Below are 288,358 nucleotides of genomic sequence, written 5' to 3' on the forward strand. Positions count from 1 at the left end.
GTGCATCTGTAAAAGTGAGAGAATGAAGAAACTCAAAATGTGAAAATGATTATAGAGAGGCAATGAACTGGATCATTTTAATATGGGGTGAGATGTGCAAAATTAGGGAATAGGATTGAGAACCTAAAAATGTTTTAAACATGCTTAGTATTTAAAGTCACAAATATTATATCTACATCTTATTTGTAAAATACAACATAAGAATAGTCCTTCATTAAATCAAGAGACTATATTTAGGCCAGCATTCAGTTTTCACCTGTGGCCAATTAGATATTTGCAGGAAGTCCAGAAGCAAAGTATGAAGTTATTTTATTTGCCTAATTTATAGCACACTTGAGTTGGATTTCCCCATTTGTCCTTGCAACAACTGATAGTTGTTATAGCTAGCTGCTGCTAGTAAAGTATTTAAATCGGTGGTAATCACATTTTGTGGCGCAGTACTAAAAGATCCCTTTCTGTATCATTCTTGCAGTTCATTATTAATGTTAGACTCTCTCGTGTCATCAGTATTAGCAGCACATTCAATGAATAATAAGCTTAAACTGATGCAACCAAGCTGTATAAATAGTCGTTTCTGTTTCACCTGAGACAGAGACACCGTATCTAATCTAGTAGAGTCCTAAAAAACAATCCTGGTAAGTAACTTGCTACTAATACATGTTTTTTTTTCTTTTTGGTTGTTCTCAGTGGTTTATCATAACTCTTTTTCACTGTCCCCCATAGTTTATGGGAAGACATAAAATGTTTTGTGATAGATTTCCCTTATTTGGTGTACTTGAACTATTTACTCAAGATTATACCAAGGATAAAATGATCTGTTCACCTATGTTTTATGCTTCCAAATGAGCTTGGAGTCTGTTTCTTGAGCAGTTGTTCCTTTATATGTCTTGATCATCAGTGCTGGAAATAAAGGACCGTTTGCACATATCTTAGGAGTGCAGAACTCCAGTGCAAAAAATATCATTTCTGGCTACCCATTTCATAATTATATATGCCTGAAAGTAGTACAAATCTCTGTAAATAGAGACTTGCATCCTTGGCAGACTAGTCCCATACAAGCCTGTTTGTATTTATTTGAGGCTTAAATACAGGAATTTACATATCTCTACTATTATGTATGACTTAATGGCTTTTCTTTGTCTATGGACTATGATACAATATGTCAGCATGTTGTAGGAGAAAAGATGGTAGAACATGCGAGTGCCATTTTGAGATACTGCTGCTACTCTCTAAAAATGATCTAGCAATCCAACAGTTCTCTCAACAAAATGCTATATGAAAGTAAAACAAATTTTTATAAACACCTTTTAGAGCAATTAACATAATTTGCATATAGATGGTAGTATGTGATAGGGAACTGCAATGGTGTAATATTGCTACAAATGGGCAGAACTTCAAAGAAAAAAATATTAAAATACTACCAAAAATATTTTTGATATGGTGGAGAATTTGGGCTGGGTGAATGTAAGGAGACATAAGAATGCAAGAGAATATACTTATTGTTTGGAAAGAACTTATAAGATTTGACTTTCAAAAGATTTGACCTCTCAGATCATTAGGATAGACTAGAGGTTTTACATCACGAACAGTGCAAATAATTGTTAATGGAGGCTTAGGCAACCCATGTGAGATACAAAAGGGAACAAGACAAGGATTTCCACTCTCTTTTGTTTATATTTGTCTTGGAAGTATTAAATAGAGAGGACTGAAGGAATTAAAAAAGACTTATAAACTAAAAGCATTTGCTGAAGATTAGATAGTGATGTTGGAAAGAGGAGCTGAGCATTTCATATTTAAACTTAGAGAGTTTGGTGCCTTAGCAGGGTTTAAAATATAAAAAACAAAGGTCTTAACTAAAAATATGAGCAAACAGGATGAAAAAGAAGAGATTAGTAAAACAGGATTTAGGGTTGAAAGAAAGGTGAAATACCTGGAAGATGTCTTGTCAGATAAAGATAGCAAGTTACTTCAAAATAATTATGTCAACACATGGGATAAAAAGGCTCTTTCAAGGTGGAATAAATTGCAGTTATCATTCTTGGGTAGAATTTCAGTGATTAAAATGAATGTTTTACAAAGAATGTTACTTTTATTTCAAACAATTCCAATGATGCTTTCTTTAAACAGTGGCAAAAGGACATACCAAACTTTATGTGGCAGGAGAAGCAGCCTCATATCAAACTGAAGATACTACAAGATGCGAAACAAAGGAAAGGATTAACCCTACCTGATCTGAAACTATATTTTGCAACCTGTTGTTTTGTTTGGTTGTAGGAATGGGTCACATTAAGAAATAAAAGACTGCTGGCTCTAGGACATGACTTGATGTTTGGATGGCACACTTGTTTATGGTATGATAAAGTTAAAATCAAAATCGACATGCTTCCAATATGGTGCTCAACAGTAGGCCCCCCAGGCTGAACAGCATCAACCATGCAACTGGGGAAGAGTGAAGAAGGACCCAAGGTGTTCAAGACAAGGATGACGTGAATGGGGGAAACCCTTATGGGACCTTATTTGCTGATGATGTGGTCCGTGATGAAAAGGGTTACCTGAGCTGCAAAGATCGTTATATAATCGGGAACATGGAATGTGAGAGGAATGTACACTGAAAAGCTGGAGACCATCAAGAGGGAAATGGAAAGGACAAGTGTAGATCTAGTGGGAGTAAGTGAACTGCACTGGATTGGATTGGATCTGGAGACTTTAGCTCGGATGACTACACCATTTATTACTCAGGGAATGCAACAGAAAGAAGAAAAGGCATTACTATCGTGGCCAAAAAAGGAATGGAAGTTGCATGGAGAGTCCTAAATACATCAGCGACAGACTCATGTCAGTCCACATCAGAGGGAAACATTTGAATGTGACTATTATCCAAGTCTATGCATAAACAGCTGATGCATTGGAACAAGACACTGAGGACTTCTACAGCCAAGTCCAGAATGCTATCAACCAAACTTCTAGAAAGGTCATCAATATATCATGGGTGATTTCAATGCCAAAGTTGGAGAAGGAGAAGAGGTAAGAGTAGTTGACAGACATGGTCTAGCAGAAAAAAGGAATGATGCTGGGGACCGCCTTGTGCAGTTCTGCAGGGAAACAAGCTTAGAATCACCAACACATTCTTCATCCAGCCTAAGCGGCGCCTTTATACCTGGACATCTCCAATTGGGCAGCATCGCAACCAGATAGACTTCATCCTCTGTCAGCAAAAATGGAGGGGATAATTTTTTGCTGTGAAAACGCTACCAGGTACAGATTGTGGGTCTGATCACCAACTCCTTATAGCTAAGGTCAAGGTCAGATTGTGTAAGATCAAACATCCTGCCATGCAAAAGAAGTTCGATGTCAGCAAGATCCCTGCACAGTATGCAGTTTGACGTGAGAAACAGGGTTGTTTCACTTAGACAGGAAGAAGGAGATCCAGATGAACTATAGGCAGAGATCAAAGGAACCATAATTGAAACTGCCCAAAAACATGTGCCATACAAGAAGCCAAAATGTGGTGGAAACTGGCTAACTGCAACCACCCTCCAGATTGCTGATAAGAGAAGAAAGGCTAAGGTTAAGGGCAGGTTAGATGAGCTGAGACAACTTAATGCTGATTTCCAAAGAGAAGCTACGAAAGATAAGAACAACTTCCTAAATACCCAATGCAAAAGCCTTGAAGAAAATCATATAAGGGCAACACCAGAGAATTATTTAAGTCTGTGAAACAGGTGAGGAAGCCCTTCTCTGCCCGTCAGGCAACCATCAAGTATTATAATGGGAAGGAGATCAGTGACCAGCAGGACATCAAGATAGAGAGAAAATGCAGAGGAATTATATGCTGCCAACAATGCTGATCACACAGAGGGATTTGAACTGGATCAAGAGGAACTAGAACCAGACCTGTTGGAAAGTGAAGTGGAGTGGGCCCTGAGGCAGCTGCCAAATAACAGATCACCTGGTATTGATAGAATTCCCGCTGAGCTGCTCACACCAGTCCCAAGAGCTGCACTAACAGCATTATGTCAGAAGATCTGTAGGACTTGCACATGGCCAAAGGAATGGAAAAGTTTTAATTCCACTACCAAAAAAAAGGCAACTCCAGAGACTGCGGCAACTATTGAACAATTACCCTAATCCCCCATGCCAGCAAGATACTTTTAAAGATCATACAGAAGCGCTTGGGCAACATCATTGAACGAGAACTTCCTGATGTCCAAGCTGGATTCTGCAAGGGCAGAGGAACCAGAGATCGCATTGCAAACCTGAGATGGATTATGGAAAAGGCAAGGGAGTACCAGAAGAAGCTCTACTTATGCTTCATTGACTACACCAAGGCTTTGATTGTGTTGAGCACAACAAGCTCTGGGAAGCATTGAGAGAGGTAGGAGTGCCTATACACCTGATCAAATTGATCAAATCGCTCTATGATAACCAAGAAGCCACAGTGCAAACCAGGTATGGAGACACAGACTGGTTCAAGATAAAAAATGGTACTAGACAAGGATGCATCCTCTCTCCTTTTCTCTTCAACCTCCATGCAGAAGTGATCATGAGTAAGCTGGACTTAAATATTGGGGTGAAAATTGGCGGAAGAACCATCAGCAACCTGAGGTATGCAGATAATGCAACCCTACTGGCTGAGAGTGAGAAGGATCTGAAACTGGTACTGAAATTAGAAGAAGAAAGCAAAAAGATGGGACTTCACCTAAACATCAAAAAGACCAAGATCATGACCACTGCCAACAAAGTCCATATTAAAATCAACAATGAAGAAATAGAAGTGGTTGACAGCTTCATTTTTCTTGGATTCCTCATCCACATTAATGGCGACTTGACAGCAGAGCTCAGGTGACGCTTAGCCCTTGGGCGCACAGCCATGGTGAGAATGGACCAACTATGGAAGTGCAAAGATATCTCAATCACCACCAAACAAAGACTGATAACAGCCATCGTGTTCCCAATCATGACATATGGTTGTGAGACATGGACACGAACAAAAACAGATAGAAGAAAAATTGATGCCTTTGAGCAGTGGTGTCGGAGAAGACTTTTACAAATCCCATGGACAGCTAGAGTCACCAACAAAGCTGTCTTGGAGCATGTTAACCCAGAGATGTCCCTGGAGGGCAAGATCACTAGACAGAGTGATGAGGGCAAATTCACTGGAAAAAGAGATGCTACTTGGAATGGTCAGTGGTAAATGGAAACGGGATAGGCCAATGACTCATCAGTTGGAAACCATTAAGAGGGACATGGGCATGAATATCAACCAATTGAAAGAAGTTATGGCAAACAGGGAAGCATGGAGGGGGCTGGATTACAGAGTATCCAAGAGTCGGACATCACTAAACAGATAAAGAAGAAGAAGAAAGTTGAAGTAAATAAAGATTTTAATAACCATTTATTGATATACTAGGCATGACATACTCAGAAAATGGACAAAAATTTAAACCTACATTATGCCCAGGAATACTGAAGTGGTTGTCACCACAAGAAGCACTATGTAGATGTGAAATGACTTTTGAAAAGAAATGGATGGTATATGGTGATACTCTTGACATTTCACAAGGGGAAGGTAAAATGACATCAAGAGAACTGTCAATAATTACTGTCAACAATTACTGACAAACTTCCATAGGTATATAGCTTCTACTGGCAATATGTAAATGGTAGTCAGTAGTAAAATACAGGAATAAATAGTTCTTTAGTTCTATATTGACATTTCTAGAATTTCTTCACACACAGATCTTCCATTGTAAACACTGTGTGAGGTAAGTGGGGCTGAGAGAGCTCCGGAAAGATGTGACTAGCCCAAGGTTGCCCAGCTGGCATGTGTGGGAGTGCATATGCTAATCTGAAGTGTAATGTTAGAGGGGCTTACTTACATAATGAGAAAATCACAGTTCTCTAAGGCCAAATTCCCACTGAAAATTTAATCTAGATACAACCAAGTTTCACAAGAATCGGCACCTTTTCATCTAGGTTCCAACATCCTCATGTTTCTAGTGAAGACATGTTTCTAGTGAAGACATCTAGGCCTGCCCCTTGGGGGGGGGGGGTGTGCCTGCTGTCAGGAGTGCAATTGTTAAGCTAGCAGCACCAAAATGTCAGAGTATATTTAGAAGACCCTCCTGATGATACCACCGAGGTTTGGAGAAGTTTGGTTCATGGGGGCCAAAGTTATGGACCCTCAAATGTGTAGCCTCCATCTCCTATTAGCTCCCATTGGAAACAATGGGGGATGGGGCATCCCCTTTGGGAGTCCATAGCTTTGGACCCCCTAGACCAAATTTCACAAAACCTGGGTGGTATCAGTAGGAGACTCTGCTGATGATACCACCCAGGTTTGGTGAAATTTGGTTCATGGGGGCCAAAGTTATGGACCCTCAAATGTGTAACCCCATCTCCTATTAGCTCCCATTGGAGTGTTTTTTTCAAAAAGTTGCAGAAATGAAGTGGTCTTTTTCTTGAGATGGTTATATGTGTGTCTACATCTGTTAACTGAGAACAAACTTTATGCATCTGAAGTGGACTGCAGTCTACAAAATTTATGCCACAAGGAATCTTAATCTCCAAGAGTCTTCTAGATTCTTTGTTCTTGTACAAGCTAAACAGCTGCTTGTGAGTTTTGCAAATACGAGAGGGAAAACAGTGAGGACTAATGGGAAACTATCCCCCACTGTTAGATATAGGATTATTTAAGAGTAAGGACTGTGAAGCAAAGCAACAATTTAATTAGAAGTGGTAGCATAAAGAAAATGGTGGTGTTTGCAGATCTTTCTCATATTTGCTATTCTATATTGTCATTGTTTTTTGCTGTTGCTCTTTTTGTTCGCCACCCTGAGCCCTTCGGGGGAGGGTGGGATATACATTAAATATGAAATGAAATGAAATATTTCCATTGTGCTAATGGGAACTGAGTATAGGGTTGCATGAAAGCAGAGTCCCACACTATTCACCTGTGTGTGTGTATTGATTATCAAAGATTGTGACTTGTTAGAGGATTGGGGAAGATTGCAGAAAGACTAGATTTAAGTCTGTGACCCACTAAAGAGGCCAGCATGTTGGGGTTGGATGTGGATACCAAGCATTCAAATCCAGTCAGTCTTATTGAAAGTCACTTCCTCTCATCTTGGTTGTTCTGGAAAAATGCTACTTTGAACACTTTCAGAAAAGAGTGTTGTGATGGATTTCCTGAGGATTAGTCACCACCCCACTTTTTTTTCCACTGTCACAATTTCCTGCCTATCCTACTGCACTGGTTTCCAGCAAGAATTAGGTTAGCAGAGATAGCACTGATACCATCTGACCCTGTGCATAAACCTCCTCGCTCAAGGTTAGATTGACAACTTAGGGATAATAAGGTAAATGGACAGGCATAAAGTAGATAGCTTTTTGAAATGAATGGGGACAAAGTTTATTCAGAAGAAAACACAGCTAACCTAAGCAAAAGTTGTGGGTTGCTTGCTTTCAGGCATAACTTTCCTAAGGAAAACATCCTTGCAGGAGGTTTTCAGATAGGTTTTATAACCTATTGGTAGAGCACCTGTTACAACTAAGTTACACACTGAGCTCAGCAAAAACTGCTGTAACACCTTAATTACTTTAACAGGGGAACTTGACCAAAAATGTCATATCTTATCAGATGTTTCATTCATATCCCCACTAACCTAACCCTTTTCTCACAGCTTCCAACCTCATAACTGTCAATCCTCAAAACCTAACTCTCCAAACCTCGCTTTGGACTAATTTAATCTGTCTTTGTCAACTAATGTTCCCTGCTTTCTCATTCTCCAACAACGTATGGTGTTTCCCAAGCTCCAGTGAGATGAGAGGTAGACAGGAATCTGAGGGAGGCAGCTGGTGGTGATGACTGTGGCAGCCTCAGGTGGCCTCCCTTTGTCCCAGTATATTACACAACATCCTGTACACAGAGAATGGATGGGAGCACAGCCCATTGACTGCTTTTTTTCCTCACAAAAAAACTCTTTGAAAAATAAACATTTCAAGATTGAGAAGAATTTATATAACTTTAATAGATTTGTTACAAAAATTGCTACAGGAGAAGTAGGGTTAGTAGGGATCTTTAAGTCACATATACAGCCGTAGAACCTCACATTGTAACCAGTTCACTGGCTAATGAATTAATTGTGTTTTCCAGGCTGTGACATATTGTTGCATGATGAGACTTTTCAATTCCATAAGGCAGAAGCAGTTTTTGAAGGCAAAATATCAGCTCTTGTGCATCTATTAATAGAACGACTGTTCGGAAAGGAGGAAGATAATCTGTGAAGAATAGTTAGCCAACAAACAAGATTATACTGGTCACATTTCTCATTCTCAATGTCTGATCAACTCATTGAGGGAATGGGAGAGTCCAAGCAATGGTTATTTAATTAATTTAGTCTTACCTCAACTTTCAAAATAACTGCTTGAGGGAGTGATCTATAGAGTTGCACAAAGCTGGTGCAGATTGCAAAAGCATTGGCTTTGAAGTTACAGTAACTGCAAATTACAGTGGGGTCTGAATTTTTTTCACTTTACATTTCACTGTAAACATAAAAAAAGAAGTCTTCAGAAAGCAGCTGCAGAGAGATGACTGTTTCCACCCTAGATCTTCAGAAAGGGATCCTGTTTTGTTTAAAAATGTCTTCTATATTTTTCTACTTATGGAGGATGTATTTAATTCAAGTGAACAGAGCTGGGAGTTGAGATTAAAATATGTCCACATACAAACCAGGCTATTAAGAATAGACCAACTGAAATATTGTTCCCTTTGTTTTATAAGAACAAAACTATTCTTAGTGGCATTGGAAAAGGCATATCATGAATCAGTCTGAGGCCATTTCTGCAATATAGGCCTCAATGCACATTTTTTTTCTACGTTCCCACTTGCATTTCAGTGAAAGGTAAGCCCTTGAGCCAATGTATTTTACTTCTTTAATTTTATACCTATTCTCTATTGACCTTAGAGTGGCATACATGGTTCTTCCTTGATCATATTCTCACAAAAACTCAGTGAAAGAAATTAAGATGAGAGGAGCAGAGTGGGTAGCTTCAAGTTACCTACTGAGATTCATTGGAGAGAGAGGCTTGGAGAGGGCCAAAGTCTGACAGCCCAGTTCTAGTGGGTGGGAACTGAATCAGCCTGTACATTTGCTGGGAGGTAGGAAGGCACTATGGAGCTCCACAACACCCAACCCAGAAAAGCCTGTTCCCCATTGAGCCTCACTGGCCTAAACCTGGCCACTGGCTTGGTTGGGGTGGGGCTGGGAGCATTCTTGTGGATGGAGCTGACTTTAGTCGCCTTCTGCTGGGCTTTTGAGCTGGGAATGCTCCCAATGTACCTTTTCGGTGGAGGACTTTCAGGTGGCTAGGGATTCTCGGTCTTGTGCTGCCTCCCACACCACCTGGAAGTCCCCTGTAGGCAGTGGAATGGCAGAGCCATTTCTGACTGCTGCAGTCTCTGGAATGGGCTCTGTTGATAGTATAAAGTAGTCCTGCTTAGCTAGTTAATGTTTGCTAACTACTTCCATTGCTCAGACTAATAACCAAAAAGCTTTTGACATTTCTTAATCTTGTCTTTCAGTTAGAGGTCAACATCCAAGATGGAGAATATTAAAAGTATATTTTCTGCTTAGAGGTACACTTACAACTCTTACATTTTTAATGCAGTATTATTGCATGCAATACTTACCTTAAGAAAAACAAAAACCAAGTGAACTATGTTCTAATTTTGGAAAATCACTGGTATGCTTTTGGAATGTCAATACTTCTATGTTGTAAGCGGTTGTAAGTATGTTTTTCTTTGCCATTTGACTTGCCCACATCTAGTTTAATATAAGGATCTTATATCAAGATAGAGATGCACAGAATGCAAAGGACTAGAGAACCTTATGCCCATTGAAATCCTCTGACTATTTCTTATCCTCACTAGTCACCTACTTTGTCACCCACATATACCAATAAATAGCCCTGAAAATTAAAGATTATTGGGCTGGGGGCATAAAATTACACTGTAAGTAGTAAAATTATGACCTCAGCTGTTGATTTCTTTTTCCTATCTTGTTTAAGAAAACACATGATTCAAGGCAGGGGCATGACATAATTAGTAATCTATGACACTCCTACATAGAATCAATAAGGAGTTTTAAAAACCACCTTCTCCCATAAACCTACCTGACCCTTCCGATAATCTTCTAAGGCTCTGTTTTAGGTAGCCCCACCATCTGACGCTAGATGGGTGGCATTTGAAAAAGGAGCTAATAAAAATCCGAGTTTTACAGATACACTTAGGCCCCTTCCATACATGCAGAATAATATGCTTTCAATCCACTTTCACAATTGTTTGCAAGTGGATTTTGGTATTCCGCACAGTAAAATCCAGCTGCAAAGTGGATTGAAAGTGGATTGAAAGTGCATTATTCTGTATGTGTGGAAGGGGCCTTAGAATCTAAGTGGCAGTTACCAATGAGGAGAGAGATCTTAGCTTCCCAGTGGGTAGCTAAATGCAAATGTTAAATTGGTGTGCAAGGGAACCTGTGCTGGCTGAGAATGGACTGAGAAATAAAATGTCTCATATTGTAATGGCCTTGTATAGATCCATGTGGACTATATTTGAAACACTGTGCATTGTTTTTGCCATCTCATCAAAAATATTGTACATATGGTAAAGATACAGAAATGGCAACGAAAATAATCAAGGGATTAGAACAATGGCTATACATAGGAATGTTAAAAGACCACACTAATTGGTCCAGAAGGATGCAATCCTGTAATGCGAAGTGAAAATATGCAGAACTGCAGCAGAAAAACAATTGGGAGACAGTTCACAGTTTTAATTCAAAGACCCTTGAATAGACACAGTTATGGAGCTTGGATGGCTAAAGAAGAAGTATCTTAGAGTGCAGCTGCTCTCTTGGGGATCTGTTAGTGAATTTTCTGCTCCTGATAAAGATATCTGTTTGCTTTCAATATGATCTTATATTTGTAAATTAAGTGACAAAAGTAACATGAACTTTTGTAAGTTTGATCTGGCAGCTGACAGAACCATGACAATCTTGTGACGTTCCAGATGCAGTCTGGTTCAGTTCATTCAGTTGCAGTCCAATAACCACAACATAAACCTAACATCATAGACTTTTGTAAGTCCTGTCTCTTGGGAAAGTGGGGAATATATATCATTCCTTGTAAAATAATAGGTGTTGAAAAAAGTCAAGGCATTCTGTCCTTTTATATTTGAAAATTATTTTTAATTAATGGTTCTTAATTTAAACAAATATTTAAAGTTGCCTAACAATAACAAAACAGCAAAGCTAACTGATTAAATAACTTCACATGCAGTTGAATGCTAGTATACACTGTATACATGAGAATATCCTATCACAACCTATTTATAACTAATTTTCCAGTTGGAGCTATCTTTGACTATTTCTTCATCAGCAGCCTGTGGCTCTTTCCACCTTTCTTCTGACCCACAAAACTGCTCAGATGCATGCAAAAAGACCTGATTTGAAAAATTCGAAACCCATAAAAGAGCAGAGGCATCTCTGGCACTAAAAATCCCATTTTGAATATGGAACCATTCATAGTTCATTACCCTGTTGGCACAGAGATCCGGTGAGGCAAAGGAGAGTGGAGTAAAATAATAGGAACTGCAATTAGCAGATGTTCAGTTCAGTGTATGACCTGGATTGACATCTTTCTGGATGTTTTGTGGAATGAAATGGTACATGATGGGAGTATGTGAAACTATGAAAAGCATGAATAGGTTTAAAAAGCAATAGACAAACTGCAGATATCAACAGGATATTTTAATATACATCTGATATTGTGAAGTACATACATAGTAAACTGCACTATCACAAAGCCTAAGCTACAAAACATAATCCACAGCTGCATGCCTTTAAAATAGTATTTCAAAGGAATGTTATTTAATCCTTTACTTATAAATCCTTGGCCTTGCCACTAGTTGTTTTTTGGGGGTGGGGATTGCTGGCATTTTCTGGAACAACCCTGTCATTTTGACAGAGCCTAGTTTGTCCTGAATTACCCCTCTGAAAGTAGAGCCACATGCTACAGTCCTGCTGCGCCCAGCACAGGGTGATAAAATATTTAATGGTACTAAATTTTTGAAACTATACTTAGTATACCATTTGCTGGTGAAGCATTGAGGATTTTTTTTAAAGAGTATGAAAAATTAGTGCACTATTTACTGAAAAAACTTAAGCAACTTATGAGAAGTAAAATCTAACTAATGGCCCAGAGGGAGGAACTAAAACAGCTTTGGGGAGCAGTGCAACCTTGTGCCAATGCATTTACTTCCTCTGCCAACTTAAAGGGTGACCCTGCCAGCATAGAAAGCAAACATGCCAGCATCCGGCTGCCCCTCAGCTCTGTGGCAGCAAAACCTGGAAATAAGAGCCGCTGTGTAGCAATGCTGGTGCCTGATTGCATGCCTACACAGGGATGGAGTGGGCCAAGGCATTTCAGGGGGTTAGTTGGCTTCTACTCAGGCTTTAGGGCCAGAAATGTTGGGCCTGTAATCTTATGCTACCCTACAGGATGGTGTAATTCCATTTAGCCCTATGAAGGGCTTTCAAGCGACCTGGGTGTGTGTGTGTGTGTGTGTGTGTGTGTGTGTGTGTGTGTGTGTGTGTGTGTGTGTGTGTGTTACTTAAGCTGCTTTCCCGCACCACCTGAAAGCCCTCTGGAGGCAGTGTGGTGGCATAACAGAGCACCATCCACGGCTGTCTTGGGCTTTGAATGGGACTATACATTATCTACTTTGAGACTGGGCACATAAATAAACTTTATATAGGTCTGCCCTGAGTCCCTGACCACCCTAGGCCAAGTAGAGGTGCACTGGGAGTTGAAGATTCTCAGACACATGAGGGTGTGGTTTCAAATAGGACTATATTGAGTGGACAGAGGGGACATAAATCTTCTCCCTTCTGCTGTTTTACTAACTTGAAACTGCACAAGGAAACTGCTATTTGCCCTACTGAAGTGATTGCATAGCCCCTTGGTATACACATACTCTAACAGTACATGTACGTTTTCCCAGGGATGATTCAGATTTCATCTAAAAGGCACTAGGCTGAGCATTAGAAAGACATGCAGGAAATAAATGTACCATGTAATTGGTTTGCCCACTTTGAAGCTAGGCCAATCTTTCCTGGCATTCAAGAGGGAATTCAGTCTTCAGAAGTATGCTAATTTTAAGATCATTCCCTCCCCCCTGACACCATGCCTCTGCCTCCCGCCAGTTAGCCCCATCTAAGTGGTATGCTATGTATGGACTTAGTCATGACTGCCTTAGGTCCTTGACAGTCTCCATTTTTATGTCTTCCTCCTGTTGGGAGGTACAGACTACATACAGATCGGCCATGGGCATTGAGTGGTAAAGAGATGATAATTAGATACAGTCATAAAGAACCACCTCTCAGAAATCTGACCAACAGTACCAACCTCACAATGAACACAGAGAAGGAACATCTGGGAAAGATGTAGGTGGTTTATGAGGAAAGAACACAGAGGAGGAGTTATGATGATCCTGTTCTAACTAATGGTAATCTAATTCCTCCATAGTTTTAATAAGAGAACTAGTGGAAAGCTGAGTAAGAGAACTAGTGGGAAGCGAAATCACTGCTTTTACTGAATAGCAATGGTCTTAGAATTACTTGGGGCTTCCTTGACTGCTGTGTAGCCAGGGAGTGAGGGGAGGATAAATTTCCCCCTCTGATCCTTTGTAGGCAGGGGAGGTGTTCCATTCACCTTGGCCATGGGTTGGGTGGCTAGTCAGGTACCTAGTGTTGGTGAATGGAGGGCAGGGAGTCCTGGATGACTGGGGTCAGCATGGTTTGCTCTGGCCTGCCCTTCTTTGTTCAGAAGAGTTGTTAGTGGAACATTGGCTCTGGGGTCCACCTATCCACCCTTCCATGGTTTAGGTGCTGCAGGTATTTTGTATGAGGGTTTTGTGCATGATTTGTCACAGCCTTTTGGGGGGTGGTTTGCGGCATGGATCCAAATTGGGGGAGGTTGAGCAAATGTACCTACATCTAGATATGACCCTGACGTCTGGGTGTGCTCCTTGGCAGGTAGGCTGGGATAAGGGGTTGTGTTATCAGCTGACACCTGGTCACCTGATTATGAATCCTGCTGTATGCTGCATCAGTTCTCCTATGATTGTACATAATGAAGACTGTGGCCATTTTATTGTCAATTTAACATTTCAGTGCTTCTGTGATTGTACATATTAAAAAATGTGGCCATTTAATTGTCAAGTTAATGTGGTGCCATGTTGTTCTTCTATCACCCTTGCTCCCTTCCTAGCCCCTTGGCTGTAAAGGGGTCATCTGAGTAGAAACTGTTACAGAAGGCAGAAATATTAAGCAAATCAAATGTATGTTTTGCTGAGGGAAAAGAGAATTCTGCCTCATCAACCTTTCAGCAGATCAACAAGCATGTGGGTAATGATGACTTCCAAAGGGCTTTTGACAGAGTTTCTCACTAAAGCAATCATAGAACAAGAGGACAAGTTCTCTAAGTAGTTTAAAAAGTGGTTATATTACAGGAAGTAAAAAAGACAGTTCTCGATCAATATCCTTAAATTAAGTTTATTTGGAACAGTCCAACAGTTAAGAAGACCTTTTGGTTAGGCTGAATAAAGTCTGTGCTTCTTTTCCTGAATGTTAGGCCCTTTCCCCACTTACCCTAAGCCCGCGCTACTCGAGGAGAGTAGCGCGGGGTCCCTCGGCACTCCCCACTGAGGGGGGCGGCGACAGCGCAGCCGCCCCGACGCTGCTGCTGTCGCGCCCCTCAGCGCGAGGCATTCCTGGCGCTCTTTCAAAGGGCGCCTTTTGATGACCCCGCGCAGAGCGCGGGGTCGTGGGGATGCCTGGGCGCGCGCCAGGGATGCCGCGCGCTGGGAATTGTGCGCAGCAATCCTCAGAAAAGGGTAAGTGGGGAAAGGGCCTTAGTCTCCATATAAGAATCCCTGTCTCAGAAGAAAGGGAAGTGTCTAAGGACAGAGGAAGCTGGAAGGAGAAAATGCATATTTACCATTTCCCTCAAGCTACTTGATAAAACACATACTATAGTAATGGGTACTCACAAATGCACGTGTTAGAAGCAAAGATTCAAGAATGATGATTTTAAAGTAAGTGAATCCTAAAATAACTTACATACTTAAGCATAGCTTTCTGCTCACATCAGTCAGGGCTGGATGAGCAGCTCTAAGAAGGCTTACAAGTACCCTGGATGAATGTATACTTCACACAGAATGCCTCCAACTTGACAGCACTTTTCAAACAAGTGCTGCCTCTGCATTAGCAAGACCCACAATATTCTCAGTAGAATGGTGTGTCAGAAATCAAGAGGGCTGATGGCTTTTTCCAGAAGGCCTTGGAGGCCAATTCTGCTTCCCCCAGAGGGCTGAATATATTGCATAACTTTTGCTGAGCACATTATTGATCTGGAAAGCTGCTATATTTAGCTAGTGCAAAAGGAAAGGAATTGTAACAGAACTGCCCTGTGGAGATTAAATGGGCATTCAAATGGACCGCACAGTTCTTTAGTTATGGGCGTAAGAAACAAATTTAGATTCCTGGCCTTTCTGAAACTTGGAAGATGCACTGCAGAGGCTTATTTCCACATGGTAGCATTTCACATTAGGTACTACTGTTTCCACCACTGTCCTGTCAGGGCTGCAGTTGGGACCATCTATGGAAATAACCTGCAAGCTGCAGCCTGGTATTTAAGGCATGCATTCACCAAATAAAACACAGAAAATTGCACTTGCCTTCTGAGAAGGCAAATGCGGAGGCGTAGCTAGGAAAAATGGAGCCCGAGCCCTAACCCTCCCCCACCACAACCAAACAACATTTTTTGCACCAGGTCAACTCAAAGTCATTATCACATTATAGCACATGCCCCAACACACACATCTGAACACACCCAGGGCTCCCTAGTTTAAACAACATTGAAAGTGATGCTATTTTTGAAGGGGGGAATCCACCCTGAAACAGAATCACTATTAATGTTGTTTAAACTAGAGAGCCCAGATTCTCCTTTTAAATCCACATTAAAGGGAGACTCTGGGCTCCCTAGTTTAAACAACATTGAAAGTGTTGCTGTTTCAGGGTAGATTCCCCACCCCCTATTCTGGGACTGCGCCCTAGAACTCAACATAACAGTAAGGGAACCAGAGCACCTGCTCCTGCCTGAACCCTAACCCTAACTTATTATTTTTATTTAATACTTTCAGTCTTAAATTGTTCCCAAAATTATAACAAAAAATAAATTAAATAAAAATAATAGGTTTGAGTTAGGGTTAAGGGAAGGACTCAGGCTTGCCTTAGCGTGAACTTGATTTCTAGAGCGCAGTCCAGGAAAAGGGCTATGGTCATTTTTTGGTTTCGGGTCTTTGTTACTATTTTCAGAACAATGTATGACTGAATAAATTAATTAAAAAGAAAAATTAGGGTTAGTGTTAAAGCAAGGGCAGGTGCTGAGGCTTGCCTCAGTCTATAAATGGGAGTAATTATTTCCTTCTTGGCTCTATTGCTTCAGCATAAAAACTGTTAAAAAAGAGGAACAGGAAGTTATATCTACTTAACTAATTAATCATCTTCTTCCTCTGAATGTTATGGCCTTTCATTGATGATGCTGGTGTGCTGGTCACTCACCTCAGTTGTTTTCAGGTCTCTTTCTGTCCCCCACTCTACCATGAATCTGTTTTGCTTCTAGGTTTTAATAAAAATATTTTGGACATTCACACTAACTCATTGCAAAGATTTTGTTGTAAGACTTTTTACGACCATTGATGGCTCATGCTGAAAAGGGCACACCAATGGAGACGCAGGCACTGAGAGATTCTTCTTCCCAGCCTCAACATACACCTTAGTTTCCTTTCCTTGGACAATTTCAAGAACTTAGTACTGTTGTGTGTTGGCCTCTGTATTTTGTCCAGACCAGCTCACGCCTCCATATTCTGTTTACATAAGCTATCAGTTCATTATTATTTTATGAAACTGGTCAATAGCTTGTATCTATCTAAACTGGACCAGTATTTTTCATGTTGTGGGACAAATGAAAGACAGATACAAAGTTCCAGAGAGGAACAGACTCTTAACACTGATCGGGCTTCCATCTCATCTGTCAGAACTGGGGTAGCTTGAATGTCTAGGAAAGTAAGTCATCACTAGCATTTGATTTATTGCACTGTCCCTGCGCATTTACTTCTCCATTATTTCAATGTGCTTTCAGAACAAGGCACCTGAGAAACAGCATAAAACATTTCCCTACTCCAAGAGTAGAATCAGAAATGCTCTATTCCTCTAATGCCTGTGTGGGATCCATAGACTTACCTGTATGACATTCATGGATCTTTTTACATCTATCTGTGAAACAGAGTTTTTGTTCTGGGGTTGGGAACCCTGGGGAGTGGGTAAAGTTTAGAAGGAACCAAAGTTTACAAAATTTCATAAAACAATGTAGACTGCTTGTATGAGCCAACAGGTCCTGACCTTCTCACAGCCCTGCAGGCCAGCTGACAGTGACAGGCAGCTCACAAGTTTTTCACAAGCATTGATCCAGCCTCCTCCACAGCAATCTTCTCACAAGCACTTTCACTTCAGCAAGAGAAGAAACGGAAGCAAGGAAAGCCAACTCCTTTATATAATGAAGTCCAAAGCCTTTTATTCGCAGTCATTTAAAATCACAAGAAACAAACCATCCTTCAAACAGTTCCAAACATCACAAACGATAAGGATTGGTTTCAGTATATTGACCAAAAAATGTGCCGAGTGAATCACTCGCAAAACAACTTGCTCCCTTTGCTTTCCCCCTGCTTTTATCTTGTCTTGACCTTCCTTAAACAGCACCAGCTGTTTTCACTCTAAGGAGATGGTCATTATCTCCTGCAGGCAGCATTCCGACTGGTGAAGCCATTTTGACTAAAATGCAACCCTTGCATACACTGCTGAAAATGAAAAATGAGAGCAATCCATGAATTGCCACTAGGGGGTGATGCTGAAACAAAAACCTAAAAGCCTGAAAATTCTGTTTTCTGAACAGAGCTACTGTTAATTCTCCTCAAAGCCAAAAATGCATGCCAGAAGTATGAAAGGAAAGTGTTAATTCCCCTGGCAAACTGTATCACATGTGGAATACATATGGATGGAAATATATTACTGCTTCTGAAAGTAACATTTGGGTTCAGACAGTGAATATAGTGTTCGTCCTGTTGACAATATATTGCTATTTTGACCATTTATCTGTTGTTTCTTATTACATAAGAACATAAGAACAAGCCAGCTGGATCAGACCAAAGTCCATCTAGTCCAGCTCTCTGCTACTCGCAGTGGCCCACCAGGTGCCTTTGGGAGCTCACATGTAGGATGAGAACGCAATGGCCTTCTGCGGCTGTTGCTCCCGATCACCTGGTCTGTTAAGGCATTTGCAATCTCAGATCAAAGAGGATCAAGATTGGTAGCCATAAATTGACTTCTCCTCCATAAATCTGTCCAAGCCCCTTTTTAGGCTATCCAGGTTAGTGGCCATCACTACCTCCTGTGGCAGCATATTCCAAACACCAATCACACGTTGCGTGAAAAAATGTTTCCTTTTATTAGTTCTAATTCTTCCCCCCAGCATTTTCAATGAATGCCCCCTGGTTCTAGTATTGTGAGAAAGAGAGAAAAATTTCTCTCTGTCAACATTTTCTACCCCATGCATAATTTTGTAGACTTCAATCATATCCCTCCTCAGCCGCCTCCTCTCCAAACTAAAGAGTCCCAAACGCTGCAGCCTCTCCTCATAGGGAAGGTGCTCCAGTCCCTCAATCATCCTTGTTGCCCTTCTCTGCACTTTTTCTATCTCCTCAATATCCTTTTTGAGATGCGGTGACCAGAACTGGACACAGTACTCCAAGTGCGGTTGCACCACTGCTTTATATAAGGGCATGACAATCTTTGCAGTTTTATTATCAATTCCTTTTCTAATGATCCCCAGCATAGAGGTTTTGCCTTTTTTTCACAGCTGCCATGCATTGAGTTGACATTCCCATGGAACTATCAACTAAGACGCCTAACTTCCTTTCCTGGTCTGTGACTGATAGCACTTGACCCCTGTAGCCGTCTTATGCTGTGAAGTTTTGGATTTTTTTTGCCCTATGTGCATCACTCTTACATTTTGCTACATTGAACTGCATTTGCGCATTTCTGAGCCCACTCACCCCATTGATCAATGTCCGCTTGGAGCTCTTCGCATGATCCTTTGTGGTTCTCACTGCACCCTACGTAATTTGGTATCATCTGCAAACTTGGCTACCACGCCACGCACCCCTACTTCCAGGTCATTTATGAATAAGTTAAAGAGCACTGGTCCCAAAAGCGGATCCTTGGGGACACCACTCCCGACATCTCTCCATTGTGAGAACTTCCCATTTACACCCACTCTTTGTTGCCTGTTTCTCCAACTAGTTTTTTTTTAATCCATAGGAGGACTTCCCCTCTTATTCCTTCATTGTATGAGTTTTCTCCAACAGTCTCTGGTGAGGAACATCGCCAACAGCCTTTTGGAAATCCAAGTCGAAAATGTCCACCGGTCCCCCCCTGTCCCAATGCCAGTTCACACCCTCAAAGAACTGTAGTAAAGTTTGTGGGCAGGATTTGCCTCTGCAAAAGCCATGCTGACTCCTTTCTCAGCGAGTCTTGCTTTTCTACATGTTTAATAATTTTATCTTTAATGAAGTAAATTCTACTAATTTACCAGGAACAGATGTCAAACTGACTGGCCTGTAATTTCCCGGGTCCCCCCTAGATCCTTTCTTAAAGATTGGTGTGACATTTGCCATCTTCCAGTCTTCAGGGATGGAGCCTGATTTCAGGGATAAGTTGCATATTAAAGTGGGAAGATCAACAGAACATGCTTGAGCTCTTTAAGAACTCTTGGGTGAATGCAATCTGGGCCCAGGGATTTGGTAACATTTAGTTTATCAATGGCTGCCAGAACTTCTTCCTTGTCTACCACTATCTTCGCTGGATTCAGCTTGGATTAAGCCTCCTAAGAAAAACGGTTCAGGTGCAGGAATGTTCCTCACCTCCTCTTGAGTGAAGACAGATGCAAAGAATTCATTCAGCTTCTCTGCAATCTCCCTGCCATCTTTTAGCACACCCTTTGTTCCTTTGATAAATGTCTTGGGCCTACCCGACTCCCTTACTGGCTTGGCTATAGCACGGTAGCGAAGAACTGTTTGTTGCTGGTCTTGATGTTCGCAGCCATGCGTTCCTCATAATCCTTTTTTGCCTCCCGCCCACAGCTAACTTGCTTCTCTTTTTGCCACCATTTGTGTTCCCTCTCTTATTCTTCATCAGTCAAACTGGACTTTCCATTTTTCTAAAAGACATTTTTCTTTTTTTTCTGATAATTTCCTCAACCTCTCTTATTGTCATGGTGGCTTTCTTTTGGACTGGGTGCTGCCTTTTTCTAACCTGGGGAACAAATTCCAGCTGAGCTTTTATTACTGGTTTTTTAAAAAACCCTCAAGCATCCTGGAGGGTTTTGACTTCCTTTTTTTTTCCTTTCAGCTTCCTGCGCACCTTCCCCCCCATTTTTTAGAAATTTTCCTTTCTGAAAGCGAATGTAACTACATTAGTGGTCTGCCACTTGTTAAGCATGCTGAGATGCTGAATCTGACAGCATTGTGGTCAGCTGTTCCCTGCTCGGCTCAACAATACCCCGGACTTCCTGCACCAGGTCCTGGGTCCCACATAGAATTAGATCTAGGATCACCTCTCCCCTGGTTGGTTCCACAACCATCTGCTCTAAGCCACAGTCATTTAGCATATCCAGGAATGCTCTCTCCTTACTATAACCTGAACATGCATTTTTCCAGTTTATATGGGGATAGTTAAAATCACCCATTACCACTACATTTTTGTTTTTGTTGGCCTCTCTAATTTCTTTTGCCATCTCAGAATCCTCTTGTGCACTTTGGTCAGGGGGACGATAATATATTCCTAATATTAAACTGTCCTTCACACCTGGTATTGATATCCACAGTGATTCTGTAGGGGAACCAGCTCCCCTTGCATTGTCTATTTTATGTGATACTATGCTCTCTTTGATGTAAAGGGCAACTCCACCCCCAATGCGCCCTGTCCTATCCTTCCTATTACTAACAGTAAAACAAGGGAAACAGCAAGCTACAGTCCCCCCTTAAGTAAACTTTAACCAAAGGTAAGCCTGCATGGGCTTGCCACTCCTCCCTCCCTCCCTCCCTCCCCTTGCATGCCACTCCTCCCCCTCCGCCTCCCTCCCCTTCCTTCCATGCCTAGCAGAAATACATAAGAATCACTGGCTGGCTGAGTCATCCTGTCTCCAATTTGTTGCTCTGGAAACAAATTAACAAAACAACAGAGTTCCAGGGAAGAGAGACTCAGTTGGAGCCAACTCAAGCAGCATTTCTGCTGGGCTTCAGGCTGTTCCCCCTGCCCCCCCCCCTCGAGTCTCCAACACACACAGCAATGCTAAGTAAAGCGGAGGGAGGTGTTCTCTAGTTTTAACTGTACGAGAGCTTAGGTTTAAGGGATTGGGGGATTCTCTAGTTTTAACTATACACAATCAAGTTAGTTAACTTTAAAGGGAAACAAAGGTGGCTAGCCACTTTTGAAGTTTATACCTTTAAAGTTTAAATCCTCCAAATGAGAATGCCGAATATCTATTCAACATTCTGAGCTATTTGGATCCGCTTTTATCAGCCCTGCTTGTGTTCGGGGCTGATAAAAGCCGGAAAAAGAAGAATTTAGCTTTTTTCAGTGTTTTTAAACATTTGGATATACTGAAGCCTATACAGATGATCAATTTCTGGTATTAGTTTAGTATTAAGTACAATATCAACATTTCACTGTCAAATTAATACTTATTGCTAGTTCAATACAATGTGAGAAAGACATTTCACTTTAAAGTCACATTATAATCTTTTTTTTTTTTTTGCATTTTCACCACCTCCTAAGAAAACAGGTGTGTGGGCCAAGCTGGGGTTTGCACCTGAATGGAGATTGAACAAATGGTGAATGGTATGAACCCTTATTAGTAAAATAACTTCAAATTAAACATATTGTACTTCACTTCTTAAAAATTACAGTTATTTAAGATTGAAATCCTTATTTTTGAATTTTTAAAGGAGATTCATGATATTAGAGAACTGGTTAAATCTAAAGGAAAAATAGTTTCCAACCATATTAGCTTTTCTGGTTCCAGAAGGAGGAAGAGTGCCCCTATTGACCCCTCTGTGCAGGAGATTATGGGAGCCATGTGGACAAAACAACCCATTGGATTGGGAACTGAACTGAAAAGAGGGATTGCGCATCTTTCCGGTTCCTTGACCAATGGAAAAGTTGGTAGGATCCAACCCATACCTTTTAATTTCCTTAAGAAATGGGAGAAAGATCTGTCCAGGACAAAGAGAAGAAACTGATTTGAATGAAATTCTCTCCTAATCTAACATCAACTGGTCTAAGAGAGTGTGCTTATCAAACTCCGCTTCAGTAGTACCTAATAAATTGAGTTGTTTATAGAAAAATTATTGTGTAAGAGCTTGCACCACTTTTTCACAAATATTTTGGGCTTGCCTTGTCATAAGAAACTTTTAGAAATAAATACTTCAGTTGATTAAAGACATATATGCATGAGGTAATCTAACTAAAATTAATTGATTGGGGTGTTTGAAATGAAAAAAATAATCTGTTTGTAATATTTGGGACAATAAGTTCTAAATGTTTGTTTGGTTTGATGCCTTCTCTGTTTTTTAAAAAATTAAAATGGTCATCTCTCAGTGTCAAAGCAGATTATGCGCATATATGGGAGAGCTTAGCTAACTTTTGTCTTTGTTCCTATACTATAGTCTAGTAGTGTGGCAACAGTGCCATCCTAAGCAGACTTACTTCATTCTAAGTGTATATCTCAATGGATCTAGAAGGGTATAATAACTGTGGTTTGGATGGTACTATAAGTCACATGAATGACTTCCATCCCATCTACGATTACCGTAGAACTCCATGTGCCAGGGATCTAAGGATCTGCAAACAAAACTTTCTTTGATCTCTTAAGGGACTACTGAAAAGCATTATTTTTATAAATTATTTTCATAATTAATTATTCAGATGCTTTACTCTTGCCAAATGGTTTTTCTGCTCCAGCATCTGTCTAAATAAGAAGTGATCACTTTCAGAGAAGTCTAACTCATTTAACAAATGGCACTGTTTTTTAGAGTATTGCTTAACCAGTATTTGCTAGAAGATAACAATATTCAGTTGGTTACTATGGTAATGGACATACTAGTTGCCATGGTGCCCAAGTACTTTTTTATCAATTTCCTTGGAGACAGCAACATGCAGGCAGTTTTGAAATGTAATCATATTGCACAGAAATGCATGATAGTCTAGACATGAACACTTTCCTGGGAGTTAGCCCCTCGAATAAAATGGAACTTATTTCACTGTAGACCTGCCTAAGCTCATCTCCTAAATAAATGCACCTTTTGCGTCAAGTGTGGGACACAATACAAAGGACGGACTAAAAAATAATACACAACTTTTTGTTTCTGAACTCTTCATTTACTCTGTTGCCAAATATATAATTTCTTCATGCAGTGAGCACATTCAATTCTTCCTCCCCATCAAAAGCTCTAGTTTGTCTTCTGTCATGCTTTGGCAACTTCTCATGGTTTCTTATCACATCTGAATCACCTTATTTCTGCTCAGACCATGTGTTTCAAAATTATTTACCTCTCTCTTTTTTTTTGGTAAACATAAAAAGAGAATGCAGGTAATCTGGGTGTGCTTCTTTGGTCATTTTGCCAGGTCAGCAGCAGTGAAATTTGCTAGAAGATTTAGGGTGGGCAGCAGAAATGTTGACAACTTTGTTAGGCTTCTTTTCTGTTGCAGTGGATCTGCCGGGGCAAAAAACCTTCAACAGACACCATTGTAATGTTTTGCTAAGATCCTTGATGCATCAGTCGTAGAAGATTCATAGAAGATTCAAAGAAAAACTAACGAAAGGTAGGTCATAAGAATGTATTATTTTTATCAACTGTAAAATGTGTCACGTCTGTATGTTGTAGCTTATTTTCCACAAAATAATGTAATCTTATTGAAATCAGTTATACCCCAGTTGAAATATACTAATTGTGCTTTTCTTTTTTAATTTTACTGATCACAGTGTTGTTGTTGTTGTTTATATATTGGAAACTGTTCTTAATGTTAATGTGTAGATTCTGTTAATAACCCTGGCTCTTGTTAGAAATGTTGGGATCTTCCTCATCTGATTTTTTTCCTGATAAAGTAATAGATATCAGTTGAATAACTTGGAGAGCAATTCTAAGCAAGTCTACTCAGAATAGTATTTAAGTCTATTTGATGGTGCTTACTTCTACTCAGAATAGTATTTAAGTCTATTTGATGGTGCTTACTTCCAGGAAAGCATTCCTAGAATTACAGTTTGTGTCACACGAGTGCATGCACACATACCCATGTGTTCTGTGTAGGGACACTGCTCTTGGATTAAATTCCTTTGGAAGAAAACCACAACCAAAAGGAAGCTTGTGGCAACTGAGACTGATAGATCTTTTGAAGGGATTATTAAATCCAGAAGCCTCCAGAAGCCAAATCTGCTAACCTCTTAAGGTTCCACAATACTCTTTATTTTATTTTATTTTTTGCAGAAAGAAATAAGCCTGGCTATTCCTGGTGATTTTGCATAAAAGAGCCCTGGAAACTGTCTCCATTGAACTGAGTTTTCATTCACAAAATCTTATACCTTGAACATTTTTGTTGGTTTCTAAGGACTTGTATTTGTGTTTGCAGTACTGTTTATTTGTAATATTCTATGTATAAAATATACAAGTAAAGCATAATCAGAAGCACAGAGGAATTCCCATAAGATGATCTGCCTTCCGAGAGTAAGAGTCAGCGAGAGAGAAAAACCCCATCTCAAAGCATTTATTTTAGCCAAGTTGCAGTTCAATCTATGTTTGTGTCTTGTCTCTTCTCCATCCAAACTGCTGTTGCATCTTTCTGTCATCCCCCCACTTCCATGTCTTCTTCCCTCAGCTGGGCAAGGAGAGCTTTCACGTCCTCCAAGCTCTGAATCCAGATATCAGGTAGCCATTTGCAGACTACCAACTCCCATTGAGGAAAGGTCCACAGCCGTAAAAGGTCATTCACATTCTTTTGTCACAGGACATAACTCCAGTCCCTTTAGGCCAAATTACTCATAGATGCCATGTTTTCCCCAAAATAAGACAGTGTCTTATATTAATTTTTGCTCCCCAAGATGCGCTATGTCTTATTTTCAGGGGATGTCTTATTTTTCCGCTTCACAGCTGCATGCTCTGGTGTTCTGTTTGACGGGCATGCTTCCAAACAAAAACTTTGCTACATCTTTATATTTAGCACTTCAGCAAAACCTCTACTATGTCTTATTCTCTGGGGATATCTTATTTTCGGGGAAACAGGGTAGTAAATGCACAACATTATTTGATTTTAACAAAGAGTGAAAGTATTCTGTATTCACAAGCCGGCATTTGCCTGAAACTAGCCTCATATGTAATAAGAACCGTTTTGTATTTGTTAAACATTGAAGCAAGGACTGGAGTCTTGTTAAAATGCAAGAGGACATACAGACTAGATCTAAGATGGGAAAGAAAGGTGGAATGGTATGTTGTATCCTAGCCATCAAGATTCAGGGCTGAACTGAAGGGCAGAAAAACAACTCCAGAAACAAAATATTTTATTTTTGGAGACACAGCTAAAGTGTAATATGCATAAGAAATTAACAAGCTACAAGCAATACAATGCACCAAATTTCTTGTTTTTCTATTTTATAGTCTAATAGCTAAGTTGACCAAATCTTAAGACTGGAACGATCTGTGAATGGGCAAGACAGATCTTTCACAAACCTGAAAGACTTCCTCGGTTTGCAGAAAAATGTGAAATACCACCCCCATGGGTGACATTTGAGGGGGACAGGGTTCTCCAAGTTATTTTTATTTTCCATAGATTGTGTGAGTGATGGGTTCACTGTGAGATAGTATAAAGCTGGAATTCACTTAATTCAGTGCAATATTTTAATTGGAATGGAGCAATAAAAATGATAGGTGAACATTGTACTTGTCATGGGTCAGCATTTATCAGTTGTTGCCTATGTTCATTATGCCTAGAACAGCTAAATGCAGTTTCTTAATTTTATTTTCGCACAGTTGTAAGATTGTATTGTCGAAGGCTTTCATGGCTGGAATCACTGAGGTGTTGTGAGGTTTCCGGGCTGTATGGCTGTGTTCCAGTAGCATTTCCTCCTGACGTTTCACCTGCATCTGTGGCTGGCACCTTCAGAGGATCTGATGGTAATAAAGCAAGTGGAGTATATATACCTGTGGACCCACCCTGGACATTCAACAGGTATATATACTCCACTTGCTTTACTACCATCAGGTCCTCTGAAGATGCCAGCCACAGATGCAGGCAAAACGTCAGGAGAAAATGCTACTGGAACATGGCCATACAGCCCGGAAAACCCACAACACCCCAGTTGTAAGACTGTCTGGAAAAGGCATTGTATTCTACAAGTCATAAATAGCAACATGAGTCCATGAGCTACATCCACTATGCGGTTATAGAAGAGCTTGAATAGGAGTACAGGGTGGAATTTGACTGCATTGCTTTATGTATAAAGAACCTGAAGCCAAGTATTCCAACTCATGTTGAACATTGTTTTCTATTACTAGCATGTGGTTTAAGATCGTAATTGTCTCTTCATTTTGGGTGATATTCCATTTCAGTCTTTGTTCAAAATCTTTTGCAAGATTACTTTGGATTGAATGTGATGCTCCTTCAGAGAATCCTAAAGGTGGAGTTTGGTTTTCATTTGGTGCATATTTTCATGGAATCCCACCCACTATGCAAAGGACATCTATACTAGCAAGTCTGGTAAGAGGATGACTTTTAAAAGAGGCATAATTATGGAAAATAATTGGACATTGTTATTATCTTTGAGCAAGATGAATTTTGGTTTCCTACACATGGCAGATAGTTACATGCAGTAACTTGTACGTATGAAGCGTATCGTGAATGTTTCCAACACAAGTATATCAATCCCAGCCAAATAAGTAGGATTAAGCTGGGCTACATATATATGGCAGAATTATTATTATTATTTATTAGATTTGATAACCCGCTCACCCCCAAAGGGCTCTGAATTGGTACTTGTGCTGAACATAGTGTCTTTTGTATATGATATTGCCAGCTTCACATGCCATAACGAACAAGATCCGGACCAATGGGTTCTGATTTGCTGTTTCAGTTTCATGCTTCTGGAATATATTATACCCTCCTATATGGATGGCTTTGAAATGAGGAGTTTGTTTAGTTTGGGTATGATCAGTGAAAGGAGAACTGTATCTACTTTATTTTGTACTAACTGGCAGAAGCAGGTTTAGAACTTAGGACAGAACTTAGGACAGAGGTTGTGAAAAGAAAGGACTGCAGAGTAAATCAATATGAACTGGATCTTATTTAGTGAGTAGAGAAAAGATCTTTGGAAGATGCACATACCAAAACAAATAAACTACCCCTCCCCAAACCTCTGCATACCATTAAAACAAAACAAGACACAGACAGAACTATTGTTTTTTATTATAAAGTTACACTATGAGAAACAAATCTGAATGTATATTGAAGCCTGTAATGGTACATGCCCAAAATGTACAGTACTATATATAAAAGTGCATTGTCACAACAGCTTAACAGTACATTTGCTCTCCCTTGTGGACTGTGCAATATTAATCTTCCTGTTCTTCGAGAATGGGAAGGAATGCAATGAGATTGCAGCCATTAGGAAAGCAGCAGAAAATGAAATGGGAATGCAACAGTACAAAAGAAAGGCTAAAGCTCCTCTAAAAATGTAAAGGCACTTTCACATGTACATACTACAGATGTACATTGACACAATTAGGTAAACAGTCAACAAGCAGGAAGCTACCAGCACTGCAATCTATCAAACTGACAGTCAAGGACAATACTGATTCAATTAGGTGCACAGGCATTTCCCCTTTACTAAACCTGTAGCTGTATCAGTCTTTCCCATTACATATCCATTCACTATACTTGAAATTGCTATAATAAAACCATCAAACTACACATTTTTAACTCTGGCAAATGCTCTAAGTGGGAAGCATTCACTGTTTCTAATGTTTTCTTCACTAAACAATTTCTAACATAAGCAATATGGAGGCCAGTAGGATTATTCAGTTGTACAAAATTCCTTATGCAATTTCAAGACATGGGTACCCATCTCCTTTATGCTGCACAATATACTACTAGGCTAGAATGAAATCTGACAAGGCTTTTTTTCCATCACTCATTTGTTTGCATTAATTTGGAAAAATAATTCCTAGCTTTCTATGAGTGAATGCAATGCTCAGAATGCTTACTGTTATAAAAAAAATATCTCATGATAGAGCATGGACCTTGGTTAAATCTCCAAGGTGCAGTTAAGAGAAATGTGACAAAGTTTCTTTACACTTTGGTGAACACAAGATTTTTCCTGCAGCAGACAAACCAATTGAGTTGGAAGTTTCTGTTTAGATGTAAATAATTTCATTTGGTTGCCAAATGGAATCTTTTTAATACCACCCAGTAGATTTAGTTTGAAATTCCAACAACCACTCACCTACGTATATGATACAAGTAAGAACTGCCTCCTGGAGACTAGCCAGGGAAGACTACAAAGAAGCATGGCTATGCAAACTAGTACACATTTTTATGAGAATGCACCTTTTGTGAAATTCTTTTACAGAATAATATTTATTAACTTACAACAATCTTGTGAGAAAGATTACGCTAAGAAATAATAGCTGATCCAACATCATCAAATAGTTTATGTCAACAGTGGGGATGTGAACTCCAAAGTTTCCCTGGCCCTAGTCAATATTTAGATGCTGCATCAACACTGGCTTAAATGACTTTGCCACACCAGGTTTCACAGGATTTTAGCCTTTCCATTGGCCTACCTATAAACAGCAATAGGAGAAACTGTGCAATCCAAAGGGGGATGGGGAGCAAAACTGCAGTGGAAGCAGTGGAGAGTTGTGTCAGCACCCATGCCACCAGTGCTGTGCAAAGTATCATGGACACTGGCACAGAAGGACTTACCTCAGCAGCTGACGGCTGCAGCACCCAAACCTGGTAGTTTGGACTTGCGCCAGTGGGCATCCACTACAACTGCCTCCGCCAGCATGGGGGCTGGGGGAATTCCAGGGGTTGAGCCGACTTTAGTGGCTTCCAAAGGACCTTTAGCTCAGGAACACTCACAATGCTGACAGCTGACTTATGCCACCAAAAATTGTAGCATGCATCAGTGTTGCCAATGGGATTTTTCAGGCAGCCAAGTTTTAAGAAACTTTTCCCTCCCTCCTGTGCCACCTGAAACTCCATTGGAGGGGCAGTTCTACCATCCCATCCGTTGCATTGGGCTGTAAATCAGTCCCAAATAATAACATTAGGCTCCAATGCTTTTGGAACGTTACATACTAATCAATCTGGTCACTAGACCTCAATTTATATGAAGGAACCAAATGAATACATTCAGTTAGAAGAACAGCAAGTCTCCTCATGTGACACATGCTATGAAAAAGGAAATTCCTTATTTATATTCTGTTCAGAGTGCATATATAGATGTCAGTTGAATCTCTCCACCCCTACTTTTTCGAAGTGTTTACACTCAAAATGTAATATTCATATGATATCCATTAAGTGGCTGATAGTAATATATAATACATTCTTCTGTTGAATGAAGGTGACCTTATAAAAACATTCACATCAATGATATGGCTTAGTGTTAATCTTTGCAAAATAGTGGTAAAGTAAATTCACATATAATGACACTGAAGATTCTTACTGTGAAACTCTATGCAACTTGAATGCTTTCCTTTGTATATAACACACAGATGAAGAAAGGTACTGACATCTTTTGGAAAAAGAAAAGAGGTACAGTAGCTTTTATTCAGATTGTAAAGTAGAAAACAACAGCTCGGCCTATGAACAACCTCTTGCTTTAACAGAAATAATTATTCCAGTTTAGAAATAAATTCATTTTAGTAAACAAACTCCAGAAACACATTTTTGCAATGTAGAATCTAGCAATTTCAAACTATGGGCATCACAATCTGAAACATTTTCATCCCAAGTCTGAAAAGCAATTAGTCCAAGGAATGTGCTGTTAAAAATAATGGTTCAGCTACAGCTTTCTATTTGCAGAAACAGTTGGTTCAGGATTGTAAACAAGTTTTGCAGTGAATTGTTTGAGACATATTGGTGACTGAAAAATCTAGCAGTATTGCAAAAAACTATGTGTAACCATTAGAAATTCTAGCAATAATCTTTAACTGATCTACAACAGTTATCTAGATCAGTGTCAGATGCAAATTCTAAAATTCCCTCTTATTCAGCCTGGGGCTATGAACACTGTCAACATCCTCACCCACTATTTAAAAGGAAGCATAATAATGATTCCATGTCCTCTAGTCACTTCCTATAGGTTACTCAACAGTTCCCAGGTGCCAGCCTTCTTCTTCATGTCAGAAACAGTAACACAAAAGTATACTAATCCATTAATGAATCTCGTTCAAGTAACCATTTATCAAGATTCCTTTAAGAAGTCTAAAAACTATAGTAGTAAATTATTGTACTATGTGGGATGCTGGCTGTGACCTGTGGTGTCTTCATTAGACAATGAGAAGTTCAAGTAAAAGTTTTAAAATGACAGCTGGAACTGTCCAGTTTAAAACTGGACCCATGTTAAATGTCCATGTTAATGTTGAGATGCTACATTAAAAACAAAACACTTTTCCCCATTACAAACATAAACCAGAAGTGTTATGGAACCACAAGACAGCTTCAAGCAATCCATCCTCTTGGTGGGTCACTCCATGCTTGCTATGTGAGCTGTTTCATCTTTACATGGTGCAGGACTTGTCTGCTGGGCCATGGGATGGAGAGGAAGGGCCTATGCTTGGGTTTGTTTTTGGAAGAACTATGGGTTTTGGCCTAAGCGCAGGTGGCTTCAGCTGGACTCCCATTCTGGGTGCCACCATGGGCTTGAATGTACTCATGGTGTCACTAGAAGAGCTAGTGCTACGTCGAATATGAGACTCAGTGCTTCTTAACATGACATTGTGAACTGGGCTCAATGATTCTGTTGAGGTGGTGCTCGAAGGGAAATTTTTCATTTGTTCCAAGGTATCTAGCACTACATCTGGTGCATGTTTTGCAGAACTCTGACGCTCCAGTTCTCGGAGTTCATTCAAAGCCGTGTTCATTGTTTCTTCAATATCCTGTTCAGAGGGAAAAGCAATTGCTGAAATTCAACAATGAACACCAAAGAAGGTACTGGGAATATGTCTTTATGTGTATCTATTTAGCAAACCAAGGATGATCAATATTATTTAATCATGTAAATACTGTAACACAGATGTACAGCATATGTATGAAACAATTTTTTATTGATTCGTTTTAAACCTTGTAACTGGTTAATTACACATAAGTTCATTGAAGGTTACTGAAGTCTTTTAATTTTGACATTTTGGTTGCTATCACATGGGGATAATTGTATTTTCAGAGGCATCTGCAACAAAAATGAAGCATCCACACTGGGTGATTCTAATGTTTTGTATCCCCATTCCCTTGTGCCCCTCATTCCAATCCTCTCTTGTGCCATCAGAGATCTTTTTTATTACCTTCTAAAAAAAAGGTAATGGGTACAGCATTAACTACAATATATCTACTACTGATTTTTTTTAAAAAAAGCTGTCAATATACTCATCCAGTGGTAACAGTGGTGGATGAGGAGTGGTGTATATGAAAGAATGGGAAATAGTAGCACATGTGGGTAGGAAGAGTTCAGAAGTTCGTGTCTTCTGATCCACATGGGGATTAATTTGCTTTGAATTTGATATTTCCAGAGCAGGTTGTGGAAAGCAGATTGTGGAAACACAGTAAGAAAAGTGGTAAAATGATGGAAGGGGAATGGGAGGAGAATGACATTTCATGGAGGCTCTGAAAACTTTACTGTGATTTGAGAGCCCGAGTTGAGTGTATCATTTATGTGGAAATAGTCTCTGTAAGGAAGCTTATTAAATGGTGAGTTACTAGTCATTCTTGAAATAAAGGCCATGTTTAATATTTCCTTTTTCATACCCTTTTATAGTAACACATCAAAAAGAAAATGCAGCCTCAAAACAGTTTAAAAACTGTGGCTTTAACTCATGACCTTATAATATTGACACCCCCCCCCCATTACCCACTAAACCAGTTCAAGCTTGCAACCCAAAACAGTTTGGAACAGACTCCATGATAAGGAGTGTTTCTGGTTTTACTTTTTCAGAGAACAAACTTACTGGTTTGAGATGGGACAGATACTATACAACAAACACTTCATTTCTAAAACTTTACCATGTGAGCTATAAAAAGCTTAAAGCCAAGGACAAAGCTTGAATAAAAGGTGCTGAGAAGAGAACACAATGAGGTAAATGGGGTCATAGATGCTGCGAACAAGAGAAACTCTGCTGGTTGAGAAAAGGCTGTATTGATGAAGCAGCTTGAAAAAAGGGGAGGAAGCTGGATCATGGCAGAGGGGTGGGGAGGCAGCTCCAGAAGGACAGCAGGAAAGCTTAAGGGGCAGAAGGGGGCAAAGAAGCAAGAGGACCAAGAGGTGCCTTATTATTTGAAAAATAGTTTTGCTAAAAAAGAACACCAAGGGTGGAAGCCATTTGGTCATAAAGAGATACAAATAGATTAAACAAGAACAATACCAGGTGTTTCCTGCTTGCTTGAAGCACAATTTCTATGCTTTAGTTCAAAGGCCTCTGGAGAGAATTAAAAAAAAATGTTTCCGTACAACTGCTATACCTTATGCTAGCATCTGTAGCTGAATATTCTGTGATCAATCATTTTTTTCCTATCAAGTCTCAGCTGACTTACGGCAACCCCATAGGGCTTTCAAGACAAAAGATGTCCATAGGTGGTTTGCCAGCCTCTGTATTGCGATCCTAGTATTCCTTGACAGTATCCCATCCACGTACTAACCAGAGCTGAACCGCTTAGCTTCTGAGATCTGATGAGTTTTGACTAGCCTGGGCTATCTAGGTCAGGTCAGTCATGGAGTAAGTAGCCTTGGTGCTGTTGTAAGGGATAGACTTTTTAAAAATAAATAAATAAATAAAGGACATAGGAAGCAGAGAAGGTCTATGGAAATTTTAAAATGTTAGGGAGAAGCTCCATAAAGGGTGAGTTGGTATAAAATGGGGACAGCGACAGATGTGCATTTCAGACTTTTAGAACAGCTAGGTTCTAAGGGTTTCAGAACAATGTTTGTGCAGCTATAAGAAGATATGTACACATGCTCACAGGCATACAAACAGGGCAAAGAGGGAATTAACGTTGCTCAACAGCAGTGTCATCACTGGTACTGTCAAATAGTAGCCATGAGACTTAGGCTGTTTCTGCACGGCTTCTTGAGCATAGTTGACACCGGCATAGTTGATGCTGGTGCACCCCCTAGGACTGTTTGCACGGTGCCCTGCAAATGGCCCTGGTACCCCAGTTGTCCACGGGGCCACGTTTGCATGGGCACACCGGCGCAGATCCCTCTTACCTTGTCTCCTGGCTGTCACTGCACTGGGGAGGCCAGTGGACATGCCCCCGTGGCGATGGCAACGCCTCCAGGGCCAAAGGCAAGGAGGCGTGTCCCTTGGCCTCTCCAGAGCAATAGCGGCTGGGGAACAAGGTAAGAGGGATCTGCGCCAGTGTGAGGAAACTGCCATATTCCACCTGGTGCCATTCGCTCGGCACCGAATGGAAGCCGGCATTTCCCAAAAGACTCACTCATTGAATGAGTCCGAAAAACGCCACGGGGGGGGGGGGGGGGAAGCCCCGCTGCTCTGCAGCAGCAGTAGCTGTGCAATCTTCTCCCCCACAACGGCATTTTTACCAGCCACACACCAGTCTAAATGGGCCATGCAGAAATGGCCTTACATAGCCACAGCCTTCGCAATGACAATAGACGCACAGTTGGAAATGAACTATATTTTGTCCTACTAGCAGTTTGCTGGGAAAATGCAACATCTCCACCAACAACAGTGTTCACTTAGGTCAAGCTTCTGAATTCTATGCAAAGTAGGAACCACAAGCGTAGCCTGATTACAATATTTGTTGTCCTAAATATGCATAATCTGAGAAGACTGTAACTGCTGACTTTGCAAATTACTATCCCAAACTTCCTAGCAAAGGAGGCTAGAATCTGCTACAAAACAGTTTCAGAAAAGATATTCACAAATAATGTACTAATCAAAGAATGTACACTTTGAAAGAATCTTTTTGCTACATGTTCTGTAATGGGACTATATTTTATGATGCTGATGGTACAAGCTTTGTCAATGTAAAAGTCCAAGTGCAGTTTTTGAGGACTGACTAACACACAATATTGAGGTCACAATGTTACTTTATTAGTTATCTTTGAAGACAAAAATAAGATTGGCAAGGGGTCTCTTTGTATATCTCTAATGTTGGAATTTTGACAGGGCAGAGCCTTTTCAGTAAAGATATCAAGATTCTGGAGTGGTTCTGAGGAGAGGTTGGTTTGCTCCTTCTTTGTTAACTTTTCAGAGGCAGACAGAACTTTTCAGAAGAAACTGTTATTACTGTGTATATTCTGTAGCTTCTATTATCTTCTGCAGACATATTAACTTGTATGCTGCAGTTGTTCCATCATTTCATTTGGATTTTAAATTGGTATGGTTTTAGTTGATTGTTCCCAGCTGCCTTAGGAAATGTACAAACTCAAAAGGTATGATGTAAGAAGAAGTAACAAAAAGAGAACACTTCTCATATAGGGTTACAATCTTAAAAAAGATATGCAAATTAAAAAGAACGAGGGAAGAGCTAAAGAAACATGGATGAAAGGTAGCACTGAATTTAAAAACAAGGATATGTGAAAGCAGATTGGTCTTGAGACCAATATTTGTGGTGGGGCTGTAGGCTCATGGAAGAGCATCTGCTTGTCATTCAGAAGGTCCTGGAGGTCGGAGGGCAGCGTGGGCGGGGCTGCGACGGCCAGCAGGCCGACAACGGGGACACGGTGAGTGGGACGGGGAAGGGGGAAGAGGCGGCTCCGTGCGGAGCCGCCTGCCGCCTGCCGGCCTGTCTGGAGGCCGCCCGCATGCTTCCATGCGAACGGCCTCCGCCTCCACGCCGGCGAGAATTCTGCCGGCGTGGAGGCGCCTCCACGGCCGTGCGGAAACAGCCAAGGAGAAACATGATCATATTTCCAACCAAGTTGAACAGATACAAATAGATACGAGTGTTTTTAGATGGGATCAAGGAAGATCAACTAAATGGCAGTAAAAATGATCATGCATAAGTAAAATAGGAGGATTAATAAGGGTTTCAGTGGTATCTTCCAACTCCTTCATCTGCCTCATATCCAAGCATCGTGCAAAACCACAGAGGACACCTGTGCCAATAATGTCACTGGTCTCAAGTACTCTCTTTGCCTTGCTGGGTCTGAATGACTTTCGGTATATCACAAGCTACAGCCATTACATGTGAATTAGCAAACTAAGCTCTCTCACAAAAAAAAAAACAGAATTGCAATCTATGGTTTAATTATTTAATTTAAAAATTTATACCCACCTTCCCACCCTCATTAGGGCACCCAAGATGCTAACAGATTGAAAACATAATAAAAGCAAAAATTTAAAATCAAAGCTAAATTACACACAAACCCCCCATAAAAGATAAGTTATACACCAAAAAACACAATTAAAGCATAGGGCAGGAAGGAGGGATTATTCAGGTAACGCCAGATGAAATTCACGTTGACCCTGGATTTCACAGGGTACACATAATGGGGAAAGGTTGTCTATAACTATTTTGAGCAAACAAAATAATTATGAACAAACATAATTTGCTGATTTATGTATAATGGCAAAATATGACTGATGCTAAGTGGAAGGTATCAATTGACTCTGAGCTCATGAAATGAAGGATGTGCATGACCTCAGGGATTATTTTTTTTGGTGGCATTTTACTTGAACTATGACAGAGAAAATCATGACAGAAAATCCTCTTTTAGTGTGGCAAGCTATCATAACCAGTCAATCTGGACACAGATAGATATTCTGGCTGCAAAAGTTAAGTTTACTTTGTTGGAACATAAAGTAATAGAAACAGCAATAGCACAAATGGGTCCCCCCAAAATGTGGCAGCCTTTTTAAGGACTGGATATTATCTACCATGGAATATATGTCACAAAAACTCATACTACCACCCTCTTAACACCAACAAAAGCAACCATGCCTAAATTAACAAACAAGGCCCACCTGAGCAATTGACTCTGGGTCCAGTGGTTTGTGGTCATTGAAAACTGGGTATTGGCCAGATGACGTCGATCTCCTAATTGGAGGGCTGTCGATTTTCTTCAGTGACTCATGCCTACTAATGTTGGTCAGACTGCCATGGCCAGGCCTTCGCCTCCTCTCTGGGCTGTCTGTATTGAGGCTGTGGTTTTGAATGACAGCTCGGGAAGTGCTGTGGCTTGCCATACTGGGAGAACCTAACTCCAGCAATGAATTAGCAAGGCTGTGTGGTGGATGAACTGGACAGTGCCCATCAGTGGTCCTGCCAGGACGTCTCCCAGGAAAAGGGAGTTCAGATTTCTTGCGTTGCCTACACAGAAACAGAGGAAAATCATGGGAAATGAAACTAATCTCTACAGAAAGAATTCCTGACATTACACGATCAAAACATTTGCTGATAGAGTGCAATAGTAAGAGAGTGTGAACTGTGAAGTCATTAGGTCCCACATTACCTTCACTTTAAAATCCACTAAGGTGGATTCCAAGCAGCATAATAATTATGGGTTACATCTGTCATTTTTGAATCTGGGTCTATTTTATTCTGTTTTTGTCCGTTGCTAAGGTGCCTATTTTCCATGAAGAAAACAATCCATTTTCTTTCTGCCCCATCGCACAAACCCGCTATCTTTTTGTTACAATGCAAACGTGCAGGCACGAACATCCCATTTTGTCTGCATTCTGATTCACTTTTCCATCACCACAGTCCCTCTTCTGCCCGCTCCCACCCTCTGTTAAGGAAACACTTCCAACTGGTGGGGAATCGACAGCAACCTCAGGAGCCCAAGCAGGACCTCCCCATCCTATTTCTCCAGTGTGGGGAAAAAGTTTAGCGCTTTAAAACCATGACACATGCAAACATGAAGCATACAAACCCACCCCTAAAGTTGTAATATACAAAATAATAAAATTTGTCCAAAAAGGGAGCAGAGCAATACGTCCCATCCATATCCAAAGATGTGCATCTGTCTAGCTACATGCTCTGAGCAAGCAAAAAAATAAAAGGCAAGAAAACATGGCCATTACTCACAATGGCCTCATTTGTTGTTAATCCGTTTCTGCACACATTTGGGTGAAATGGCTCTCACAGTTGCTGCCAAGGGGAAAAACATGCTTGGGGAATGTTTCTGAAATGGTGGGCTATCACACCAGATGGCAGCTCAGCAGAAACAAAACTGACATGATGTAAGGCGGGAGAATGGATGGAGGGGTGGGAAAAATAAAGTTGTTGGGCTCCTGTGCTGTTCCTTGGTAGCGGGTTCAACCTGGGATTGTTCAAAAACATTGCAATTTTGGCATTTTTTGCAAAAGTGGGTTGGCCAATTCCGCTTTGGGGCAGGGACCTGTGTTAAGTACTTCCCCAAACCGTGATATTTCCCTTCGTCAACCCGTTATATTTCTACCATGCAGAATCCACTTAAGTGATCTTGGGCAAGCCACTCAAAACCATTAAGTAATAAAACTGGAATCACTTACATGACTAAGACCACATTTGTGATAAACACTGAGAGTGTATACAATTGAGATACCATGCAGTGATGAAGTCAGTGCTAAGGAAACAGTCTTTCACTATTCAGTTAAATGTTTTTTAAATGTAGTAATCTACTTTGAATCTCAGCATGTAAAGTGGAGTACAAACAAAGAAAGTAAATACATTTACCTTCCTAGGTAGATATCAGAATGACGATCAGTTGGCGAATTCATATCTTTAGATGAAGACTTGTCCTCTGTGGCAGGCCCACTGCTGGCTTCACTATCTCCTTTTTGACTCAGTGTATCTGAGAACGTATCATCCCTGAGTGAAGAAAACACAACATTATGATTGACAAACCAATGTTCTTGAGATGAAAAGAATAATAAGAAGAATAACCCATGACTTTTTCCTTTTTTGCAACCCTTGAGCAGTCTCACTTTCACTACCAACTATTTTAATTATTCTTTTCATAGCCATTCACTGTTAAGGGATGTCTAGCATGAAACTGCCATTGGTGGTGGGGTGGGGAGAGGAGGGAGGAAGCACTCTACAAAGATGATTATCATCACAAATATCATAGTTCACAGTTTGGTTTCTAGTTTCAACTCTCTAAATGCCCCTGGGATTGCACTTTGTATTCCAAATGGCAACCCCAAAAAGTAATGCAATTTCAAATTAGATTAATAGCAGTGTGGATACCTTTAGTAGATAGAAATTTTATTTCCAAAAAATAAGCTCTATTTAAGTATAATGCTGAAAGGACTGTAGAACCAAAAAGTACTATTTCATAATGTCTTGCTCCAACTTCTGTGTGCCAGAGTTCTGTGTGCACAGGAGCTCCAGCATCCTTTCTTCAACAGGCCCAAGGATTTGGGTCTCTGTTTAGGGAGAGAAGTTCAGCTGTACCCCAAGCCCCGCCCCCTGCCTGCCAGTCCTTTATTTTATTTATTTACTGTCTCTCTCCTTGGGAAGGACATCGATCAGGGCGGCCAAGGCAGTTTCAGTACTATGATCATGCCTAAAATTCTATTTTGGCTGCAATGGCTTAACCTTTCCTTGGCTCACCCTGGTCTGGTATAATGAGGCATCCCCATGTCTCCTCAGTGTGTGTGTGCGAGAGGGGGTGTATCTCTCACACTCCGAAGCATCTGCCAACTGCCTGTGCCTTGAGATAAATTTTTCTCTCCACAGTCTCTAACTGACAGAATAGCTCTGACTGAGCAACCTTTTATTGTCAGAATAAGAATTTTGGTAATGTGAAGAGGATGTTTAAGAGTTAATATTTCTCTTTCAGTTTTCACCCATATATTTTTCCTAAAAAGCTGTCTAAATTGTCTTTAGCTTCTCTTCTTGGGTACTTGTCTGTTAGGCAGGGCAGTATCTCTGAAAGAAAACTAAAATAATCTGTTGTCTTTCTGTCACAAACTAAATAAAGAAAGGGCACCAAAAGCTTTTAAAGTTGAAACCAGAAATTGAAAGAGAGAAAGAGAGAGGGGGAGGGAGGTACAAAGGAAGCTGGTTTTAGAGATACTACTATGTACAAGATTTTATTCAGTAATTTTTTCAGTTGATAGAAATTATAGAAAAGACACTATCTTTGTGCCTTCCTGTCACTTTGACACTAGACAAAATAAACTTGTTACTTCAATATAGTTGTTACAAAATTCTGTTTGGCTATCTAGCCCTTTTTCTAAAAATCTTACTTTTTATCCTTAGGTAAGTACTACACACAGTTCTTTGGACATGAACACTAAGGCAAACTCTCCCTTAGAGTGTCTCTCTGACATGATGCCTATCATAGAATAATGGTTGCTCTCCTTGAGGAAGCTCCAAGCCTCTCTAACTCCCCTTCCCTCAGAAGCTTCATTGCGTCATATCTGACTGGGGTCTCCTCAGTCGAAAAAAATAACCAAGCCACCAGTATGATTAATCAATGTTACTGTGTTATGTTTAACTCCAGGAACTCTGGTATGGATTCCTTTACTGAACTCTGCCCTTCCTGGTACTTGATTCAGAGAAGCACAGCCCACTCTGAACTGGCCCTCCACATCCAAAGAACAGAGCTACCATTCACTGGCTCTCATAACAAAACTTTCTCTTTTTTTCTTTTTCCAAACTCTATCCTCAGGTTTTATAATGATCTCACAGACAAGCCTTCGGGCTCTGAACATTCCACTGACTCTATAATCCTAAGTGCTTGTATATGTTACATCTGGTCTCATAAAGGACTGTCTGGAGGTGTGCCTGTACTCCCCCAACACCCTCTCCTTGGGGGCAGGTCTACAATGATTGTATGGAGTATGGGCCAACAGTCTCCCTAGCTGGGCCCTCCGGCCCCTCCCCTCCCCTGAGGTTTGAAGAGACTGCTTTGCTGACTTGCCCTGGCCCAAGCCACTGCCAACCTCTTTCACTGACCTGTTTCCAGGTGCAGGCTATTATGCCTGAACTCAGCCTCCCTTCTCAGGCATGTACAGGATGTGCCAGGCTCTGAGGCTTCACCTGGAACATTCTTGAGCATGGTCTCACCCTTCCTGCTTTCTTCATGACCTTGGCCAGGCTGCCTAATGAGGTGGTGCCTAGCCAGACTCTCCTATGAAGTAGGTGAATGTGGGGGCAGGATTGGTGCCTCTGGACAAATAATTTATGAACAATGTGTACAGGTGATATGTAACATAGAATTTGATTCTAAAAATGAAAATTGTTTTGAGTTGAATATTATGAGGTGGAAGACTGGTATAATAATAATAATTGCTTTTTGCCTGCTCCTTCTTCCAGCTGCTGTGAGCAAAGCTCCTGCTTCGAGTTTCAGATAGATGGGGGAGAAAGAATGAGTGCATACACAACAGGAAATTATGGAATTCCCCCCTTTTTTTGCATTAACAAATTATCCCAGAATCTAATCCTTTGTATCACATGAAACTGCCTTATACTAAATGAAACCACTGGTCTACCAAGGTCAGTACTATGTACTCTTACAAGCAGATGCTCTTCATGATCCCAGGGTGGAAACCTTTTACATTACTTACCACTTGGTTCTTTTAAATTGCATGTGATCTTGAGACCTCCTTTAGGCAAAGCAGATGCTATGCCACCAAGCAATGAACCGATCCCTGCTATCCTTATTCCCACCACTAAACACCCCATTTCCACCCCCTTTTAGAATTCAGTGCAGAATCACAAGGATACACAATTGTAGAATGAATGGCCTGAAGAAGTTAATTCAGTTGGTAGAATATACTGGACTAGACCAGTCTGATTCAGTAACTTGGCATTTCAAAAGATTAATTATTGCTTACATATCCTGAACCACTATGTATTGGTGAGGTACAAGGCCATCAATCCCATTATGTCTTCCTTCCCACCAGTCATCGGAAGCTCGATGATATAAAAGTAGGGAGGCTCCTTTTTTGAAGGAGAGTTCTCGTACAGATCTTCCTAAGTAATCAAACTTGGCAATAGCTTCTATTGGTTCACATTCTGTGAAGAAAAGACAAACCCATAAAGATGTTAAAACCTGAAAAGTAGTTTTCAGCACTAAAGACCATGTAATATGAAAGGCTATTCAAAGCAAACTAAATACCCAGAAGTATTTATCAACAAGTCTGAGGAGATTTGTCAAACCTTCTCATACATTTCAAATATTTGTAATAATACAAAGCAAAATTCATGCTCAGTAGCATCTTAAAGAACAACCAGACTTTCAGCATCTAAGCTCTTGAGAAGCAAAGTTCCCTTTACCAGATGCTCCAAGCTTTGATGGCCGAAAGCTTATACCCTGGAAAATCTTAGTCTACTTAGATGCTACTGAATTTGAAACTGAATTTGAGACTCTTTACAGTTGAAAAAAGTGGGGTATAAATCCAAACACCACTTCTTGTTATTTCTTTTGGAAACAGATAACTGTTCACTTTATAGAACTACTTTGAAATAAATTTTAAAATGTTGAAGATGTATGTATCATGCAGTTACTGAGACAATTTAATGAAAAGTCAATTTAAAGAGAAAGCTACTGTGGTGTGGTGGTTAAGAGCAGGTACACTCTAATCTGGGTAACCAGGTTTGATCCCCCATTCTGCCACTTGAGCTGTGGAGGCTTATCTGGTGAACTAGATTAGCTTGTACACTCCAACACACACCAGCTGGGTGACCTTGGGTTAGTCAAAGTTCTTTGGAGCTCTCTCAGCCCCACCTATCTCACAGGGTGTTTGTTGTGAGGCGGGAAGGGAAAGGAGATTGTAAGCCCCTTTGAGTCTCCTTGCAGGAGGGAAAAGGGGGTTATAAATCTAAATTTCAAGCCCTTGGAATGATGGGATAGTAAGTTTCTAGTATGTGTAAAGAGGCATCACAATTAAATTGTTACAAAGTAATTTGTTAATAATACTAGACTATGTAATTGTGGCTTCAAATACTCAAAGCCAGTAAGAAAATTCTACTTGTGCACTGCTCAGTGTTACAGGCAGAAACATTAAAGCAATGGCTGGACATGTTCTGCGAAAGAGAGTTCTATTTGGTTTGCTGAGAAATGGGGGCCCTCTGCCTAAAGTAGCTATTTTTCCTTCCTGTGTGCGTGCTTAGCAAAAAGAATGTAGTTGCAGATGGGGATTGAACCAGGTTCTTTGGGCTCACTGCTGTGCATTCATTTCAAGGCTTCTACTGACCAGATCACTATATAGCACAGGGGTGGGCAATTATTTTTTCCATGGGGCCGCATAAGAAACAGAAAATATTGTGGAGGGCCGGGCCAAAAGGCTGAACTCAATTCTGCATAATAGGGGCTGATAAGTGACAGACAGGTGCACAGATCAACTTGGAATCAGTGGCAACAGTTCTGCATACAACACTACTTGGCACAAAGAATCACAGGCTTAACCTACCTGCATAGTTGTCCACTGTGACAATCAAGCAAGTGGGGAAACTTAAGTCCCTTGACCTACTTTTTTCATCGACTGGTGCTTTTGAAAGCCCCGCAGAAGCAGGCAGCCAAGGCAACCGGCTTCTGCGGGGCTTTCAAAGGCGCCTCGCTCCCCAGCAAGGCAGGGGGACGAGGCGCTTTTGAAAGCCCTGCAGAAGCAGGCAGCCAAGGCAACCGTGCTGCTCACGTTAACCCTTCCCCTGGGAGGGGATCGCCCCAGAAGCCACTGCGCAAGGGGGGGAAGGGAGAGGGTTAACGTGAGCAGCACGGTTCTAAGCAGGTCCTCTTAGGGCTTAGGCCAAGGCCAAGTCTGTCATAAGGGCCAGTCAGGGTCATCCGGCGGGCCAGATGTGGCCCCCGGGCCGTATAATGCCCAGGTCTGATATAGCAGGATTGGGAGATGAAGTTATGAACCCTCCTCCCTTGCTATATTATGTGGGCAGATGATGGTAGACTGCAGGCTGTGTGTGTGTGTGTGTGTGTGTGTGAGAGAGAGAGAGAGAGAGAGAGAGAGAGACTGTGTTATCATGTGCCACTTGGCTGCTTTCCTGTCTGCCTTTCATGAAGTCACTGTGGCCATGCTGTGACTGATGGTCTCTGGTGCAATTGATATGGATGCTGCTCAGTTGCTATTCTCTCTACAACTTTATTTGAGGTCTTATTTACCCATGACTTCAATGCAGAGTGGACATAGGATACCAACTGGTGGTGCTGGTGCCAGCAATAGGCCAGAATTGGGGTGGCCACCTTAATTTTAGCCATGAAGCAATTTGCATTTCCTGTCAACGCTGACACTCCTACCAAAGTGGCACAATATTGAATTGTGAATTCTACTACTTTGATGGATGAAATGAAATTAAATCATGCACGAAAATGAAACTGCTTTTCATTCCGTGGACAAGAGAAAGCCATCATTATACACATTACAAACTTCTATTTAACATTTATGAAGAGTGAACAGTGCTCAATATATTGCATGGAGTACAGACACATCAGACATGTTGATTCATCCAGGAGCCATAACACACAAAATAAAGAGGCTTTCACATGCCTCTTCCTAGCTAGATAAGGAATAGTCCATACAAATGGTATTACTCTTGCAGTTCCCCAGCTTTATTTAATACCAACAGCAGAACACATGCAGTTCTTTGAAGAAAGCTGGAATCAGGAAGAGTGACTGAAGTCAGCTATCTGCTTGCTATTTTTGTCCTTGTGGAATAGCTGACCAGAGTGATTCAGGTTATATGTAGCCTTATGCACCTTCCTGGGAGGAAAGGCAGCATGGTACAGTCCAATCTCCTCAGATCTCTGAAGCTAAGCAGGATCAGAACATGGAAGAGAGACCTCCAAGGAAAACTGCAGGAAAGGCAATGATAAACCACCTCTGCTTTGAAAGCCTCTTGCTGGGTTGACATAAGTATGTTGTGACCTGATGGCATTTGACACATAAACATAGCTTTCTGTACATTTATGAAAAGGTAGGTGGGTTGAGGCACTCCTACAGTCTAACCAGTTTCCAGAGACAGCAAGGCTAATCTTTAACAGATGCCTACCCAGTTCTGTCCAAAATATTGCGTCTCGAGATCATGCCAATACCTTCAGATCTTTAAGCCACAGTAATGAAAATACTTATGGAAGAAAGACGTTTGGGCCACTTTAAAAGTTTGGATTCCAAAATGGTAGCCCATTGCAGTGTTCTATGGAAGCTTAAGAATGGCTTTATTGAAGCATGAACTTCAAACAGAAGACCCTACATAATTTGAATCAAGGGCATTGTGCAGCAAGACCAAGATGCCTGCAGTTGAGCGTGGGGCTAATCTTGGCAAGAAGCTGATCTGCAGTAACAATGATGAAAAAGAGGCTTTGGATTGTTGTTTTTTATAACCATGGGAAAAATTACTCAAGTTTAGAATCTTGAAGAACAAAGTTTAAGATGGCGTTTAGAACATCAGATTGCACCAAAAAACATTATGTACTGGAGGCAGAAATTTTTCACTGGGCCTTCCTGTCACAACCAGGAAAGAAGCAAGGAAACAGCTGGGTAACGACAGACTGGTCCATGTTAAAAATAAAAAATATATACAAGACATTTGAATCAAGGATATTATGTCAGATGTTCTTCATTTAACGTGAGCTGTAATGAATAAAACAGCATTTCCTCTGTGAATCACCAAAAACAGGTCATACCATCCTCACTGGTGTGTGGCTCTGTACTGCCATCCAGGTCCACTTCTTCTAAGGTACCATGTTCACTATACGGACTATCACTGCAGATACAAAACATTTCAGTTAATACTTTGTGGACAGATATATGACTCATTTAAAGCATCCAGTGGATATCGCATCAAATTACTGCTGCTCATATAATCACAGTATTTTCAGTTAAGAAAATGCACTTTGCACCACTGTCAGCCATTAAAAATGAATGTAACAAAAAATTATATCTCAGCATATAAGAATACCATGTTATGTTTTTCTTCTGGTTGCTCTCAAATGTTACTTTTAACCAAGATATGTGCAAATCAGGCTTGTTGGCAGTTTAGAAGAAAAACCCAGAAGTCAGAAGAAGGCAACATTATTCCTTAATTTTTTAAAAATAAATCAAAAGTTGTATCAGAAGGAATTGCTTGGAAATAGATGGATCTGTCTGTGAGTATCTGTCCCTGGCTGAGAAGCACAGTCAGGTATTCTGCACTTCTTTTTAATTATATCCTATATTTTAACCACAGGTGAGATCACTCATCAACTTGCTACCTTCCCTCCTCCCCCCACCTGGTCTGTTCAGATGCTCCTTCCTATCAAGCAAAGCATCTTAGTGTACCCAAAGAGCGCAGCTACTTCAAAGTCTACTACATACACTGTCTGAGGGAATTTTTCAGCCCTATGGAAAGTGCTTCACTAGCTGTTTTAACCCATCTCTTGAATCTGGAGCAATATTAGATGTAAGGCTGAACAGCACACATTTCTGAACTCCAGCAGAGAAATGAGTAGGAGAGATCTGGGGTGCAGTTCTATTTAAATTGCCAGTAAGGCCTAAACAGAGAATTACTACATTTATCTATGCTGGGGGCAAGAGGGAAACAGCTTCTGCTACAGAAAAAGAACTTAGGTCTCATCTGTGGCTTTCATTTGGGGTGCCCCATATCCCTCCTCATAATTTGCAAACTAGCCCAGTTCTTCACAATTTTGGACCAATTTTGTCAGCAAATCTATACAAACTTTTTTTCCCACATAACTATGTCATTGGTGCTGAACAATTTGCCCATTTGTGTAAAGCTTCAAAGGCAGTAGAGTTGTATAAAAAGTTCTTTGCAATTGCTAAAATTGAGGCACAGCAAGTTTTTTGACTGATTCAAAACAGAATTTTAGATGTGAGTGTTCATGTTATTCATGCCACACCCCTCGGCCTGGGGGTCTGTGAGACCCAAGTTCGTATTGGGCAAGGGTCCTTCTTCTAGATCTCAGATAGTGCCATTCCAGGTACTTTCCCAGCCACACAAATGGTAGGCCTGGCTGGTCCTGGTGATGGGTACCACAAGCTAGAATTCTCTTCTGTGGCCCTCCAGGCCCTTGGGATTAAATCCTCTTTCCCCTTTCTACAGGCTCTGCCCCATCCCAGCCTTCTCAGCTGCAAACACCTCTGGCTTAGCATTGGGAGGGGCAATCCCATTCTGACTCTGTGGTGCCACCTGGGGATTCCTCACCCCACAACTGACTGCCACAATGGGCCAATTGGAACTGGCAGGGAGCTGGGCCAATGCCATGGTCTGCTGGAAAGGCTGCCTGACACCTTTGGAGGCTGTGACCTGCTGTAAGGTCTTCTAGCTGCCACCTGGCTCATCCTTCTGCCAGCGGATGGCAGCTGACCAACTGCCCTGGGAGGTCCGTGGCGGGGGGGGGGGGGAGAGAAGGGAGAGGAGGCTCCATCTCCAGACAATTCATACATAAATTGTTGAGCTGATGATGGTAGACAACTTAAAGAACATCCTCCATCTTACCAGTAGTTATCTCCTGCCATACATTTTTCATAAACTGGGCCATCAAGCTCTTTAGCATCTGGAAAAATGGTCTCATGATGAATGATGATTGTTTTGATTATTTCATTCACGTGAGCTTGACATGACACCTGTTCTTGTATGTCTGGAACAGGCATCAACGTTGGGCCAAAACAAATCGCCAGGTTGTAAGGATCCATCATATTTTCATCACTGTACTGTGAAAGGCTGTTTTTGCCCATAAAAAAAGAGGCAAAAGAAAAGGGGTTGGTTTTTGCATGGCTTTCTGAAACAGATATATTACACTCACCACTTTTTATTGCTTTGACAGGAAGATACTTACTGATTCAGGAAGGCAAAGAGATACCTCAGCACTATAAGGACAGATCTGGGCAAAGTGAGGAGAAGTTTACGTATGTGAAGAGCCCTCTCATAGAGATTTTCTATTCCTATAAAGTAAAAGGAAATAATACAAGTGTTATTACCTTTGTGATCATGAAGAATTGGACTGTATGAGGTGTGAAGCTGAACCATTTTAAAAATTCTCTGACAATATTATTTACATTATTATGCTCCAATTGATAAGGATTTTTTACTAATAATTTGATAGAAAACATAAAATAAATATGAAAAATAGTACTGTGAGTGGAACTGTACTCGTGGAATGGCATTTCCCAAGCTTCTCTTTCTTGAAATAGCCCCCTGGAGCCCCTGAAACACTATCTCTGGTGGAGCGGGGTTGCCCATGAACAGTGCTCACTATGATATGGTGATCAGCGATGAAAGTGATATTAGCAAAAATTATCTTCTTGTCCTTGAGCCAGCAAATATATATATATATTTAGAAGTTCAGTTTTCCCTTTGCCTATATTTGGGAGTGCACAGTCTATATGGGGGAAAGAAAATCTGTTCCAAATGATATGAAAATATTAAGATTCTAGGGAACCTTTATCTCTAGTTCAGGAGATACAAAGGTTTTCACCTCATTCACAACCAGGTTAAGGCTAAGGAAACTGCTTTTAAGTTAGCTGAAATTGAAATGAGTAACACTATACTCTGTTCCATAGATATGATAGTTCAGTCAGTTGAGGTGCATTGGCTGAGAAAACTGTATGCCTCTGGATTAGAATGCAGTCGCCAGATGCTGCCTTTGTCAAAACCATTATTTTGTGCAATACTGAACATGGTACTATTGATACAAGAGCGTTTATGCCAAAATATATTTTTACTTTCAAATGGATGAGGGGAGAAGGGTAGGTAGGCATTAGGACCTACAACAAAGAAGATATAACAGGCTTTTTTCTGTGGAATATACAATCTACTATAGTCTTTATGTGGAACAGACTATAGACTAGCAGAACACAAGTTTCAGTCTCCAACACAGACCTAGCCACTGTGATCCATGCAACGGTCACCTCCAGGTTAGACTATTGTAACTCGCTCTACGCGGCCCTTCCCTTGTGTTTGATCCGGAAACTGAAACTGGTCCAGCATGCGGCGGCTCGCTTGCTCACAGGGGGCGCCTTCCGAGATCATGTTCAGCCTGTGCTGCGCCACCTGCATTGGCTACCAGTTGAGTTCCAAATCATCTTCAAGGTGTGGGTGTTGACCTTTAAGGCCTTACCCGGCCTGGGACCCTCGTACCTTCAGGACCACATTACCCCATATGTCCCAATTCGGCCTCTACGTTTAGCAGAGGCCAATCTACTGGAGGTCCCCGGCCCCTCAATGATGTGGCTGGCCTCCACTCGGGCCAGGGCCTTTACGGCTCTGGCCCCAGCCTGGTGGAACACTCTTCCTCCAGCTGCCTGGGCCCTGCGGGATCTCGGCGATTTCCGCAGGGCCTGTAAAACTGAGTTGTTCCACCAGGCCTTTGGAGAGACCAGCCGCTGAGTGTGCCCCCTTTATTCCTTCCTTTTCTGCTATATAGGGGTCCTTAACATCATTGGGACCCATTGTCTTCCCCCCCTCTCCTCTGGGAGGGTTTTAGGTTTTAAGTAAGGGTTTCGTGGGGTGCCTGTACTAATTATTATTATTATTATTATTATTATTATTATTATTATTATTATTATTTATTGGGTTTATAAACCACCCTCCCCCGAAGGGCTCAGGGCAGTGTACAATATGTAAATAGAGCACAATCAGATTAAAATACAATAAATATACATAAGTTACGATGGCTCTAATAAAAATAAACCCTACCCCATTAAAATACAACTTATAATTTAATATAATATTAATATTAATATCAACTATCAACTAAGATGGCGCCTACTATCAATTCCCTCTAAAACCATACATCGGAAGGGAAGGGCGGTAGGGCCACATGATGTTATTGCAGCAGAGGAGGAAGGAGAAAAGGTGGGCCCCCTATCAACGGCTAGACTCCCCAAAGGCCTGGTGGAACAGTTCGGTCTTACAGGCCCTGCGGAACTCAGCAAGGTCCCGCAGGGCCCGGACAGTTGATGGAAGAGCGTTCCACCAGGCGGGGGCCAGAGCTGTGAAGGTTCTGGCCCGGGTAGAGGCTAGCCGTATCATGGAGGGGCCAGGGATCACCAGCAAGTTGGCCTCTGCTGATCGCAGAGACCGATTTGGGACATATGGGGTAAGCCGGTCCCGCAGGTACGGAGGTCCCAAGCCACGCAAGGCCTTAAAGGTTAGCACCAACACCTTGAAAATGATTCGGTATTCAATGGGTAACCAGTGCAAGCGGCGAAGTACAGCTGTAATGTGTTCTCTTATGGCACCCCCTGCAAGCACACGAGCCGCTGCGTTCTGGACCATTTTCAATCTCCGAATCAGGCGCAAGGGAAGGCCCGCGTAGAGCGAGTTGCAATAATCTAGCCTGAAGGTGACCGTTGCATGGACCACTGTGGCCAAGTCGGTTTGGGAGAGGAAGGGGGCCAGCCACCGGGCCTGGCGAAGATGGTAAAACGCGACCTGGGTAATATGGGCCACCTGGGTCTCCATTGAAAGAGACGAATCTAGGTGGACCCCCAGGTCGCGGACGGAGGGGGTTGGTGCCAATATAGCCCCCTCTCACTCCGGCGGCTGAAAATCCCCCCCCCATGCCTCATGGAAATAACTGCTGTTTTAAATGGGATTTTATAGTGATGGAGCGTAGATATTAATTATAATTTTGATTCGCTCCTCTAGTCTAGCTAGTATATTATGATGTTTTATGTATGATGTTTTTATGTTGTACACCGCCCAGAGCCCCTTCAGGATGGGGCGTTATATTAAGTTAAATAAATAAATAAATAATAATAATAACAACAATAAGTGTGTTTGCTCAAAGTGGACAATAATTTGAATCCGAATCAATCCTACTTGAATCCTATGTGATTTTGCCATCAAGTCACAGCTGACTTATGGCAACCCTGTAGGATTTTCAAGGGAAGAGATGTTTGGAGGTGTTTTGGCATTGTTTACCTCTGCATTGGCTGAGAGAATTCTGAGAGAACTGTGACTCACTCAGTCACCTTGCAGGCGGAGTGGAGGAGTGGTGAATTGAACCTGGTTCTTAACCATTACATCACGCTGGCTCAAACCCTACCGGTCTTGAAAATGCCATGTCTGGCCCTTTATTTTAAGAATGGAAAGAAAACATATCTAGGAAAACATAGGACTTCGTAAGACTGTTTTGACACATGATGTTAATGCATTGTTTAGTTGTATTAAAATAAAAATAATTCAATTATGTGAATTACTCTAAGTAGTATATTTGAATACAACACTTTTTCTTATTAAGAAGAAGATGGAGGATAAATATACTACAAAATATACTGCACAGGCAAACAGAGTTATATAAATATATATAATTATATAAATTGATCTATGGAGCAATGAAGGGACCTAGCAACTTGTCTGAGGGTTACTGGATATCCATATATATATATGTATATGTAAGAAGAAGAAGAAGAAGAAGAAGAAGAAGAAGAAGAAGAAGAAGAAGAAGAAGAAGAAGAAGAGGAGGAGGAGGAGGAGGAGGAGGAGGAGGAGGAGGCGGAGGAGGAGTTTGGATTTATATCCCCCCTTTCTCTCCTATAGGAGACTCAAAGGGGCTTACAATCTCCTTACCTTTCCCCCGCTCACAACAAACACCCTGTGATGTGGGTGGGGCTGAGAGAGCTCCGAAAAGCTGTGACTAGCTCAAGGTCCCCCAGCTGGCGTGTGTGGGAGTGCACAGGCTAATCTGAATTCCCCAGATAAGCCTCCACAACTCAAGCGGCAGAGCTGGGAATCAAACCCCGTTCCTCTAGTTTAGAGTGCACCTGCTCTTAGCCACTACACCACTTTGTTAATCATCTTAAGAAAATCTGAGATTATCTGCTTTTAGGGGGCAGATACTACATTTATCAAAATGGAGTTTGAGAAACTGTAAGAACAAATGTAACTTACGGATGCAAGAAATAAGATCATTAAATCTTTCCTTAGGAAAGACAGGGTTCTCCAGTCCCCGGAAATACAACTTCAGTACTCCAGCAACTGAGTTAATGTCATGGTTACTTTGGTCATCTGCCAAAGGATTTTCACCTGCAAAAATAAATCAAGTTAAACACTCAGAAGCTTTCAAGCAGAACAGCATTTTGCTACATAGGAGTCTGAGCAGTGGTAAATAAATAATGACTGGTTTCGTAAGTCCCATCTGTGATTAAAATGAATGAAGATGACTAAAATACTCCTTTCCTTTTATTATAAATTCTATCAAAGCCTTAAGTAACAAGTTCAGAAGCAATATATTGGGACAGACATTTAAAGGTAGTCCTTCTGAAATAGTTTAGTAAACCTTGACAGACATTTTCACTCAAGGCACATCCTAAAACAAATAGAAATTTCTTCAAGCTGTATGTCCTCCTTTGAGCTAAAATAGTAATTAAAAGAGATTTTAAGAATATTTGCGCTTCAGTGTATTTCAATTACAAAGATTAGATACCAAATGCCAAACCTCAGTAGGGAATTTCATGAGTTTAAAGATTAATTGTGTGTGCTTAAAAAGACATGGGTGGTAGGACAACACTCTTAGCTACACTCTGTCTCATCAAAAGATAAAAGGAAATGTATATATTCATCTGCCACTAACTGGACCTTTGCTGCAGAATGCTCTGCTAAGATCACAGTGCCAAATTTAGTGGAACAGAGCATAGGACCAAGTGGAGCATTCTACAGCAAAGAAGGTCCAGTTAGTGGCAGATGAATATACAAATTTTCTTTTATCTTTCGGTGGGTCAGAGTATAGTAAATTGATAAATAAAAGAAAATCTAAACTTAAATGGTTGCAGGTGATACTAGTTTAATAACTTCAACAAATCATCAGATCTTTGCAGAGTTAGGGCTAACCAATAGAGATTAAAAGATACCCATGATTATTTTATAAAAAGAATGTAAAAGCAATCACTGGGCTGTGTGTTTGTGCATGATGAATTTGGTTGGGGGAGGTGTCCCAATTCTTTCCTCATGAGTCGTTTGTGCAATACAACCTGAAGACGTTTTGCCCCACAAAAAAAAAAAAGAACCAACCTCCAGTGCCTATGGAGATGAGGAGAAATTTAGATAAAGGAAAATGGCTTAGGGAAAAGTATTAACCATCCTAGTATCATTCACTCCTCTGGCTGCTTTCAAACAAAGACAAAGTGGAAATTTGATCATGGATCTTTTCTAGTTTGGCATGTCTCTTGAAATGCATCAGCTGAAATAGGGATTCCAAAACACTTTACAATGTTTGAGATGAAACTATTCAAATTAAAAACAGGGGTACAATTTTTCATTTACTTACTTGCCTGAGGTAAACAGCAATTACCAGAAGCAGACAAGAGACTGAGTGTTAGGTGAGTGTGTCCCACACTACCAAGAACAGCACAGGCTTTTTGTGTTGTTCCTTTCAGACCTTGGGAAGGGAGAGCAACCAGAACACTGAGACACTTTCTAGGCAGGGTCAGGAAAGAACTGCTAACAGCAGCTAGAAAGAAAGGAACTGAAGGGGAAGAGGGCAGGAATCAGGGTGAGGAAGAGACAGAGATTTAAAAGAATAATCTGCAGCGATGAACTAAATTCTTGACATGTATTCTCTAATTTATTATTTCTTTCTAAAAATGGGTGTGAAGCTCTCGCATGAGGGAGGGTGCAAACTATTTAAAAAATCTTAGTGGGAACAGACCTTTGGCCAATTAGAGTTTATCCTGAAACGGAGTAGTCAAGCATAATTAATCCTTGCAGCTGCATATAGTATTAACTCATACTGTAAATGGAGACATGTATCTAGGAGCCAAGGTGGCAAAGATGAGTATGTGAGACCTCATGGGAGGAGAACTGAGTTGTATGCATATTGCCATAATAAAGGCAGGTGGATAGGGAAGAAGTGGTGTGAGAATTAGATGCGCCTACAATCCTAGCAGTGAAAGTTTTAGGACCTGGAGAGCGCAGGAATACCTTGTATGTTTAGATTGACTAAGATTGGAGTAACTCTTTATAGAGCTGGACTGATAAAAGTTACTATGGAAGTTTCTAGCTGTTCTAATATAACAGTTAAAACGTAATGATAAGTAGGTTTCCAATAAATGTTTATTATAAACACAACTAATATGCAAAATAATCTACTACAATGGAGGTTCAATTAAGAAGTGGCATAGCCAGGGGGCATGGGGTGGTAGTGGAGCCCAGATGCCACATCCTAGGGGCACACAGCAAGGCAGCACTTCCCCTTGCAACTGTGTCCCAGCCAGAACTCTGGGGCATTCAGGTAATGGTACAGTTGAATGCCAGCGAGTGGGGCTTGTCCCATACCCAATATCCATGCAAAGATCAGGAGTGGGACCAGCTGGGTATATCCTGTCCCCCATCTCTATGTAGAGGTCAGGAATAGGGCCAGTCTACTTATCTTGCCCCTTATCCCCACCTGAAGGTCAGGAGCAGTAGGGGTCCATTTGAGCCTGGCCTTAGCACAGGTGCTATCGAGCCTCTGGCTTTATATTGTTGGCTCCAGCTCCAAGCTCCACCTCTGGCCTGGTGAAGCTTGGGGGCAGAGCCAACAGTGGCATAGCTGTCAATCAACAGCACCCATGCTCAGACTGAGCCTGGCCTCAGTCAAGTTTGGATTGAGCTATAAGTGGCAGACTGGAGTTTATAGGCTGGAGCCTGCAGCTTACAACTTGATCCAAGCCTGGCCTCAGTTTTGCTCAAACAAGTCCTTGCTGTTCCTGACCTCCAGGTGGGGATCAGGGGGTGGGCGAGCAGGATGGCCTCACTCCAGATCTCCACATGGAGCCAAGGATGAGCCTGGCTGACCCTGCTCCCACACCCCAGATGGAGCTTTTGGGTGGGGTGAGCCCCACTTGATGGGTGCTCAGCTGTGCACCAGTTGGAACTTAGGGGTTGGGGGTGCAGCTGTGGTGGGGGAATGCAGTGCCTGGTGTAAACCCTGGGTGCCATTGTGCACTTCTGCTGAACTGGACAGCAGGGCAGATGGAGGACCTAAGCTAGACTCCAAGAGCCGTTTTCCCTTTACTTTTCCTCCCTGACCATGACATAAGCCTCAGCCTGGAATGAAAGACATGTTGTCCTGCACAAAGGTATAATGGCCAGGAGAAAAATGTTTCATTCCTACCAGTCCTTATTCAATATTTTATTGTGGTAAGTTTCCTTAATTCTAGATGATATGTACAAGAGCCTCCAGTAAATAGGAAGTGATTTAAACATTTGAAAAACGTGTCATACTATTGACCCATTGATTATACCGTCTCAGAAAATAGACAAGAAACAGAGGGCTAAATTAAGTCATCTTTCCACAGAATTCCCTGTAAAGCTAGTAGTTTAAAGTCCTGGGAGGAATGTATTGTGCTGTATATATTAGAATAAGATATCTGAATAGGATCATATTTCACTCAAGAGTGGAAAGAAGGGTTGCCAACCTCCCGGTGACAGAGATCAGTTCATGTGGAGAAAATCACCACTTTAGAAGATGGACTCTATGGCATTTTACCCCACTGAAATCCTTCCTCTCCCCAACTTCTGCTGTTCTCAGGCTCCACCCCCAAAATCTCCAGGTTTCCTAACCCACAGGTGGCAACTCTACTGGAAAGCCACTGCGTGCTACCATCATATTGAAAAAAGTGTTGCGTAACACAGCCCAATGGGAATCTCTACATCATGGCCTCAACTGGCTTCTGATGCATCTAAATGATGTAAGCTTCAGGCACCCATGATTAGGGAATCGCATGTCAATCATGTCAGAATGACAGGTGGTTGATGCTGTCAGCATAAGGATAAGTACACAAAATATTTTCCTTCTTCCTTTACTTTTAGTTCTCTACAGAACTGTCCAATTGGCCTCCCAAAGAGATGTCCTCGTATTAAGACACAGCTATATGATGATTTGATTAAGTTTCCAAGAACATAAAGTGCTTCTATCTATTAAAAATGTTAGAATGTTAGGATATCAGTATACTAATATGGAAAAAATGTAATTAAATATAAATATGTTTGAAAGAAAATATAATTACCTCTCTCAAATGAATTTTTAATATCATTGACTTCCACCTGGGAGCCAGATACTCTGAAAATGCCCTGATGCTGAAGACCTAAAACCCCCCCAAAGGAATAAGGACAGACATAAATTAGACGCTAAGACTGTCTTAAATGGAGAAAAATAATTGATATAAGAATAATTATAAGTTATGAACAATCTTAATGAAAATAACTAGGATTGTGTTAAATGTTATTTTGGAACTAAACTCACCATACAGATTGATAAACCGAATACAGCTTTCTACTATGAGAGGAATTACTTTTCCAGAATCCTGGGGAGGGGGAGGAAAAAAAATTACCAAGAATTTTCTACTGCTACTAAGAGAGTTCTAAATCACACCTACCGGGTGAACTGTTCTAATTAAAGATCAATATCCTTGCAGTATTAAACCCATAACGATTTGAAGTCAATGAAGTTTTGACACAAACTGACAATCAGTAAAGGTGCCTTTCCTGTGGGCATATCTAACCCAGAAAATGGACCACATCCCTTGCGGAAGAGCACGTCCATCAGTCAACTCAAGGAAGATATATATGAGTTTTCCAAAGCAAATAAACATACAACTCTCAAAATTAAATATCATATGTATGTAAAATATATAAACTGCATTCACTGCTGACAGGGAAGGATGCAAAATGGCTAAAGGGGAACTACTGATGGCATTAAGAAATCCAGCACTTAAAACAGACACACAACTGATGAATTTGTACTCAAATTATTTGATTCTGCCTGCCAACATTCTCACATTTTCAGCACATGTCACAAAAGTCACCATTTAGGATTGCTGACCAGGTTACAGGAAACAATTACAAACAAAAAAATCAGTTGTAGGTGTTTCAGTGGCCCTTTTCAATGAAATAATATTATTTCTAAGAATAATTTTCTTACAGATGCTCCCCTATCTTACCTGCCATAGGGAAATCATCTGGGGAGAGTCACTTTGAGGCAGGTAAGTGGCAGGAAAGAGACAAAAGTTAAGCAGAAACTCCTCCTGCCAGTTCTGTCTTGTGGATTTCAGCCTCTGGCCTCTGGGGTGGTTGAAGCAAAGCAGGTTAAGCCAAAATCCAGCTAAGACTGAGGTCCTGTGGGTGGGTCAGGGTGGTGAGGGGGAGGGGTTTTAATTGCCGTTGCTTGAGGAGGTCCCGTTACCAGTGGCCTCCTCTGTTCGTAACCTGGGGGTCCACCTGGATTCGTCTCTATTCATGGAGACCCAGGTGGCCCGTACAACCCAGGTGGTGTTTTTTCAACTACGCCAAGTGCGGTGACTGGCCCCTTACCTTTCTCAGATAGATCTGGCCACGGTGATCCATGCTACGGTCACCTCCAGGCTAGATTATTGCAACTTGCTCTACGGGGGCCTACCCTTGCAGCTGATCTGGAGGTTGAAGTTGGTCCAGCATGCAGCGGCGTGGCTTCTCACAGGTAGCTCTATATGGGACCATATCTCTCCTGTGCTGCACCGGCTGCACTGGCTCCCAATGGAGTACCGGATCACCTTCAAGGTGTTGGTGTTAACCTTCAAGGCTCTCCATGGCCTGGGGCCCTCATACCTTAGGGACCGTCTTTCCCTCTATGTCCCTATCTGGTCTCTGTGCTCTGCAGAGGCCAATTTACTGGTGGTCCCTGGCCCCTATATAATATGGCTGGCCTCCACCTGAGCCAGCGCCTTCAGTGCTCTGACCCCCGTCTGGTGGAACTCACTACCATTTTCTGTTAGGGCCCTTTGGGGCCTTGGGGAGTTCCGCAGGGTCTGCAAATGGCTTTGTTCCACTGGGTTTTTGGTGGTGGGGAGGGGGGTCAGCCATAGAAAGGTTGTCACTCCTGTTGAATACACTCTAGAATACCATCTCAACCATCCCCCATGACATGTACTGTATGATCTGTACTGTATGATCAGTGTTATCTGATTATTAAATTATCCATGTTAAATCAGTATTTTGAGATTTTAAATGTTGATTTTAAGATCTATGTTATTTAACTGTGTATTATTGGTTTTAAATACGTTGTACACCACCCAAAGCCCTTTGGGGGCAGTCGGTCTATTCAATTTAAATTATCAATAAATAAATAATTTATAATTAGCTGTCAGAAGCACCAAACTACCAGTTGTGTATTGCTTGGCCCTGATAGAGTTCTCCATTTGGCTGCTCCCACTAAGTCAGTGGTGGCGAACCTTTGGCACTCCAGATGTTATGGACTACAATTCCCATCAGCCCCAATTGGCCATGCTGGCAGGTGCTGATGGGAATTGTAGTCCATAACATCTGGAGTGCCAAAGGTTCGCCACCACGGCACTAAGTCTTCCACATGAAATTCTGAAGAGAAATCCCTGTGTTGTGTTGATGCAGTGGGGAAAAGCAATCGTTCTCCCTTTTCATAGCCACTGCCTGCTAATCTTTGTTCCTATGCTCAGATTTGAACTTTAGTGCATGGAGACCAGAAATTTTCAACTTTAGTGCTTTAGAAACTAGTCAAATCCCCTGATCTTATAAGAACAAAGTAACATAATTTGGGGAAGCTCTGCACACTGGGGGTCCTTGTAAATGGAACATGAGCAGCAGCTGTGACATGCTGTTCTCACTTTGTGAATGAAAACACATCTAATTATAAGGAGAAAACAAAAGGCCATACAAAACCAGTGAAGTACTTTCATATCAGTAGGATGGTACCTGATGTCTTGTGTGGGAGTTCCTTCGTCCTCGGCTATAAGAGTTTTTAGAAATAGAGAAAATTAGACAGAGACAGTAAATACAAGTCACAAAATAATAGAGCACCTTCTACAAAGCAATAATTAATGAAAAGTACATTGAGTGCACTGATTCATAATAATGTAAAAAAGGGAAAAATGTGATTCATAATAATATAAAAATGTGTATAATATCCTGCAAACACAGCAGTATATCTTTACATAGTATAAATGTCTTAAGTATCTTATATTTGTTTTCTAAAAGCCATGTCTTTAAAAAAATTGGACTTAAAACATAACTGTCAAGTTCCACTCTTGGTTCAACTGCTGGTTTTAAAATACTGAACAGCATTTTAAACATTCACAAGTACACCTACCAGCAATATAAATCAGCAAATTAAAGACAGCAGGATTCTGCTCATTTGCAGGCAGACTGGGAAGCACAGGGGCTCTGGGCCCAGGGTCTGGTTGGCTCTTGTTCAAATATCTGTTTTGTTCCACTGATACGTAAGTTCATGCAAGTGTGTCCGTGAGATTCTGCCAAGCAGCAGCCCCCAATCCACTCTCCACACAGTTCCTGAGGGTTTATCAACCCTCAGAAATAAAAGGAAGACAGGAAAGATCCCTTTTTGCACTAAAGACAGTATCTAACCCATTGTATTTACCTGACATTTCAGGTGTGCATTTCCCAGTTTGAAAGCTTTATTATATTTGAAGATTCCTATATGCAAAAGTTTTTCAGATCTTACCTTGTGGTCATGTATTCTGCTCTGTGACCTAGAAGAGATTAATAATGGAAAAATTATTTGAGAACTAATAGCAGAGGCGTTCTTCCCATTGGGCAAAGTGGGCAGCTGCCCAGGGCGCTACCTTGTGGTGGGCGAAAAAATTGCAGGTTCATTTGTGGGGGATTTTGTTTTTATAGTGTTTTTTCCATTTTTGGCCTGCAGGAGGTGCAGATTTTAGGCTAGCAGCACCAAAATTTCAGGGATTTTTTAGGAGATTTCCTGATAATATGACCCAGGTTTGGTGAGTTTTGGTTTAGGGAGTCCAAAGTTATGGACTCCCAAAAGGAGTGCCCCCATCCCCCATTGTTTCCAATGGGAGCTAATAGGAGATGGGGGCTACACCTTCAAGGATCCATAACTTTTGACCCCCTGAACCAAACTTCACCAAACCTGGGTGGTATCATCAGTAGGATCTCACGAAGATACTCTGAAATTTTGGTGCTGCTATCTTAATAATTGCACCCCTGACAATAGGCACCCCTAAATTTCCCCAGATTCTCTTTTTTAAATCCACTCCCTTCCTGCCAAGGCTTGTTTTTTTTTTTTTTTTTTTTTTTTTTTTCAATGCCTAATAAAGGTTGTTGTTGTTGTTGTTGTTACATCCCACCCCTTCGGCATGGATTTAAAGGGAGGAATCTGAGGTCCCCAGTTTTAACATTAGAAAGGGATGCTGTTTCAGGGTGGGGCTGGAGAATCCAGTTTGTAATAGCATCATTTTTTTCAATATGTTGTTTGAATTCAGGGACCCCAGATTCTCCCTTTAAGGTGGATTTAAAAGGAGAATCTGGGCTCCCTAGTTTAAACACAATTGAAAATGATGCTGTTTGGGGGTGGATTCCAGCATCATTTGTTTAAACTAGGGAGTCCAGATTCTCCTTTTAAATCCACCGTAAAGGGAGAATCTGTGGTCCCCAGTTTAAACAACATTGAAAGTGATGCTGTTTCCCCCAATTGGGGGGACTGGATACAACACCATAAAATGTTTTCATAGCAGTAATAAAACATTTTGAAAGCATTTTGAATTTTTTTAAAAAAATATTTCTGCTGTGTGGCATGGCCCATTGCTGCGTTCAGATTTGTGAGTTGGGGCATGTTCTATATTGTGATGGTGACTTTGAAACGACCTGGTGGAAAAAAACATTGTTTAGTCATGGTGGGGGAGGTGGCCGCCCATGGGGGGGGCGGCATCAAACTCAGGTTTTGCCCAAGGCTCTAGTTTGCCTAGGTACGCCTCTGACTAATAGAACGAAATGTAAATACCGTACCTTTGCATAAGCTGTCCAGCTCACCTTCAGTCCTCAACCATTTCCAATGTCAATGTCAGCATTTGCATCACATAACTTCTGATTGCACAAAAACTCAATTCAAAATGAAACCACAGCAAATGCTTATCAGCCCTTTTCCTACTAGTAGTTCACATGAAAACAGGAATTCAATTCTAAATGTATTTGGATTGGAAGTTGATTTAGATTCACATTTCAACCTTCCTGAGTTGCGTTTAGGAAATTTTTTAAGTCCTAGAAATGATCCAGAAAGCCCTTTCTTGGGTTTCCATTCAGTTACCTTCAGATGGCAGAGGCAATTGAAGCAGGGCCTCTGAGGAAGACCATAGTGTGTGTGTAGATTCATATAGGAGAAGGCAGTCTTTAAGGTATATAGGTCCACAGCCACACTGGGCTTTAAAAGCCAATACCAACATGTTGAATTCAGCCTGGAAGCAATCTGGAAGCCAGTGTAGGTGGAATAAGACTGGAGTGACCACCAGTTCCCATTAATACTCTGGCCACTGCATTCTGCACCAACTATAGCTTTCCAGACAGCCTTCAAGGGAGCCCCACATAAAACACACTGAAGTCATCTAATCTATATGTCACTAGTGGATATACAACAGTAGCAAAATCTTTCCTTCCCAGGAAGGACTGCAGCTGGCTCACAAGCCAAAGTTGCTGAGAGGCACCCCTGACCACTACTGCTTCTGTCTGTTTATCTAACAGGAGGCGCAGGTCCAGGAACCCCTCCTCCCCCAAGTTATGAACCTGCCTTTTAAAGGAGTGCAACCACAACCAGAACAGGGGATTGCTGGGTTAGACTTTCTTCCAAATAGCAGCATCTCCACTTTATTAGTTTGTTAAGTTTCAGTTTATTAGCCTGCATCCACTGCAAAAGTATCTCTAGGTACCTCTTTACAGTTCCACAGACTCCCAGGGATTTTCTAGTCATGCGAAATACAGCTGAGTGTCATCTGTGTATTGGTGGTAGGTCAGCCCAAATTCCTGGATAACATCTTCCATCAGCTTTATCCAGATGTTGAAAAGCATATGGAACTTGATGGAACATTGGGAACACCATGGGCCAAAAACCCAAGGGGCAGAACAGCCAGGAGAGAAAGGAGTTTCTCTTTTCCAGGGGAACCTGAGTCGCTGACTGCTTCTTTGAAGGTAACACTGTATTATAGTCCCTGGCTGCCACTATACTGCCCCCCTCCTTTGGATTGGGCTGCCTGGCTGTTTCAGTCCCATGTGCAGCCCTGAACCAAACTGGAACAGATCTAAGCAATCCGCTTCATTCAGGAATCTCTGAAATTGGCCAGCCACTATTCATTCAAACACCTTGCTCAGGAATCCAACACTTGAGTCTGGACAGTAGTTATTTCAATTAGCTATTCATAGTTAAAATAAATAGTGGGTTGCCATGACCAGCTGGCATTTTATCAGTGGTCCATAGATTTTTTTTTAAATACAGTGTTTACCCAGTATGGCTGCAGTTATAAAAGAACTATTTAAATAGGTGCCACATAAGCAAGTATAACATTTATGTAATACTAGCGAGGGCCGACCACGGGTTGCTGTGGCAATTGTCCTTCTCATCACAGTCCGCAACCCACACAGATGTCCATGCAGGTCCAATGATCCCCAGCATAGCCTTTTGGGAGCAGCAGTGGCATAATGGCTAAGAGCAGGTGCACTCTGATCTGGAGGAACCGGGTTTGATTCCCAGCTCTGCAGCTTGAGTTGTGGAGGCTTATCTGGAGAATTCAGATTAGCCTGTGCACTCCCACACACACCAGCTGTGTGACCTTGGGATAGTCACAGATTTTCGGAGCTCTCTCAGCCCCACCCACCTCACAGGGTGAGGGGTGAAGGGCAAGGAGGTTGTAAGCCCCTTTGAGTCTCCTACAGGAGAGAAAGGGGGAATATAAATCCAAACTCCTCCTCCTCCTCCTTCTTCTTCGGTGGTCAAATGGAATCCCTCTTTCCCATTTCAATTCACATTATTATATGATGCTGTCTTGGTTTTTAGTATAAGGTAACCCTTTCCATTCCACAACGGAACTGTCCAGAGTGCGAATCCCGCTGTCCATGAGGCTGGTTGACACGCAAAGTCCTGGCTTGGGTAAGGCAGAACTGGGGCAAGGAGGCTATCCCAGTCAGGCAACAGAGGCAGGGTGGTGAGGCGCTCAGATCGAGGCCAGCTCCCTGGGTTTTTAAAGGGCCACGTGCAAAAGAAGTGGAGCCAGTAGTGTAGGTTCATCCCCACCCGGTGGATTTTCTTAGAAGAAAAAGGCAAACTCGGAGGATTTTCAATCCTCCCACATGTGAAATGGCATGTGGGATCTGAAAGTTTGCACACTGGTTATTCCTGATAAAAAGGATTTACAGGAGTGTTCATTTATACCCCACATTTCTTCCCAGTGCAGACCCAAAAGCAGTTTGCATAATTCTTTGCTCTGTTTTTTCCTTACACAGCCCTGTGAGGTAGGTTAATTTGACAGGGTAAGGAGCCCAACAACTCAGTAGCTGTGAAGCAGTGCCTCTTGATAGAGGAGCCAGCATTATCCACCCCTCTGAGGAAGGTTGTGGTGATTAAGGCTGATGTTGATTGATGGGAGTTTGTGAAAAAAGCTTTTTGGGAAAATTAAAGATGCCAAACTACAGGGAAGGCTCTGTAGGTTGTCAAAGAAATGGGGGAAGGAGTATAACAAAGCCCATGGAGAGAAAGCCTCAAATCCAATGGTGCCTTAAAGACCAAGATTTCCAGAGTATAAGCTTTGAGAGTCGTGCCGCCTTCTTTGCCCCTGGGGCCTTGCCCTTGAGCCCCTGCCCCTTGAAACCCCCACCCATGGGCTAGAAACTCGATACTTCCCTATGTCACTGCCAGCACCCTGCACTCCTACACTTGTTAACAGGCAAATGGTTCTTTCTCCCACCCTGGACATTTCACAGGTATATATACTCCACTTGCTTTACTACCATGAGATCCTCTGAAGATGCCAGCCATAGATGCAGGTGAAACGTCAGGAGAAAATGCTACTAGAACACAGCCATGCAACCCGGAAACCACACAACACCCCAATCATGTCACTTTGCTCAACTTGAACTTGAAGAATTTGCATTTATGTGGAAAACTACTAATGGTGCTTTCAGAAATGAATCCAGATTTTGTTTCACAATAACATATAAATATTCCTATAAACCCTATAGAGGAATAAACATAAGATATATTTGTGCAACAGATAAGATATATAATTGCATGGATATAAAATTCTGCAGGCTGAAGATCTTTTAAACTCATTTCTGCAAGGCAGTAACAGCATTATTATTAATCCCTCTGAAAAGTCGAGAGAAATATTTTCTGTGATTCATAACAACATAGGAAATCCTGCTGTTACAAGGATTGCAGTTTGAAATGCAAGACACGTTTCCTCAGTAATAAAATGAACTAACTGGTAACATCATGCTGCTGCATAGCAGGTTTGCTAATGTATTCTGTTCATTATGAGGCCCTATTTCAGCCTACAGGGAAGCAGCTAATAAGAACTACAGCAGAAGATGTAAGGTAAATGCTATTAAGAAAGAAAGATACCATGATTCCTAGCAAAGTTTCACACAAAAAATGGGTCATATATGTCCTGGCACAGTGGGATGGCTAATTCTACAAAAGCAACTTCTCTATATATTCTTTTCTACTTTGTCCTACCTACTCAATTTTTGTTTTTAATTTCAATAATTACAAGTACTTGTTATTTCAAAAGAAATTTTGTGGTAATCCAGTAAATTATCACAGTTGCTTGGTTCAGACAATCCTTCAAAATTATGATCTGGAGGATTTCTAAACAAATCAGCCATGGGTTCATGCACTGTATTGTCAAAGGCTTTCACGGCTGGAATCACTGGGTGCTGTGTGGTTTCTGGGCTATATGGCTGTGTTCTAGCAGCATTCTCTCCTGACGTTTCGCCTGCATCTGTGGCTGCCATCTTCAGAGGATCTGATAGTAGGAAAGCAAGTAGGAGTATATATACCTGTTGGAGTATCCAGGGTGGGGGAAAGAACCATTGTCTGTTAATAGTAAAGGGTGCAATCTAGCTTGCACACAGCACCCCAGGTTCATGCACTTCTTCTCCCTTCTGGCTTTCTTGTGCATACTTTCCTTTTCTTCTATGGAAAAAGCAACTATGCCAATTATGGTTTATAAATAGCCCTTCTAAAACAGAAGTAGCTTGGAGTGGGGAGAGTAAGTGCTAGTCACAGTTTGCTTATATGGACCCCATGGCATCATCAAGGAAACTGACAGGAAAGATACACAAGAGATAAGGTAATACACAAGCCCACAGAACTGTTGCTCATTGCATCTGAACTGAACCTGTATCCAGAATTCTGTTAAGAAGTCTCTGACTCCTATTCTGGTTGAAGAAACTGCTGCAGCCCTACCTATTTCCCACTGACATACAAAACCTAAACCTAAAATTCTGAAGGACGAAAAGTAAAAATTAAGAGTTCCATATCTATATTCCTATATACACATTCAACAGAAGTGCAGTAAAAACTGATGCTGTTTAAAGGAAGATTCACTACAGACTGTATCAAAGCAGATGCAAAGGAAAGGTTGGGCCTTGAATGAATTTTGAATTTTGGTTGAATTCTGGATCAAGTAAGTTTAAGGTTTGGGTATTAACCTTTAAAGCCTTGAGCTGTCAGGGACCTTCTTATCTGTGAGACCACATGTCTCAATATCTCCCACAGAGGGCTTTACTCATCTCCAGAAGTAACTTCCTGGAAGTTCCTGGCCTCAATCAGGGCCAGAGCTTTTTCGGCCCTGGCCCCAGCCTGGTGGAACTCTCTGTTTGAGACCAGGTCTCTAGGGCAAGGGTTGGTAATCTTTACCACCCAAAGAGCCATTTGGACCCATTTTCCACAGCCCCAAAGATCTATCAAGCCAGAGAGGTGGCTCCACACGGAGATGCCTCCAGTTCCTCCCCTCCACTCAGCTTTCCTTCCAGTGGTGCGAGGCGGAGGTGCCGGGCAGGGAAACTCCCTGTGCCCGACGGAGCAGGCAGCTGCCTGCTCCGTGGGGCAGAGGGGGATGGCATCCACAGCCTCCCAGGTGCTGATGCCTCTCACGCTGTGGGAGGCAGTGGCACCCGGCAGGAAAACCCCTCTGTCTAATGGAGCAGGCAGCCGCTTGTTGTGAGCCTCCCTGATAAAAGTCCAGAATAAAGTATTTAGATAGATGTCATATCTACAAACCAGTCTTACAAACCAATCAAGGCACAAAAATACACTTTGTAGCAGGGGCACTCATTCTGTGAGTCATGGGAGTCATATTTGCAATTAGCATCAACTAAAACAGCCACAGTTATTTCCCTGCCCATCATGAGGACTCCACTCTAGGGAGGCTCACAAGTTTTCCATTCCTCCAGCAATACCAGAGTCAAGGTGGGAACCAACTGCCAGCCACAGTCCCCATGGGGCAAGGGCCTTTCCCACTTTCCTGAAACATAACGCAGGCATCACATTGGGGAATGCTTCTCATAGTGGCCATGTCATAGGGTTACATATGGGTATAGAACCAGAGAGGATCACTGGGCTAGAGCCTTTCTATAAATCCATGTCACAAGTGTAAGAATCCCTTTATTTGTATAAACTTTTTAGATGTGCATCATTACATTGCATCAAGACCACAATTTCTACACTGCAAATTAGCATCAACTAAAAGAGCCAAAAATTAGCATCAACTAAAAGAGCCACTAGATTAGAGAAGAAGAAGAAGAAAAGTTTGGATTTATACCACACTTTTCTCTCCTGTAAGGAGACTCAAGGTGGCTTACAAACTCCTTTCCTTTCCTCTCCCCACAACAGACACCTTGTGAGGTAGATGGAGCTGAGAGAGTTCCAAAGAACTGAGACCAGCCCAAGGTCACCCAGCAGGTTGTTAGGAAGAATCCAAGGATCACACAAGAATACCAAGAAAATGAACTGTCTATATAGTTTCTACTTTGAATCACTCACCTTCTCCAAGCGTTCGCTGCAGTAAATCATGTTTTGCTTGAAGCTTCGTGATGAGATTGCTTCCCTCCAGGTACTCTCTAAACTTCTACAGAGACAGAGATCACTGCATTTGATGTCTGAATATTTGCTCCTTTAAAATCTAAAAAGTTTGAAAAACTAACTTTAGGTATTTGGATGTCATCATATGGCCTGGTAAGCATCCAACATACCATGAAATAGAACTGCTCAGTCTCCTGCTGGTTAGCTCTTCTCTTTGCGATGCTAGGCTTGCTCAAATAAGTCTCGGAAACTGTTGACTTCACAGACTCAGTTGAGCGACTATGCTGAAAGCATTCAGAAACATCATAGTCCTCAATGGTAACCATATCCTGTATAGTCTGTAAAGTAGCTTCAGTTGTCTTCTTAACCTGAAGTTAACAAGTGAATATAATGTTATTGAAAAGAAGGCAGTTTAATGTACTCTGAATGGCTAAAAAGGGAAGCTGTTAAAAGTGTCATTCTAAGCACAGTAACACCTTTCTAAGTCCACTGAAGTCAGTGGGCTTATTGGGGTGTAAATCACTGCTTGGAATATTTATTTATTTATTTATTTTTCAAATTTATATACCACCCTTTGCCCGAAGGGCTCTGGGAAGTGAACAAAAAATAAATAAACAGCAGACAAATAGAGCACAAAATAAAATAAAATAATAAATAAATAATAGGCTCCATGAGTCATAAAATCACTAAAACCCAATAAATACAACAATACATACAAACTTCCCGGCATCCGACATTAACATTTTCAGTAAAAAACCTTCCCCAAAGAGGGGGAAGAATGGTGGGTTACATAGATGTTAAAAGTCCCAGGATGTAAGCAGGACAGGAAGGGGGCGCACCAATCAGTGGCTGCCCCCCCCCAAAAAGCCCGGTGGAACAACTCGGTCTTACAGGCCCTGCGGAACTCACCAAGATCCCGCAGGGCCCAGACAGATGGAGGAAGAGTGTTCCACCAGGCAGGGGCCAGGGCTGTAAAGGCCCTGGCCCAAGTGGAGGCCAGCCGCATCATTGAGGGGCCGGGGACCACCAGCAGATTGGCCTCTGCCGAACGCAGAGGCCATGTAGGGACATATGGGGTAAGGCGGTCCTGAAGGTACAAAGGCCCCAGGCCGCGTAAGGCCTTAAAGGTTAGCACCCATACCTTGTGAATGAATAGCAGTGCTAATGTACTCTATTAAAGTCTTTGATATGCAATCCTTGATACAATTGTGGCATATCAAAATCACAAACCACACTGTAAAAATACAACACTTTCGTAACAGCTCCCTTGTTTCTAGACATAAAAATAAAACAAGACAACACAAAAGAACCCAACTTAATTATATGACTGATCTAGGCATGGAATAGTTACACTGATAAAAAAATCCCAGTTGTCAGCCCCCAGGAACCAAGTGTAGGCACACAGTAAAGCACAAGTGTAGGCACACAGATGAAGGTAGAGGGTTTTTTAAATTATTATTATGAAGGATTAATATCCCCCAAGTCCCACAGCATGGACCTGCATTTTTGTAAAGATATCCTCCCTTCCAAAAATACTATGAAACTGTATCCAACAGACCAATTCAATCCAATTTTAACTCTGTGTGAGACACTGAGACAATATTTGACATCATGAAATAGCATGGTTTTCCTCCCAACATAAGCAGAGGCAAGTCTTACCTCCTCGTTTTCAATTTTCAGTGTGGCCAGTCGTGACTGTAACTGTTGATACCTAAGCATGAGTTCCCCTTGTACTGGCTGCTGGACATTGACCTGATTAACCTAATGGAACATTAAAATAAGAGTGGTTAAATGCTAACTACTGTTCAGCAAATAAAATGAGCAGTACAGTAATTGCTAAGACATGACAGCAAATTTACTGAAGCTTGACTAACTCATTACAATGAAGAATTCAGCTAAATGAATAGTTGAACAGGCACTATTCAACAAAGATTACATACATACATACATACATACATACATACATACATACATACATACATACATATAAAGATTAAACTTTACATGCATGCATCCATTATAGAACATAAACTGTGCTGTTGGAAGTTAGTCTCAATTTTTATCAAGCAATGCTCAAGCTAATCAAGTTTAATTATCATTGCATCCTGTATATATCTATATCTAATTAATAATGATTCTATGGTACACATCAGTTTCACATTCTGAAAAGTTGTCTAGCATCTGTTTCCAACTGGTACCTCCCTGTACTAGTGAATGTATCCACTGCTGTAACAAAAGGGCACCAAATAGCATAATAATAGTCTAAAATAAACTTTTTTGCTGTCCTTGTTTCTATGCTGAAACTTGTTTGGCCAAAGTACAGAAGGTTCACTAGTGTGGTGGCAAAATTCAATATGCAGTAATGAAGGGTCCTTTGGCATGGGATTTGTTTAGAGCAGCTGGCAAATTAAGTTCTACACAAAATGTTCTCTGACTAGTATTCTTTGGAGGAGCTTGTTTGCTGATCTGCTGTTTGTATATGAATAATACTGGCTCTCATTTTACCCTAACTAGACTCTTTGTTCAAGTGCACAAAAGCTAGACACAAACAAAAAGGAAATCACAGTTCGCAACAGAGGAAATTGCTCATCTAGCCACCAACAAAAATTTGTTTGGATTTTTGTCTATCTATAAAGAGTCACCAGCTACTGACCTCATCACCCATATGGGGCTGGAACTCAAATCTCATTGGAGGGCAAAAAGCTGTAGGATACATCTCCATAAATCTCTGCTTGTCACTTCGTGGCTCCAAATTGTCAACAGCATTCTCAATGATGTCCAGACCCTCATGTCGAGAGGTTTCAAGGTTATATTCTGCAGAGAGGTATGTTCTTAAGACTCTGTTCAAGCTTGCATGATATCCAAGATCACAACACTGACAGAGTATGAAAAAGGTGAAAAAAGGTGAAAAAAGAGACATTTCAATATCTTTACTCTTTTAAAAGTTTTTTTAAAGCTGTCATCAATAATGTTTTATTTTTTTAATATTCAACAGGTTTTACAAATATTAAACAAAATTTCTGGAGAAAAGCTTCAGAATCAAAACAGCAGTTACATATTCATGTTATCCCAATTCTACCAGATAAAGATAGTTTCAGGAGGGTAGCTGTGTTCGCCTGAAGTAGAACAGGTAGGTTTGAGACCTGTAGCACCTTACAGACCAACCGGATTTTTTGAGTATACACTTTAGAGAGTTAAAGCTGAGGAAAGCAGCAGACATAGTAAAATTACAATTCTGTAATCAATACCTTGAAAAATTCTGATATTGCCAGATGAATCACACATTATAAATGTGATAAAAGTAATATTAACTATCTTAAAAACATATCCTAAAACATATCAGTACTAAAGTAATAACATTTTAAACCTAGAACATATAATTCTTAGAGACTTCACACTAGAAATTGCAATGCAGTTCTGCGAAACAAAACATTAGCCTTTACACTGAAACCCAATTTACACTGCAAACTACACAGCCTCTCAAAATATGCCTTATCATGAATTTGACATTATTATGCCTGTTATTTCCTTTTGTGCATATGCAGAAATATCTTGCACTTAACAAATCATCCTGACTGGAATGGTTAAAAAGCTACAACAACAAGAAAGCAGGTCAGTCCTGCTGTTTCTTTTCATGAATGTTAATTCTAAGAGAACTCTGGTTAATTTATTCTAAATAGTAGAAGGCACATTAGGCAGTGACTACTTTTACAAGATAGTCTAATTATTACATCCATAGGATAAAGATATATCTATAAGACAAAGAATGCCATCATGTGTCAGCAATGCCTTTCTCTTTACCTTAGGCAAATATAACAGTTTCTGCTCAATAACAAACAAACCACCATCTTATATTTAGAATTGGGACAACATCTTTTGGAGACAAGGGCCTGGATAATTATATTTAAATTTTGGACTCGCCTATGCTTCAATCAGGAGATTGGAATTCTCACCTATTTATTGTTACCCGAGCTCCAATCCTTGGCTTGGTTGATGCTTATTGAACCTAAAATACTTTTTTAGGTCTCTCCTGTGAAGCTCTTACAATGCTCTCAGCGAATGAAATTATACAAACCCAGTGGTAGGATTCAGATAATTTAACAACCGGTTGTTTACAAATACCATTTTAACAACCGTTTCTGCCAAAGTGGTGTGAACCTGCTGAATTCCACCACTGTACAAACCCCAAAGAGACGGTTAATAGATCAAGAATACCAGACGTTGATTGGTGAAGCCAGAAAGTTCTGCTCTCCTTTGCACTTTAGAATTCTCCCTGAAATTGTATGGCTGGTTGTATGGCTAAGTATTTATTCCAACTAATTGAGCCTTGCCAGCAACAGGCTTTTACCCACTTTAGATGCAATATGCTCACTTCTGCCATACTACAAGGTCAGCAGTTAAAAATCCAATTTCAGGACAGAACCTGTGCATGCAATTTGAATGAAGCTGAGACCGTTGGTTACACCTTGTTTTATTGTCCTAGTTTTGTATCTTTAAGAACTAACTTACTTCTACTGGTTCTAGACAGGAAACCATATCATTCGGATCTGGAAAAAATGGTTCAGCTGCTAAATAATGATAACTATAACGTAACTCTGACAACATCCAAATTCCTGTTATATGTAATTAAGAAGTATGGATAATCCTCTATGAGCTGAGGATGAGTCTGGGCATTAGTATTTTTTGTCTTGTTTCCTGATCTATAACTGAGTGATATAACTTTATAATTAATGCCTAATAAAGGTTGACTGGTTGACTGAAAACAAATACCTTTATTGGCATAACAATTATATAAAAAAATAAGAATAAAATACAAAAGTAGTACACTACACTAATTCAGGTTCCATCATACAGCAACATATGCTAAACACTCAGCCACTTGCATTGTTATTTCAGGGTTCTTATCTGACAGGAGAAATTTGATTTTTCTTTCATCTGACCAGTGCATTTCTTGTAACAATGGCAAAATAAAACAATAAAAATTATGAACATTAAAAGCACATTATTCAGAAACTAGAGAGCAAACACTTTAATCTTCCAGGGCATTCTGTTGATGCTACTCTAAGGGGACTATTTACCGTATATACTCGTGTATAAGTCGACCCGCATATATGTCGAGGCACCTAATTTTACCACAAAAAACTGGGAAAACTTATTGACTTGCGTATAAGTCGAGGGAGGGAAATGCAGCAGCTACTGGTAAATTTTAAAAATAAAAATAGATAGCAATAAAAGTACAGGAATTGTAGGTTAAATGTTTTTGAATATTTATTGCAAAGAAAAACAGTAAACTAGCTCTGTAAGTGGAAAAGAGGGTCAACAAGAACAATATGGTCTCAACAATAACAGAAACCTTAGCTTAATCAGCAACACATGAACACATGTGTTAAACACATGAGTTAAAACACATGAGTTAAAATCCTTCAAAACTGGATTTTTGGTCAGGGGAGGAATGTTTATGTTAGCAGTACCAACATTTCAGAGTATCTTTAGGAGACCCTCCTGATGATTCCACCCAGGTTTGGTGAAGTTTGGTTAGGGTCCAAAGTTATGGACCCTCAAAAGGGTAGCCCCATCTACTATTAGCTTCCATTGGAAACAATGTGGGATGGGAGCACCCACTCTGGGGGTCCATAACTTTGGACCCCCTAAACCAAACATCACCAAACCTGGCTGGTATCAGCAAGATATTATCCTGATGATACCACCCAGGTTTGGTGAACTTTGGTTCAAGGGGTCCAAAGTTATGTACCCTCAAAATGTAGCCCCATCTACTATCAACTCACATTGGAAACAATGGGGGATGGGGCACCCCCTTTGGGGGATCATAACTTTGGACCCCCTGAACCAAACTTTATCAAACTTGGGTGGTATCATCAGGAGAATCCCTTGAAAAATCTCTGAAATTATGGTGCCTCTAGCCTAAAAACTACACCCCCTGGAGGCTGACAAAATAAAAACCCTAAAATATTTTTTAAAATACACCTCACTCGCATATAAGTCGAGGGGGGCTTTTTCAACTCAAATAATGTGCTGAAAAATTCGACTTATATGCGATATATACGGTATATCCTGAAAGGTACTAAGAGTCACACTTCCTTCCCTAAAAGGTCTGCAACATTCAGAGGAAGTTCAAAGAGTTTAAAACCCTCAGGAAACTGCTCAGTTAGTATTTATCCATACTATCTCCTTGCCATGCCAGAACAACAAATTCATTCAGCATAGTTGCTAATATCTCAGCATATCTCATCCCTTATATTTGTACCCTAGTTCAGCTGTCACCTCTATACTTTTGCTCTGCACTAGACCTATTTTATTTTAAACCTACTTTGCTTATCTGTCAACAGATGGGAAAAGTCTGAGAGGGCTGATTACTCTTTTGATGAGGTATTGTTTTATAGCCATCCCTCTTTGTAAGATCTGCCCCCCTTTTGCAGCTACAGACACAGCTGTCCACCTGGAATTATTTAGATATTTACGGGTCTGTATCACCCCCAAATAAATTTCAATGACAACAATGTGGTTTTCATTCTGCATTAAACTAAATTACTTACTACAGTAGTTTTTTTTTTCTTGTCACTTTTAGCCCAGGATTACAAGAAGAAGAAGACTTGGTTTTTATAATCCACTGGAAGGAGTCTTAAAGTGGCTTACGATCACCTTCCCTTTCCCTCCTCACAACACATACCTTGTGAAATAGGTAGGTCTGAGAGAGTTCTGAGAGAACAGTGATGAGCTCAAGATGACCCAGCAGGCTTCATGTGGAGTGTGAAATAGAACCCATTTCTACAGATTAGAGTCTGCCAGTCTTAACCGCTACACTGTGCTTGTTCTTGAGTAATTTTGGTCCTTCTAATTACTGAATGGTAGAAAAGCTGTGACACAGAAGGCTATGTGGTGACTTAGTTACCTCACATGGTCTATCCCAGGCAGCATTTCTTAAAGCAAATAAAGAATAGTTATGTTCTGACAAAAGACAGAACCCAGATTACTGGATTTAAGAAAGCACAATCAAATGTGTTCCCATTTCTATCTTTTAGTTTACATTGCTTCTTTACCAGCACCTAGTACCATAGCTGCAGATTAAAATGGAAAGGTGTATTGGGAGCACTGAAGCAATTACCAAAGGCAAAAAATATTTAAGAGACCCTTTGCATAAACCAAGTCTGAGGGTCAGTGGACTCCCCTCCTGGAAAAGAATGAGAAATTGCCTGGAGGAACCAAATGAAATCACCCTGCAGCAGCTCTGTTTTGTATTTGGTTGTTCAGACATAAGAATCTGTAACCATCATCTCGCAGGTCAACCTTTTTATGAAGCTCCTTATGCCACTGGTGTCTTAACTTCCCTTCTACTGTGGTACATTTTTAGACCCAGTAAATTATATTATAGTTAGCCAACTGCAGTGTCTTACTAGCATCCAATTACACCATGGGAAATGTACTTTTCCATCTAATATTGAGTACTGCCTTTATAAAAAGTGTTACTGTTGTATCACTGGATTCCCTAATTTGTTGACAGACACTAAATAATGACCCTGTACAGTAAATGAAGAAAATACCTAATGGATGCACTTCAAATGACAGTGGCAACTGCACAATTCTCAGCATTTATTTTGCATATTCAAAGCTCTATCTTTGACAATTCTAACTAAAATCAAATCAATTAATACGGCTGTATTTACTTTTACCTGTGACTATGCAGACTGCTATTAGTCAACATGGGTAGACTAGCTGAACTGTTATTCTGAGGGGGCTACTTTTATCCTGAAAGGTACTAAAAGCCATATTTCCTCCTCTTGAAGCTCTGTGCTTTTATTAAGTGCTGTCTCATGGTGACCCTAGAAATCAATATCCTCTAACATGTCCTACTGTTAACAGCCTTGCTCAGGTCTTGCAAACTTTATAGAGTCAATCCATCTCATGCTGGGTCTTCCTCTTTTCCTTCTGCCTTCAACCTTTCCTAGCAGTATTACCTTTTCCAGTGACTCTTGTCTTTTCATAACGTTATCTAAGTACGTCAGCCTCAGATTAGTCACTTTAGCTTCTAGGAACAGTTAAGACTTGATTTGATCTAGAATCCATTTATTTGAAGGTCCTCATTCTTTGATGGTTGAAGAATGTTCTCAGAACATATTTTCAGCTTTGACTCAGATATAAACTATTTTGGGAGAAAAGTATTTCTTATACTCAGGTCAGTAAGTGCAATTATAAAAAGGATGACCATGCTACTGAAGTCGACATCATTGTACTTTTAAAAATATCACATTAATATCTTGTATAGTAAAGCTAGATTTCAAAATGAATAACAACAAAGCTAATCACAATACAACTACACAAACATTACTTACATCAATTAAATCTGAAAGGTCATGAATATAATACTTGAATACAGAAGCATTTGTTGCTTCAAGAGTTAGTAGATACTCATTCCTGGCTTTAATAGATTTCAGCTTGTTTTCATAATATTTTGCTTGACGCTGAGGAAAAAAAGTAGTGTCAATATGGCAAATACACTTTAATTATTTCATACAATTATAAAAAGATGACGGTATTTCAGAAATTAATGGCAGAAATCACTATACACTGAGTACCTATAACTGCTGTTATTTTTCAATATATCCTTGTATATTACTTTCACATATCTTATATACATATTCAAAAATTAAGGAATCCCAGGTTCATTCTGCATTAAAATGAAACACAATACAAAAACTTCAAAACTTCTCTTATACAACTAATTTCTGTAACATACTTTCATAAAATGCTTCTTACTTTTTCCCTCATTTTTCCAGTTTTTTTCACAGAACTCCGCCTTTGATGTCTTTCCTCAAGCCGAATATGGAAAACAGGATCTCCTGACCTTCCGGTTTGTTTTTCTTCTTGCTTCTCAGCCTCCTTTAGTTTACTTTCTGCACTGATGCTCTCTGTATGATACATGTGGTATGTTTTCATGACCTAGGGCAGTCACAGAAAATGGGATGAAGAAAAAAAATTACCCATTCCCAGAATACCATGATATATTTCATTTTATTGCCTGCCCTCTTTCTAAGGCTCAGGGCAAGTTACAGTATTTTTTTTAAAAAAAACCCTCTCCAAATGCCTTAAAATATGCACAAGGCCAAATGCTGGAGAAGCTTTAAGCGACTGGAATTTGAAGCACTGCTTGAGAATGCTTCTCTATGCATCATCACTATGCCATGTTAAATGGAAAGAGACATTGACACTATGAGTGGATAAAAGTCCAGTTGGCACAGGCAGATTTTGTACTACTTAAATTGAAATGACAATGTCAAGACTGAGAAACGTCTGTGACCCAGGGGATGCTGCTGTTGGTGCTAGAGTGACGCACAGAGATTTGCTGATTTCTTTTTCTTTAGTATCTGAAGGAAACTCTTGTCCCCAAATAACCCCAAAGTTGTGCTATGATCTTTAGGGCATTTAGTAGCAGCATATGGCAACTGCATCAAATTGTCAGAAGCTCATGCTGCACTCATAATATGGGCAGGCACTGAATCCTTGGAAGCTGTTTCAGCAGATGGCATAAAACCCATACAGTGGAGAGGACTGCATTAGGTAGAAGAGTGCTTAGTGTCCTACATAGCTAAAAGGGGTGCTCACTAAACATGGAGAGTTCCTATGTGCTTCTTTGGTGAACTTCAAGCAGTGTGCAAGAATCAAACATGATCCTATGCCAGATAAATTGTGGCCTTTAGGAAAAGACATCTTATACTTACAGGTAGCTTTAAAAAATTCTGTGTCATACACATGCAAGAGAAAAAGAAACCAAACTCAAGTGTAAGATATAAATTCAAGCTAAAAATTGTAAGGTAGAAAAAACTCTTCTTGTAACACAGTTATTAATCATAATCAATCAATCTTCCACCAATTGGCCATGATGGCAGGGGCTGATGGGAATTGTAGTCCATAAACATCTGGAGTGCTATAGGTTCGCCACCACTGCCCTAGAGGGTGTGCCTTCTGATAAGTACATGGGTCTGCCTTTTTGTTGGCCCCCAGCATTGGGTAGGTGCTCAGGAGTCCTGCCACATGGCTGCCCTGCTGTGACCACTCTGTTAATCATGTTCTCTCTATGGGTTGTGCCAAGTTTTGGCCAGGTGTAAATTTAAGTCTGTGGGAATGGGTATCCCTGGGCTCAGAGGGATCAGAATCTGGCCCCTTTTGACATGGCGCAGGGGATTTCGGTGGTGCTGCATCCCTGCTACAACTGTTCCACTGTCCCTGTGCCACCCCCCACACTGCCTTCCATCATTATTGCCCTGTGCCTCCACAGCACTTTCAGGGCTCCCTTGGGGAATGCACTGTTAATTACCATGTTCTGTACTAGGTTTGGGGTACTACAACACCTCATATCTAAGTGCAGTCCTGAAAAAAAAATTCTTGGGAGTAAGTTCAACTAAATGGATGAGTATGATTCTGAGTAGACCTGCTTTTTAACATTTCTGCAAAATGAAGTAAACTACAGTACTCAGTTTTTCATTTTCAATTAACTAGTAATAAAGTAATTGAATCCCCTTCCCAAATAAGCATATATTGAAAACAGAGACAAAGCAAAGAGGTCTTCAAAACATTTGTTTCCCATACGTTTTGTTGGCTTTTAATATTCTAGAGAAGGACCTGGATTTTGGAGATATTTTCCATTTCATTTGCATGTCTTAGAGTATTCAGCTTTTGAACTGCACATGCTGAAAAATCACTTTGTAGTCTGTCTCAAAGACTATAATTTTGAGCATCAGAGAGTGGTGGACTTTCAACTGCTAAAAGTACCCTTGAGCAAAATGAATTATTTTTCAAAATCATAAAGGCTTTTTGTGTTCCAAGATCTTCTCAATAGGGGAGAGTGTTTTAGATTCCAGCTACTACTACTTCTTTGGCCCATTTTTAAATTCAGAAATGCATGGCATTTATTATTTATCTATTTCAAGACCTTAACTAAAACATTTTCTGGTCAATGGTATGACATCCAAAATCCAGTAATGAATGTGCTGTTAGCAAGCTCCTGGTCTTGATGTGTATTCACCGATATTGAGTGAATAGTTGATTTGGATTTATTTATTTATTTGCATTTTTATAGTCCGCCTTTTTTACTGGAACTCAAGATGGATTATACAATACAATAATAAACAATGAAACAGGATAAATATGGGTTGCAGAACAAGAAATCTGAAAAACAGAATTGAAGCAAACATAGGTGTTAACATGACATACAAAATGATCCAAGATTACACAGTAGGATCCACTTTACAGCAAATTGTACACAGCAGTATAGATCACAGTCCCTAACAATTTGTCCAAGTAACTTTGTGAATCATTCTGTACAATGATACTGCCTACATGCAAAAGCCTTCTTGAGTTTTGCATAATTTGTAGAAAGCCAGGAGCATGGGAGCTTTCCTGACCTCCTCAGGCAGGCCATTTCAAAATGTGGTGGAACACAATGGAGCAGTCATAAGTACAGACAGTGGACGATTTTGGCTATTTTCAGGTTGGTACCTACAGAAGGCTCTGTTCACACAGGGGGAGAGATGTCCCGCAGATATAAGGGACCAAGATTTTTAAGGGCTTTGTATGTGATAGCTAATACCTTAAACTCAGCCCGGTAATTGATGGATAGCCAGTGGAGTGACTGCAGAATGGGAGGAATATGCATGTTCCACCTAGTTCTCAATATTAGCTAAGCTGTGCCATTCTGTACCAGCTGGAGTTTCCAAATTGATTTTGAGAGGAGTGTATAACTTGAACTCTCATTCTATCAATATAAATGAGTGTGATTTAGAAGAAGAAGAAGAGTTTGGATTTATATCCCCCCTTTCTCTCCTGTAGGAGACTCAAAGGGGATTTCAATCTCCTCGCCCTTCCCCCCTCACAACAAACACCCTGTGAGGTAGGTGGGGCTGAGAGAGCTCCGAGAAGCTGTGGATAGCCCAAGGTCACCCAGCTGGCATGTGTGGGAGTGTACAGGCTAATCTGAATTCCCCACATAAGCCTCCACAGCTCAGGCGGCAGAGCGGAGAATCAAACCCGGTTCCTCCAGATTACATACACGAGCTCTTAACCTCCTACGCCACTGCTGCTCCTTTCATTCATTTAATGCTGCCCTGCAAGAGAACATCATTTTGACAACATGGCTGAGAAAATAAATTCCAAGAAGTATGGCTGAATACGCTGAACTACACAGGTATTAAAACGAATACATTAGCTTCCTCACATCTAAACCGATATTCATTGAAACACATACACACGCAATCTTATCTGCACGCATTTTGCTAATTTAATCTATCCTAACCTATAATTGTCTACGCAATGGAATGTCGTGACAACAAACCCTCCATCAGTTTGAGAACAGGACTCACAAAGTGAACCCTGCTTGTCCATTGATGGGTGACATTCCATCCACTCCCCTGCCCGCCTTCCCCTGACCCAGGAGCAAGCCCAGCGCTGCTCTGATGGCCTGCCAACACCCTCCTGGTTACCATCACCCCAACAGCCCAGTTTGGCCAGCAGAACAGTGACACTATGGTGCTTGCTGCATCACCGGCCTGTTAACAGCCTCTCGGTTAACCTCCACCCCAAGTTTCACCTTTCCATCCTCCCCTACCCCATGTCTCACTTTTCACCCCTACTCACCCCAAGATTCCCCATTCAACCCTCCCCATTCCACTCCCCCCACCCAAGTCCCACCTTTCAACCCTCCCCCACTCCACGCCACTACTTTCTACCCTCCCCCAAGCCTCACTTTCCACCACCCTAAACCACACATTTCAACCCTTCCCCCACCCAAGCTCCACCTTTCAACCCTTCCCTCACCCAAGCCCCACCTTTCAACCTTCCCCCACCACAAGCCACTCCTTTCCACCCTCCCACCACTCCAAGGCTCACCCTTCCACCCTTTTTCCACCCCAAGCCACAGACTCAAGACCAGGTAGGTAGGAAGTGTCACGTAGTGAGGGGGGGGTATTGGTACAGTCCCAATTAAGCCTACTGTGGGGAAAATGCTTGCCTACTCCCCCCCTTTGCTAGGACCCATTGCATCTCCCCCTGAAATGGGTTTTGCTGCTAGTATGATATAATTCCACCAGCTCTCCTAGTAATTTAGTGATCTAATTAGTACATTATTTGATGTACCTTCAATTAAATAATCTTAAATGTTGCAGTGTTTAGTATTTCAGTCACTTAAAAATAATCTCTAATAGTAAAGCAGCACACATATGAAAAATTTCTCTCCTTGTCTGACTGTAGCAGATTAAAGACTTTAATCCTCTTCTTCCAAAGATAACTCCACAACTCTACGACATACTTCAATGCCAGACAAGATGCAGCAAGATTGATTTTTAAATGGGCCCTCTGAAAACTGTTTATTTCAATGCAGGGAAGGTGCACAACGCAAAGAGTGCAACATTGCAACAACAGTACTCATCTTTCTTTTACCTAAAATACACTGATAAATTTCAGTAGCTATTGACCTGTTGAAGAAGTACCATGTAGCTACATAAGTGCTAAAGCACTGCATTTAAAAATATTTTCAAATGAAGGCAGAAAACAGTTTTTCATTTCAGTATTACCGGTACATTATTACCAAATTGTCACAGGAAATATATTTTCCTATTGAAAGATAACAGAAGTTAAAAATGCTTATGCAACTCAAACTATTTTTAAACAGACACCACCTGTAAAGCATTGGAAAGATATCTGTGCTCTGGCATTTCAGATCTTAAGAAAGAGGCCACTATGGAATTCAAGACCAGAGCTTAGTGCATAAACTTTAGTACTCCTTGCATTTTGCCTGAAAAGCTATATGGAATCACTACAGACTCCGGTGCTCACAGTTTTAGTGCTCTTTGTCTCTCACATTCTAGGCAAGCTTACGTATCCACTTTCAAGCCAGTCCCATCCAGAATGGGTTGCAGTAGCATTAACAAAAGGACACATATTCTCCTCTCCTGTCTACTGAATGAATATTACAAATTATACAAAATGAACACAAATGTGAGATTGATATGCTAGGTCAGTAGTGACAAACCTATGGAACGAGTGCCAGAGGTGGCACTCAGAGCCCTCTCTGTGGGTACGCGCACACATAGTTTGTCATATGGCGGGGTGGAAAATCACCCCATCCCCCCCACACACAAATCTTGCCTGGCCTGGGCTGCTGGGCACAATGCCTCGTGGCAAGCAGAGAGGACTTGGCTGGCTGGCCTGGTGCCTGTGCTCCAGGTGGCTGCTGCCTGAGGGGGGGCAGAGGAGGCAGAGATGCTAGAGAGGCACAGATTGGTGCATGCTGGACTTGCTGGAGGGTACAGCAGGCTGGCCTCTGCTCAAGCAGGTGGGGTGGAGGCAGAGGGGTGGGGTGGAGGTGCTGGAGCAGCACAGGGAGGGCAGAGCGGCGGGTGCACACAGGACTAAAACCTCAGTATTCAGGTTAAATTGCCGTGTTGGCACTTTAAAATAAATAAGTGGGTTTTGGGTTGCAATTTGGGCACTTGGTCTTGAAAAGGTTTGCTATCACTGTGCTAGGTTATATAATATATTTCATGCTGATAAAGTAGTAAAATAGACAGGCTTTATAAGAAAGAAAGCACTGCATACATACATTTCAATGTCCTTTTTTCAGTGCAGGTCAAAAATAATATCAAAATATTCCCACAGCTGAAAAATTTCCAAAAATGTCCTTCCTATTCCCTATATACACTTCATTAACTGTTAATTTTGCATGTTTTAATGAATGAATAAATAATACAAAAAGTCAACAAATTCTCAAATATAAAAAGGACCAGTCAGAGAATTGAAGGATCATACAAGAAGAAGAAGAAGAAGAAGAGTTTAGATTTATATCCCCCCTTTCTCTCCTGCAGGAGACTCAAAGGGGCTTACAATCTCCTTGCCCTTCCCCCCTCACAACAAACACCCTGTGAGGTAGGTGGGGCTGAGAGAGCTCCGAGAAGCTGTGACTAGCCCAAGGTCACCCAGCTGGCGTGTGTGGGAGTGCACAGGCTAATCTGAATTCCCCAGAGAAGCCTCCACAGCTCAGGCGGCAGAGCTGGGAATCAAACCCGGTTCCTCCAGTTGTTATTCACATTTATAATGCCTAAAACAAGCCATCTTGTGTCAGAACTCATAACACAGTTTCTTCTGCTTCCAGTCAGGTCAATAAAATAATCCTACTGACTAGACACAATTTAAAAAACAAACAAAACCTAGCTCATGAAAGCCATGATGCTTGTCTATATTGATGTAAGCACATAAGGACAAGACCTATAATAGGCTACGTAGGGGTAGAGCAAAGGGAAAACGAGCCTGGGTCATGCGTGTGCATTGGAGGGGAACTGTGAAGAAGTTGCTCTGGTTACAGTATCAGGCAGACTCACACTAGCATGACAAGGGCCTGTGATTTCCGGATAGGAAACTAAAAGGCTTTGATTAAACTACACAGAGGAAGCGAGAGACCAAATGGTTGGGGATCAGAGAAGCTGATTTACAGCATGGCCAGGAAATGCAGTTTACCTAAGAACCAAAGAGAGGGAACAAAAGATATTCTGATCCAGGCCGGGCAGGAGAAAGCAACTCTGGATCCCAGGTCTGAAACAAAACCAGCCTGGAACGACGCTAGAGCTGAGAAATCTATGTATTAGAAACATTTCTTATTTTGAGATCAGGGCCCTGTGGGACCTAAATAGTTTCTGCAGGACCTGTAAGACGGAGCTGTCCTCCGGGCTTTCCCTGCTGGCCAGCTGGGTCAGTAGTTACATCATTCATTGGCCTCCTGGGGCGGGGATGGGGTACAAAGCTGAATCGCCATCTGGTGTCTGAGTGGTTTAGTTAGTTGTTTTAAACTGTTTTACGGTTTTAATCTACTTATTGGAATTTTAATATATTATCTTGAATTGTGGCCGCCCAGAGCCCTTCGGGGAATGGACGGGGCAAAAACAAACAAACAAACAAACAATTAAACCCCCCAACAATTGCTGAAAATGATCAGAAACTTTTATAAGATTCTGAAAAGTTTAAAAAAAACTTCTGAGATTAAAGCAACAGTTTTAATGAACAGGGTCACCAATCTAAAACACAATATTACAATATAACATGTTGACTCAATTTAAAATATATATAAATGCATAAAAATAGATTTTCAATGAGCAATTCTTGCAACCAAATACAAATCCAGTACACTTACTGTATATAGCTCATTAAGAACCCTCATTAAATCATCATGAAGCTGGAAAGCGATTTCTTTGCTCTGTAATTAAAAAGAAATTATTAGCAAGAGTCACTTAAAACTAGAAAAAGAGGAAATTTTAGCAGCCTCTATATCCCTATGTAATAGGGAGAGAAATAATTTATGGAACAGTACTGTTATCTTTTGTGGATTTGGAATTTGGGAATTTCACTAATTTGTAGTCAGCCTGTGGTCTGAGCAAATGATGCAGTGTCCAGCATTACTTTTCACAAGAAATATGATTGCCTTTCTACCTGGAGGCAGTAGTACTCCCCCAGTTTTGTGGATTTTGTCATTAGGAGTGGTGAAGGTGAAGGTGAAGAAGGCATATTGGGGCCATATGGCCCCAGAGGCAAAAAAAAACCCTCTGGGCGACCCCCGCGAAGAGTTCCACTTACTCATGAGTCAGGCTCCAGCCCCTCTTCCTGGCCCAGCAGCTGAAGTGCGATTTTCTCTCATGCTCAGCTGTTGGATCGGGAAGAGGGGCTGGAGCCTGACTCATGAGTAAGTGCTTACTCACAAGTAAGAGCCTGGGCCAACCCCTCGCCCAGCAGACAGGCGTCACTGTCTCTGCTGCCACAGCTGCTGGACCAAGAAGAGAGGCTGGACCCCGACTCACAAGTAAGCAGGGCTTACATATGAGTAAATGCTTATTTTTAAAAGCGCTTACTTGTGCGTAAGAGCTCCCCTAGCCCCTCTTCCAGGCCCAACAGCCACAGCGCGAGAGAAATTTGTGCAGGCACAGTGGCTGCTGGACTGGAAGGAATCTGGTCACGTGGGGGGCCGATTTTGCGCCCCCATGTGACCAGATTAGTTGTACCCAGGGACATGTTGTACTCCGGACAAATATGACACTGGTTTGGATTTATATCCTTCCTTTCTCTCCTGCAAGGAGATTCAAACAAACACCCTGTGAGATGGGTGGGTCTGAGAGAGCTCTGAAGAACTGTGACTAGTCCAAGGTCACCCAGCTGGCATGTATTGGAGTGCACAAGCTAATCTGGTTCCCCAGATAAACCTCCAGATAAACAGAGCAGGGAATCAAATACAGTTCTCCAGATTAGAGTGCACCTGCTCTTAACCACCACACCACACTGTCTCTCTTGTGAGCTTGTGAACTGTATATTTCAATGATATAATTATATTTATCATTACCACAGAATCGTTTTTGTTTTTCCTTATGGAGGAGAAATAAATGCTTGCAAATTAGCCAAAAGAACACTTATTCTAGCACTAAATTGGGTTTGTTGATTTCACTCTTGTCTATACATCCTTTTAAGTTACAATTAATGTGAGAATCAGTTTCCATATGGTCTGTACTGTTGGTCCAAAAGTAGATTATTTTCATTACTTGCTTTTATGTTATTTAATTTTAAGAACACACATAAATCAGCCCAGTAGACTTAGTTTATTCCACATAAAGACTATATAGAAAGAATATATGAAAGCAATGTGATGCTATTTGGGGTAAAAGTAACTGGACAGAGAACAGCAGGGATGAAGTGTGAACAAAGAAAGAAAACAGGCAAATACTGTCTCAATAAACACTAAAAGAACAGTCAAGAATTAGTGGATATTTACAGAAGGGCATGAAACTGAATGAAAGCTGTGGACAATACTAAGACAGTTAATGTTCCACAAACTATCCACCATTTGTATAACAGAAACTCTGACATATTGGGGTTTATTATTTATTTTCTATTTCTTTATTCTTTTACATTTAAACTGCCTTTCTCTCCTCTAATGGGAAATCCAACATCATTCTCCCTCCCATTTTCTTTTTCCTCTCTACAAATAACTCCCCAAGTATGTAGATAAGGGTAAGAGTGGCTTAAGATCACCCAGAAAACTTCCATGGAAATTTGAACCTGGTTTTTCCAGATCCTAGTCTGATCTTTAACCACTACATGACACGGGTTCTCTCCACACAGGTTGCCAGCTCTGGGATAGAAAATTCCTGGAGATTTGAAGATGGAGTTAGGAAGAGTGGAGAGAAACTCAGCAGGGATTAGATGTCATGACATAGAGAAACTGCTATTTTCTCCAAAGGAATTACTCTTTATAGTCTGGAGATCACTTGCAGTTCGGGGAGAGCTCCAGGCTCCACTTGGAAGTTGGCAATCCTACAAGATTTAGAATTACTATGGAAGAAAAGGCTTTTAAAAAATGGATCAGACATCCATCTTGTTGATATATATAACTTGGGATGGTTTCTACATTTTTTTTTACAAAACTGAAAGGTCCTAGATGCTAGTAGTACAACTGCAGTATCATTTAGAGATAGCATGTAATATCAGAAAAGTATAGTTCCACTAGATGAAGTTTGTATTCACTGAATCCTGTCGGAAAATTGCAACTGGCACTCCACTTCTAATACATTCAAAGCTGGTTTGCTATTACCTGGTTTGGTATAGCAACCCTGGTATTCCCTGGTCTCCAATCCAAATACTGACCAGGGCCAACCCTGATTTGCTTCTGAGATCTGACAAGATTGGGCTGGTCTGGGCTGCATAATGCAGCACATTATATTACAGGGATGTTCTTAAAGACTCTACCTCTGAAGAATGAAGAAATAAGTTTTTTTCTTTCATAAATGTGTAATGTACCCTAACTCATTTGGCATGTAGTGTATTTCAGAAAAACTTGGCAAGATAGAATACTTCCCTGCACTTATATATTATAAAAGGTCTTAAATTACATGCCTTTTTGTTCTGTACTTATATAGTTCAACAATGAATTTTGAGCTCTAACAGGGAAAGCACTGATAAAATCTCTTTCGAATACATGAAACAATAATCTTACTTAAATTATGGATGACTTGGTATTAAACTAGTTACATTCTCCCTAAGAGTTTACATTGGTTTAGAAAGATTTCATAGGCCATAATAACAGATCTTCCCACAACATTAGTTAGTATGCTTCATTAAAGCAATGGAAAATTTGAACACATAGTACAAGTTTTGCTCATGAAAAATACTTTGGGTAAAAGTTTGTTAATATGGTAAACGTTAAGAAAATTAAATGCTTCCATTAATTAAATGCTACCAATTACTTGTTGTTGATGTTAACCAAAAGTAAAAGTATTTGGAGGGAGCAGAATGTAATGAAAGCTATTTTGTGAACACCACTTTGAGAAGCCAAAAAGATTAACCATGGCATGCCAATTGTTTTCTGCTAGAACAAAGCCTAAAAGCTATAATTTGTCTTATACTGTACCTTATTTACTCTATTAACTTCCACTGTGCATGTAGCATTTCAAATCTCTGTATTAACAGATGACTGTACTCAAAGAATCAGTATGTCCCTTCCACACTTTCCCTGGGTTTTTGTCAAAATGCATACATTGTTCCTTGGGCTGATTCTGTAAACCCTTTTTCTGTTCCATTCTTTTCTACTGCAAATATCATACTACCTTCTTTCCTTCCCTGAACTTTCTGCACAGGTTTCCCTTGAAACTTCCAGGCATCTGAGAACACTGTACAAACTATCAGAATTCACTAACTGACACTTTCATGGTTAGAATGTTTATTAATATTCTATGACGCAGCAGGAGTTCAGCCATTACCAGAGTGTTAGTGGAGAAGGAGAAGCATGTAAAGCAGTGCAAAGGACTGGGAGGGGAGAGAGACTAAGCTGGCTGGGTGTGGGCAGAAGGAAGAGGTACAGGGCAAAGCTGTGCTCACTGACAACTCTGCCTGGTCTGGCTGCGAAGCAAAATTAAATTTGTGCTAGAAGTGGTCTCACTTGCCACAGGGAGAACAGAAAGCAAAAGTTGGGTTTGAAGAAATATGTCCATACAAGAAATCTTGCAGCAATGCACATCTGCCCACACTGCGCAGCAGATACTTTGTGCGTAATCGGCCAGTCAGTAAGATGAATGCCACATTATCACTGGGAGTTGGATGGCAGAAGCAAGACAGGGGATGCTGTGTCAGAACTATGAAGGCACATGATTGGTTGCTCACAGATTTTGTGCTGGTACATGTTAATGACATCAGAGGCTACTGACCAGTCAGCAGCCACCTCCTACCATCTTTGCCTCCTACCAACAAATACATGCAGCATCCTCTCTGTCAGCAACAGCCACACTGCCTCAGCAGTGCTGAGGAGTAATCTAGACATCAGATACTCCAAATACATGTTACATCATCAAAGCCATTAGGCATAGCAAAAAGGAAAATGGGAATCCAGGTAACTGACATAAAAAAGGCTTTTGTTAAAGACACTATCAGCCCCATCCAGAGCCTGCCTTTCTATGTTTTTGTGAGCTTTCAAAATATCTTCAGATTTTCACAAATCTCTGCTTGGCATTCACATCAAAAAGCCAACGACAGTGGTTTTTTTGTTAACTGGATGCTATTGACACAAAACGCTTTACAGTGTTTTTGGATAAAAGTAAAGTCTGCTCTGTGGACCTCGATTCAAGAGAAGAAACAGATTTAATCCAATTAAATCTTTCTTTCCATCTCTTTTTAAAGCAATGTTCATCACCAATCTAGAGTTAAAAGTGTAACTGCAGTAAACATCTTAATTGAAAGGAGAGCTTATTCTAATTAAATTAAACTGTGAAAGAATTATATAGCTATTCTATCTCCCTCATCAACCAAATAGTTTTGCTATTCTGAATTGTCAGTGCTATTCTGCAGTGCAGAAAATTTTGCTATTCTGCAGTGCAGAAAAATGTACCAATTTTCATTGAATACATATTCCAAATGCCACTAGAACGAACCATAAAAATGCAGCATTTATAGTGTGATTAACTGTATATGAATATTTGTAGCTGAATAGACAGCACTGTGGGGTTTTTTTTACAGTTGAGTCTCTGACAGCTGGGCAGAGGAAAGCCCAGTGGAAATGCCCAATCAGCTTTTGTTATGTACTAAAATGGAAGACCAAAAATATCTTTAAAACTAGGTTACAGCTGAATGACTGATGGGCATGCTGTCATCTAAAAATACTTATTTGGTTCACACTGAAATCAGAATATAAAAGGCAATAAAACAATTCAATACTGTGAGGCACGCAGGCTTGTGATAGAGTACACAGGGATTCCTTTGACCTTATAAAAAATTTCTAAGAAACATAATTTACAAGTAACTATTATAGCTCCTAAACACATCACAGAAATAAAGTTTCTACTGCAGACTAAAAACCTCTTATATTTTATTTCTGCTCCCCTTGATTTTGTATACATATGGCTACATATAAACACACACACACGCACACATATATATGAACACACACGCACTTATAGATGCAGTAAAACACAGAATTTAGAATCTGGGCACTGGATCTAAATCCCAGAGCAGCTCATCTATTTTATTCTGACCTCTAAGTGCAGCAAGAGTCACAGATTCTACTGAAACACATTTCAGATTACAATGTCCTGTGCCAAAGAGTTTGATGTAGAGCCGTGGTGGCGAACCTTTGGCACTCCAGATATTATGGACCACAATTCCCATCAGCCCCTGCCAGCATGGCCAATTGTAGGGGCTGATGGGAATTGTAGTCTGTAACATCTGGAGTGCCAAAGGTTTGCCACCACTGATGTAGAGGAAGAAAAAGAGGAACAGAAGAAAAAGAGGCACAGTCTCTAATAGACTCACCGGGTAGCATATTGAGGGTCATTAGAACGGAGCTGCCTTTCTAGTGCAGGCACATCAGTGTAGTGTCAAAACTCAATTGAAAGAGGTTTTCAAAGGTAAATGAACATAAGATGTCAAACAACAGGGGCAATCCATCTATATATATAAAAATCTATCAGTGCGTTTTTCTGCTGACAGGTAATCTCCCAAACTACTGGACCGATTGCTTTGAAATTTTCACATCGGCCTTTATTCAAGAGACAGATGCTGCCAGGTTTCTATACTGTTTCCACACCTCCTGTTGTGTACATGTCACAACTGTGCCAGTTATTGTGTACAAGCCACACCTGTGACAGTTGGAACCACACTTCTGTTCCGCGAACAGCCAGCCATTTTGCTGGCCGGGCACAAAAGGCAACACCTTCTGGATAACAAGGGAACTGCAAATCTCATGCCTTCCTTTGAAAACTTCTCAACTGCCTTATGGGAGTGAAAGGGATGGGGAAGGCCATCTTCGGCACATAGGCTCCACCCAACTCCTTAAAGCTGTGGGAGGAAGGGGAAGGTGAGGGGGAAAGGGTCCAGGGGTTTGCTGGACTCAAACGCTTCTGAAATTTGGAACAACAACCGTAGGTTCTCATGCCTCCCAGCTGCTTCTTCCGGCTAGATAATTTGCCTGCAAGTGGGAAGGGGAGTGAAAGGGACAGGACCAGGCCCACCTTAAACCCTGAAGTGCAGGTGAGGAAGTTGGGAATCTGCTAGGGGAGGGACCGGCCGGGTTGCCATGCAAGGGAACTGGAGAGAGCGAGGGGCCCATTGCCCTCCCCTTCCTTGCAATCATTGTGCAATGACACATGTTCGAACCGTTCGATTCCCCTTTTCTTTCTTTTCCACTTCACCAAACTGAGCCACGCAACGCATGGCCGGGCCCGCTAGTATTGTATATTTTTCTTTAATTTAAAATGTTCACCAGCATATTCTGTTGATATTCAGTAATAACAGCTTTTTGCATAAGAAATATCTACAGGCAGCCTACTTGAAGATGGACATAAATGTGTTTACATACTTTTAAAAATTCAAACAAAAAGCCTCATGCTCTTCTAGTTAGTGGTATGCGCAAGAGTGCTGGATCCAGCAAATTGGTTTCACCAAAATGAAGAGCTTCCACTGGCAAAAAGAGACCTTTTACCAGAAGAAAGCTCCTTCCTCAACGTAAGAAAATAACTGGATCCATACAAAAATAGTGAGAAAGAGATTAATACTGTAATCGGAATATAATAGTTCCTGGTCATTCTGAGTTCACCAATTCTATTCTCATATACCAAAAAAAAAAAAAAAAAAAGGACGGGGGGAGGCATACTTGCTGAATTCAGCATATGTTGACCCATAATCCAGTCTGATCTATTAGGTATGGTTTTATTCAAAAATACAAATGCAATATGATGAAGCTAGTTTAACAGCTTTTGAATGAAAACCACCTATGTAGCCTTTATGAAGCACCTTAACATTTTACAGATACAGAATACTAACATTTTACAGATACAAATACAGAAACTATGCAGAAACTGATATAGAAACACAATTAAAACAATACTTCAAAGAAAATCAACAACAATAAAGAATATGTTAGTATCAAGTGAAACTCAGTTTAACCAATCTGGATTTTACACCTTTTTCTCAGAAAATAAAATTAAGCTATTGGCAACTAAATAGCACAGAATGGAGAATTTTCTCAATTCTCCACCATAAATAAAATTACAATTGTTTAATAATGTTATTCTTCTACTCTTGGAGGTTATGTTTCACTTTTTTTTCCTGTTGAAGGTAGCACAATATACAGGGCACTAAAGAGTGTTTCATTTACCCGTTCTTTATTTAGAAGAGTGAAGCTCTTAAAATCCCTATCACAAAAGCACTTTCCTCCTACATTTACAGTAAGAAATGTCACAAGGGACTCAGCAATAATGCTGAATTAGGATATGTTATTACATTATCAAGTCTCCTACAGAATATTCATTTAACATTTATGCCTTTTAGCTACTTTCATCTTAATATGAAGTCTGAGAAATCTTGACATAGTACCTTCTTGAACATCCTGGTGGAATCTTCACTTATTTGCATAAAACGCATGATGACATTATTCAGGTAGATATCACTCAAAGTTGCATGGTCTTTACTTTCCCGTCTCACTTGGTTGAGCAGTAAATACCAACAATTTACTGGTGACAGCAGATTCTGGTCCTTCCTAGTAAACATGGATATTTTTCCATTTAATGATTTCCTGACACTCTTTTAATTATCCTTAGTGCTAACAATCAGGATGGTAAAAAATAACAATAATAGATACATTTTCAATATGTGTTTATGTGTGAAGTGGGTATTTTACTGGTTAACATGTTCTAAACGAAAATGTAATGAATATTTCAGATTAATTATCATGGAGTTTGAGTATGTGACATTCAGCATGTTGCTATTAATAATACCCCCAAGATAAACATGCTGTATTTTTAAATAATATATAACAATTCACATTGTTGTACTCTCCATTGTTAACAGGATTCATATCGCCCCAGAAGTCAACAATGGAGAATAAGGACCTAGCCAGATGGCAAGCCCTAGAATTTCCCGTTTAGTGTTGTAGCCCAGAACTGGAAAGATAGGAAGTACCTCAGGAAGGCAGGGCATCCAAATACTCATGAAGGGAAGAAAGCTGTATAGACTGGAAAGGCAAATGTAGGCACAAAGCAAAGCAACAAGCAGGTGTATGATGTGTCATATTTCTGCTTTCTGCACTTCCATTACATAGTGTCATTTCCTTCATGTGAAAGCCCCTTGGAAGAAACAGTATGGCAGCCACACATTCACTTCTTAAATGCTTCTTACAAAGTTTAAGACTCTGCACTTTCTCCTTAGCAACATGAACTATTAAAGTTAGCCAAAATGTCCTATCTGAATATTTCAGAAGAGTTGAAACAAAGTCTACCATCAGCCTAAAATAATCTGGAAAAAACCTGAAGTTAAGGCATTGCAGAAGAATCCACTTTTCTTGAATAATGGGTCTGCTTGAACTTTAGAAGTTACTTATAGATATCTCCTAAACGTGTTGGACTCTTAAGCAGGAAAAAAGAAGTTCAAACCATTACAGCAGCTCACAGATTAATGGTATGTTTGTTTATTGAGACCAGTTTTTAAAAGGCCACAGAAGTTAACTGAAAATGCTGTATGCTGAGCCCTGTTCAATAAGTATTTGACTGTCTTAAAACAAAGTGGATTATAAATGGCAGACATCTTTTGTTGGTTCTACAATATGATTTTTGTTAAAGTTGTGACTCATAAGCCACCTTAAGGCAGGATATAAATATTTAAATAAATAAATAAATAAGATTCCTTTCTAGTGTCCCAACCAGCTAAGTAGCGATATGGAACATAAATTAAATACAGACACTTGCATTAAGCAATTCTTTTTGTAATGAGACTATGACAAACTTGTGGTTTTTAACGATGTCTGTATTGAAAAAAGAAGGGCTTCTGTTACGTCTTGCATTATACATTTTTAATATTTTGCAGACCTAAACTTCTATACAAAATAGCTTTTTAAAACAAAACATAAAGGCAATTAGAAATTTTAACTTACTTGTATTGCTGATGGTCCTTGGTACTTCTTGTTTTTGCCATGAACCTTTCCGCCAATTTTTCTAGATTGCGAGAATATTCAGTCTCTATTTCAGCTTTTTTACGGAAGAAATCCTGCAGGTCTTGAAGAAGCTGCACCCTCATCTCAGTCGTCTGCTCCAGACATTTCTGTTGGTCTATCAGCTGTGCTCGAATCTCTGTGAAGAAGAAACACACAACATGGCAAATCGACAGAGATGGTAAACATAACTATTTCTGTACACAAAAGACCTCAGAAAACATTTAGAATGTTCAGCCAGTTCACAGTGTGGCAACCTATATTACCCGGCAATAAACAAAAGGAAGGAGCTTAGGGGTTAGTGCATTGGCTTGGCACATGGAAGATAGCCTCATGGGTCAACAGTGGAGATAAAAATATATAGCAAATAAAATTAACAGTAATAACATGGTTATCCTGCTGAGCAGAGGCAGAATGAGGGGAAACTACGCCCGGGGTGTGCACACCCTACACCCCTGCCGCTTCGCCCTCCACCTCACCCCAGAATGCCACCGGCATAGCCACACCTCCGCCCGGGGCGTCGCGCCCCGCCCCGCCCTGTGGGTGTTAAGGCACTGCTGCTGAGACATGTTAGGACAAAGAGGAAGTGGAGGGACTTTCGAACATCTGAGAACAAAGGAACAGTCACAGGAAGAAGTGGCTTCACGGTGCTTAAGCCTTCTAGCTCAACGTCCTCAACCATGCTTGAAACCCAGCAACCATCAGTTTCACCTTTTAGATTGCCAAAGCCTTTGGAACAAAGGAGGAGATAGCTCAGAAGAAATTTTCAGGTTAGACAGTAGAGCACATGGTTGCAAATGCAGCATAAATCATTCCCCTGACAGCAGTGATGAGGTAGAACAGGATAGATGCATTCCACCTGGCTTGGAATGCCAGGACAGCCTAATTAGCAACAGATGGCTTATCTCTCCCAGTGAGATATGTGTCTATATAAGTCGCTAGCAAAGCAGGGCGATCAAGGGAGGAACTTGTTGCCATCCCTTAAGTATTAGCTTTTGTATCTGTGCTATACTTTGGACACTTGGTAAGCTTTGGATCGGACCTGACTCACAGATTGGTCTACCCTTTCTTACATTGACACCTAGATCTCTTAAGGAACTGTCCTTGACCTTGGATTGCCCTACTGACCACATTTCTTGCCTCCAGCTCTTGTTATCTGCTTGCTCCAGGACAAACAGGAAGAAGCTAGAGGTCTAAAATAAAAAAAGAGGCTTAGACTGATCGAGCTGATGCAAAGGCCTAATTAGATATTAGATATGTCCTTGTCTTTGCAATGTCTAACATAAACTTTATGTCAAAGCCAGTGGCGTAACGCCAAGGGGGATGCGTGACACATCAAGCGCGCACTGGTGCAGGGGCGTGGCAGGGGTGTGGCAGGAGTGCAGGGCGTACGCATGCTCCGGGCACAGTTCCTTCTCGCTACGGCTCTGGTCATAGCTTTACACAAATTGTTAAAAGGCAGTGGGGGTGATGCATACAATACTGTCATGTCATGCTTGTTTCTGTTAGATGTTATCAGAAACAAAGAGAGAAGAAACACAGAGGACTGCATCTTATAATATCTAGTTTGGTCCTAAAGTGAATGAAACATGCTCAGTGCTTGGTGGACTAGCTATTTTATCTAGAATAGAAAGAGGTATAAAAAGTACATTTGATATTGTGGAATATAGTTTCCTGCCAGTTGGCACATTCACACATTGACATCTGTAACTTTTATTTACTGTAATGCTGGAGTACTAAATGCTTCTCAGATTATGAGACCACCTAAAATAAAAACTGCTTGGAATGCTGTTGTCATAAAACATAACACAAATTTAACACAACAGGAAACAATTCCCAGTCAAAAGCTATGTTTCCAAGTACTGAACATTTATATCCCCCTTGCATTAAAAATATCAGTCCAGCAATAACACTGAAAAAATGATAATTTTGCATCGTATGTTCATAATACTGAAAAGTTAGGAAAAAATACAAGGATTTGTCTATAGCAAATAGTTACTTATACTGCTGAGTTTCAGAAACTGTTAGTCTAAAACAGCAAGAAGGAAAAATGGTTTGGGCTATTTTATCAAGTAGGCCAAGGGTCACCAATCTTTTCTTCAATGAGTAACAAAAAATATCCTGAGATTCCCCCTCCTCACCCCAGCATGTTACTACATTTCATTCTTTCCAAGAAATGGAATGTGGGCAAGGAAAAGAACTAGAAAAGAAACTTTCAGCTGAGCAGCACAGAGAAAAATCCTACGAAATTAAAGCTTTTTAAAGAAGAGAAGCCAAGAGGAAATCTCATTGTTGGTCTTTTAGGGAATATATTTTACCAACGCTGTCTAGCCAGCGTGGTGTAGAGCAGGTGGATTCTAATCTGGAGAACCGGGTCTGATTCCCCACTCCTCCACCTGAGTGACAGAGGCTTATCTGGTGAGCCAGATGTGTTTCTGCACTGCTACATTCCTGCTGGGTGACCTTGAGCTAGTCTCAGTTCTTTGGAACTCTCTCAGCCCCACCTACCTCACAAGGTGTCTGTTGCGGGGAAAGGAAGGGAAAGGAGCTTGTAAGCCACATTGAGTCTCCTTACAGTAGAGAAAGGTGAGATATAAATCCAAACTCCTCCTCCTCCTCTTCTTCTAGAAAATATCTACATTCTATACAGCCTGTCAGATCCTCAATATCCTCACTAATGTCAGCTGGACTGTTTGAACAAGAGACCCAGGACATGAAGGCCTGACTCAGTTCAGCATGGTGAGCCAGCACGGAGACCCAGAATGATGTAGTGGTTAAGAATGGTGGACTTCAATCTGAAGAACTGTGTTTGATTCCCCTCTCTTCCATATGAGTGATAGACTCTAACCTGGACAACCAGATTAGATTCCCTACTCCTTCACACGCAGCCTGCTGGGTGACTTGGCTAGTCACAGTTCTCTCAGAACTCTCTCAGCTTCACCTACCTCACAAGGTGCCCGTTTGGGGGGAGGGAGAGAAGGTGATTATAAGCTGCTTTGAGACTCTTTTTGGTACAGAAAAATGGGGTATGAAAACCAATTCTTCGGCTGCAGGGCCTGAAAGACCGAGATGGTTAAGGCAAGCAAGGGTTCCATCTTAGCTGGCCTCCCTACACCCACCTATCCTTACCCTTGCATAAGTTTCCTCCCCTTTTTCCTTGCCCCGAGCATCATCCTTTGTTCATTTTTCCTCCCTTTTTTTCTTCCCCCTCTTTGAGTGGAACACTATTACTGTTACAATGTTAAGGGCACCTTGTGGATGTCTAATAAGAAATTAAGTATATTAAGTATATTTAATATATGTAGTATATAGTATATATGTGGTATATGGTTAAATTTGCCACAGTTTTGTTGTGAGCCACTCTGAGCTTGACCTTGATCAGGAAAGAATGGGATACACATTAAAAAAAAGTTTAGTGCCTGCTAGTACAATAAGAATCACTCAAGAAATGAAACTGTTTCAAATGATGGTTAAGAATATTATGAACTCCACAAGGCTCCTATCAACCAGAAGGCTTTTCAAACACTGGACAACTCCAAGTGAAATAAAACAAAAACAAATGCCCAGTTAGAATTTTTGGATTGGACCCAATGACCTGTGGATGTAATGACTTTATGGCAGTGATGGCGAACCCTTTTGAGACCGAGTGTCCAAATTGCAACCCAAAGCCCACTTATTTATTACAAAGTGCCAACACAGCAATTTAACCTGAATACTGAGGTTTTCATTAAAAAAAAACGGTTGGCTCTGAGGCATGCGTTACTCAGGAGTAAACTTGGTGAAGCAACCATGCAACTCTTCGAATGGGTGAATCACGACCCTAGGAGGATTTACTCAGAAGCAAGCCCCATTGCCAGCAACCAAGCTTACTCCCAGGTAAAAGCTTTAGTTCTTCCCATGAAAATCAGTGGGGGTTAACAGCGCTTAACAGGGCTACCTACTTCTTCCCCAAAACTAGGTCTTAGGTTTAATGCTAATAATCTCCCTGAAATAAGTACACTATTATCACACTGGAGGCCTGGCAAGGGAAGGGGTGGGGGCTGGGGGAGAGGGAAGTAAAACTTTCGCTTTCCGAAACCTAATAACCTCCCCCACCACCACCACAAAATAGAAGTAAAAAGGCAGTCAAGGAAGGAATCCTAAGCAAGAATGCTGTGCACGGGGTAGGATAATGTCAGGAAAGCTAAATTGGCAAGCAGCCATCTGATCTGCAGTTTTTCCTTCATATGTCATCACAGCATATGTCATCACAGCATATGTCAACACAGTACTCCAAGTGTGGTCGCACCATGGCTTTATATAAGGGCATGACAATCCTTGCAGTTTTATTATCAACTCTTTTCCTAATTATCCCCAGCATAGAGTTTGCCTTTTTCACAGCTGCCATGCATTGAGTTGACATGGAACTATCAACTAAGACGCCCAAATCCCTTTCCTGGTCTGTGACTGATAGCACTGACCCTTGTAGCGTGTATGTGAAGTTTGGATTTTTTGCCCTTATGTGCATCACTTTGCATTTTGCTACATTGAACTACATTTGCCATTTCTTAGCCCACTCACCTAATTTATCAAGGTCCGCTTGGAGCTCTTCGCAATCCTTTGTGGTTCTCACCACCCTACGTAATTTGGTATCATCTGCAAACTTGGCCACCACGCTACCAACCCCTACTTCTATGTCATTTATGAATAAGTTAAAGAGCACTGGTCCCAATACGGATCCTTGGGGGACAACTCCAGGCACTCCCTAAGCATTCTCCTCCATATTGTGAGAACTTCCCATTTATACCCACCCTTTGTTTCCTGTTCCTCAACCAGTTTTTAATCCATAGGAGGACTTCCCCTCTTATTCCTTCATTGCTGAGTTTTCTCAACAGTTTCTGGTGAGGAACTTCGTCAAAAGCCTTTTGGAAATCCGAGTATACAATGTCCATTGATTCCCCCTTATCCACATGCCTGTTTACACCCTCAAACAACTCTAGTAAGTTTGTAAGACAGGACTTGCTTCGGCAAAAGCCATTCTGACTCTTCCTCAGCAGGTCTTGCTTTTCTACATGTTTAATAATTTTTAATAATTTTTAATAATTTTTAATAATGTTTAATAATTTTATCTTTAATGATAGATTCTATCATTACCAGGAACCAGGAATTTACCAGGAACAGATGTCAAACTGACTGGCCTGTAATTTCCTGGATCCCCCCTAGACCCTTTCTTAAAGATTGGTGTGACATTGGCCATCTTCCAGTCTTCAGGGATGGAGGCAGATTTCAGGGATAAGTTGCATATTAAAGTGAGAACATCACCAATTTCATGCTTGAGCTCTTTAAGAACTCTTGGATGAATGCAATCTGGGCCAGGGGATTTGGTAGCTTTTAGTTTATTAATGGCTGCCAGAACTTCTTCCTTGTCTACCACTATCTTCGCTAGTTCCTCGGATTCACCTCCTAAGAAGCTTGGTTCAGGTGCAGGAATTTTCCTCACCTCCTCTTGGGTGAAGACAGATGCAAAGAATTCATTCAGCTTCTCTGCAATCTCCCTGTCATCTTTTAGCACACCTTTTGTTCCTTCGTCATCTAATGGGCCTACCACTTCCCTAGCTGGCTTCCTGCTTTTGATGTACTTGAAGAACTGTTTGTTGCTGGTCTTGATGTTCGCAGCCATGCGTTCCTCATAATCCCTTTTTGCCTCCCTTACAGTTAACTGTGTTTTTAAATAACCTCCAAGAATCTTCGACAGTTTTGACTCTCTTGATTTTCCCTTTCAGCTTCCTGCGCACTATCCCCCTCATCTTTGAGAAATTTCCCTTTCTGAAGGCAAATGTGGCTACATTAGTAGTTGTCACTTGTTTGCATGCAGAGATACTGAATCTGACAGCATTGTGGTCGCTGTTCCCTATTGGCTCAACAACACTGACTTCCCGCACCAGGTCCTGGGTCCCACATAGAATTAGATCTAGGATCACCTCTCCCCTGGTTGGTTCTACAACCATCTGCTCTAAGCCACAGTCATTTAGCATATATCCAGGAATGGGTGCTCTCCTTACTCTTACCTGAACATGCATTTTTCCAGTTTATATGGGGATAGTTAAAATCACCCATTACCACTACATTTTTGCTTTTGTTAGCCCCTCTAATTTCTTTTTCCATCTCAGAATCCTCTTGTGCACTTTGGTCCAGGGGATGATAATATATTCCCTAATGTTAACTATAAGCTTTCACCCCTGGTATTGATATATCCACAGCGCTTCTCTGTAGATCTTAGATCAGCTCCCCTGCATTGTCAAACATTTTATGTGCCACTATGCTCTCGTTGATATACAGGGCTGGCCCACTTCCACCCCACAATAAGCCCTATCCATTCCGTAGAGCTCTGTAACCTGGGATAACAGCATCCCACTGGTTCTCCTCATTCCACCATGTCTCTGTGATGCTCCACTATATCAATGTCCTCCTGCAAAACTCTGTACTCCAGCTCCCCATTTTAGGTCAAAGGCGGCTACTGTTAGCATAGAGACACTTGTATACTCTGTCTCTGTCCCTAACCTGGGATTTACGTGTTTTGCCCTCTAGCCTTTTGTAAACACTATCACTTGTCACATTGCTATGCTCCTCGCTTATATGTGGTTGATTTAGAAAAACCTCCCTCTCTGTCTGCATCCCCATGGACACTGTATTCTGAACCAAAGTCACCTCAGCTCCTGTCGGCTTTCCCCCAAGGATCAGTTTAAAAGCTGTTCTGCCACCTTTTTAATGTTGAGCGCCAGCAGCTTGGTTCCTCTTTGGTTAAGATGAAGCCCATCTCTTTTGTACAGGCCTGCCTTTTGCCAAAAGGTTCCCCAGTTCCTGACAAATCTAAAACCCTCTGCCTTACACCACCTTCTCATCCACGCATTGAGACCCTGTATCTCCGCTTGCCTAGCTCGCCCTGCGCGTGGAACAGATAGCATTTCGGAGAATGCCACCTTGGGGGTCCTGGATTTTAACCTTTTTCCTAGCAGCCTAAATTTAGCTTCCAGAACCTCCCAGCTACATTTCCCAATGTCATTGGTGCCAATGTGGACCACAACTGCTGATTCCACCCCAGCACTGTCTAACAGCCTATCTAGACGAAGCGTGACATTCGCAACCTCCGCACCAGGCAAGCAAGTCACCATGCGGTCATCACGCCTCTCACAAACCCAACTCTCTATATTCCTAATAATTGAATCACCAACTACAAGGAGCCCCCCACCTCCCCGAGGGGTATCCTCAGCGCGAGAGGATATCTGATCACCAGCTAAGGAAGGGGTCCCATCCAAGGGAGCATCTTCCACCACCTCAGACTGGCACCCTTCGTCCCCCAGACTCTCATTCTCCATGACATCTTAAGAGATGTCACCTTGGGAGTGGGACCCGGCTGTTAGATCCCTGAAAGCCTCGTCTGTCGCCCTCTCCGCCTCTCTCAGCTTCTCCAAGTCTGCCACCTTGGCTTCAAGAGAACGGACACATTTCCTGAGTTCCAGGAGCTCGTTGCAGCGAGGGCACACCCACGACTTCTGTCCTAGTGGCAGATAGTCATACATTTGACACTCAGTGCAAAACCCTGGAAAGCCTCCACCCCCCTGCTGGCTTCCTGCCTTCACATCTAATTTTGTTTAGATATTCAAATACTGGTTTTAATTAGTGCCTCCCTCTTAAGGTTTCTATACCTTCTACTATCCCTTAAAATATGTTCTTATTTAGTAAAACAACTGCGCGCCGCTGGTTCCGGAGACTAACTGAAAAGATTTAAAAATTTGAAAAGCCCCACCTCTCAGCAGCCCCACCAATCAGCAGCCTCAGCAGCCCCACCTCTCAGCAGCCCCACCAATCAGCAGCCTCAGCAGCACTCAGCAGCCCCCACCACAGAATGAGATTAATCATAGAGTTGGAAGAGAGGCCATCACAGGGGCCATCAAGTCCAACTCCCTGCCATGCAGGAATACACAATCAAAGCACTCCTGACAAATGGCCACTCAGCTGCTGTTTAAAACCTCCAAAGAAGCAGACTTTATCGCTCTCCCAGGCAGTCAATTCTACTGTTGAACATCCCTTAATGTGAGGAAGTTCTTCCTAATGTTTAGGTGGAATGTCTTTTCCTGTACCTTGAATCCACTATTCCTTGTCCCAGTCTATTGGGTAGCAGAAAACAAGCTTGCTCCTTCTTCAACATGATATGTCGAGTGAAATAGCTGGCTCTAGCCAACCATATAAAATAGAAATCAGAGGAAGAAATCTGCACTGGAAGAGGAAAGCAGGAAGCATGTAAGCCTGCAAATGACATGAATGCACAGGTCTATCTTAGCCTTCTAAAAGAAGCTTTATAACAGCTATGAGTTTACATATGACCATTTCTCACTCAATGAATGCAACTCAAGTAATGAATCTTGATGAGTGACTAGTCGTAAGGAATGTAACTCAAATTCTACAGAATTTTCATATCACCTGCTATCACCCAAAATATAGTATTTGTCAAAGGAGACAATGGATACATTGAACATTAAGTCATGCATATAAAAAACTGCCTGCCAGTAGTTTCATGCACCTTTTGTAGGATGTTATATGGCTTTGTTTTCTGAATAAATTCTATTCTATGCTCTGTCAAGATTTCTTGCAGGCAGTTCCTTCTACACAGACTCTCCAGGCAGTTCCTTTAGAAGCCTGGTTGCTCTGGAGATGCTGAAGAAATTGTTTATAACTTTCAATGGACCTGGAGGAAGACATTCCTGTGGGAGTATCAAGATCTGTTCTGAGAGGGACTTGCTGAAGCAGTAATTCTTATATTCCCTTTGCTTTATTTTCCATGTATCTCAAAGATGCTGTCCCAGTATCTTAACAGAATAGACACAGCATTTTAATCTAGGATGAAAGACAACAGGAGGCTGAATAAGAAGTTTGTTAAACATTACTTTGGCAGTTTTTCTGTCCTTACAAGTTTGTGTGTATGCGTGCCTTTAAACTGATGATATCACAAAACCAAAACTCTATTACTAAGGATAAACAACAAGCCTCTGCTGATTATTCTGGAGCTCATGATCTAGAATTATGTGCATCTATAACAAAACAATTATATTTTTATCAACAAGTCTGCAAGCCCTGTGAGTATTCTCATCCTTTAATATGTTAAGAGCAAAAGAAACCTGCTGTCGCAGGAATGTTTACACAATAATTACAGAGCGCTGAGGCAAAGAGCTAGTCCCCCTGATCCATTCTGCATGTGGACAGACTAGAACAAACCAAAACACAAGAAAGGGGGCAATCACAGGCATCACAGACTTTGTGATAAGAAAGGGGGCAATCACAGACTCCGATCCCAATTTTCTGTGCTGTTCGAATGATCTTTCAAAATCATATGACGTGGGCTTCGTCAACTACCTGCTGCATAAGTTGTAGCATAACCAAATGCGAGTCTAGGCTGGTGCACCTTTTACCTCCAGTATCCTGATATTTCACAGATCTATGAAAAGTGCAAGTGTGTATGTGTAAAGATACTGATTAAGTTGTTAAATTAGATTGAATAATTCCATTGGTTTATGGAATGGGCAAAAGAAAAATATTAATTGGACAAAGATGTAGGGGTGAGCCCCGCGAACCCAGCAGAACCTCAGAAAGAGCGCATGGAATGCCTGTGCCATCTGTGTCCTTCTGGGCGCACACGCTCCCCCATCCCCCAGACCCCCGTGAGTCACAGGTCATGAACTACCTGACTCACGGTCACCAGGTGTCCCAGACAAAGGGACAAAGGGGCACTTGCCCCCAGGTATGGATTAGACCCAGACGCGAGCGTTTCCTCCCGCACGTAGGCAACCCCATGATGTCATGTATCATATGATATTCTCCCGCTCTCCCGCCTCCTGGAACGCCCCCATTGCCGCCCCTATTGTAAACCCTAATAAAAGGTGCCAGGGCCGAGCACACAACAGAGTTGCCGGATCCAAGGACCGCACTTCCTGCTGCTGGCTCTCTCCACCGGATGATATCACCGCGTCTCGCCTCTTCCTTGCGACCCCTGCGGGCCGACTTCACAAAGACTGTTACCATATGTGTTCACTTACATGCAGCCTTCAGTTAAATATAAATTAAAAAGGGGAAAGCAAATTGAATCCATATAAATCTGAAATAATAGTACCAGGCCTTCCCCGTAATTCAAAGGCAGTGGGGCAGATGCTGGGCTTGCCTCATTGTCTACTTCCAAAATTGCTGCTATGCCTAAACCAGCAGCCTCTGACTAGGAAGGAATGGTGTTCATCACCTTCATCTGGTGGCAAACCTTCAACCATTTCTCCTAGCAACTATCAATCAAGCCTTTGTAATAACTTCAGAAATTGGAATACGTTAAGAAGACTGATACTACCCTGTTTCCCCTAATATAAGACATCCCCGAAAAATAAGACATAGTAGAGGTTTTGCTGAAGTGCGATATATAAGGCATCCCCCGAAAGTAAGACATAGCAAAGTTTTTGTCTGGAAGCATGCCCAACGAACAGAACACAGAAAAATAAGACATCTCCTGAAAATAAGACATAGCGCATCTTTGGGAGCAAAAAAAGACACTGTCTTATATTCGAGGAAACACGGTACTCCTGAGGGCTTGCATGAGCCTTCTCAGTGGCTTTTTCACTATAAAAAAATCTCGGCTGTTTTATCATCTTCATAATGCATTTAGCGCTCCTGCAATTGAATTGTGCTGTTATCTGTATTTCTTACCTTGTTCACTTGTATTGTTGAAGGCTTTCACAGCCGGATTCAACTGGATGTTGTGGGTTTTCCGGGCTGTACGGCTGTGGTCTGGTAGATCTTGTTCCTAACGTTTTGCCTGAATCTGTGGCTGGCATCTTCTCTCTGTGATACACCTATGAAGATGCTGGCCACAGATGCAGGCGAAACGTTAGGAACAAGATCTACCAGACCATGGTCATACAGCCTGGAAAAACCACAACATCCACTTGTTCACTTGGTCTCTCTCTCTCTCTCTCTCTCTCTCTCTCTCTCTCTCTCTCTCTCACACACACACACACACACACACACACACACACACACACAGAACTACAAACAATTTTTGCCCATTTCTTTTATTCTGATATTATTAAAGCAGGCTGTTTGATCATAAAAGTGTTTCTAAAATAGACCAGTTAATCTCTGAACTTCTACAGCACTTTTTCCTTCTGCAGATAATGCAACTTAAAAAAAAAATTAGTGTGGATCTTTGCAGCACCACCAACCAACTAGTTCCCAGCACATACAACCTAACCCTGTTGTTTAGACTGTATTAAGATGCTGTTCACTAAGGCATGCTATGAGTGCCAGAAGACTCCATGCAGCTGCAAGAATCTTTGTTTTTTTGTTCTTGCCCATTTGTAATCACAGCTGATAGTCATTTGGCTGCCTGTACTCAAACAAATCTGAATGGATGGCACTCGGCCTGCTGACAAGTTGGTATGCCCAAAATATCCCAGTGGTAATGCTGAGTAACATTATGAAAACCATCTCTCCTGCAGAAACTGGCCATCTGTGCCAGCAATTAAGCACTGGCACTACATCTGTCCTTCATGTTGATCACAGTGTAATTTGTCTTCTGTGCTTCAGCTGGCAGGATCTGGGAACCTAAAGTCAAAATGAAAGGAAGGAAGACAGAGTAGCACCTACCCATAACTTGTTCATTGAGCTGTCTTTGCAGGCAAACATGGAGACTGCGTAGAGGCAGGCCAGCCATAGAATAACAACCTTTCCAGAAGATTCAAAACACTCAAGAGTGCTGCCCGCCCACCCCCCACCCCCGTTTTATTTGAACATCTCCGGCTCAAATGGGTATGTGAGAGAGGTGGGGAGAGTGATCCTCCTTCAATATGCTGATGACACTAAGCTCATTCTGTTGATGGGGAGGGGGCGGCCTCTGCCCCTATGGCTCTACTGCATTGTTTGGAGGTGGCAGCTGGTTGGTTGAAGCAGAGCAGGCTAAAACTTAATCCATCGAAGACGGAGGTCATCTGGCTGGGTTGTGGGGAGGGGATTGGGGATTTTCAGCCGCCGGTGTTGGAAGGGGTCTCTTTCGCACTGACCTCTTTGGCTCGCAACCTGAGTGTCCACCTGGATTTGTCTCTTTCAATGGAGACCCAGGTGGTGCATATTACTTGGGCTGCTTTTTTCCAACTTCACCAGGCCGGGCAGCTGACCCCCTACTTTTCCTAGGCTGACCTGGCCACAATGATCCATGCAGCGGTAACCTCCAGGTTAGACTATTGTAACTTGCTCTACACAGGCCTTCCCTTGTGGCTCATCCGGAAAATGAAGCTGGTTCAACATGTGGTGGCCCGTCTCCTCATGAGGACCTCTGTTAGAGATCACATCTCCACTGTGTTGTGCTGCCTGCATTGGCTCCCAGTGGAATTCCAGATTGTCTTCAAGGTGTTGGTGTTGACCTTTAAGGCCCTTCACGGCCTGGGGCTCTCATACCTTTGAGACTGCCTTACCCCATATGTTCCCTGCATTGGTCAGAGACGAACTTACTGGTGGTTCCCCACCTCTCCATGATATGGCTAGCCTTAACCCGGGCCACGGCATTTATGGCCCTGGCCCCTGTCTGGTGGAACACTTTTTCAGCTGTTAGGGCCCTGTGGAACCTTGGTAAGTTCCGCAGGGCTTGCAAAAGGGAGGTGTTCCACCAGGCCTTTGGGGAGACTGGCCGAGGATTGTTCACCCCCTCTTGATGCCCCCATCTGGTTATGCCATCTTTGACAACTTGTTGGTCCCCTCCCAGGAGTAGGACCGGACGCAGTCACATAAATATATATGGGGTATAGTTGCTACTGAGTTTTTAATGGATTTTAAGAAGAAGAAGAAGCAGATTTTATGCCGATACATCATGTCTTCCTAAGTTCCAGGCCGGAACTTGAAGCGGATTGAAGGCCAACACCAATCAGTGATCTGGTGGTTGTGATACAATGTGTTTGTTGTTTTTGTCAACAACAACAACAACAACGCCGCATCGCATGCTAGGGTCCCCGGGCATGCATCGACAAGTGGGCTACAAGTGGACCAACCGTCCAAAAGAAAGAAGTATAGTGCACAAGAAAATCGTGCCATCATGGCTTGTTACTACAACTCAGAGCCAGAAAAAAGAGGATACTTGAAGCGGATGTATGAACTGTGGAAACAACGCTACCCAGATTCGAATATCACTGAGCAAAGAGTGACAGATCAAAGGTAATTAATCATGCGGAATAAAGTGTTTACAGAGGTAGAACTAGAAGAATCCAGAAAAATTGTGAAAAGAAAGCAACTGTAACACCAGAAAAAAGAACAGTACATACTCCAGAAACAGCAGGAGAGATAATAGTAGAACTCAGTGATCAAGTCAATATGATAATATGGTTTGATGAACCCAACACTATCGTTGCTGTTTATTCTATTTCACGCTGGTGATGATTACTCTAGCTCTGTAATAGCTTGTTGTCAGCAATGCAACCAGTAGCAGGTCTCCTATGAGGTATGATACAGACAGCAGTGTTCCTAGTTGGGAATATTAATCTTCAGAAGTATACCAGAATCCTACTCTATTCATTCTATTCAAAGGGGTTTACTCCCTTTACTCCCAGTAAAGAGTTTGTAGGAAGACACTGTTAGTGTCTCCAGATCTGACTAGTAAAGAGAACCTTTCTACCCAAAACGCAAATGCATAAGAATACACTAACCCAATGCTAAATCTCCATCAGTAAAACATAGAGGTATAAAACTTCTGACAATTCGTGAAAGGAGATTTTAAGCACATGTCTAAGTAACTTGTGGAAACTTATGCCTGCAAATAGTTCAGCAAAACTGCAGTAAAGGTTAGCAAACCTACAGCTGCCAAAATGTAGCTGACACCTTGGTTTCAGTTGTGTGCTGCTTTAAGATGAATATCTTTATCCCCCAGCTGCTCTCCCCGGCACTCCTCTTGTGCTCTGAGAGTTCTAAAAGCAGAAAAGAAAATGACTTCAATAACTCTCCTTCAAATGACTCCTTCCTTTGTAGCACTGTTGGAAATACCATGCACTTAAAATTTTTCAACAAGAGCATTTTGGATGACAATCTTTTCCTCTTTCCCCAGCTGTGAGCCATAAATTTACTTACACTTATTCAGACAGATATTTAGCATATTTTACTACTGATTATTTTCTTTCTAACAGCTATATACTAGCAGTGCAATAATATGATGACTTACTACAGTCTATAACCACTGATTTTTATGGGCTTAGACTGGAGAAACTCTTCCTAGGATTTCACAGTAAATTTTGTAATTAAGAGTCACTTTCAAACAAAAATAAAATAAAAGACAACCAGATTTTGCCTTTAAAAGTCTTAATGACAAGGCAGTGATGCCAGGCATAAAATAAAAGATCAAATGAAGTTTTAAATTGGCAGTACAATACATTTTAGTATTTAAATATTATTTCAATCACTGACAATATTTTATACCTAGGAGCAATTCTGACTGAATACAATGGGACCTACTTCAGAGTAAACAGGACCTGATGGGATAAAATATTATTAAACAGACATGCTTTTCTCACATTAGTGGTTATCATCTGTGTCATGAGAAATGCTTCAATCAACCATCTAGGACAGAAAACTGAGATAGACCCAAAGAATCAGGGACCATTCACCATAGAACTTTGTTGGAAAGCTAGGCAGTAAACAAGTTATTCAGGAATAACCAATTTTTCCCTTTGAGAACAGGGAGGGATGTACAATGCATTGTACCTGCCTTGGTATTTTGCGGTCTTTTAAACTCCTAATCATGGTATATGGGAGAAGCAGCAAACATGGAGGGAGGTGGCAAATAAAGGCAGACTGAGAGCAATGTTAAACATCTTGGTTCTAGCATTCTCCCTAAGGTGTAGTTTAAGCTGGCAAGGACCCCACAGCGACCGCAGGACCTGCCGAGAAAAGCAAGGGGGGAACAAAGAGGGGCTTCTCATCTCCCGCCAGAGGCATATTTGGGGGGAGGAGGGCACGCAAGACAGGATTCCCTATCCTCCCCACCTCCCATCGAATCGGTGGAGAGCCCCCATTGCATGCAACATCTCTCCAGCCACGCAAAGTCACAACACCAACATCTCCACCCCCAAGGTCGGCACTCTGGCAATGATTGCTCTTTACTACTAGATCATAATCTTACCCTGCCCCTGGAAATCTTTGCTCTTGTGAAACTCTCTCAAGCAACCTGGCAACTTCCTGAACTCCTCTCTCCCAGCCGCCAGCAGTTTCTCCCACCTGCCCAGCTCAGCTGCTGCCTCATGATCTCTCTTCGACTTCCATCCCTTGGCCCTGCCCACATCTTCCTGCTCAGCTTCCTCTCTCTTTTCGGCCTCCCTCCAATGATGTAGATGAGGCTGAGGGACAGAGGATGAAGAGAGACAACAAGCTGAGGCAGCAGGTCAAGGCAACACAGGCAGGGAGGCAGCAGGCTGCCGGGGCAACGGCACCGATGATGGGCAATCAGCACACAGAACTTGGCTTTGGTGGGAGCTAGAGGGTGGCGTGGGGCAACGGCCCGATTTGACGCCCCCCCCCCCACATGACCAAATAATTTGCCATTACCAGTCCACCTCTGAGAGAATAAACACCTCTGGGAATAAACCCCTGGGGCGGGGGGGAATTCCTAGCCCAGGTTCTAGAACACAGCAACTTCAACTCCTGAACTGTGTATGCAGAACAGATTGAGGTGGCTGAGTGAGAAAGATGTTGTTAGAGAGGGACCAACATCTAACCAGGAGAGGAAAGTAAATTTTATGTGAGAGAAGAATTCCCATCCCTAGTTCTGAGATAGATTTACTTCAAAAGCTCTGAAGTGATCGTACAGATTGGGGAAGTCTAACAGTTAAAATGGAATTATGTGAATATTCCATTCCTTCTAGATTTTGGGCACCGGGATTTACACAAGAACCTCTGAGTGCAAGTCTGAATCAAAGCTCCATAACCACTATCCTATTTCCAAGAATTTAGAAATCCGTAACAAACTGAAATCTTATCAGTCAAATGCCATCTGAACTGTACTATTAAGAACATCTTAATATTTGTATATAAATCTGCTGCTTTCCATCTCACCAAATCTCTCCCCACCCTTATCCTATTCCTCTGAGGAGTTAATAAAATTCTTATATTTTATGGCTGAACTTTGAAAAGCCGAGTCTAGGATAACCTCTGAGATCAAACACAGGATCACCTTAGTTCCTTAAGCTGGTTCACTTACACATGTACTTTAGTGATGTATGGGGTGGGGCAATTAAATAACCCGCCTAGACGGTTATTTATAGTAAAGCTGACCAGTGAGAAGATCAGAAGAAACAGGCATCAGAAGAATTAGGGAACATTCCTGCCTTTGGGTATAGGGGAAGTGGGAGATATCCCCTCACAGCAGGACAGCAACTTTCTTCATTGTCCAACTTTCATACCCATGCATAGTAATGGGGAACACTATGAATTGATTTATCTTGGCTGCCAGTGACACATCCTTACACTTACAGCCCAATCCACAGGCTGACTTGTTGGGGGCAGGACCAGACGGCACAGGGAGGCAGTAAAAAGGAAAAAACCTAACTGCCTGGAAGGCCTCCATAGTCTGAAGCCCTAGCAGTGGCAGTCCTGGTTAGCAAAGCCAGGAGGACGTCGACTAAAGTTGGCTCTACCATGGGAATGCTCTGCCCCCCCCCCCCCCACATCCACTTGAACACTAGTGTTGCTCACTGGTGGTGTCCACCTCCAGGTTTTGCTGCCGTGGAGCTGTGGGGTGGCAGGATTTGTTCCCTCTGCCAGCGTAGGTTCCCCTTACACTGGCAGACGGGGCAAATGTGTCAGAGTAGCCCTCCGCCACTCCTAAAGGCTATTAGGCTCCCCTCATCTAGACTGGGCTGTTAATTTTTTTCTATCTCCTTCATGACTACCCTCCCCAGTCTCAATCTCCTTCTGAATTGTTGGTTGCAATCTCCCTTTTGGTTGATGATGGAGACAAGGAACAGCAAATCTTGAACCATTTTTGATTTCCCTAAGATTAAATTCCCCAGTAGTCATTATTTTTGTGTTCTTGATTTTCAGCTGTAATCCTGCTTTGACATTTTCTGCTTTAACATGCATCGGTAGTCTCTTTAAGTCTTCATTATTTTCTACCAGTAATGTGGAGTCATCTGTATATTTCCAAACTGTTAATGTCCCACACACTCCACCTTCATCAACTCTAGTTCAACTTTCCTTATGATATGTTCTGAATATAGATTAAATAGATAGATAAAATATATCCTTGTCTTACATCTTTCTCATTGGAAACCGATCTGTTTTTCCATATTCTGTCCTAACATTAGCTTCTTGTCTGGAGTACAAGTTGCTTATACTAGGGATAAAAATTCTGACAATCCAATCTTGACGCTTTGTGTGGGGAAAGGCTTAAGCACAACATTTAGAATCCATTAAAATGTTAAATTACTATCTGGTTTGATTTTGTTTTAACCTGGATACAATTCTATGCAAACATACACAAATCCCAGTAATTAAAGCGAAATCTGCTCATAAGAAAATCAGAATTAGAACCACATTTTACATTTTACAGTCTGAAGTTGACAAATCTGCACTTGCTTCTAGAATTATAAAATACCGCATATTTTGTCAGCCTTAATTGTTGTTTGAAAGACTGAGTTATTTCTGAGCTAGAATGTCAAGTTCTTAATTTCAATCTAAACTTGTAGGGCAAGTTTGAACAGTCCAAAAAAGAAGGAGCTGTTGAGAGAATGAATCACTTTGATTGCTGTTGGAAAGATTCTTAATTTGAGCTTCCCATTGCTAGAGGGTTTAAATTAGATTGAGGAGCCTGTTTAATTAACTTTAGCTTTAATTGTTACATAGAAAGGAGTGGATGACTCTCTTGGGGTTCCTGTTAATGTCAGATTTAGAAAAAGAAAGTTTTAGCATTCAAAATCTGAGATTTTGTGTCTTTGAAAGTGTAAAGTAGATTATCAGTTAGTTCTTTCTTCTACTTGTTCCACCAAATGCCTGGAACCAGGGACCTAAATAATAAGCATGCAAATATTCACGTTTAGCATTTAAAAGAAACGTGTGTTAAAAAGGAAAAAAACCCTCCATTTAATGCTGAAACAATGGAATGTGTAACAGGAATACACTTAACCATAACTGTCATATACCAATAATTCACAGGTTTAGTGGTATATTTGAAACTTCATTTTTCTTCAGAGAGCACTATTGGTCATTTGGTTCACAGGTGATCTCTCTTGAACAATCAAAATACTATGAACATCTGCCACAGGGATGTGTATTTAGATTCACAAACTTCAAGGGCTCTTCAGGCACACTGAGGCATCTGTCCACTTAAATATTCTCTAGATTGCACTCAAATTCTTTCAGGTACATCAAAATGAAAGGCATTTGTAATTCTGCATTTTAGTGGCAATGGTAAAATTATCATGATTAATGCCTCTAATCATTCTGGTGCTATATGTGACAAAGTTCTAGATATGCATCGCATGCTGAAGAATGAAAAATATGATGATGTAAACCAGTTCCTACTGGAACTGTATCAAATATTTTAACCTACCAACAACATTTAGAACAAGAATTCTATTCAACCTATATGCATAACATTGTAGAACTCTGGTTGGTTGGCTGAAAGAAAAATGAATACTGACCAACAATGCACATTTAGTAGGTAACATAAAGCTACAACAGAGGTTACATGGGGTACTAGGGAACAAAAACAGCATTTGGAGGCAGATAGCTCTAGTCATGTAATCACTATGCTGAAAGGCATCCCCACCAGCAGTCTTTGTTGCCCACCAAAACTTGGAGCAGTGACAAAAGGACAAAAAGGACAATGTTAGCTACATTGCTATGTCTATTCTGAGGAAAACCTTGAAGTAACATAGGGAAGCTCATGGGAATAGAGTTTCCAGCTATTCCTAGGGCTATTATTCTATGTCACTTCTTGGGAAAACCTGGAAATGACTTAGCAATACAGCCAGCATCACAGCCCCGAGTCCTGCCCAAGGCTTGGCAACCCTGCTAGATTGTGATACTACAGACTGTATATTTCTTATGTCTAGTCTTACTTGCTTCACTTGTTTGAGTAATCTGGAATTAGTGCACGTATGCCACTGTAATTACCAGAAACAATCCTAATTTTCATATATGTGCAAGTCCCTCTTTTGCATTTCAGAAAGAAATGCTGTTTTCAAATGTTCTTTTTGTCAGTTGTCATTCCACAAGTTTCAAATTTCTCTCCCTAGATACATAGAACTTACATCTGTGTGTAAGTGGATATATACAAAAGAGTTGTTAATAGCTGTTATCCTGCTTCTACTATGAGTGCATTTATGAACTCATACATAAGCACTAACAGCACAATTTGCCATTTCACATGATGGTGAGGATCAATCGACTTATCTAGTACATTTTTAGCTAACCCTTTCTCCAAATAGTTCAGAGCTGCATACATCATTCTCTTTTAATTTTAACCTTAACAAACAACCCTGAGAGGATGGTTAGGTTGAAAGAGAGTAAACTGCTCAGGTTCCCCAAAAAAGTTTATGGCAGATGTAGGGCATTTGAACCTGGGTATCCCACATACTGATTTACTATTCAAACTACCATATCAATAACTTAGTGTATTACAATTATGTTTTTCCTGTGTGTGTTTATATATGTGCGTATACACACACACACATAACTAAAGAAGAAATACTTTTGTTGCTTTTAATGGTTGAAGGATCGGATATTACAAAAATGATTTGCAGTATAACCACAGAAATACAGGTAACTGTTCTTCAAGGAGGTATATCAGAACTTCTTTTAGAAAATCAAAATACCATGGGTTACTAGCGAGAAAGAACAGCATTTGCCCTAAAAAGCAAACTAGACTATTTTGCCCTTCCCTATGTTGAGGTGGAAATGAGACCAAAACAAAATTATCATATTCCAATGCCTTTGAGAGCAATGTTCATTCACACTGACGCTGAATTAGTTCAACCATTTCAAGAAAGGTCAGCAATTGATATCTAGCCAGTCAATATTCAGAAGCAGTGATCAGTTCATTTCATTCTTGTTCTCATATTGCAGATGTATCTTGTTATGCAGGCCGTATTACTTGCAACTCATATTATTATAAATACTGCAACCTAACTGATTAAAAATCTCCTACAGAATGTCAAAAGTGATAATGAACCTCTGAAGATTTATGTCACCTGTGAGTAACATGAATTGAACACTTGACTGCATCTCCCATGTCAATATCACCAAGTATACAAGTAGTAAGAAGTGACGGAAGAGAAAGATTATCTAGTCTTCCTTAAATCTCTGAATGTCTCCAATCAGCCACTTTTTTCCAAAAGGTAGAAGTAACTGAATCAAGCCCAAAGCTTAGAAGGGTTTACAATGACTACACTGTTGAAAATTCAAATTTAAAAGTTTGATTAAGAAACCATCATAAGCAATATTATATGACTCCGTTTGTGTGTATGACCAGGATCTCAATGCAAAATACGTTTTTAAATGGTTGTAGAAGTTAGTTGTGAATAAAACATCTCCTAATGTCTATAAATCACACGTTTGTCATACACTGACTCTGCTCAGCTAAATATGAAGCCTTGCTCAAGAAGAAAAAGGAGAAGCAGAAGCAGAAGCAGAAGCAGCAGAAGGAAAGGCAACACACTGGGCAAAACGTTAGGAGCAAAAATACCAGACCATAGCCATACAGCCTGGAAAACCCACAACAGTTTACAATTGCTTTGAAAACCTTATGCCAGAACAAATGTTTATCTTTAAGATGCCATAAGATTTTTCTATAAAAGACTAAACATAGCCAACTGGAATTTATTTTAACATGATCTGGCAAACAATAAATATCCTGTGCAAATTAACCAACTAAATGAATTATCCTTAAATACTGTTGAAATAGCTTCCATTATGAAATATTGTAATGGTTATTTTGTCTGCCTAAATAATCCCTGAGTTGACAGCAAGGCAGATAATTAAGCCTCAGTTGACTTATTTTCTTATAGAGACCTCACAGAATTTTCATTCTCATTACTTTAAAACAGCAACCAAACACCATCTTAACAACTAATGTCAAGTGAGAAGAGCACCTTAGAATAAGCAATCATTTCAGCGTTTGGAACTGAAAGTACTTATAAACTTGTCATCACTCTTTTGAATTTCTTGAGATTTTCCATCTGCATTTTCAGTGGAATGATTTGTTCACAAAATGAAAGAAACCATGTCCTTCTTTCTCAAGCTATCATTCAACCTATGCTTAATCATTCCAAAGTACTCTGCAACATCTCAGGCACCCAGCCTGAGTATTTGCACTTGTTCTTCCCTTAACAGTGCAAAAGAGAACACAGGCAGGGAGCGGCTTACTTAGAATGCCACATTTTTATTTCCTTGCAGGCTGAAGTCCAGCTACTATAAATGTCCACCTGGATCACTCTAACAGCTGTTTCTTCTTGAGCAAGGGTTCAACCCCCCCCCATTTACATGTCTGGCTTGCTTGAACACCCACTGCCCCCCACAGGGTGGGGCTCCCCCCACCAGCCCCTGCCTGGAGAAGATGCTCCGTCCCCCGCCCCACCAGCTGAGCAGGCAGCCAGCAGTTCCGTCTGCCCTCCCCTCTGGAGAGGCCACAAGAGACTGCTATCCCTGGCTTCAGAGAGCGGGTTTTATAAGCACTGAGGGTGGGGGGTGGGGTTAAGGGGGCATGACCATGCCCCCACCCACTCCTGGGGACATGGCCATGCCTCCCCAAGCCCCAACCCCTGGCCTCAGTGTTTATAAAAGCAGCTCTCCGAGGCTGGGACAGCAGTCTCTTCTGGCTTTTCCAGAGGGGAGCACAGAAGGGACTGCCGCTGGGACCCCAGCTGGCAGGGAGGGGCAGGGGCAGGAAGAGCCTGGCATCAGAGAGCTGCTTTTATAAGCACTGAGTCCAGGGGGTGGGGGTCAGGGCACATCCCCATCCACCCCTGGGGGCATGGCCATGCCCCCACAAGCCCCACCCCCAGCCTCCCCAGAGGGGAGGGCAGGACTGCCAGCTGCCCGCTGGGGGCGGGAGACTGCCATCCCCAGCCTCGGAGAGCTACTTTTATAAACACTGAGGTCGGGGAGGTGTGGCCATGCCCCCAGGGACAGGTAGGGGTGTGGTCCCACCCCTGAGCCCCACTATCCGAACCCACCGCATAAAAATTCTATACCAACGTCACTGTAGCATATATTTAGAAGAACAGTGAAAGCCTACAGATTCCAATCACTTTTTTTTTCAATAAATCCTAAAAGGGCAATAAAAAACAGAAATAGGAACCGCCCAAGGTACATTTAATTCACCACAAAAGTTTGGGGTTATCATAATTAGTTGGCTGGAATGAATAAAGTCTTAAAAATATAGAATATGCTAGATAGATGTCTAAATTTTATAAATGGTATTAGAGGTCATTTATTAACCCTTATGGGTCTAAGAAATGCAGTTTTAAAGTAATGACTGTCTGACAATTCTAGCTTCAGACTTGCCCCAACCCTTTCTATTAAACTCTTCTTTATACAAAAGGTGATAGATTAGACCCTACTTAAATAACTGCTTTCATCTCCAACTGTGCTTAACATAGAAGTTATCCAATGATTCTGACTGAATGTCTAAGTTCTGAAGATGAAAGGATTAACAATGAAAGAGAAAATATCGTATATACTCGCGTATAAGCCGAGTTTTTCAGCCCTGTTTTAAGCCTGAAAAATGCCCCCTCGGCTTATACATGAGTCACCGGCTCTTCAGGCCTCTGCCGAGGCTGGGGGCGTGGCCAGGACGACCTCCCTGCGGCTGCACAAGCCGCTTGTTGCTGCCCTCCTGGGAGGGTGAAGGGGAACCCTGGCTGGCTGGGCTTCCTCAAACCCAGCCAGGAGGTGGAGGGAGCTCCTTATTTGGGCAGTGACTCCCCCTGATGTCATTGCCCAAATAAGGAGCTCCCTCCACCTCCCGGCTGGGTTTGAGGAAGCCCAGGCAACTGGGAGGTGGAGGGAGCTCCTTATTTGGGCAATGACATCAGGAAGAGTCACTGCCCAAATAAGGAGCTCCCTCTGCCCTGGCTTCCCACCCAGCAAGCTTATCACCTGCAGCGAGTCAATACGTTTTCCCAGGTTTTGGTAGTAAAATTAGGTGCCTCGGCTTATACACGAGTCGGCTTATACACAAGTATATACGGTAATGGCTTGATCAGTGGAGCACAAAGAACAGCAGCAGATAGTATGAGAGAACAGCAAAACCACTATTGTCACCTAAACCTACAACAACCAAAGCATGATTTACAATTTATGGAAGATGTGTGAAGAGTCCATTGGATACTTACCGTGAAGGGCTTTTCTACTGGAGGGAAGGGAAGACATCTTGCTTGAGATATGCTCGTCACCACTTGCAGGGAGGCAGGAACCAATCAGAATTCTTTTTGCCGCCCCTTCCTGTGTGGGTCTCCGCCTCTCTTTCCTCAGTATCCCGTCTGACACAGCAGTAGGAATGAGACCCACTCAAACATCCACTCAACATAGAACGGATCAACATAACAATTACAACATTGAACAAAACAATAACTACAGCATGGATTGGCTCCATCCTACCCTTATCCTATTTACATTAATGTTCAGAACGTATCATCAGAAAGAAATAGAGACCAGGGAGGGCCAAGATGTCTTCCCTTCCCTCCAGTAGAAAAGCCCTTCATGGTAAGTATCCAATGGACTCTTCTCCTGGGGGGGGGGGGGGGGACATCTTGCTTGGGACCTCCCCGAGCAGTGTCCCCAATTAGGGGACACTGGAAGGCGTTCGTGAAATGTGTCTCTTTAATCTCCGATGATCGTTTCCAGAACTCTCTTGCCGAAGGCCACTTCTGTGTCCGCAATTAAAGGAAGCTTATAGTGTCTTACGAAGGAGGAGATTGACGACCAGATTGCAGCTTTGCATATCTCCTCCACCGAAGCACGGTTTCTTAGTGCTGCGTTGGTTGCTGCACTCCTGATCGAGTGCGCGGACACTCCCGGTGGACTTGGTAGGCCATTGGCCTTGTAGGCCTCTATTATTGTTGCTTTCAAGGTTGAGCTGATGGCTGCCTTGGACATAGGGAGACCCACCTTGGGGGGGTTGAATGTTGATAAATAAGGTTTCCGACTTCCTGATTTGTTCAGATCTTATCAAGAAGGCTTTTAGCGCTCTTCTGACGTCCAGAGTATGCCATAAATGTTCTTTTGGATGCTCAGGATTTGGCATGAAGTTGGGTATCGTGATGTCTTGCCTCCTATGGAACGAAGAGTTCACTTTGGGAATGAACGCTGGGTCTGGTCTCAGGGTAACTCTGTCTTTGTGAAAAATGCACAACTTGGAATTAGTAGACAGGGCTTGAAGTTCCGAGACTCTCCTTGCTGACGTGATAGCGATTAGGAATAAAGTCTTCATTCTTACCCACTTTATGTTTGTGGTTTGGATCGGTTCAAATGGCTGCCTTGTGAGAGCCGTCAGCACTGTGTGTAATTTCCAGGATGGAAATCTATGTATTGTCGGAGGTTGGGATAACTTGACTCCCCGGAGGAAGGTCATGGTGTCTTTTTGTGTAGTGATGGGTGTGCCGTTTATGGATGGGCACACCGTTGCTATTGCCGCTAGTTGCCGTTTTAAGGTGGAGCTCCTAAGCCCAGGTTTCCAGGAATCCCAGGATATTCTGAATAGAGGGGTGTTCCGGGTCCACTGCGTGACATTTGCTCCATTTCACGAACGCCTTCCAAGATGAATTGTAGATGTTAATTGTGGATCGTTTACGTGCTGCTAAGATGGTGTTTGTTACCTTGGTGGAAAATCCTTTCCGGATCAAGCGTCTCCTCTCACAAGCCACGCGGTCAGTTGCAGCCATTCTGGGTCTGGGAAGCTGATCGGACCCTGTAGCAGAAGGTCGGGTTCTAGACACAAGTGCATTGGGGGAGCTATTTTCACTTCCTGAATCAATGAATACCAGGGTCTCCTGGGCCAATTTGGAGCTATCAGTATAGTCGTTGCTCTTTCTTGTTTTATTTTCCTTAGCACTCTGGGGATCAGTGGGAATGGAGGGAAGGCGTACATCAGCCCTGGTGGCCAGGGTGTTGCCAACGCGTCTGTGTCTATCGCTCTGTGGTTGAAGACCTGGTCATGAACAGTTCCACTTGGGTGTTGTTCGAAGATACGAATAGATCCACCTTTGGGAGTCCCAGGGTGTCTGTGATCTTCTGGAAAACTCAAGGATTGAGTTGCCACTCTCCTTCCTGGATTTGTTGCCTGCTCAACCAGTCTGCTTTTTTGTTTCTCTTCCCTTGGATGTGCTGTGATTCCAGGGACGGCACGTTCCTTTCTGCCCACTGGAGGATTTTTGCCGCCTCCAGGTGGAGTTGTTTTGACCTTGATCCTCCCTGATTGTTTATATACATTTTTGCCGTGACATTGTCTGTTCTGACTATCACGTGTTTGTCCCTGAGTCTCAACTGGAAGTGTTCCAGCGCGAAGAGTATGGCTCTTGTTTCTAGCAAGTTTATGGGCAACCTGGATTCCTGTGCTGACCAGGTCTTCTGTACAAACTGTCTGTCTAGGGTGGCCCCCCAACCCTTGAGGCAGGCGTCGGTGAACACCTGTGGTCTGGGTTCGTGAAGATACCTCTTCCCTTTGGTGAGGTTGCTTTGTTTCAGCCACCAGAGTAGACTGTTCTTGACCGCTGTAGGAAGAATTAGCTTTTTGTCTTTCTTCAGGATGATGTCTGTCTGGAATGGTCTCAGGAATAGTTGCAGAGGTCACGTGCGAAAGCATGCCCATTGGGACAAGTCTATCACCGATATGAACAGCCCTAGAAGACTTGCCAGTTGTAGTAGCGAGTGCTGGCGTGCTGCAATTACCTTTCTGGTGGCCTGTTTGATTTTTGATATTTTTTCCTGTGGGATGAATAGAGTGTCTGCTCTGGTGTCTATCGTGGTTCCTAAGTGATCTAATTGTGGCGCTGGCGTAAGGGAGCTTTTTTCTCTGTTTATGAGGAACCCGTGTTGTTGTAAGACCTGTTGTACTGTTCCTATGTCCTTGACTCCCTGTTGGAATGACCTGGATCGGACCAACAGGTCGTCTAGGTAGGGGTATATGTGTATTCCCTGTTGTCTGAGTAGAATGATGGGGGCTAGTAGGATCTTTGAGAACGTTCTCGGTGCGGTTGCTAGCCCAAATGGAAGGGTTCTGTACTGGAGGTGCCTTCCTCCCACCGCAAACCTGAGGAACCTTCTGTGGGACGGGTGGATCATGACATGCAGGTATGCTTCTTTCAGGTCTAGTGACGTGAGAAAGTCTCCGTGCTGTAGGGCAAGTGATATGGACCCCAGTGTTTCCATCTTGAATTTTGGTGTTTTTACAAATTTGTTGAGGTGCCTCAAATTCAACACTGCTCTGTAGTCCCCTGATTTTTTGGGGACCGTAAAGAAGTGTGAATATATCCCTAGTGATTTTTCCTGCATCGGAACAGTCTTTATAGCCTGGATCTGGATTAGGTGTTCTATCGCTTGTAGTGTTATTTTTGCCTTTTTTGGGTCCTTGGACAGTGGGGAGTGGACAAAGTGGGATTTTGGAATTGACCAAAGCTCTATTGTGTAGCCGTTTTGCACTGCTTGATGTACCCATTTGTCCACGTGTTCGCCCTGCCACTGATAGCCGAATTTTGCAAGGCGACCCCCCACTGGGGGGTCCAAGCAGTCATTGTTTGTTACGTTCTGGCTTGAAGTTCTTGCCTTGCTTGTTGAAGGGGCAAAAGCTAGATTTGTTCTGAAAGGAATCCTGGTTTTGAAAGCTGCCCTGACTGTTCCAGCTGGGACGTGTGCCTTCTCTGGAAACCCTAGGTAGCGTTCTATGGGAACGAAATGTTGCTTTTTGGTACATTTGATTTGTCTCTGGTTTGACAGATTTGGGCATGGCCTTCTTTTTGTCTTTGGTTTCTATGAGGACCTGGTCCAGCTCTTTCCCAAATATCGCTTCTCCAAAATAGGAGTAGGCTGCTACTACATGCTTTGATTGTGTATCTGCTTGCCATGGGCGTAGCCAGGCATTGCGTCTTGCTACCCTGTTGGAGGCCATTGTCCTAGCTGTTAAAGTGATGGCATCCATGGTTGCATCTGCTATAAAGGCGTTTGCTATCAGTACTCTCTCTACCCCTTCCCTCAGGGCCGTTTCTTCAGCTGGAAGCCTCTCTAAGATTCTTTTGAGCCATTCCATGGCTGCTCTGGACACTGTTGATGCAGGTGTTAAGGATTTAAGGATTGCCACTAACCAGTCATGAGACCTGCGCAAGGCAGCTTCTGACCTGCAGTCGAGAAGGTCTTTAATGGATCCCTCTCCTTCCTTAGTAACTAGTCCTCCCGTGTGTAGGTACGCTACTGGGGAGTCTACAGGAGGGCTCTTAAGCATCGAATGGAACGGAAGGGGTAATAGGTAGGTCTTTTTGAAGGTGGTGCTTCCTGCTGGCAGTGCTTTCCTGCCGGCAGGATTAAGCCATTCCTTTTTGATACGCTTAACGTAGTACTCAGGCACTGGAAAGAATTTTTCCTTTTCAGAATCTTTTGGAAAATAATTCTCTTTCCCTTTAGGGAATCCTTTAATGGTTTTGGAAGAGGGGCCCTCCCCCAAGGGGTCCACTGGGTCTTCTGCATCCTCTTTGTCCCTCAGGTCTAGGGCTGAGACCGTTTTATTTATTAACATGAGTAAGTCCTCATTCTTAAAAAATTTGTTAGATTGGTCAGATGCCTCTTCTGAGGAATCTTCACCTTCAGAAAACCTTTCCACTTCCTCCCCTTCTGCTTTGTCTGAGCCCTCATCTTCCTCTTCTGGGAATGCTATTGGGTTTCTATGGTACCCTGATCCATTTCCCCTGGTTAAATTGGGTTGGGAGGAAGTTTGGTGGCGTTGGGCATAATTTCCCCTTTGGGACAATGCTTGCTGTTCTCTAGCCGTTAATGCTTTTTCAATCTCAGCCCGCAATAGCTCCGCAAGGTCAGCAGGGGGAGCTGTTTGCCAGGTTGAGACAGCCAAATTGGCGGGAACTGCTAAGTCCCTGTGGGAGGGGCCCGGGTTGGGGGCTAACGAGCCGCCATTGCCCGTTTGGGGCACCATGCCATCCCCTCTCCCTATGTACAGACCGGGCCGGGTTCTTGCCTTGGTGCGCTGGTCGAGCCTGCCTCCTCCCGGTCCTCCGATTGTTCTGCACACCCTGCAAAGGCAGGAACAAATACTGAGGAAAGAGAGGCGGAGACCCACACAGGAAGGGGCGGCAAAAAGAATTCTGATTGGTTCCTGCCTCCCTGCAAGTGGTGACGAGCATATCTCAAGCAAGATGTCTTGCCCCCCCCCCCCCAGTAGAAGACAGGATTCTAACTAAGTTTGGGATCCTTCACCCTTCTGAAGAAAAACACACCAGGGAACACCACCAGTTGTAGCACAATGGTTACACTGCTGCTGTTTCAAAATCCAAAAAATGGCATCATCCCTAGGAGTGTAACTGGAGTGGCCCAAGGGCAATCCTAAGTGAAACAACTCCCACTAAAGATCTCAAAATATAAATCCCAAATATAAAAATATGCAATATAAAGCAATGTATTTTATTCTTATGACAGGAGGAAAAAAGCACAGAAATGGCGACCTGATAGCAGGTCCTAGATAAAAAAAAATATTGGTGCAAGAAGAGCACTTATCTTCTCAAGAATCAGTCCAAAACGCCGGAGACAGAGATTCAAACGCCAGAGATCCTTTCCTCCAAACTGAGACATTCCAGACAGATAAAGAAGGAAAGTATGGAGTATGTATCCCATGTCAACCCTAAGAATGGGCAACTGTGTACTGTTTTGCTTGTTCATTGTTCACCTTAATCAGGGACGTAGGTATAGATTTTTTATGGGGAGGGTTCCGGGTGGGGCCACGCCCCCCCGTCCCTGGGGCATGGCCACACCTCCCCAAGCCCCGCCCCAGCCTCAGTGCTTATAAAAGCAGCTCTCTAAGGCCGGGGATGGCAGACTCCCCGCCTCAGCCCTCCCCCACCAGCTGGGCTCCCAGCTGGCAGCCCCTTCTGCCATCCCCTCTGGACAGAGGCGCAGCTAGGGAAAATGAAGCTCAGTGCAAAATCTGAGTTTTGCAACCCCCCACCCCATGAGCCCTCCGGGGATAAGGCGGCCTATAAGTTTAATAAAATAAAAATAAATAAATGGGTGGCCGCTGTGATGCTGGAATTCACCCCCAAACAGCATCACTTTCAATGGTGTTTAAACTAGAGAGTCCAGATTCTTCTTTTAAATCCACCTTCATTTCATTTATTCAATTTATATACAGCCCTCCCACAAGGGGCTCAGGGCGGTTCACAACAATTAAATACATTAAAACATTAAAACAGCTAAAATATTCCACCCTCACAAAGTTAAAAGAACCATAATTTGTTGATGGTGTCAGAAAAATTTGTTTTTCCCCCTCCTCTTCCTTACGCCCACGGGAGGCCAGATGTTAATTTGTAGCAAAATTCGATGTTACCCCGGCTGGCCAAACGTCTGGTGGAACAGGTCCATTTTGCAGGGCCTGCAGAAACTCTGTGTATCCCGCAGAGCTCTGATCTCATCTGGCAGCCTTAAAGGGTGAATCTGGGGTCCCCAGTTAAAACAACATTGAAAGTGATGCTGTTTTGGGGTGCATTATCCCCCACCCTGAAACAGCATCACTTTCAATGTTTAAACTGGGGACACCAGATTCTCCCTTTAAATCCATGCTGAAGAGGGTGGATTTAAAAGGAAAATCTGGGGAAACTTGGGAGGTGCTTGCTGTCAGAGGTGCAATTGTTAAGCTAGCAGCACCAAAATTTCAGGGTATTTTTAGGAGACTCTCCTAATGATACCAACCAGGTCTGGTGAAGTCTGGTTCAGGGGGTCCAAAGTTATGGCCCCTCAAATGTGTAGCCCCATCTTCTATAGCTCCCTTTGAAAACAATGGGGATGGGGCACCCCCTTTGGGAGTCCATAGCTTTGGACCCCCTGGACCAAACTTCACCAAACCTGGGTGGCATCAGTAAGAGACTCTCCTTATGATACCACCCAGTTTTGGTGAAGTTTGGTTCAGGGGGTCCAAAGTTATGGACCCTCAAAGATGTAGCCCCTATCTTCTATTAGCTCCCATTGAAAACAATGGGGGATGGGGCACCCCCTTTGGGAGTCCATAACTTTGGACCCCCTGAACCAAACCACATCAAAAATGGGTAGTATCATCAGGAGACTCTCCCCAAAAATGTTGGTGCTGCTATCCTAAAAATTGCGCCCCCTACAGGCCAAAAACAAAAAAACCCTAAAAATAAAAAACACAAACGGAGGCGGAGCTTCAGACATGTAATGGGGGGGGGGGTTTTGAACCCGAGAAAACCCCCCTTACCTAAATCATTGACCTTAATGTGTTTCAGCATAAGACAGTCCCTGGGAGTGGGGTCTATGATTCCCACAAACTATATGCCACTGAAGTTGGACAATGAAATAAGATGACAGAAAGAAAGTTGATTTATTTGAAATGGTGTTGGAATGGAATTATACAGATACCGTGGACTTCCAAGATGACAAATAAGTAGTTTTTAGATCAAATCACGTCTGTGTCTAAAAATTAAAATGATCAAACTGAGGCTATCATGCTTTGGTCACACTATGAGAAGACAAGAGTCACTAGAAAGGATAATAATGCTAGCAAAGATTGAAGGAAGGCGGAAAAAAGAGGAAGACCCAACACAATATGGATTGATTCAAGCTATGGCCCTCAGTTTGCTAGACCTATGCAAGGCTGTTAAGGATAGTATGTTTTGGAGATCATTAATTCATAAGGTTGCCATAAGTCAGAAGTGACTTGACAGCACTTAACACAAACACACAAAAACCCTCCAAGACCGGATTTTATTTTATCTGTATTCTGATTACAGCAAGAGTTAAGACGACTGCCTCCTAACAACTCACAACCAGTTTGATATATCATGTAGTTGGGAAAAACAGAGTGGAGGAAAAGAGGAGATGGATAGCAAGATCTACTGTGAAAGTAACCATCAGCACTGTTGAGCATCCAAACAAACACAAGGTGTTCCATCCATTCTTACAGGCTGTCACTCTATATGTTGTTGTCTCTGTCCTGGTCTATACACGCTTATGGACTGTGTACTGTTCCCTGGGGAGTTACGAACCTTAATGATCAGCATTTTCCTCTCTTTTACTGCTGCAGTGCACTTATTGAGTTGTTCTGAGAAGTGGGAAATATGTTCTTGTGCTGCTTCCTCAATCTTTTTGAATCTAGAAGAAGAAGAGTTTGGATGTATAACCCGCTTTTCTCAACTGTAAAGAGTCTCAAAGCGGCTTACAAACTCCTTCCCTTCCTCTCCCCACAACAGAGACCTTGTAAGGTAGGTGGGGCTGGGAGAGTTCTGAGAGAACTGTGACTAGCCCAAGGTCACCCAGCAGGCTTCATGTGCAGGAGAAGGGAAACAAATCCTGTTCACCAGATCAGAGTTCGCTGCTCATGTAGAGGAGTGATGAATCAAATTTGGTTCTCCAGATTATAGACTGCTGCTCTTAACCGCTACACCATGCTGGCTCTCATTGTCACTGAAACACTTAAAAGGTACATTTTACCTTTTGATGGCTAATGCAAACTTTCTGCATAATGTGACTTGAACTGACCATTGTTGTTCCCCATTTAGGGACATTTCACACACTAAGGTGCCCCATCAGCTTTGGAGCTGGAGCTTTTTTGCAAGGCAGTCCCTGCTCTCTTACTAACCTTGCAGTCACTGATGCAACTGCCTCTTTACAGTGTCTGTGTGGTGTGTGGGAGCTTTATTCCTCTACTTCTGAGAAGCCCAGTGGAACCAACCAACAAACTGATGAAACTGACTGGTGAATGCATTAGAAATATTAGACCTGTCTTCTCTATATTGCTATGTAAGTTTATATGTCAGTTAGTCACCATTTATTTCAATACAAAATAAGATTCAGTTTACCCATCAAAAGTCAGTTGTTCTCAGGCTGCAAGTACTACCAGGAGATGAAACCTCCCTATGTGCAAGAAGTCATTCTAGCAAATGCTGACAGTGGTGGTTTAACTTCTGGTGCTACTAATGCTTCAAGGACCCATGCCCAATGCTTCACTGTTGCTGAAGGAGATAATCCTCTTTATTTCTTCATTTCCCTTGCTTTCTTTAAAAACAGCGTACCAAGCCACACCTGACAGGACTTCTTGGACATTCATGAAACTGACTGCTACTTCGATTAGCCCAGAAAATGGCAACCAGGAATTATGATCACATTCACACAAGAAGGGATGTCATAAAAATTTGGAAACAGGTCAGCAGGCTTGCTGTACCACTTTTAGAAGAGGTCTGGAATAGAAAGTTGTTTCTACCAGATTCATGTTTGGATGGGGAAGTTGGGTGTGTAGCTGGCAGCAAAGGAGGTTGTTGAGCCCGCAAAGCATGTCTCTTGTGGCATCTGCCTCAAATCACCTCATTAGGCAGTCAGCCCCAGTTGTTGTGGGGTCCTCAGTGGCTATACAGTTATAAACTGCACTCTGAGGTGTTTATGCACTGGATGGGTGACGAGTTTAAATGATTCTGCTCTGCTGTTAATTTGGCAGTTGCTTCTTGACTCCACTGTATCAACGGTAGTGGCCACAGGGAAGCAGAAGACCTGCCCAAATACATTTGTCCTCAGCTCCAGAGTGAATTTATGAGCTATGGTTTTCATAAGGTCATGTAAAAATGAAGATAGTGCTGCACAGTATCAGGACAACCATTTGTAATACTGGCTGAGTAGTGTCTGGCAGCCTGGCAGTGTAGTTGTCCAGTAAAAGAAACAGAAGTGATTACTTATGAAACAGCAGAAGAAAATGGTGTGACCCACTGAGATGAATGAGAATTCTATTTCTTGTCTAAAGGGACTTCAATAAAAAAGGATTAGGCATGATAGAGGAAAGAAGGAAGAAACCAAAAACAAAGATCCATCTTTCAAAATTGATTCTTTCACCTAAATCTATTTCAATTTTTTTCTATTCTGTGTTTTCAACAGAAAGTTCTGGAGATGGCCTACAACTTTAGACTAAAAACAATCACTAAACCAAAAGAATAATGCGGCTGCATAAAACTAATATCAAAAAACATCAAGAAACCCTGCATAAAGAACAATGCAGTAATATAACCTGAATATATTAACTGTGTCCAGGTGGTGCTTCTTTAAGAAAGCCACAGATGACTCACCAACCAACACTTGTTAACAATTCTACATTCCTGAAAACACAGATCTAGCAGCATCTTTGAGTTGTGAACCTTGATGGGAGAAGGAGTCCAATTCTTTCCAGGGCAGGTTTAGTGCCCCTCCCTGCTTAGCCATACTATTTATCAACAGCAACTCACTTTGGACTGAGTTTCAGTTCATAGGCACTAAGGATTTTTAATTGTGCAGCATGCCTAACAAGAAGAGTCCAAGGAGTATCAAGGTGAGAAAAGTGGACTGCTCAAACTCATTATACATTCTAAGCTATTTTTGAGGGGTCTGTAGGTATATTATAAAATACACATTGTATATTTTTAATGTGAGATTTATGTTTGCAGCACAAGCCATATTGTTTATTAGGATGGTTTTCAGTCTCAAACTCAAGAAAGCATAGGAATGTGATGCAACACAAGCTACAATGATAAGGAAGCTTTGTGCCTTGAAGAAAAATCCTTGAAAGCGGACATCTTATCACGAAAACCACTTCAGAGTCTTGTTTACTATTGGACTAATTATACTTGATTCTCGGAGTCTTGTTTATAATGAGATTACAATATTAAGAGAAGTCTTAAACGGAGAGGTGCTTTTCTTCCTGTGTTTTGAGTTCTATTGTTATTTGAATACTTAATATAGTGGTGATTATTGTTTTTAATTGCACTGTGATACTTTGTTATAAATTTCATCTTTTTGTATGCAGCAGAGGGTGAATGCAGTAGTGGGATTCAAATAATTTAACAACCGGTTCTGAAAGGACTCAGTGGTGGGATTACAACCAGTTCTCCGAACTAGACAAAAAATTAGCTACTGGTTCTACCGAACTGGTGTGAATAGGCTGAATCCCACCACTGGGTGAATTGTATTTGTATTTCATTGTACTTGCCACTCCCGGGTTTGGTGTTATCTTCTCTTAAAAAGCAACACAAAATATAAAAGTAGATTTGCACAGTTACGTTTTGAATGAAAGAGGTGAAAGGGTATTTATGCTTATACTGTTATCATTCTGTAATTATAATGGACAGAGTTCAGCCACAGTTATTCACTATACATCATGTTTGTGTAAGTGGTGAAATACAACATTGTTGAACTTTTGATGAAAATCTGTCAGACAGAGTCTTGTCCTCAAATCACAGAGGCAGACTTCCACAGGGATATCTATGGTGGGGCAGCCAGGGCATGTGCCCTATGCACCAAGAAGTGGGGCTACCTTGGCTGCCTGGCCCCTCCCAAGAACTCAACTCAACCTGAGCAGGTCCAGTTTTAAACTTCAGGCAGGCTGCACCTCCAAAGTCCATGTGAATATCAGAGGCAGAGCTCATAATTCAACACTGGTCTCTGCCTGGTTAAGTCCAGCTTTAAACTGTGGGCTCCACCTTCCAAGTCCATGTGAACTTTGGAGACAGAGCCTGCAGTTGAATGCTGGGCTTGACTTGGCCAGGTCCAGTGTTGAACTGTGGGTCTCTGAAGTCGATGTGACTTTGGAGGCAGAGCTACAAGTATAAAACTGGACCCGGCCAGGCTGTAGAAGAGGGAGAAGGGTTTTCAGTGCTTGCTCTAGGCCCTTTTTAAAACATAGATATACCCCTGTATCTTTCTGAAGGTCTTGCATATGGAAGTTGGAAAGGATGCTGATTTGCTGATACTCTACTTAAGGCTTCTTTCATACTTTATATCTGAAATATGCACAAAGTACAACCCTAATAATGGAACTGTAAACTAACTGTACAAAAAGACATGATATATTTGCATGAAAAGTGATTTATGTCATGCAGTTTAAGTGCTTTTACTGATCTATAAACATCTTTAACAAATCTAATACAAGCACATTCACATTTTTGGTTGTTTTAAAAAAGACACTAAATCATTTTTGTCTAAAGTGTTCTGTAGTCAGGGCAGAACTGTGTCATAAGGAAAGAAAACAACTGCTGCCCATGTTTCCTGCCGTCTAAAAAGCACCTGCATGCTTTTGAGAGGTGCATTGTCTACACTTTAAAAAGCTAATGTGTCTGGAAGCTAAGCAGCTGTCTACCTGCATACTCAGCAGTTAAGATGGTAGTGGTAATGGGAGTGAAATTATTTCACAGGACATACTAAGAGCCTTTTGTGAAAGGAAAGAACACTCATTTATAAAAACAGGAAGCCAAACAGAACCCCACAGTTAGGAGCCTCCACCATAACACATACTTCCTCCTTATTGAAATCTGAACAGACATCATAGATACAACAAATCCTCCTCAAATATTTCAAGAATTAATGCAGTAAAAAAAGTAGACTTAACTGTCTGTATATTTTCAGGGAAGATTCTAGTATAGCAACAGGAATTCTGCATGCTGTTTAAATCCTATTATATCCCATCCTGAAAACGTACCAACCTCAGCTAGTATGACCTAACTTAATTTGAGGTAACACAGTTACTAATGGATTATTTTATGTTGTTTGTTTTTATTGCTTTTTTAAAAAGTTCTGAAAAACAACTGGTCTTTATTTCTCTTTCCCAAGTAAAAATAATTAGCATAATGTGTAATGAGGAAAATGATACAATCCTAAACAAATCCACATTTAAAAGCCTGATAGTTAAACTGTACACATAGCTGAAGGTATGAAAAATGAATCTTTTAGACTGAGACTTTTCAGGCAGCTTTAGTCTGAACCACTATGGTAGGAAGACCTCAGTGAATACACAGTGTTGTGCATCTCATTTGACAATCACATACTTGATGCCTGTCTGATATGCCTGAATCAGCTAAAAATCCCAAATCTGCCAAAGGGGCTGCTCTCATTCCTTCCAATCACTGCTACTACCCTTGCATATATTTATGTTATAAAACATAACAGCTATAATAAATGGAAACAGCAGAACAACCTATTCTTTGAAAACAGATCTAGGCTAACAATTTTTTTAAAATCAACCTATCATTCCCTGCTAATAAGAGAATCCAGCTTGTTAACTATATGCATATGCAACTCACATGAGACAGACAGCAATGATTGGATTCACCACTAAGATTTGTGGCAATTCAATTCCCTTCCCTCAAATTTCTTGCTAGCTCTGTAGGGTTTTCTACAATCAGTACAGTTATACAAATAACATTCTTTTTTTTACATTTTCTATTTAATACATTGGGAATTTTAACATTTCAATTCAGTCTTGACAGTATGCACACATTTTTCTACTCTTTTAATTATATTTGTGTAATTATATATATTTTTGTATTAATTATATCTATGTAATTATATTTAAACCCATCAATTATAACTGTGAAATAATATTTAAACCTATCAAAATAGCCACACAACTGTAGGAGTGTTTCTGAGGTCAGCTGTACTTAAATATATATAACTAAAAATAAAAATAAAACTCTGTAGAAGCGATAGTTGCTGGCAGTAGTTTATATTTTGTGAATAATTTGGTATTAATAAAAATCAGATTTATAATACCATATGGAGTATAATTTCACTAGCATCTTGCATAAATCAATGGACACTGCATTAAGTTTTAATTAGATATCCAGCAGAATCCTAAACACCATCACTCCAGTTTAAGACTGACTACCTACCTACCTACCTACCTACCTACCTACCTACCTACCTACCTACCTACCTACCTACCTACCTACCTACCTACCTACCTACCTACCTACCTACCTACCTACCTACCTACCTCTGATATTTATTGAGAACTCAGGGAGAATGATGTCTCTCAGTGCCTTTCAATACTATCAACGATAATATTCTACTGAGCTGTCTCTCAGCATTAAAAATAAGAAATACTATGTTACTTTGATGGATTCCACACAGCGTAAATATAATATCCTGAGGACATTTAAAAAGCGTTTGGGGGAAGAACTTTGTACAGCTCTCTTCCCCATAATGACTTCAGCTCATTTTATTCTTCTCAACTCGGGTTTTTTCAAAAAATCGCTAAGAAGAGAGTTTGGATTTATACCCCCCTTTCTCTCCTGTAAGGAGACTCAAAGGGGCTTACAATCTCCTTTTCCTCCCCCACCCCACAACAAACACTATGGCGGCAGCAGAATGAAGGATGGAGAGTCCAGCCAGAGCAGTGTGCTCCTGAACTTGGCACTCCCGCAAAGGAATGACTTGCTGTTCTTGGGCAGTGGCAGCAGGTTTGGCTTGCAGAAGAACCGGAGAAACAAACAATGAAGAGCCTGAATAAGCCTGTTGGAGAAACTTTTATCCTACAGTCACAACCTGCTGACCAGGAGGATGCCAAGTATGGCTTTCATCTACCATGCATCTGTGTGAGTACATCCAATGTCATCCCCACACACACACTTGCTTGTATCTCTGTGGCTGCTGGGTGAGCAGAAAAAGGAACTGAGCAACAGTGGCAAGTGGGGGACAGGATGGGTGAGCAGGCGAGCAATGGTGATGGTGGGTGAAGGGGGGGTTAATAGACATACGAGACTATTTTCACCTGTGGAAGCATACTACTTCCGCTGAAGTACAACTGACCACACTTGGTTCTTTTAGTGGGAAAGGGTATAGATGAGGATGAACAAGTTGAAACTTTATCCTGATGGGACAAAGGTGGTCTGGGTTAATAGAAAAGCAGACCAGGGACTCAAAATCTCTCTAGTTTTGGATGGGTTATACCAGTGGTAGTATTCTAATGATTTAACCACCAGTTCGGGCCCCCCGCCACGTTCCCCCGCGCTGCCCACTTACCTGACTGCTGTGCCCCCCCTTTCAATGTTGGGTCGAGAGGAGCAGAGGTGGGATCCAACCAGTTCTCACCACTTCTCTAGAAGTGGTTACTAATTTTTTCTAAGTGCTGAGAAGGGGTTACTAAAGCAACCTCCCACCACCATCGGAACCTGTTATTAAATTTTTTGGATCCCACCACTGGAGGGGAGGGGAGGGGAGGGGAGGGAGCGACTGTCCTTTGGTCTGCATGCTGCCAGGCTGGCTGCCAGGCCACCAAAGAAGCTGGGCTTCTTTCACCAAGTGGGCCCTTGCCTGGGAGCCAGCGGAGTGGGCTGCACGCCTGGGAACTGGTGGAGAGGGCTGCATGCCTGGTATCCACTGTGCTGCCTGGGGGGGCCTTTCTTCAGCATTGGCCAGGAGGCCCAGGGGACGGCAGCCGTCAGAGGCCACAGGCCTCTGGGCCATGCGCCTTTGGGGGAGGCCTGCTTGCGCCTGGCTGTTACAGGGCTCTAAAAGCCCCCTCACTCCCCCTCCTCTGGGGTGGTGGGATTCATTCAGCTGGTTCGCCAAACTACACAAAAAATTAGCTACCCGTTCTGCTGAACTGGTGCAAACCAGTTGAATCCCACCACTGTGTTATGCTCCCCTTGACAAGTCAAGTGTTTGGGAGTGCCTCTTGATACAATGGTCACTTTACAAAATAACATTGCTGCTGTGGCTTGGAGTGCTTTTGCCCAATTTTGGCTGGTGGCCAACTGCATCCATTTTTAGCTCAGTCTGTTTAAGCCACAGTGATTCACACCTGGCCCCTTCACAGTTGATCTTCAAGAGGCAGTTGAAGAAAGCTTTATTTAGAACTGCATTTAACTGATTTAGTTTTTATTTATTGACAGTTCTTATTGGAATTTTAAATTGTGACATTTCATGTACATTTATAATTAATTCTTGTTTATATGTATTGTTCTTATTGTGTTTTATCATTGTTTAATTTATACAGTAGTTCAGAACCTTTATTAGGCTTAAATACCAAAAGACAAAAATCACAACAGAGAAAGGCAAACACATCAAAACAATATAGGTTAGATATCTCTTACCATCTGGACCTGCAATAGAAACTGGACTGTGCACCCCGAACCAAAGGATCATTACTATTAAATAGTTTTAAGATGCTTACTTTTGGAGAACAGTTACGTATATACCGTAATAATAAAGCATCCCTAAGAAGCTTATATTTTGGGCAGCTGAATAAAATATGTTTGAGTATTTCAATAAGAGTTGGACAATATGGATGCACTCTACCAAACCGGCCCTGTAGTAGAGGTAGGGAAAAAACATTACATCTGGCCCTGGTAAGTGCCCATCGATGCTTAGGATCAGAAAGCTGCAGTAAATACATAGCTATCTTGCCAACCTCTGGTGTGATACCAAAGTATAAAGGGGAGCTTGTTGTTCCTGCTTGGCTCAGTAAATGTTGCTGCTCTTGATCAAAGAATCTTGTTTTAATTACCTTTAATATTTTTGAGGCTTGAGCATAACAAGGGCCTCCAGTGATAAACCAAGAGAAGTAAGGTTGCCAATGATTGTCCTCCATCATTCAGAGACTTGTAGATCTGGTAAGGTTCTGTGGATTAGACTACTGGACTCAGTCAGTACAAAAACATAGACTTACCCAGAACTTAAAGGTAAATAGCCATGCCCTAGTTATTAAAAGGTGCAAGCCAGCCTTTAAGCATATTTATATTGTAAGCCACCTTGAGTTCTGCAGCTAAATAAATAAAAATAATACTCCATTTTTCTCCACTTAAGTCATTCTTCTTGCTCAATTTTATCCACACAACAATCCTATTATGAAAATTAAGCTGAGTTTGTGACTGGCCCAAGATCATCCAGTGAGCTTCTATGGCAGAATGGGGATGTGAACCTGGACCTCCTGGATCCTAGTCTAATACTCTATTTTATTATACTTATACCCTACCCATCCCTGGCCACAGGCAGCCTTGGGGCTGCTTACATTCATTTAACACCATACATAAATTCAGCATTAAAATAAATCAGTCAGTTCCCTTCCTAAACCAGACCCCTTCCTGTCCTCAATGGCGATAAGTACCCTTCTATTAAACAAAAGTAATTAATAATCAACCAGATCCTAGCCTGATACCAACCACTACACCACATTGGCACTCTTAAAAAGTTGCAATACGCATTCTGAAAAGCAAGTGCATGTTTCAATTTCAGTGAAGACAAAATTCAGATCATCATGTAGTCCTGTAATATCATGAAGGAACAAACTTACGGGTGTTACAGACACGTTAAGCTGCACTGTGTTAAAGAAGAAAACTCAGCTTTAATAATATTTATTTCTCTATAAATTTATTTCTCTATAAATCCCCCTCCATCAACAGGTGAATCAGCAAATGAAAAACCTGCATCACTGAAAGTTCCTCATCTGTAGAGCAGTTTAACTAGATTACAACTGAAGTTTTAATACAGATTTTTTTAAAACAAAAACATTCAAAACCAAAAATCAGGGAAAAAATTACCAAGAATTCTAATGTTAAGTTTGGTCCTCTTTTACTAAAACATACTTTAAAATTAGTTTTTTTAAATCTTCGAGATACATCTCAGCCTTTCTATAAACTGCTCATAGCTAAAGGACATTTAAAAAATAGTACATTACCTTGTAGAAATTAAATATTCATATGCACAGCTAATAGATTTTCACTTGGGAGCTACATATATAGTCTCGATCTAAGGTGAAATTGTGTTTTATACTATGTAACTATTGCTAGGATAACAGCCTAATCATTTTCTCAGCCTAACCCATTCTCTTAACCCATTCTCCATATGCTGCCTGTGAATAATTCAAACGTAATGCCAGATGCTGTTTTAAGGAAGTGCCCTTTAAAACATTCACTCCACCACTAAAAGACACATCACCATTAATTACACTGAGACATTTTCAGAAACTGAAAACAAACATACATACTGATCTGCATTTTATGGAATATTATATTCAACCACTTCCCAATTCCTTAGTTACTGTATATACTTGTGTATAAGTCGACCCGAATAGAAGTCAAGGCACCTAATTTTACCACAAAAAAGTATTGTTAGTATATTTGCTTAATAAATTACATAGTTGGCTTGATCATATACCTCATATACTCGTGTATAAGTCTACTTTTTAATCACATTTTTTGTGCTGAAAAATGCCCCCCTCGACTTATACGCGAGGCACAGGGGAGGTTGGAGATCTGAGTTCGATGAGAGCACATCTATTCATAGATCTAATATTTTGTCAATAACATTAATCTTAAAATGATATTTTAGCTAAGAAGACCATGTTCCTTTCATCTCATTTAATATACACTGATATTTCTATCCAGTTTTAACCAGATTTTGTTTTAGGTCATTATTATATTATATTATATTAAAGCAAAAAATGTATTATTTCCTACTTTGTTAACTTTTGCTACCAAAACATTTTTTGCTAACTTGAAACTCTAGTAACATAAAACCATCAGCAAGATGTTAGTATTTTATTCATCTAAGGCCTAAACTGCCCCTGGCTTATTGTTTCAACATGGCACATATATGCAAAGAACACAGAAGAAGTTGCTTTATAGTCTATCCAGATTAGCACTGTCCGCTTTGATTGGCAATATACCTCCAGAGTTTCAAGAAGGGACCAGTCTTTTCCAGCAGTTTTTGCAGACTCTAACATGAAATGCCATAGGACTGAACCTGGACTTTTTGCATAGAAAACATGTTTCCAGTAAGAGATGCTTACCTCTCTACAGTACCTCCTAACCAGAGAGTTTACCGTTCCCTTGGTCAGGCTCTGATACTGGAAGTGAGCCAAAGTGGAAAATAAGCACTCAACAAAGGGTGCTGAACACCAAAAAAAGGGTACAGCTTTTCCCAATCTGTATACTTGGACTCTTCTGGTTTTGTGGAATTTAAAGGCATGGTGTCACTATCACATGTTATTTCAGCAACCAATATTAGTAAAGTTAGATGCTAAATATAGTTTATATTTAACAGTTGTATTTTTGTGAATTTTTCAAGAACAGCAAATCACCACACTACCTTTAAACCTGTGATCCAATTCTGAATGGCTCTTAAGCATTTGTAAAAGTTTCACCGCTACCTTCATGTCCCACTGAAAATAAGCATGTGCTAGAAATTATCAAAGCTTCATAGTACCAGACTCAAGATGCAATATAAATAATTCTAATGAAATGAAGACAGGGCAATCAGTATCAGGATGATTTCATAGTAGTATGCTACACTAAATATACATTACAATAACTGAGTCAGCAAATGGTTATTCTATCACCACACGATTTGCAGCCACTGTAATGAGTCACTGTAAATAATTCATTAAATTCTCAAAATATTTCTATGAGTAAAGGTAGAATTTTACAATTATAAATAATCTCACAATTAGCAGAACAAAATAGCACATTTTCAATGCATAATATACACAGTTGTGTCTGCAATGTCCCTTCTCTGTCATACACCTAAAATGGAACTATTCTAAGAATGTCTTCACCAACAGTTAATATCAGTATAGTGGAAAAGGTTAAAGGCAGCCAGACCCTAAATTAAATGGCCTACAGAGTCTCCCCCATCCCGCTCTGTACCCTATAATTGTCCCTTTTACTTTGCTCTGCATATACAGTCTCCCATCTGACCTACCAACCCAAATCAGAAAAATGGCCGTTGTGCTGCTGGCAGGTGTCAGCTAAGGCATGGTCAGGGAGTCCCAGGGTCAAAGCAGGTAACAGGCAAAGGCGTAGTCAGACAATCCAGAGTCAAGCAAGTCCAGGAACAGGCAAGCAGCCTAGGCACGGAGGTACACAGGGTTTATATAGGATGCCCTTACAAAGAAGGCCAGATTCTGCAAAGGCTCAGTCCTCCCCTGGTGTTGCTGTCTCTAGCTCACAAAGCCTTTTGCCATAATGAGCTGCAATGCAGACTCTTTTCCTTTTACTGCTGAGCTGCTGTCTCAGCCTTTGTCTTCTTCATGGTTCATCACTTAGCCCAGGGGTAGGGAACCTGCGGCTCTCCAGATGTTCAGGAACTACAATTCCCATCAGCCCCTACCAGCATGGCCAATTGGCCATGCTGACAGAGGCTGATGGGAACTGTAGTTCCTGAACATCTGGAGAGCCGCAGGTTCCCTACCCCTGACTTAGCCCATCTGGGGCTGCTCCCAGCTGCACTGTATCTGGTTGAGCCCAAGCAGGCATGATAGGGCTTGGCTCTTGGCTGGTAGGGAAGGGCTTGGGGCTGGCTCTATTGCTTGCATCTCCTTGCGAGAAACCAGTTCTGACCTTACGGTATCTTCAGGGTCTATGTCAGAGTCCTCATCATTCGGGGACTAGCTAATGACACCCATGCTAGGAGCAAGCATAGTTGTCCACAAGAAAGAACTTGCAGCACTGACAGGCAAACCCAGCACCTGTCTGTGTGGTATGCCTTAGGAGTCACTTGTCTACATTTTGAAAACATGGTTTCAAATGCATATTTTTGGTCATTAAAGGGAACGTCCACATTCAGTAGCAGTAGATCTCTGAATGCTAAATGGCATCATCATGAGAAGGGCTATTCTCTTACGCCCCATTTGTTGGTCTTCCAGAAGAACTGGTTGGCCACTGTGTGAAACAGAATGCTGGACTGGATATGCCACCAGTCTGACCCAGCAGGGTTTTATGTTCTTAGGAGCATGAAGTCTTGAAGTCTTCCAAAGCTTATGGTCATAATGTTAAATCATGGCTGTTTGTTATACAGTGTGTATGCTCTACTCACTACTAACTAGTCATTGGTATGAAAAATAAGACCTGCTTTGAAGAACACTTCTAATAGATGATGCTTCAAAGGGTGGGGATAATGCTATGAACCTTCTTTTAGTTTAACCAACATGCAGAACAAATGAAACAAATTTAATCATGGAGATGTCCTGAATTGCAAACATATAGTCCAGGCAACTGCTTAAGGCAAAGCATACAGCACATTTCCTGAATAGATTTTCCTCTGTCTCTTCAGATTACAAGACCAATATCATTTCATTGTTATTATCAACTCATTACTTGATGCCATGGTGATTCACCAGCAGCTCAATCCAAGTTGTGGGATTGCCTCATTAAATTCTTCTCTCCCTTCCATTAACACTTTATAAGTTTCATGGGATTTTGATGCATTATATCCTTTCCTGATATGGTTAAAGTTTTCTTTTCCTTAAACAGCTTATTTTAATGATTGCTTACACCCTTTTATTTGAAGTGATAAAAATAGTTTGCTGTAAGAGGGAAAACCATTAATGCATGTAAAAGAACACTGCTCCGTGCCTCTGGACATAAATTCATAGTACATGCATGATCTTATTAGCCATAAAAACACATTGGTATGTGTTTTGATACTTCTATGGCTCATAATGTATTATGAGTCCCAGAATGATGTTGCATCAGGCCTCCAGAGGAAATATATCAGACACGTCTACTGCAAGACAAAAGATATTAAGCCACCAGCTCAGAGACACAGTTCAAAAACAACTGCTGTGATACAGAAATTTCTTGCTGTGTTTCAGTTAGCATATTTCTCCCACCTAAAATAATAAAGATGATTACAAAAGTGTAAGAATACATCTACGCATCCTTCATGTTATGAACAAATCCATAGAAGTTGACTGAGGATGTAGAATTCCAACTACTTCAAGTTCCTTGCCTGCAGACAACTAGAGTCACAAATAGGACAACCCTTTCTTTCTCATTATCTGCTTTATTAAACACACGGGTTTTGTCATTCCAGATGGGAGCAAAATTCAGAACCACTGCATGATGAGAAAATTCTAAACCTCATTTTGAGAAAAGAAGTCTAATTTTCAGCAATTTCACTATTTTATCATAAAATTATATTGCTGTTTCAATCTAGACATGTTTCAAGAAATAAGATCTCATTCTTATGAAGAAAACCATATGTAAGGGAAGCAGAATTACTGGGCAAGGGAAGAGAAACTGGTTTCCATATATATACTGTTCAAAGCTTAGCCATAGAATAAGCCACAGTGTAGATGTGGTTCATAATCCCCTTTACCCACAAAGTTCTAATGGGTTAAATATGTTTCCTTTGATATACTGTGGCATGTTGGAAGCAAAAGTAAATGAGTGAAAATCATTGACAATGTTTTAGAGCTTGGAAGGAAATAGTATAATCACAGAAGTTAAGCTCTTATTTTCTACAAATAGTTTGGTGAGAATGAACAGAAGTCTTTCAATAAATATCCTTGTAAAGAAAAATGAGCAATGCCAGGCTGTGAAGGCTTAAAGCATGCCATAAGTCCAGTAAATTTAAGAGAGAAATAGAACATTAATCCAGTGACTTATAATGCTACAGAACTGCAGGAAACCAGATGTGGCAGTGCTTAGAGACAGCAAAAGCTCTTACAAGTTAAGCCCCAGAATTTGCTCAGAACAAAAGGTCAGTGCCTGCACTTTCTAATACAAATATAATTGCAAGATTGGGACCCTTCCCTTCTCACATGGAACCCTGGTGCAGTCAAGTTATATAGCAATATATGGCGCTTGTGCCAGAGGTGTAGTGCGCACTCTGTGTTTTCTGTAGCTGGACCAGTGTGCCTGGTGAGCACTCTGTGTTTTCCACCTGCCCCCCTCCACGGCGTCTACCTTCCCGCCCCCCGCCCCCACACACACTTACTTTACTTCAGCCTGGAAAAGCGGCCTGTTCCCTTCAGGCTGAAAACGGCCTGGTGGGAACTATACTTCCCATGAGACCTTGGGCTCGCAAGGTCTCCTGGGAAACGTCCAGGCCGTTTTCAGCCTGAAGGGAACAGGCCGCTTCTCCAGCCTGCACTATTTTAATAAGGTAAGTGTGGGGGCGGGGACGCCGTGGGGGGCGGGGGAATGGGGTGCTGCGAGGAGGCGCGATTTTCTGCCCCCCAGGCATGTGCCCGGTGCAACGCGTGCACCCTGGCCCCCTGGTAGCTCCGCCTCTGACTTGTGCCAAATGTTGGATGTGATTATGTCAGTTTCATGAGCCCTCCAACCAGCTCAATGTTTCCAACTCAGAATTCTCTGGGGAGGAGTCAAGGTTGGTAGTTGAGAAGAATCAGAGGGACCAGGGAGGGACCAGCACTGCAGAAGCATTGATGATCTGTGCCATCAGATCGAAAGGGCACCCTGCCAGAGCCTGCAAGAGAAATCTCACCACCATCCTCAAGGTAGCCACTACCCCTCTGCTGGTCAGGGCTCAAACCTGAGCCTGAAGGACTCCCATTTCAAAGAAGCAATGGCAATAGAAAGCTCAGGTGGAAGTGGCACAGAGAAAACAAAGTGTCAGATTGGCTGCATATCACCCAATGTAGGACTAGAGCGGTGTGCCTGAGGAACTACTTCCTTGCAGCAACCTGACCAATACTCAAAACAGATTCAAGATCTCCAGCAACTGCCAACAGTGTAGTTGAGGTTCCAGCCTATTTGAACTTTGCCAGTGGTGGTGAACCTATGGCACAGGTGCCAGAGGTGGTACTCAGAGCCCTCTCTGTGAGCACATGCACACAGAGTTTGTCATGTGGGGGGGAAATCGCTTCCCCCCATACATCTAGGCTGGCCTGGGCCGCTGGACTTGATGTGCGTGCACCTCAGAGGCAGAGGCAGCAGAGATGCTAGAGAGGTGCAGAGCGGCGCATGTGAGACTTGCTGGAGGCTACAGCAGGCTGGCCCCTGCTCGAGGGGGTTATTCAGGTTAAATTGCCGCGTTGGCACTTTGCGAAAAATAAGTGGGTTTTGGGTTGTAATTTGGGCACGCGGTCTCGAAAAGGTTCGCCATCACTGAACGATGCCCTGAAAGAGCAGAGTTCCTGAATCAACCAGCTCCTGAGGGACAAGCCTTGGGTTAACAGCTCCAGATCCCAGTCTGGCCAACCCCAGGACCCAGTACAACTCTGAGGAAACTTGACTGGGCCTGAGTGCAGAGCGCAGAACAGTCAGATGTTGTATACCTGAAAATTCCTGGAAGAATTCAAGGCTCCAACTCACCTGGAGAACCCAGGATCCATCAGACGCTACACCCTAGCTCCGTGGTGGCGAACCTATGGCACTCCAGATGTTCATGGACTACAATTCCCATCAGCCCCTGCCAGCATGGCCAATTGGCCATACTGTCAGGGGCTGATGGGAATTGTAGTCCATGAACATCTGGAGTGCCATAGGTTCGCCACACTCCTTGGTGCCTAATTTCAATAAACAAGCTGTAGGCAGCTACTTTACCAAAACATGTGTCTGTTGGTTTCTGTTCTGCACTGAGCTCCCCACTAATCACCTCCTTAGCACAGCAACTCATACACACTGAAATATAAGCTGTATGAATAAAAGAGTAAACAAAGGATGTGGCTCCTGTATTTTCCAAAACATTTGTCCAATTTTTCTTGACATATACACATGTACATAGGCGCAAACTTTGGAGGGCTTAGGGGATTGAGCCTCCCCCGGGTTTGGCTGATGGGGGTTGAGATTCCCCCAAGATGACCAGTGCCAAGCCATACTGACATAATCACATGATTATGTCATGTTACAGTTACAGTGGCAGCTGAGACTGCCCCACCTTCCTGCTGTATCCATAAGCAAAACTAGCAACATTCCCATTCCGCAGGAAATAAAACCCTCCAGATCTGCTTTGGTTTCACCCCAGAGGAAACCAGGAAAATGCTATTTTGGACTGTGGGGCATAGCTGGTTTAGCTGTGGAGAGAAGTGTACCTTACGCATCACGGGAATAAACAGCTTTGGAACGATCCAACAGTCTTTGTTATTTCCAGTCCCGAAGATCTGACATGAAGAACCTTCTAACGGGTATGAAGGAAGGGTATCTGGAGTGATCTAGAAGTAATGCAGTGACAGTGGCTGCATTTTGGAGAGAGTTGATTTGTTGATGTGTGGGATGAGGATTATACCTGGTGATCAGATAAGAACAGCACAAGCTTTGGCCTTTGCCGAAGGAGTCTGTGCTGCCTTTCCTATTCGGTATGCCTGATTTTACTACTACCCTTCCTTCCAGGCAATGTGACATATATAGGTCTCTCTTTTTCTTTTTTATTCTCACAACAACATTGTGAGATAAGTTAGGCTAAGAAAGAGAAAGTGATTGATCCAAGATACCCAATGGGTTTCATGATAGGTGGAGTTCCAAACCCTGATCTCTGTAGAGTTTTCGCAAGGGGTCTGTAAGTCCATCTGTGCTCTAAGCATTGTCACTTTGATCTTTTGTTATTATGGACGGATGCAAGAGATAATGTTCCTTACCAATACAGATTCTCAACTTGGCACTCCGGGGGAAGGATAGAATTGTTTCTGATTTTGCTCAATTTTCAGCTTTCAGATTTAAAAAAAAGTTTTCCAAAGAGCCATATTGTCAAAAAAATTAATTTACTTCCCCAATCTCAAAAGGAGAGTCAATGAATTCCCTAATATTGAAATAAAAGATTGCAAACAGGAATAACACAAAGGCCAATTACACATGGTGAAGTACTGGTGACTTTAAAGTGAATTGCCTGGGAAGTCTTTGTTTTGGCGCATGTTTGGCATTATTACCCATCACCCTGTTTGCAGTAAGACAGGCAATAGATTGATATAATAACAGAAAAAGGCAAACTATTAAAGAAAAGTCTTGAATACAGCATCTGTGTACTTTGCTCGAACTCTGGTTGTCTTTTATGGCAGGAAGTGAGGGGGGAGTAATGGCGGCATGCAAACTGCAAAAGGACAATGTGAACTGCCGTTTACTAAGTTCCCCAGGTTCACAATTGTCCATTTCCTGATGTGTTGTAAGCCCAAGCATCAAGACCGACAGAGTTTTCCTTGTATGGTATGGAATCACTGATTGCTTGTATATAAAATTATGAGGCTGCAGACATCCCAGTTTGTTGATCAAATGCAGCGGTAAATTGAGTGTTTGGACTGATTGACCAGTCTTATTATTTTCACATTTTTAGCACTAGTATTTATCCATTTATCAATATGGTTATTTAATTTTTTTAAGATCTAAAGATATGAAGGAGCAGGGAGGTCACGGGCAACAGAAATGATAAGGCAGAGCAAGAAGCGGGACGTAGTCGGGAACAGGAAGGAGGGCAAGGAAGAAGCATGCAAAGCAGCATGAGAGAGTGGGCGGGGGGGGGGGGGAAGTCTAGGCAGGCTGGTTGTGGGTATAGGGAAGAGGTCTGGGGCAAATCTGTGCCCACTGGCAAATCTGTCCCGCTATTGCAGCAAAGCAAAATTAAAATTGTGCTATAAATGGATTTGCTTGCCACGGAAAGAGTGGAAAGAGAAAGCAGGGCTTGAGGAAATACATCTGTACAAGAAATCTTGCCATGGTGGACATTTGCCCCCATCACACAGCAAACACCTTGCATGTAATCAGCCAAAGACAAATTACAAGGACATTTTCATGCTTTCCTAGACAGATTTAAGGACTTACAAAATCTGAAACCCTGCTTCATCTTTCTTGTAAATCCATTGATATAATGGTTATTGTCCAGTTCTCAAACCCCTGGTGCTGTGGAAATGCAATAACTGAATGATAGGATTTGGGCATAAAAATGATCCATAGATCCCAATCTACAAGAGTTCTGGAGGCAATTTCCAGAAATAAAATATCCTAACTGAAGAAAAACAATGTAGGACTTGTCTCAACTTTCATCATAACATACTGCTGTGAATCATTGTATTCTCTAACAAAATTTGTGAAGTCGAAGCAATCATGCAAATCAACACCTGACAGCTAATTCATACAGCCTTGGGGCTGATTCAGCCGAAGCCGGGCTCAGGGCGGCTAACAATAGTGTCTCAAATATATTAGGTACAAATCTAATAAAAACACAATAAAATCATCAACAGCTAAAAAATCACTAGTATCCAGCACAAAAATACATGATGGTTTTCTGTTTGATATGGGGCTAGCTCAGCAGGGTTTTCCAGCAATTTCCATTTCATTTTGAAATGGTCAGGTGGTATCTATTGGAAAAAGGACAATTCCTCATATTATGGCCTGGGTGCTGTCTCTCTGAAGCGATTAGAAAGCCCATCTGCATGAACAAGATGGACTTTGGGGGAGGGGAATGCAGATCAGAGGTCTTTTTAAAATGTCCTTTTGCCTTGTGTGCAGCCCAGAGAGAACATTTGTTAGGAATGTGTACTCTGTACATGTTCAGGCTCTTCATCTAGTTGTTAACTAAACTGGTGCGGTAGTTGTAACATCTTAACAACTGGATTGTACTTAAATATGGCAGTCTGTATAGGGAAATAGGAAGGAAAGGTGGGATATGTATGGCAGGAGAGCATGGTTGTAGGAGCAGAAGGTGTATTAGGGGATTAGGAGAACATTTGATTATATTGTAATTTTGTTTAAGTAAATGAAGAAATAGCTTGTGTTGTTAATTAAAGGTTAAAGTTGTATTTCAGCTATCTGAAGATCATTTCTTGAAACCAAATGTGTTTTACAAGTTGTACCTAAAGAACAGACAATAACTATGCACAGGAATTAAGTAATTTCCCATAAACTGATTTATGTGCTTTTAATAATAATTTGTTCTGGATGACTGAGTTTTTAAGGTAGAGTTTTAAAGCTGTGTGATAAGCAAGGTATATAAAATCTTAGGTGGTATAATTGTGGGTTTTCTGTGAGGTCATGATTATGGGCACTGTTCTGAATTGCCTCAAATGTGCTTGTATAATTTACAGGATATGAGTTTGAGATAAGAAGATAGCTACTACTCTAAACTCTGTACATTGCCCCTCCCTAAATCCTCCATGGCCCCATCTCCATAAATACTGGCAATGGAGACGAAGAGAAGAGTTTGGATTTATATCCCCTTTTTCTCTCCTGTAAGGAGACTCAGAGAGGCTTATAATCTCATTTCCCTCCCTCTCGCACCCCTACAACAAACACCTTGTGAGATGGTTGGGGCTGAGAGAGCTTGGAAGAACTGTGACTAGCCCAAGGTCACCCAGCTTGCATGTGTTGGGGTGCACAAGCTAATCTGGTTCACCAGATAAGCCTCCACACCTCAAGTGGCAGAGCAGGGAATCAAACCCAGTTCTCCAGATTAGAGTGCACCTGATCTTAACCACGCTGGCTCTTCCTGTGATGTCACTGATTCCTCCACAGACCTAGCCCCCCCCCCCCAAAATTGGAAAGTCTACATACCTGCACATTTACCCCTAAACAGTGTTATTTGTCCTATTTTCAAGGACTTTACTATATCTACAGGAAGGAGTGAATTATTTATTTTACTTCTCCGTGTGCTCCTCATCATCTATGGAAAAGGGCACATTCTTCTTACTGCACAGCATGTTAATAGGCACTTTCTGATTCCTTGAAAGAAGTGCCTAGCACTAGAGTAATGTGAGGTGTATTTTAAAAAATATTTTAGGGTTTTTATTTTGTCGGCTGTCAGGGGGCGCAGTTTTTAGGCTAGCAGCACCAAAATTTCAGGCTATCATCAGGTGACACCCCTGATGATACCAGCCAAGTTTGGAGAAGTTTGGTTCAGGGGGTCCAAAGTTATGGACCTTCAAAGGGGGTGCCCCATTCCCCATTGTTTCCAATGGGAGTTAATAGTAGATGGGTCCATATCTTTGGACCCCCTGAACCAAAATTCACTAAACCTAAGTGGTATCATCAAGAGAGTCTCCTGCTGACATCACCCCATTTTGGTGAAGGTTGGCTCAGGGGGTTCAAAGTTATGGACTCCCAAAAGGGGTGCCCCATCCCTCAGTGTTTCCAATAGGAGCTAATAGAAGATGGGGCTACATCTTTGAAGGTCCATAACTTTGGACCCCCTGAACCAAACTTCACCAAAACGGGGTGGTATCATCAGGAGAGTCTCCTAAAGATACCCTGAAAGTTTAGTGCTGCTAGCTTAACAATTGCACCCCTGACAGCAGGAAAATTGACCCCCCCCAGATTCTCCTTTTGAATCCAACCCCTTCGGCATGGATTTAAAGGGAGAATCTGAGGTCCCCAGATTAAACCTTGAAAGTGATGCTGTTTCAGGGTGGTGGATAATCCACCCCAAAACAGCATCACTTTCAATGTTGTTTTAACTGGGGACCCCAGATTCTCCCTTTAAGATGGATTTAAAAGGAGAATCTGGGCTCCCTAATTTAAACACCATTGAAAGTGATGCTGTTTGGGGGGTGGATTTCAGCATCACAGTAGCCACCCATGGGGGCACCCCACAAACCTCAGGTTTTGCATCAGGCTCCATTTTCCTTAGTTACCGCTCTGCCTGGAGGGGAGAGAGAAGGGACTGCCAGCTACCAGCTGGGAGCCCAGCTGGTGGGGGGGCAGGCAGGGCAGGGGAGGGGAGTCTGCCATCTCTGGCCTCCGGGAGATGCTTTTATAAGCACTGAGGTCAGGGATGGGGCTTGGGGAGGTGTGGCCACGCTCCCAGGGGTGGGTGGGGGCGTTGCCTTGCCCCTGAAACCCCCCCTTAAAATCTATACCTACGTCACTAGATGTAAGGCTGATATTTGTTGTTGCCTATGTAAGTTGTATATAAGTTGATATTTATTATGTTGCCTATACTTTGGAAAGCACATTTTGCTAGTGAAAACAATTTTTGTTATATAAAATAAATGTTCATGCTGTTGCTGATATAAATACTTATGTACATCAACTTCTGAAAACTATCAGATATCAAGCCTCAGCAGTTTTTGTTATTATTCTTAGGTATAGACTGTCTTGCCTTTTTTTTCTCTCATTGATATTTTTACTGTGACAAAAAAGCACATAAGCACTTAAGGAAACACCACACTTTAATCAGTAAAAGCCATTTAGAGTTATTTGTTGTTAAAACTGTTTTTGAACACCTGCTACTATTCTTTCAAGTTAGATACTCTGAAAAAATATGGAAAGTTGCAAAACAGTCATCATATGCAGAGATGTTGTGGTCTTTGCCACAATCAGTAGTAGTGCTTCTGGTGTGCTGATTCCAGGATTAGTTTGTTGGTGGGGAAAACACTAATTGACTTAAATGGGCTCATTTAAATATGTCTAAGTAGTGGTTAAAGTGTCAGACTAGGATCTGGGAAACCCAGGTTCGAATCTCTATTGGGTCATAGACCCAGGTGACCTTGGGACAGTCACATACTCTCAGCCTCAACCCTGACAAATATTTGGATGGGAGATCTCTAAGGAGTACCCGCGGCATGACATAGAGGCAAGTAATACAAAACCACCTCATAATGTATCTTGCCTTGAAAACCTATGGGGTTTCCATAAGCCAGCTGTGACTTGATGGCAAAACCAAATACAGCAAAGGTACAATTAAAAAATGAACAGTTCAAGAAAAAAAAGAAGGGAATTGATCAAATATGCTCTCCGAGTAGCATGTAGCTGCATTGTTATAAAGATAAAAGCCCCCATGGCTGCCTTAGGTTAGTGTGATATGAAGGGGGAAAGACATACAAATATGGCAAATACAGACATCTTCAGAAATGGAGCCAAATAGCATAACTTGTATGAACTACAAGTTCATACATGCAAGCAGTAAAGATTTGAAGACATAGTTATTAAAAAAAAACCTTCAAAACTGGTCAAAAGCAAGCAATTGTGTAGAAGACTTTAAAATAATATATAATTATAATAATGCAGGCAGCAAAATGAAAAAATGACAATGTTCTCTTACAATTCTTTTGGTATCACATTGCATCCATTAGTAATTGCTGAATTAAGCTTTTAACAGCAACAGTCGTCATATCCATTCATACTGCTGACCTCTGCTTTTCTGAATGAATTATGAATGGGAATAGAAATATGTGGCTTCTACAAAGCTTCCCTTCCAACACAGGAAATCCTGTATGGTTAGACAAAATATGTGTCACACACCGGGATTTCATTTTACTCCTCTTTAAATGCCAACATTAGCAGACTGTCACAGGAAATCATTCCTTATATTCAGTTGTTCCAGGACAAGACTTCTTTGGACACAAGGTCAACATGAATACATCACTGCCTCCTTATCACTGCAAAGCAGCTAAGAGGATGTAGACACAATATAGCGTCATGTTGCTGAATACTCCTTTTCATAGAATTTAAGCTTATTCAGCATTCATTTAGGGAATTCTTATGATTTGAATAAATCCAGGCACATCCAAAAGCATCTTTAAAATCCAGTGATTAATGATATACATAAGTCAAAACTGAATGAGAAACTTTTTCAGAGCACAGAAACAGAAATGATGACATGTAGCCATTATAGTGTCAAAGATAGAAAGCCAATTTCAGACTCTAAAACAAACAGAAAAAACTCCATCTTCACAAAGCCAAAAATTTGAACAGTTTTGTAGCAGCTATTATTTATTCACTCTGCAACAGCAACAGTCTCAAAAATTTTGAGAAATCTTTTTTCCCCTCCTATCTGGATAAATTAAACTGACACACAAACTCTGGTATAACTCTGTCCACCCCTCTTGCACAAAAAGCCTTTTGTTTTAGTACCAAAAATGTTTTTTTTAAAGCTGCTAGATAACACAGTGAGATATATCCACTAGAAGCTTTGTTTTATGAATCGTTACTTCAATTAGCAAAGTATGAACCTTATACAAATAAAATCCAAGTTGCTACCCGAAGACATATGCCCAGTGGAAATGGGTGGCTTTGTAATGGCAACCTTGATCTAGGAAACGTTTAACTGAAAATTAGCACTGAAGGACTCATAAAACAGGCATATCCAATCTTCCTTACTCCGGATGATGGCGAGTCACTCTGAAAGACTTTGAAATCCCTGGGGCATGACATGGATGAAAGCAAGAGGCTCCAAGCATGTGGCTGTTTAATCAACTGATGACTACAGCATAACTGATAACTTGTTAACCTTGGATCAGTCACAGTTTCCTATTCCAACCTACCTCACAGTATCAATAAGGAATAAAACTGGGGAGAGGGCACAATAATATGGACTCTGCTCTGAGGTCCTTGCAAAAAAATGGAACAAAATTGGAATAAATATGAATTAACTATCACAGACCAAAAAAGCCCAACTTCGATCACATCACTTATAGCACATTTTCCAGCTAATTCAGCTCCCTATTACAATTGTAAATGGTAAATTTTGAGCAATCAAGACATGATGAATTGAATGATGTTCAGCATTAACTAGCCCTCTGTGAACTAATCAGTACACATCCCAACTTTAGATGGTATCATATTGAACTATACTGGTAATTTTACATATAGGCAAACTATTCAAAATTGTTGCTTTTGTCTTTTTTTAAAGCGTTATAAGTTCCTTGAGCCCTAACAATAGTATTTTTCACTGAATGCAACAAAATATATACATAATGAGTTGCAAAGACTTGCATGTTAAATTTAGAAATACTACATGGCTAATGATCCAAATAAATTATTTCATATGTACAGTCATAAGTTTTCCTTTAATGAAAAAAAACAGATGCACATTTTGTTTAAACCTTTTTTTAAAAATAAACAACACCCATATCCTAACCAGACATATCCCAGGGTAGCAGTCATGAAAAACAGCCACTGTACTGTTAGTCAGAAAGTATTGTTCATCTTAAGAGAAACTCTGTATTTACAAGTAACAGTAACATCTTAAGCATGGATTTGTAAAAGCAATTTTTCTCACCCACAAAGTCTTTTACAATGTGGGCTTCACAGCAAATAGGTTTATTCCATTTTCAAGCACAGGGAAAAAACTTTTTGTTTCTAGGTTTTGTGTTACCTGAATAGCAACTTTGGTGGCAGACTGATCGGGACAATTGAAGTGACCATCTGTGACTATCTAATAATCCTGGAGGTTCTACAATAAATTTAAATTCAATGGTGCCACGTCCTTTCCTGCTGAGACCTTCAGACCTCTTTGAAAATTTAAAGAAAACACATATATTCACGGCTTGAAAGAAAGACCTTATCAAGCTTGACCCGAAATTCAAACAATAGGAAGAATTACTGCAACAGCATAGCAGATGTTAGCCTTTGCTAACTTTCATCTTCCAACAGATTTGTACCCAAATTTCTAGACTCATTCTGTTTGTTTCCTCACATATAAAAGGAAATCTGATTATAATTTTACATAAAGTATTGCATCATATTATTTCTTATTTGGGGCAATGCGTCCATTTGTTACATTTTTGCTATGAATATTCTTCAAATATATCTGAATATCTTTACCCTGCTTCTCTGGAGGTTCAAAGCAGCTTATGAAAAATACAAAACACAAAGATATAAACAAATCTCTCTATAAGCAGGGGATTCACAAGGATTTGTGGATTGTGGGTGGTGGTGGATCTCATTTCCTTGGAAGTCCCTTACAACCTAACACCTTTCCTGTTTCCTTTTTGTCATCCTACCAGTCAACTCACCTTTTTTTGCTCCTGCAGGTTTTCAGCTTTCTCTCCTTCATTTCTTCTAGCAGCCTCCATCCATTGCAAGCTGCATGTGTTAGCCAATCAGTCCAGTTGTGCAGAAGGGAACCCACAAGGTCTTTCAGGGGGCATCTTACTTTCCTCTCTATTGTCTTCTCCCCTTTCAATCCTCTTTTACTCCTCCCCCATATTCTCACTTTTCCATTGTTCTTTCTCTGCTTCCCATGTACCAAAGAACCTATTTTTTATCTGCCTTTTTGGCTGTATTTATTTACGGCATTTGTACCTCATTTATACCCAACTTAGAATAACTGGTTTTCCTGTTATACACTATATTAGCTATGTAAGCCTATCAGTATCACATTTGTAAACAGAACATATTTTTACATCTCCTTGACTACTTTACTTATTTTATAAAGCTCCTTCATTGTTGTAACATCTCCCATATATATTGACTTTCACAGCTAGATGTGTTAACAGAACCATAAATATTCATATTATGCAACTGAGAGAATCAAGGCAGCTGACAGAAGGCTGTTGACATCCATTGACAGCAGCTGGAAAGGCATGGCCATGTGTTTACTTATGTAATAGGCCATGAAGCTGTGGGCAGTTTAAGCCTTATCTGTAACAATTTTATAGCATAGTTTTTGATGCACAGTGAAACACCATTGAGAGGATTTAAAAAGTAGGTCCCTTGATTTTACAAAGGTTTAAAAGATTAAAATGTCAAAGATTTTAGCAGGTTCACATTTTGTGAGTATTAGCTGGGCGGTTATGTGGGTTTCCAATTATTCGTATCGCTTATTTTAGTTCAACTACCTGTGTGGCTGAAGCTTTTAACTTTTTGCTTTGTTTGAACATTTCATTGAGCTCACAAAACCTAAAATACATGCCAAAGATTTCACTGCAGTAAGTTACACAGCTGCTCCAAAATGGGCAGCTCATGCTAGGGCCAATATTAATCTTTAAGATGTCACTTGACTTATGTTTTTTTTTCCTACTGACTTACCCAGTCATTATTGCTACATGCTTCTTTTATTAGATTTTTACCTACAAGGTTTGAGGCAGCATGCCCTAGGTCCCCCAGGGAATTTCATGGCAGAGTGAGGGATTTGAACTGGTTTCGTCTAGTTTATGTCTGACGCTGTAGCCATTACACCATAGTAATTCTAAGGTGTCATTTTTTTTCTGTGAAAACCCATTTTCTTGAATTACAGGATGGATGCTGAATAGAGTCAGTTTAGTGCACAATAAAAACACCCTTCAATAGTCACACAGCTGTCACAAGGCACACTTTTTTGAGACAAACTGACAAGAGTTCTGTGTTTAAATCAGAGGGTTCTCTCTGCCTGGGAATATTGTATAAAATCCTTTTGTTCTTCTCTAGTAATGTCAGTGACCAACTACGAATCCATTAAATGTATGGTGGGTTTATAAGATGGAAGCCCAACTGGTGAGTATAGTAATACACAAACACATTTTTCATTAAAATGTCACTGAAAGAAAACATAAGCAATATATGACAAGCAGCATGCTGTCATTGAACTCTTTATGTGTCATTTCTTAAGAGCCATCTTTGTTACTGCTGCAAACTTAGCTGATTTATCAGATGACTGCCATGTACTAATTGCAACCCTTTACGTTGAGCTGCAAGAGAGAAATAAATGAGTACGGTAGACTGATTTTTTTTTTAGTCTCTTAAGGCTTCTGCATGGGAGTATCTCTTTTATCTGAAGTGTTACAGTTAGGCATAGTTCTATCTGTTAGCTTCTATAAGTTGCATTCAACAGTGCAGAAGTTCATCTAACAAAATGTAATTTGTATCTTTATCTATATATATAAAAAGCTAACAGTGACTTTGTTAGTCATGCCCTAACGCCGAAACGGCTGGACCAGTGATTCCCAAAGTGGGCGCCACCGCCCCCTGGTAGGTGCTGCAGCGATCCAGGGGGCTGTGATGGCCACAGGTAGAAACATTAATACATATATCTTTCTGTTTAATTGCTATTAAAATTTAAAAAAAATTAATTTCCAGGAAGCTAAAGTAATATTTTTTTTTTTTCTGGAGAGAAGAGGCGGTAGGCCAAATAAGATTTGGGAACTACTGGGCTGGAACCGAGGATGCAGCCCCCCAAATTTTCCTACATGAGCTTATCCCTCCCTGTTGCGGGCAGGGGAATCCAGGACCTTCCAAATCGCCAAGAAGTCCATACACTGGAGGCCCAGGTAAAGCGTCTTTTTTCCCTGGCGCACTAGGAACCATGAAGCTGGCTGTGTTTAACTGTCACCCTTAGAATGTTCGTGCAGCATGTCTGTGGCCTGAGGGGTTGGTATGCCCTTACAATGTTCGCGCAGAAGGCCAGAGATGAGCATTGAAAACAGTAAACAGCGACAGAGCAGGTTAAAACTGAATCCATCGAAGACGGAGATCCTCTGGCTTGGCAGCCCATGGGGGGAGGACCTTCCAGCCGCTTCCATGGTGTGGGAAAGGGGTCACATTGGAGCGCCGACCCCCCTCCCGTTCATGGCGCAGCCTGGGGGTCCACCTGGATTTGTCTCTCTCAATGGAGACCCAGATGGCCCATACAACCCAGGCTGCCTTTTTCCATCTTCGTCAGGCCCTGCGACTGGCCTCCTTCCTCTCCCGAACGGATCTAGCCTCTGTGATCCATGCAACGGTCATCTCCAGATTAGACTATTGTAACTCGCTCTAGCTCACGGGCCTTCCACTTCGCGTTTGATGATCGAGGAGATTAAAACTGGTTCCAGCATGCAGCCTCTTGGCGCGGCTTGCCTAACAGGCAAGCGCCTCCTGGGAACACATCCAGCCTGTACTGCGAGGCAGCTGCACTTTGGCTTCCCATAGGAAGATTCGGATCATCTTCAAGGTGTTGAGTGTTGACCTTTAAGGCCATTAGAGTGGCCTGGGACGCTATAGTATCTTGAGACCGCATTACCCCATAAGTCCCACTGCAATGCGGCCTCTCCGATCGGCGAGGAGGCCAAGCTTACTGGCGGTCCCTAGCCCCTCGGTGATCACGGCACAGCCTCCACCACGGGCCCAGGACAGCTTTATGGCCTTGGCCCGGCCTGAGGTGGAGCAGCTCTCCCCACCCAGCTGTCCAAGCCCTCTTGGGACAGGGGAGTTCACTTGCAGGGGCCGCTGTAAGATGGAGCTGTTCCGCCGGGCCTTTGGAGGAACCAGCCGCTAATGGTGCCCCCCTGGCCCTTAACACCTGGGCCATTAACCATCTAATGAAATTCGCCATGCCTCCCTTTTTCGTGGGGAGGGAGGGACTTTATGTTATTGGATTGATGGACACCACCTCACACTTAAATTTAAATTCAAATTTTTGGATTTTTAAAATTGGACTAAGAATTGGAAATTTTTATCGCTGCTTTTATATGTTATCATTTTATATTGTATTTTATATGTTGTGCACCGCCCAGAGCCCTTCGGGGATGGGGCGGTATAAAAGTTTAATTAATTATTAATTAATTAATTAATTAATTAAGTAGGTAATACTGTTAGGTAATATGAGTGGAAGTGAAACACATACACACTTTGCCATGTGAGACGTAAGGTGGGGTTCCTCCCCTCACACGCAGGTAACTTTCACTCTCTGTGCCTCACCCACTGCTACCACACAACACACATACTCTCATCCACATCCAGCTCATCCTCACACACCTCACTCTGCCCTCCCCCACATCCAACCACCACTTACCCACTTCCTCACCCATATTCGCCCCAGCTCTCTTTTACTAAAAGCGAACCAACACTAATGGCTCCACTTCTTTTGCACATGGCCCTTTAAGAACCCAGGGAGCTGGCCTCAATCTGAACGCCTCACCACCCTGCCTCTGCTGCCTTACTGAAATAGCCTCCTTGTCCCAGTTCTGCCTTACCCAAGCCAGAACTGTGTGTGTCAACCAGCCTCATGGACAGCGGGATTCACACTCTGGACAGTTCTGTTGTGGAATGGAAAGGGTTACCTTATACTAAAAAAAAGACACCACCATATAACAATGTGAATTGAAAAGGGAAAGAGGGATTCCATTTGACCACCCCAAAAGCCTATGCTGCGGATCATTGGACCGCAGGGACATCTGTGTGGGTTGCGGACTGTGATGAGAAGGACAATTGCCACAGCAATGCGTGGCTGGGCCCCGCTAGTTTGTATATAAAAACCTATGTTTGGGGCTGAGGCAGAATAAATGGAGGAAGAGCCATCATTGCTTCTGATTCCTTTCTTTGTACATTGAATGGGGGCACTCAGGTTCAGGTACTTTTGAAGGCTAGAGGAGGCAGTCAGAGTAGCCTGCATGAGTGGGAGCACAAAGCTGATGCTTAAGCAGGCAAGCAGCTATTCACTTCAGAGGATGGTGGTCTTGGCTGTGCCTTTCTGGTCCTTTCAGAGAACAGCATGGTCAACAGGCATGGCAGGTAGCCCCAATGCCTGGCGGAGCCGGCAGGAAGAGGGGGTTAGCAGTATGGGCATGGGGGGGCATCAGTGTCTTTCTCCTTCCCTCCTGGCACAAGAGGCATGGTGGTAGGGCCATGTCCCCAGCCCCACAACAGCCGCAGCCCAAGGCAGGAGTCCTGCATTGCCTCCACCCAGTGGTGGGATTCAGAAGGTTCGCACCACTTTGGCAGAACCGGTTATTAAAATGGTTCTTGTAAACAACCAGCTGTTAAATTATTTGAATCCCACCACCGGAACCGATTCTTAAATTATTTGAATCCCACCACTGCCTCCACCCATCAGAAACACTTTCAGACTTCCTGTTTACTTGCAGGATGGAGAGGCTGGTGGCACCCTCTCAGGGAAGTCAGCACTGGTCAAGGGGAAGGTCAAGGGGAAGGGTAGTGTGAAGCGAACCATGGACCAGATTTTTCTATACAGACCCAGCACCTGCAGCTGGTGCCCAGCCTTTACCCCCCTTTCCATCTTTGAGAAGAGAACTTTTTCTCTCAACGGGGTGGGAGATACCTGGAGAGGACTTCTGGGTGCTTCCCTGTATGGTGAGTGGCACCCCGCCTGAGGGGCTAGCTCAGGGGTAGGGAACCTGCGGCTCTCCAGATGTTCAGGAACTACAATTCCCATCAGCCCCTACCAGCATGGCCAATTGGCCATGCTGAAAGAGGCTGATGGGAATTGCAGTTCCTGAACATCTGGAGAGCCGCAGGTTCCCTACCCCTGGGCTAGCTGGAGCACTTTGGCAGTGGGGACAGGCTAAGGAGAGAGCATTTTGCACTTCATTGGGTGCACAATTTCAGTGCTTGCCCTGGGTGCCATTTTCTTTATATAAACCCCGTGTGTAATATACCGTATATACTTGTGTATAAGTCGACCCGCATATAAGTCGAGGCACCTAATTTTACCACAAAAAACTGGGAAAACTTATTGACTCGCGCATAAGTCGAGGGTGGGAAATGCAGCATCAATTGAGGCATCAGTAGGTTAAATGTTTTTGAATATTTATTTCAAAGAAAAACAGTAAACTGGCTCTGTAAGTGGAAAAGAGGGTCAACAAGAACAATATGGTATCAACAATAACTTTAAAAGTACAAAAACCTTAGCTCAACCAGCAGCCAAGCTAAAACACAAGAGTTAAAATCCTTCAAAACTGGATTCCCCATCATCATCTGTATGTCCAAATGTAACCCAACTTAGATTTTAAGAGGGATATTATCAGAAATGAAAAATCTACTATTAGCTTCCATTGCAAAAAATGGGGGATGGGGCATCCCCTTTGGGGGTCAATAACTTTGAACTCCTGACCCAAACTTCACCAAACCTGGCTGGTATCATAAAGAGACTCTCCTGATGAGACCAGCCAGGTTTTGAGTGAAATGTTTGGTTCAGAGGGCCCAAAGTTATGGACCCTCAAAAGGGTAGCCCCATCTACTAATAGCTCCCATTGAAAACAATGGGGAATGGGGGCACCTACTTTGGGGGTCCATAACTTTGGACCCCCTGAACCAAACTTTACCAAACTTGGCTGGTATCATCAGGAGAGTCTTCTGAGGGTACCCTGAAATTTTGGTGCCTCTAGCATAAAAACTGCGCCCCTTGCTGTCCGGCAAAGTAAAAACACACACAAAAAATTAATGACCCGCATATAAGTCGAGGGGAGCTTTTTCAGCATTAAAAATGTGCTGAAAAATTTGACTTATACATGAGTATATACGGTATCTTAAGACTAGAGAATCTGTACATGGAATGGGCTAAAATATGTTATTTGTACAGAATCAACTTGAAATCTGATTTTAGAGGGAGTAGAATCTTGGGAAATACTGCTGAGTTGGTGCACGCTAGAGTTTGATAATGGATCACTAATCTTTAATCCTGCAAATTGTAAAAGGTTAAGTTTCTCTTTTACTGGACAAAACCAGAAAATGTCAAACTCCTGCAGCTCATCAAGCAGTATGTTTTTCTGTCCTTTCAAGTGGATAGTATCAATATTGCACAAACTGCAGAGCTTTTAGAGAAAGCTGCCACAAATTCAACACCATTGTACAGTGTTGTGTTACTAATTAAAGAGCAAGTTACCCAGCACTGCTTGAGGATAGCTAACATCTGCTCTGTGCAATGGAGAAACTTGCTTTGTGAGACATTTTTACTATTCAGTTAATTTTAATAATGTTAATGCGTCAGTGTATTCACACTAGGTCAAGAGGTTAAAGTAACTAAAATATTTGGTGAATGAGGCTTCTCTAAACCTTTAATTCCTTTAGGGACTGTGCAGCAGAATGCTAATAAGATAGCTCCCAAAGAGCTCAGGGAGGATCATTGATAGAATGTGGAATATACATCCTAAAGGCTAGAGGTTGCGAATGATTAAAGTAATGTGTGTAACACAGGATTTCATGATCATATTTTATATGCTGATAGTTGCACGAGTTTGCTCCCTCTTGTACTCTTATAAGATGGCTTCAAATACACATACATTACAGTGATAAAATAAGTAGTCTGTCCTCTATGTGTCATGAGCCAAAAGCTGTGAAATTACATACACGAATGTAATACCATACATTATACATTGGAAGCCTCCCTGAGCCTGCAACAGGAAGAGCGGCATATGAATACAGCTTGTCCTGGTCTCGGTTTATTTAGAACTGCAACAATGCAAAACTATCAACAAAAGTCAGCAGATTTCAATGGCACTCCTGACCATTACTTTTTTATGTAGACATCATTAAAGGCTTTACATTTGCTCAGATTACAACCACTTTCTAAATTATAGATGCAGGAATACTGAGATTAGTTCCCAATATCACTCCCAATTGTCTGGTTTCAGATTCAGTTGATTAACTGCATTCAGTCACTTCCAGTCACTGGCTTGTATTTGAAAAAAATGCCCCTAGTGCTTAGTGATATCTACAGCTAAGTCATCAGCATACATGACTCACTGCAGCAAACTTTTAGTTCAGGGGTAGGCAGAAGTCTATTCAGGAATGGCTATTCATTCTCCAAGCAATTAAATGTATCTCTGTGCGCCTCCTCCAGCACCACCGTAATCACTTTCTTATCCTTCTCTTTAACATCACCTTGTGTTCTTTCACATGAAGGAATAGGAGGCACATGCAGGCATCCGTGCTCTTGATAATTCTGCACGCAGCCTAGCTTTATATGCTTTGAGATAGAGATCTAAATCTTTGATCCTAGATTTTCCTTTAGGGCTATTTGAGTTTTAAAAGTGCTTTCTGAATAAATACATTTGTGTTGTCAAGTGGAAACACTGAGGTTGGGAGTATCTAGTCTCAAGGGTAATCAGTTTATCGGTGACAGATCTCAGAAGATGTGCAGAAGAAGTAAAATGTACCAAAGGGTTAGGAAAACCTATATAGAGCCTTCATTTCCAACAACTACATATATGATATCAAGAAATTATCTATCTATAAATCTATAATTAACTACATGCTTATTCTCATTCCACATACTACCTAATATTCGCTACAAACCTCATATTCACACATACACAAAGCCCTTTATGGCCATAGGGTAGAGTGCAATTCATGTTTGGCTTGTTGGTACACTTCCCAATAGTTCTTAATTGTTGCCCTGATCATTATGAATTTTCATTGCGCTTAAGCCTTTTAAAATGTTGGCCCATTGTGGGGCTAATGCCACTCTTTATCATAGAGAACTCAGCCATTGTAGATTCACTGGTGTTAGGATCTGTCAGCCTTCTGCAATAACCAGACTCTTGAATTCATAAACTGGTTTTTTGACAGGAACACAACAAACAGGATATAAGCAAGTCTTGTGGGAACTGAGTTCCACCATACAATCTCTGGTTAGTATCCCTTTTTCAAACCCCAACTAGCCCCTTCCCTCAGCATCCCAGTGGGGTGAAACATTCCCAAGCTGTGCAAAGCCTCCAAGGCCAAAACAGAAATAAGGCCCAGGTGCTGGCTGCCTTGAAGGATGATAAAAGTTGCTATATACCTAAAAATGAAACTGTCTAAGCACAGAACTACCAGCATAACAAGCTAAGGACTCCCATGATGCCACTTTCTTTCAGTACACCCCATTGTCTCATGGTACGAGCCAAGAAAAAACTGAAATCTTGACAGGATCTTGACATCTGGCTCCAAATTTTCTGTACTTTTAATTTGCCTGCACCCATCTTTATGAGGTAGAATGAGAACTTAAGTCTGCAAAAAATAACATTTTAAGTTACACTATGCTTGGAGAAAATGGTTAAAAAAAATCACTCTTCCTTCCAAATATTTAAAACTTTTACAGTTTTCATAGTTAGATGGAGATCTTGTACAACAGGTAAATTTTCTTTTCTTAGTTTCATACAGACACAACAAATCATACAGAATGTTTTTGTTCTTATTATAGGATGCTAAGAAGTGATTGTGTACGTGAAGGCTTGTGCAGCCACCCCCAAGCTTATAAAAGCAAAGATCCCAGCACGGAGACTTCCAGTTGCTTCTGTCCTCCCCAGAGCCGGCAGCTAGGAGGGGGCAGGCTTCAGGGGTGGGGCCGGGTTGGTCCCCGCCCCAGGCATAGAAGCAGGGAGCACCCACAGAACAGATGTCTCCAGTTCCATTTCCCCCCAGTACGCCTCTTCTCTCTGGTTAACACTTTCTCCTTCCCAGCTGCATTTGCTTTTTAGAAGCGACATAAAAAGTATATCAAGCATGTGTGAATCATTAGTTTTCCTGTTAAATAAGATATAAAGTTAATTACAAATGGTGTGATCACAAATCACTCTACTGAGAAAGCTCTTTGGGAACCTAAACAAAGGTTTCTTCCCTTTGCATGAGAAAACGCATGCGCATTCTGCTTTGAATGCTAGGGAGCTCACAATATCTCTTCTTGCATACTACGTTTTCAGAACATGCCCTTTTACTCTGTAAAGGAGAGAGCACCTCAGAATTAAATATGTTTCACTGAATCATGCCTCTCTCCTTGTTGCCATTTTTTCTTTAAGGAAGAATTCTTAAAACTCTTAAGAATTTTGGAAGATGAAAATTATGTTGCACAGATTTATTTTGTTTTGTGTTGCTAAAATACTAGCTTTCTAAACAGCTGCTATGAATACAGAACCTACGGAAAAGTAGGCACAGAAGATTCAAGTAAAGCTTAGTAATAATATAGTGGCTCAGTCATATAACAAAACCAAAGGAAATTATATAATTTCAAAGAGTCTGATGCATGGAAATTTAAAAATATCTTTTTTGGCTCAACAGTGGTGTATTCAACTAAGGGCAACTTTGGGACTCTCACTCAGAGCTGTAAGACAGGCAGCATGGGACAGTGGCTTTTGGATGAGAGACACCTACTTCAAATTCCCACTCAGCTACAAAATTCATTGACTGCATGTGGGCAAATGAGCACCTCTCACACTTCCCTACAATATATGTTTTTCCTGTATCCTGAGCGCTGAACCTAATAGGAAACACAAGAACCAGTTCAATGATGTGCAAGGAAAATAATAATAATAAAAAACTTGCCCCTGAAAAAGATAATTCTGTCCCTGATCTGAACAGTTAGCCATCACTGCTACAAACTATAACAATTATTTGTACTAGATCATAAAATAAATGGTTTATGACCTCCAGTTAGACAAAAAGTAGAAGAAAAAACAAAACAAAAACCCAGATACATGTAACATGTATCTAGAGGACCAGGTTGGACTGCTCAACCACATCAGCTCCCAATGCATCCATCTACCTCTGCACTTCCTTAGATAGCTTTGAAATGTAACAATATAATTAACATGTCAAAAGAATATTTTAACCACTGAGCTAAAATGAAATTTAATTGTTGAGGATTAGCAATATATATTAATGTAAATATTCACAGGATTTCTATGGAAAAGGCTGCACATTACCGTAAGAAGCCAGCTACCTCAGTGCTAGCTTCTCTGAGGATTATTAACTTCTCAAAGCATATCCCCACCTTGAAGTTCACATGGTGGCTTCATTTGTTCATTTTATATTGTTCATAGAAAATCTGATATATCAAGAAACCAAGTCCCTTAATGTTGAGGTGGGATCCAGCAGGTTCTCACCAGTTCCCAAGAGTGGGTTACTAATTATTTGTGTGTGCCAAGAGGGGGTTACTAATTGGATCCGCTTTTCTGTCTCCATGTCCTTGCCTCCCCCTCTCTTCTTCTTTCTCGTAGCCCGGAATTTGCCAGCTAGTAAGAGGACCCTTTAACTACTGTTGGGTCCAGGGGACTCTTTACTTGCTTGGTAGGCTATTTATTTTGGCACTGTGTCTGTTCATTTTATGATAAATTGTGATTTACCATGATGCTTGGCCACTTAAAAACTCTGTATTCCTGTATGTGAGAATGTTATGCTAATCTGTGTCTCTAATCCTGGATTAATTAATGTGAAATATTTGCAGAATATACAGTATGGATTGCGAATTCTAGTTCACAATGGATGATGTTCTGGTTTATTTTTTACCTTAAACAGAAGAAGAAGAAGAGTTTGGATTTATATCCCTTTCTCTCCTGCAGGAGAGACTCAAAGGATTTATATCCCTTTCTCTCCTGCAGGAGACTCAAAGGGGCTTACAATCTCCTTGCCGTTCCCCCCCTCACAACAAACACCCTGTGAGGTGGGTGGGGCTAAAAGCTGTGACTAGCCCAAGGTCACCCAGGAATAAAAAGGGAGTGTTAATGACTGGTTTTAGGTATTTATGGAGCTAAAGGATTACAAAGCATTTTGTATAAGTGAAAGGTTAAAGGTACTAACTACTAATGCTAACTCAATTTTTTAAAAAGGCATGACCTGTGTATCCTGGAATAGCCTTGATATCTAGCTCTTGAATATGCCTATGCAGTAGGAATGGTCCATGGGATCCATGTTTTAATGAATGTGTGTCTTAATCTAAAGTGCAAATTATTTTGAGTATTGAATGTATTAGCCCTTCAGAATATAGTTAACAGTGGTGATGGTGAATCTTCACTAAACTGTAGTGACCACTCATGATTTCACAGTTGGCATAAAGTCCTGTTGTTTCCTATGTGGCTGGTTAGCGAAGATAGAAAACGGGATAATTCTCCCTGTTGGGCTGTTTTAAAAACATGTTTTAGAAATATGGTAAAGTTCCTTGTTTAAGGAAAGTATCCTTCTTTTGATTTCTAGAAACAAAATTAAGTATTTGAAAGTATTAAGTATTTGACAGGCAGTCAATTAGAGGAGAAGTAGTTGTTTCTGTTGGCAGTAGACGATAGGACTTGCTATAATGAGTTTAAATTATGGACAGAAAGATACCAGCTGGAAATTAGGAACTTTTTTTTTACAGTAAGAGTTTTTTACAGTAACAGAGAAATTATTAATGCCCCGCCCCCGGAATGTCCAGCCACGCCCCCATCGTGCCCTGCCCAGCCCCACTGGTGCTATGCCACTGTTTGAATCCCACCACCATGGGAACCTTTTACTAAAATTTTTGGATCCCACCACTGCCTTAATGCAATTTCTTGTTTTCTCAAAAATTGGTTCAGGTTTCAGGCCTACTATGGGCAAGTTTAATTTGGGAAATAACTGAACTGTTGCTTGAAATTCAGCAAGCTGTGACCTGTAGAAACTCAGATAACAAACCCAGGTACAGCGGGTGAAGAGCTTCCAAGGACATAAGGACAAGAAGTCAGAACCACATTCTATCTAATTAACAAGATGAAATCATGGAAAAAGAACCTGTGAGGAGGGGTCTAGACTTAGCTGCAGATAGCTGCAGTCATGGCATCCTACTTCTGACCCCCTTGGTTATATGGCTAGTAAGTTGGTTACGCAGTCCATGTATCTGATTGTCAGGAAACATCAGGCCAACTCAGACCTCTGAACATACAGATGAGAACTTATGTTCTAGTTTTGTGCCTTAATTACAATTCATGGGCCCTGGACCCTGACTCTTTCTTGTCTTGTGTGAGTATTTCTGACCAGAAACTTAATTACTCCTGGAGAAGAGTGTACCCTGAATATCGAGAGACCTCAACTAGATTGGTAACATCTGGTATTTTGAACCAATGCTATTAATGTGTAATTACTCATTTTGAATTAGCTGTATTATTTTAATCCACACTGTTCACTGTTTCTTTTAGTCATATTCTTGCACAATTGTAAAAAATCACTTTAACTATAATTTTGTGGTGTTTTGTCTTCAGGAAGCTTCAATCTCTTTCAGTACCTTAGTTTGCATTGGTTCTGGCTACAAGTTTTCTTGTGAAACTTACTTTGGTCTACCTCACTTTGGTCTACCTTGCAGACTTTCTTGACTTTAATCTCAGGAGTAAAGTAAAGTAATTTCTCCTCCCGCTCCCTCCACTATGGTTGAGTGGGCCAGGTTCAGATGCTGGGCCGCTCCCTCCCTTCCCTTGCATGCCACCCCTCCCTCCCCCTCCCCCTCCCTTCCCCTTTCTTGATTTTAATCTCAGGGGAGTTGGAAACCTTCCCCATGGCTTCTGGCTGTTTGGGTAGATAAAGGGACTGGTGGTAGCTGCCTAGTCTGTGGAGTGTGGATTCACATCTCAGTGTTCTGTAATTTGTATGTTAACACCCATCCTGTGAAGTCCCTTGGACTAGGAGTTCTCAAAATGATATATTCCAGGCTGCATTGAGACATTTGTTTTGGTCCCAAAATGAGCACCACTTTCCAACTCCTTTCTCTTTTGCCACACTTAATCAAAACTGAATCTTTTCTGGTTTAGAAACATAATTTGCTGCATTCAAGTTAAGATACTAGATCATCAAAAAGCAAAGCCAAATCACAAAAAATGTAATTAATTCCAACGAAGACAGCATGTATTGATGCATGGCTGAAAGGAGAAAGGATGTGCAAGCCTGCAGACTTCTGTTCCGAGGTTCCTAACATTTTGACTGCATCTGTGGCTGGCATCTTCAGAGGTATATCACAAAGGGAAGTCTGTCACACACTGTGTCCAGTGAGAAGAGAATGTTTAGTGGTGTATATATTGTCCATGTCCCAGGGGGCTGAACAAATCAGTAGGTGTTTGGGTGGAACTTGCTATGCAAAGGTGTGGTTGATAGTATTGTGTTGTGGGTGGAATTTTTCAGTTCAGGGAGTGATTCATATTTGCATTCCCTGCAGAAGCAACAGTCTTAGTGAATGCAAACCCTGTGTCTGGATGGAGTCCATTGTCCATGAACCTAGCATGCCCTTGGCCTTTGATTCTGGTGTTTGTAATTACTGGTAGCCAAGTTTTGTTAATTCTCAGAGTCTCTTCCTTCTTGTTGAAGTTTTCCCTTCTAATTGGAAACATTCCCTTCTCACTGGACAAAGTGTGTAACAGACTTCCCTCTGTGATACACCTCTGAAGATGCCAGCCACAGATGCAGGTGAAATGTTAGAAACAAGATCCACCAGACCACGGCCACACAGCCCGGAAAACCCACCACAACCAGTTGCATTGTTGAAGCCCTCAACAATACAATATAGAGGTAGTTTGTACATTATGGCCACCACAGAGAAGCTGCTTTAAATAACTTTGCATGATAGTGGTTACCAAATGCAAACTATTTACATGAGGCAGTTTATCAGTAGATGGAGGAATTTTCCACATGCTACTGCAAACTTCAGTTTTGGAAGCCTGTACTGCACTTCTGAAAGCTGCCAAATCTGCACCTTGAAATGTAGCAGACAAAGAGCTTGTTATGTGGGAACAGCTGCCACATGGAGCAAGTTTAAAGTAACCTCCACATGACAGCTGCAATATGTAAATTGGTCCTAGAAATATAATCACAGGGTTCCTCTACACATGAATGAGACAAATATAACTAACTACTTCTAATCCACAGATAAGCAAACCTAGAGAAATAGTAGAAGGCAGCTTTTTTTCTTTATTCATTTCTCAATCAGAACTGTTCCACTAAATTACCTAACAGCCTAAACAATATGCAAAGTGTAGTTCCTCCCTTTGTCTTGCTGATTATCTTTATGTTGGCTTACAAGATACAAACCTTAAAACAAATGAAATTCCAATAGACTTCATTAATCTTTAGTCAGTAGATCATGTCCAAAGCTAATCTTATCCAAATATTTATCTTCTCAACATCAACATTTTCTAGATTTAAAAGGACTAATACCAAATATGTCACTTTATTTATTGAAACTAAATATTGTATGTTTGTCAAATATAATATGTTGCTCTGCCAAAAATCTTTATTTTCAGATTTACCAAGATAAGCAGAATTATACTGTATACTGTAGGATACTGTCAATATCAAATAGAGTTTCTTAAAATGGGTTGGATTCAGGCAATAATCTTGCAGTCCATTCCAATGAAAAGCTAGAATATGACTGCTGGCTTGTACACTTTGGCCTTGACAGTTTCACCCATACATACCTAACCCTGGATGAGACAGTGTGTCCTCATAAAGCACACACCCAGCTCAACTTGGACTAAATGAAGGTGAAAATGTTCATACATTTTCTTGCATTAATCTGCTTCTGCATACATCACTTCTGGGTTAGGAGTTCATTGTGTTGAACACTACACTTTTATTTCCTTTACTCCTACAAATCAAGCAATTCACTTGGGGACAATATCTAAGTGCTAGAATAAACAGTAGTTCAAATGCTCACCTGGTTAGAGAAGCATATTGATATGCTCTCACCATAAGCTGTGTACCTTTCATATCTGAGTTGGCAAGATAATGGAGGAGATTATAGGCTATCCAGTTGCTTTCTGTGGAACCCATCTGCATATATAACGAAAAGAATTGCTCTTGTTGGTTGAAGTTTACTGCAATTAATACTTATTTATATTTCTTACCAATTAATTGGTTTAACCAACTAACATGAGCTTTTATTGAAAAGGTCAGCTGTGCACCAGGTGACCTAAAACATGATAGTTTAAACTCTCCTCCTTACAAGGCTTGGTCTACATATTTATGCTCTACTTTCATCCCTAATTTGGGCCCATAGTAGCTGCAGCTTTGTTCTCCCGTCCTTTATTTTATCCTCACTCAACTATTCTGCGAGGGCTAAGAGAGAGTGCTAATGGGATCATCCCTCTGCCAGGTTAAGTGCCCTGGCGAAGGCGAATACACTAGTGCTGCCGTCCTGCCACTCCCTAGAGTAGATTCAGTATTTTCCTGGGAGTAAGCCTCAGCTGATTAACATGAGACATCTCTGAGTAGAGTAATTTAGAATTGCCTTCTTATTTTTCTAGGAATTTGGTTGGTAATATATCTATGCACATTGTTACCTCACATTACTTTCTTTCGTCATTTTCATGACCTGATGAACTTTTAAGTAATCTTAATAGCTGGTTAATATAATGCCATCTTATCATACTATTTACATTGTTGTCAAAATCGACAAAAAAGAGTGGTAATTTTGCCAGCTTATTTTTACTGCTTTCAAAGAATTGAACATTTTCATTCATTATACACTGCCTATGCAAAGTTTTAGCAAAACATATTTAAGATGTACATGTTTAAATAAATTCTTCCCTTATATTTAGAGCCCACGTTCAATCAAAGGAGTTGTATAGATGAAGAAAAATACTTATGACTATTCTTCATCATAGTTGTTCTTATAAGCTCTATCCTAATATTTATGAGTCTTCTTGTTACAACTGTGAAAATATGCACAGAAATACCATGTGTCTTTCTTCTTAAGCTTTAACTATTCTTGTTCTACCGCTTTTTACTACTTTTGAGCTCTTTTTAGGTTTTGGTGCAAGCTTGAGCAACAGCCACATGACAATACGTACCTGAGCAGTAGCTATGTCAGCAAATTATACAAGGAATTGCTGGAGTTAGGTCATTCCCTATTGTGTGTGAGGGGTACTGGTTTGGAACATCAACAAGAAAATCTAAGCATAACGGATCTTACAAAAGTGAGAACAGAAGTTAGACGGTATCTTCCCAAAATGTGGTTATTACTAGAGCCAGGAAATCTTCACACCAGCTTTCCTTCCTTTGATAATTTTTTACTTTTTTAAAAGAAAAAATTAAAAGCTGCTATGGTTGAGTGGGCCAGGTTCAGATGCTGGGCCGCTCCCTCCCTTCCCTTGCATGCCACCCCTCCCTCCCCCTCCCCCTCCCTTCCCCTTTCTTGATTTTAATCTCAGGGGAGTTGGAAACCTTCCCCATGGCTTCTGGCTGTTTGGGTAGATAAAGGGACTGGTGGTAGCTGCCTAGTCTGTGGAGTGTGGATTCACATCTCAGTGTTCTGTAATTTGTATGTTAACACCCATCCTGTGAAGTCCCTTGGACTAGGAGTTCTCAAAATGATATATTCCAGGCTGCATTGAGACATTTGTTTTGGTCCCAAAATGAGCACCACTTTCCAACTCCTTTCTCTTTTGCCACACTTAATCAAAACTGAATCTTTTCTGGTTTAGAAACATAATTTGCTGCATTCAAGTTAAGATACTAGATCATCAAAAAGCAAAGCCAAATCACAAAAAATGTAATTAATTCCAACGAAGACAGCATGTATTGATGCATGGCTGAAAGGAGAAAGGATGTGCAAGCCTGCAGACTTCTGTTCCGAGGTTCCTAACATTTTGACTGCATCTGTGGCTGGCATCTTCAGAGGTATATCACAAAGGGAAGTCTGTCACACACTGTGTCCAGTGAGAAGAGAATGTTTTAGTGGGGTATATATTGTCCATGTCCCAGGGTGGGGAACAAATCAGTAAGTGTTTGGGTGGAACTTGCTATGCAAAGGTGTGGTTGATAGTATTGTGTTGTGGGTGGAATTTTTCAGTTCAGGGAGTGATTCATATTTGCATTCCCTGCAGAAGCAACAGTCTTAGTGAATGCAAACCCTGTGTCTGGATGGAGTCCATTGTCCATGAACCTAGCATGCCCTTGGCCTTTGATTCTGGTGTTTGTAATTACTGGTAGCCAAGTTTTGTTAATTCTCAGAGTCTCTTCCTTCTTGTTGAAGTTTTCCCTTCTAATTGGAAACATTCCCTTCTCACTGGACAAAGTGTGTAACAGACTTCCCTCTGTGATACACCTCTGAAGATGCCAGCCACAGATGCAGGTGAAATGTTAGAAACAAGATCCACCAGACCACGGCCACACAGCCCGGAAAACCCACCACAACCAGTTGCATTGTTGAAGCCCTCAACAATACAATATAGAGGTAGTTTGTACATTATGGCCACCACAGAGAAGCTGCTTTAAATAACTTTGCATGATAGTGGTTACCAAATGCAAACTATTTACATGAGGCAGTTTATCAGTAGATGGAGGAATTTTCCACATGCTACTGCAAACTTCAGTTTTGGAAGCCTGTACTGCACTTCTGAAAGCTGCCAAATCTGCACCTTGAAATGTAGCAGACAAAGAGCTTGTTATGTGGGAACAGCTGCCACATGGAGCAAGTTTAAAGTAACCTCCACATGACAGCTGCAATATGTAAATTGGTCCTAGAAATATAATCACAGGGTTCCTCTACATGAATGAGACAAATATAACTAACTACTTCTAATCCACAGATAAGCAAACCTAGAGAAATAGTAGAAGGCAGCTTTTTTTCTTTATTCATTTCTCAATCAGAACTGTTCCACTAAATTACCTAACAGCCTAAACAATATGCAAAGTGTAGTTCCTCCCTTTGTCTTGCTGATTATCTTTATGTTGGCTTACAAGATACAAACCTTAAAACAAATGAAATTCCAATAGACTTCATTAATCTTTAGTCAGTAGATCATGTCCAAAGCTAATCTTATCCAAATATTTATCTTCTCAACATCAACATTTTCTAGATTTAAAAGGACTAATACCAAATATGTCACTTTATTTATTGAAACTAAATATTGTATGTTTGTCAAATATAATATGTTGCTCTGCCAAAAATCTTTATTTTCAGATTTACCAAGATAAGCAGAATTATACTGTATACTGTAGGATACTGTCAATATCAAATAGAGTTTCTTAAAATGGGTTGGATTCAGGCAATAATCTTGCAGTCCATTCCAATGAAAAGCTAGAATATGACTGCTGGCTTGTACACTTTGGCCTTGACAGTTTCACCCATACATACCTAACCCTGGATGAGACAGTGTGTCCTCATAAAGCACACACCCAGCTCAACTTGGACTAAATGAAGGTGAAAATGTTCATACATTTTCTTGCATTAATCTGCTTCTGCATACATCACTTCTGGGTTAGGAGTTCATTGTGTTGAACACTACACTTTTATTTCCTTTACTCCTACAAATCAAGCAATTCACTTGGGGACAATATCTAAGTGCTAGAATAAACAGTAGTTCAAATGCTCACCTGGTTAGAGAAGCATATTGATATGCTCTCACCATAAGCTGTGTACCTTTCATATCTGAGTTGGCAAGATAATGGAGGAGATTATAGGCTATCCAGTTGCTTTCTGTGGAACCCATCTGCATATATAACGAAAAGAATTGCTCTTGTTGGTTGAAGTTTACTGCAATTAATACTTATTTATATTTCTTACCAATTAATTGGTTTAACCAACTAACATGAGCTTTTATTGAAAAGGTCAGCTGTGCACCAGGTGACCTAAAACATGATAGTTTAAACTCTCCTCCTTACAAGGCTTGGTCTACATATTTATGCTCTACTTTCATCCCTAATTTGGGCCCATAGTAGCTGCAGCTTTGTTCTCCCGTCCTTTATTTTATCCTCACTCAACTATTCTGCGAGGGCTAAGAGAGAGTGCTAATGGGATCATCCCTCTGCCAGGTTAAGTGCCCTGGCGAAGGCGAATACACTAGTGCTGCCGTCCTGCCACTCCCTAGAGTAGATTCAGTATTTTCCTGGGAGTAAGCCTCAGCTGATTAACATGAGACATCTCTGAGTAGAGTAATTTAGAATTGCCTTCTTATTTTTCTAGGAATTTGGTTGGTAATATATCTATGCACATTGTTACCTCACATTACTTTCTTTGCGTCATTTTCATGACCTTGATGAACTTTAAGTAATCTTAATAGCTGGTTAATATAATGCCATCTTATCATACTATTTACATTGTTGTCAAAATCGAAAAAAGAGTGGTAATTTTGCCAGCTTATTTTTACTGCTTTCAAAGAATTGAACATTTTCATTCATTATACACTGCCTATGCAAAGTTTTAGCAAAACATATTTAAGATGTACATGTTTAAATAAATTCTTTCCTTCTGTTTATAGTTCACGTTCAATCCAAGGAAGTGTGTAGATAAAGAAAAAATCTTATGACTATTCTTCATCATAGTTGTTCTTATAAGCTCTATCCTAATATTTATGAGTCTTCTTGTTACAACTGTGAAAATATGCACAGAAATACCATGTGTCTTTCTTCTTAAGCTTTAACTATTCTTGTTCTACCGCTTTTTACTACTTTTGAGCTCTTTTTAGGTTTTGGTGCAAGCTTGAGCAACAGCCACATGACAATACGTACCTGAGCAGTAGCTATGTCAGCAAATTATACAAGGAATTGCTGGAGTTAGGTCATTCCCTATTGTGTGTGAGGGGTACTGGTTTGGAACATCAACAAGAAAATCTAAGCATAACGGATCTTACAAAAGTGAGAACAGAAGTTAGACGGTATCTTCCCAAAATGTGGTTATTACTAGAGCCAGGAAATCTTCACACCAGCTTTCCTTCCTTTGATAATTTTTTACTTTTTTAAAAGAAAAAATTAAAAGCTGCTATATTGTATGTTTCACACATGCTAAATAACACACTTTCAATCCGCTGTCAATGCACTTAATAGCAATTATTTGCGAGTGGATTTTGCCCTTCCACACAGTCAAATGCAAGAATGAACATCATTACGTCTCAAAACATTTACCAATGTCACTATTTTGTCAAAAGGCAAATTCCTGAACAATATGCTTAGCGGCCAAGGTGCCCTTTTAATAGTAACCCCAACACTTCAGACAATCACAACCTAAGACATTTTAAGTACTTTTAAGAAAAATTAAGCCAGCATACAAAGTAATTAAGAAATGTTTGAGGTTCTGCAACTAGCAGGCATAGAAAGGCATTTGCTGTCTCCTGCCACCACCAAGGAGTGTGTGTGCTATATGGGAATCAGCACAGTGGGCAGCATTGAACTGAAGAATGTATGATGACTGGCCAGCTGTTTTTCAGCACTGCTGATCTCCAGCTTCTAGAAATATAGTCAGGAGAAAAGATGGCTAGATGTACAAGTGTAGGATTAGGCTGCTGCTGGATCAGAACAGAAGGGTCCATAGAAGAATGGGTGGGGGGAGAAGGGATTTTTCTTTGGAGGAAAATCTAAGACTGAAGAAACTAAATAATTGGAAGGTGAATTAACTGAAAGGTAATCAGTCAGGGAAATTTGGAATTCAGGACTGTATTTGTCTTGTACCTGGGTTATTGGTCTTCATCTAGGGGTGGATGGGCCAGGCTAGCCAGATCTCATCCAATCTCAGAAGTTAAGATTGGTTGGTCCTGACTAGTACTTGCCCCCAAATGGCCCACATTTGGAAGTACGAGCAGTCTGTGGAAAACACCATAAAATGGGAATAAAGATGGATGTTCAATATTTGAATATTGAAACAAAAGTTTTAGCTCTGGTCAAGATCTGGAATGTTTTCCCAACATTTGTATGTTCAATGGGTTGCTAACTTTGGGCTGGGAAATTGCTGGAGATCTGTGTATGAAGCCTTGGGACAGCACAATTTGGACAGGGACGTGATCTCAGTGGGGCAAACTGCCCTTGAGTCCACCATTTTCTTCAGGGGAACTGATCTCTGTAGGCTGGAAATCAGTTGTAACTCCAGGAGACTTCCAGACTCCACAGTGAAGTTGCAAATCATATATATGCTTATGTATATATTTTCACAAAGAATCTACTTGCTAGCTAATTTTAAATATCAAAACAGTAGCAGGAGATGAATATCATCAGAACTACCAACAGCTACATTCATAAAGATGCAAACAATTAATCTGCTCAATTGAAAAATTATTAGAATAAATTAATTTCTAAATAGAGTTCACTAAAAGTAAAACAGTCACTCTGCAGAAGAAAGTTACTCCAAACATATTTTAAGACATTCATATGGCCTACTCAAGTTTAGATATGAAGTTTATTACATGTACTTTAAGCAGAAAGATTGTACAGCACGGAATATGACCCATGCCCAGTCACAGAAAGCAAAGAATATGTATCAACACATACTGTGACATGCAAACATCCATATTAGTAGGAAGATGGTCATGATTGTTTCCAAAAGTTTTTTGGAATTCAGGAGCAGCCAAGGTCAGAAGAATAAGATCAACTAATCAGGAGCCCAGAATGTAGTGAAGCCAGACAACAGGATCTAACACTTTAAATGTTATCTGCAATCTTATAAGGTATCTTCAGTCTGACACTCTAATTACTGAGGATGGTAACCTATAGGCAATATACATAAGGAAAGAATCTGTTGTTGTTTTTTTACTGCTGTCAAGAGATGGATTCTAAAAGATTAAAAGATGGATTTTAAAATCTTATGGAACTTGAAACACTCATCTAGTCATCCCCAACATGGTTTAGTTTAGGCCCATGGCACACTTTTTATCATTGTATGATATTGAGAGACTTCTCCCCACCCCAACACTTCATGGCACTGAAAACCAGTTTCCAATCACTGCCGATTGACATGAGAACTAAGTGTCACACACACACACCCGCACCCAAAACCAAGGAAGGATGGTACTTCTTCCGCCCCGGGGTTAATTAATCTGGAGTTTGAGATTTGCAGTGTTCTCCTTGGCAAGAGTGGGGCAGCGTGGAGGGAGTAAGAGAGGAAGAAAAGAGGCGACCGGCTTTCCCGAACCGCCCACCCCACCCATTTTTACCTTTCACTTGACTTTCATACTCGGCTACAATCTCTTTGTCCTTTTTGAATCTGCTTGGGGTGGTCATTCTCTTGAGGAGAGAGGCGACAGACTCCGGCGTCCGTTGCCGTCCAACACAGAGACCTTTCCTGGGACTTTGCCCACCGCGCCGGCTTTGCCTGCCAAGGTGGGCTTCAGACTAATCCCGGGGCCGGCACCATCTCGCCAAGGCTCCACCACCGAGAAAGGACGGGCGGGCAAACGGCTGCTGGAAGCCCAAGCGCCTCCTGGATTAAAACAGGGCGAGAGTCAAGGCAGGCGCCCGCAGTATCGCCTGCGTCGGATGAAGGGAAGCTGCTGCAGAAGGGAGGATCGGGCAAGGCTGCGTTCCGTCCAGCCCAGCCTCTGTTGGCTCCCGGGCAAGGCTGCGTTCCGGCAGCGTCCGCCTCCTCGTGGAGGGGGAAAGTGAAGCAAGCCGGCAGCCCGGCGAAGCCCCGCGTCAACCGGAGGAACAAAGTTCCCGCACCCTTCGCTTCGCTCAGCCTCACCCGCTTCCCTCTCCCGCCTGCTGTTTGCTTGCCTGCCTGCCTGGCAGGTGAAGCGCCTCCCGTTGCCTCCCTTTTGCCCAGCGGGTGGCAAAGCGGCGTCCGCCCGCGACCTCCAAAGCCGCTCAGGAAAGCGCGCAGGCAGAGACACGAACTCGCCAGCCCGGGAGCATCCAAGTGCCTCCCGAGTTCCCTCTCTCCTGGCGCCGAGCGATGTCTCCTGCGGCCAATGGGGGACGCCTCGCTTCCTCCGCCGCCCAATGGCAGCGCAGCAGGAGGGACTAGCAAGATAGGCTGCCGGTGGGCCTCCCGGGGTGAGTTGCGGTCCTTTGCCTGGACTCGCCCTGGGGAAGGGCCTACAATCGCGGATGGGTTTTGCAAGGCGCGAGTGCCTCTAGGAAGGTGTCAGTCGCACCCGGGGCCGGCTGCGAAGCGTCCCGCTCCCCTCCGCCCCCCGCCCCCCAGCATATGGTGAGCGAGCGGGGCTCTGCTAGGGAAAGGAGGCGAAGTGCGAGAAAGCCCTTGACCCCGGCGTGGAAAGTTAAACCAGATGCCGGCTGCAGGACATATGGCAGGAGGGGGAGAGGAAAGCAGGAGGGAAGTCTGCTTAGTTTGGGATTCACGTTCGTCTCACTATATACAGCCAATGCATTGTTTTCTGCTGAAACCGAGTTTCTCCAGCTGGCTCCACTGGACAGGAATAAAATGGAGGGGGGGGGGGGTCAAATGCTATTAATAATTAAGATTGAGGGTTTTATTTGAAATTGTGTTTCCTGTATGACCTGAAATTTAGGCTGGTTCCTTTCGGATGTGACCGCAATCTATACCAAGTGACCACACCCATCTTTGTGAAAGAGTCACATCCACTCTCGCCGGTAAAAGGGAACTCTGAAGGTTGGGGTTTATGCCAAGTAAAACCTTTCTCGAAAGCAAAGCGATGTGTATTGCTGTCTTGCAGCAATATGAAAATATGAAACAGAAAATTTTGTTAAAATCAAGGGCAAATAGAGCATATAATAATAGCAAGCTTTATCTTGGAATTAGAACACCTTCCACAAATAATGGAAGTGGATGGATTTTCCCCCAGAGTATCAAAGGTGATTACAAAGGAAGCAGTTCAGGGAGAGTGAATAAACAATCAAAGATTCACAGGTTTCAGCTGGCTGTAGTAGCCAGGGTTGCTCTTAGCCTCTATTTGGACTTTATTCTAAATAGATGGGGAGGGACACTTCACTATACTGGGCAGGGTGCAGGGTAACCTTCAATTGTCCCAGAATCTTGGTAGTTTTGAAAATCCATCATCACATTAAGAAAAACCAGGGTTGGATGGTGGAGGCAGCTGGGAAAGTTTTGTTTTGTTTGTTCAAAAAGAGGGGTTGTTATTTCTCTGGATTTTTTTGTACTGGACTCTGAAGGAAAGAACATTCTGGGATGTCAACTTCAGACGTAGATGGTGATCCAGTGTGGTGTTCAGTCATATGAATGTGGCTAGAACTTTTCAAACCGCTACTCAGTCATGCTGCTTCCAAGGTCATCTGGGACCTCTCATTTCTCCCTCAGCCTACATAGAGCGCAGGCTTGTTATGATTATGGGGTAAATAGGTATAGGAAAACTATGTAAGCCTTGAAGGACTTGCAAGGATAAAAATGTGATATGTGAATAAATCCTCTGATTAGAAGAGCTTGGTTCACATCCAGTAGCACCTGAGAGACCAGGGTGATTGTTGACGTTCAGATAAAAAAGTAGTATCTGATGAAGGGAGTTTTGACTCTTAAAACGGAACAGATTGGAGAGCCCCTCCCATGGCTCCTTCCACATGAAGCTGTTTATGAACATTGATATGTTTTATGATGAAGTTAGAGTAATGAATGAGGAACTGGGTGTTTATGTTAGCTTTGATTGTGGTACTGAAAAAAACGTCTCTTAAATGTTGTGATAAGCTGTAAGCTTTAGCTCAACAGTCAGCTAATTGGGGAAGAAGCTACAGCTGCCTTGTTTCTCTGTCTTGGAGAAAAGAAAAGGAAGATTATCTCTCCAGTAATAACTGCTTTATTTTACTATTCTATCAAAATAAATTAAAACCTTTCTAAAAATGGGCGGTAAAAAGTTTCAGCGAGACCAAGAAGAGGTAATCCTCCTTATGTTAAACAACTTAAAATTGGTGACCTTTTTGGGCCTAAGAACCTTGCAACACAGCAGAAAAGTTATCAGAAAGAATTTGCATTATCTGTAGAAAACCGCTTTTCTCTTTTGGATGAGGAAGTCTCCAGCTGTCATCCCATTCAGTTAATTAAGGACAGTAAGGGGACTAACGAAAGGGCGAGACTAAACAAACCTCTTCAAGCTGTCATTTGTAGTACTGCTGTTGAGGAAGTGTCCTAATGATTCCCTTGCTTTCTACTTTAAAGAGTAATGTGAATACAAGCTCCACATTTGTGGCCCCTTGTTGACTGAAATGGAGGTCTTGCTCAGCCTTTGCAACCTTATTGCAAGTACTGTGGAGGTTATAATTAAGGAACTCACCAACATCAATTTTAAATTGAATAGCATTGTAGCATCTACTTCAGAGGAATTAAGGCACCAACATGATTTTAAAACAACTCAGAAAACTGACACCAAAGTTTGATCCTTGATGGCAACAAAGTTTGCCTCAGGGTATTTAACTATTGAAATCTTTGTCCTTCCTGGAGCTCTGTAGGCTTGGCCAGACACCATCTTAGTGTTCTGTTGAAAAAGAACCCAAGCTACATAGATCCAGTATCTGTACAAAGACTTGATGATACCAATTACTCTTATGTGCCACAAAGACTTATGCTTTTATTTGAATCAGAAAACATCTCACAGCAACTTCTAAGGCAGACTCCAGCTCTAACAAGAAAAGGGTTTTATCCACGTGAGTTTAAAAAAATCTGAATACTGTTCCATTAATTGGGAGAAACATATTTGGTGAACATAATATGCTAACGAATATCAGAACTGAGCAACCCCAGCCTCTTAATCAACATCACGTAGGAGTAGAAGAACTAGGGGATATTCTAATGGATGTAGAATGGTGTTTTAGACTACAAGTGGTAGAGAATTCCGTAAACAACTGCAGGAATTGGACCAGATAACAATTATTGAAAGACTGGAATCATTTAAAGGAAGCCTCCTATCCAATATGAAGTGCACCACAAAGACATCTCCCTCTTGTGGCCAACCTTGGCTGGAAATGGAAGATCAAAAGGAAACCAGTGATATGAGAAATCTTATGAATTTTTCTACAGCTCCCTCATTGTCTACTGATTTATAAAATGAGGCTGATGGTTCCCAATTTGGAGTTTCCTCAGTACAGCCAGCACCTCCCCCAACGGCAAATTTATTGGAGGACCATATGGTCTCCTCATCGAACACGCCACTAGACCTTTTCAAATCTGTGCCCCATACTATTGATCTTGAACTTGCACTGTGGTAGGGTTTGCCAGAGAAATTTGAGGGCAAAATCTGGGCACAAGAGCTTGAGGAGTTTGTAGTGCTGGACCCTCCTTGTTTAACACCAGGTCCCAGAATTGAGCCTGACTCTAGCAGCATTGCAGCTCTAGAGGAAATGGATTCCTCAAGTATTATTAAAAGAGGTACTTATGAGGGCGCAGCAATTTTATCTAATGGTTGTGTGTTCCATGATGTCAACGGGACCCTTGAACAGTTAATGTGGTTGACTGACATCAGGGAAGTAGGGGTAGTTGCCTTACTCATCTCAGATTGTTATCTTGGAACATAGTGGGGTGGCAGAATAAAGCTGGTAACCCAGATTTTTTCCAATTTCTAAGAGGTTACAATATTATTTTATTACAGGAAACGTCACCAATGCCTATTCAGCTACCTGGGTACCTCTCCTGCTTACACGTCCACAAATCTAATGTTATGGGAAGATACCAAGCTGGGTTGGCCATTATGATTAACATTGGACTAAGCCTTTGCATAATTGAGATGCCTCCTTGTTATAAATTGCCCCAAGCTATCTTGATCAAGGGGAATTCTTTTAATTTGATATTAGTAAATGTGTATCTTCCTTCCGGTTCTACTGGAGATGACCTTCATTCACAATGTTCATGCCTTTTTAACTATCTTAAGAGTTTCAAATTACAACATCCTGGGGTAGTGATCATCCTTATGGGTGACCTCAATGCCAGGGTGAGTGGGAATGAACAGGAATTCTTTGTGTCCCTGGGTTTGGATGTGGAATTGCTTCCTGAGTTTCTCTATGCTCCAAGAAGTTCTTGTACTCAACTAATCAATCAGACTGGGAAAAAATTAATTACATTCTCCACTCATTTTAATTTATTAATCCTTAATTGGTTGCTTAGATTTTGTAGAGTTCACGTTTGCAACTCGAAAGTGAAGTAGTGTACTGGACTATGTCTTAATATCATCTAAATGCCGGGATTGGGTCAAAGACTTTCAGTTTATGTTTCAATATAAGAGTGACCACTTTCCCCTTTTCACTACAATTGTCCCTACCAACCAAATTGATCCCCCTCTTAATCTGACTGATGATGATATTCTTGAGAACACGCCTATGGTTTCTTGGGGTGACTCAACTGTGACTAGACTTAGGGATCTGTTGTATGGAAATAGTGTTCAAAAAATAAGGGGTTCCCTTTGTGTGGGAATACAGAGGGCTCCCAATCCCCAAATTGATTAAGTCAATTTTGGCTTTTGTGCAAAGTGCAGATTATTAAAGCAGTCTCTACGGGATCTATACAACACATATAGAGCATGTAATTGGGTAATTTACCCCCCAGTTTACTTTTTACTAGAAGATCAATTAGCCTTGCAAATTAAAACTAGTAGGATGGAAATTATTAATGGTCGTTGGAATTTACTTATAAAGGCAATTGGAAATAATGATTCCAGGAAGTTTTGGAAGTAAGTTTCTGGTGATCTCTGCCCCAATAAGATTAATATGGCCTGTATTTTGAGGTCCAAATGGTATCATTATTTCCTTGAGCTCTTTAGCAAAGGGTTAGATAGCATTGAGGCTTGTGATCAAGGGCTCCAGTTAAAAGGTAAAAATCGGGAAGAGGATATCTGGAGCCACCAGGAAACATCAAGCTTCCTTGGCCAAGACAGATCAGGTCAAGGAGTGGGGATTAGGAATTGATAAAACTCTTGGCAGTAGAGAGGAAGGATTTTTCTGGCTGGAACCATTGAAGAAGACAGAGCTCTTGCCTGAGTTCTGGAGGAGGCAGCCATTTTAACCATTTGCTCATCCAAAGAGCTGAAGGATATATTCCAGGTAATGGAGACTCTGTAGATAGCTGAAACATCCTAAGTAAGAGTCTACCCTATTCTAACAGGCAGTGCCATCTGGGATCATATCCAGCCTGTGTTGCACCAGCTGCACTGGCTCCCAGTAGAGTTCCGAATCATCTTCAAGGTGTTGGTGTTGACCTTTAAGGCCTTACGCAGCCTGGGACCTTCGTATCTCCGAGACCGCATCACCCCACATGTCCCTGTACGGCCTCTTCGTTCAGCGGAGGCCAACTTACTGGTGGTCCCTGGCCCCTCGATGATACGGCTGGCCTCCACGCGGGCCAGAGCCTTTACGGCTCTGGCCCCAGCCTGGTGGAATGCTCTTCCGCCAGCTGTCCAGGCCCTGCGTAAGACGGAGCTGTTCCGCCGGGCCTTTGGAGGAACCAGCCGTTGGTGGTGCCCCCCGCCCCCCGGCCTTTACATCTACGCCTCTTGCCATCTGGGGATTGGCTGCTCTTCCCTCCTGAAAGAGAGTTTGAAATGGAATTGTCGGACGCCATCCTCTAAATCAATTTACTATGCTTAGTTTTCTATTGTATCGCTGCTTTTAATAGTTTTAACAGTTTTAGTTGTTTACTTTGTACTTGTTAGTTACGATGTTGTACACCGCCCAGAGCCCCGCGGGGATGGGGCAGTATAGAAACTGAAAAAATAAATAAATAAAATAAATAAATAACAATTGATAGGGTGATAGAGGAACTGCATAGAACTCCACCATCTTGGACATGCTATCTTATGAAGGGGGTGCCAAGAGGGGGGAAGGCTGGCAATTGGCAAGCAGCTATTGCTCCAGGAGTGCATCAGGCTGTAAATCTTCCCCATGGTATCTAGGAAGCAGGAGACACAGAGGCAAAGCCTCAGAGTTGAAAAGAAGTTGGTGGACTCTGACATTCCCCCATGGGAGAATCCTTCGAAGGTCAGGTGGTTGCAGTGGTTACCCAAGAGAGAGAGACAGAAAGAGACAAACCCCTTCAGTAGGAGTTGGGAACCCCTGGGAGAGGGCTGGGTAGAGTAGAGCCCACAGGTCAAAGCAGGCCTATTCCATCTCAACCTGCAACAGGAGACAAACCCACAGCTTGATCTTACAAGCTGGTCACCATTTTCCTACAGTGTGTCTGAGAGCTAAAATACATGATTTGTGTTACCTGTCTGATGTGTAGTAGTATGTATAAATGAGGAAATCATCTTCAAATCTTTCCATTGGTGAAAACAGAGTGGGAGTGATGCTTGAAACCCTTCCTCCCCCTTGCAGCATTCCTGAACTGAGTAGAGCAACAGGACACTTGAGGTGAGTTCTCCTGATCATAAATGTGACTACAAGTGGGAGTAGGCACTTGTGACCTGACTTATGTCACAGATATTGTGTATTTTGATCTTCAGGAATCTCTCCTTTACATGTCAGCTTCAGAGCTACTGCAGCTTTTTCATCTGACCTACTGGTGTGTCAGCAGCATAACCAGCAAGACCTCTTTCCATATGTGGTCATAGGATAATGCATCTATTTGTATTTCATTGATGAATTGGAAACATCAGCTTTTCTAACTTTTTTAAAGCAACAGAGTTAAATTTTAGCTTCTGAATTACATTTGGATTCCAGGATAACTTGTCTGAATTAAATGAAATAACTACCACCCCCAGCCTGCAGAGACTGCCGAAGGATAGTACATTATTACATGGGTGTATTCTTCCAAGATGTATTCTTCCAAGATGCTGGAAGAAGTCAATTAACTCAAGGCTGCAGACTGAAGTCGGCTCTGACTTCCACAACACATGCAATCACATTGTAGTGGGCCTGGATCACAGAGGGTAAGTAACAGGGGGAGAATTTAGGCGTTTTAAATAACAGGGTGGAAAGAATATCTGGGGACATGTACATGATTATTGCAGAAAGCCTATTTTTAGAGATACAGGCTCTTGGAAGGCAATCTTTTCACTGAATGCTTTTATTAAAAACCAGGCTTCTGTGTTTTGCATTCCTTACAGCTGATCCACTTCAGCTCACACATGTCTGTTGTGAAGCTTAGCTTGTTAAACCTTGTTTTTCACTCATGCTGTCCAACATCAGATAATGGTATTTCTTCACTGACCCCACTTCTGGCTTAGTTTACAAACCACAAATCAGAGTCCATCTGCCAGCAGCCATAACCCAGAGCTAGGACAATTTGTGACAGAGGGCCCAATCATTGTTAGCAGAAATCACACACACACCCTAAAGTAAACTGAGCTGACTGGGTTTTAGGAGACAATGAGGAGGCCATCAGACATTCCTTTAAATAATGTTGTTCCTGTTGAGATTCTTTCCTGTAGTTTGAAACAGCATTCACATTTCATGAGCTAAAACTTAGGAGACTATTTTTATTTTGTGATATCACAGATAATAATATTTATTGGGTTTTGAATGTGTTATACGATGGTTCACATAATTATTGAACTTGTTTAATTTTCTTATCTACTAAAATTCACACGTCTAAGAAACAGCTTACTGCCATGGGATAATTTCACAGCACATTAAAACTTAGATATATTGGAAATTCTATTGTGATCTGAACTGCGGTATTCTGCCGGTTTAGTTTCCATACAGCAGGGGTCATCAATGTTTTTCTTTACAGCTTTTGAAAACCGAAAAATATCCTCAGCTACTTCCCTCTTAGGCTACTTCACTCTTAGGTAAGTTTTGTTTTGTCCTGGAAATAGAATGTGGACAAGTAAGAGTACCAGAAAAGAAGCTGTCAGCTAAGCAACATAGAGACAAATCCTATGAAACAAAAGCATGTTTTTAAAAGCCTAGAGCAAATGTTTTGGTAATCTTTTCTAGGGTCTTCTAGAGGATACTTAAGCCACTCTGGCAAGCTGCTGAACTTTCTGTTAAAAACTCCTGCTTTACAGTTAAGGCTGTTCATTGAAGCCTTGAAAGCTAACTCATATAATATTATTTAAGTGTTTTGGAACATTTGTATCCTGTAATAATAGCCACACCAATCTGTGATACCAGCAAGTATACATTTTTAAGGAAGCAAGCCTTTATTGGCATAGACAACAGTACAACAGTAATAAAAAACAGATTAAAAAGCATATACAATACAGGTCGAAGGAAATCTACTGGCGTTTAGTAATTTCCAGGAGAAAGTCTGCCACTATCATACAGAGAGAAGGATCAGATTGTCCAACAAGTAGTGTAATCTAATTAAATCGGGGAGATGGGGTAAATGTAAAGGAGTAAGATTCACATACTTGGATCTGATTTCCTTGAATCTGAGACAGTGTAGTAATTGGTGGGCCAGAGATTCAATTGAGCCATCGTTACATGGGCACAATCTTTAGCCTTTTCTTGCTTATTAAATCTGCCATGTAACAAGGCAGAAGGCATAACATTAAACCTGGCGAGCATTATGGCTCTCCTTTGAACAGGGTTTATTAAGCAATACAGGTAGTGTGCCAAGTGGCCCCGTTCAAATGGGAGAGAAAAATACAGGCGGGAGCACGTTTTCTTGGCCAGCAAGTATACATAAGAAATATACATCTATTGACCTCAGCTTCCTTATCGTTAGGGTGCACTTCTATAATTTCTAGTTGAATCAATCAAGCAGAGGTGGCAGGTCCACTAGGGAAGAAGGTGTCAGTCCTTGCTGCTTGCCTTCTTGCCTTACTGAACTTACTACAAGTCCAGGGCTTTCAGTAGGGTTGCCAACTCTGGTTCAAAAAATTCCTGGATATTTTGTGTGTGGAGCTTGAGGGCAGGGTTTGGAAAGAGGAGGGACCTCAGTAGGATAGAATGACATAGCATTAGGGTTTCTAAGTTCTCTTTGGTCACTATAGCAGGGATTGGGGGAGAAGGGTGGCCAGCTCCAGATTGGGAAACTCCTGGAGAATTAAGGGTGGAGCCTGGGAAGGGCAAGACCTCAGTGAAGTGCAGTGCCATAGTCTACTGTCAAAAACTACCATTTTCTCCAGTGAAAGTGACCACTATTGCTGAAGATCAATTGTAATTCTAGATCTCCAGGCCTCACTTGGATGTTCACCATATTAGAATTGGGGGGGGGGGGGTAGGTGCACTAATAATAGTGAAAACAGAGATTCTGCACTAATAAGGTTCTCAGTAACAAAGTATTGTATATATACCGAAAATAAAGCTTGAATTTCTGTGAAATCCTGTCTTTTGATTCTTTTATATTTTTCAAAAGCAAAAAAATTAGGATGTACAAATTGTAAATATCAAATTCACAAGATGCTAACTCAATACACAGAGGTTGCATATAATAGTTGCTACAGAACATATAATTTAACCATTAGGTTTAAATAGTAACCAAATAAAACCATGTTCCACTGAAGTTTAAAGAAGCTCTCTGTTCTGGGCACTTTAAATGGCCTGTATACCTCCAGATAAGGTATTACTTGGTGAGTAAACTTCTATATAACCCAATAATCTATGTTAAAATATACATATAAATCCATAAGTATTTGAAATATATCCAAGGATATAAGCGAGTGGTTACTGATTAATCAAAGTTATTTACATACTCCATTCAGGTTGTAATCAAACTATTTCAACTAAAAGAATCCACACTTCAGCGTGATTCTCACTTTCCTAAAAAAAACAATTAAAATCGGAACAAATAAACATACACCCATAAAATAATTGTCTTCCAAGAAAAAAATTTTTTTTTTACCAGGGACAGACTTCTTACAGCTTGACTAATTCTGGAATATTTCTTAATATTGTGGAATTTAAATGAAATTATGATGTTAAACTAAAAAAACAGTGGATTTAAGCCTTAAATATGACTGTAATTTGAATGCCTCAGAAATTTTGTCACAAATTCAGTTTCAAATATCAGGTGTTAGCACTGCTTGCAGAAATTTCATCTGATACTAGTTTGGATCTTCTCCAGTTCATTCATGAGTATAACCTGGCTGAATGCTATCCAGATTTAGAAACTGTTATTCCAGTATTTCTCTGCTTGTCGGTAACTGTGATTTCTTGTAAAACAAGTTTCAGGGTGCTTAAAATAATTAAAAACACCCTTCGAGTATCCATGAATCAGGAAAGATTAACAAACATGGCCCCCTTGTCAATAGAACACAGGGTAGCAAATATTATTAATTCTGATGCCATTATTGGTGAGTTTGTCTCACTTGAAAACATAAAAAGTACAAAATTTTCAATCTCATATAGGTTTATCTTGTATTTTCAAATATGCATAGTAAGTTCTTACATGTATTATTTGAGTATATGCAGATCTCATGACTAAAATAAGTGTTGTATTGTGATTCTTGTTATTTATATATGTACCATTTTACCAAAACAACTGCTATGAAAGTATATTCCTGCCTTGTGCACAAAAATTAGCTAGTTATAGCTCTGCCAGACAGTCACAGCTTTGATGCTTTTTAGAACTCAAAAGAATCTCTGTCCACCTATTTCACTCACTGATTATTTTCTGAGTAGTAATTTGATTCTACATCACTAATTATAAAAATGTTCTAGTTTTATAGGGAAACTGAATCGTCAGTACTACTCAACTTTGTTCTATACATTCAGGCTGCAATCCTGTGGAAATTCTATTGAGATCAGTGGGATCTGCTTCTGAGTAAACATACATAGAGTTGGTGTCTTAGCAGAAAAAATGCAAAAACCTTTTTTTATTAAAAAAAAGTGCAATGCCAGGTTTGGTGTGTGTGGAATACTGAACATTTGATTGCGGTTAACGCACAAAAAAAGATTCCTTTCTTGAACAGCATACGTTACGAAAAATTATCTGTATTTTGTGGTAAATATAGAAACCATTCAGATATGCAACTCAGCATGTGCAACCAGAATCAGTACAGTCCAAAAAGAGCCTTTGATTCTGCCTTGTTCTGGTGTTGTTAGACTTTACCATTACACAGAATCAGGCCATCTTATAGCTCACTTAGGGATCTTTTTATTGACCGCAGTAGAGCAATAGTCAATATGTATTGTTGCTGCCTTGTCTCTGTTGTAATAGAAAAATTATTTTTGTTCCTCAAGGAATTGATCCCAGCTTCTAATGGATCAGACCATTTGTATATTATAAAACTTGGCCTTAGAACTTGGCCTAAGCGCAAATATTCTAAAAGCTATTATACAAAACCAACTCCTGGATCTACTTCCTACATGCAATCAGATGGCCTTTCCTCCAAATGTTAACTCTTTTTATTAACTGTGCAATCCTTTTGTACAGTAGTAATCATGTCTTAACTTAGATAATTTCATTGCCAATATAGGATAAAATAGATGTAGTAAAATTTTGATTTTCAAAACTAAGATTTCATTAATGTGAAAATCTGGGAACTATTTGTTGTACAAGAGTCAAGAAGACTGCCTTGATATGTGCATCAAGTGTAGAATGCTACCATCCAGTGCAATGGTGGAAGGAAAAATGCATACATGTTGATATGTTTATTATGTAAAGGAGACAGGGTCAGTGGCTATAGTTCCTAGTAGATGTCCATTGTTTGGATACTGATCTGTGTTTTCTCTCCAACAACATGGTGCTTATTTCATGAACATGCTAATAAAAAGTCTGTTGTGTACACTATAATACAGCCTTTAGTTTCTTATATAAGTTAGAAGTAGTTTTGGATATTGCTGAGGAGCACATAGATTAAATTTACTTGCAAAACAACCAAAAATAGAACTTCAGAACTATATTTTTGATTTACTTCTTTAACTGTATCTGTGTAAACAGCCAAATGTCTCTCTCTGCTTTATGGTCATCTTCAGTGGAGCTGTTAGATCTGTTGGCATAACTGAAACGTTATCATGTGTTCACCTTAAATATGTCATTAACTCTGTATTCTAAAGAGATAGTATTGTATTTGTACAGCGTAGTTACTGAGTGAATAAATGTGTTCTGGAGAGCAAATAGATATACTGGCCCTTTCTGCACAAGTCACCTAATTAAGAACATAAGAACTAGCCTGCTGGATCAGACCAGAGTCCATCTAGTCCAGCATTCTGCTACTCGCAGTGGCCCACCAGGTGCCTTTGGGAGCTCACATGCAGGATGTGGAAGCAATGGCCTTCTGCTGCTGCTGCTCCTGAGCACCTGGTCTGCTAAGGCATTTGCAATCTGAGATCAAGGAGGATCAAGATTGGTAGCCATAGATTGACTTCTCCTCCATAAATCTGTCCAAGCCCCTTTTAAAGCTATCCAGGTTAGTGGCCATCACCACCTCCTGTGGCAGCATATTTCAAACACCAATGACACGTTGCGTGAAGAAGTGTTTCCTTTTATTAGTCCTAATTCTTCCCTCCAACATTTTCAATGAATGCCCCCTGGTTCTAGTATTGAGAGAAAGAGAGACAAACGCTGCAGCCTCTCCTCATAAGGAAGGTGCTCTAATCCTTCAATCATCCTCGTTGCCCTTCTCTGCACTTTTTCTATCTCTTCGATATCCTTTTTGAGATGTGGCGACCAGAACTGAACTCCAAGTGTGGTTGCACCACGGCTTTATATAAGGGCATGACAATCCTTGCCGTTTTATTATCAACTCCTTTCCTAATTATCCCCAGCATAGAGTTTGCCTTTTTCATAGCTGCCATGCATTGAGTTGACATTCCCATGGAACTATCAACTAAGACGCCCAAATCCCTTTCCTGGTCTGTGACTGATAGCATTGACCCTTGTAGCATGTATGTGAAGTTTGGATTTTTTTGCCCCTATGTGCATCACTTTGCATTTTGCTATATTGAACTACATTTGCCATTTCTGAGCCCACTCACCTAATTTATCAAGGTCTGCTTGGAGCTCTTCGCAATCCTTTGCGGTTCTCACCACCCTACATAATTTGGCATCATCTGCAAACTTGGCCACCCCGCTACCCACCCCTACTTCCAGGAAATTACCATAACGTTTGTCTGCACTGCCCCTTTGATGTGTCCCCCCCCTTCTTTTGTTATTTCCTTCCAGAGCCCTTCAGGGATGGGGCAGTATATTTATTTAATTAATTGATTAATAATAATAATAATAATAATATTAATAATAATAATAATAATAATAATAATAATAATAATAATAATTTATTGCTTCAGTGCTTCCTAGATGCAATTTTCTGTAGCTATATACATTCATTGGGATCTCTCATTGGGTTGGGTCATCATTATTCTCTTTTACATAGAAAATTGCCCCCCACACCCCTCCTCCTTTCCCCGGGTCAATACACTGATTCAAGACCTGGTGCAAAAAAAATGTTGATTGGTTGTGGTGGGGGAGGGTGGCTGCCCATAACGGGGGGAGCGGCAGAAAACTCAGATTTTGTACTGGGCTACATTTTCCCTAGATATATCTCTGCCTATTCTGAAAGACAGATGGTTGAGGCACAAGCAAAATCTACCTCCTACACACTGCTGATTACTGTGTCATGGGAAAGCCCCTACCTCAGTAATCTTTGTGACAGCAGATACATACACTGCTTTTACAGAAATCTGTGGAAGTCAGTCATATGCATACAAAAAAAAGTGGATGTAGACAGAATGAGGGAGTGGACTACACAGGAAGCCCAACATAATGGGTAGCCCCATCCAAAGAGTCAGGTGCCTGAACGCAGTGCTGCAGCCGCTCCACCCCGCCGTTCCCAAGAAGGCTTTTTGATGGCATGGGGAAACACAAAAAAAGCCTCCATGCTGCCAGAAAGTCCCACTAGACTGAATGGATTTATGCCATTGAAATGGTGGCGTAAGTCCAAAGCCCTGTGCACTAGAGTTGTTGAGGCAACAGCCAGACGGAAGCCAACTAGAGTTATCTCCTTCCCTGGCCACACCTCTGGACTGCCCCATTGCAGCAGGGGCACAGTAATGCTGGCATGGTGCTCTCAACTGCATTTGACTACTGTGCAGGGCTGTTGTGGCTGCTCACCAGTGGATCTGCTCCTCCACCAAGGCAAATGCCCCAGGGAAGGCAAATCTGACAGTGGGGCCCATGCCACCTCCAGTGGCAGATTCCTTCTGTTGGATGGGGCTGAAACTGGCATTTATGTTTATGATTGAAAAGTGACAATTTGCAAATCTATCTGAAGCTGTTCAGCTGATGTTATTGTAACCCTGGCCTCCATCCCCTGCGTTATAAAATATTGAAGTTCATATTATTTGTCATACCATGTGCTGCAAAAATGCCAGTTTCCATGTTTGTATGGGTGGATAACAGTGTCCCAGCCAAGAGCAAGCCTAAGGCAAAACAGCCTGTTTTCAGAAAGTTAATCTATGAGTTACTCCAGGCAATTATCTCGACGTCTCATAACAAGGACATGCATCTTTGATTATCTTACCCTACCAGAATACTTCATTGACATAATGGAATCTGCACATCTCCTGAACACTACACTTCACTAAGCTGCTTTTGGAAGCCCCCTGATACTGTGCTTTTGAGAAAACCTTTCTCCAAACCATTGCTTTCTCCCTGCATTTCCTCAACCTATTGATACACTTTCCCTAAATCCAATCAGTCCCTTCCTAATCTGATGCCTCAGCCAAATTTGAATAACCTAAGTGGAGGCTCCAAAAAGTTACTCTGCATAAAGCCATTCTGTGCTTCCTGATTTAATCTAAGAGCAATTGACTCCATTGTCCCGGGATTTAGAATAATAGATAGAGCTTTTTGATTAGCTCAAGCCAGCAAGTCCAGCATAGGAAATTCCAGAGAATTTAAGAAAACGAAACTTAAACTTACCTGTTCCCGCCCCACCTGCGCAAAAGGGTTTAAAAATACTGTGCACCCCAATTCCAGTGCTCAATACTGGCTTGCACCTCTCTTGGTCTAGTTAAGTTGAGACACGATATCGTCCTTCGCTTGGATTCAGATGCTGGTCATTTGAATCCTTGCCTTCTACAAGATCTTCTTTAGCTAAATTTAGGTAATGTATAGTCTCTGCTTCCCCAACTCCCTGCGCTATCATCCCACCTATCTTTCCTACCTATCTATATACTAGGAACTGTGTGTATGTGCCTTAACATCTCACTGTGTGATTGTTTGCAACCAAAATTTATATAAAAATATTTAAAACTACAATTTGGTTTTTTGTGAATTCTCTGCAGATACGTTTCAAGCCATTTCTGGTATACATAGTCTTAAAAGATCCCTACCCAGCCTGCTTCTTGCATTGCCAAGCCAAGTTATTTTTCACATCGCTACTTAAAATAGTTGTGTGCTGTTACACTCTTAGCAGCTGGTGGAGATTCTTTAGAAATAAGTTCACAACCTGTGAAAGCTGGGTAACATTATTGAATTTAAATATATGTTTCCCTATGGTCAGCTCAATGGAGAAACCTCCCATGTGCTTGAGTGCTGGAATTACAGATGCACTTGCCCATTTGTGGACATGAGTGCATATTTTCTCATCTTCTAATCATTGGTGGTTGTGGTTTAGAAAGGCTGGCAGCACATAAACGACAGTCTCCACCCAACTACAATAGTGCAGACGGATAAAGGAGAATGGGAGGCCTGAGGGCACAGAAATAGCTGTAGTGGTAAATTCATCAATGCCTTGTGATTTGTTGGAACTAAATTTTGGTCATACTTGTATATATGTATTATATTTGTTAGTTGCTGCTTGAACAAATTTTAAAGGTGATTGACATGCTGCTTAATAAAAGGATGTACGTGGTACTTTTTAACAAAGAGATTGGAGTGGTAGAAATTTTTATTCCACCTTTTTGGATGACTTTGTATGTCTGACATTATTTGCATCTTCAGGATGATATTTTGGAGGTCATTTTATACAATATATGAAGGTACAGCTGAGAACTGGATGGAATCTAAGATGAGCTAATTTGTTTTATGGAACTAAGTTGTGATGGAGTTACTATGCTTAATAAAATACTGGAAACCACTGAAAAAGGTGGTGCAGGAAAGAAGGCAAAGGAATGTGCACAGAAATCCAGAATATTGATCCAGAATATATTTAGAGGGTAATTATTGAGGTGTGTATATTGTTAACCTCATGTAATAATTTTAATGTATTTTAAAATTTTCATTAAATTGTCCTGAAGTACAGCCTGAAATATTTGGGGAGTCTGAAAAATATTATTGGATCATTACTTTCCCTTCGTGATTTCTAAAGTCCTTTTATGATATCATTTATCCCAACCATGATAGGATGTCATGACCCAATTCAATTATTGTATAAAATCAATTTGTAAAAAAATTCACTAAGTGTAGAAATTCAATGGGTTTAGATCAAAATAACTGCATAGGATCACGCTGTTAAAGTGCTTAATTGCTGTTGGATTGCGCCCATTATATTTTGTCCATGTTTTACATACAACAGCTCCCTCTTGTGGCCATGTCTAAAGGTCTAGAGCAGCGTTTTTCAAACTTTTTTCCCCATGGCTTGGTTATTTTAATACCTGTTATCCATGACCCACTAAAATTTTATGGCCTATTTATTAGTAAAATAAACCAAATTGGAATGTCACCCCACCACACATCTGCCCATGCTGGTGTAGCGCCAACGGGCGTAGCGCCAATGGGGCAGGGTGATGACGCCCCGGGCAGAGCAGCGGTGGGGGTGTGACTGCCATGGAGGGAGCATGGCTTGGTGTTCTGGCGGCGTTCCAGGGCAGGGGTGTGCAGTGGGCAGAAGCGGCACCCCGGGGAGCCTCCCTGATGCCCAGGGGTGGAGCAATGGGAAGCTGCACCAGGGGCACAGGGTGCACGCGTGCCCCGGTGCAGTTTCCCATTGCTCCATCCCTCGGCATCAGGGAGGCTCCCCAGGGTGCCGCTTCTGCCACCACCTCCCTCACAGCACCAGCATCTGCTGCGAGCTGCATCTCCATCCCTGACTCCTTTCTAGGTGGTTGGCTGGCTGGGGAGAAGCCTAAAGCTGCTGTATCGTCCCAGATGGTCAGGCTCCAGGTGGGTTGTGCCCTCAAAGCAAGGACGGGGGTGAGGTGGTTGGCTCCAGCCCCAGACATTTAGTTACACACCATTTGGGAAACTCTGGTCTAGAGCAACCACTCCCCCATTAAAATAACTTCAAATTGCATAAAAACAAGACTTTACTGTGTGCTTTTATTTGTTTCCTATATGATTGTAAGCTAAAGTAATATATAAGTTATAATATTGTAATTTATAATGCCAATAAAGGCTTCTGAAATCTGTATAAGTTTCCAAATCTGGAAAATCCCATTGTTTCTTAAGAGGCATTGACAGGAACATTATCCATTTGTTTAAGAGTGAATTTTTGTTACTTAATGCATGCTTCCTCAAATGAAAGCATTTTGTTTTATTTATTATTTTATTCATTCCAACAGAGATTTGACTTCTTGGGTTATTATGCCAGTTTCTAACATGCACATCTGTGTGTTTGAAGTGGCAAGGATGTTTGTTTGAATAAAGCTATACCTAATGTTTAAAGTAGGTAAAATGTTTGTGGTCAGCTGTAACAGCTTTTTGCCTGCTGATATTTAATTTCCACATGTTCTGGTTATGAATTTGCATGTATCTTCAAGCAGCAAAGATCTTCTATTAGAAGATATCAATTGTTTTATCTTTACTGTTGAATTCAGTATACTTGAGAAGCACATTTGGATACTTCTATTATGAATAGATCTGAATGATATATTTAGGCATCTAGGTGATATTTGGAATTCTTGGAAACACTGCTTTATTCAGAGTATTTTACCTCTGGTCACTGCCCTTACAGTAGAATTTACACAGTAGAATTTGAGTTCAACTGTAGCAACTCTATCCTTGATATGAGATGATCTGGACATCTTGTTATAAATCTCCCACTCCTCAGGACCAGTTTTGTGTTTGCCATTCCTATCTAAACTTGTGTATGTATGAAAAGGGATTTCTAAGAAAAAAAATCCTAACAAAGGTAAAGAATATAGGTAGGCAAAAAACTCCTTATAGTATAAGGAGTTATAAGGCTTATACCCTGGAAGATGCTACTGGATCTGAATCTTGCTAGTTTACTGCAGACCAACATCGCTGCCCACCTAAAACAAGCAGAAAAGTAGAACAGACAAATACATAATTCAAAGACAGGTCCCAAAGAACCATTTCAAATACTCTATTTTTAAACATTTTCTCTCTATATAACCCAGCAAGAAGAGCTATTACACTGCTGACAGACAACCTTTTCAGCGTACGTTTTTGTAAGATAGGAATGATACAATAGCAGGCTAAGTGAGAAAGAGAGACCTTTATTTTTAACTTTTCGTAGTCAAACGTTTAACCTTAAAATCACCTTGAAAGCTGTTGCACCTCAACTACTGCTCCCGGCAGCTGCCTTGAGGCCTATGAAAAGGACCGGAGCTACAAAAGTCTTTTGTATACCTTTAAAGTAAAGCTCAAGTGTACCTCAGGAGGTTTCAGCCTGAGACGACACTGATCTGTTCTTGCAAAAGAAAAGAAGAAAACTCAACTCTTTAGGCAAAACTTGGAGGAAAATGATTATAAAATTGCCAGCAGAAAATGTACATGTCAGCCCTCTTATTGGGGCAGGAATTGACCTGTGATTGTGCTGATGAAACCACACATGCCAAAATGTAGCAGATGGCTAAGTTTTAAAAATAATTGAGACACCATTCAAATCCTTCTTAGCATAGTCTTCAGCAGTGCTTGTGAACTCTCCATCATTTACTAACTGTGAGATTCAGTATGGCTATAGTATCATTTTCTTGAAGGACCATTAACTGTGGACATCTCGTATATGGCTTCACAATAACATAGAATTGTTTTGTGCTGTCCTGTAAGAATCTTTCCTAGTGAATTGTGACATGTGGATAACATAGAATATGATATATTATACACTTTGAAGTCCTGACTGAAAGTTCTTCTGAGAAAGGAGAAGCAGAAAAACAGTGTTTCACATCTACCTATCAAAGAGCCAGGTACCCAGCTGCCACCCCCCAAAAAGCTTCCCAGCAACATGGGGAAGCTCAAAAAGTAAAAAGCTTCCCCACCTCCAATTTGTGCTGCATAAGTCTGAGTTCCTGGTATAGCACTGTGAATGGCTGGGAGGATGCCAACTGAAGGGAAAAAATCTGGCTCTAGTGCAAAGTTAAAAGCTTTATTTTTAATGAAAATAATTTAAACATTCATATAACAAACTCACAACTCTTAATTGACTGCAAAGTACATATATTATAGATAACACCACAAAAAGAATAAACAATACACACAGGGATCCCAAAGACAATACTAGGATATCAAGTCTCTGTAATCAAGGTATCACTTTCAAAGAGATCCACTAATGGTATAGATGCGAAGGATACCAAGTGTATGATGCCAGTGAAGAGTCAGCTTCAGTGAATGAGCTTCATGTACTCATAGGTGGAAGCACAAAACATCAGGATGATGATGAAGAAATTCTTGGCTGGTGGTCGGTAGAAGGTGGGAGTATTGACCTGGGGAAAACCAATACTCTCGACTATTACGTCTTCCTCAGCCACATTAGTCACAATCATTAAATATAAAGAACTAGAGGAATCTAGCTCACACACAAAAAGGCATCTAGCTCAACGTCAAGACAACACCCACATGCAACAAGAATCCTCCATTTGGGCTGCATAAGTCTGAGTTCCTGGTATAGCACTGCGAATGGCTGGGAGGGAGCCAACTAAAGTCAGCTCCTCCTTAGCCACATACCCCTGGCCTGCTACTTCTACACTGGTGGTGGTGGTGTGGCGCTGGGATGCTGTCATTGTGTACAGTACTGCATCCCAGCATCGGGGTGTGTGTGGCAGCAGCAGCAGCTACACACCAGCAGAATTGCCCTTCCAACAGAATAAGTGCCCCGTGAGGGGCAAATCCACTGGCATGGCCACACGCCGCTTCCACCGGTGGATTTGGCACCCCCCTCTGGATGGGGTTCTGATTGTAACAACTGGGAAGGAACTAAGCTAGATAATTGAACTAAATTGTAACCAAATAAGGAGAGATCCAACAACAACTTGTCATTATTAAGACCATTATTTACCTGCTTCCTGAAATTTAGTACTCTACCAAAACTACTCTGTTCTTCTAAATAAAAACTTCATTTTTCATCTTTTAGTTCTAAAGCTTCTGGTGCCTAAGTTTTGTTTCTGACAGAAGGGAAAGGGTTTATTTTGTGTTTCCTAAGTGTATATCTCTGCCTGGCAAAGAGGTGCCCACACTGAATAGACGAGGAATATTTTTATTCTCATTTCTTTTATAAAGGTGGGAAAACACAAAGAGTAAATCTGAAAAAAAACCCCACCACATTCATGCTACCTCTTTATTATAATAGTTGACAAGGGGGCTGCTCAGTAAGAGAACGGAAGTTGGAATTTTGGAGGCAAAAACTCGAGGGCAAAACAGAGGCAGAGGGTACACCTGAGTCATCTCTCCATGATTTTTTAAAAATTGTTCTTTGTATCTTTCTAAATCAGTTCAAAGATTGTTTGAGAAATCACAAGGTAACAGTGGCAATTTAAACACGTGTGGTCTTCTTCACTTTTAGCATACATTTCTGTCAGGTTTATTTTAGTTTACGTACACATTCCCCCCTCTTCTGCACTGACTCCACTTTCAATCCTGCGATTCCCCAAGTTTTGTGAATGCTTTGTAAACATGATGTCTCCCCTTTGCGGGGAAAGTGGAGGAGATCCCTATTCATAAAGACTCCCTTAGTTTTTTTAATTCCATCTCCTGCTTCCACCCACCCACACCACAGCAGTTCCTCCTGCTCCACCACCTCCCTTCCTCATTTCCCATATTTCCTCCTCAGGATGATTGAGGTTTGCCCAATGGATTCCTTTTTAAACATTATTTTCACACTGCTGTTTATTCATATTTTGTTTAACCAACCCCCATCCACAATCACACAACTACAGAGGGTGCCTGCAATAGCTGCTGAAAACTGACATGATTGGCCTAGCAACAAGAAAATGCAAATTAAGAGCAAGCAGTTGTGGCCACTGTTGTTACTAAAGGCGAGGAAGAATCCTCCCCATGGACCCTGTGGTCTGGAGCTGTCTAAATAAAATCTAGCCAGTCAGCTGATTTTTTGCTCTGTCTAGCACAAGGACACAGGGCAGGGACGTAGGTATAGATTTTTAATGGGGTGGGTTCGGGTGTGGGGCCACACCCCACCCACCCCTGGGGGCATGACCATGCCTCCCCAAGCCCTGCCCCCAGCCTTAGTGATTATAAAAGAAACTCTCCGAGGCCAGGGACAGCAGACTCCCCTGCCCCGCCCCCCCCAGCTGGGCTCCCAGCTAGCAGCTGACAGTTCCTTCTGCCCTCCCCTCCGGGCAGCTAGGGTGTAGCTAGGGAAAATGGAGCCCAGTGCAAAATCTGAGTTTTGCACCCGCCCCCCAAGGACTGCCGCTGTGATGCTGGAATTCACCCCCAAACAGCATCATTTTCAATGGTGTTTAAACTAGGGAGCCCTGATTCTTCTTTTAAATCCACCTTAAAGAGAGAATCTGGAGTTCCCAAAATGCATGGAAACAAAGAAAGCTGGCAGGCAAAATGGCTGATCTTTCTGGATAGGGAGGGCTACCACAACAATGAAAACAAACAAACAAAAAATGTGGGGTGAAAAGGATGGTGCAAACAAGAAAACCCCAACGCAGAGCAAAGTCTGAAAATTGACTACTTCTCAAAAGCACCATAAGTAGTGCTTGCATAAATGGCCAATAAGGAAATCATGGAAAGACAACATATAAAAAATGAGGGCATCAGGAAGTTTGAAGAAAAAGTGCTGTGAGTCAGAACACAAACCACTAGAAAACCTTCATGTGAAAAGACTACTCAGCATGTCTACTCAGAATTAAGTCCAACTGATATCAATGAAAGTTAGCAAGCATGCTAAGGAGTGCATCCTTAGAATATTCTTTAAGAATCCACTTTCAGTGTAGTGTGATAAGAAGGGAAATATGAGTTGAAAAAAGGCAGGATATACTATATTTTTTTGTAAAAAGAGAAAAGATATTTTCATTTTAAAAAATTACAGGGTAACAACTTTGTCTCCAGTGCTGCTGACAAAGCAGTTAAATAACATTGCATGTAGTATTTAGTTCCATATACTCTGTAATTTCCTCAAAATTAAGGGGTATTTTAAAACTGATAATAACTTGTTCAAGTGTAGAAGAGCATGGAAACCATAAAAGCCAGGATTGCTTGAGGCCATATTCTATGCACTAAAATCTTCAAAGTCTAAAAATGCTTTTCCCCAATACATCCTGTAATGAATATTTCATATTTTCATTCCATTAAAAAAGCTCTTTGACTTACAAACATATATAGCAACTGTGGAATAAGTTTGTTTTCCAAGATGGCAAGAGGTATTGTACACAGTTTCTAACCAATCTAGAAATCTTTTAATTTACTTTAAGCAACATAGAAGTTATTAAAGCTAATTCCCCCCCCCCCCCCCAAACCCTGGCTTTTTTCTATTAAATAAACTTGTAAGTTAAAATACCAGGGGAGCAATCGTAGGTAGGTCTACTCAAGAATAAATCCCATTTTATTTGTGGGTCTTAGTCCCAGGAAAGTTGTTTTAGGACTGCAACCAAAACATTTATTATCATAGTGGATACCAAGGCAGTCTAAATGTGCAATACTGGTCAATGAAAAACGTATTATTGGTAACCTCCAAGTAGGACCTGGATATCTCCATAGTGCCTCTATTGCACTATAACCTACCAAGGTCCTTTGCCAAACTCTGCCATCCTAGGTTCTACCTCCGAGATCACCAGTAATTTTACCAACCCAGAGCTGGCAACCCCAAGTCATTAGATGAACCACATTGGATGAGACACATACACCACATGTAGCATTTGTAATACATCATGGTTCGTAAGAATCATAGTGTGGGATACTGAAAATACAGTTCTGGGTTACAGTGACAGGAAGGAAACCAAGTCATGATATTTTCCTTTAACACACATTATAAGACAACATGCTTAATTTTTGGACTATATTAATGATCTTTATTTTCAAAGGCATAAGAGTGGTCTAGACAGTGGTATAAAAATAATGAAGTGCTGAGCTACTGGCTGCTCCCATCCTCTCCTTCCTCCAAAAAAGAACAATGGGAAGGTCCAAAGCAAGTTACTTTAAGTCCAATTGTAAGTCTATTTGTAACCTCAGCTTGTGGGTTCTGTGGGGCAGTACTTGGAATGAGTTGCAACAACAATTTTTAAACAACAAAATGGTTTACTTTTCTTTACAATTAACACTTTTAAAACATCAACATTTAATGTTACAATTCAAGGTCCTGTTCAGGTTGCATTTCAAGTCCTTCTATTTACAGTCTACTGATATTGCCAAGTCCAAATCTTCTTTGCAAGTTGGCTGGCTCCTGAAGACTCCAAGGGCTTGATGAACAGGTTGCAACATGATGAAGGTCTCCAGGAGAACTCTCACCCATTACAACCACAAAAGAAACCCTGAAACAATAAACTCCAACATTTACAACACAGCAAAACAACAACTACCTTCCCAGTAGTTCCCAACAATATTGAAATTACCTTAACAAGGTGTTAAGGGCTTATAGAAATCAAGGTCCCAGTCTGGTAGCCTCGTTCTTCTGCAAAAGAGCTCTTTCAGCTCTCCGAAGTCTCCACCCTTACTGGGTCCAACCCATTCTGGGCCAACCCATTCTGGGTATGTTTGTTACATTCTCCCCTTCTAAAATTCTGTCGTACCGACAGTAATTGCAATGCAACTTTTGAAATCATTAAACAATGATTTCCCCAGAGATTCCTGTACTTGGAGGAACCACATTTGGTGCATCTGAATGCAGAACATTGTCTTTCCCTTGCAAGGATTTCCAACTGTTCCAAACTTAGCTGCACTGGAAGTTTGCAAAACTTTCCAGCAAATGTTGCTATTCAGCCAATTAGTTTGCAGAAGGGATGGGGGGTTGCAACTGGAATCCCCTCCTTCATGCAACTGCCAAACAGAATCATGTGCTTCAAATTCACATAGCAACATCTCTTGAACTTACATCACATAACAAAACAATTGTATGGGGATCAAAACCCCAACTTGCTGCACACTTCCATTGCAAGCAATTTATATTTGCAATCTCACTTCCAAGCCCCACGCTGGTTGGGCGCCATTTGTAACCTCAGCTTGTGGGTTCTGTGGGGCAGTACTTGGAATGAGTTGCAACAACAATTTTTAAACAACAAAATGGTTTACTTTTCTTTACAATTAACACTTTTAAAACATCAACATTTAACGTTACAATTCAAGGTCCTGTTCAGGTTGCATTTCAAGTCCTTCTATTTACAGTCTACTGATATTGCCAAGTCCAAATCTTCTTTGCAAGTTGGCTGGCTCCTGAAGACTCCAAGGGCTTGATGAACAGGTTGCAACATGATGAAGGTCTCCAGGAGAACTCTCACCCATTACAACCACAAAAGAAACCCTGAAACAATAAACTCCAACATTTACAACACAGCAAAACAACAACTACCTTCCCAGTAGTTCCCAACAATATTGAAATTACCTTAACAAGGTGTTAAGGGCTTATAGAAATCAAGGTCCGAGTCTGGTAGCCTTGTTCTTCTGCAAAAGAGCTCTTTCAGCCTCTCTGCTGCTCCGAGTCTCCACCCCTTACTGGGTCAACCCATTCTGGGCCAACCCATTCTGGGCATGGGGGTTACATATTCACTGCTTGTTTAATTTGATATTTATTTTATTTTAAAATAAATCATCTGATACAGTTCCAGTGTTGGTATAATGTTAATTACATCAGAGAAGATTGCCATGGCAATGATTTTTAAAAAGTCAAAAAAAGGTTGCCAACTTTTTAAAGGAGGCATCCTCTGCCGTCCTTCTCTTAATATAACCAATTATGTCTGGTGGAAGATTTTAAATAAATACCAGAAAGATTATGGGGGAGTAGTTAAACAAAGTGCCATAAGCACCTGAGGGCTGGGGCTTAGGTCTACCTAAAAGAAACTGAACCAGGGAAGACCTTTTAAGGATGGCATTTTTCTCTCTTTCTCACAATACTAGAACCAGGGGGCATTCATTGAAAATGCTGGGCGGAAGAATTAGGACTAATAAAAGGAAACACTTCTTCACGCAACGTGTGATTGGTATTTGGAATATGCTGCCACAGGAGGTGGTGATGGCCACTAACCTGGATAGCTTTAAAAGGGGCTTGGACAGATTTATGGAGGAGAAGCCGATTTATGGCTACCAATCTTGATCCTCTTTGATCTGAGATTGCAAATGCCTTAACAGACTAGATGATCGGGAGCAACAGCTGCAGAAGGCCATTGCTTTCACATCCTGCATGTGAGCTCCCAAAGGCACCTGGTGGGCCACTGCGAGTAGCAGAGTGTTGGACTAGATGGACTCTGGTCTGATCCAGCTGGCTTGTTCTTATGTTCTTATGGCAATGGGTTTAGACTTTATAGCATCAACTGTACAGGGATTAACACATTCCATATTTTCCAAAAGGAGCATATTTTAAAATGTCATATTTTGTTTTTAAAATAAATACTCCCATTTCCTTTCAGTCTGATTTTCAGGAACACTGAACATAATATTCTAAGTAATAATTGTTTTCCTATATAACCACCCCATTTCCCAGCTTTGCCTAAGAGGGCTGCTGTACTGAGGGCTTTGCCTAAGAGGGCTGCTGTACTGAGCAAGAATTCAAAGATTCTTAAGCTGACGAGTGCAAATTTTAAGGTCTGTTTGGGTGCAGTGGGTATCAGTAGCCACTCCTTTTCATCTCTTGGCTTGATAAAATATGTTTAAAAGTATGGAAATATTAAGTGGTGCTAGAATGCATAGGGAAATTTTTACAGGTGGGAAATATAGCACTGTTTTTAGGAAAACACATTGGTATCCAGATTCAGTTGGCCGAGTCCTCAGGGAAAGCATAGTTTGCTGCTGTTTATACTTGAATTGGGAGGGAGAAAGCATGTGTCAAGCAAAACCCCTTGATATTAAAGACCCTAAAGTCAGTGTCCATCTTACCTTTACACTGCTCCATAAATCTGGGCTGTCTATGATAAGAAATGTTTGGTAGGGCCTTAGAAATGCTTCCCCCACCCCCAGGGTCTTGCTATAGGCTTGCATGCCAACAATACAAATAAAAATACTTTTTAGGTTTGGCTACAGTTCAAAGATGTGCCTAGATGCCATGCATCTTCTAAAAGAAGTGGGCATAGGAAGGCTGAAAAACACAAGGTTTAAGAAAATAGTGGTAATAGATCTCTCGTCCTCATATGTCCTGCTGATGCCCTCTGTCTCGGAAAAGAGAACTGTAGAGGGCTAATGGAGAGCCCAGATGTAAAGGTCTCTGCCCTAAGTCACCACTTGTAACGGTGGGCTAGAGCACTGACCATGCAGGCACACAACCAGTGGTGGGATTCAAATAATTTAACAACTGGTTGTTTACAGGCACCATTTTAACAACCGGTTCTGCCGAAGTGATGCGAACCTGCTGAATCCCACCACTGCCTATGACTCTTCAGGAAATGTAAAGGTCTCTGCCCTAAGTCACCACTTGTAATGGTGGGCTAGAGCACTGACCATGCAGGCACACAACCAGTGGTGGGATTCAAATAATTTAACAACTGGTTGTTTACAGGCACCATTTTAACAACTGGTTCTGCCGAAGTGATGCGAACCTGCTGAATCACACCACTGCCTATGACTCTTCAGGAGATCCTGTCAGCCTTATTCTAACTACCATCTCTTAGGTATAGTGAGAGCTCTGTGAGCGGATTTTTACTTTTCCCTCCAAAAATGAATGCTCTTTTCTGAATGGATTGGGCACTCTTAAATTACTCCTTGAAGCTTCTTAACAAAGATGGAATGTTTATTTATAGATTACAAGTAAATAAGTTACAGAAATAATTAAACTTTTCTTTTTCTCTGGCAGGAATACTTTGACAAACATTTTAGTTGTTTCAGACAGTTCTTTGACTCAGTTCTAACAAAACTTCCTTCTACTAAACTTCTTTCACAGGGAAAATCTTTCACAGATCTTGACAGATACTAAAATCTCCAACTCCTTTCATTAAAAGAGAGGCACACTGGGCTTCACAGAGCAGGCTCTAGGTATTCCACCAGGAAACCCACTCCTGACTCTTCTAATTAAATAACACACATCCTCAGAGACTTCACTGTCCCATATCTAGGTGCTTTCTCTGCAGAGACCTACAAACAAGCCCTCCATGTGTTTCTAGTACACTTTGTAGTAATGCACTGCTGACCCAGCAGCGCCGTGGTAGAACGTTGGGACGCCAACGGACCTACGGCCTTCTGGTCGCACCGCACCCCCACTCCTCATCCCCCTATGAGTCACGGGTCATGAACTGTCTGGCTCAGTCACCGGGCGCAGGGACAATGGTCTTGCCCCCAGGTGAGGATTAGGCTCAGACGCTTACGCTCCTCTCCGCACGTAGCCAGGTGAGATCATGCATCACATGATGATCTCCAGGTCTCCCGGTCTCCCGCTCATCTCCCTACCCACCTCCTTTACACGCCCACAATGAAACCCTAATAAAAGGTGCCAGAGACCAGCACAGAGAGAGTTGTCAGGATCACGAAATCCCGCGCTTCCTGTTGCTGACGCTCTCCGCCAGATGAAACCTCCTCCGCGTCTCGCCTATTCCTTAGCGACGACCCTGCGGGGTTGACTACACACTTCCCTCCATTTGGGTCCACATACACCACATAGTTCACATTTGAAACTTGGCTGACGATCTTGAGACTAATAGACCTTTGAGGAAAAAACAAATGTTTCACTTCAGGCTTTTGGCTTGTTTTCTTTTTCCTAGCAAGCACAATTTACAATTGCACGATAGATCAAAATCTAGCAGGTTATCCTTTCTCCATCATGTGGATGCGTGCATTAGTAACAGTTTTATTCAATAAATTTTATTGTATTTCTGTACTGCTTTTCAATACAACTATTTTTAGAATAGCTTCCTTTAAAAAAAAAAAGCGAAACAAGGTAAAATATTAAAACTGAGGGAAGACAGTTCTGCTCCCATTGGCCCATCAGCCTCCTCCCTTAGGATTGCACTGTAAAACACATTTAATTAGCTGAAGCTGTTTCCTTGGTAACAGAATACAGAAATCAAAACAAAAAGTTGCCATTATGCAGACCTAAACAATCCAAAACAAGATCCTTTATTATTTCTAAACAAATAATTTTTGAAGAGGTCATTCACAGTTCAACTTTGGGCATTCCCATTTTGCAAAATATCATCATGGAGGCTACTATATTCATCTAACAAGTCTGTTACATGTTGTGAAACTCTGTTGCTCAAGCAAAGAGGCATATACCAGCTGTCTGCAGCTAGCTACCTCTAGAGTCTAAAAGCTCATTTTTCCTTATTGTCTTCCTTTTTAAAAAAAAAATAGGTTTGAATTTTTCTGTTTGCTACAGGATGATTCAAGATTTTAACAAAAGGATGAAAAATTCTGGCCAAGGAACAAAATCAACAATCTTCTTTCATGCTTGTTAGCAAATACTTGGCTGAAAAATATACAGAAGCATTAAGATATCGCTGGGGTCATTGATGTGGCACACAAAATTTCCTATTTCTGAAAATGCATTAATTAGTAAGCAAAGTTAAAATTGAGATTATCAGAATTGTAATTAATTATGTGGTGGTTAGTCTCAGGAAGTATGCCCAATCTTTCTTTCAGTTATATTTAAAACCCATTAAATGAGCAACTGGGAAACCTTTTGAAGTATTTATGCAGTATGCAGTATTTTTTAAAGTTTTGCACCTATGCCAAGTCAGATCCCAGGCCGTTCGCATGAGAAAAATTTCCACATCACTGTCATGGTCATAGAACATTATGTGGTAAGCTAAATGTGGAGAATTAAAGGGCATACACATGGGAGTAGGGTTAAAAATACTTTATTTTTGCTTATTCCTGTTTTTTCTCTCCCTCTCTCTTTCCTCCACTTGCCTATTTTGATTGCTTCTCTTCAAGGCAGGGGCTAACCTTGTTTATAGTTCTTAATGTACAAAGGGCTAAGTAATACATAAAAGCCATGACCTGGATAGCCTTGGCTTGCCTGATGCCAGAAGAGAAAGGAAAGGAGTGAGCCTTTCATGGTTCTCTCAATCTTGTGGGGGTGGGGTGAAGGGGCAAAGCTGTGGAGCTTGTCTCTCCAGTTCTGTTCATTTTGTCCTTCTCGTTCCCAAACCTGAGTGTAGTCATTCAGAATTCTAAACTGGATTGCAAAAATGTTGTGCATTCTTACATTGCAATCAGGAAACCAGGGGCAGACTAGGAAGCACAATCTACCTTGGAGAAGAAAACTGGAAAGTAGAACCAGGGATGAGTGGATGAAGGGAAGGAATGAGAACCTCAGGATTCAAGGAAACCCTCCAAATAAGGTAAGAGTGGGAAGCACCCTGTTGAGAAGGAATTATAATTGGGAGACAGTCTGAGACTAATCAGGAGGAGGAGTCTTGGTGGGCAGTTCCAAGTATTATAAATGAGATCAGTCTGATGTGAGAAGATTTTTCTTCAGGAATTGTTACAATCACCAGGTATTTATTTAATGAAGGGTACTCATTATTAGGAGTCCTTGACTAATGACTGATGTGTCAATACTAGTAAACTATGGTCTCTCTTGGAACTTTGTTCTAGTTAGTGTGATGAAAAGTTAGGTTTGGTCCGATTCATGCCACCTTTTGTTGAGCAAATGTCACTAACAGGACATGCAAAGAGAAACTGATCTCAGAACCAAGATGGAAGATCATTGGCAACTGTGGTTTTCCATGGATTTGCAGTGATTTTAAAGCAAGTTATCATAAATGTCATTTTTCAAGTTTTTGCGATGATGTGCAAACATTACCTCTTCCAAGGAAAGACTGTTTATACAGAAAATATCAGTAAATAAAGTCATAGTTGCCCATTTAACAACTACCAAGCAACTGAGATTGTATAAACCAGTCTTTAGCCTGGCTAAGAAGAGAACACTCTATTCTGTTCTTTTTTACTTGTTTCTGCTTTTTATTTATTTTTATTGAATTTATATTCCACCCCTCCTGAATAGGGTCTGGCTCAGGGTGGCATACATACATATTTAAAACACTAAGTATACAATAAATAGCAGACTAGCATTAATATCTAATTTTTAAACCCACAGAAGGTAAATAAACATAGTCCCATGATGAATATCTTCCCCACCTCGATACAGTCCCTTACTAAGAAGTGAATGTGGGAAATCAGAAAAAGGGAGCAACCCAAACTTTAATACGAGTGTTGGTGATTTGTAGCTGAGAAGCCAGCAGATGGAATTGGACAAGGGGTGGCCTCAGCCAAAAGCCCAGCGGAACATCTCTGTCCCACAGCCCCTGAGGAACTGTTTAAGTTCCCACAGAGCCCTAGTGTTAGCTGACAGAGATTTCCACTAGGCTGGAGCCAGGGCAGAAAAGGTACTGACTCTGGTTGAGGACAAGCTAATGTCTTCGGGGTCAGGGATCATCAGGAGATTACTACTGGAGAACAGAAACATTGTCTGTGTGCAATATGGGGCAATGCAGTTCTGAAGATACAAGGGCCCCAGAACACTCAAGGCCTTGAAGGTCAAAATTCAAACCATGAACATGACTTGGGATTCAACTGGCAACTAGTGCAGCTGGCATAGCAAAGGTGTTATATGCTCTGTCACAGTCACTCTCACTGCATTCTGGACCAGTTTCAATTTCTGAATCAGTCTCTAGGGCAGGCCTGCATAGAGCAAGCTGCAGTAATCTGACCTGGAAGTTACCGTTGCTAGATCAAAGCAAGGTAGATAAGGTGCCACCTGCCTACCGGAGATGGAAAAAGGCCACTCTTGCTGTGTTTGTGACCAGGACTCCAGAGTCATACCCAGGCTTTTGACAGATGTGGCCAGTTGTAGTGCCACATCATCAAATTATGGCAGTTGGAAACTGTCCACTGGCCCCCTTCGAGCCCAGCCACAGGACCTCTGTCTCCAATGGATTTAATCTATCTGCTCTTCTTCAACCATCCAGCCACAGTCGCCAGACACTGAACCAGAACATCTAGGGCAGCGGCTGGCTGGCCTTCCATCAATAGAACAAGCTGGGTGTCATCAGTATATTGATGGCAACCCAGCCCGAAGCTCCACACAAACTGTGCAAGGGGCTGCATATAGATGTTCAACAACATTGGCAAGAGGACAGCTCCCTGCAGTACTCCACAAACAAGGGGTGCTTCTGGGATTTTCCCTCCCAAACCAGGCCAGCCATTTCAAGGCTGTACCCCGTATTTAAGCATCAGCGAGGTGATGGTCAAGAGATTGGGATCAACCATGTCAAATGCTGAAGTGAGATCCAATAACAGAAGAGTGTTGACCTGCCTCAGTCCAGCTGCATCCAGAGCTCATCCACGATGGCGACCAGCATGGTATCCACCTCATGACCAGGACAGAAACTGGACTTGAAGGGACCTAAGACTGATGCATCTTCCAGAAATGCCTGCAGCTGTTACGCAACTGCTCTTTCAACTGCCTTACCCAGAAACAACAAATTTGAAACTGGGTGGTAGTTGGCCAGATCCATAGGCTTCTTCAAGAGCATGTATACCACTGCTTCTTTTAGCCTTTGTGTATAGAATTACTCTTAAAAGTCTCACATATATAATGGTGGCAAAGCCATTTTTTTCCGGAAAGACAAGATCCTTGACACAGACCTAAAAGATTAATAAAGGTGAGACTCCTAACTTAATTTTTTTGGAGAAAAAATGTTAGATGTATTTTTCATTTTGCTCACTGACATTTTTGTTTCATGCTTGAAAAATCAAATGAAGATCCCATGGTATTGCTATTATTTCTGGTAAGCATTAGAGATCCAAGTTCATTAGAATACAGGAACAGATCAACTGAAATACTTCCTTACTGAGATAAATAATTGAATATTTTGATAATTTGCCTCAGGTACCAATACCTGAAGCTGTACTTCCATGGTACTGTTCTGTACTTCCGTGGTGATACCCGATCTTCTAAAATTACCTCAATTTATTTTAAGATTATTGTGTTTAACCTTGGGAGGGGGGGGGGGCATGAGATAAAGAAAAACACTAGGTTTATGGGACAAAATTTCTCCACCACAAATAGTAAACAAAAGATACAGAAAATGGTAGTATTTCCTGAAAATGTTTCCATAAATAGGCATTTCACAATGGAGCAGAGAAAGCTGGCACTCATGTAGAATTCGTATAATTGAGCCATATCTATTTTCACACTTTTGAACATATCTGAATTTAGAAAAAACTATTGAGAAAAAGTGTTTTCAAAGGATCTTTTTTTTAAAAAGCTGACAAATTTCCACTGAAAGGCCATAAGAAATCACATTTAAGAGTAACAATTAACCACCTTTATCCTTAGATAAAAATGCATTTTCCAGTGTACTAATAAATTTATGTCTCATTTGTCCTTTGAAATACTGATACCATTCCATTAGTTTTTTTCTTCTTTGAATTTTTTCTTGCAAAGTCACATTTTTATCTTTTTCTAAAATAGAAGGAAGTTCTTTCCAGTTTTTAACAAAGATAAAGGGAGCCCCCATTGTCTTTAATAATTGCAGTGGAGCATGGTAGTACACAGATGAATTTCCACAACTTCCTGGTGTCATTACATCTTCCACAACAGGAACTGACCCAAATGCACAAGCCTCATAAATTCTATAACATTCTGTATTTACACCCAAAGGACATAATGTGAGATCACTCTGGAGCAATGCATCTTGATAGTTCCGAAGGCTTTCATTTGTTTCTTGAGGCCACCATCTAGAAACAGAAGATAGGACTGAAAATGTACTTCTGTTCTAAAGCAAATGATTCATACAGCAAAAAAATCCATGCTAGTTTTAGCTTTCAATCCTAAAACAATATTTAATAGTGCTTTGGATTTCAGAAATGAATATCTTAAGTCATTTCCAAATATTTAGAAAGAAGCTTCCCTAGAAGGCAAAGACATTTCCATCAGTTTGAGTACATATTGTGTCAAATTGTGCACATGTGATATCCTTGGTCTTGGCCCAAGATCTCTGTGAAAGCTCTTCTACCACGTTTACTTTCATTCACTGAAATCTACTTATGAGGTCTTTTACTGAGGAGCTTCTTCACCACTTCCCTTCCCTCTGAGCGGGCAGCCCTCTCAGAGAAGAAGGGAAGCAGGTGGAGGGGCGCCTTCGCTGCTTCCCTTCCCTTTGAGCGGGCAGCCCACTCGGAGATGAAGGGGCAGCCCGCTCAGAGAAGAAGGGAAGCGGGCAGTATAGATTTATACTACATGACAGATATAAACATTGTCTTCCTTACAATGTCAAGCCATTTTTCTTTTGCTGATAAACATTTCATTTTTTTTTACAGAAGATCAGTAATGACTTTGTTTAAAAAGCAAGACATTCAACAGCACAGTAATAATTGAAATAGGCTAAGGTATTTCCTAAAAGAGACAGTAGAGAACGACATGGGATGCCCTAGGGTTTTCTAAAAGTAAATTACAAGCAGGAAGAAAACCTTTTCACAAGGACATTGTCTAATCCCATCAAGGTAAAAAAATGTTTTTAAAAAACCACAAATAGTGCTTACTCTTCTCTGACAGAAATCCAACAAATCTTATCAAGCCCGCTTTGCTTCAGTACTTCCATTAGAATCTCTCTTGACGAGTTCTTATAAATTGTTCCTAAAAAGGTACACTGGTACAGCCGTGGAGTGTGAAGCATTGACCAGCTTGGTTCAACCACTGGAAAATTTCTGTAACTGTAATTATATAGAAGAACAGGATGAAGGATAGCTTGTACAAATGAGCTGTTTGTTCATAAGGGTGCAATATGCTATGTCTGATCTACAATGCTATCCTAAGAAGGGTAACAAAATTCTAAATGTATTAAATACAGTGAGCTTAGAAGAATTAAATTATGTTTAGGACTGCACTGTTAGTTGCTTAGCCTGCACCCTGCTTTCCAGGTTAGCTGGATGAAATGATTTTGGCTTTTATTCCTTGTTTGGCAAGTGTACCTGTTGAAACCTGGTCAAATTTAATGTAACCCCTCCTTTTAAAAATTAACCATATTAATTTAATATATTTATTTGGCTTTCATTTTTAAATTTTCTGTAAGGTAATCACAGAATTATGTACTCATGCCATCTTTATCTGTTTGTCTGATATTCAATAACTTAAGCATTAACCATTGCATTTATTATTAGGCATGAAATATAACCATCCAAGTAAAATAGAGCAACTGTGGCAAGATACAAATGAAGTAAACTATAATTTAGTGTTATAGCCTGCTTGATCTTTTTTATAGAACAGAAATTACACAAAGCTTTCCAACTGCATGCCATCTTAACTAATTGTAGGTTTGAGTAAAAAGACAACGTTCTCTGATTGTATCAAACACTCACGTAGCAACTCCCAAAGGCCACTGGAAAATGTCTTCTTCATTCACCAAAGGACTGTCATATACTAAGAAGAGTAATTCCACAAACCCTCCATAACTTTTTAAATACGGATAAATCCATTCATTTTTGCACTGTTCACTTCCAAGCAACACAACGGCAACATGCTGCAACTTGTGAGTTTGTACTAATGTTTGTATATAATGCAGCCACTGAGTGGCGTAAGAGATCTTTCCTTCCTCTCTGCCATTCAGCACTAGAACCACATTGGCAGATTCTATGGAGAAGTACCCAGGGACTACAGATGGACCTGTGATGAAGCTGTAAAAAACAAAAGCATAATCACAATTCTAAAAATACAACATAACAGAATAGATAGGCATTTCACATAAATGCAGCTATTGTTTGACTGCTGTTCTTTCACTTGTGCTCAGGGTTGTGTTCTATTTCTTGTTCTCTGAAACAGAAAAGCATTGTACAGTTTCTCCAGTAGATACATAGTCTGCCCATGCTAATTCTTAATAGCCTAAGCCTAAAATTTGCCATGCAGACAATATAATGCACAGTGGGAAGGGGGGTAAGTATGTACCAACTGCTGCACAGGCACATACCACACTATTCAGCAAGTTAAACAATCTGGAGCATTGCCCAAACTTGCCTCCCTCTTGCACGTGTCACAACCTCAGCTGTCTACAACCCTATTTTATCTACTACAGTTCCTTGCTTTTCTTCCAAATAGTCTGCTATTTAGAATGTTTTTGTTTTTTAAAGTAAAGGTACAAGCATCAGGTCATTACTGATCCAAGGTCATGTCGACATTTACCAGGCATACTATGTTTACTGGGTGGTTTGCCATTGCCTTCCCCAATCATCTACACTTTACTCCCAGCAAGCTGCGTCCTCATTTTACCAACCTTAGAAGGATGGAACGCGGAGTCAACTTTGAACCAACAACTCAAAATTTATTTCTGTTAGGATCAAACTCAGGTTGTGAGTCCAGCTTTTGACTGCAGTACTGCAGCTTATCACACTTTTAATCAACATCTGCTATTTCCATACCAGCAGAAAAGATCCCTCAGGACTGCACAGAGCAAACAATGCAATAGTCTAATCTACTATATTTGCTGGTACATGAAAGTTATGTCTGTAAAATTCTGTTCATCCATGTACGGGATTCAGGCTATTAGGTGCTATGTTTAAGCTGATAAGTGGCATCATAAAACTGGTACCTGAAGAATGATTTTCCTGCCTTTAAGCTTCCTTCTCTCCACTGGGCTGTAACATCTGCAGGCTCAAGCGGACCTTCAAATATATGCTCCCATAGGTATAGGCCTAGGAAAACATCACTGGCAATTTAATAATTAGGAAACAAACTCCTTCATCACACTATTTTCTTGTCAAGAGAAAAATCTGTGAACTAAAGTAACCCAAATCCAGGAAAACAGAAAGTTGTACAAATTGGCAAGGCGCCTTCTTCAGCAAAGAGGTCAGATACTTCTCTGCAAAGCTACTCAGAGATAGGACATTACTGGCCTTGCTGTGTATTGGTGTTTCCACCAGCTACTGGTCTTGGCTGAAAAATTACTAAAGAAGAAATCACCTCAAAGTCTTCTGAAATAACAGAAGCATCCTTTCCTTTAGCTTCAAGAGGAGTGCTTCATAACTGGCAGAAAACCTGACAGCAGAATTGCCTTTCACTAGTACAAGGCTGTCTCAGGCTTTTCTCCTGTGTTCACTGCCAAATTTTCCAGAATTAAAGGAAGAAGTCTCTGCCTCACCAAAAGCCAGTAATAGAATGTCTATTAATAGAATGGCGCACAATTTCAAATGCTTCACTAAGCTTGGGCTGGGCCTTCTCCTGATTAAGAGGAGGTACAGCTCAACTTTCAGGCACATGGTGTTAAACTTCAGTCCTATTCAGGAAGCTGCATAGTTCACAATAAACACAGTGCTTGTAACTTCTAAGAAGGGCCACACTCCATGCCCTTCTAGTACTGAAGGGATAGAATCCTAGAAATACACTGATACTCTTGGGCACTTCTCAGCACTGCAAAGTCTGAGGGAGGATGATTAGCTAAGCCTAGATGTGTACAGCAATGGGCTCAAACAGAGCTATCACAGCTAACAGAACAGTCAAGAGATTCTATTTGGTCCTATTTCATTAATTGAAATGTTCAGTGTGTATTAACAGAATACACTGCCTCAGAGTGTGTGAAGTCTCCTTCTTTGGAAGTTTTTACACAGTGGCCAAATGGCCATCTATCAGGAGTGTTTTGACTGTGTGTTGCTGCATGGCAGGGGGTTGGACTCGATAGCCTTTGTGGTCTCTATGATTCTAGCATGGCTTAATGAAATGCTTTCTGAAATTCCCTTACAAAAGAACAAATCTGTCATGTTCACATGAATACCTGTTTTTTTCTGCTTCACAAGATTCAAGATGAATACATTGATACCACACACATAGAAAATATTTCAGAACAAGAAAATCTTCCAACACATTTTTTTCTCAGAAAAAAGTAGCTACTCTGAAGATGGAACGGGAAAGCTAGTTGTTAGAAATTATATGGCAACGTGTTTTCTACCATTCCTAAATTGTCAGAAGGATGAATACCACTTTTCTCTGGGAAGCAATCCTCTATAGCCCTTGCTTTCAGTGTTTAGATACCATGCTAGAAATTAAAGGAAATTACACAGAAGATCTCTGGGATGCTTTTACATGATATCAATAAAGATGATTTTCCTCGAGCAATGTAGAAACAGAATGGCAGGAACTCACAGTCCCAAACTTTACATTACATGCAAACGTCTAATGGTAGTCCAAAGGCCCTTTTAGAATAGGAAAATATATTTCCTGTTGGAACATCTGAGGGAGAAGCCTAAGGAGGGGTATTTAACCCCTTCCCTGCTCCAAATAAACTCCTCAAGTTGTGTTTTCCTCATGAAGAGTTTGAAACATATGCCTGTGAGGACAATCATACACAACATGAAATGGCACAAAGAAGAGAACAAAACTTTCCAAAGAATTAAGCATCAGTTTATAACAAAATCACATAACAGCATATTACCAGATGACAACAACAATTTCATAAAACTGAAATCCCTTGTATGTTTATATTGTAGCTCTAACGCATATAAGTGAGATAGATAACAACAGATACAGCAATGTTCCTATACACACGCACACACATCTATATTCCAATATAATGAATGTTTGGACAAATGTTATGTCCTATTGCACAAGAGAAAGTGATAATTGACACCCATATCATAATCATGTTTATTCAGAAGTAAGCTTAATGGATGTTAGCAGGATTTACTTCCAGATAAGTGTGCTTAGGATCACGGTGCAAGATATTAAATCCTGAACATACTTATTGAAATTCTACTGAACTTAGAAGAATCTTCACACTAAACATGTTTCAGCTGAAAGCAAGAATGTATAGAAATAGCTTTCATATTATTGACGACAAATACCTACCAATAGCAGCTTTCCCCCAGATTTGTACTCTGAGGTTTGTTTGTTCCTGCTGCTGTTTCTTCTCTTTCAAAAGTTGCAGACTGTTTGCAGAGTTCTGTTGCAAACTATTTTTCTCATCAACTTCCCAAGGGTTCCACTCTTCCACTTCCGAAGTAAAATGTTCTGAAAATAAGATATGGATTTATCAGCATGAATTTCTGTGATAAACTGGAATCTTAAACTTTCCTGATTACAGTTCCACAGCATATACTTGCTAAAACTGTTAATAATCTTGCTTTTTAAACACACACCAAGAAGGCAGTGTTTCTTCAACAATCTGTTCCGCTCCACAGCCTTTCCATCTTATCTCTTCTCTCCTTTGATCTCTGCTCACCTCACATTACCAGAAAATGATTGGGCTGATTCCAAAATGTGGGCTGTTCACAATGGTACTATAGTTCCCGAATTTATACTGTAAACATGGTAAGTACATAAAACCTGGCTTCTCTTACCCATGCCTTATTTTACCTCAAATCATCCTCAAAAGATGGCAGAGAAGTAAAAGATGCCAGGTTTGTGTCTCCATCAAGAAACCCAAATACCAAGGGGCATATGATAGTAAAAATAATGTACTTTGAACCAACATTACAAACTAGGGCAGAATTTTGGAAAACAGAGTTTTCCATACAAATAGTGTGTGTGGCTGGGGGTAGTTTTGGCTCTCCTAGCTGTCAGTGATTTTAGTTGCACTGGAGAGAACTTGGGACTCCAGCCTAGGTACAATTACACACACCCACTATTGAATCACATATCATGTCCAGTGCAGTCGGCGCCTGCAGAGAAGTGTAGCCCAGGATGGGCACCTGTCTCTCTGCAAGGACAGAGAGAAAGGGCGTGAGAAACTGACAATCAGATGCTTTGAATTTCAGCTGCGTTACCTCGCCCGTGTTTCTCCCTCTGGCTCACCCGCGAAGCAGTAGAGCGGCGCGGTTTCAGAAAGACACAATAAGCGGCGTAGAGGGAGAAGAGTAAATAGGCAGCCAACAGCGCGGAGCAGATGCGCTTCCGAGTCAGCCGCATCTTTCAGGGCCCGCTGGGCGCCGCCATCTTGGTCAGCAGAGGGTGGAGCCTGTGAGGCGGTGTTCGCCTTAATGTGGCTGCAAAAGGGAGGCGACGCCTGTTCGAACGAGAATGGCCTCAAGTACTGGAGTCGCGGGATGCGGTGTTGCGCCAGGAGCCTCTGTGTTGCTGGTTTGCTAGAATGAACCGTGGACTGGGTCAGCTGACAATGTTCACTCCCCTACACCAGACGGATGCAAAGCCTTCCCTTGTGTCATCGCAGGCTGAGAGAGAGGAGGGCTCGAGGGTGCCTCCAGAAGCTTACTGACTTAGTTCACATTGTGGGCAGCCTACTGTGAGAAGAAGGGAAGTGGGTGGAGGGGCGCCTTCGCAGCTTCCCTTCCCCCTGAGCGGGCAGCCCACCGGGGAAGAAGGGAAGTGGGTGGAGGGGCGCCTTCGCAGCTTCCCTTCCCCCTGAGCGGGCAGCCCACCGGGGAAGAAGGGAAGTGGGTGGAGGGGCGCCTGGGGAAGAAGAAGAAGTGAAGAAGTGCCCGCTCAGAAGAAGTGAAGCGGGTGAAGGGGTGTCTTTGCCACTTCCCTTCCCTCTCAGTGGGCAACCCACTCGGAGAAGAAGAGAAGGGGTTGGAGGGGTGCCTTTGCAGCTTCCCTTCCCTCTGAGCGGACAGCCTGCTCGGAGAAGAAGGGGCAGCTCATGTGGAGAAAAAGGGAAGCTTATGGAGGGGCATGTGTTCATCTGAAGAAGTGTGCATGCATATGAAAGATCATACCAAAAATAAAACTTTGTGATCTTACAGATGCCCCTGGACTCAAACATCTTACTGCCTCTTCAGAACAACATGTCTGCCCAGCTGAATCTATTTATGTAAACTGTCTTTTAAAATTATAAATGTATATTACAGCATGTTTGGTAATCCAGTTCTTATCTGGATAATTTTGCTATTACCTGGCAAAGGGAAATAACACCTATGGTTTATAAGATCTGTAAAAGTAACTAGACATATTTTGTTTAAGAACTGATGTTTCAGGTGACACAGGGGCATTTTTTATATTTTATGATTTTATAATTTTGAATTTTAGGAGCTTAATCTAAATAGTCTCTTTTACAACTTTTAAAGGTGGAGAGGAAAGCACATGTAGCTGTAAACTTACTAGCTGTGTTCTCTTTTTTAAATATCTTGACTGAGAAAGGGACACAGCAATTCTAACCAGGCCTATCCACGATCCTATTAAGGTATATTCAGTGTGGTTTACTTCTAGGAAAGTATTCTTAGGATTGCACTGTAATTTTCTTTAGGCACTCAACAATTATAAGCATTATTATGTTAAGCCCTGTTGAATTTTATTGGGACATGCTTCTGAGTAGACATGTTTTAGATTATGTTATAATTGTAATAATGTTTGCTCATTCAACTCAACCCACTACACTCAGAATCAAAGATTTTAAAAATCCTATGAAAAAAATCTATTCTGTGCATTATATTGCTATTTTTGAAATAACAGCTGTCTAATGTACTCTCAGCTCTTGCTGGTTGACGAGCAATTTTTGGGTTGGAAAGTATTCCTCATTATTTCTGCCTGGGCTCTGCATTGCCCACCTCCCTGTCATTCTTTAGCACACCTCTTGTTCCTTCGACAACTAACAGGCCTACCGCTTCCCTAGCTGGCTTCCTACTTTTGATGTACTTGAAGAATTGTTTGTTGCTGGTCTTGATGTTCACAGCCATGCGTTCCTCATAACTCCTTTTTTCCTCCCTTACAGCTAACCTGCTTCTCTTTTGCCACCATTTGTGTTCCTTCTCGTATTCTTCATCAGTCGAGCTGGACTTCCATTTTCTAAAAGACATCTTTTTTCTGATGATTTCCTCAACCTCCCTTGTTAATCATGGTGGCTTTCTTTTGGACTGGGTGCTGCCTTTCCTAACCTGTGGGTCACATTCCAGCTGAGCTTTTATTAATGTGTTTTTAAATAATCTCCAAGCATCTTGGGCAGTTTTGACTCTCTTGATTTTCCCTTTCAGCTTCCTGTGCACTATCCCCCCCACGCAGAGAAATTTCCCCTTCTGAAGGCGAGTGTAACTATTAGTTGTCACTTGCTTGCATGCAGAGATACTGAATCTGACAGCATTGTGGTCGCTGTTCCCTATTGGCTCAACAACTCTGACTTCCTGTACCAGTTCCTGGATCCCACACAGAATTATATCTAGGATCACCTCTCCCCTGGTTGGTTCCACAACCATCTGCTCTAAGCCACAGTCATTTAGCATATCCAGGAATGCTTTCTCCTTACTATGACCTGAACATGCATTTTTCCAGTTTATGTGGGGATAGTTGAAATCACCCATTACCACTACGTTTTTGCTTTTGTTGGCCTCTCTAATTTCTTTTTCCATCTCAGAATCCCCTTGTGCGCTTTGTCAGAATCTGCTATTGGTTTGTGAGGTGAACAGATAGAAACTGCTGCTGATTAATAGAACACAGTTTGTGGTTCCTTCTAGTTCCCTTTAACTAGGGCTGATGAGGAACAAAATGCCAGGGTTGCTGGTTGTCCTGGGGGCTTTTGGAGCTGCACAAGTCATGTAACTTCTTTTCATTTGATTTGGGGTTCTGTCTTGGTGCTATGAAGAGGAAATCTTGGGGAGGGGGAAAGAGATTCTTGTTTGCTTTGCTCACAATAACCACTCTGATCCAATGCAGAATGAGGAAGACATCAGATTTGGTGTGAACCAGGCATTTTGGATAGGGCTGCATATCTCCTGTATCATTTGTTGCATTAAGCAGGATTTTACTTTTATGCCAAAGTGACTAAATGCATTTTTTGTTACTCTGGGCTATTAAAAACATAGGCAACAGCACCATCACCAGTCCTTGTTCCCAACAAAGGTTTGCCACAAGGTTTCAAACTTCACATTAACTTTTTGAATACTTCTAGTTGCGGACTGCTGGTGTTGGCTCATAAACCTAAATTTACTTTGATTACTTGTCTTAGAGCAGTGGTGGCAAACCTATGGCACGGGTGCCAGGGGTGGCACTCAGAGTCCTCAGGGCACGTGCAAACAGAGTGCCCCCCCCCCCACATCTAGGTTAGTCTGGGCCACTGGGCTCAATTATTAGCATTAAACCTAAGACCTAATTTGGGGAAGCAGTGTAGTAACCCTGTTAAGCGCTGTTAAACCCCACTGATTTTCATGTGAGGAACTAAAGTGCGATCCTTTACCTGTGAGTAAGCTCGGTTGCTGGCAATGCGGCTTGCTTCTGAGTAAACCCTCCTAGGGTCGTGATTTACCCATTCGAAGTGTGCACAGTTGCTTTAAAGCAAAGCCACTGACTGCCACCAAGGTTACTCCTGAGTAACACGCACCTCGGAGCCAAGCGTTTTTTCTAAACTAAAACCTCAGTATTCGAGTTAAATTGCCATGTTGGCACTTTGCGATAAATAAATGAGTTTTGGGTTGCAGTTTGGGCACTCGGTCTTGAAAAGGTTCACCATCACTGTCTTAGAGACAGGCTTCATCTTTAATTTTCATTGTGATCTACAGCATTTACTGAAAGCTCCTTCTTAGTGCACCATTTGTATTACAGGAAACGTTCTTACTGGTTTTCCCTTTGAGGTACATTAAAGCCAGAACTACATTTTTGTTTAATGGAGCCCATTTTATATAGCAAGGTGTCTGGTCATTAAGATTACATTAGTCTGGTGAGAATTTTGCATTTAGTCTACAATTGATAGCAATGGAACTAGGCAAGCAGTTAAGCTGCATTGTAGTTATTGCTGAGTTTTTTCAAAACTTACCTCAAAATGAAAGCAATTTTAGTACTATTATAAAAGGGGTACTGCAAGGGGGGAATTTCCTGACCCTTCTCTCCCTTTTGCTTTTTGTGTTTGCCTCCTCTCTTCCTGGGGTAGCAGCAGCTTCTTTCTTTTCCTTCTCTCCCATCTGCCTACCCAGGGCTTTTTCCCATTTCTTCTCCTGGCAGCCTCTGCCCGCTCACCTTCAGCTTTCCCTTTTACCTACAGTAACCTTCAAAATGGCTACTCATAATGTCCCATAATGTAGCTGTGTAAGATCTCAGAGATGCAGTTATCTTTAAAAAGCTTCCCTTTTTTTTGCATTCCATATTTTCTGCAAATCTGAGGCTTCCTGGAGGTTTGTATGATCCTCCCCTCATCTGTCTCTGCCTCCAGTGTGTGGATCTTTTGATTAGCCCTGTTCAGAATTAGAAATAATGATGATGTTTGCTACTCATTATGACTTTTTTTTGCTACTTGCTAGTCACACTGTCTGATGTTTTCTGTTGTAGGTAATTCGGAGCCAAAATTAATAGCTATTGTGTAATGTTGATTATTGTTTCAATCACAACAAGCTTATTTTATTATGTGATGATGGAATTTCAAGATCCGGTGCTGTTGACAAGAGGTCTTCAGAAATCTTTTAAACATAAAAGTTCACCAAGTATTAGTAGTTTTCCACTTTATGTCCACGTAGCATTCCACACATCTCCTGACAATCCTTGAAAAGAAGTTTACTTAGAACAAAATATTTTTTCTTCTTCCAATTTGCAGATGGCAGGAATCGTGAATGAAATATTCTCTCTTGGGAGAGGATTAAATCTAAGAAACAACATGATAGCACTAAATTACAAATTTCTTCACGATTATTTTCCTTGAAGTACAAGAAACAAAAGAAAGATTAATGATTAACCATGCATATATGTGTCAATTCTTTTTTATTATCATTAAGGATACCAAGAGTTGTACGGTTGAAGGCTTTCACAGCTGGAATCAACTGCCCATTCTGGGTTTTCTGGACTGTGTGGCTGCTGTCTGGTGGTTTTAGCTCCTAATGTTTTGTCTGCATCTGTGGCTGGCATTTTAAAAAGCACGTTACGGTAAGATGTGTTTCTCTCTCTGCTATGAGAAATACATCTTACGTGGCATACCTCTGAAGATGCCAGGCCCAAATGCATGCAAAACATTAGGAGCAAAAAACTACCAGACCACAGCCACACAGCCCAGAAAACCCACAACAGCTAGATGCCAAGATTTGTTAAATAGCTATTGTGTAATGTTGATTATTGTTTCAATCACAACGAGCTTATTTTATTATGTGATGATGGAATTTCAAGATCTGGTGCTGTTGACAAGAGGTCTTCAGAAATCTTTTAAACATAAAAGTTCACCAGTTATTAGTATGTCCATTGTATGTCCACGTAGCATTCCACAAATCCCCTGACAATCCTTGAAAAGAAGGATTTTCAAGGAATTTAGATATTCTTGTGCTTTAGATTTCAGGGGAAACATTTTTATGCAGCCTTGAAAGAAATGTAATTAATCCTTTAGGATTAGCTCAAAATTTACTGAACTCAAACACAAATCCAGAACGGGCAGTTGAGGTTTAGCTCCAGACCCATGTTAAAATGTGCTGGGGGGCAGTATGGGGGATGGTCCAGGCAGTGATGAACTACATGGATTTTGGCTGAAGAAACTGACCAACTTGCATGAAAGAATTGCCCAACAGTTGAATCAAGTGCTGCAAACAGGCCAAATTGAAGAATGGATGACAACAGGGAAAATGTTTCTGATAATGAAAGACCAAGAAAAGGGAGCAATCCCTAGCACCCCCTTTGGGAGTCCATAACTTTGGACCCCCTGAACCAAACCTCACCAAACCTGGGTGGTATCATCAGGAGAGTCTCCTAAAAAATCCCTGAAATGTTGGTGCTGCTAACCTAAAAACTGCACCCCCTGCAGGCCAAAAACTGAAAAACACTTAAAAATACAAAAATCCACAAATGGGGGCAGAGAAATGTAATGGGGGGTTTAAACCTGGGAACCCCCCTTACCTACATCCTTGCCCCCCAGCCTCCCTGCAGGCCAGCTCCTGCCCTTCCCAGGGCCTGAGGAGGGCAGAAGCTGGCCGGAAGGGAGGCTGGAAGGGAGGCGGGAGGGAGGGAATGGGGCTCAGTGGCAGGTGGTTCAGGCGGCCGCCGTTTCATCACATGGGGGGGCGCCCAGGATAGCCCATGTCCCCAGTAGCAGTCAGCCACTGCAACAGAGTGTCCACACATCATCAGAGAAGTGATGATATCACTTCTAGTGAGTGCCAGAAGTGCAGTCAATGTATTTCCGGAAATAGGGGCATAGGCCTCAGTTTGCTGCTGGTAAGTCCCCTTGTTGGTTGCCTGAATGGTGCCTGGAGGAGGAACCAAGGACATAGGTAAGGGGGGGTTCTCTGGTTCAAACCCCCCCCCATTACATGTCCAAAGCTCCTCCCCCCGTTTGTGGGTTTTTTGAAATTTTTTAGTGTTTTTTCAGTTTGTTGCCTGCAGGGGGCGCGGTTTTCAGGCTAGCAGCACAAAAATTTCAGGGATTTGTTGGGAGACTCTCCTAATGATACCATCCAAGTTTGGTGAGGTTTGATTCAGGAGGTCCAAAGTTATGGACTCCCAAAGGGGGTGCCCCATCCCCCATTGTTTCCAGTGGGAGCTAATAGGAGATGGGGGCTACACATTTCAGGGTCCATACCTTTGGCCCCCATGAACCAAACTTCTCCAAACCTGGGTGGTATCATCAGGAAAGTCTCCTACTGATACCACCCAGTTTTGTGAAGTTTGGTCCAGGGGGCCCAAAGCTATGGACTCCCAAAGCCTTCGGGGAGGGCGGTATACAAGTGGACTCCCTGAGCCTTCGGGGAGGGCGGTATACAAATATAATAAATAAATAAATAAATAAAGGGGGTGTTCCATCCCCCATTGTTGCCAATGGGAGCTAATAGGAAATGGGGGCTACACATTTGAGGGTCCATAACTTTGGAGACCATGTACCAAACTTCCCCAAACCTGGGTGGTATCATCATGAGAGTCTCCTACTGATACTACCCAGGTTTTGTGAAGTTTAGTCAAGGGGGTCCAAAGCTATGGACTCCCAAAGCAGGTGCCCCCATCCCCCATTGTTTTCAAAGGGTGCTAATAGGAGATGGGGGCTACATATTTGAAGGTCCATAACTTTTGCCCCCATGAACCAAACGTTTCCAAACCTGGGTGGTGTCATTAGGAGGGTCTCCTAAAGATACCCTGAAAGTTTGGGGCTGCTAGCTTAACAATTGCACCCCTGATAGCAGGCACCCCCCAAATTTTCCCAGATTCTCCTTTTAAATCCACCCCCTTTGGTATGGATTTAAAGGGAGAATGTGAGGTCCCCAGTTTAAACACTGAAAGTGATGCTGTTTAAGGGTGGGGCATGATCCACCCCAAAATAGCATCACTTTAAATTTTGTTTTAATTGTGGACCCCAGATTCTCCCTTTAAGGTGGATTTAAAAGGAGAATCTGGGCTTCCTAGTTTAAACACCATTGAAAGTGATGCTGCTTGGGGGTGGATTCCAGCATCACAGCGACCGCCCATTGTGGGGGGCCCCCACAAAACTCAGATTTTGCACTGGGCTCCATTTTTCCTAGCTGTGCCTCTGCCCAAAGGGGAGGGCAGAAGGGACTGCTGACTGGGAGTGCAGCTGGTGAGGGGGGAGGGGGAGGAGAGTCTGCTGCCCTGGCCTCAGAGAGCTGCTTTTATAAGCACTAAGTCTGGGGGCGTGGCTTGGGAAGGTGTGCCATGCCCTCATGCGTGGGTGGGGATGGCCCCACCCTCAACCCCCCCATAAAAAATCTATACCTACGTTCCTGGGAGGAACCCCAAAGTAGGGTTCCTCTGATGGGGGTCTAGGAATCCTAATGGAGGGAGGAAAGTCTGCAGGAATATTTGACAAGGTGCCTTCCTATCTGTGGCCTCTGGGGATATTATGTGGCCACTGTTGTAGCCACAATTAGAACCCAGACCAGTTCAACAATTCCATTACAAACCAGACCAGTACAATAATGCCAGTGTGAGATTTGACACATAACCTTATTTATACCAAAGGCAGAGAGGACTGGCCAGGAAGATGGAATGCTATGACAGGCACTAGATAAATGAGCTGTAGATAATACGAACTGTAAGAGAGAACACAGACCACCCGTGGGTAATTTAGACTTTCACATTATGGCAATAGATATACTGATTGTGAATAAAGTGTGAAATTAATAAAACTTTGGTTAATGACAGTCTGTTATCTTGCTAAAGAGAGTAATGAGAACTTCCAACTGGAACAAACTGCCTTCTTCACTTGATGTCAGTTTTATATAGAGGTAAATATGTTCAGCAATCTAAAATGCTAGTGTTATTTTAACCAAGAGATAATGGAAGAAATTATCATTCCCAACTTTCTCTGGACTTTGACCAAGTTAACATTAAACCACTGAATATATACAGTTCTATATAACCATAAAGAGTTTGTTACATTAATTAGCACACAATGTATCTAACCAGTTCAAAGACATTAAATCAGTCACAGAACTTTTTCCAGAGTAGTTTTTGAATTGGATATGAGTCAGAAAATGAGGAAATATTGATGGATCTGAATTGTAAGGGAACCCATAGTGACTTGTCCATTACAACTAGAGGCGTGGAGGGAAAGCATTAAATCTAAACTGTAAGAGGACACATAGTGATTTTATTTCCTCTTTTGTCATTGATTTCTGCACTTTCAACTTTATTTATTACACTTATAATCTGCTATATTTGCCTTTAAGCAGAAGATGGTTGGCAGAATTCACGTGTTACAACAACTATGCTGGATTTAAATAAGTCTGGGTCAGATATGTGCCTAGATACGGTCAATGAACCATGTGTACAATCTGATATACTTCATGATGGAAAAAAGGCAAAATATAAGTAAACAATCAATTCTAGAGGTGTCTGTGTAATCCAAAAATCTATCTTCTTGCCATTCTCTTGGTATATCTTGATTGTTTTAGTTACTGGAACGCAGAATGCTGGAATAGCAATGTGAATGTCCCGTGGGAGTCAGAGAATACCACAAGAAACTGAATTTCAGAACATCCAGGAAAAATATTCAAGACTGTTTCTGACCCCTCTTCAACCCTAACTGTTTAGGGAATTTCAACCCCCAGTTTGGGCTTAATTAACGAGCATAGGTCAGCATGTTCATGATGATTCATATCAGAGAAACAACTTCCTGAATAGCTGTGGAATATGCCAAGTTTTATTTTGCAAAGTTTGGTAAATAATGGATGACAATAGAAATGGTTTACTTAGAACATGAGGACAAATTTACTTTAGTCCTTATTTTACATACATATCAACAGGTAAATATCCAGGAGACACATGGAGTCTCTACTAGGCAACTCCACTAGTTTACCATGTTGCTTCTAGTTGGCCCTTGTATTAATTTCATAAGTTATTTTGGAGAGAGGAGCCAATCTGATATCTGGTCATTTATATTTATTAAGTTATTAAATTAATTTAAAGTAATTTGTTAAAATACTAGCAGCAAAGCCCATTGTGATGGAGATGCAATGGGCCCTAGCAAAGCGTGGAAGAGGAAGCATCTTCCCCTGCAATGGGCTTTACTGGAGCTGTAGTGGGCCTCGACCCCTGCTCCTGATGTGATGCTTTCCACCTACCTGGTTGTGGGTCTGTGGTGTGGGGGTGGAAGAGGTTGGAGAAGTGGCTTGGGGTGGGGGAAAGGTGGCAAGGTAAGACTAGGGATGGGGGATGGTTGGAAGGTAGATATTAGTGTGGGGAGGGTTAAAGGGTAAGTTTTGGGGTGGGGGAAGATGGCAAGGTAAGGCTTGGGATGGGGGAGGGTGGCAAGGTGAGGCTTGGGGTGGAAGGAGGGTAGAAAGGTGAGATTTGGGATGGGGTTGAAAGATGTGGCTAGGGGTGGGGGAAGGTGGAATGGTAAGGCTTTGGGTGGAGGAGGGTGAGGCTTGGGGTGGGTTGGAAGGTGTATCTTGGGGTGGGGAGAGTGGTCAGGTGAGTATTGTGGTGGGGGAGGATGGCAAGTGAGTACTGTGGTGGGGAGAGTGGTAAGGTAAGGCCTAGGTTGTGGGGAGGGTGGGAAGGTGTGGCATAGGGTGGAGTGAGTGTGGAATTGGGATGGTTGGGGGGGAATGGGATCACTTTGTCAGAGGCCAGGCTGGCTGGTGGGGGTGAGGTGGAGGCAGGAGAGCTTCTGCTGCCTGCAGATCAGCTGATTTGTGGGCTGGAGTGGTTGCTGGGGTTGGGGGGAGGTGGGAGAGCTAGGGGTCGGGGTGGTTGTTGTTGGTGGGGTAGGGAGGGAGAGAGAGAGAGAGAGAGAGAGAAGGAGGCAGAAGGGTTTCTGCATCCCATGGATCAGCTAATCTGTGGGCCAGGCTGGTTTTGAGGGGTGGGGTGGGGGAAGTGGGAGGTCTTGGGGATGCAGTGGTTGTTGGAGGTGGGGGAGGGAAGCGGGAGGGCTTCTGCATCCCATGAATCAGCTGATCCTAGGGCCAGGCTGGTTGTTGGTTTTGGGGGGGAGGCAGGAGTGTTTCTGTGGCTCCCAGGGATGGAATGGAATGTTCCCCATGAATTGGGAAGCAGGACTCACTTTGAGAATCTTGTTCCCCCAATGGGGGAGGGTTTGTCATTGGGACATTCCATTCCTTAACCTTTTATTATGGTAAAAGATTAATATCCTGACTTTTGTGATGACTCAAGATGGCTATTCTCAGCAGAAGCAGGAAATAGGCCTGGGGAATTGCAGGTTTCCAGGTGAACCTGCGTGAGACAGTGGAAAGATTCCAGGAGGTAGAATGTGGGTCCCCATGGCGCATGGCCACCCAGCATAGCTTGCCTAATGTAACAGCAGAGAGAGGAAAGAGAAAGAATTCCAAGTATATAATGTCGACTTTGTTCATAAATAACATAAAGATATCCCTAACATAGCAAGTAGCCACAGATAACTATTATGATCCATATCACAAATCCATTCAGAATTCCCAGACTCCAGGATCTATTATGCATGGAGCACTTCCTTGCTTTGCAGTGCCTTCACAATGGGTCTATTCATGTTTTCGTGTTTACACACAAGTAGGTCCCCCAGTGGTTTGTGTGGCTTCCCTGCCCCAACTTTCTGGTCACTCCCCCATCCAAGCCAAGAATATAGATTGCCATTTTTAGTTTTTTAAATGGAAAATGTAATATCGATATTCGTTATATCGATCTTCCTTATATGGATATTGTGCAGGCTGCTACCATTTTTTTCCCAGGGAAATACTGCTGTTGATTTCTGCAAAGAGTGTGGGAAGGAGACAATATAAGGAATATCGATATTACATTTAAAGGGCTAACCACCTGCATCCCTGCAATCAGCACTCTTCATTCTTGGCTTGGATGGGGGGAGTGACCCAGGAGGAGTGAAACCACGAAGTGAGAGGAAACATTGGAGTTTCCCTGCTCTTGCTAACCACGGGGCCTCCGGGATCAGCAGTGCATCTGTACAGAAATCTCTGCTATGAAGGAAATGTTCCCTTGCTGCATGGCAGTGTATGATTGACCCAGGCCTGAGGTCTGATTTGAATATCTCATACTAGTAATTACAAATTTTTGTTAGGAAAATGATTGTTTTGATTTACTATAAAAATTGAAACTCACTGGCTTTCAAGTGATTTCATAGTTATGAAGTTACTGCTGTTAAATAGTTGAATTTTCTAAGCAAGAAAATGCACTCATATAACTAAAATTTTGATCCTTGCTTCTCAAATATTTGGGTTAAAATAATGCCTTTCAATATCAAAAGCTATTTCACATATTAATGAATGTGTGCAACTTTAATAAGTTAGGAAGATTAGCAATATTGGCTCATGGTAGCAAAAATAAACTGGAGTTAGTGGCACTTCAAAGACTAACACAATCAATGTTTAAGGACCCACTAGACCTGTTTGGTATTAATGTTACTTACTACTTCGAGCAAGGGGAGAGTGTATATAACAGCGCACAAGCCATATTTACACATTATCTGCAGAATTTATGTTCTTAGCTGGAAAAGAGCCAAATGTCTGCTTCTTCAATGTTATTTTGTATTAAAACCCTCATTCTTATGGTTTCATCAGCACAACTATTTTTGGCGTACTTAAATTCAAACCAGTTGTGATTTCCTCCCTGACACTTTTTAAAATAGCAACTTGCTGTTTTCCCTGACAACACTGATATCCACAGGCACCAGTGTGCCAACCCCAATCAAATCTCTAATAACAACCCCAGCACAAGTTAAAAATATTTTATCAGTGAAGGGAATGTAAAGAAAAGTCTATTCAAGTTTGCATATGGGGAGGCACAACTGTATGAGGGCTTAGTAGTTGCTTTACAGAGAAAGAAATTAGACCGGATGTCTCTGCAAACTAATATCAACAGCAGAAAAATGTGCTGGAGAAGGGCAGGACCCAACACAAAACACAGAGGAGGAAGGCTAGGCAGTTCTGAAGAATGTTTTTATTTTATTAGATTTATATCCATTTCTGACTATAGTCAGGCTCAGGACAACTAACAACCAAAATAGTTCAGTTTTAAAAATAAATACTATAATTACAAACATTAGTAATTTTAAAATTCCATTTTAAAAATTCCAACTGGTGATGGGGATGACCAGTAAGAGAGGGATAGGACAGAAAAGGAAGGGGAGGCAGAACCAAACAATACCAGAGCAATGGAAGAAATGGATACAAGATAGGGAGGGCAGCTAAGATGCAACCAACCCTGCCTCAACTATAGGCCTTCCATAAAAGGAAGAACCATGCAGAGCCAGAGAGTGCTGAGAGGCCCAGTTGAGGATTCTGCCCAACTCTAAGGTCAAAGGAACGGCGTCTTTAGCCACGGCAATAGGGTAGGGAGATGGGCAGACCTAGCGGGCATGCCTCATCTCCCTTGACACCTGACTATGCCCGTGCTCTCAACTGCCCAGTATCATTCAGGAGGAGTATGCTGGTGTTGTATGTTGGTGGTTCTCCTGGTGGCAATGGCAGTGGCTCTCCCAGCTACAGGGCTCCCCGAAACCTGGAAACTGTTCTGCTTCAAGTACCAAACTGTTTATGGCTTTAGAGGTAACAAACAACACTTTGAATTTAAGATTTAAAAAGGACATGTACAATAAATAGAAAAGAGGGGAAATCACGGTGCTCATCCAGGGAAAAATGAAACAGAAGATACAGTAGGAGAAATTCACCACAGAATACAGAGGTAGTGCAGGAACACCTGGCTACTTTAAATGAATTCAAATCTCCAGGACCTGATGAACTACATCCCAGGGTTTTAAAAGAACTGGCAGAAGTAATCTCAGAACCACTTGCTATAATCTATGAGAACTCCTGGAGAACAGGAGAAGTCCCAGTGGACAAAAGGAGGGCTAATGTTATCCCCATCTTCAAAAAGGGGGAAAAGGAGTACCCTAATAATTACCATCCAGTCAGCCTGACATCAATACCAGGGAAGTTTCTGGAGCAGATCATTAAACAGACAGTCTGTCAGCACTTAGAAGGGAATATTGTGATCACAAAAAGTCAGCATGGGTTTCTGGAAAACAAGTCATGCCAGACTAATCTTATCTCTCTTTTTTGATAGAGTGACAAGCTTGGTAGATGAAGGGAATGTTGTGGATGTAGCATACCTAGATTTTAGTAAAGCTTTTGACAAGGTGCCCCATAATATTCTTGCAAGTAAGCTAGTGAAATGTGGACTAGACAAATTCTACTATTAGATGGATTTGTAATTGGTTGACTGACCAAACTCAAATAGTTGACTGACCAAACTCAAATAGTGTAATTGGTTGACTGACCAAACTCAAATTGGTTGACTGACCAAACTCAAATAGTACTGACCAAACTCAAATAGTAATTGGTTGACTGACCAAACTCAAATAGGTTGACTGACCAAACTCAAATAGATGAAGATGAGATGGCTCATCTTCATCGAGGAGAGAAGTTATTAGCGGGGTGCCACAGGGTTCAGTCCTGGGCCCAGTGACATTCAATATTTTTTTCAACGACTTGAATGATGAAATAATCAAATTTGCAGATGAAACCAAAATAAGAGGGGTAGCTAATACCCCAGAAAACAGAGTCAGAATTCAAAATGACCTGGACAGATTAGACAGCTGGGCCAAAACAAACAAAATGAATTTCAACAGAGACAGAAGTAAGATACTACATTTAGGCAGAAAAAATGAAATTGCCAGATATAGAGTGTGTGACACCTGGCTTGACAACACTACATGCAAAAGGGAGGAGTCTTAGTAGACCACAGACTGAACATAAGTCAGCAGTGTGATGCAGTGACCAAGAAAGCCAATGCGTTTTTGGGCTGTTTCAATAGGAGTATAGTGTCAAGATCGAGGGATGTAATTGTACCTCTCTATTCTCCATTGGCTAGTCCTCACCTGGAATATTGTGTACAGTTCTGGGCACTGCAATTCAAGAAGGATATTGACAAGTGGAATGGGTCCAGAGGAGGGCAACAGAATGGTAAAAGGACTGGAATCCATGCCTTACGAGGAGAGACATAGGGAACTGGGTATGTTTAGTTTAGTGAAGAGAAGGTTAAGAGATGACATGATAGCCATGTTTAGATATTTGAAGGGATGTCATGTTGGTGAGGGAGCAAGCTTGTTTTCTGCTGCTCCAGAGACTAGGACCAGGAGTAATGGGTTTAAGGTGAAGGAGAAGAGATTCCACCTAAACATCAGAAAAAACTTCCTGACTGTAAGGGTTGTTCGACAGTGGAATGCACTACCTCGGAGTATGGCAGAGTCTCCTTCTTTGGAGGTTTTTAAAGAGAGGCTGGATGACCATCTGTTAGGAGTGCTTTGATTGTGAAATTTTCTAAGGCAGCCTCCCAGAGAGTGTTTTAGAGTAATTTAACTTGGTAAGTGATCAGAGTCTGGATTACCATAGCTATATTATGCTTTTTGAAGAACTACTGTAGCTGGTTTATCAACTGAAGTTGATGAAAGGTGCTATGGGCCATGAAGGAGAGTGCACCTTCAACAGCAGATCAGGATCCAACACTATCCCAAGCTACAAACATGGTCTTTTAGGTAGAGTTCAACTGTACAAGCTGTCTCTGCAGTTCTCAAGCATCTTCTCAATTGACTGTTTAAGTTATGACTGGGTTGAGCTCCAGTTTATTGGTACTCCTGATTTGTTCATAACTATCTGACTGGACTGTTAAGGAGAAATAGTGAAGGGTGTCATCTGCATATTGGTGGCACCTCACTCCAAATCTCCTGACAGTCTGTCCCTACAGCTTCATGTAGGTGTTAAACAAAATGGATAAGTTCACTGAAAACATAATAATTTTTTTAAAGTTTTCAAATGGCTGATTTCAGAAACAGCCTCCCCTGGGCTTTATCAGTTAGCTGCTACACAAGCCAAATGAACAGAATTTATATTTTCAATAAATGTTGATTGTGAGAGCTGCATTTTTACAATCTGACTTATTAGGAAAAAGTAGTTTTGCAGTTCTCAACATTCTGTGCTATTAGTATTATGTCAGCTGTCAGAGACTTTTTAGTCTTTTCTACAAATCACTATTTGAAACTACAATTTCACAATTCAGTACTTTGTGACTATATTCCTAAATCTTCACAGCAAGGTCCACTTTTAACACAAAATTTCTTGGCAGTTAAACAGCTAACATTTTTCTTTCTTATTCCCCCTCTTTCTTAAAGTAAGAACAGTAGTTTCTGTCTTCCTTGCAGTCTCAGGTGGTTCTTACCACATCAATTCAACAAGCTTTGAAAATTAACCAAGAGATTTCACTATGTAGTTAAAATGCTTTTGTCACACAAGTAAATTGACATTTCTCCTCCTAGTTTCTTTACTAAAACTGTAGATTTATCTTATAACATAAGAACATAAGAACAAGCCAGCTGGATCAGACCAAAGTCCATCTAGTCCAGCTCTCTGCTACTCGCAGTGGCCCACCAGGTGCCTTTGGGAGCTCACATGTAGGATGTGAACGCAATGGCCTTCTGCGGCTGTTGCTCCCGATCACCTGGTCTGTTAAGGCATTTGCAATCTAAGATCAAAGAGGATCAAGATTGGTAGCCATAAATCGACTTCTCCTCCATAAATCTGTCCAAGCCCCTTTTAAAGCTATAAAGGTTTGTGGCCATCACCACCTCCTGTGGCAGCATATTCCAAACTCAAACCATATGTTGCGTGAAGTAGTGTTTCTTGTTATTAGTCCTAATTCTTCCCCAGCATTTTCAATGAATGCCCCCTGGTTCTAGTATTGTGAGAAAGAGAGAAAAATGTCTCTCTGTCAACATTTTCTACCCCATGCATAATTTTGTAGACTTCAATCATATCCCCCCTCAGCCGCCTCCTCTCCAAACTAAAGAGTCCCAAACGCTGCAGCCTCTCCTCATAGGGAAGGTGATCCAGTCCCTCAATCATCCTTGTTGCCCTTCTCTGCACTTTTTTCTATTTCCTCAATATCCTTTTTGCGATGCGGCGACCAGAACTGGACATTAGTACTCCGGCATGCGTCGCATCCACTGCTTTATATAAGGGCATGACAATCTTTGCAGTTTTATTATCAATTCCTTTTCTAATGATCCCCAGCATAGAGTTTGCCTTTTTCACAGCTGCCATGCATTGAGTTGACATTCCCATGGAACTATCAACTAAGACGCCTAACTCCCTTTCCTGGTCTGTGACTGATAGCACTGACCCCTGTAGCGTGTATGTGAAGTTTGGATTTTTTGCCCCTATGTGCATCACTTTACATTTTGCTACATTGAACTGCATTTGCCATTTCTGAGCCCGCTCATCTAATTTATCAAGGTCTGCTTGGAGCTCTTCACAATCCTTTGTGGTTCTCACCACCTACCCTACCTAATTTGGTATCATCTGCAAACTTGGGCTACCACGCTACTCCACCCCTACTTCCAGGTCATTTATGAATAGGTTAAAGAGCACTGGTCCCAAAACGGATCCTTGGGGGACACCCACTCCGACATCTCTCCATTGTGAGAACTTCCCATTTACACCCACTCTTTGTTTCCTGTTTCTCAACCAGTTTTTTAATCCATAGGAGGACTTCCCCTCTTATTACCTCATTGCTGATTTCTCTCAACAGTCTCTGGTGAGGAACTTTGTCAAAAGCCTTTTGGAAATCCAAGTAGACAATGTCCACCGGTTCACCCCTGTCCACATGCCTGTTTACACCCTCAAAGAACTCTAGTAAGTTTGTAAGACAGGATTTGTCTCTGCAAAAGCCATGCTGACTCTTTCTCAGCAGGTCTTGCTTTTCTACATGTTTTATAATTTTATCTTTAATGATAGATTCTACTAATTTACCAGGAACAGATGTCAAACTGACTGGCCTGTAATTTCCTCGGTCCCCCTAGATCCTTTCTTAAAGATTGGTGTGACATTGGCCATCTTCCAGTCTTCAGGGATGGAGCCTGATTTCAGGGATAAGTTGCATATTAAAGTGAGAAGATCAGCAATTTCATGCTTGAGCTCTTTAAGAACTCTTGGGTGAATGCAATCTGGGCCAGGTGATTTGGTAACAATTAGTTTATCAATGGCTGCCAGAACTTCTTCCTTGTCTACCACTCTCTTCGCTAGTTCCTCGGATTCGCCTCCTAAGAAGCTTGGTTCAGGTGCAGGAATGTTCCTCACCTCCTCTTGGGTGAAGACAGATGCAAAGAATTCATTCAGCTTCTCTGCAATCTCCCTGGCATCTTTTAGCACACCCTTTGTTCCTTTGTCATCTAACGGGCCTACCCAGCTTCTCTTGCTGGCTTCCTGCTTTTGATGTACTTGAAGAACTGTTTGTTGCTGGTCTTGATGTTCATAGCCATGCGTTCCTCATAATCCTTTTTTGCCTCCCTTACAGCTAACTTGCTTCTCTTTTGCCACCATTTGTGTTCCCTCTCATATTCTTCATCAGCCAAACTGGACTTCCATTTTCTAAAAGACATTTTCTTTTTTCTGATAATTTCCTCAACCTCTCTTGTTAACCATGGTGGCTTTCCTTTGGACTGGGTGCTGCCTTTTCTAACCTGTGGAACACATTCCAGCTGAGCTTTTATTACTGTGTTTTTAAATAACCTCCAAGCATCCTGGATAGTTTTGACTCCTCTTGATTTTCCTTTCAGCTTCCCAAGCACTCATCCCCCCCCATCTTTGAGAAATTTCCCCCTTTCTGAAGGCGAATGTAACTACATTAGTAGTTGCCACTTGTTCGCATGCTGAGATACTGAATCTGACAGCATTGTGGTCGCTGTTCCCTATCGGCTCAACAACACTGGACTTCCTGCACCAGGTCCTGGGTCCCACATAGAATTAGATCTAGGATCACCTCTCCCCTGGTTGGTTCCACAAACCATCTGCTCTAAGCCACAGTCATTTAGCATATCCAGGAATGCTCTCCTTACTATGACCTGAACATGCATTTTCCAGTTTATATGGGGATAGTTAAAATCACCCATTACCACTACATATTTTGTTTCTTGTTGGCCTCTAATTTCTTTTTCCATCTCAAAAATCCTCCTTTGTGCACTTTTGGTCAGGGGACGATAATATATTCCTAATATTAAACTGTCCTTCACACCTGGTATTGATATCCACAGTGATTCTGTAGGGGAACCAGCTCCCTTGCATTGTCTATTTTATGTGATACTCATGCTCTTTGATGTAAAGGGCAACTCCACCCCCAATGCGCCCTGTCCTATCCTTCCTATAGAGCCTGTAGCCTGGTATAACAGCATCCCACTGGTTCTCCTCATTCCACCATGTCTCTGTAATGCCCACTATATCAAAGTCCTCCTTCAAAACTCTGTATTCTAGATCCCCATTTTAGGCTGTCGAATGCTTCTACTATTAGCATAGAGACACCTGTATACCCTGTCTCTGTCCTTAACCTGGGATTTATGTGCTTTACCCTCAAGTCTTTTGTAGACACTTTCCCCTTGTCACATGCACATTGCTATGTTCTCGCTTGTATGTGGTTGATTTAGAAAAACCTCCCTCTCTGTCTGTATCCCCATAGATACTGTATTCGAACCTAAGTCACCTCAGCTCCTGGGTCGGCTTTCCCCTCAGTGATCAGTTTTAAAAGCTGTTCTTGCCACCTTTTTTAATGTTGAGCCAGCAGCCTGGTTCCCTCTTTGGTTAAGATGAAGCCCGGCCCCGCTTGTACAGGCCTACCTTGTCCCAAAAGGTTCCCCAGTTCCTGACAAATCTGGAAACCCTCTGCCTTACACCACCTTCTCATCCACGCATTGGAGACCCTGTATCTCCGCTGCCTAGCTCGCTCCCCGCGCTGGTGGAACGGGTAGCATTTCTGAGAATGCCACCTTGGAGGTCCTGGACTTCAACCTGTTTCCTAGCAGCCTAAATTTAGCTTCCAGAACCTCCCGGCTACATTTCCCAATGTCGTTGGTGCCAATGTGGACCACAACTGCTGACTCCACCCCAGCACTGTCTAAAAGCCTATCTAGACGAAGCGTGACATCCGCAACCTTCGCACCAGGCAGGCAAGTCACCATGCGGTCATCACGCCTCTCACAAACCCAACTCTCTACATTTCTAATGATCGAATCACCCACTACAAGGAGCCCCCCACCTCCCCGAGGGGTATCCTCAGTGCGAGAGGATAGCTGATCACCAGTTAAGGAAGGGATCCCATCTAAGGGAGCATCTTCCCCCACCTCAGACTGGCACCCTCCATCCCCAAGGCCTTCATTCTCCATGACATCTGAAGAGATGTCACCTTGGGAGTGGGACCCGGCTGTTAGGTCCCTGAAAGCCTCATCTGTCACCCTCTCTCTCATAACAAACTTATAAAATTGCTGTTAGTGGAAAGCAGGAAAACTAACCATCATAGTAACCATGAAAACAACTTTTTCCTATGGGAAAAACTATCATGCATCGTATTATTAATGACAACAATTCTGAGGATTTATAGTCAGTGAAGCTGATGACAAAGTTGATTCTTGCCCACAGTATTTAAGTATTTTTAGGATTAAGATATTGTCTTATTCAAAATATATCACAGACCCTCATGTATTTTTTAAAGTCAGGTGTTTCTCCCGTCACTCTAACAGACAGGAAAAATGTTTGTTGGATTTATCAGGATTATGGAAACAAATCAGGATGTATAGATTATTAGTTGCTGTTATTCTTCAGGAAATGGTGGCAAGTTTGAATAATGTGTAAACTATGACTTTGGCCTGGTAATGTAAGCCAAAGTACAAACATATTATTTATGTGAACAGAGCTGTGACATGTAAACTGAGTAGTTTCAAGGTTTTTTTTATCTCATGCAAAGTGGAACTTTGCTTTCTCTAATTTGCTGGTCCCAGACTATGATCACTACCTCCCCTTGAGATACCATCTAGGAGCAAGTTCTCTACCTCTACCATCCACATCTGAGCACTATATCCATTATTTTCTTCCATATCACCAGTTTCTGTTAAAATAATACTCCTTCTAAAATGCAATATGTTAGACCAGTGGTGACAAACCTATGGCATGGGTGCCAGAGGTGGCACTCAGAGCCCTCTCTGTGGGCACGCGCAAACAGAGTCGCTCCCACCCACCCCACACACATCGAGGCTGGCCTGGGCCACTGGGCTCAATTAGCATTAAACCCAATGCCTAATTTTTGGGAAGCAGTGTAGGTAATCCTGTTAAGCGCTGTTAAACCCCACTGATTTTCATGCGAAGAACTAAAGCATGATCCTTTACCTGGGAGTAAGCTCGGCTGCTGGCAATGGGGCTTGCTTCTGAGTAAACCCTCCTAGGGTTGTGATTCACCCATTGGAAGAGTTGCATAGTTGCTTCAAAGCAAAGCCGACTACCACCAAGCTTACTCCCGAGTAACGCATGCCTCGGAGCCAACCATTTTTTCTAAACTTAAACCTCAGTATTCAGGTTAAATTGCTGTGTTGGCACTTTGCGATAAATAAGTGGGTTTTGGGTTGCAATTTGGGCACTTGGTCTCAAAAAGGTTCGCTAACACTGTGTTAGACACTTCTGTTTCAGACACTTCTTCACCTAAATAGTTTCACATGGGTTGCTGTGTTTGGCTGTAACAGTAAAGCAAAATTCAAGTCCAGAAGCACCCTAAGGACCAACAACATCTTACAGGGTATAAGGTTTCAGAAGTCAAAACTCATTCAGGAAAATTTCCTCACCTAAATAAATTCTTCTTCTTAACAGATCCCTAACAGCTAGGGATGCCTCCTTAAAAAAAAACCTTAATTTTTAAATGAGTGACATTACAGCTTGCATTTGAGGAATAAATTCTTATTTTTAGACAATGGATGTTTCTGGGGGATTTTAAATTCACTGTGGAATCTTCTGCATCTGTTTGCTTTTGCCTAGATATTGTCATGTATCCTACATAGCTTGCATACTGCACAAATTCTACTCCTTCCAAGAAGTAGACACTTCCAAGCAGTAGATATTTTGTTTGGAGTATCTTGTACTGCAAAATATAGAAAATATATTGCTGAATTAGAGAATAACTATTTTTGTAGGTGTGGATTTTTTAATCATCATCTCAGAGAAATAGCATTGTTTATCAGTAACAACCATCCAGTGCATCAGGTGAAGGCTTTTCTTCTTCCTAAGAGATGTGGGGAGGGAGGTATTCTATTCAGCTCTGCCTGCTGCAGAAACAATCTGCTTAAGCAATCTTTGGAGCATTGCCCTTTTAAGAAAATCATAGAGACACCTTGTCCAAGCGGCAGCTTCCCTGAAGCCAACCCACAGAGCCTGTGGGGAAAGGAAAAGATAAGTGAGTGAGTGAGTGAGTGAGGAGGATGACAGGCAGCAGCGGTGGGGCGGTGGGCAGGAGCCTGCTGGGCACCCCACAGGCATGTGCCCAGCATCATGGGTGGCCCCAACTCTTCCCTGCCCCTGCCTGATCAGGCGTTTTTCTTTCTTGCAAGCAAGGAAACCCCAGACAGAGCTGTTGTCTGCTTTTGGGGTTTCCTTGTTCTGTCTGGCGTTTCCTTACTTCCAAGAAAGGAGAGAAGCCAAGGGCTGGGGCTGCCATGGAGATCCGGGAGGTGGCGGGCGGGAGTGATCCGGTGGGGAGCGGGCACCCTGGCTCTTCCCTGCTCCCACCTGCTCTGGTGTTTCCTTGCTTGCAAGCAAGGAAAAGCAAGGAAATGCCAGACAGAGCAGTCATCTGCTTTTTGGGTTTCCTTGCTTGCAGGTGAATACTCTGTCTGCCAGAGCAGCCAAAGGCTGGGGCTGCTGTGGGGATCCAGGAGGCCCTGGGGGGGTATGATCTGGTGGGGAGCGGGCACCCCAGCTCTTCCCTGCCCCCGCCTGCTTTGGAGTTACCAACCTAGACTTATACACATGTCAATAAGTTTTCCCAGTTTTGGTGGTAAAATTAGGTGCCTTGACTTATACATGGGTCAACTTATACACGAGTATATACAGTACCTTATTTGAATCTGCTTTAATTGTTTGTCTATAATATGGAAACATGGAGGAACTAAGGTTGCTGGAAGATGGCCAATGTCACACCAATCTTTAAGAAAGGATCTGGGGGGACCCAGGAAATTACAGGCCAGTCAGTTTGACATCTGTTCCTGGTAAATTAGTAGAATCTATCATTAAAGATAAAATTATTAAACATGTAGAAAAGCAAGACCTGCTGAGGAAGAGTCAGCATGGCTTTTGTAGAGGCAAGTCCTGCCTTACAAACTTACTAGAGTTCTTTGAGGGTGTAAACAGGCATGTGGATAAAGGGGAACTAGTGAACATTGTCTACTTGGATTTCCAAAAGGCTTTTGACAAAGTTCCTCACCAGAGACTATTGAGAAAACTCAGCAATCAAGGAATAAGAGGGGAAGTCCTCCTATGGATTAAAAACTGGTTGAGAAACAGGAAGTAAAGGGTGGGTGTAAATGGGAAATTCTCGCAATGGTGAGATGTAGGGAGTGGTGTCCCCCAAGGATCCGTTTTGGGACCGGTGCTCTTTAACCGATTCATAAATGACCTGGAAGTATGAGTGGGTAGTGTGGTGGCCAAGTTTTCAGATGATACCAAATTAGGTAGAGTGGTGAGAACCACAAAGGACTGCAAAGAGCACCAAGTGGACCTTGAGTGGGCTAAGAAATGGCAAATGCAGTTCAATGTAGCAAAATGTAAAGTGATGCACATGGGGCAAAAAATCCAAACTTCACATACACACTACAGGGCTCAGTGCTATCAGTCACAGACCAGGAAAAGGACTTGGGTGTCTTAGTTGATAGTTCCATGGGAATGCCTACTCAATGCATGGCAGTTGTGAAAAAGGCAAACTCTATGCTGGGGATAATTAGGAAAGGAATTGATAATAAAACTGCAAAGATTGTCATGCCCTTATATAAAGCAGTGGTGCAACTGTACTTTGAGAACTGTGTTCAGTTCTGGTCGCCACATCTCAAAAAGGATATCAAAGAGAGAAAAGGGCAGAGAAGGGCAACAAGGGACTGGATGGGACTGGAGGGGACTGGACTGGAGGGACTGGAGGACCTTCCTTATGAGGAAAGGCTGCAGCGTTTGGGACTCTTTAGTTTGGAGAGGAGACATCTGAGTGGGGATATGAGTCTAATTATGCATGGAGTAGAAAATGTCGACAGAGAGAAATTTCTCTCTGTCACAATACTAGAACCAGGAAGCATACATTGAAAATGCTGGGGGGAAGAATTAGGACTAATAAAAGGAAACAGTTCTTCATGCAACGTGTGATTGGTGTTTGGAATATGCTGCCACAGGAGGGGGTGATGGCCACTAACCTGGATAGCTTTAAAATAGGCTTGGGCAGATTTATGGAGGAGAAGTTGATCTATGCCTGCCAATCTTCATCCTCCTTGATCTGGGGTTCAAATGCCTTAGCAGACCAGGTGCTTGGGAGCAGCAGCAGCAGAAGGCCATTGCTTTCACATTCTGCATTTCAGCTCCCAAAGGAATCTGGTGGGTCACTGCAAGTAGCAGAGCGCTGGACTAGATGGGCTCTGGTCAGATCCAGCAGGCTCTTTCTCATGTTCTTATGTCTTTAATCTCCTGATTGCTTAATATCTGTAGCTTTGACTGCTCCCCCCCTTTTTTGCAGATTTTTGTTTTAGTATATGTATTTTAGCAAAGTGATTCTTTTCTTGAACAAAAAAATGCACTAGAATGGAAAGAAATACCACAACTGAAAGAAGCAAAAAGTCTCTTGTTGACTTGTACCTGAGATACTGGATTTGCTTATTTCCCAGTAGAATCATGATGTATTGACCTTTTTCTACTAGAAGTTAATGAAACATTCAGTGCTGGCTATTTGCTCTTCAGCTTTTTTAATGGAGAGTCAAGAGCTACTGTTTGTACTGGTTTTTAACTAGCAGTAACCCTGTGTTCTATCAGACTGCTATGTTGTATTACTTGTTATTTGATCTATCAGATGGGATCGTGGCACAGTAGTAGAGCCTCTGCTTTGCGTATAGAAGGATCCAAGTCCAATCCCTTGCATCTTCTGTTAAAAGTATCAGATCACTTTAGAATTTCTGCCTGAGAACTGCTGCCAGTCAGAGTAGATAATATTGATTATGATTATATTAATTTAGCATTAGGCAGCATTATGTATTCACTATTTCCAAAGCCACAATTCAGTAGTAATTGCTGGGGCATGATATGGCACTCCTCTATTGTCACTGTTTACTTGCCTAAACTTAGGCCACTAAAATGGGCCACTAAAATGGGCCAATAAACATGCAGCCAATAAACATGGGCCAATAAAATGCAGATTAACCACAGCATAAAACCCATGTTGGGGGGGAATTTCACATGGATCCCACTCCTAATGCGAGTTCATTTTGCATTTTCCCCGACAACCCGGTTTTTCAAGAATCACACTATCAGCAATTCTTTCTGCATGGAGGCTTGTAAACGCAGGTGCTGCGCCATGCAGGCGCAGGCCGAGCAAACACAGCCTCTCTGCTGTGTAGCTATGGAGGGGGACAGGGTTGGCAGCAGTGGTGGGATCCAAAAATTTTAGTAACAGGTTCCCATAGTGGTGGGATTCAAACTGTGGTGTAACGCCAATGGGGCACGATGGGGGCGTAGCCGGGCATTCCAGGGGCGGGGCATTCCTGGGTGGGGCTGTGGCAAGGACGCAGGTGCTGCGCCAGTCCTTGGGCGGGAAATGAATGCATGCAGGCGCAGGCTGCCACGCATGCCGGTGCACCTCCTGCTAGACTGCTTCAAGTTCTGCGCGCTACTGCTGAGAGGAGGGCGTAACTAAGGCAAAAATCAAGTGGCAAAATCACCAATTAGTAACCCCCTCTCGGCACACACAAATAATTAGTAACCTACTCTCGGGAACCTGTGAGAACCTGCTGGATCCCACCTCTGGTTGGCAGCATGGTTATGGAGGTCCATGCCTGCCTGGCTTCGTAGTTAAACAGCAGAGGGAGGTGAGTGAAAAAAACCTGCACCTCTGTGTGAAGGAACAATGACAACCCACATTGCCTCCATGGGCTCTGTTTGCTGCCTGCATGGAGGCTTGTAAACGCCTCGAAGGCAATGCGGGTTGCTTAAGCCCGACTGCTGTACTTTGCCCATGCAGAAGGGGCCCTAGTGTTGATACAGGAGACAAATGATCTGGATTTGTGGATAAGGAATAAAGATTATTTTGGATTATTTATCTAACATCTGCCACAGTAAAGTGTACGGATTGTTTTTCATTTTGAGGCGGGATCATCACTCCACATTTGAGAACCACCAGATTGATGTGTCCCCGGTGCAAGGGTATTTATGAGGTGTTAATTTCCTTTATGAGTACAGTTTAAGAGAAGGCACGTATCAGTACTGAGACCAGTTTCTTTTCACAAGACAGTCCAGACATTTATTGGACTGAGATATAATATAATCCCTGCTGATACTTATCATTTTAATGCAACCATAAGGAAATATTTTCTGAGCACACAGGAACAACAGATTCCAAGATTTTATCTTCACTATTTGTTTGAAGATTTATAAAGAAGGAGTGAAGTAAGGGAAGGAGTGGATAAGAAGATGCTCTGGAAGAGGGAAAGTCCATGGTGGCATTCAGAATGGAGACAGGGAGGAACTAAGGTTGCTACTTTTGATTACAAATTGTCTCATACTATAGCCATAAAGAAAAATGATTCACATGCCAGGCCATATTCCTCTCCTGGTGGAGCTGACAAGTAGCCTGACTGCCAACTCTCACACCCACCCGCCTTCAAGTGGGGCTGTCTGATGGCTTGAAGTATGGGGGAACTATTTTACGCCCCCCACATGGCTAAATGGTACCTGTCTGGGGACATTTGACCCCATATGTCCCCCTGGGTAGTATGTTGCTGAGCTGCAGGCTGAATATTAGAGCTGGATCCAAGCCTGGTCTCAGTCGAACTCAAATGGCTCTTTGCTGCTTTCATCTCCATGTGGAGATTGGTGGGGGAGCCCTAAATCCAACCTCCATGTGTGGATGGGGGCAGGGTGAGCCTGGCTCACCGGCCTTCAACTGCGTCCAATCCCAAACTCCAAGGAGAGTTCTGAACTGGGGCACAGTTGGGGGGGGGGGGGGGCACAAATTTGCACCAAAAAAGTGGCACCTGGGACTAAGACCCCCCTGCCCTTCTAGATATGCCAATGCCTGGGAAAATTTTCTGGTCTGCTGTCCTGGAAAGAAGGGAATGGAGGGAAGCCCTTGCCCCAGACCAGAGATGTAGCTAGGAAAAATGGAGTCTGGGGCAAAATATGAGTTTTGCACACACACACACACCCCCCCCCATGTAGGCCCTCCCACACCATGACAAAAAATGGTTTTTTGCACTGGGTCATTTCAAAGTTGATATCACATTATAGAACATGCCCCAAATCAAAAATCTGAACACAGCAATGGTCCTGTGATCCATGGGCAGGGAGGCATGCTGGGCAAGGATGTAGGAAAGGAGGGGGTTCCCGGGCCCAAACCCCCCATTACATGTCCGAAGCTTCACCCCTATTTGTGGTTTTTTTGTATTTTTAGTGTTTTTTCAGTTTTTGGCCTGCAGGGGGCACAGCTTTTAGGATAGCAGCACCAAAATTCCAGGGAGTTTTTGGGAGACTCTCCTGATGATGCCACCCAGGTTTGGTTCAGGCAATCCAACATTATGGGCTCCCAAAGGGGTGCCCCATCCCCCATTGTTTCCAATGGAAGCTAATAGAACATGGGGGCTACACCTTTGAGGGTCCATAACTTTGGACCCCCTGAACCAAACTTAACCAAACCTGAGTTATCTCCTGAAAAATCTCCTAAAGATACTCTGGAAGTTTGGTGCTGGATTTGAAGGGAGAATTTGAGGTCCCCAATTTAAACACTGAAAGTGATGCTGTTTCAGGGTGGGGAAGAATCCAGCCCCCAAAAGCATCACTTTCAATGTGGTTTTAAATGGGGACCCCAGATTCTCCCTTTAAGGTGGATTTATAAGGAGAATCTGGGCTCCCTAGTTTAAACACCATTGAAAGTGATGCTGTTTGGGGATGAATTCCAGCATCACAGTGGCCGCCGATGGGGGGGCGGGGGGGCCCTCAGGGCGCAAAATGCATCAGGCTCCATTTTCCCTAGGTATGCCTCTGCCCAGAAGGGAGGGCAGAAGGGACTTCTGGCTGCTGGCTGGGAGCCCAGCTACTACTGCAGGGGCAAGGGAGTTTGTCAACCCTGGCCTCGGAGAGCTGCTTTTATAAGCACTGAGGCTGGGGGTGGGGCTTGGGGAGGCATGGCCATACCCCCAGAAGTGGGAAGGGTTAGAGATAGCGGCGCTGAAGTTTCCAGAGGGAGAGGGGCGCTGATGTCTCCAGCCTTCGAGTTTTGTTTTTTTTAAAAACACCGAGGCCTAGGGATTTGGGTTTTTTTAAAGCCGAGATAGAGCGTAGAGCACCAAGATTGAAGGCTTCAGCACCCCTCTCCCTCTGAGAGGACCCTCTGAAAGGGATGGGCGCTGCAGCCTCCAGCCTCAGATTTGGGGTGGTGTCAAGGAAGACTCAACAGTCCCCTTTTCACGTGGATTAGGATTTTGATTCAACATTCACTCAGAGACAATTAATCCTTTAGAATATCTTTAATTACTAAGTCCTGTTTATATCAAATATCCAGGATAGGCTAGAATAATAAGATTCCCAGGAAAGCTAGCATGATTAAAATTAATAAAAAAGCATTTAATAGTGCTTAAGATACACAACAGGCAAGCTTGATAATATACTACAAATTGCATTACTGAACCACTACCACTCTGCTTACATATAAACTCATTTTCCTCTCTCTAAAAAAAAGGCAAATATTTCCCTTTATAAAACTACTAATCAGTAATCTCCCTTCAACCAATGAGGAGTGAAATTAATTAAAAGGAGCCGTTGATAATATCATTATACCCCATGAATACGCAGGTCAACATTCTTTAAAACTTCACCAATTAACAATTTCACACAGCTGTTGATGACCTTCAGCCGGATCGTTATTCCACCTTAGAACTGGCTAGCTGGAAAAGAGCCAAAGGTAATTAACACTTTAAAGCATAAATAAGAATTACAGAAAAATTGATACAGTTACAGTTAAGTCAATGCAAATTCTTTCTCCACAGGTGGGTTAAGCCAAGAAAGAAAGCCTTTCTCAGCTTAAAAAAAGTGCTGAATTCCGAGGCTGGAGGCTTCAGCTCACCTCTCCCTCTCAGAGGGACTATCTGAAAGGGAAAGGGGTGCTGCAGCCTCCAACCTCGGAGTTTGAGGGAGTTTGAGGGGTGGTTAAGCCGAGGAGGGGAGCCTTTCTCAGCTTAAAAAAAAAGGGCCGAGTACAGAGGCTGGATGCTTCAGCGCCCCTCTCCCTCTGAGAGGGAGATGGGCACTGCAGCCCCAACTCAGAGCCCTTCGGGGGTTGGGCGGGATATAAATTTGAAAAATAAATAAATAAAATAAATAAAAACCTGGGCATTTGGGGGTTTTTTAAGCTGAGAAAGGGAGCCTTTCTCAGCTAAAGAAAAGTGCTGAGGCTGGAGGGTTTAGCACCGCTCTGCCTCTGAAAGGACCTTCTGAGAGGGATGGGTACTGCAGCCTCCAGCCTCAGAGTTTGGGTGGGGGGGGGGGGGTTAAGCCGAGAAAGGAAGCCTTTCTCAGCTTAAAAAAAGTGCTGAACTCCGAGGCTGGATGCTTCAGCACCCCTCTCCCTCTGAGAGGGACCCTCTGAGAGAGAGAGCTGCAGCCTCCAGCCTGGGCGTTTGAGGGGTTTTTATGTCGAGAAAGGGAGCCTTTCTCAGATTAAAAAAGAAAGCACCAACTGCCAAGGCTGGAGGCTTCAATGCCTCTCTCCCTCTCAGAGGGACCCTCTGAGATGGAGAGGAGCACTGCAGCCTCCAATCTCAGAGTTTTTTTGGGGGGGTTAAGCCGAGAAAGGGAGCCTTTCTTGACTTAACCCTCCCCCAACTCCGAGACTGGAGGCTTCATGTAGAACCATGCAGCAGTGGTGGGATCCAAAAATTTTAGAAATAGGTTCCCATGGTGGTGGGATTCAAACTGTGGCGTAGCGCCAATGGGGCTGGGCAGGGCACGCTGGGGGTGTAGCCGGGCATTCCGGGGCGGGGTATTTCTGGCAAGGACGCAGCCACTGCGCCGGTCCTTTGGCGGGAAACGAATTTACGCAGGTGCAGGCTGCCACGCACGCCGGTGCACCTCCTGCTAGACTGCTTCAAGTTCTGCGCACTACTGCTGAGAGGAGGGGTGTAACTAAGGCAAAAATCACGTGGCAAAATCACCAATTAGTAACCCCCTCTCGGCACACACAAATAATTAGTAACCAACTCTCAGGAACCTGTGAGAGCCTGCTGGATTCCACCTCTGCCATGCAGATTTGCCAGGCACCCCCCATTCCGAAGACCTAGTTGATGCTGCCCAACCCTTTGCCTCTTACCTGGATGCTGCCTTCAATCCTTTGCCTCTTACCTGGATGGGGCGGCATGCAGGGGCTGAGCCACAGTGAGACCTCACAGTGGGAACACTGTTGAGAGACTAAAGGGTGCAGCAAGAGCACCTGGCTACTGGAGAGAGCAAGCCGTGCCTGAGTTATTCAGGAGCCGGGGTGGTGGAGGACCCCTCATCAGGCTCAACAGCCAGGCCCATCATCATTGTGGCTCCTCACAACCGCCAAGGTGAGAGCAGAACGCCCCCACTTCCCAGGCTTAAAGGGGGAGGGGGGGCTAAGAGCTGGGTCTGGATGACCCTGACAGATGGCCTGAAGGCCAATATGGGATTGGGCTAGGCTGTTCTGGGGCAGGTTTGGTAGCAGGAAGGGATAAAAGGCATGAGGGAATGCATGGCAGGGGGGATCGAAGGAGACAGAGAGAGGAGAGACAGAGTGAGACAGGAAGAGCACAGAACAGGGAGGTAGAGATACAGAGATGGAAGAAAGGAGAGTCAGGAAAAGAGGAAGTAAGGGAAGGCTCCATGGCCTGGGAAAGTACCATCTTGCCCAGGCCAGGCCAGGCCAGGGTGAGCGGGCCTGCCATCAGACCGAGGTGGTCCTGGCAAGCTGAGCCACAGAACTGAGCCTCGTGGTTCCATAAAATAGCCAGTTGTGCTACCCGCTCCTAGGCCAACGGGAGTGAGAACGGGCCATCTACTGCCCAGGAGGGGGAAGGAGGGAAGGCATTCCTTGTGACACCTGGCCTGGAGGGGTAGAGTTCCCAGTCCTTCATATGATGAAACATTTTTCAAAAACATATAAACAAAAAGTCAGATTTTTGCAGGCATTCATGATTTTTCATAGATGGTATGGGTAAAGCATTAGTCCCATTCCCTGCTGGTTTAGGTAAGTTTGCTAAATCACTTCTATGCAGAAGAAAATGTTTTGGGAAATGACTACTTCTAGCAACCTTACAGCCTCATTCAAATTCAGGGTGGGGAAAGGGTTTCAGGGAATGGCACAGCCTTGCGCTGGTGCATTTGCCTTCTCAGGGCACTTATCCTGGCAGAGGGGACAGACACACCAGCAGTCCCACTCAGTGGTGGGATTCAGCAGTTTCACAGCTGTCCCACAGTCCCACTCAGTGGTGGGATTCAGCAGTTTCACACCACTTTGGCAGAACCGGTTGTTAAAATGGTGCTTGTAAACAACCAGTAGTTAAATTATTTGAATCCCACCACCGGAAATGGTTGTTAAATTATTTGAATCCCGCCACTGGTCCCACTTCTGCAAAATCCAGAAGTCTGGGCTGCGGTAGGGCTGTGCTGGCATCCTGTTCAGACACCAATGTGGTGGGAGGCAGGCAGGGGCGTAATGCCCATTGGGCAAAGTGGGCAGTTGCCCAGGGCGCCCCCTTGTGGCGGGCGCCAAAAATGCAGGGTCCGTTTGTTGGTTTTTTTGGTATTTTAGTGGGTTTTCCATTTTTGGCCTGCAGGGGATGCTGTTTTTAGACTAGCAGCACCACAATTTCAGGGATGTTTTGGGAAACTCTTCTGATGCTATCACTCAGGTTTGGTGAGGTTTGGTTCAGGGAGTCCAAAGTTATGGACTCCCAAAGGTGGTGCCCCATCCCCCATTGATTCCAATGGGAGCTAATAGGAGATGGGGGCTACACTTTTGAGGGTCAATAACTTTGGACCCCCTGAACCAAACTTCACCAAACATGGGAGGCATCATCAGGAGAATCTCTTACTGATACCACCCAGGTTTTGTGAAGTTTGGTCCAGGCGGTCAAAAGCTATGGACTCCCAAAAGGGGTGTTCCCATCACCCATTGTTTCCAATGGGAGCTAATAGAAGATGGGGACTACACCTTTGAGGGTCCATAACTTTGGACCCCCTGAACCAAACCTGGGTGGTATCATTAGGAGAGTCTCCTAAAGATACCCTGAAAGTTTGGTGCTGCTGCTAGCTTCACAATTGCACCCGTGACAGCAGGCCCCCCCACAAATTTCCCCAGATTCTCCTTTTCAATCTCCCCCCTTTGGCATGGTTTTAAAGGGAGAATCTGAGGTCCCCAGTTTAAACATTGAAAGTGATGCTGTTTCAGGGTGGGGGAGAATCAACCCCAAAATAGCATCACTTTCAATTTTGTTTAATCTGGGAACCCCAGATTCTCCCTTTAAGGTGGATTTATAAAAAGAATCTGGGCTCCCTAGTTTAAACACCATTGAAAATGATGCTATTTGGGGGTGGATTGTTTAAACTAGGGAGCCCAGATTCTCCTTTTAAATCCACCTTAAAGGGAGAATCTGGGATTCCCAGTGAAAATAACATTGAAAGTGATGCTGTTTCCCCCACTTGGGGGGACTGGATACAACACCATAAAATGTTTTCATAGCAGTAATAAAACATTTTGAAAGCATTTTGAAAATGTTTTCCAAAAAAAAAATTTCTGCTGTGTGGCATGGCCTATTGCTGTGTTCAGATTTGTGAGTTGGGGCATGTTCTATAATGTGATGGTGACTTTGAAACGACCTGGTATAAAAAATCATTGCTTGGTCATGGTGGGGGAGGACAGCTGTCCATGAGGGGGGGTGTGCCAAATTCCAGTTTGCCTAGATACACCACTGGGCGTAGCTACAAGGGAGCCAGGGGGTGCATGTTGCACCAGGCACGCGCCTGTGGGGGCATCAAACTCAGGTTTTGCCCAGGGCTCCAGTTTGCCTAGTTATGCCACTGGAGGCAGGCCATTCCTGGGGGCCAGAATCAGTATTAGTTGGCTCCCATCCAGGATTGACAGCCAGAAGCATGGCGCCCTGACCCTCTGACTTAAACCACTTTTTTAGTGGTGTATGTCCTGTGTGCCCTATAGGACTTTTCTCCAGCCAGGGGGCTTTTCCCTGCTCCCCATGCCGTTTGAAAGTCCTCTTAAAGGTAGTAGGGTGTGCCACATTGGCACTGCAGCCCACCACCTCTGGGTTTGGATAGGGCTGTTAACCTCCTTTTAAAGACTCATGGTCAGATTGATATTTCTATTCACCTAGGAATCTGCTGTTGAAGACAAATTATTACTATTTCATTCTGTTTTGCTCTAAGAAAATCATTTTTTCTTCTGACTCTAAAAATATATAGGGTAGGGTTGCTCCCAGGGGATATTATTTAGAGATTTAAGCAATGTCTCTAAATTAGTTTGTGCCCTCCTTTTAAAAATCTCAATAACATCCTTATTGATAAAGTTTTCAAAGGCATAAAGCTGTGATTACATCCAGAAAGCTACATTACAAGGCAACATTCTTCTAAAATTGCTAAAAAAATTCAATGCCTTCATCTTAAAGGAGTAATTTGTAAAAGAAATGTGACATTCAGACAGTGAATCTGAAACAAAACTCTATGAATAATAATACAGAACCTTCAATGTCAACCCATAAAAATATCCCACAGAAACAGTGGTTAGAGATCATACATTGCTTCAAAATAGTGACATTTTGAATTTTTAAAAAATTCACCATGAGAGGAAAGTTAAATATTCATTATCAGAACATCAGTTGTCTAATTACTATTGTTCTTCCCAAATAATGCTCAAATTCCTTTACGATTGTTATCTGTACAAAAATTCTGTGAGGATGTGCAACAACAGGTAGTTTGTTCCAAAGCTGGTATGGCCTGCCTTCTTTTCAGAGCCAATGTATGTGTGGTTTAGAGTTGCTAACCTCCAGGTGGAAGATGGAGATCTCCTGGAAGTACAATGGTCTTCCAGATTACTGAAAACAGTTCCAAAGAGAAAATGGCATCACATCCCTGTTAGGCTCCTTCCACTCTCCAAGCTTCATCTTCCCAAGTTCCACCTCAAAATCTTGTAAAGTCTGGGAAGGACATGTAAAGAAATAGAATTGATAACTAGGATACAAACAGTTTGCTCATTTTTTTCCCTTTTATTTCAGGTCCATCACCTAAAAAGCAAAAATCAGTCCTGTCACAAAGTTATTAGCTGTATACCTTATGTAAAGAAATAGCTTTTGTTCTGAGTTCTGCCATAAATTTATCCCAAATTGCTGAATTCTGCTTCCTGATGCATGCAAACCATCTGGCTCTATCACTGGCCTGTCTTATTGTATGCAGAGTTCCTTCCCACATTGCAGTTTTTTATTTCAATAGAATGTGAACCATATATTATATTTGCACTGTTGGAGAGATACAATGAATTTCCTTCACAACTAGAAACTCTGCTGTTCATTCTGAGCTTGAATTTAAGCTGATTCATAACTGCAGGTAGGCATGCTGCCCAATTTCACGGGGGGAGGGGGGATTTTAAACAAGCAGATTGTGGTACAGGCCCATGTAAGGACCATATCATGTGCTGCTTTTCCTCAACTGAAGACAGCTGTTAAGCCTGCTTTCTAGTGCTTAGATCGAACATTCCACTGATGACCCACAATTTTTAATTCTATGCATCACATATTTTCCCAGATAAAGATAGCGTAAGGGGGGGAAAAACCGTATCCACTGCCAATGGAAGATTACATTAATAGCATGATTTTTACTGGAATTGGAGCCAAAATGTACCAGTCATTATACATTTACATTTTTTGTCTCCCTAGAAGCGTATTTGAAAGTACTTTGGCTGTTCTAGTTGTTATTTTTCATTGATTCACTCTGAGCCCAAAGGCAATCAAAATGCAGTAGTCAGATTTATACACAGATTTTAAATGCAAAAGACAGATTCAATGAATGGATCATGGAAGCAGATGAGTGCCAAAAAGATGTCCACACCAGTCATGTCCAAATCACAGAACGCTCCTGCAAAAAATGTGAGGCAGTGGCAGCTTGTTCATCATGCTAGGCTTGAGCTGCACTCTTGTTTGAGGCAAAAAAAATTAGCACAATGAACATTTAGGAAAAAATAGGATGACTTAAAAAAACAGAAGAAGAGTTTGGAAGAATTTTGGATTTATTATTATCATTTATTTTGTTTAATATCACAGGCTCACAGCTTCAGAGCTTTAGCTGGTTGTTGGATTTTCCTTACAATTTGAGCCACACCTAGAGACCTAGGACATTGGTTGAATCCCCACGGTCAATTAATCGCGCGATACTCACATGAAATATCAAGGTTTGAGCAAGAACTCCCCACTGCTTAACTGCCGAACACAGATTCATCCCGGTTCTGTCACTCCCTCTCGCCCTTATCACATGTTTTTTAAGAACCTGCATGGAAGTGTACCTTTTTAAAAAACACACGCCAAAGCCAGATTGGTGGGGAGGATCAGGGGTTGAATGTAGGTTTGTTTTCCTGCCGTTGGGAGTGATGTGGAGCCTTCCAGCCAATCAGAATGCAGTGGGCTGTATGCGAAGTGCGTACAACCCTTTTTTTTGTTTCACGCCACTGGAGGCTACGTTGAAACTTGGCTGCTTGATTCATGGACATATTGAAAATCTGCCTAGCAGGCTTCCTGTGTTTTTATCCCAGCACAAAAAACCATGTTCAGCAGGTAAAACTTTCTCAGTGGTTTCATCTTGCTACCAGAAGTTTAAAATGCAGTGGTAGTGAGTTTAACTTGAATGCAGACTTCATAATGCAGACTTAGAAGACAGGACAAACTCCAACTAAAGGCAAGAACGTAAATGCTTCTGCAATTACTGCTATAATATTAGTTACAACTACAGCTTAAAATAGAATGTCTTTGAGAATGATTTCCTTTTTCACTGAGCCATCTTTTAAAATACAAAAAACAAACCCCAAGCTATAGGAAATCATCAATCTGTTTCGGGACACTACATTTTCTGGCCCTCAACTGTCATCCTTCTGATTTGCCAAACATTATTTTCAGCAGTGAAAGCAGTTTTATTGTCTAGAATGTATAGAAGAAGAAGGAAAAAAGAATCCTCACCAACCCTTTGAATATTAAATAATTCACTGCATTGCAGACATCATTTGTCAGAGAATGAACAAATGAGCATTCATGCTATAAAACCAGTGACTATAGAAATAAAATCAGTAGCATTATGTTTGATTAATAATGGGTTACGTTAGACCCTATTTTGCTTGCCAGTTCATGGAGAAGAGAATCCTTTACTCTTCCCCCCATCCAGAAACAGAGCACAAAAATATAAACTAGACTTGTATTGCTTTGTTATACAAGATGTAGCTGAGGGCATCATCCTTGATTCTATATGGCATATTTTGCAGAACATAGGCCAATTACGCACAGTGAGGTTGCCTCAACTTCAAAGAGAATTGGTTGAGGAGTCTTTGTTTTGGGGTACATTTGGGATTATTACCCATCACCCATTTGCAGTGGAGAAAACATTACCCATTACATGGCTTTTTGTTTGTGTCTGGGGAGTGTGATGTTTCACAGGTTCTCTATTGTGCATGCACGCTTTAATTTCTAATATGATCTTTAATTTTTATCTTTAATCTTTTCAATAAATCAATATATCAATTTATCAATCTATCAACAGGTTGATATATCAATGTAAAAAGGCAAACTATGAAAGAAAAGTCTTGAATATGTCATCTGTATACTTTGCCCAAACACTGGTTATTTTTTAGGGCAGGAAGTGAGGGGGAAGTAATGGCAGTATGCAGACTGCAAAGCCACAAAATGACAATGTGAACTGCCATTTGCTAAGCTCCCCAGTTTCATGATTGTCTGTCTCCTGATGTCTTGTAAACCCAAATATCAAGACCGACTGGCTTTTCCTGGAGTGGTCTGGAATCACTGATTGCTTGTCTATAAAACTACGAGACTGGAGACATCCCAGTTGGTTGATCAAATGAAAGGGCAAATTGGGTGTTTGGACTGATCGACTAATCTTATTATTTTTACATTTTTTTTGTGTTAGTATTGATTTTTTTTATATGGTTATTTTTTTTAATCTAAAGATATGCAGGAGTAGGCAGGCCATGGGCAATAGAAATGATATGGTAGGACAAGAAGTAGGAAGTAGTCTACAACATGGAGGAGATTGAGGGGGAAGCATGCAAAGCAGCATGAGGGAGTGGAAGGGGGAGTAAGACTAGGCAAGCTGGCTGCAGGTGGAGGGAAGAGATCTAGAACAAAATGTGCCCGTTGGCAAATCTGTCCCCCACTGGCAGCAAAGCAAAATTAAAATTATGCTATAGTGGATTTGCTTTCTGCGGAGAGAGTGGAAAGTGTAAGTGGGGCTAGAGGAAATACATCCATGCAAGAAATCTTGCCATGGCAGACATTCATTTCCATCACACAGGAAACACCTTGTGTGTAATTGGCCATGGTGGGTTAGAACAGAAATTTTCCACTTGAGGCATTTTCCTCTAGTGCAAGAAAGAACCTGTAGCAAGATTGTTTTCCACTGGTGTGTGACTCCTTGCTCTGGAAGAAAATGAGCAGAAATGTTGTGTAGGATCCAATTAACCCAATGTTATGGGGACTGATAAAAGTTGAGAGAGATTGGAGACATGATATGGGAGCTCATGGGGATTCAGAATTAAAAACCATGTCCTGGAGGCACCTGAACATAAGAAGCCAACACTTATGCTTAGATTCAGGTTATGAAAGAATAATTGTTTCTAGTTGGATCCTCCCCTGTTGTTCCAGGATTTAAACAAAGTGTTTCCGGAAAACTTTTGAAGAGATGAGCAAAGTCATGCTAGCACAGGATCCATTCACAACCAACTGATTTCTTTGTCTGAGTGCGTAGATGGTATGAAAGGAGTTTCCTTCTGTGTGGTAAGGGTTGCTAAAAAAGAAAACCTGATGGAACTAAAAGAACTAATGAAGCTAAAAAACCCTGATGGAGCTTAAAAAAAACCCCTGATGGAGACAATCAGGAAAATCACCCAAGTCAAAGAGTGATCCAGTATGAAATCAAAGATCTAGGACTAGGTGATTGAACAAGAAGCGTAGAGGCAGAAAGATTTGCAAGGAAGCAAAAAATGAACTAATATCCAGAGTTAGCAGCAGAAGCTACTTCAAGGAACAGGTAGTGATTTACACAGCCCCAATGATATGAAGGTCAACTGGTTGTAGTGGGTTTTCTGGGCTGTGTGGCTGTGGTCTGGTGGATCTTGTTCCTAACATTTCGCCTGCATCTGTGGCTGGCATCTTCAGAGGTGTATCACAGACTTCCCTCTGTGATACACCTCTGAAGATGCCAGCCACAGATGCAGGCGAAACGTTAGGAACAAGATCCACCAGACCACAGCCACACAGCCCGGAAAAACCACTACAACCAGTTGAATCCGGCCGTGAAAGCCTTCGACAATACATATGAAAGTCAATTCAGACATGTTGCTCAGAGTTCTGTGAACAGTGCTGCCAGCATGTGTTTTTTTCTTTTTCAGGATATGTACAAGGCAGATTTGAATGTTGGTTCAGATCATGAAAATGGCACAATGGTAAGGTTTAAACTTTTAAAAAAAATTTGCACTACAGTTCCAATCTGAGTTTATTCTGCATTGACCTGGGATTTTAAAGGGAAAAACAGACAAACTACTGGGAACTCCATTCACAGAAATCCCAAGGTTACATGTTCAGTGACCAAATGAACCAGAATTGTTCTCTGAAACAGCTCCCAACCTTCACATCTTCATCCAAAGGTTTGAAATACAACATGAATGCATCACCACTGCCAGAGGCGTATTGAGGTAAAATGGCACCTGGAAACAATTCCAGGTGCCCACCCTGACTGCACCTGGGGCGGGCTCCCCCCTCCGCTCTCAGCTAGCAGCTGGCAGTCCCTTCTGCCCTCCTCTCTGGGGAGAGCAGAAACGATTGCCGTCCCCCGAAAGCTGCTTTTATAAGCACCCCCCAAGCCCTGCCCGCACCCTCAGTGCTTATAAAAGCAGCTCTCAGAGGATGGGGGACAGCAGTCATTTCTGCTGTCCCCAGAGGGAAGGGCAGAAGGAACTGCCGGCTGGGAGCCAGGAGGGGGGCAAGGCTGGGGGGGGGTGTCCTAGGGTGCCCTTGACCCTGTCCATGTTGATAATGACATGGGCAGGTTCGAGGGCGCCCGAAGACGACAAAGCAGCAGGACTTCCTGCTGCCTTGCCATCTTCCTGGTCATGTGGAGGGGGGGCTCATTTTGCACACTCCACGTGAACAGATTAGTGGCGCCCAGGGACAGAGGGTGCCCCTCATCCCTAGGTAAATATGCCACTGACCACTGCTGTTCCAAATGTGGCATCAAAATCATAACCCATTTACTTGCAAAGCAGTTCCAAGTATGAATTCAATATGTTTCAAAAAAGATTTCTTGTAACAGTATTTAGTATTATCAAAAATAGGATTGACTGGGGGTTCTTGGGTGGGCCCAGACTACTTACTGTGTACATTGTGTGATTCTGTGCTTATAGCTCTTAAACATAATACTGACATATTAATTATAGATCTGGGGGGAAAGTTGTTTCTCCTTAATTTAATATTATGACTTCTAATGCATTTTAATGCGCATAAGAGCCAGGAGCAATGAAGTGAGTTAGACATTAGTAATCAACAACCTTTGGCCAGCCATAGTTGAAAGACAAATGCATAAATCAATACATGTGGTGCCATTAATCAAACCTAAGCACATCACCCTTAATATATTAATCAAACCTAAGCACATCACCCTTAATAGATTTAGCTGTATATGTTTTGAAACCATTGTGGTTTTTTGTAGGTTGATATTTGTAATGCCATTGCCTGTCCAAGTTGTCTGTGCATGTCTTTAGAGCTGAAAACAGTAACATAAAATTGCCTTGTTCTTTTAGTCAAAGTATATCAGTTGTTGCAAGTTGTTTGACTTCTGCCTCTCTGAATTATGAAGTCTTTTCTGTTATGAGCACAAGTGAGAAAGAAGCACCATTCATCTAGGACGGGGGTTGGCAACCTTTAAAACCCAAAGAGCCATGGGGGTGTGGCCCCGCTTATCCAAGCCCCTCCCCTCCCCCAGCCTCCCCCAGCCCTGCCTTCAGCCTGCAAGCCAGCCATGCAAGCTGACGAACAGAGTAAGTTGCAGGGGCGGCTGCACTTATGGAGGACGCCCCAGCCAGGCAGGTGACAGCAGGTGCCAGACGAGGGAAGGAGGGGAAAGGATGCCAGAGGAAGGAAGGAAGGAAGGAAGGAAGGAAGGAAGGAAGGAAGGAAGGAAGGAAGGAAGGAAGGAAGGAAGGAAGGAAGGAAGGAAGGAAGGAAGGAGCGGGGTAGGAGGCGTGCTTGCTGTGTCCCAAGTGCAACTTGCCATCGTTGGTGTTGCTGCTGCCGTCTATCCTGCCCAATAGGGCGGGATAGACAGTGGCAGCAATGCCAACGATGGCAAGTTATGATTCATCTCATTCCTATTAGGAACACATTTCTCATTTATCACAAGTAGAAAAAGAGATAAAGAGTGTTGTGTGGGAGGAGAAAGAGAGAGAAAGTGACAGGCATGGAGGAGAGAGAGAGTAAGTAAAGAGGTGGTAGGAGAGAGAGAGAGTGCGAGATTGAGAGAAGTAGGGAGAGAGAGAGAGGAGGAAGCAAAGGTGGGGAAGGGGAACAGAGTATCTGCTCCTGCAAGTTTCTTGTGGGGACCCACCTGTAATAATATAAAATCTACTCTACATAATTAACAGCTGAACAGAAATATTATTGGTAAAAAGGGTGTTCAGAATAGGTCTGAGTTTATAAATTTATATTTAAAAAGGGTGTTCAGAATAGGTCTGAGTTTATACATTTATAAAAAACAAATAAAGAATACCAGTTCAGAAGGTTACATTTTAAAAAGTACATAGCATTAGATGAACTCAAGGCTAAATATATGTCAGCACTAAGGAAAGTTCCTGAAGGCCAAAGTAGTAACTTATACACAAAAGGAATTATCTTTATGCTTTTCATAGACAAATGGGAATTTAAAAAACAGCCCAAAACTATTTATGGTTTTTATGGGAGTCTTTCTAAGATGATTACTTCTAATCTTACAGGAAGGGCATAAAATAATCAGAATCTGATTTAGTGCATACATTCATCATCCTGATATTTTCAGATGCTTTCAGGGTCATAAAGGCCAGTACAGTTTGTATAAAAGATTGTGATGGCTGAAAAATCAAATTACACTGACCCTGCCCATAGCTGCTTTCCTCAACAGGAATGGCCCTTTTAGGGCTAGAAGGAATTGGTTGCGCCAGGGGAGATAAAACTAGAATAAATGACTCTATAATTAAAAAAGCTAGCAGAAGAAAGCCAGCTGGGCAATGGGAAGGTTGTTTTTTTTTAAAAAAAATCAAAACAAAATCCTGAATGCTTATTTTATATTCCAACAGGATGTGCTTGGTGACAGGGAGACTTTTTTCATTAAATAAGATATCTTACTAAAGTGAATTATCTGGGAGAGTTTGCCTTCTAGCCCAAATGAAAATCAGTAACAAACTTGTATGGGTTCGTGGGTTTTTAAGAACAGTTGTTCTTGAATACAGTAGCTTGGGAAGGTATTATCACCATGGTAATTTATTTTGTTCTCTGCCAGGCTGTCTCAATTACTAGTGGTGCTAATTGCTGAAGGACACTACAGTTGCAAGGGATGGGTGTGCCTCTATTTTAGAGCTGACTAAAATGGGATATATTTCTTTGTGAAGTATCTAAAAGTTTAAACATTCAGGAAAACAGATGTTGCAGTCCTGCCAAAATTATACCATTGCAGAATGCTCACGGGAGAAATCACATTTGAATCAGACATCAAAAAAGTCTCTACACATTAAAGTATATATTATAGAAGAGCTATAGTCTAGTATCTTCTGTGTTTGGAATTTTTGATGAGAGGGGTGTGTATCTGTGGATGATTCAGACCAATCAGTTGCAGCTTATACTATTTGCAGCTTTCATTGAATATTACTATAATGGGATGATGGTATATTCCTGAATGTCAGAAGACTGTATTAATCTTTTCTGAATATAGCTCTACTGTCATGATTACAATATTTCATGACAATTATGTCTAGAGGACAATTCTGTATTATATGTTCAAACTTGTTAGAAACTTGTTCCTAGTCCCTTGCCATCCCATGGCAAGTTGCCAGGGCTCCTTGGTAATATTGCATATACACAGATTCACTTGTACTGCCAGTCCAGACCCTAGCAGCAGTTCACGTACAGGTAACTCTGACTCCTCTGACTGTGCCAAAGCTGTTAAGGTGCAACAAATGATAACGTAGCAAAGAAAGCACATTTGCCTTTTAGGTGGCCAAGCCCAATACCATACTACTCCCCACACTATCCGATAGTGTAGAGTATCCTCATGTTCGTAATCTATCAATTTAATCATCAGAATGTATCCCATGCCACAAGGATGCTGGTAAGCTCAACAATCAATAAAGGACCAATTCATTCTTGGAGGCAATAGGGTCTTGGGGGTGCACAGGCTTGGTAAACTGTTTTAGTATCACCTTTAAATAGGATGGAGCAGATTGCAATTTTGGTGGCTTCAGAAACAGTTACAGTAAAAATATTCCTGGTTATTATTAACAATACTGGTAGACCCAATTGCCTTATTTAACTATTAGTCTGGTATCATGAAAAAGAGTCGATCTTGCAACATGTTGAGAACACAGTCTTACTTTACATAGCTGTTTTTTTGCTTTTTTTCCCTAGGCACTCATTAACTCATTGGTATTAGTTCAAATGATACTATGGTTCTTTTTGCATGGCATAATTACACCGGGGTTGAGCTGGGATCTTATATACCTGGGCAATTTTATCCCGGTTTCTGCGTACGCACAGTTCCCCGCTTCTGCCCAGGAGCAGAGTTAGTAATGCTCTAGTTTGCTTCGCACGACCCGGACTTCTGTATTTGCTTTGGAAGCATTTCTGAGCATGCCCAGTGTCCTGCATTCTGATTGGCTGTTGCTTTTGAGTGGCAGCTTGAATGAACGCCAGGCAGGGAGATCAGCTGGCTGGGCAGAAAGAATACACTTGGTCTGCCCCCGATTGGTGTTTTTGTGTATGTGTGGTTGGAATGGAAGAAATTGATCTGTGTTTTTAATGGTTTAAAATAAGATTTTGCTGTCAGAGGGAGAAAACAAGTGTATAGGTCTGCTGATTGATTTAAAATAAAGCTTGTACTGAGGAAAATAGACGAAGTGATTGTTCTGATTGGCTGTTGCTTTTGAGTGGCATCTGGAAGTACCTGTGAGTTTGCCCGGTATCCTGCATCTGATTGGCTGCTGTTTTTGAGTAGCAGCTTGAATAAATTTAAGGTGGAAAGATCAGCCAGCTGGGTGGGAAAAATAAACCGGTCCTGCTCCTGAGTGATTTTTGCATGGAACAGGCACAAGTGACATCAAAACCAGGATTTTTAAAAAGAACCTCCAGACTGGCAATTTTAAAAAATCCCAGACTGAGATAAATATCACAGGAGGACACCAAGGTAGACCCTGTGCAGCTTCGGGAGCCGTGCAGAATTCCCAGCTGTACATGGATATTTTCCATGCTCACCCCAGGACATTTTGACTGTGTAGAAATGGCCTAAGATAATTGTGAATTTAAAAAAAGCCCTGTAAAATATCTCTAGTAGAAAAAAAATACTAGGAATGTTTTCCTTTCATTCACTGTAAATATATTAGCAATGTCATTCTAAAATTTGGTGTGTGTAAATTAGCAACTTGGGTAACAAATAAAATGTCAAAACTCTCTTTTAGGACTTTTCCAGTATCTTACAATAAACTTCATAGAAATGTTATGAATTACCTGCTATTGGGTTTATTGGCATTGCACAATAAATTCTGAGCCATGCTTCCAGTTTAATATTTCCAGATAATTTCTTATAGATTGCCAGTCTCTTGGATCACACTGTACTAAAAAGAGACTTTAAATCACTGCTTTAGAATAATTTATTTCACCCAGCTCCCAAGCTTAATTTTCATTTAATTTGAAAATAGTTTCATGGTGTCCTTCTAAGGGACTGTGGAACTACATTAATGGGCTAGTGGAGCCAGATGGATTCCTGATAGCTGCACAGAAGTCTCTGACTGATTTGTAAGGCATTCCTGTTGTTGCCAGACCAACCTATAGTGGACTAAGGGGATCCTGTTTGGAAGACAGTAGCATCTCTACCCACCTTGGCCAAACCTTGGGGTGCCTAGAAGTGCAGTGTCAAAATGTGGAACCCATTCCTTGCATTGGCTCTAAGGGGCAAGAACTATGTCTGGATTTGTCTCCCTCCTAATCAGCTTGCACAATGCTTCTCTCGCACCCTTTCTGACAGGATTAAGTGAACACAAAGTCCTCACCCTGGAGAGAGTTCCCCTCTCCAGCCATGGACCATACAACCCGGTGAAGACAATGGATGCGTTTATGTGCTTACCTGCCCAGTGTTGTACTAATGTTTCTTCCTCTGACTAATACCTTTAAAGACCATCTCATTTACACTGACATTGTTTTACAGCTTTAATTTCATCAGGTAACTTCCCCCTTGGAGACACTCCTGAGTCTGGAACCTCAGGCTGATGTCTCAACCCAATAGACCAATAACCCAACCTTTAAGGTTGATGTCTGTCTCTTATCTTTCCCTGGAAAGGCAGGAGCTCTCTTTGTTCTGGAAGATTAAGAATCACTCTGCATAAGCATGAGGGTCCATTTTTTCCCTGTAAGAAGCTCGCTCCCCCAGTAGCCAGTTTTCAGTATCTCTAGAATCCCTCTATCTGTTCCACAGCATTGTTCCTCCAGAGCTAAGCGTGGGTCGCTCAGTTCTGTTCATTGGACCACTCTGCTCCAAGATCAGGTGACTATAGCTTTTATTGCCTCTCCTCCATATATTCCTCATCTGTTCCAGACCTATCCCCAGACCTATCCCCTTAAATCCTAGGACTGTATGTGTTTTGCTGCTTTGATTTTATTGTGTGCTTGTGTACCCCTTTATCTCTTAATAAAAATAGTTAAACGTTTTTCACTCTCCTACGAGTTTCTTGTGAAAGCTGACTCTTGTATACATGGGCAATTAAGATCTCATGTTGCCCTGCCTCTAGCTAAGCCAAGAGTCTGCTCCTGCTAATTCCCTACTCTAAAAGGAGAGATTTGCCATCACTTTGAGTAACATTGTAGAAGTCCAAGTTAATTTTTTGAATGAAGAGATTATTCCTGCAGCAGATACAAATGCTTGGAGGCATCTGCTTCTATCTCACACTTCTTTGCTGAGTGAGGGTTTAATGGTGATAAAAAGTGCTGGCAAATTACTGGCACTTTGGAGGAGAAATTTTTTTTAATGAATGTGACAAAATACAGTCTAGAACATATTTATTGGCAGTGATGGGGGACAAACAAGCTATATGTTTTCATCACCACTGTGTCACTTCACAGCCATCGAACTGTGATATTCCTAGCTTTGAGCGGATTTCACCACAATTCAGAGCATGGAATCTCAGCTTGTGACTTCGTTAACTAGGCATTCTGCTAATAAATTCGCTAGCAGGCAGTGGCCATGAGTGCTGCATTGGTGCCCTAATGCGGCTTCCAGCCCGCATAGCATGGACATTCTGGAGGTGTGGCTGGGGGCAGAGCTAATGTTAGCTTCCATCACAGCATTGCCTCCAGGTACATAGTGGCCTGGGCCATGGACTTTCACCACCCTTTTGGGTAGCTTAAGCCCATTGAGCCTAATAGAGGACCTAGAGCAGAGGCGTAGTGGCTAAGAGCAGTGGCTAAGAGCAAGTGCACTCTGATCTGGAGGAACCGAGTTTGATTCCCAGCTCTGCCACATGAGCTGTGGAGGCTTATCTGGGGAATTCAGATTAGCCCGTGCACTCCCACACATGCCAGCTGGGTGACCTTGGGCTAGTCTAAGCTTTTCGGAGCTCTCTCAGCCCTACCCACCTCACAGGGTATTTGTTGTGAGGGGGGAAGGGCAAGGAGATTATAAGCCCCTTTGAGTCTCCTGCAGGAGAGAAAGGGGGGATATAAATCCAAACTCTTCTTCTTCTTCTTTTGGTGATGGGCAGCTTTTGCTTTGTATTTTGCCTCTTCATGCCACCAAAGAGTCCTCTGGAGGCAGCAGGGTAGCACTGCAGCAACGGAGATTGATTTAGCCAAGGATGAGTAGGTTACACTAGTAAAAGCTGAAGGCAACAGGAAAAGAGGAAGACCCAATGTGAGATGGATTGACTGCTGTTAGACCTACTACCTGTCTTCTTGATTCTTGTCCATTCTGGCTGATAAAGGCCAGTAGGGATAAAGTGAGTAGCAATCTGTTGGATATTGTCAACCACTCCTTTGAGCAAGGAGTGTTCCCGGGTCAGCTGAAGGAGGCAGTGGTCCACCCACTCTTAAAAAGACCATCTTTGGATCCTGGTGATCTGGCCAATTATCACCCAGTTTTGATTCTCCCTTTTCTAGGTAAGGTAATTGAGATAGCGGTGGTGGAGCAGCTACAGATCTTCCTGGATGATGAATCAGTATGGGATCCCTTCCAGTCTGGCTTCCGCACTGGTCATGGGATAGAGACTGTACTAGCTGCCATCACAGATTAACTCTGCTTACAACTGGACCGAGGAGGAACAGAACTGCTGGTATTGTTAGATCTTGCCACAGCATTTGATGTGGTTGATTTCAATCTTTTCATTGCCTCATGGCCACTGGAGTTTAAGGATCAGCCTTGTGTTGGGTCTCTTCTTTTCTCCAGGGCTGGGGACAGCGTGTTGCATATGGTGACGAGCTCTCCCAGCATCACCCGATTAGTTGCGGTATGCCACAGGGAGTTCTTTTGTCACCACTGCTGTTTAATATCCACATGCATCCCCTTCCCCAGTTGGTGCGGAGCTTTGGACTGGGTTGTCATCTGTATACTGATGACACCCAGCTCCTTCTGTTGATGGAGGGCTGTCCAGTGACTGCCCCTGAAGCTCTCCAGCATTGTTTGGAGGTCATTGCTGGTTGGTTGGAACAGAGCAGTTTGAAGATAAATCTATCTAAGACAGAGGTCTTCTGGCTGGGTTGCGAGCTCAGCATCTATGGCAACAACCCGCTGAGGTCATCCCAGTGGTAATTGGCACCCTGAGCGCCATTTCAAAAACACTAGGGCAGAACTCGAAGCATCTTCGAATTGACAAAATTAGCATCTGAGATTCAGAAGGATGCCCTGCTGGGATCCGCACAAATATTATGCCAATACATTACAACTTCCTAGGTCTCTGGGTGAGGCTCAAATTGTAATGAAGGCCAACAACCAGCTAAAGAACTGGCAGCTGTGAAATCGATGATGATGATGATGATGATGATGATGATGATGATGATGATGATGCCTGAATTGTAATGAAAGGCCAACAACCAGCTAAAGAACTGGCAGCTGCAAAATCAACCATAATAATGATAATAATGATAATAAAAATGATGATGATGACGACGACGATGATGTTGATGATGATAATAATAATAATACCATGGGCAAGTGAAGACTGTTGTCAGCAGAGAGTACATCCAGAGGGTCAGGAAAATTTTGAAATCTAAATTAAATGGTGGGAATACCATCAAGGCCATCAACACCTGGGCCATACCTGTCATCAGGTACACTGCAGTAATCATCAACTGGACACAGGCTGAGTTGGAAGCATTGGATAGAAAAACTCGGAAGCTTGTGACAATGCACCATGCCTTACACCCTCGCAGTGATAGTGATAGATTATACCTTTCCCGGAGATCTGGTGGCAGAGGCTTACTGCAAGTACAGCAAACAGCGGGAGAGGCATGCACTGGCCGATTATGTGAAGGAAAGTCAAGAACAGGCATTGATTGAAGTGAAGAACAGACATTTGCTGCAGACCCAGAAAAGCAAACAAGAATACAGAAAAAATGTGATTAAAACGAGAACTGAAAGCTGGCACAACAAAGCTCTGCACGGCCAATTTCTGGAGAAAATCAAAGACAAGGTGGATAACGAAAAGACCTGGCTGTGGTTAACAACTGGAACTCTGAAAAAGGAAACTGAATCCCTGATTTTAGCCGCCCAAGAGCAAGCCATTAGAACAAATTCGATCAAGGCCAAAATTGAAAAATCCTCAGATGATGCAAAATGCAGATTGTACAAAGAAGCTGATGAAACTGTAGATCATGTCCTCAGCTGCTGCAAAAAGATTGCCCAGACTGAGTACAAACAGAAACACAACTCAGTGGCCAAGATGATCCACTGGAATTTATGCAAGAATTACAACATGACTAAGAACTGGTGGGAACATTGTCCAGAGAAAGTAATGGAAAATGAGAAGGTCAAGATCCTGTGGGACTTTTGAATCCAAATGGACAAAGGGTTGAAACACAATACACCAGACATTACCATGATCAAGGACAAGAAAGTGAGCATCATCGACATAGCAGTCCCCGGTGACAGCAGGGTCATTGAAAAAGAATACGAGAAGGTCACTAGATACTGCGATTTGAAAATCGAGCTTCAGCGTCTATGGCACAAACCAGTAGAGGTCGTCCCATTGGTAATCAGCATGCTGGGCACCATCCCAAAAACACTAGGGCAGCACTTGAAACATCTTCGAATTGACAAAATTAACATCTGTCAAATTCAGAAGGCAGCCCTGCTGGGATCCGCATGAATACTACGCTGATAAATTACAACTTCCTAGGCCTCTGCGTGAGGCTCAAATTTTAATGAAGGCCAACAACCAGCTAAAGATCTGGCAGCTGTGAAATCTACAATAATAATAATAATAATAATAATAATAATAATAATAATAATAATAATAATAATAATAATAATAATAATAATAATATAAAGGAAGCCATACCCCTTGGTTTGCAAGACCTGATCAGGGCTGTTAAAGGTAGGACATTTTGGAGGACATTGAATGATAGGGATGTCATGAGTCGGAAGCAACAGCATTTAACACACACAGCATATCTTATTGAACATTTTGGTAAATGGCATGTTTTTATTGCAATTTGTTTGACATTAAACTCTGTATTGCCTATGACCATTACTAACAGCTGAAAAGGCAAAATCATGGAATGTTAATAAGTGCAGCTGCTGTGAGAGAAATTGAAAGGGGTTCATTTCGGAAAATATTTAGAAAGGGAATATAGATACGGAGTCATTGGAAAATCAAATTTCAAGTTGCTGAGGGGACAGAAGCATTCAGAGCATGAATTTTATGCTTTCATTAGATAACCTAACCATATTATTGTAGACCTGAAATTTGTATATACTGTCAAAACTATTCCTTTGAAAAGATTCGATATGTTTTGGCCTATGTCAAACAATTTGAATTTTTTAAAATCTTTTTTAGAAAGCAGCATGATGTGAAGCCATTAAAGAGAATTCTTAGAAAGGATTTGGAAGAAATGCATATAAAGCCAATTGACTGGAATTATCAAGATTCTCAGAAATTACTGCAATCATAAAATCTAGGGACTGAAACATTAGGTAATATCAGAAAGGACACACAATCCAACTTTAGGTTTCCCCATGAGATGGATGGTTTTGCTGGTATAATATGTAGATTTAATTTTTAAAAAATTTAATAGCTGCAAGAATTGTGTAAACACAACACTGAAAACTTATTCTGTTCCTGTTATTTATAAGGTGGTTTCTTTAAATGATTGCCAACTCCAGTTTGGTAAATTGTAGTGATTTCAGGGTAGTGCCTTGGGTGGGTGGGGAAGCTCAGCAGGAATGGCTACCAATCTTGATCCTCTATGGCTACCAATCTTGATCCTCCTTGATCTGAGATTGCAAATGCTTTAGCAGACCAGGTGCTTAGGAGCAACAGCAGCAGAAGGCCATTGCTTTCACATCCTGCATGTGAGCTCCCAAAGGCATCTGATGGGCCACTGCGAGTAGCAGAATGCTGGACTAGATGGACTCTGGTCTGATCCAGCTGGCTTGTTCTTATGTTCTTATTAATGTGTTCTTATAGAGTCTACCCTGTGAAATTGCCATTCCTCCAGGGGAATTGATGGCTATAGTCTGGAGATCTGTTGAAAACTCCAAGTCTTAAACTTAAGGTTGGACACTTTGTTTCTTAAGAAAGTTGCTAAAATACAGAATTCATAAAAATAATGGAATAAATGTCAAATATATAGAAATAATGAACTCAAATTTAAATTATAATGGTGTAACATTGGATAGATATTTGTTTTGGCAATATGAATTTGTATTTGTTCTTTGCAGTTCTTTTTTTATTTGGCATGCAACAAAAAGCTCCTAATTAAATAAAAAGCCAAGATTCTATCCAAGCATGACATCTGTAGATAGGCATCTCAGTATAAATTAGAAGCTCAGCAATACCCTTTTCACTTATATTGGTGCCTCTAGTTAGTAGCTTTATCAAATTGCAATTGCTGCTCAGTTGAATGACAATAAAAATAGCAAAACTAAGCATACATTTTGTTTTATTGTCTAATTTAATTGCTGTTCTGTTGCTTTCACAAGTACTTAACTTTATGATTACACGCTTGTTTTCATTTACTTGTATGTTTTTGCTTCTGTTTACTTAGCCCACAGTCTTAGATTCCTGAGTATAATTTCATTATGTTCATCAGGATTAAATGCTGTAATGTTTCCTTTAATTTCTTAATCATTTCCTTCTGTGAACTTTTGCACTAATCAAGAAAATGTGAAACAGGCAGATTTACAGTCCAATCGGGGGGGGGGGGAATGAAGAGACTAGTGGAGGCAGCATGGCCATAAGCTGGCAGAAATGCTGTCCCTGGGGCATTTACCTTGGTGGAGGGGCAAATCCGCCATGAGTGCTGCAATGCCCCAATGCAGCTTCCAGCCCACATAGCATGGACTTTCTGGAGGTGTGGCCAGGTGCAGAGCCAATGTTAGCTTCCATCACAGCATTGCTTCCAGGTACATAGTGGCCTGGGTCATGGACTTTCACTACCCTTTTGGGTGGCTTAAGTCCATTGAGCCTAATAGAGACCCTTTTGGTGATGGGCAACTTTTGCTTCGTATTTTGCCCCCCTGTGCCACCAAAGAGTCCTCTGGAGGCAACAGGGTAGCACTGCAGCAGTGCCGGGCCCAGCAGCATATTTATTATTATTATTATTGTTGTTGTTGTTGTTGTTGTTGTTGTTGTTGTTAATTAAATTTATAGGCCGCCTCACCCCCAAAGGGCTTGAGGCAGCTCACAATATGGCTGTTCTCCAAGACAGCAAACCAATACAACATAAAAACTTAGATCCAATTAAAACTTAAGCAGCAATTATTGACATTAAGTAGGTTAAAACAACAAAAGTTGTTTTAAAATTGTTTAAAAACGGGCGCCCGATCTAAAGGCCAAAAAAGGGGAGGGAGTGGGCAGGGCCCAGGATGGAGTCAGGGCCCAACCAAGATGGAAACGGCAGCCTCAATGTCAGTGTCAATGGGGGGCAGTAGAACCGTGGCCAGCCCCTCCAAATGCCCGGTGGAATAGCTCCGTCTTACAGGCCCTGCGGAACTCACCAAGGTCCTGCAGGGCCCAGACAGCTGGAGGTAGAGCATTCCACCAGGCAGGGGCCAGAGCCGTAAAGGCCCTGGTCTGGGTCGAGGCCAGCCACATTGTCGCAGGGCCAGGGGTCATCAGTTCTGCCGCTGCCAAACGCAGCGGCCTGTGTGGGACATAAAGGGTGATGCGGTCCCATAGGTATGAGGGCCCCATGCTGCGTAAGGCCTTAAAGGTCAATACCAACACCTTGAAAACAATCTGGAACTCCACTGGGAGCCAGTGCAGGCGACGTAGCACAGGGGTGATATGATCTAAATAATCACCACCTGTCAAAAGCCGAGCTGCCGCATTCTGGACCAGCTTCAACTTCCAGATCAGTCGCAAGGGAAGGCCTGCGTAGAGCGAGTTGCAGTAATCCAACCTCGAGGTGACCGTCGTATGGATCACAGTGGCCAGGTCGGACTGGGAGAGATAGGGAGCCAGCCGCCGTACCTGGTGGAGATGAAAAAACGCAACCTGGTTAACATGGGCCACCTGGCCCTCCATTGATAATGAAGAGTCCAGGCGGACCCCCAGGCTGCGAGCCAGGGATGTCGGGGCCAACGCAACCCCTTCCAAAACAGGCGGCTGAAATTTCCTCGGTCTCTGCCCCCGGCCCAGCCAAAGGACCTCCGTCTTCGTTGGATTAAGTTTTAACCTACTCTGCCTCAACCAACCAGCAACCGACTCCAAACAATGCTGCAGAGCTGCAGGGGCAGAGACCGCCCCCTCTCCTTATCAACAGAATGAGCTGGATGTCATCCGCATATTGGTGACAAACCAGCCCAAAACTCTGCACCAGCTGAGCGAGGGGTCGCATGTAGATGTTAAATAAAAGCGGGGAGAGCAACGCCCCCTGAGGGACCCCACAACTAAGTGGGGCCCTATGGGAGGCCTCATCCCCGCACCACACCTGCTGACCCTGACCCTGGAGAAACGAGGCAATCCACTGAAGGACAATGCCCCATATTCCAGAGGCAGCCAGGCGGTGGATCAAAAGGTCGTGATCGACCATATCAAACGCTGCTGTGAGATCGAGTAACACCAGCAGCGTTGATCCGCCTCGGTCTAGCTGCAAGCGGAGTGTATCTGTGATGGCAACGAGAGCGGTCTCCATCCCACGCCCAGCACGGAAGCCGGACTGGAAGGGATCGAGCACCGATGTGTCCTCCAGGAAACCCTGAAGCTGCTCCAACACCACTCTCTCAATTACCTTCCCCAGGAACGACAAATTCTAAACGGGGTGGTAATTGGCCAGATCACCAGGATCTAAAGATGGTCTTTTCAAGAGTGGGCGGAATACTGCCTCCTTCACTCCACCTGGAAAGACTCCTTGCTCAAGGGAGCAGTTGACTATATTCAACAGGTGGGGTCGTAACTCCTCCCGGCAAGCTTTTATCAGCCAGGAGGGACACAGATCCAGAGGACAGGTAGTAGGTCTAACAGCAGCTAGGACCCTGTCAACATCGGACTCGCAGAGTAGGGAAAACCGGTCTAAGCTTGGATCCGAAGATGGCGAAGGAGCCTCGAGTTCCCTTACTGTATCAACTGTGGCTGGAAGGTCCCAGCGGAGTGACGCGACTTTAACTACAAAAAAGCTCTGAAATACCTCACAGCCAATAGCCAATTGAGAATTTGTGGACCCCGCCACCAAAGAGGTGAGGGACCGAACAATCCGAAATAGTTGTGCCAGGCGAGAGCTAGCAGATGTGAGGGAGGACGAGAAGTAGACACTCTTCGTCCTCCTTATCGCCAACCCATAGGCTTTCATAAACGTCCTATAAGTTGTTCGCGCCACTTCATCGCGAGACTTCCTCCACGCTCGCTCTAGCCATCTGAGTGCGCAGAGGGCACTTGGGAGCAATTTCCTCGATGGCGTCAGAAAGTCTGGAATTCCAGTCTATCACCTGCTCATCGAGGGTGCCAGGGGGCTCAGGATCCTGCAGAGCATTCAGGAACCCAACCGGTTCCATAAGTCTCCACGGGCGGACAAAAATAGGTCCGTCGCCTAGACAGGGTTGGCGCGGCAAGTCCACCCGGACCTTCAGGGTAAAATGGTTGGACCATGGCACTCTGCCATATCTAGGGGGGCAGAGAGAGTCTTGAGCCCCAGGCACAACTTCTGGGGGGTACATTTTGCGACTGCCCCCAACTGTGCTCCAGTTGGGAATCCCCTGTGGAAACTTACTGTTTGGGAGTGCCGTTGAAGGCTGGTGAGCTGGGCTCACCCCATTTGCAATCTCCATATGCATATTGCAAACAGGGCCAGCCGGGCTTGCCCTGCCCCCATCTCCATTTGAGATGGGAACAGCAAGGGCCTGTTTGAGCCTGGCTGAGGCCAGGCTTGGATGAAGCTCTAAGATGGACTTCACGCATTTCAGCTTAGAGCGAGATCCAAGAGTGACCTCAGCCAAACTCAGACTGAAACTGGCTGCTCTCAACCCCTCTAGTTTTATAAGCTGGCCTTCCGCGGCACCTGCCCTGCAGGGGGCAGGGCGAAACTGTGTTTTATTTAAATATATACAGTACAGTTATTTACAGTCAATATGAAGAGTGTGTGTGTGTAGTCTTGTAACAAAAATAAAATATGTAAGGTACATGATGTTAAGACACTATGAAACTTATGCAGTTGTTTTCAAAATATCATAATCCAATTCCTGTTTTAAAAACTTAATAACTGGAAACTGTGAATTCAAACATTCTTTCATTGTATCATCTTAGTCAATTCTGGCAATTCTAAGGTTTATTGTATGTCATAGAGGAAACAATTAACTATTGATATTGATAAAAGATGCTGTTAGAATTTTACCCATAGTTTTACCAAAAGTTCAATATTCAATAGTGATGATTGCTATATATCCGTTTGTCCTAACAGAATATTTGCTGCATTTTAGGGGAATTCATATTTTATTATCATCATTATTGCATTATTGCATTCTCCCAATGTCCTGTGTTTTAAGGAAAACTACATTTATATTTACATTATTATCCTTTCTTTCCTCTATTATAAAAGTCAAGTATGAATATGAAGGGGTCCCTAGTAGTGACAAGACCCATACCAGTATAGTTAAGCAAGGCTGCTGGAGCCTGCTACTAGCAGATAGCATGGCCATTTCAGTAAATCTTATTTCGTCTGTGTGGAATAAGATACCAACAATGCAACCATTTATAACAATAACATTTAACACAGAAGTCTGTGGTTGAACTTTTCTGAAAATGTGTACCAGAACACATTTTGTACCAGAACTGGAATATATATTTCCCCATTTTAATGTGGCAGGAGAAAAATAAACACAAGCATTGTTGTTGAGCCAATGGTATGATGTCACTTCCAGGAAATAGTAACGTTAGTTTCTAGGAATTGCTGGAAACTTTATGGTTTTACCATATAGTTTCTGGTAACTCTTAGAGAAGTGTGATCTTCCCTGGAAGTGACATAACATTGTCCCCTACACTGCCCTGCATTAGAAAGTTTTATAGTTTATATTTTTATCCCATCCTTCACCCAAGGAGGTCAGGGTTGAGTACTCAGGCCCCTCCCGCACATACAGAATAGTGCACTTTCAATCCACTTTCAGTGCACTTTGAAGCTGGATTTTACTGTGTGGAATAGCAAAATCCACTTGCAAACAATTGTGAAAGTGGATTGAAAGTGCATTATTCTGCATGCGTGGAAGGGGTCATAGTCTCTCTATCATTTCTTCCTCACAAGAACCTTGTGAGGTGGTAGGCTGTGAGAGTGTATGTCTGATCCAAAGTTACCCAGTGAACTTCTGGGGCAAATGGAGATTTAAAGCCTCTTCTCTCCAGTCTTCATTCCATACTCCAACTATGCTTCACTGATGCAGAACTCAGCTTCTTCCTTGTGACTAGTTAGCTCTCATAAGCAGTGAAGTTCTTAGATTTAAAGGACATTCAGTTATCCCATCAGTCAACTGCATTCTGATTGTGAACTCTTTCAGGAAGGCTTATACCAAATTATTCTGAACATAAGATTAGTCTTTGCTTTATGAATGATCATTGAAACCATGTTTGTAGTAATTATATACCTCTTTAAATTTATGGTAGTTATATTTGTCCCTGAATTAGTTGGTGGATAACTCTCTAAACTGCAGTGGTTTTTAATGGGTATTTCACAACAGGAAGTTTGAACTCAAGTTTCCTAAGAATGTAACTTAAAAAGGAATAGTTACTATGAATTACTGTACTTGGACTCTTCATAAAAATCTAAAAGATAAGAGGAGGGGGAGGTTGTGAGCTTTGTCTTTGAAAAGCAAAGGCTAAAACGGTAATTTTTCTATCAAATTCATCTCCCCTTGCTTTTCAAGAGATTACAGAGATATTTAAAAAACATTTAAGAATTCTTACTCACGGAATTCCCAAAGCCATGACTTATAACTAAATAAACTTGATGGCACAGATTTTCATTATATATTATAGAAGTGACATTGCATATCAACTGTTTTATCTGTCATAAAGGTAAATATACTGTAATTAATGTGTTAATATACATAAATGAAGTTGCAGCAAGCAACAAGTGAATGTAATTTATTTGTATGTATGTGCAGTTATTACACATATGTGTGAATTTGTTACATTGAGTAGTTTACCTTTTAGGCACATAACACACATATTTTCTTTCACTCTCAAGTAGCAAGCTAATCAAAATTCAGGCGATCAAGTCTGAAGAGGTGGAAAATAACAGCTGATTATTGCTTGATGTACATATATTTATATTATGTTCACAGCGAGTGATCCAACACTCAAGTGAGAAAGATGGCTAAACTGGGGAAATGCTTGTGTACATGAAACATCACACTTATTTCAAACTGCAGTCTCTGGCAGCTATAAAACAGAAAAATATCATAAATGTCAGAAAAGCACTCTTAAACCTGCAGTTATTTGGAAAGCAGTTTCAGTGTATTTTCTTTTTGAACCAGTTGAATGGCATCATTATGTCACAAAGTAAAATTTATAATTCTCTTACGAACTACCCCCGTACAGTCAATGAAGATTCGGAGATTCTGTATTTTGGAATCAGCAAGAAACCATTCTTGGAAGATAAATGTAGGGTGCTACTGTAAAGAACATTTAAAATGTGAGAAAATTACATAGACTGTTGTAGTGCTGAAAAATCCTACAGAGTTGGAGGGGCTCCTATTTGGGTGTCTAAACAGAAACCAACAACATGAAATTGTTGCAAAAGCAGATCATATGCTTTTGTCTACTTTGGGGTGGCACACAGAATTATAATAGGAACTAATAAAACACAAATAAAATAACAGTATATATGGTACCGTGGGTATATTATGGGGACCTCCCAGTGCATCATATAATTTTCAATTTGAATTCCATCATCTAGGAGTCAGATTATTGAATCCCGATTCATGGTCCACATTGAAAGATAATGAGAAGCTAAGAGCAAGGGACCTGGGGAAATGGCTAGAACTCTTGCCATAGCTGAAATCATATTAATATGGAGTCATCATTACGCCAGCTTCTGAAAGGGTAGGAAGCCTCACCAGTCTGAAGCATCTATGCCAGACTTCTAGGCCATAGGAAATGTTGAGATCCTTCTGAAGACACCCATGCATTTAACTGAATGTCTGAAATTGATTGATATCCCAAATATGTCAGCAACTAGAAAAACAGATTTACCAATCACTATTCTTAAACTGAAGGACAGCTAGTATGGTGTAATCATTAGAGCATCAAACTAGAATTTGGGAGCCCCTGGTTTGAATTCCTATTCTTCCATGGGAGCTTGCTAAATGACCTTGGGCGAGATAACACATTCTTAACCAGAGCCCCATCCAAAAGAAGGGGGAATCTGCTTGTAGGAGTGGTGTACCACCATGCCTACAGATTCACCCTTCTTGGGACACTTACCCCAGTGGAGGGGTGATTCTGCTGGTGTGCAGCTGCCACAGGCTCCCCTCTGGTGCTGGAACCCGTCACTGGTTGCTGTGCTAGCATCTCAAGGCCTCTGCTGCCATTGGCGTAGTGGGGGTGGGCTGGGGGCATGGCCAGGGCAGGAGCCTTTCCTGGCCTTTGTTGGTATTATACTAGTGGGCCATACTCCGGGCTTAAGCCACCCTTTTGGGCAGCATAAGTCCATTGAGGCGCAGAGGCTTCTTGGCAGCAGGGAGTTGTTGTTTTTTACTTTTCTTGCCTCCCCATGCTGCTGGGAAGCCTCTTTGGGAGTGGCGGGTGGGTGTGGTGCCATGGTCGGGTGCCTGACTTTTGGATGGGGCTGCCCCCAACCTTATAGGACATTATGACAAAATAAAAGAGAGGAGAACAATGCAAGGTGCCTTTGAACCTGATTGGGGGAAAGGATGGAGTATATATAAAGTAAACAAATAGAAGAAAAGAAAAATCTTTGCATTCTTTTTTGGCTAAAGAGATAGTGGCCTTTGTCTAAGAACTATAACAGACAAAAAGTTAAAACTCAGTGACAAAAGCTAGCTGATGAAAAAGTGGCACAATGTCTTGTACAAACTGCATGTCACCTTCAATTATATACACAGTTGTATTTCTGTATTTAGGTAGGATCTGCATTTAAACTTACATGTTGCATAACAGATGTGCTGAATATAAATCATCTCATTTTAAAAAAATATTACATCTATCACTTTTTTCACTGCACTAAATACACATTTATATATCTTTTCCTGACTAATTTACAGCATTCATTTACATCAATGCGAAATTATCATGCACACCGGTAATAAACTTCCACTTCTCTGTTCATCTTGTTAGTTCATTTACTGTACTGTAACTGGTAGCTGTGACCAGATAATGTGCTAAAGTACTGATCTGGCACTCAAGAACCATACATGGCTCAGGAAGAAATAGGGATGAACTTCTTGGACTTTGATGAATTTGGAGATTCTCTCCACGTTTCCAAACTGTTTGTTGGACTTCTGTTATAGGTGAAAGAAGTCTGTCGCCTGCTGATGCTCTCAGAATCTTCTTTGTTCAGTGTTTGTTTTAGTTTTCGACAGCATGGAAAACTCTGAATGAAGTCTTGCAGAAGGTGCCCACTAAAGAACATGTAGATCCATGGATTGCAACAACTGTTCAAGCTGGCTAAAAGTGCAGTGACTGTGACTACAATGTCCTCAGACTCTGTCAGGAAAAAAGCAGTGTATTTTTTAGTAACAGCATTCCATCTGGGATTAATAATTTATTCCTGAATTTTAAAAGTAAAAACAATGGACCAAGAAAAGATTTAAAAACCTATTAAATTTGTTTATGCAAATAATTAACAGTGCCATCCTAATCACGGCTATACTATTTCTAGCCCACTGAATCTCCACTGCCATGGAAGTTGGCTGAGTGATCTTGGGCCAGCCACACAATCTCAATATTATACGCCTCACAGCAGGGACGTAAGTATAGATTTTTTATGGGGTGGGTTCGGGGGGTGGGGCCATGCCTCCCCAAGCCCCACCCCTGCCTCAGTACTTATAAAAGTAGCTTTCCGCTGGAATCCACCCCCAAACAGCATCATTTTCAATGGTGTTTAAACTAGGGAGCCCAGATTCTCTTTTTAAATCCACCTTAAAGAGAGAATCTGGTGTTCCCAGTTAAAATTACATTGAAAGTGATGCTGTTTGGGGGTGGATTATCCCCCACCCTGAAACAGCATCACTTTCAATGTTTCATCTGGGGACCTCAGATTCTCCCATTAAATCCATGCCGGAGGGGGTTAAAAGGAGAATCTGGGGAAATTTGGGGGGTGCCTGCTGTCAGGGATGCAATTGTTAAGCTAGCAGCACCAAACTTTCAGGGTATCTTTAGGAGACTCTCCTGAAGATACCACCCAGGTTTGGTGAAGTTTGGTTTAGGGGGTCCAAAGTTATGGACCCTCAAATGTGTAGCCCCCATCTCCTATTAGCTCCCATTCGACCCCCTGAACCAAACCTCACCAAACTTGAGTGGAATCATCAGGAGAATCTCCCAAAAATTCCCTGAAATTTTGGTGCTGCTAGCCTAAAATCTGCACTCCTTGCATGCCAGAAACTGAAAATACACTTTAAAATACCAAAAAACCACAAAGAGGGAGCAGAGCTTTGGACATGTAATGGGGGAGGGCTAAACCCAGGAAACCCCCCCCCCTTACCTACGTCCTTGCCTCGCAGTGTTGTGAGAACAAAATGTGGGGAGAGAAGATCAAGGTAAGCTACTTTAGATTCTTATTAAGAAGAAAGGTAGGGGTATAAATAAAAAAAAATAAATAAATAAAAAACAGACTTACAGTCAATAAATGTTCCATTTAAACCAATGCATGTTTAAAAACCTCCTTCTTTTGAGGTTTTTAAACAGGCTAGATGGCCATCTCTCGGGAAGCTTTGATTCCAGCAGGGCAGGGGGTTGGACTGGATGGCCCTTGTGATCTCTTCCAGCTCTGATTCTATGATTGCAGATAATACACTAGGTTGTACATTTGAATTTGAATAAAAAGTAAAGAGAATCTTCATATGATTATAGAGAAGATTAACTGTTTTATGGCTGAGTTATGTGAGATCTCCATTGGCAATAGAGAGTTCAGTGAACTGAGGACTAATGTTGGCAGAAAATCAAATTCTTTAAACTACAGCAGAAAACCAAGTAAATTTAGCTCTGGTTGTGGTGGGTTTTCCTGGCTGTGTGACTGTGGTCTGGTGGATCTTGTTCCTAACGTTTCGCCTGCATCTGTGGCTGGAATCTTCATGGACAATGGACTCACCCAAACACAGGTTCTGCATTCAACAATACTGCGGCTGCTGCAGGGAATGCAAATGTGAATCACTCCCTGCAGGGAATACAAATGTGAATCACTCCCTGGACTGAAAAACCCCACCTGCAATACTATACTATCAACCACACCTTTGCACAGAAAGTTCCACCCAAACACTTACTGATTAGTTTCCCACCTGGGGACGTGACAATTTATACCCCACTAAAACATTCCCTTCTCACTGGACACAGTGTGTAATATACTTCTCTCTGTGATACACCTCTGAAGATGCCAGTCACAGATGCAGGCGAAACGTTAGGAACAAGATCCACCAGACCAAAGTCACACAGCCCGGAAAAACCACTACAACCAGTTGACTCCAGCCATGAAAGCCTTTGACAATACTTTAAATTTAGCTCTATTTTCAAAGGCACCCACACCATGCATAGGTATATATATTTTTGGAATTCTTCCTTTAGGCAGTTAAAATTTAAAAAAATAGATTCACTTCAGTAATTCATGTAATCTCTGACAACTACTTATTGTTCAGGAAAACTACAGGTTGATCATTATATGTACAATTCCAATGAATGGTCAATCAGCACATGCATATAATCCAATTTGAAGACATTTATTGATCAGGCAAAATATGTTAGTTGGGGGCATACAATTCAATAAAATGCATTATTCAGTTGTGTAAAAAGATATGGAATATTGAAAATGAAAGGTAAGTAGCTTCTGCGCCCCAACAGTATGGAGACTGCATTGCAGGTATATTTAATTCCAAGGCAACAGCATAAAACTCACTGAACTACAATCACATAACAAGAAGGGATGTTAGCAGTGGTGGCGAACCTATGGCACTCCAGATGTTGAAGGACTACAATTCCCATCAGCCCCTGCCAGCATGGCCAATTGGCTGATGGAAATTGTAGTCCTTCAACATCTGGAGTGCCATAGGTTCGCCACCACGGCGCTAGAGTCATGTGACAGCAAATTGAGATTCCAGAGTTTTGACCTAACCAGCAGGCAAGTGTAATATATACAAATGACTGGGGGACTGGTAGGGGAGATCTGGTTAGAGATAAAGAAGGCAAACGAGAGTTTTGGCATGCTGCGAAAGGAATGCAATTTGCCACAGTACCAAAAGGATGAGCCAAATAGCAGGGTGCTGCTTTTATATATGGGATGTAAGCCCATATAAGAGTGGACCCGAGTCCCACTTCCTCCCTTTTTTAAAAAATCAGCAAACAAGACTCTATCCCAGTGGACTAATGTTAGATGAACTTCAAGCTATTGTGATTTCAGGTAATGCTAACCTGGCCATATTTTTTCATGCAAGGAATGGCATTGGGAGAGGGGGATGGGTTGTCAATTTTTCCTTGTTTGCCTTGATTGCTAACAAAGATCCTTAAAATGCAGTTCAGTTGGAGCTACGAAGACATCTACTTGGCAGGGAGACCTAAGACAGGCAATCCTGACAAGGATGAGGAAGGGGAACACTGATCTATGTGTCAATCTTAATTCTAAGGGGAATTCTACTGGCTGATATGACTAACTACTCTTCAGTCCACCAGGGGAACTGAATGGGACTCAACTGCTGGAGGCAAGCATCAATCACTAAATGTCATTCTGCGTTCTTTAACTCTTCTATTTCCAGGGAAGCCAGGCAGTGGACAGCTGATTCAGTTGATGGCCAGTGAAACTATATCCTTTCAGGTTCGGCTAAGCAGGATGGTGTCCAAGCCTAGTGAAACCTTTTAGCCTTTCAGGTTTGACTAAGTGGAAGTCCACCATAGATGCATGTTCCAGGGCCCAGGTATTGCACACAGGCCAGCCACAGAGAGAGATTTGGGTTGCCAACTCATTTGGTGGCTTCTCCTGGATTCATGGGGCCTGGCTGGATTCCCTGTTGATTTGGCTGCTGGCATTCAATGGCAAACAGTCCAACTTGGGAAAGCACCCAGAAAATCCCCCATAGGGGAAAGTGGAGATACACTGCGGAAAACACAGTGTATCTCCAAGGCTGGACCCGCCAGCGCAAGGAGGCTAAATGGACAGTGGAAGATTAATAGCACCAGCCAGAAATCAATTAATTGTGTTTGAAAAAAGGCAAAATTGAAGCCATAGAGGGCCCTAAAATTATAGCCATTAAAGCAGTTGAAATCCAAGGTATTTAATTTATTTACCACCTAAAGCAAACATTGTGATATGATGTCACACCATGGGTCAGTAATGACCTGGTGCTTGTACAGGGAACTGTAAGGATTTTACAAGTGCCTGCTTCATTCAGTCAAGCAAGAGTTAACGGAATACGTACATAGAAAAAGAGGAGAGGCAAACCCGTTGGCACAGACAGGACTGCACAAAGCACTTGGACAGATAGAGTTTGCTATTCCTATATTTAGTGTAATTTTATTTTGTTATCTAGTAAAGTTCCAAAAACAACACACTTGCATCTCTACCCTATTATTTATTCTAATAATTCATTGCAATACCAACACTTTTTAAAGCAAACTAGGCACTATACAACAATAAATGTGGCAGGAGATGCCAGCCTAATATATTAAATGTCATTATTTAAAACAGAATCACTTCAGTTTGCCATATTTATGTGAAGTATCTATGTTATTGCAGTTGGATAATGACGAATCTATGTCTGAGGTCCTTGCTCCATGAGACAGCTTGTGCTTGAAAAAAAAACCCTGTTCAAATCACTGGCAAATCCAATTAAAAAGCTACCAGACAGCAAATGCTAAGAAATATCTTATTATATCCCTAGAGACTACTTAGAGTAACAGTAATGAGTGGTTTTACTGGGTAAAAGCAATTTCTCATGTGAACTGAATCTTGTCCACTCATACATAATATAACTAAGCTGCTGCAATGATTTTCAACCACAACAATCAGAAACACTACTAGTGGCTGAACATTATGCCAGGATCTTGCTGTCTGGCTTCAGTCGGCAGAGCATAACAAGGATCTTGAATTGCTCTTCTGCTCAGGCGGGTTCCTGGGGGTGGAACCCCATGATACACTCAGCGTGTGTCAGGTCACACATGCATAATCTTGACAGTTAGATGTACACTGGAGGAACTCAACCTTAAACAGTGCTCATTTGCTTGGTGCTACAAGTGGGGAGAAGAAACAGTGGCAACGGGGTGTTTTGGCCCTTTTCTCTGGTTCGCCCCCTGCCATTTCTGCTGACAAAAATCAAGCAGAGGGAAGCTTCTTCCCATCTTTATCAGCATTCCCTCATAGTGGAGAGCAAATTAGCACTATTTAAAATGAGTTCCCTGATATACGTCAACCATGTTGTGCACCTGTGACCTGACATGTCAGACGTATTGTGTAGTTTGGCCCTTGACTACTTAAGTACAGGAAAGTGAAGAGTTTAGCATTCCTTGAGGTATACTCTGTTTAAAACTAGAAACCATATCCCAGTCCACCAGGTTTTACTGAAAAACAAGGGAAGTATCTCTCTGTACCAACACACAGCTTCCTGTTCCTGTTGTGGAACACAAATATTTACTGCCTCTAATACAGTACACAGTCCCCCATCTATGGCAAGGGATGAAGTTCCTTGGGGAAAAGACACAATTGCTAAAACTTTCATCCAAAAAAGGATGATTTTTTTAATTGGAAAGGGAAACAAATAAAGGGTAGGAAAAATTTAAAAATGGTGTAATAAGCATAATTTCAAAAGGGACCATTGACTTGATCCAAAATACCTAAGCCTGATAGTGTTTATGGCTACTACTGATGTAGTGAGGCAATTCTCCTGGCTTTACCAGCATGACATTCAGCACTAGTTCTACCCCACAAACAGCAACGGTGTATTAACACTACCATATTAACTACCAATGGTGTATTAACACTACCCCAATCTCAATGCTTAGCTTGCATTTTTTTAAAGCCTCTTAAAAAACCCTGTTGGTATAACGTATACTCTTCCTGGTTAATCCAGAAAGATATTTGTAAACTAACCTCTGCTTTACTTAGATTCTATTATAAACAATCTTATACTATCTTATATTCTGGATTACTTTCTGTACAATTGACCACACAAATAGATCTCTGTTTCTCTGCACTGCCACTTCTTGGTTTATGCTGTGACATTAATTCCATTCAATGCCACTCTTTTGTTTATGACGTGGCATTAACATCAATTACTAGGATGGCATTTGGTTTCTTAATGGATCCATAAAGAACTAATACAGTTGTGAATTTAGAATTCCTATAGACCATTAAGACCCTGTAAAGAAGCCCTGCTTAAGCATTGCTGTGCTGCATGAAGTTAGAGTGGAAAGGATCTGGAGCTATGTCTTTTCCTTGGTAGAGCCCCTGACACCTCACTTGACAACACTACATGTGAAAGGGATCTGGGAGTCTTAGTAGAACACAAACTGAACATGAGTCAGAAGTGTGATGTGGTGGCCAAGAAAGCCAATGCGATTTTGGGCTGTATCAATAGGAGTATAGTGTCTAGATTGAGGGATGTAATTGTACCTCTCTGTTCTGCACTGGTTAGACCTCACCTGGAATATTGTGTACAGTTCTGGGATACTGACAATTCAAGGAGGATATTGACAAGCTGGAACATGTCCAGAGGAGGGAAACCAAAATGGTAAAAGGTCTGGAACCCATGCCCTACAAAGAGAGGGAGCTGGGTATATTTAGTTTGGTGAACAGAAGTTTAAGAGGTGAAATGATAACCATGTTTAGATATCTGAAGGGATGTCATGTTGGTGAGGGAGCAAGCTTGTTTTCTACTGCTCCAGAGACCAGGACCAGGAGTAATGAGTTTAAGGTGAAGGAAAAGAGATTCCACTTAAACATCAGGAAAAATGTCCTGACAGAAAGGGCTGTTCGACAGTGAAATGCACTACCCCAAAGTGTGGTGGAGTCTACTTCTTTGGAGGTTTTTAAGAGAGGTTGGATAGCCATCTGACTGGAGTGCTTTGTGTGTTCCTGCATTGCAGTGGGTTGAACTTGATGGTCCTTGGGGTCTCTTCCAACTCTATGATTCTATGATTTAAGTTCATTGATAAAATTAAGGCTCTCAGAAAACAATGTACACTCTTTTAAATATTGAAGTGTACACAAGCAAGCAAACTATGAGTCAAAAAGCGAAAGAATAATTAAACATAAGTCAAGACTGACATATGAACCTATTCAGGCAACCAACTGGATATGTTTGTTGGGAGAGGAAAGGATAATGGCAGCTGGTCTGACCCCAGCCTTCATGGGTGTTCTGAGTTCTGTGCGCAAAACCAATGGGAAGTTTTCTCTCAATCACATTTTTTTTCCTGGTCCACCTGAAGCCTCTTATGCAAGCCTCCCTAGCATTGGTGTTATTGGCTCCTTCCACACATGCAGACTAATCCACTTTCAATGCACTTTGCAGGTGTGTGGAATAGTCAAATCCACTTGCAAACAATTGTGAAAGCGGATTGAAAGTGCATTATTTTGCATGTGCGGAAGGGGCCATTAAAGCATACTACCCATTCTCTCCATAATGCCACTTCATAGTTTTTTCTTGCATGAACTGCCTCTGTTCCCTGACTTCTTTATCTTCTTCAAACCTTCTTCATAGCTCCTTCCCTTAGGTTCTTTATTCCCTGCGCATTGTCTGTCTATAATGAGACAAGTTCTTTCTTTGCTACATTGTATCTAGTATTTTAGCTTCTCTATACCACTTCTTCATCCCAGTCCTCAGATGACCCCATTAGACTCTCCTTTCTCTTGTTCCTGAGGTTCTTTAAATTTAAAAGCAAAGGGTGTCCCTGTGCAAGCACTAGTTCATTACTGACCCATGAGGTGGTGTTCATATCACAAAATTTACTAAGCAGACTGTGTTATGGGTAGGTTTGCCATTGCCTTCCCTGGTCATCTACATTTTACTCCTAATGAGCTAAGTACTCATTTTACTGACTTCAGAAGGGTGGAAGGCTAACAGCACCATCCAAGCAGTGAGGCAAGTAGCCTTGGTGCCGCAACTGCAACCGCACCATCCCACAGCTCCCAGAGAGGCTTCCCGCTGGTGCAAGGAGGCTTGCAAAACAAAACAGCCTCCTTGTCACCAAGAAGCCTCTATGGGGCGGAATAGACTTATGCAACTCAAAAGGGTTGCATAAGTCTGATTCTTCTGCTGCTGGTGTAACCCGGCAAATGGCCAGAACTATTGTTGGCTCCTCCCTGGCCATGCCCTGAGACCGCCCCAGCTGCAGCAGTGGCAGGGGCACTGGGTCATGGGCATTTTTACCTCTCCATCAGGGTAAGTGCCCTAGGGAGGACAAATGTACTGCAACTTACCACTCTGTGCCATGGGGCTCTTTAAATTTAAATCCCACTAAATGTACATCTTTCTCTTGCCTACCAGAAGTTGGACTAGTCTAATTGGTTTCTTCCTTGAATAGATAGATGTGCTTCACTGCCACATGCAATTTACTGTAAATGTCACACTACTACATTAAAATTGTGAATTTTCTTTTACATGGTTTGCTTTTAATTTGTTTTTCCTAGAGGTGTCACATCACCTTTTGCTTTTTCATTCCTTTTGCTTCTGAATGTTAAGCCACACATTAGTTAAATTCTCAGTTGTTCTATTTGAATTTTATTTTATGGTCTTTTCTTTTATGAGTTGTTTTAATTCCATCTTGTTTTTCTGGAAGATATTGTTTGTTCCATTTTGATGTACATGCCACTGTATAAATGCTATCTTAAGTGGTTGGCAGGTAATTAGACTATAAACAAACTTAAACCCATGAGATATTGTGGGTGGACAATTTAGAAGTTCCCTCTCTTACCCTGAAAGTCTTCTCCAGAATTCTCTAAGTTCTCAAGAGTTTGAGCATGATTTGTTGCTTTCAATGCAGAGAACAGTTAATTACTATAAAAACAGTAGATGTCAAGATAATGATAAAGAAACAAATAAGAACATACCTTATGATTATCCTAAGTTTGTTTTAAACAGTTCCTGTGATATTAAAAGGGATAAGTTCCATTTTAGGAGCCAGGCACACTTGTAAAATAGTGGATATTGGATATATGTAACCACCGCATTTTTAGTCTATTTAATTCTGCAAACCCAGAGTATATATAAGAGTTAGTCAGCAAATATATTTCAATTCAAACAACCTTAATTAGGACAGTGCTTTTTTAAAATGAAGAGAGCTCATTGATATTACTGAGATTTAGATATATGATGCATATTTTTAAATTACATGGCAGCGTAGCTTCCCTTCCTAAACATGAGGATTATTATTTTTTTACTAAAATTTGACATTAGTTGACTCCGCTTCAACTCTTTTGATAACATAACATATAATTACACTCTAAAACTCTTACTAGCTGTTTGGGGTTGAGTACAAGAAAGCACTAGTCCAGAGTAACAGAGGCTGAAGGTTCTTTGTTAAAATAATAGCTGACTGAAACACCTCTTTATGTTATAACTAGTAGTCTGAAGAGGCATAGTTAGGGAAAGAGGCATCTGGTGTCTTCTAGTCTATGGAGATTTGTACACCTACTGCACTGCTTGAATGGAATATCATTTTTATTGACTTCAGTTAAACATCACAATCTTTGGAGAAAATGTGTCTCAATTGATAAGGAAAAATAAGGATGTTTACATGACCAGCAACATTCTTTAGAGCAACCTGTGGATTCTATTCACAATTAGAGAGAAAGGGGTAGTCTCTTCTTACTGTTTCAGCATTCCATTATGTGTATATTACCACCATGGGTTGGTATTTATTCCCACAGAAGAAAAACTCATTACTCTCACAGAGTAAAAGTTTAATTTTTGTTAATATAGAACAAAATAAACCTGGAGTCCCTTGGCACCATAGAAGTTAATCGTGTATTCCAGCACACACTTCATGAGTCTGAACTTTTCATCAGAATAACATGTTTGTCATGCAAGGGCCATTCAGCAAAACAAAACAAAAGAACCCACAAAACATTATGTGCACACATGGCAATTCCTCCAGGAGCCTGAAAACTTCCACATTCTTGTAATGACTTTTCATTTGAAAATGTTAACACCACTAGCCAATATGTGTTTACTCTTACATAAGTCCAACCATACTAATGTGAGACTTATAAGTTATTGCATTTAGGCATCAAAGCTCCAATTTCCACTATACCAATTAAGATCCTATTTTATCCAGAGATTTGGGCCTGTGATCCTAAACATGCTGCTTGAAATTAAAGCTGTAACTTTACACAAATTTTACTTCAGAATAAACCTAAATAAAATATTTTTTAGGATCAGGTCACATGTCACTCAAATAAGTGGCATTTGGTTTGGAACGTAAATTTGTGATGTAGGATTCCATTTCTGCAAGAATGCGGATTTTTGCGAAACTGAGTTGACCCTCTCCTATTTGAAGAAGGCAACAGAAGATCGCAGTCAAGAGCTGCACATCCCGTTGAGTTAGTAGGGTAGTTTTGATGGGGAGGAAAATCTGGAATCACTCCGGAATGCACTTGGAGGGAGCAGCAAGAGAACAGAGATGGGAGACGGGTGCAAGCGCAACAGCACAGGCTACCTACCAATCCAGGAGGAGTGCCAGTGCCAATCCCAGACGGACCACATCTGGATGGTGAAGAAGGGCGCCCAGCAGACGATGTAAGCCGAGACGATCACGAAAGTCATCTTGACGGTGCGGATCTTGGCACGGGAGATGTTCTTGACGCTGCTGACACAGGGCGTGTGGCGCAGCCCCTTGCCGGGGGCGTCCCCTCGAGGCAGAGCTGCCTCCGGCCTCTGCCGCCGGGTCTTGTCGCGGACGTTGCTCCAGATGCGATAGCAGATGAAGCCGTAGCAAGTGGCCAGGGTGAGGACGGGCGCCACGAAGATGCCGCCAGTGATCCAGGTGACGTAGGCGCGGGCCCCCCAGGGCTGGATGAAGTGCGCCCAGCAGTCGTAAACCTGCGAGCCGCTCTCCACCTCGCTGAGCGAGAAGATGAAGTATTGCGGCAGGCTGAGCACGAAGCTGAGCGCCCAGGCGGCAGCGATCATGCAGCGCGAGCGCCGGGCCGGCTGCTGGAGCGTCTTGAGCGGGTGGCACACGGCGATGTAGCGGTCGGCCGTCATGGCCACCAGCATGTACGCCGAGGCGAACATGCCGAAGACCTGCAGGTGCTTCACCACGCGGCACAGCCCGTCGGTGCCGTGGAAGCGGTACGTCACGTCCCAGCAAAGCTGCGGCAGGATTTGGAAGAAAGCCACCGCCAGGTCGGCCAGGCTGAGGTGCCGGATGAAGAGGTGCATGCGGGACGCCTTTTTGCGCGGAGTGCGGCGGAGCGCCAGCAGCACCAACCCGTTGCCCAGCACGGCCGAGGCGAACGTCAGGGCCAGCACAGCGATCTCCAACTTGGCCAGTTCTTCGTCCCGCCCGTAGAAGTTGCTGCTCCCGTTGGCGCCACCGCCGACGGACTCCGCCACCTCCTGGGTAGGGTCTTCCCTTGCGCCGTGCGCCTCCCCGATTCGCTCCTGGCTCAGGTTCCAAACGGGCGGCGGGGCTGCCCACGGGGAGCCGCCGGAACCGTCGCCAAAGCGCATAGCTACAGTTCCCTGCTCGACGCCCTTTTGACTGTGTTCCAGTCGGCCAGAAGCGCTTCTCAGGCCGCCTCCCGCGAAGCCGGAGAGCGACTCTTGTTATGTCTACTTCGAGGGCAGCCAGAAGGGAAAGGGAGGTGAGGCTTCGTCAGTGCCCTTCTTCCCGCCTCCTGCTCTGAAACAAGCGCCGTCCTGCGCCTCACGCGACTTTCCCGCCTTTCCGCTCCTTGCACTAACCCTCTCTCCGAGACTCCTGCGCGCTTCTACTTATTCCTTTGCGCTCTTCTGCAGTTAGCTCTGGCCCCTCCCCTTCCGTCGCTCTCTTTTTCTTTTAACCCGGCTTTTTTCTTCCGACCCCGTCCTCTCCGCCCGCGGGGGGCTCCCAGGCGAGGCGCGCGAGTCTCTCTTCAGGCACTCCTGAACTGATTTATTCCCGGCGAGCAAGAGACAGTTCAGTGACCGGCGAGCGGTTGACGCCATCCAGCTCCGTCTTTCTGGGCGGGAGATTAAGGACTGATTCATATCTGTGCAGAGAGAGAGAGAGAGAGAGATCCATGAAACATCAGCGAATTTATTTATTACTTGAACTGAACTGACGTTGGAAAACATTGTGCTTGAACTGGTGCTAGATTCTAGTACAGTCAGGGGCGTAACGAGGCAGCCCTGGGCAAACTGTAGCCCTGGGCAAAACTTGAGTTGGATGCCCCCCCCCCCCCATGGGCGGCCACTCCACCACAACCAAATTTATTTTGCACCAGGACATTGGTGCCTGCAGGGGGTGCAGTTTTAGACATATCAGCACAAAAATTTCAGCATATCATCAGGAGACTGTCCTTATGCTATTCCCCATGTTTGGTGAGTTTTGGTTCAAGGAGTCCAAAGTTATGGACTCCCAAAGGGGGTGCCCCATCCCCCTTTGTTTCCAATGGGAGCTAATAGAGGGTCCATAACTTTGGCCCCCCTGAACCAAACTGCACCAAACTTGGGGGGTGCCATCATCTCCAGATGATACCCTGAAATTTTGGTGCTGATACATCCAAAAATGCACCTCCTGCAGGAACATCCTAGAAATTTGCCCAAGAATATCAAGTGGCTGGCCACTTACCACTAACTCTCAATGCCACTTCTTTCTTCCCCCTGGATCCTAATTGTGTCACTTTTAAATTTCCATTGCAGAATGGGGCTTATACCACCCAGGAGGCAGTATCAAATCATGAACTCCATTTCAGGTCACAGAACACGTTTCTGTCCTTCACACTAGAATATGCATTGAAAGGAATAGAAAAAAATCCACCCTGTACTGTACACAAACTGTACACAACTGTACACAAAAAGTTCACTAGTGAGTGATCATTAAGAAGCACTTAAAAGTGTAGAACTTATGTAAGCTTGCTGGCTGAGGTAAGGCAAAAGGCCATCTCCACACAAGGGGAAATAAATACATTTGTCACAGGCTTAGGACCGGATGCCATCCATCAAATTATAAGTGGGTTGTATTGTATCGCTGCTACTGATTTTATTGTAATAATTTATTTTAATGGGGTTATTTGATTTTTTAAAATTTGTATTTTATTGTTCTGTCTGACCTGTACACCGCTCTGAGCCCTCCTGCAATAGCAGTAGTCTTGTCTGCTGAATGTCTCATTTGATTAATCACATAAATTTCACCTGCCTAGGATTGGAAGGCCTTACCTGGATAGCCCAGGCTAGCATGATGAAGTCAGTTCTCAGAAGCTAAGGAGGATCACCCTGGCAAGTATTTGGATGGGAAAACCTAGGAATATCTGAGGTGTAAGGTGGAGACAGGCAATGGCAAATCATCTCTGAACATCTCATAACTCCTATCAAGCGTCACCATAAGTCAGAAGTGGCTTGATGAAAAAAAAGGATTGGAGGATACATGGAACTACTGATTTAGTACACCTTTCCTTACTATATGTTCCTTGCAAATGTTCAGTACAGTTAGCAGTAATATTTTATTAGTGAGATTCTATTAAGGCACATATTTTAGCCTGGAGTAAGAAACTCAAAGGAAAATGATATGCTTATCAACAAGGGTAATATATATAGCAGGATTAAAGTCCATTGAATCAGACTGACTTTTGAATAAACATGCTAATTGGCATGTGATAGTAACTAAACTATATTTTCTCTAAATTATTCTTAGAGAAAAGCTTTACTGATCTAGAGTACAATTTTATTTCCTTGTAGCCTATGCATTAAAATCACCATGTGCATTTATTCAGGTTTTATCTTTGGATACAGGAAATAATTTTCTTCCCGTGACAATCACATCTCCTATTCATTTATTTGCTAATCCACTGCCCTTCTTAAAATTAAGAACGCTTAAGGTGACTCACTACATTAAAAGCAAAATAGAAACCTAAACAGTGATATTTATTTATCTGTGCTGCCTCTCCAAGGAATATGCCCAATGAGGCTTGCAAAATAAAATATAGCAAAAAATATAAAACATCATAAAAGTCATTACAATCCAGCATTCAAAAACACAGCCAGAAAGACCATGGAGCAGCTCAAAATGGGGCTTTAACATTTTTCATGCTAAAAATAGACTACAAAATAATGTGGTTTTTTTTAATTGCTCCTTGATGAAAATCTGTGTTAAACAGAAAGGTTTTGACCTGGTGCCTAAAAGGAAGTACAGTAACCACCAAACCAACCTCAACGGAAAGGGTGGTCTATAGGCAAGGTGCCACCAATGAAAACACCCTAACATTGGTTAGCATCCACCATATATATGAAGGTGGGTGTAGTCGTACCCACGAGGTCCCAGGGAAGAGACGACACGCGGAGATTTCATCTGGTGGAGAGAGCCAGCAAGCAGGAAGCGCGGGATCCCGTGATCCTGGCAACTCTGCCGTGCGCTCGCCCCTCACACCTTTTATTAGGGTTTCAATGGGGGCGTGTAAAAGGGGTCGGGCAGGCAGGAGAACGGGAGAGCGGGAGAGCGAGAGATCATCATGTGATGTATGATCTCATCGGACTGCTACGTGCGGGAGGAAGCATCCATGTCTGGGCCTAATCTTCGCCTGAGGGCAGGAGCCTTTGTGTCCCTTTGTGTGGGACACCTGGTGACCGCGAGTCAGGCAGTTCATGACCCGTGACTCATGGGGGAGCGGGGGTTGGGGGAGCATGTGCGCCCGGCATGCCTAGCGCTCCTTCTACGGTTCTGCCGGGTTCGCGGGCTCACCCCTACAGGTGGGCACACAGAGAGCAGGGCTTTTGAGTAACACTTAGCAAGCAGGCTGTACATTATGACAGGAGGAGGCCCTCCCTGGTTCCTAATTTAAATTCTTACAATTAAGAACCAACACAACAATTAAGAACACCATGAAAATATAAACTATGGTTAATTTAACCATTGCACTATTTACACAGCAAGTATTGCTGAATTCATAATGTAAAGAATGACAAGAAATAGAATAAATTATAAATCTACAACAAGGTACTTGTGATGAACTGTGAGGGATGGAAACTCTGATTTTCTCCTTGTCACTCTCTCCAGCTCTTCACCCCCCTTGCCTCCTTCTCCTCCTGTTCATTGTTGTTACCTTGTATTCATCTTGTTCTTTTGTTTTTCAAAACCATTACAGAATCTGTTATGATAATACCTTAAGGAGCATCTTCAGAGGATGCCAGCAACAGATGCAGGCGAAACGTCAGGAGAAAAATGGAACACGGCCATGCAACCCGGAAAACTCACAACATCCTAGTAATTTCAGCCATGAAAGCCTTCAACAATACAATAATATGAATAATCACAAAGATTAATTTGTCATTCCTATTACTCTGATTTTGACTGAAACATTCAAAAATCTTAAGAAGCCTACTCTGTTTTTACTTGGCTAACAGCAAAAAAAAAAGAATTGTTATGATTGCCAAATTGAATGTAAGATGTCTTATAAATCATATAATCCATACAGTTCACAGCATTTGAATAAATATCTAACACAATTATGTGATCAGTTGCTTTATTACAACTGCATGTAACCAGTAGGTATTTTTGTGAAACTAGTCAAAATAATATCAAAGGTTGCTTGAAAATCTGATTCAAAATAAAACTCGCTTCTTTATCTTGGTTTTAAAAATGCTGAAGGAAAGAAGAATGAAAGGGAGAAAACAGTTTTCTGCTTAAAAGAAAAGTTTGTGGAGGTAATCTATAGAAGCACAGATTCCTATGATGATTTTCTAAATGTGTAAAACAGATTATGTTGTTTTAATGTGTTGTTTTATAGGACAATCAGCAATGTTGCATAAAAACTGTGGCAGTTAGGAAAAGAACAGCTGATCTTACAAATGCGGGTTCATGTGGACAGAACACTTAGGGAAATGCTGCAAAAGTGTAAACCTGCCCACTGCTGCCAAAGAACTATCAATTGCTGGAAACTACTGTTTTAGTGCTAATGGAGATACAGTTTTTCAGATGTAAGTATTTCCCTGGATATTATTTCCTGCATACGAGAGAATCACTACAAATATCCCTTGGCTATTCATAATAAATGTCTGCTCATTCTTGAATATAAACTGTAGGTTATTCTCCATCTCAGGCAGAATTCTACCTAAGAGACTGTACTTTTTGCCAGTTGTCCATTTCTTCCTTCATTATTTTTCAATAACAAATACACACTCTGCAGCCTTTTTACACTGTGTTTTGTGTGTCCCACTAGTATGTAGCAGCTCACCATATGAATTTAATTATTTCTTTCAAGCTACTGCAAACAGTTTGGTGGTGGTTTGGGATTTTTCCCTTCATTTTTGGTTGCCTATTGAAGAGAACATGATCAGATTTACATGCTGAGTATCTGCACTTGAATAGTTTGCAATGCAGACATGTCACTCCCACCCCCGAATGATTTAAAGCTGTCTCTATCATGGCCTCGGTTTCTAAACTATAATAAAACTAAGATTGTTCCTGATGGTGACATTTTAATCTGGTTTCATTTGGACAATTAATTGCAAACTCTATCAGCATTCCTGTATTTCTTCCCTGATATGTATTTCTTCCCTGATATGACTAACAACATTTGACACTGAAGAAACAGCTATAAGGAAAGGGTAAAACCCCTCCTTCCACCTCTACACCATGGTCCTGATCTGAAACAGGGTTTCCTTTAGCTATTCACCAAGGAAAAATGCTCACAAATCCCTCATCATCTTGTCTGCTTTGGCCCAAGTAGCAAGGTACAGTTAGTTAATCTTTCGAAAACAACATTGCTGTTAATATCACCAAAAATGGCAGTGGTGTTTTGTGCTATGGCATCACTGCGACTACTAGAAATATTTGCTGAAAGAAACAAATACCTATCTGATAAATCATACAGTTGCATTTACTCCAAGAACTAGAGACACTCCTATGGCATAGCTGAAATATCTTCTGTAGAGAATGTACATGAGTTAGAAATGAATTCTGTCACCATCTTTACAGTACCCAGCTCTATTGTTCTGTCAGAAGGGTGACAGAGAAACCACTTATTCACCTCACCAACTTCTGATGTTAAACCTCACCAACATCCATCTTCATCTGACATTTTAAAATTCCTTCTGATGGAGAAATATACATATCCAAATCTGTATTAGGGATTTGTTTTCTCTTATTAACTAATGAAAACATAAAAGAAAAAAACCCAGCCATCAATGTCTTAATTATAACAAAAACAAGAATATTTATTAGCTTTCCTTAATTAAGAAATTTTAAATACATTTATTAATATTTTTAGTATTTCTTATTGGTAGTTAGCTATTTTAGATGATCAAAGAAGAATTTAGTCTCAAAGAGAGACTGAGAAGAGATGAAACAGACATCCAGGTTTTCTACCTCAACCCCAAGTAATGTGTTTCCTCCATTCAAGTTCCATGCAGGATCAATAAGCTGGTGCAAATAGGGTGAATATCTTTGTGTGTGTGTGAGAGAGATGGAGAGAGAGAGAGAGAGAGAGAGAGAGAGAGAGAGAGAGAAATCACGTGCATGCGTGCATGCGTACATGTGTGTGTCCCTGCTCAGCTTTCCTGGTACTTCAGATACAATTTCTGATACATGCAACATGCTGGGCCTGAGGGAAATTGTAATCCCCAGGGTTAGCTGATTCTAGTACTAAAAACAGGCTCTGGAGGTTTAGTACTGGTTTATCTAATAATGATGTCAATTTAGAATTATGTCAGCAGTATATTTGGTGCTGTTTGGAGCTATGCACTCAGAAGCCCTTGCAAGGATTGAGTATTACCATGTCAGCCTGTGCCAGCACATTCCTTTTATGAAGGCTTCTCTGACTTTATGCTTAGAATTAATCAAAGCAGTCAAGCAAAATAAAAAACCAAACCCCATCAATATTCAAGGATTACCAAAATGCTGATATGAAAAATAATGTTTCTTCCCTTTCTGAGCCTGGAAATTGAGTTTTAGTTTTAATGGTGAAATAGGTACCATTTAATTTTAGTGAGAACATCTTCTCTCCTATCTCATGCACTCCAGATTACAAGTGGGTACTTCCTATTTGGTCTGAGAGAAAATGCAAGGATTGGGGCAGTTTTCAATACACAGTCATTTTTAGCTCTATAAAATGTAGTAGTAAACCAGTCCAGAGGCTGGGCAAGATGAGCGAAAGATAAGCAGATTAGTACCCAGTATAATTGCTGCAGTAATAGAAATAAATAATTCAATTGCGGAGAAGACTTTCTTACTGACTTGATGTCTGTTTGAGTCTGTGTGATGAGCTGAATATTACAAACTTCCAAAGGTGCAATCAATAAATGCCATCTTCTGTGCACATGACAACAACACACAAAAAGAATGATCAATTACAGAAGCAGCAAAACGAACCTTATCTACCAAATCTGCCCAGCCTGCTGTTCAAGTCAGGAAACAAATAGTAACAATAGGATGATACAGTCTGAGACTTCACTTATATGTAGGATACAGTTGTCACATAATATGTTTCCTTGATTATTGTGTTTTCTACAAAGTTTTCAGCATGCTTTTTAAAACAAACCAAACAAACCAAACAAACCAGGGATTATTCAATCTGATGGGCTGGGTTCAGAACTCTAAGGCCCCTTCCGCACGGGCGGAATATGGCGCCCTGGGGACGGCAAAAACGCCATCCCCAGGGAGCCATTTGCACAGAGGGCGCAGCAGCGCCGCCCTTGCTCCGCCCAACCGGCGTGAGGCCGCCGTTTTCCGACCTCGCTTGGTTCCAAGGCGCCCTCCCTCCCTCCCCCCTCTCCACTGTTCACCTACCGTGGCCGTGGCTGTCCGGCGCGTCGCCGAGGCCTGGGGACACGCCCCCTGCCCTGCGACGCCGGAGCAGTCGCGCAGGGCGGGGGGCGTGTCCCCAGACCTCGGCGACGTGCCGGACTGCCACGGCCACGGCAGGTCGGCCAGGCGATGGCGCTCTGCGGCGCCGTCTTCCCGGCTGTTTCTGGGACCGTTCGTGCAAACGGTCCCAGGGGGGTTGGGGCGGCGTGGAATACGCCGACCCAAGCCCGATCGTCGCCGTGCGGAAACGGCCTAAGAGTCAATGGGACTATTCCCGCCACTTCATCATCTGCAATCACTTTAATAGAATCCCCTTTTAACATAAGATTCTGTCAGAATGTCATACTATCTATGGGTTTACTTATTTCAGTAAAACTACATTACGTTTAAATAGTGGCTAGCTGACAGTGTTTTGAGAGTAGCTACATTAAACAGAGGCACAGCCTGGAACACAAAGGAACATTAAGCAACTATAATGTGACATATTCAAGAACACTCTGCAATAAGGAAAGAATAGCTGTTAAAGCAGTGATTCTCAACACCCATTGGTGCCATGGCACCCATTTCCGAAATCATATCCTCCAAAAAAAAAAAAAGGACTCAATCCTGGCTGTCCTCCACTTCATTGGAAAAATAAGTGTTTCAGAAGTATTTGGGAGCATCACCTTTGTGTCTTCTGGAAGTACCCATTTGGAAACAGCTTCTACCATCATGGGATAAACTTGGAACCTCCTAATATTTTGTGACTGCCTGGCCATAGTGGTTATGGCAACTGCTTTGTGATGCATACACACAGATGCCATTACAACTACTTTGTGGTGGCATACACGAACAGTTCACACAATTCTAGAAGTGCTCATAGGTTCAACAAAATTGGGGGGACCCCTAGTTTAAAGATTATGCAGATTAGTGAAGCTATTCATTTAAAGAAACACTTTAAAAGAAATAATGATTCACATTTGTTTTAACTATTTGTTTTGATTTTCTCCTTCTTTGGCGGCTTTCATTTTAGAAAGGACCAGTTTCCTAAAATATAACCATTCATCAATTAAAACAGGAGTGTGAAGGTAAGAAGGCTGAAAGAAAAAAGTATTCGATAAATCTGACCTGAACAACCAACCCCTTTCTCATTCTCACACAAGAATGCCTAAAATTTCTGGCTTGTGGATCAGGTGCCCAAGGCATAGATAAAGGTACAATTGTTTGCAAGTGGATTTTGCTATTTCGCACAGTAAAATCCAGCTTCAAAGTGCATTGAAAGTGAATTGAAAGTGCATTATTCTGCATGTGTGGAAGGGGCATTATCTTCTTACCCATTAGTTTAATTTCCAAGCATTCTAACACAAATGTATAACCACAACCTCCATATGAGTGGTTGTTACAACCAGTTTCAAGAAAAAGAATCTACAGGAATTCTGATCCTAAATCTTTGTACCCCCACATATGATTGTGAGACCTATTTAATATTTCTGCAATGATGTTATGGCATGAACTTTTTAAGCATTTTGACAGTATGG

General features: G+C 41.9%; 3 protein-coding genes across 6 annotated transcripts; all 3 read right to left on the reverse strand.

The window, feature by feature from the left end:
- Positions 1-27,669: 27,669 nt before the first annotated feature.
- Positions 27,670-171,115, reverse strand: SRGAP1 (SLIT-ROBO Rho GTPase activating protein 1). Of its 4 annotated transcripts, none has more exons than XM_048499494.1 (23): positions 148,083-148,585; positions 117,611-117,614; positions 91,619-91,814; positions 90,067-90,229; positions 82,358-82,420; positions 74,941-75,123; positions 74,517-74,645; positions 68,822-69,043; positions 67,828-67,929; positions 66,339-66,536; positions 66,130-66,214; positions 58,804-58,831; positions 58,038-58,071; positions 55,579-55,639; positions 55,343-55,420; positions 51,246-51,380; positions 47,188-47,293; positions 46,848-47,072; positions 45,037-45,116; positions 41,234-41,414; positions 38,124-38,258; positions 36,431-36,776; positions 27,670-31,387 (listed from the first exon to the last, which is right to left on the reverse strand). In XM_048499494.1, the coding sequence occupies exons 1-23, from the start codon at positions 148,140-148,142 to the stop codon at positions 31,010-31,012; spliced, it is 3,192 nt and encodes a 1,063-aa protein (XP_048355451.1). In that variant the 5' UTR covers positions 148,143-148,585; the 3' UTR covers positions 27,670-31,009. The 4 variants fall into 4 exon arrangements, with proteins under 4 accessions (XP_048355451.1, XP_048355449.1, XP_048355452.1 ...); XM_048499496.1 differs by lacking the exons at positions 117,611-117,614; positions 148,083-148,585 and adding exons at positions 31,572-31,677; positions 170,376-171,115 and having other exon boundaries at positions 31,311-31,387; XM_048499492.1 differs by lacking the exons at positions 117,611-117,614; positions 148,083-148,585 and adding an exon at positions 170,376-171,113.
- A 32,312-nt stretch (positions 171,116-203,427) lies between these two features.
- Positions 203,428-210,420, reverse strand: RXYLT1 (ribitol xylosyltransferase 1). Its single transcript, XM_048501190.1, has 6 exons — positions 209,936-210,420; positions 209,019-209,180; positions 206,770-206,872; positions 205,547-205,861; positions 204,731-204,901; positions 203,428-203,926 (listed from the first exon to the last, which is right to left on the reverse strand). Exons 1-6 carry the CDS (start codon positions 210,075-210,077, stop codon positions 203,506-203,508), a joined length of 1,314 nt encoding a protein of 437 aa, XP_048357147.1. The 5' UTR covers positions 210,078-210,420; the 3' UTR covers positions 203,428-203,505.
- A 55,412-nt stretch (positions 210,421-265,832) lies between these two features.
- AVPR1A (arginine vasopressin receptor 1A) lies at positions 265,833-280,059 on the reverse strand. Its single transcript, XM_048499108.1, has 2 exons — positions 278,560-280,059; positions 265,833-268,409 (listed from the first exon to the last, which is right to left on the reverse strand). The coding sequence occupies exons 1-2, from the start codon at positions 279,569-279,571 to the stop codon at positions 268,123-268,125; spliced, it is 1,299 nt and encodes a 432-aa protein (XP_048355065.1). The 5' UTR covers positions 279,572-280,059; the 3' UTR covers positions 265,833-268,122.
- Positions 280,060-288,358: the final 8,299 nt, after the last annotated feature.

The sequence above is a fragment of the Sphaerodactylus townsendi genome, linkage group LG06 (assembly GCF_021028975.2).
Source record: "Sphaerodactylus townsendi isolate TG3544 linkage group LG06, MPM_Stown_v2.3, whole genome shotgun sequence".
NCBI lineage: Eukaryota > Metazoa > Chordata > Lepidosauria > Squamata > Sphaerodactylidae > Sphaerodactylus > Sphaerodactylus townsendi.

Excerpts from the sequence above, each read along its gene's own strand:
- SRGAP1 (XM_048499492.1), bottom strand. The coding sequence starts at position 170,442 with ATGACCACCCCAAGCAGATTCAAAAAGGACAAAGAGATTGTAGCCGAG. Across the intron at positions 69,044-74,516 it reads ACCTTTCAGATTTAATTGAT|TGTTGTGATCTTGGATATCA; the intron begins GTAAGTAATGTT and ends ATACTCTGTCAG. Across the intron at positions 67,930-68,821 it reads AGCCCCATATGGGTGATGAG|GTTAATCAGGTCAATGTCCA; the intron begins GTCAGTAGCTGG and ends ATGTTCCATTAG.
- RXYLT1 (XM_048501190.1), bottom strand. The coding sequence starts at position 210,077 with ATGCGGCTGACTCGGAAGCGCATCTGCTCCGCGCTGTTGGCTGCCTAT. Across the intron at positions 209,181-209,935 it reads GAGGGAGAAACACGGGCGAG|AACATTTTACTTCGGAAGTG; the intron begins GTAACGCAGCTG and ends TCTTATTTTCAG. Across the intron at positions 205,862-206,769 it reads GCAGGAAAATCATTCTTCAG|CTTCATCACAGGTCCATCTG; the intron begins GTACCAGTTTTA and ends TGTTTTTTACAG.
- AVPR1A (XM_048499108.1), bottom strand. The coding sequence starts at position 279,571 with ATGCGCTTTGGCGACGGTTCCGGCGGCTCCCCGTGGGCAGCCCCGCCG. Across the intron at positions 268,410-278,559 it reads CTGGCACTCCTCCTGGATTG|AGTCTGAGGACATTGTAGTC; the intron begins GTAGGTAGCCTG and ends TTTTCCTGACAG.